The 264,432-nt window shown below is 43.3% G+C and overlaps 6 protein-coding genes and 2 pseudogenes across 10 annotated transcripts in view; 2 read left to right on the top strand and 6 right to left on the bottom strand.

The window, feature by feature from the left end:
- The first annotated feature begins 2,694 nt into the window (after window positions 1-2,694).
- LOC139567518 (26S proteasome non-ATPase regulatory subunit 12-like) lies at window positions 2,695-9,239 on the top strand. Its single transcript, XM_071388844.1, has 11 exons — window positions 2,695-2,955; window positions 3,606-3,665; window positions 3,809-3,937; window positions 4,302-4,409; window positions 4,582-4,686; window positions 5,483-5,632; window positions 6,048-6,182; window positions 6,443-6,555; window positions 7,019-7,193; window positions 7,451-7,528; window positions 8,605-9,239. The coding sequence occupies exons 1-11, from the start codon at window positions 2,830-2,832 to the stop codon at window positions 8,812-8,814; spliced, it is 1,389 nt and encodes a 462-aa protein (XP_071244945.1). The 5' UTR covers window positions 2,695-2,829; the 3' UTR covers window positions 8,815-9,239.
- Window positions 9,240-9,910: 671 nt separating this feature from the next.
- On the top strand, window positions 9,911-70,806 carry LOC139567520 (probable helicase with zinc finger domain). Of its 4 annotated transcripts, none has more exons than XM_071388845.1 (31): window positions 9,911-10,023; window positions 15,656-15,895; window positions 16,520-16,556; window positions 19,682-19,806; window positions 20,826-20,882; window positions 21,068-21,116; window positions 21,410-21,485; window positions 21,885-22,083; window positions 22,581-22,688; window positions 23,291-23,597; window positions 24,679-24,946; window positions 28,359-28,695; window positions 30,742-30,872; window positions 32,623-32,802; window positions 33,834-33,935; window positions 35,123-35,301; window positions 37,803-37,921; window positions 42,415-42,560; window positions 43,103-43,250; window positions 44,552-44,735; window positions 45,744-45,972; window positions 49,244-49,517; window positions 53,210-53,261; window positions 54,439-54,626; window positions 56,482-56,704; window positions 56,852-56,934; window positions 57,674-58,175; window positions 62,439-62,658; window positions 62,834-63,434; window positions 65,470-65,779; window positions 66,322-70,806. In XM_071388845.1, the coding sequence occupies exons 2-31, from the start codon at window positions 15,674-15,676 to the stop codon at window positions 66,696-66,698; spliced, it is 6,033 nt and encodes a 2,010-aa protein (XP_071244946.1). In that variant the 5' UTR covers window positions 9,911-10,023; window positions 15,656-15,673; the 3' UTR covers window positions 66,699-70,806. The 4 variants fall into 4 exon arrangements, with proteins under 4 accessions (XP_071244946.1, XP_071244949.1, XP_071244948.1 ...); XM_071388848.1 differs by having other exon boundaries at window positions 66,325-70,806; XM_071388847.1 differs by having other exon boundaries at window positions 21,413-21,485.
- Window positions 58,226-59,557, bottom strand: LOC139551798 (toll-like receptor 13; annotated as a pseudogene).
- Window positions 60,388-62,128, bottom strand: LOC139551802 (uncharacterized; annotated as a pseudogene).
- Window positions 70,807-71,991: 1,185 nt separating the features above from the next.
- On the bottom strand, window positions 71,992-92,037 carry LOC139567521 (voltage-dependent calcium channel gamma-1 subunit-like). The gene is made up of 4 exons (XM_071388849.1): window positions 91,498-92,037; window positions 84,594-84,668; window positions 75,470-75,607; window positions 71,992-75,263 (listed from the first exon to the last, which is right to left on the bottom strand). Exons 1-4 carry the CDS (start codon window positions 91,730-91,732, stop codon window positions 75,034-75,036), a joined length of 678 nt encoding a protein of 225 aa, XP_071244950.1. The 5' UTR covers window positions 91,733-92,037; the 3' UTR covers window positions 71,992-75,033.
- A 14,087-nt stretch (window positions 92,038-106,124) lies between these two features.
- Window positions 106,125-137,354, bottom strand: LOC139567522 (voltage-dependent calcium channel gamma-4 subunit-like). Its single transcript, XM_071388850.1, has 4 exons — window positions 136,805-137,354; window positions 110,250-110,333; window positions 109,254-109,394; window positions 106,125-108,549 (listed from the first exon to the last, which is right to left on the bottom strand). The coding sequence occupies exons 1-4, from the start codon at window positions 137,019-137,021 to the stop codon at window positions 108,014-108,016; spliced, it is 978 nt and encodes a 325-aa protein (XP_071244951.1). The 5' UTR covers window positions 137,022-137,354; the 3' UTR covers window positions 106,125-108,013.
- A 17,495-nt stretch (window positions 137,355-154,849) lies between these two features.
- On the bottom strand, window positions 154,850-187,505 carry LOC139567523 (voltage-dependent calcium channel gamma-5 subunit-like). 2 transcript variants are annotated; one of them, XM_071388851.1, is made up of 7 exons: window positions 187,097-187,505; window positions 172,690-172,923; window positions 168,394-168,480; window positions 165,428-165,748; window positions 161,065-161,205; window positions 159,905-160,050; window positions 154,850-159,392 (listed from the first exon to the last, which is right to left on the bottom strand). In XM_071388851.1, exons 2-7 carry the CDS (start codon window positions 172,883-172,885, stop codon window positions 159,120-159,122), a joined length of 1,164 nt encoding a protein of 387 aa, XP_071244952.1. In that variant the 5' UTR covers window positions 172,886-172,923; window positions 187,097-187,505; the 3' UTR covers window positions 154,850-159,119. The 2 variants fall into 2 exon arrangements, with proteins under 2 accessions (XP_071244952.1, XP_071244953.1); XM_071388852.1 differs by lacking the exon at window positions 165,428-165,748 and having other exon boundaries at window positions 187,097-187,496.
- A 6,146-nt stretch (window positions 187,506-193,651) lies between these two features.
- Window positions 193,652-264,432, bottom strand: part of LOC139567524 (protein kinase C alpha type) — a 201,614-nt gene continuing 130,833 nt past the window's right edge. The window contains exons 6-17 of the mRNA XM_071388853.1: window positions 251,684-251,840; window positions 251,437-251,571; window positions 249,359-249,452; window positions 239,743-239,886; window positions 239,003-239,176; window positions 236,809-236,900; window positions 235,787-235,849; window positions 235,439-235,577; window positions 222,292-222,372; window positions 219,732-219,839; window positions 212,675-212,815; window positions 193,652-197,603 (exon numbers count right to left, since the gene is read on the bottom strand). Coding sequence (XP_071244954.1) covers window positions 197,433-197,603; window positions 212,675-212,815; window positions 219,732-219,839; window positions 222,292-222,372; window positions 235,439-235,577; window positions 235,787-235,849; window positions 236,809-236,900; window positions 239,003-239,176; window positions 239,743-239,886; window positions 249,359-249,452; window positions 251,437-251,571; window positions 251,684-251,840 — 1,499 coding nt within the window. The 3' untranslated portion in view covers window positions 193,652-197,432. The remainder of the gene's footprint in view (window positions 197,604-212,674; window positions 212,816-219,731; window positions 219,840-222,291; window positions 222,373-235,438; window positions 235,578-235,786; window positions 235,850-236,808; window positions 236,901-239,002; window positions 239,177-239,742; window positions 239,887-249,358; window positions 249,453-251,436; window positions 251,572-251,683; window positions 251,841-264,432) is intronic.

Raw genomic sequence — 264,432 nt, forward strand, 5'->3', positions numbered from 1 at the left:
TCTTCAGTCTGTCAATGGATCTCAGTGGATCTCAGATCATTTCAGTTCCGGGTAAAAAAGAGTGGATTCATTATGATTTGCATGGTCACACTCACAATTGATTTCTCATTCTCCATATAACTTTAAACCTCATGCATGCTTATAAAAGTGATCAAATGAGTTCTCAGGCAGTCTCTTCTTAGGCAGTTTATTGGAGACACAACTTCATCATAAAGATGACATGGTTGTTATCGATGGAGGCTTGATCGGTACTGTTGATATTTGCCCTACATTACTTGAATGAGTGCTTTAGGATCCTGTAAATATTTGGATGCCTCTTCAGCCCTGTTTTATTCATTATTATTTTCATTGTTTCATACTTGGTCTCCTCTCTGAGCTGATACAGGCCATGTTTAATTTTCAAGCTGTTAAGTTTAAGGTTTAGACTGTGTTGGGGTAATCTGATCCTAGGCCAGTGCTTAGTGGCAGCCTCTCCCCGGAGCAGGAAAATCACTGACCTACATGACTTGTATTTATTTCTGAGGGAAATCTTTCAAAGCAATGAACTGTGTGAATGAAACCAAATATTGAACAGTAATGTCCTAGTGACATCTGCTGGTAAACTAGAGTCAATACATGGAGATTAAGCCTACCCCATTCATTAATTGTTTCAGCCTAGTTGTCAGCAGCAACATGCTGCTAAATTCTTTGTTCACCATTCAAATCCAAGGTCCTAATCCAGGCACTTGTCATCTCCCGTATGGACTACTGCAACTCTCTGTTGGCTGGGCTCCCCGCTTTTGCCATCAAACCCCTGCAACTTATCCTGAACGCTGCAGCTCGCCTGGTGTTCAACCTTCCCAAGGTCTCCCGTGTCACCCCGCTCCTCCGCACACTCCACTGGCTTCCAGTCAAAGCTTGCATCCACTTCAAGACCCCTTTACTTGCCTACGTAGCAGCAAGGGGAACTGCCCCTCCCTACTTTCAGCCAATGCTCAAACCCTACACCTCACCCCGAGCACTCCATTCTGCCACCTCTGGTCTCTTGACCCTCCCACTCCTATGGGGGTCAGCTCACGTACAGACCAGTCAAAGATTTTCTCTGTCCTGGCACATCAATGGTGGAATTAGCAAGTCACATAATAAGTTGCATGGACTGCAATAATAGTGCTTAACATGATTTTTCAATCACTACCTCATCTCTGTACCTCACACATACAATTATCTGTAAGGTCCCTCAGTCGAGCAGTGAATTTCAAACACAGATTCAACCACAAAGACCAGGGAGGTTTTCCAATGCCTTGCAAAGAAGGGCACCTATTGGTAGATGTGTAAAAATAAAAAAACAGACATTGGATATCCCTTTGAGCATGGTGAAGTCATTAATTACACTTTGGATGGTGAATCAATACACCCAGTCACTACAATGATAGGCGTCCTTCCCAACTCAGTTGCCGGAGTGGAAGGAAACCGCTCAGGGATTTCACCATGAGCCAATGGCGACTTTAAAACAGCTACAGAGTTTATTGGCTGGATCAAGGATGGATCAACAACATTGTAGTTACTATACAATATTAACCTAAATGCCAGAGTGAAAAAAAAGGAAGCTTGTACATGTTTACATTTAGTGGGCTCCTGAGTGGTGCAGGGGTTTAAGGCACCGTATCTCAGTGCTAGAGGCATCACAATGGACCCTGGTTCAGCTCCAGGCTGTATCACAACTGGCTGTGATTGGGCGGTGCACAATTGGCTCAGTGTAGTTAAATAAAGGATAAAACAAATATGAGGTATTAAATAATATATTTAATCCATTTTGAATTGAGGCTGTAACACAACAAAATGTGGAATAAGTCAAGTGGTATGAATACTTTCTCAAGGCACTATAAGTGGTGTTCACGTGGTTCAAGCTCAGGAAAGGAACTTAATAAATATATTAATTTAGTGTGAATTATTCACAACATTGTGTCAATATTGTGAAAGTGGGCAGTACTTTTCAGAATCATACCACAATATGATAGACTTCCTGAGACAGGGTTCTCTCTATCCAGTTGGTTTAATAATAATAATAATTCATGACATTTGTAAAGCGCTTTTCATTATACAGAATAATCTCAAAGTGCATAGAGAGTTTTTCCCTGGGCAGGCGGGGAAATATTCTCATTCCACCATGGGTGTAAGCCATTTGCAAAGAAAACACATTCTTCACTATCTCTTCCTCAATGTTTTTAAAACAGGACTGTCTGTGTCTGAAATGGTACTCTATCACCAATAGTGCACAACTGTCTTGAAACTTTGATGGTTGAGTCAATGAGATGAGATTTGGAAGGATGGCCTCGAGACTACATCATCATCATCATCATCGTCAATTAGACCATTTCTAACACAATTGGGTTTACATTCACTTTTCTTAAAATCCCTCCTTCACAGAGACAGGGGTCTTTTTGTTTGTGGTCCACTATTTTAATGCTTAAAAAAAGATACCAGAATAATCTAGAAAATAATTCTGGAAATTATAACGTTTCAATCTGAGCTCAGTTTTCCCCCATAAACAACCTATTAATGGGAAAAAGATTAAACAATATTAGTGAGGGCAGCTGAAAAGGTTAAGTTGAGAGAGAGATGCTTTGTGAATAACTAAGGCTTGACTGTCAAAACGCCTGACACAAATAACAATTATGTTTTATGGTCCTTCTCTGGGTCCTTCTGGCAGCCTAGGTGGCCTTTGCAGTTCATTGTGATTGGCCGGTTTTCCTCCACTTCCTGTAGTTTTGACACAACAGCAGAGGGCTAGCAGCACTTAGCACTTAGCAGAAATTTCACTTGTCAATTCGCCGTAGTATTCAACTTACGATGTCGGAAAACATGTCTGCAGAGGTGGAGCGATCAGAAAGATCAGATGGCAAGCTTGTGAAGATGGAGATTGACTACAGTTCAACTGTAGATACACGTGTACCGGAGTGTGCCAAAATGGCAAAAGTAAGTTGAGTACGAATGAGGCCAGCGCTGGCTGAGTCATGGTGCATCACGAATGTTAGCAAAATGGCTAGCTAACTTGTTCGCAAATAAAGTTGTTTTTCATAATAGGCAACATTGCGGCTGTATTATAACAAAGTATCACAAGTATTGAGTCGGTTTACTTGTTAGGTAAGTTATATATCTTGATTAGTTATTTAGCTAGTTACGGTAATTGTTTTCGTCAGGTAGCTTCTCTAGCTACCTACAGACTACTAATACAGTAGCTCTTGGTGTTATGTTATGCTAACCAGATGGTTGGTCGTTTGTCGGATTTTTAATAATTTATCAACCAACTACTAACGTAGGTACCACAGTTATTGTTTTTCTTAGACCCCTTTACTTTAGCTGTAACGTTATTGTATTTCTAACTAACGTTAGCTAGTGAAGTTTCCATTTTAATCATGTGTCAAAGCTGACAGAAATGTGTTGTTGACATCTTTGGCTTTCTCAAATCAGACTCTGATCATCAACAACGTTATGGATGATACAGTTTTAATGAGTATTTTTGGTCATCTGTCTCGTAATTTGATCATGTGTGGTCATTCAATTGATCTTTGTAACGATTGTCTGTCATTTGTCCTGACTGTAAGATGTATCTCCTGCTCTTTTAGGAAGGTAGGCTGCAGGAGGCCGTTGAAAGCCTCTTGTCGCTGGAGAAGCAAACAAGAACGGTGAGCATGAATTCATAAATTTATTTCTAATTAAACATCATACCCATTGAGATTAAACTATAATCTCTATGATCGTACTCCTCTGACTAATCACATAGCTATCTTTGTGAGTAACATTGTCCTCTTTCTATCCATCTACACAGGCTTCTGACATGGTGTCAACCTCCAGAATCCTGGTGGCCGTTGTGCAGATGTGCTATGAAGCGAAGGACATGGACGCCCTGAATGAAAACATCATGCTGCTCTCTAAAAGGAGGAGTCAGCTCAAAGGGGTGAGACTTGGGGCTCCTTCTTTGAAGGGATACTAAGAGAAGGTAAAACATTGAGGCAGGGGTGTATTCATTAGTGCACGCAGTTGCAAAACGTTTTGCAACAGAAAATGTCTTGCAACCCATCAACCATTTCTATTGGACAAATTAATGTAGGTCCCTCCCTGTTTCGTTCTGTTGCTAACGTTTGTTTTTTTGTGAATACACCCCAGGTATGCACCAGTAGGTTAAGAAAGGTGCTTTACCATTAAAGCAATGTTTTCTTCATGTCCTTTTATGTGTTCCAACACCAAAAGTAGTGTTGCCTGATGTTATCTCTTTCGATATATATATAACCTTCTCTTTTGCTTTGTTTCTCTCTTCTCAGGCTGTTGCTAAGATGGTGCAAGAATGTTACAAGTATGTAGATACCGTGACCGACCTGACCATTAAGCTGAGACTCATTGACACACTACGCACAGTGACCGCTGGAAAGGTACGTGGTGTCATGAACTTTCTCTGATTACTTGGATCATCCTAAAATGACATTTTAAGATGATACCACCAATCATGCATATTCAGATGGCATAAAACAAAATATTTTACTTTTGTGGGTCCAAGTCATATTTTAATTCAAATGCGCTAACGACTTTGTTTCCCTAACTCAGATCTATGTGGAGATTGAGCGGGCCAGGCTGACAAAAACATTGGCAAACATCAAGGAGCAGCATGGCGAGGTCAAAGAGGCCGCAGCAATCCTCCAAGAGCTGCAGGTAAGGGGCTTTCGCTGACATTCCTTGGCAGTTTTCACAATTTCTAGAGGTAAGAGGTTTCAACCATCCATGTTGATCGAAGCTATTTGACTTACTGGACTGAATCTTCAGACATGAGCAGAACTCAAACTGGTGACCAAATCCCCTTCACATGGAATAAATAAATCAACTTCATATTCATCTCCAGCACCACCCCAACATCAACATATGTGAACGTGGTGTGTTTCTATGTTTTGTTGTAAAAAAGAGAGAAGAAGAAGAAAAGTGTTTCCAATGATATCGGTGTGCATCGTGGGATTTTTTTATATCTTTTTTTTAACCAATTATGAGTTGGCATTGCATACTAATTGGTGGATGATGTTATTAGAAACACTTATCTTCCCCTCTCTTTTTACTACGAAACATAGAAACGTGCCATTTTCACATATGTTGATGTTGGGGTGGTGCTGGAGATGATGAATATGAAGTTGAAAAACGGTGAGATTTCCCTTTTAATAATTTCAGTGAAACTTGACTGAGACACCATAATTAATCTAAAATAAAATCTAGTGTCTGTAAAGTGTTGCGCACTCCATCAGTATGTGCTTATTGAGGGCAGAACCACTACAACAGTTGTTCACAAACCATTCTTCTTCCGGTCCAGGCTGTGATGTAGCACAGCTGGGCTGTGTTCAGTAGGCACAAAATGGGAGTGGTATTATGAGAAACGTTTTGCTACGATGGGCCCTAATGAACGTGACCCAGGGCTAGAGTATAACATTCTGCCTCTCACAACATGCACTCTTTCACTCTACAGGTGGAGACATACGGCTCCATGGAGAAGAAAGAGAAGGTGGAGTTCATCCTGGAGCAAATGAGACTGTGCATCGCTGTCAAGGACTACATCCGCACCCAGATCATCAGCAAGAAGATCAACACCAAGTTCTTTACAGAGGATGGCACTGAGGTGAGAGAAGAGAGGAAAGCCAAATCATTTATTCAGGCTGGGTGTTATGATATGGCCTCCCTCCCAAATGGCACCCTATTCTCTATATAGTGCACTACTTTTGACCAGGACCCATAGGGGGGGTCTATGTAGGGAATAGGGTGCCATTTGAGACGTAACTATGGTTTTGTCTATAAGGGGGAGGTGGAACTACCTAAACGTTCAATGTTCCAATCAAAACGTTCACTTTTGTTTCCTGTTTCGGAACAGTTTTCTATAGAAAACAATATTTATTTCCTGCAAAATATTGAAATCGGATTTTATTTTTGTCTGTTTGGGAAAAATGACTGTTCGTTTTGGCTGTCTACGCTGCTCCCAATGAAGAAACATACAAGCTGCAATATTATTAACCATTTACGTCATTATTTTTCCTTAGGAGTCTAAGCTGAAGTATTACAATCTGATGATCCAAGTAGACCAGCACGAGGGATCCTACTTGTCCATCTGCAAACACTACCGTGCCATCTATGATACCCCATGCATTCTGGAGGATAGCTCCAAATGGCAACAGGTAAGTTTTAGGCATCAGGATGAAAGTCTTTTGATATGATTTGATGCCTTTTTAAAGGCACAAGCTGTACATTTTGTTTCTGAGAAAAATATTGCTCTGGCAGCAGGACTTAGTTGGAGAGGGGTCTTAACGAGTGTACTGCACACTGATTGGTGTAAATAGAACTAAGATTGGGTCTGCCTTCACAGGGGACTAAGACGTTACAGATTGCACCTTTAAAATACATAACAATACAACGCTAATGTTCTTTCCTGTTCCAGGCCCTGAAAAGTGTTGTTCTGTATGTGATACTGGCTCCCTACGACAACGAGCAGTCAGACCTGGTGCATAGAATCAACGAAGACAAGAAATTGGAAGAAATACCCAAATACAAGTGAGACATTCAATCACATTATATTCCGGTGCTTTCGTTTCTCCCCTCAAATACCAAGAATGTAATCTAGCCTCAATGGTTCATTCCTTACAATCTTCAATGGTATAACACATTATTTCTCATCAGCAATTCCCAAATATTCCTCATCGGAACAATGTAACCTCGAGATGATTCATTCGTGAAAATCTTAGCATTCAATATTGTTTCACAATATTCCTCATCACCCTAGCACATCATCCAATTCTGTAACACAGTAATTAACTATATATTCACCAAGGTACCATATAACCTAGCCAATTCCCAGGGGTGAAACCTAGCTAAGCTACCAAAAGCATATGGTTGATCTTTGTGGTAAGGTGAAACCTAGGCTAAACTCTGGTGCCTCAACTTCATATTGTGAGGTGGCGCTATTGCCGTGCTGTGGTTCGTCTCATCCTGGTTTCCCTTTTACCTCCCCCTCAAGGGACCTCCTGAAGCAGTTCACCACCATGGAGCTAATGCGTTGGGGCTCCCTGGTGGAGAATTATGGGAAGGAGCTGAGGGAGGGCTCCCCCGATAGCCCGGCCACCGACGTATTCAACTGCTCAGAGGAGGGCGAGAAGAGGTGGAAGGACCTCAAGAATAGAGTGGTGGAGCACGTAAGTAGTTTACGGAACTGCTTTCATGGAATATCTACAGATAGAATATCACAATTACTTTAGTGGGATGCTTTGTTTTAGCAAAGGGTCGGTGGTGGCATCACAAAGCTGTCTTTCGTTGGAACATAGTTGCTGAAAAGGATCTGGAAACATCCCTTTCCCATCTAGAATACTTTCATGTAATTGGTATTTTTGATTCCAACTATGTTATGTTCCACCATTGCTTATTTTTGTGTTTTTCTAAATCTCTTCTTTAGAATATAAGAATTATGGCCAAATATTACACAAGGATCACAATGAAGAGGATGGCTGGACTCCTGGACCTCGCCATTGACGTAAGCACCACCAATCTACTCTTTACATCTGTTACATTTTTGTCAGGGGATGGAATACTTACTGGTCCTTAACCCTAATGAATGCGGCCTTAAAGGGATAGTTTTCCCTCCAAAATAAGGTTGAAACTTCTGTGCCGCTCTGTATGATGCGTCTCTGTTCACGTCAGGGGAACTGAACAGGAGTTAACGACTTCGGTGAAACTCCGCACGATTGTTGCATTTCCGTTTTCGTGTGTTGCACTTGCATTTAGTAGCATCTATGAATCGCATGACTATGCACAGTGTTGACTTCAAGTTTTGTTAGTCGTATGTACGGGATACACCGTCCAACGAAAAGCTTACGCAAGAACCAAGGACACGGATGGTTCCTGACGTTGTGGGATTATCTCTGGTGTTTACAGAACAACTGGCGCTGTGAGATTAGGAAGCCAGAACCGGCTTAGACAAAGCAATTATAACGGTAGAGCAAAGGAATGTATGAAAACCTGTATTCGTATTTTAAATATACGTAGTTCTGTCCCTGTGCTGTATTTGTCTACTAATGTTATGTATTATGTCATGTTTTGTCTGGACCCCAGGGAGAGTAGCTGCTGCTTTAGCAGTAGCTAATGGGGAACCTAATAAAATACTAAATACTAGAATTGTTTGTACCTTAAAGGTCAAATCGAAGGTAGACTTAGAGATATGATGTAATGTATAAAGTAAACAGCATAGTGGGTCAATTTCCGCAACAACTAAGAGTGTTTAAGTGCAGGGCTAAACTTCTCCGCTGTTTTGGTCCCGTTGCTGTAACGGTGTAAGCGAACCCGTGCTCATGCGCAGATACTGTGCGAGAGCGACGTCTTGCATCTCACTCATTGCAATATATGCGGTGCTCCTTGTGGCAACGTAATTTTCGCAGAGTGGTCTACAGTTGAGCTCAATCCATATATTTTCAACTTGATTTTGAAGAGTGAAAAGCAGATTTTTTTGTTGTTGAGTTATCTATAGATGTACTATAGTAGCCTAAATGAAATATGTGATTAGTTATTGATGGTTTTTGAAGACACAGGTTCTAGCATCTCTATCTCTTGCAGGAGTCTGAGGAGTTCCTCTCCAACCTGGTGGTGAACAAGACCATCTACGCCAAGGTGGACAGGCTAGCTGGCATCATCAACTTCCAGAGACCGAAGGACCCCAACGACCTGCTCAACGACTGGTCCCACAAACTGAACTCCCTCATGTCCCTGGTCAACAAAACCACACATCTCATCGCCAAAGAGGAGATGATACACAACCTGCAGTGATGAGGATCGAGTGCATTGTTTTCATAAAAAATAAAATGTTCTTCTGAATTTATATTGATGAATGAACCGTTATTCCAATGTCAACTACTCCAATTTTTGGAATAACAAATACCACACCACATACCTTTTTTGTTTCTTACGGTCAGCAAAGTTGAAGCATTTACAATAAAGAAGTCTTACGGCCATATGTTGTTATCATCTCTTGTCCCACTGATGTAATACAAATTACATTGTTTAGAGTGGTCTCCCAATTTTATCTACTACAATTTGGGCATGTACTTTGTTCTAGAACCTAGACCACAGAGGGGCATACACTGTTAATGTTTTCTCTCCTGTCCCAACTCTCTTTTTCATGTAACCGTCATAAGGGATTTAGTGTTAGAGCATTTGCGTGCAACTTGCTGTATTAAAAACATTTACTGTAAGTTCTTGATGTCTTTTTATGTCTACTTCGCAATGTAAACAAACTATTCTCACCTTGCATAATGGATATTATTTTGAATTTTGTAACAGGAAATTTGGTTATTACAGAGTTGTATATAACTGTTGTCAGATCAAGTTAAGAATACTTATTTAAAAGCTGTGAAATCCAAACCTGACAGATGCAGGTTTTTGTTGTTGGTTTGAAAGGTTCTGGATCCACTGTAGCCATCTAGTGATGACTGTAAATGTTACAGCACACACAGCTGACACTAAATCAAGACTTATTTAGTGAGTTTATGCAAGATGCTGAATGTTTCTACCTTACTGTGTAGTTATATCCACATGAAAATAGAAATACAGCAGTTATTCAAAAGTAAAGGCATTGAGATATTATGTAGAAATACAATTTAAATGTAGTAATGTATGATTAAACATTACCTTTCCATTGTTTTAATTATCCAAATCATCTATAGGTCAAAATATCTCTGAAAATTGTCCACATATAGTGGACAAAATTGTTCATGCAATACTGTTATATAATTGACAGTGCTCAGCTAGGCAAACACTGGAAACCGGTTTGTGCAATTATCTAGGGAAATGTATGAAAACTGGTGTAATGACTTGCTATAAAGACTGCTATATGACTTGGTTCAAAATCCACAATCGTCAAACCCCAACCTACACCAAAAAGACCCAAATCCCCTCAACCTTCAGATGAGCTACATCCCACTATCCTTTGCGATGGGTTGATAAGTGGATCCAAGATGGCGTAGAAAGTAAAGCTAGGTAAGTGTAGACTTCCCATTTTCAGTCCTTTCAGTTGTCTTTTTCAGAGGCAAGGACACCGACTTGACTCCTGTCTGTAACACATTCTGAGAGTAATGAAGGTATAACATTCATGCCGAGACCACAATATAATGTCAATTCACTTCTATACGTCTGAAAACCGAGCCAAAATTACAGGCCCGGGCAATATCGCTAACGATAGCGCGCTAGGTGTGAATCCATTCTGCATACGTTTTGGTCAGCTTGCTAGCCAGGCAGTTAGCTTTTAGCAAGCTAGCTTGGTGCCTAAACCAAAGCGATGGGCCCTATTTTGGCTGACTTGCAAACTGTGTATTTTCTCACTATGTACTCATGATGAATTCAGCGTCAATAATTATGGAACTTTTTTACGTTTATTCTCGTAATGTTGTAAATGTTTTGCCAATGCAATGGTATTGGCTACCATCGCTCAGTGAGTCTTGAGTCTATCACAATTATTGCTAGCCCTCCTAGCTAGCAACATGTTTTGCCAATCTCATAAATTTGTTTTTAAAGTTAGAAGCGATACATTTCCATGGTTCAAATGGAATCATAATCATGTCGTTGCACACCGATACGTCGCACTCTGAAAGCTTAATGCCTTGTTACAAGCTAATGTGAGCCAACTAGCTAGATCGCGCCACACGACTATTTCACCGTGGTCCCACCAAACATGATGCGAACGAACGCGAAGCCAGCCACAGTTAGCGGTGCTCCTACCGTGTTGTTTTAGCTAATACCTATGATGGACAAGTAATAAGCTAACGTTAGTGGCTTGCCAACAGACATGGTACATCTATTATTAACTGACCCGGAATCTCAAAATAGACTGTTTTATGTTTGTTTTAGTCTATAGGAGTGCCCTTTTTTGGAGCGATCATGCCGAATAGGGCAGTGTGTTTTGATCAAACTTGCCGTTAGGTAAGCATCAGCTAAACCATAGATGTAGTAACTAGCTAGCTAACATAGCCTACATATCCAAGGTGGTAGTAGACTACCGCTGATGAGACTACTTTTACCTTGTATTAATGTCGCCGCTTCATTCATCTTTGTTTATTTGAAATTAGGAGTTTCATTTTACAGTAAAATATCATTCATACCACTTCTGGCCATTACTTGCAAGCCACATGGTTGTCATTTTGCTCTTAACTGCCATAGCATGCTCATGTCATGTCTTTGGTTGTCTCAATTTCTTGTATATTGACTGATCCATAATACTAAACAAGTTAACGCTAATAGACTTATGTTTTGGTCATCAGACACTGTATTTGCATGAGGTGTTCCAACGTGCTGTGAGGGATATTTCCACGACAGTAGTTGTAGCATTTCCTAACATGCTTTGAATGCTCTGGTAACCTGCCTCTGAACCTTGGCCTTATCTGAGGTATTCCTTAAAAGATAATGTTACACACTAATTCTGGGGGGTGGCCTTTGTGTTGGTTTAGCCAGGTACTATGGAATGACTAAAACATAGCCTAACTAAGTAACCTAGCTTATACACATCTTGGTCATCGTTTGGGAATTGAAATGTGATTCACTCTGTGGAAACTCTGACCACCCACTTTGCCCAGAGTGGGTAAAAACGTGCTTCATTATGCTATAAAATACATTTTGCCAAGACAAATCTGATTCTTTATGTTCTGAATTGTTCAGTTGGTCTTTCTCTAACATATCAATAACCTTTCCAAAAAGTCAGAAAATTCTATATCGATCTTGCCTCTTGTCTTATGTCCTCCGGATTCAAGAAGAAAGATGGTGAGCCTGTCAGTTTGCCTTAATTCTCGCACAGCATCCAGCCTAGCTGATGCAATGCAATTCTATTTTACCACTTTTTTTCCCTGTGGCCTCCATAGATTTTTAGTCACCCTAGGATACACAAGGGTTAAAACTCCAATAACATTTGAACGGATTATGATAGAGACCGGAGGTTTGGACCATTTTAATAAAATAAAAAATATTTTACCCATTGGTCAAAATATGTGTTTTTGATTGGACACTCTACACTGAGAGCTGACTCAGTCAATGATGGTCATTAACAAAGACTAGCCCAACTTCTGCTAAAGTAGAGGTGGTGTGTAATAGGCTATTGTCCTTAGATATAACTGCTGTGGCGTAGTGTGTTGTTTCACTATGAAAGAACCATATCGAACCCCGATAAGGAGAAATAGGGCATTTGTTATAAGTGGCTCCTTGGGCCCGGAGGCCTTTTCTGTTTTTAGTCAAAGCAGAGGCTATCTCAAACAGGGACGACCGCTCACCACAGACACTGCATGTCAGGTTTAATTTTAAGCCTCTCCATGTTCCTCCAAATGTCTGGCATTGCCTAACGTGCATGAAAACAGATTGTTGCCCATCAGCTAGTGGCCCCCTTCTCCCCTCCAGCTATTTGTCATTTCACTCTGTTGCGGGAGGGTGGTGTGTATTTCTATTAGTGGCACTGTATCCCTTGAATCCTTGGGCGCTATGGCCAGGCTCAGCTCTGTGTTGTGAATAACGCTATAGGACACCACACTCTCTGCAGAGGACAGACACCACCACAAGTTTTAACAGCCGCAGGTGTCCGGTAGTGAACTCGACTGTCCTGATTGCCTGTAGTTGTGCATATAGGCCTATTAGGTTCAGAAATACTCCAGTGTCACCGGTAGACAGCATAGCATGCAGGCTATACACGCAGGCTATTTTGGAATTGATTTAGGGTACATTTTTGCGCGGCAAGTGTAGGCCTCTCAATGCCCCTGTTTCCTGTGTGCATATAGCCTAGGCTTATTAGGTGTAGAAATACTCCAGTGTCACCTGTAGACAGCATACAGTAATACCCAATGCCACAGATGCACACATTTATTCTATTGATTAAGTGCCCTTGATGGGTCCTTCCTTTGCTAACCATTCAATTGTGGTTCGACGCCGCCAATGGATAACTGAAGTTGCGTTGGCCGCGGGGCCTTTTTGGCGCCTATATGTTACTATGAAAAACAAGCTTGTGATATGACTTGCGCTTTTATTATTGAGTCAACTGTAGTAAAATGCCTTGGTCATTAACTAAGCCTATATATAGACCTACTGCCACAGAGGAAGTACTGCTCGGCCTCTCATCACATTTGTGATGACATCAAAAGAGGATATGGTTCTTGCTTTAGGGAACCCCACATAGCGCTTTCTCTCTGACCATATTCCAGGCTGTACCACAACCGTCCGTGATTGGGAGTCCCATAGGGCGGCGCACAATTTGCCCAGCTTCGTCCACGTTACTGTTTGGCTGGGGTAGGCCGTCATTGTAAATTAGAATCTGATCTTAACTCACTTGCCTAGTTAAATAAAGGTTGAATAAAATAAAAAAGATCAGTTGCTTTTTAGCCGAGTAGACTAGTTTTCAGATCTCTTCTCATGGACCCCCAGACGGGTCACAATTTTGTTGTAGCCCTGAACCAGTTCACCTGATTGACCTTTTCAAAGGCTTGATGATTAGTTGACAAGTTGAATCAGGTGTGCTAGCTGTGGGATAGTTAAAATATTTGAATACTATATTTGAAAACCCTAAACTTTTAATCACTTACAAAATTGTTGCCACTTTGACATTAAGAGTACATGGCCTAGAATGCTATGGCATTGTAAATAGTGCACACCACCTATGCAAGGCCGGGTGTACCCTAAACCCGCCACTTTCAAAATCCTAACATCGCTGAGCCTCACGTTAAACAACAGTCTTTCCTGTAGCTTTTTGTCTTGCCAACGTAGTGGTGCGCACCCTAAACCATGTGGCACAGACAAGAGTCACACTGTACAAGATTCTTCAGTTGGTCGTAAGGATTCTTCGATACCACGTTGTTTTGCGAAAAACAATAATGTGATTAGATTGTTAACTTAGCTAGAACGAGCTGTGGCTCAAAGCAGCCTCAAACGTTTTCAGTCAGACATTCGACCTTGCCATACGGAGTTGAACTATATCTAGCCAACATTTTGATTTGAATATCATTGGTTGTGAACTTCAGAACTGTAACGATTTGACACTTTGGTTAAAGGCAAGTTTAAATGCGTACTAGTAGTCATCGCTCCTGCTAGAAAGTACACATTCTGGTTGATGCCAAACAACGTCATCTCACTGGCTACTTCTCTGGCGACTTCTCATTGGCTATTGCTATTCACCATTATTTTATTTATTTTTATGTAACCTTTATTTAACTAGGCAAGTCAGTTAAGAACAAATTCTTATTTACAATGATGGCCTAGGAACAGTGGGTTGTTAACTGCCTTGTTCAGGGGCAGAACGACAGATTCTTACCTTGTCAGCCCGGGGATTCGATCTGCCAACCTTTCGGTTACTGGCCCAACGCTCTAACCACTAGGCTACCTGTCGCAGTGGCGTTGCACGTCTCACATTACAAGAGCGTTGCAGATTTTGTCAAACATGTTTGAAAATATTGGGATGTATGGGACTGCTCAAAGACAGGATGGGTAGCCCTCAGATTGCATCTCTGACCTGCTCACATTAAACGAGCGTCAGTGACCACCCCAAGTAGCCAACGACATGGGGATTTTGTCTCTGATCTCAGACTTGTCCGGGACAGCTAAAGATTGTCATACCTTTATACCGATCTTGTGCCATCCCGGGATATTCGGTAATACCGGCACTGAACACACATTTTCAAACCCCACCGAGCCTCTCTAATCCGAAGGTTAGCAATACAAACAAGTACATTGCTAACATTTTATACAGTCTCTGACCTAAACTATTTGCAGGACAGACATCCCAGCTCATCTTTTATACAAGTAACTAAAAAATGCTACTCAGTTTGCTGCACAAAACAAATATTAGAGACTCTTGATCCAGAAGGGGATTCTCTGCTGTTACCAAGAGAAGCATGATTTAGGAAGAAGGTAACCACTAAATTAGCAAACCAAATGCAGAACTGCAGAGCATTTAGCACAGTTAACCTAATAGTTATAAGATATCGAGCTGGCAAACATTTGGTTGTGAATTCCATACTGTAATTAGATCACCTGGCGCATGCAGCAGGACAGATTGACTTACAAGGCTCTGGTCTCTCTCTTTGTGTGTTTGTAAACAAACACCATGTGACTGGGGACTACCAGTAAGCTTCATAATAAAAAATTGTGACGGTGAAATGAAGAATGCGATCTTTATCTCCTAACGTATTCCACAAGTTGACTGCAGGTATTTACTTAAAAAGTAGCTACAAATATTCAAATGTATAATAAAAAAAACGGTATTGAAAAAACACCACTTGGCTATTTCCAAATACGATATACCGCCAGTAGGACTAACTTAGGTTTGTAGTGCCACACATGACTACTTATTTTTAGCTCTGTGAGGAGAATATAGGTCTATGAACCAACAGTTGGATTCCAAGATATTTCAACTCGTCAAAGCAAGTGTCTACAAATAGACCTACCAGTCCACTACCCCAAGTACCCCATCACAGAAATAGCATTGCCCCCCTATCTCCCCCTGTCTCTCACTCCGGGGTGAAGTTTCCACTAGGTACAGATCTAGAATCAGCGATTATCATTAGTGGGGAAAATGCTAAACTGACCCACGATTAGTGTCTAGGTGTGACTTAAACCCCCTTTTTATCTCTCCTCCCTCTCTCTCCAGACATTCTGTCCCTGAGTCATGGCGGACAGGAGAGCGGAGAAGTCATGTGAAGAAGCCAGCGGATCGTTAGCCAGGCGGGAGTACGAGGCGGCAGTGAGCCACTGCACAGATGTGCTGCTGGCCCTCGGCCCCCCGGCCCCTCCCAGCCCTGGACCCCGCGCATCCAACGCCCCCAACGACACGGTTACCCCCCTCCGCAGCCGCGCCCTGCTCTACAGGATAGCCGCCCTGCTACAGCTGGTGAGGCGTGAGACTGACCCGGGAGGCACACCTTTCGGCCCGTACCCACTCCCTCAGTGGGCATATGGCCCCCTGACCTCTACCCACACAAAAATGGCACTTGTGCACGCATCACACACGAGTTAACTGATACAAACGCACTCACACCAGTTCTCTCTCACACGGAAAACTAAATTGTGGCCTGTTTTGCACAAGCAGTCATCTAAGTAAGGCAAGACGAGCCAGTAAGAAGTACTCTTTGCTCATATTCCTCCACATTATGACTTAACCAAGTGTGTTCAAGTCAAGTGTCATAAGCCCATCTTGACTTGGATTTGTTTTCTGAGAACCAGATAAAACGACCAAGGTCCCGCCTCCTTTCATTTCTCTGCCGCAAACTGCACTGTGCTGTTATCTCTCCTAGCACTAAAATTATACCCCACTACTTAAGCCTCACGATTATAGAGACTACTTAAGTACTATAATTATATTGCAAGTGACTCCGCGCTGAGTAGCGAAGATATCCATTCTGGGCACTTATCTAAGACTCAGTCAGGACTTCTGTCATATTAAACCCTCCTTTATGAGGACAGTCATTCTGCTGCTTTGACTTTGTCTGTTTACTTGTTTTCTTTCTGCCTCCAGAAAAACTATGATCAAGCAGATGAAGACTGCAAACATGGTGAGTTGGTGGAGTACTTCTCATAGTGAGGACATGACCCATTGTATTGAAGTCCCATCCCCAGGTTACACAGTCATATACCAACTATAGAGTTGGATAGAGGATGCACTTGCCATAAAGCCTGTTTTTGCATGGGCTACGCCATGGCGGGCTTTCGCCATTTTAAAACTCGTAGAAGAAGATGACATTGACTACTTTAAAATCCGGGCTGGGAATTGCCAGGGACCTAATGAGACGATGTTATCACAATATTTGGGTGCAGTTATATGTATTTTGATTCTCTATGTATTGTGATTTGAATACAATGATTTTATTGCGATTCGATGTTCCAAACATATTGCTAAGCCTATGTCAGCTGAAGAGAGAGCATGAGAAAACGAGTTTTGATCCGTTAAGGAAATAAAAGAGCTAAAAACAAATTGGCTCCCTATTTAAAAAAAAAAGATGGATAACAAGCTAAGAAGGGAAAAATCCTGCGGTTTTGGTGCGGGCACATTTTTTTTTTATTGAAATATTGTTAAAACAATAGGATATATTGTCAAATAATAGCCCAATATGTACAGTTGAAGTCAGATGCTTACATACACCTTAGCCAAATACATTTAAACTCAGTTTTTCACAATTCCTGACATTTAATCCGGGTAAAAATTCCCTCTCTTAGGTCATTTAGGATCACCACTTTATTTTAAGAATGTGAAATGTCAGAATAATAGTAGAGAGAATTCTTTATTTCAGTTTATTACTTTCATCACATTCCCAGTGGGTCAGAAGTTTACTTAATTAGTATTTGGTAGCATTGCCTTTCAATTGTTTAACTTGGGTCAAACGTTTCAGGTAGCCTTCCACAAGCTTCCCACAATAAGTTGGGTGAATTTTGGCCTATTCCTCCTGACAGAGCTGGTGTAACTGAGTCAGGTTTGTAGGCCTCCTTGCTCGCACACGCTTTTTCACTTCTGCCCACACATTTTCTATGGGATTGAGGTCAGGGCTTTGTGATGGCCACTCCAATACCTTGACTTTGTTTTCCTCAAGCCATTTTGCCACAACTTTGGAAATATGTTTGGGGTCATTGTCCATTTGGAACACCCATTTGCGATCAAGCTTAAACTTCCTGACTGATGTCTTGAGATGTTGCTTCAATATATCCACATCATTTTCCTGCCTCATGATGCCATCTATTTTGTGAAGTGCACCAGTCCCTCCTGCAGCAAAGCACCCCCCACAACATGATGCTGCCATCCCCCGTGTTTCACGGTCAAGCCTCACCCTTTTTCCTCCAAACATAACGATGGTCATTACGGCCAAACAGTTCAATTTTTGTTTCATCAGACCAGAGGACATTTCTCCAAAAAGTACGATCTTTGTCCCCATGTGCAGTTGCAAACTGTAGTCTGGCTTTTTATGGCGGTTTTGGAGCATTGGCTTCTTCCTTGCTGAGCGGCCTTTCAGTTTATGTCAATATAGGACTCGTTTTACTGTGGATATAGATACTTTTGTACCGGTTTCCTCCAGCATCTTCACAAGGTCCTTTGCTGCTGTTCTGGGATTGATTTGCACTTTTCGCACCAAAGTACATTCAACTCTAGGAGACAGAACGCGTCTCCTTCCTGAGCGGTATGACGGCTGCGTGGTCCCATGGTGTTTATACTTGCGTACTATTGTTTGTACAGATGAACGTGGTACCTTCAGGCGTTTGGAAATTGCTCCCAAGGATGAACCAGACTTGTGGAGGTCTACAATTTTTATTCTGAGGTCTTGGCTGATTTCTTTTGATTTTCCCATGATGTCAAGCAAAAAGGCACTGAGTTTGAAGGTAGGCCTTGAAATACATCCACAGGTTCTCCTTGGATTGACTCAAATGAAGTCAATTAGCCTATCAGAAGCTTCTAAAGCCATGACATAATTTTCTGGAATTTTCCAAGCTGTTTAAAGGTAAAGACACAGTCAACTTAGTGTATGTAAACTTCTGACCCACTGGACACAGTGAAATAATCTGTCTGTAAACAATTGTTGGAAAAATTACTTGTGTCATGCACAAAGTAGATGTCCTAACCGACTTGCCAAAACTGTAGTTTAACAAGACATTTGTGGAGTTGTTCAAAAACGAGTTTTAATGACTCCAACCTAAGTGTATGTAAACTCCCGAATTCAACTGTAACTATCAACAACAACAAAAAACACTTTAAAATGGATATAGCCCTGAATGTCATTTGCTCAGAGCCATTGCGGCAAAGATGCCCTCTATCCAAGTCTATAAGTATAACAGTTCTACTCAACAGACCTTACGTTTTGTGTTTATTGGCAATTTGTTGTCATCTCAGATAGTTTCATTGCTATTAAAATCATTCCAGGCATGATGATATGCTTAACAAATGTTCCGGTTAGAAACAGGTCAACGTTTTGGGTAAATGTCAGCGCTAAGGTTCAGGCTCAAGTTAGAGAACTTACAAGACAAGCGGTTAGCATAACATTTGCGTTCATAGCCGTGTTTTATTTTATTTAACCTTTATTTAACTAGGCAAGTCAGCTAAGAACAAATTCTTATTTACAGTGACGGCCTACCAAAAGGCAAAAGGCCTCCTGCGGGGGCTGGGATTAAAAATAAATACAATTTATATATAGGACAAAACACACATCACGACAAGAGACAACACAACACTACATAAAGAGAGACCTAAGACAACATGGCAAGGCAGCAACACATGACAAGACAGCATGGTAGCAACACAACATGGTAGAAGCACAAAACATGGTACGAACATTATTGGGCACAGACAACAGCACAAAGGGCAAGAAGGTAGAGACAACAATACATCATGAAAAGCAGCCACAACTGTTGGTAAGAGTGTCCATGAGTGGGAGTTCTCCATGCCATGCCTGCTTAAGTAGCTTGCTGTACCCATGTCAAGACAAGCGGTTAGAATAACATTGGTGGTCATAGCCCTGTGTAGGAGGACTTTACCACACCATGCCTGCTTCAGTTCAGCAGTTTTGCCCATGTCATGTGACTTGGGTGGAGAGAATACAGTTCGACGTGATGGGAGTGAGCACACGTTCCATGCAATGTAGTGCGGTGCAAACATGCACAGTAACGTTCCCTGTCGTCCTGTGTGTGTTTATTGCAGTTCTGGCCGAGGAGCTGGCCAAGGGAGACGGGTCGTTTCAGGCCAGCCTGCGCTGCATGCTGGTGGACGGCAGCCTGCACGAAGTGGCCGGTCTCCTCTCCAAGTCCCTGTTTGGGGAGCCTCTGGTAAGACTGGCTCCCGGCCTTACTCCACTGTTCACTCTGCCTCTCCAACACCTTCATCTTTTTCACCCTCCTAGTTCATCACCTCCTCCTCTTTCCCCCTCTTATTTTTCCCCCACTCCCTTTTCTCCTTTTCCACCTCCCCCTCTTTCTCCTTCTGCCTTCTTTCTCATTTTCCTCCTCTTCACCTTTCCTCTTCTCCCTTCACCTCCTTTTTCCTATAACTGATCTATGGAGACAAACAGTCATTTAGCTCTGGGAGCAGCTGGAACATTTTAGTTTATTTGACTTTTCCAGGAAATGTCCTCTGGGTTTTTTATGAAACAAGTTTTCTCAGCACAGAGTTGTTCATGTTGACTGTTGAATCGATATGCTTTTAACGGTTTGTTGCTATGTTATTCTCCAGCGTCTGCATGAGGGCAAATGTCAGAAAATAGCCAAATATTAGTGTTGAAAATCTCAATTGACTTAACTTTTTTTTTATTGCTAAAATATTAATTACTTTTCAGATGAACTGACCGTTTCAATTTTGTGATTTTATTTTGACAGTGTGATTTGACATAAGTGTAGTTGAATGAATGGACAGCATTCTGGTGTCAGGAAACACGTTTTCCTATCACACGAGGAGACTGTCCGTTAATTCAACTCCCAACAACAGATAACATTCAACGTTGAAACGAGAAGCCTGAACACTGTCTTATCTGGCAACCAAAAAGCATAGATATGAAATCAGTTTATTGTTCTCAAGTTGGCGGGAACCAGGGAGAAACAACCATGCTACTGCAGAAGGTATAAGAATCATAAGCGGCACTTTTATTTACTCTTTTTTAACCAGCCTGTAAATAGATTTGGTTTTGGGATAAACAAATGTGTTATTCAGGTAATTTATTTATGGAAGAATATTTTGAAGTGACCAGTGACTGTGTCAAGTCTCTTTAAGTGATATAGTCCAAAAACCTTTTGGATATGCTTGCCGGTATTGTATGTGTTGTAATGTATTTCCTGTACCTTCTCTTCCTCAGAACGGCATCGTCACAAAGGACTTAACTAGATTAAAAATGCTTCTCTCAGAAATTGAAGTAAGTGTTTGTGTGAGGTGGTCTGGCCTTATGTTGGACTTTGGGCTATGAGTATTGATTATATTTAAAAGTGAATGACCCTGCAGATGTATCACCTGTTGCAGTCCCCAGGAGGTCAACTAATTGTTTGAATAGACATGAAATGTTATTGTCTTATGAATACAATACTTTTTCTCCACCCTCAGGCCATTCGTAGCGAGATGGCCACAGAATATACAGACGACAACGAGGAAGGTGAGCAAGTCATCCTCACTCGAAAAAATGATTTGGATGCATTTATGTATGTCAATGTTTGGATTTAACAACTTGTGCTCAACACATAGTCAGGCTCAATGCTCCGATTTGCTTCAAAAAGGAATACTAATTTAACGCCTGGTCGCGGAATATTGAAAGACGAAGCCTTTAAAGTTGGATTTCATTTTCACTTTGACTCAAGTCTCAAAAGCTTGACTCCCAGTCCACATGTAGGTGGTTATTTACTCTGTGCGTGGGATGTTTTGTTGATGCAACGATGTCTTTGTGGTCAGAAGTACGGGATGGATGGCAGTTTCGCCCCCCGCCTAGAGGAGTTACCAGCAGTGAGGAGTACACGCTGTGTAAAAGGTAATGCTGTTGTGTGTTGCTGACTACGTTTTAACAGTGGCATAAGACCATAGTTAATATAATATATTACAAGACGAGTTTAACAAGTAATTGGCATGTTGTATGCAATCACTTAGTCACATTTGTACATTGAGTGGCCTTCATTTAAAAACATTGTTATTGTACCAGTATTATGTCCACCTGCTGCGAACACGGGTTTGCTTTACATGCAACTAAACATTTATTAACACTGTTACCTAGCTAAGCAACTGACACAGGTTTTCAGTGTTGCTTCAGAGGGTGAGGCACTTTGGCTTCAGGCCCTTGGAGGTTGGTTTCTCGGACACTATTGGAAATGAAAACCATGTAACAAGTTGCCGCCACCTGGTTGAATGTCCTGTTGTCCTCCTCCTCCTCCAGGTTCCTGGAGCAGGGCCTGTGTCGCTACGGTGCCCAGTGCACGTCGGCCCACTCCCAGGAGGAGCTGATGGAGTGGCAGAAGCGCTACGCCTCGCGCCTCATCCGCCTCAAGCAGCAGCAGGAGAGCAAGCACTTCACCGAGAACTACATGGAGGCGCTCATCGAGAAGTGGATGAACTCTCTCTCCCCTGAGAAAGTGGTGAGTTAACCCTAGTCTAGTCACTTATCTATGGCCCTGTTAGAATATTGTTAAAATACACCCTCCCTTACTGGAAGTAATCACTGATTTTAACTAATGGACGAAAAGCCGAGAAGCTGGTCGTTTTGGGTCTTGTTCAAATTCATTAAAACAAGCGCTTCCTTACTTCCTCCCTTGAAGTAATCACTGATCTAACACACATTGACAGGTGGTCAGATCTGGGATTAGTCCTTCAAGGAAGGGAGGAAGTAAAGATGCTTGTATTGGAACAGAGCCCCTGAGGCTGATACAGGTGGTAGATGCAGTGCTGTACTTTCAGCATATATTGATTTTTAGACCCGTTGACCCTTTCATCTGTCTACTTATCTCAAATAAACTGCCCATTTTAAATGTACATCCTATTAAGCTGTTATGTCCTCATTTTAGCCTGACTTTTTTATTTTGTTAAACTCTCCTCAACTTGGCGTGAATGGTCTTGTGTTCTGTTCCTGCCGTAGCTGAGTGACTATTTGGACGGCGTCAGCGTGGAACACAGCTCCAACCTCTCCGTAACTGTCACCACCAAGAAATCAGCTCACTCCTGGACCTTCTCCCTGTTCTGCAAGGTAACGGGGGCTCTGTCTCACTCAATGTCAGCACCCCAAATACCACACTATTCCCTATGTAGTGCACTACCTTTGACCAGGACCCTCAAAGCAGTTCACTATATAGGGAATAGAGTGCTGTTTGGGATTCAACCATATTTCCAAAAGCACCACACAAGTAGATTTTGATTTGAAATCGTCTGGCAACGTCTGGCTGTTATACGTAGGCCGTACACGGCCATATCATTATACGCAACTTTGATAAAGACTGCTCCCACACACAGGCAGGCTCTATATGTTGATTTTGCCGGCGGTCTGGTCATGTCGACCTTTATCAAGACTTTCTCATATCACAGAATAATTGTGCCGAGGTCGTGTGTGGGAGTAGTTTGTATCATTGACTGAAGTAGTATATATTTTTTCATTCCCAGCACTATAACAGGAGACCATGTACTTGTGCATCTGAACATTCCCTCTCAAAGGCCAACGTTTTCATATACTCTTAGACTGTAACTGACTGACTGACAATGCTTCCGAAGAGCACCCACATGAGACCCAAATGATCTGCCTTTTATCTCTGATTGCCCACTCTCACACTTTCTCCCCCCCCCCCCCCCCCCCAGCCTGTGAGGAAGCTGTACCGCATCGCCCTGCTCTACGACGCCCACCGACCCCACTTCTCCATCACGGGCGTGTCGGTTGGCGATGCCGGCGCCCAGCGGCTGCAGGCGGCGGCCGAGGGCTGCCAGGAGTGGACGGCGGGCGAGGAGGCACTGGCGGCCGACAACGGCATTGACCACTGCGTCTACACGGTGGTGGTGGGCTTCAGCACCGAGATATTCGGCACCTTCCGCCAGACCATCGTCTTCGACTTTGGCTCGGAGCCCGTGCTGATGCAGCGCATCATGGTGGACGCTGCCTCCATAGAAGGTTTTCAGTTATGACATACAACCTCGAACCTCCCACCCCCCTCCCTCACTCAGTAGTCCAAGTTTCTAACATCTAATAGAAAATAAAACTAAAATGACTTTAAAAGAGAAGTTGGGTTATATTGATAATGGGTTGCATTTATGACATTCCTTATAAGGCCTCAAAGTGCTTAGCAATGTAATGGAAGGTAACTGAACTCACCTTATCCACCACAATGTGTAGCACCCAGCTGAGGGATACGGCCGCCATACACAGTGCCTTCTGAAAGTATTCAGACCCCTTGACTTTTTCCACAGTTTGTTACATTACAGCCTTGTTCTAAAATGGCTAAAACACATGTTTTTCCCTCAGTCTACACACAATACCCCATAATAACAGAGCAAAAACAGTTATATATAAAAAAATAAATAAATGTAAAGAAAGTATTCAGACTCTTTACTCCAGTACTTTGTTGAAGCACCTTTGGCAGCAATTACAGTCTTGACTCTTCTTGGGTATGACACTACGGACTTTAGACTTATTCTACTCACTATTTCAGAAGTGCAAATGCAATGTCCAATGTTCTTATCCTTTGGTTATGTAACAAAAAAAATCTGTGTACTGGCCAGTCCTCATAGCTTTAGTAGCAGGCCAATATTTCCCATGATTTGGGCCAGGTGGAATCTGCGTGGGCAGAATTCTCCTAAAGCTCCTCTTCCTGAACTGGAAGAGGATTTGAAATACAGTAATACTTGTACGAGTCAAAACATTCATAACAACACTGTTAGCCATTATTATGTTTACAGACAAATGCATGAAAGCTGTTGATACGGTTCTATAGGATTGGAATAACAATATCAGGATTATATAGATCTCTGAGTAAGAAACCTGCAGATTCTGTCTAGCCTTACCCAAAATCCCCTGTGACTTAGAGTAAAATGTATATGGCCCATGCGGGACTCAAACGCACAACCCTGGTCTTACCTACTGAGCCATCAGAACCACTCAAGTGCAGGCCAATATTTCCTTATAACCCTCATGATCAAGTGTCAATATTAATGTTGGAAGGTGTGGTTTTCACAATAAACCCTCCCCTCTCCAGACCTGGAGCACCTAATGCAAGCCAGGCAGCAGCTCCTGATGACGGCCAAGCGCTGGGACCCGTCCTGCAAGACCATCGTGGAGTTCAGCCCCAATGAGACGGTGGACCTGGACCGCAGCCTGCTGGCCCGCTACCAGATCCCCCTGTCGGCCGACCAGCTCTTCACCCAGTCGGTGCTGGACAAGACCCTGACCCGGGACAACTACCAGGCCCGCCTGCACGACCTGCTCTACATCGAGGAGATCGCCCAGTACAAAGAAGTCAGCAAGTGAGTGGGAGCCTCTTTGTTGTTGTAGTCTGTTTCCAAGCAGCCCTATTCTGAAAACCTTCAACCACTGACAATGGGTTTTATTGCTAAAAATAAACTTTTTAAATAGCACTTTCATTTGCTAGTGATAATTGTAAGGAGTGTGTGCTGATTTTTTTAGTCTGTTTTCTCCGAAGGGTTGGTCCTTTAGTGGTCCTTTTTATTGAGGTTTAGTCAGTCACACCTCTTGATACCTGCAAATAGACATTTTAGTGTGTAGACAGTACGGAGCGACAGTCTGGATTGAGTGGAGGTCTGTGAGACTGGCCCACCACAAGGTGTCAGAGTCGATCTTCCACAGTAAAAGGGGCGTGTGTGTGTGTGTGTGTGTGTGTGTGTGTGTGTGTGTGTGTGTGTGTGTGTGTGTGTGTGTGTGTGTGTGTGTGTGTGTGTGTGTGTGTGTGTGTGTGTGTGTGTGTGTGTGTGTGTGTGTGTGTACCACACGTGGCCAGGCACACAGCTAAAGCCCTTTTTAATAATGCATATCTCCTCGGCATCCCCAGAGATTTCCCCAGAGCAGGAAATTTGTTTTAGAATATAAGTAATTTCTTGTGTATAAACTGAGGCGCCTCCCCAAAACCCCCCTGTAATTCGGCACCTGCTGCTCTCCTCAGTGGAAGGTGACCAGGTTATCACAGCAGTCCAACCCTGATTAAGACCGAATCAAAGGCCCCCAAGCCTTCGCTTAGTCACCCGAGTGGAAGTAACCAGGGTTGCCCTCCGTCACTGTTCCCCCTCATCACTGTTATTGTCATTTGCCTGGGGCTGTGGAATGATGGGTTCCTCTCAATCTTCCAATTTAACATTGAGGGCCGGTTTCCCGGGAAACAGATTTAGCTGAGTCGTGGACAAGAAGCATGTTCTATGGAGATTCTCCAGTTTTAAAATGCTTTTATGTCCAGGACAGGGCTTAATCTGTGTCCGGGACGTGTGGCTTCGTGGGGTGTTCTTCAAGGGGAATCTGTTCATCAGAATAATCTGATCTAGGACCTGTGAATTTCTTGACTTGTTCCACATTTTCTTACATTACAGCCTTATTCTAAAATTGATTGAATTGTTCCCCCCCAATCTACACACTAGCCCTTAACACGTTTTCAGATTTTTTTTGCACATTTATAAAAAATTAAACTTGAAATATCACATTTTACAAAAGTATTCAGAACCTTTACTCAGTACTTTGTTGAAGCACCTTTGGCAGAAATTACAGCCTCCAGTCTTCCTGCATATGACGTGACAAGCTTGGCACACCTGTATTTGGGGAGTTTCTTCCATTCTTCTCTGCAGATCCTCTGTCAGGTTGGATGGGGAGCATCGCTGCACAGCTATTTCAGGTCTCTCCAGAGATGTTTGATCGGGTTCAAGTCCGGGCTCTGGCTGGGTCACTCAAGGACATTCAGAGACTTGTCCCGGAGCCACTCCTGTGTTGTCTTGGCTGTGTGCTTAGGGTTATTGTCCTGTTGGAAGGTAAACCTTTTCCCCAGTCTGAGGTCCTGAGCGCTCTGGAGCAAGGATCTCTCTGTATTTTGCTCTGTTCATCTTTCCCTCGATCACGACTAGTCTCCCAGTCCCTGCTGCTGAAAAACATCCCGTGGCATGATGCTGCCACCATGCTTCACTGTAGGGATGGTGCCAGGTTTCCTTCAGATGTGATGCTGGCATTCAGGCCAAAGAGTTGAATCTTGGTTTCATCAGACCAGAGAATCTTGTTTTCTCATGTTCTGAGTCCTTTAGGTGCCTTTTTGGTAAACGCCAGCGGGCTGTCATGTGCCTTTTACTGAGGAGAGGCTTCCACCTGGCCACTCTACCGTAAAGGCCTGATTGGTGGAGTGCTGCAGAGATGGTTGTCCTTCTGGAAGGTTCTCCCATCTCCACAGAGGAGCTCTGTCAGTGACAATCGGGTTCTTGGTCACCTCCCTGACCGAGGCCCTTCTCCCCTGATTGGCCGGTCGGACAGCTCTAGGAAGAGTCTTGGGGGTTCTAAACTTCATCCATTTAAGAATGATGGAGGCCTCTGTGTTCTTGGGGACCTTCAATGCTGCAGAATTTTTTTGGTACCCTTCTCCAGATCTGTGTCTCGACACAATCCTGTATCGGAATCCTCTACGGACAATTCCTTCGACCTCATGGCTTGGTTTTTTGCTCTGACATGCAGGACATCATATGTAGACGGGTGTGTGTGCCTTTCAAAATCATGTCCAATCAATTGAATTTACCACATTTTGGACTCCAAGTTGTAGAAACATCAAGGAGGATCAATGGAAACAGGATGCACCTGAGCCCAATTTCGAGTCTCATAACAAAGGGTCTGAATACTTGTGTAAATAAGGTAATTTAAAAAATAAATAAAAGTCTAAACCTGTTTTCGCTTTGTCGTTATGGGGTGTTGTGTGTAGATTGATGTGGGGGGAAAAAATATTAAATCCGTTTTAGAATAAGGCGGTAACCTAACAGTGGAAAAAGTCAAGGGGTCTGAATACTTTATGAATGAACTGTAATTGATAATACACAATATTAGGCTATATAATATGAATATTGTATCAATAATACTATAATATAGTGTAATGTTCCTGTCAAATACTCTCCCAGTATTGCTGTCTTGATAAGAGCTATTGATCTCTGAGAAAATCATTTTGGCTGTCCATGAACCACCCATGACCACATGGCCCAACTTGTGTCCTCTTTCTCCTCAAACCAAATATTAAATCCGTTTTAGAATAAGGCTGTAACCTAACAAAGTGGATAAAGTCAAGGGGTCTGAATGATTATTCAACAATCAATCTGCAATGCTCTCTAAGGGCCCGAGCTTACCTAAGGGACCCCTAAAGCTGAAACATATGGTGCAAGTCTGTTTTGCCACTCTGCTGAAATAGAAAGTGATGAATTGGTAGATTTTCATGCCAAACAGAAGATCCTTCTACCCAACACAAACATGTTTCTAACACTAACAACTGTCTATGTGAATGCCTCCGGGCAAAAAGTTTGTCCTGTAAACCACATGGCAAAACGTTGGCCCTCTTTGGATCACAACTGCTTTTTGCATTAAAATAATGTGAAAAGGTCAAATTTCTAGAAGTTAAGAAGTTACATTGATTCAACCTTATTCCAGTTAAACATGGTACATATTTTCGACACGACGACTCCAGTCCCATTTCATTGCTATCTATCTTTGCTACCGTCCCACCCTCTCCCCTCCCAAGTTCCAACATCAAAGTCGCCTCAGCACTGGATAACAATGCTAATGTCCATTTCTGGCTAACTTCGCTTAGGCCTACTCTCCCCTTTCGTCAGTCATATTAGCCTTTTCTAACAATGCTAATGCTCCCATTCCTAACCTCATTTCTGGCTAATGACGCTAACTCTCCTCTCCCACCAGGTTCAACATCAAAGTCAACCTCCAGCTGGTCACCAGCTTCATGCTGACTGGCATCTCGGGTGGCGCCAAGTACGCCCAGAACGGGCAGCTCTTCGCCCGCTTCAAGCTGACGGAGACGCTGTCGGAGGACACGCTGGCGGGCCGCCTTGTCATGACCAAGGTGAACTCTGTCTTGCTGCTGCCCCTGGCCCGCCAGGAGTGGTGCAGCCAGCCCCCGGGGGTCAAGGAGCGGGTCTACGAGGCCTGCATCGAAGAGAAGACCAAGGACTACATCTTCCTGCGGATATGCAAGGACTGCTGCGAGGAGCTGGGCTTGATACCTGATAGGGAACTGCAGGTACAGACAAAATACATTGTTGTATAACACTGTGTGATTGACTTAGCAACAAGTTGCTACAGAAGAGTTGATTGGTTAGAATATATTTTATTTTTCAACAGATTTATAGAATGGCAGCTGCCAAAATAGGTATTTTTCTATTTAATTTTGTGGGTAGGTTATTGGCTGAACGGATCTAAAGTCCAGTATGGAGTCAGTGCCATTCTAGCCATGTTGCAATATGGAGGCTGTTTAGTGTGGTTTGTTCCCTGTAGTTCAATACAACACATAATCACACCACGGGTGAGGTCTATACTTTTGAGTCACAAGGACTTCTCCCTTGACATGGCGTCAGCCTCGAAAAGCTTGTTCATGTCCCATGTCACCACGGACAGAGGAGATGGCATAGAAACTATTCTCTGAGTCAGGTGAATGGTTTAAACCCCTTAAAGGCCCACCACCCCGTCCTTTCAATATTTTCAATCTCCCATTCCATTGTGTCCTCTGCCATTTTGAGAGCTGAGAAATCATTAATGAAAGCCTCACCTCTCCACCTCTCCGACGTCTGATGCTTTAGCGTAAAGCAAACTCTCAGGGTGAAAGGTCCCCGTATCGATTACCACTTCACAAAGGTTAGCGCCGTCGACGGTAAGGCTGGCTCTCCAGGGAAAATTGCACTCTGCCAGTGCGGCGAGAGATCCAGATTACTTTGCCCAGTGGCGGCTGAAGGCTGATCTTTCTCGCCGGTGTGAATGATGGGCTGGCGGGGGAAAGCGAGGCCCGGGCATGAGCAATTATCCAAACAAGCCTGTTGCTGGGAAAATAATCTGTCCGTGGTGTTTTGGAGCGAGACATTTGGTTGCCTTTCTATCTCTTGCTCTTTGTCCTTATCTTCTTGCCATTTAGAATGTCTCTCTCCCCTCAATGTTCTTTTTATTGTTTTTATTCATAAATCTTTTTCTCTTTCGGTTTCCTTTTATCCCTCATTCTCCACACTTTACTGCTGGCTACTGTATCTGTTAGCAGCTCATGTCTGGCTAAGTGATTAGGACAGGGCCTGTGGCGATGGGGGAATTAAAGCTAGCTATCTAGCCACCCTGTGGATACCCATGCTATTATGAATGAAACTATGCTTACCTGGAAGAATGATATCATGATTATTTGCATTAATCCAGTAGGTATGTGTTTGGCAAATTCTACCATCACATGTGCTCTACAAAAACATCCCCAGCCTCTTTCTAGGTGCGCAATGGAATTAAAGGGTAACTACACTAGGGACGTATAAAATCCGCAATGCGGAGGACACGGACGGAATCACAGAAGTGCGCAAGTTTATCATTAGACATGAACAGAATGCATCAATGATTCGGTATGTAGCCGTTAGCGTCGATGCTAACGAAAAGTCTTTCCTAAAAACCTTCTCAATTAAATGTTAACTACACAAAGTAGCCTATGCTTACCTAACAAAATTATATCCAGTGGCTATTTCTTTTGCAAACTCTACCGTCACGTGCGCTACAAAAATATATCTAAGCATCAGCTTCTTCCTAGGTGCACACTGAAATTAAAGGGTAATAAGTACACTAAAATCTACATTTCAATGTTTTTCCAGACCTCAAAAGTGGTTTCCTGATATGGTTTGAGTATTGTTGTGGACTTCAAACATCCAATTTAGTTGTTTTTCTATTTAAAAAAAAAAAGAGTGAAAACGTGAAGGGGGGGAAACCCTGCGAAAAATTTGACCGATTTCATAGGACCTTATAAATGGCTGCTTGTCCATGAAAAGGAGCGAGGGAGACCAACAGTTTAAATTCGTAACAACCATTTTAGCAGTGTGTCGATAGGTCATTGAGTAATGTGTCAGTTGTGCAGAGCCAATTGTTTCCAGCTGAGCCTCTCCTCTAAACTGGCTCTTTATTTAGTCTCAACACTTGGATTGAGTGACCTAAATAAGTGACCACACTGACTGCTTCTGACCTGACGACGCCTAACCAAGACCACTTCTGTCTTCTGACCGTGGCCACACTGTCCATGAGTACCCACTCCTGTGTTCCCCCTCTGCCCCAGGTGGAGCTGCAGTTTCAGTTGAACCGCCTGCCCCTGTGTGAGATGCACTATGCTCTGGACCGCATCAAAGACAACGGCATCCTGTTCCCAGACACCAGCCTTACCCCCACCATCCCCTGGAGCCCCAACAGGTACGCACGCACGAGCACACACAATTCCTGTAGCCCCCTCCAGGTACTATCCAACCCACCCTAGACCAGGGGTATTCAAATCTGAGCCTGGAGGTCTGCCGCCATTTTTCTGTTGTACCTGATAATTAATTGCAACCATCTGGTGTCCCAGGTCTAAATCGGTCGTTGAGGGAAATAATGAAAATCAGAAGTGGCTCCGTGTTCCAGATTTGAATTTGCCTGACATAGATCCTTCAACCCCTGTTCCATGGTGTGTAAACAGGTTCAGGGCAGCCATTGCTAATCAGCATCCACCCAACAGGCCCCTTACTCACCTCCATTGATCCATGTGAGGTTTTGACATTTGTCAGAGGACTTTTTATTTTTTAAAGATTACGCTATAACCTACGTGTGTGTGTAAAATGTTATTCTAGCTTGCATACTCCTTTAGGTTAAATATAGAAGTCTCCCTAAAACATGCACGGTAAATTAGCTTTGCTAATACCTTCACATCGGAATGAAGTTGAGAAAGGTGACCGAGACTAGCTGCCCTCGCTGACTAGGCGGCCATTTTAAAAAGCTGTTAGTTCTCCCGGCTAAAGTCGGACAACTATTGGAGGGCCACAGAGTAATCTTTATTGACACGAACCCAAGAGTCAACAAAGTCAAGACTAATCTCATGCTTCCAAATAACTCATTTATCTGGTTTACTGACTATGATTAACACTGTATACGCTTTGATTAAAGACTTCATGCGCTTTAACTTTTGCTACTGAAAGATCAACAAGTCAGGTTCTTCTTCCTGCGTTTTATATATGTGTTTTGCAGTGGTGGCCACAATTTAAATGCATAAAGGGGGAAACACTTACAATATTGGCAATGGTTATTAGTACAATCACCACCTTAACTAGCTCCATATGGCAGTAACCAATTTGGATAAAGTCCCTAAATACTTTGGGTCCACGTGTGCTTCACCTCATTAAGATAATGGTATGAGAATGAGTGGTGTTAAAAATGGGTTTGAAATAATATGGAAAGTGTTGCCTGTTAGAGTAAGTAGGTTATATTACTTGTTATGTAGGCCTAACAAAGCCCCTGCCTTGCCTGACTGCATGGTGGCTATTGACTGCCATGTTGATTGGTCATTAATAAGCTAATTGGCCAGCGCCAATGCGCTTGTCTCCCGTGTGGGTTTCTCAGACCAGCTGTGCACCCTGTGTGTGTCCGTTTGTTTCACCACCCATACACCGTGCTTTTGGCCAGCCATTCAGCCAGCCATTCCAAGACCTCAACCCTCCTCACCCCTCTTCCCTCAGACCTCATTACTCTGTGGGTGAGCCTCCCAGCTCAGTTTTAAACCCTGACCCGGGCTCTCCGTTCATCCCCACTGATCCCTGAATCCGTCCCTCTGCCCTACCTATTCACAGCCCCTTCACGGTGCTTACAGCTGCCTTTAGCATGGCTGGGCTTGTATACGATCGACCGGGTGGGCTGTTCAGCTCAACTTGGCCACTGCTTTCTAATGAGGACCGAGATGCTAGTAGACTGAGAGACTGGCCCACGGTTTATCAGACTTAAGAGGGTGTGTTAGTGTGCTTTTGGCGGGGTTTGGTGTGTGTGGACAAATGTCCCCCTCCTTGTGTCAGGAACCCCATGAGCGATGCTGCTTGTTCGCCAGCCAGCCGACTTAGTGTCAATGTGAATCTCATCTTCCTCCTCCCTTCTTCCTACCCTATCTCATCCCCCCCCCTCTCTCTCTGTCACCCTGCAGGCAGTGGGACGAGCAGCTGGACCCGCGTCTCAACGCCAAGCAGAAGGAGGCCATCCTGGCCATCACCACGCCTCTAACCATCCCCCTGCCCCCTGTGCTCATCATCGGGCCCTACGGCACGGGCAAGACCTTCACCCTGGCACAGGCCGTCAAGCACATCCTCAAGCAGGACGACAGCAGGTGAGGCGGGCACCACACGCCAACTCCTTTACGGCTAGATGGGTCGCTCTAAAAGGGCAAAGGTTACTGCTGCTCCCGGGGCTTCAGGCAGCCTCAGAGTTGACAGTTAAGAAAACCATCAGGGTGACATTGTCAAGTTGGGTGTATCAGAATGTGTCACTGAAGGCAATTGGGGCGGATGTGTGTGGATTAAGGGAATGTCAGTCGAATGGGATTGAGGCAGCGATTGGTTGGTTGATTGTGTTTGGATGGTTAATCTCCATTCAAGTGAACCACGTGTTCAATTGAATTGTCATTACAACGGCCTGTTATCTCAGTTCCAACAGAATTCCATGTTGTAATAGAACGCAAAATGCCCTGAAGACTCCCGCTCTTCCACTTTTTGCACCCTTCTCTTGTTAGTCCGGCGAGACGCTGACAGGAAATGTATATTGGCTAGTGTAAAAATAGGAAACGACAATGTTTCCTGTGTTTTTATTTTAAAATAATCATAGAATACATTGTGGCATTTGGCCTTGAACATAAGATACGTTTATTTTAATTTTATAAAGCCTTCATACATAATAAAAAAATATGTTCTGAAAAATGTGTAGGAATACAATATTCATCTGAAACTTTCCAACTGACTATGTTAAATATTATATGGTGGGAATGAATTATGGATGTTTTAAAAGCCGATACAAGGAGGGTGACTGACCCCTATAGACAGTTGTTCATCATGATGTTAACTTTCTGAGAAGTAGGAACATGCGGTCAAGTGCACAACGTTCCTGCAACGCTGTTTTAAGGAACGTGTTAACATGTTCACGTCAAAATAAATGTTCTAGAATTGTCTGTATTGCCTCAACGTCGAAACAGTAGGTGTTCTGTCACTTCTATGCAGTGATTCTCCGACATACCTACTTGTCTTTCGTTGTTATGGCCTGGAGTTTGTCCCTGGTCAGATCAGGTGGTCAACAAAATCTCCCGGGCATATTTATTGTGTTAAAGATCTCCTAAGCGCTGACACATTTATCCCCTTTCTTTCGCAGGGTCCTCATTTGCACCCATTCCAACAGTGCAGCTGACCTGTACATAAAGGACTACCTTCATCCATACGTAGAAGCGGGCAACACGCATGCAAGACCTCTCAGGTAAGGGCCTGCAGAAGAGCTTTACAAGGGGTTTGCAGCACCTCTTCAGAACACCAAGACCCTCATAAGACACAACACTTGCTTTATTCCAAGATATTCATTCTTTTTTTTTGCTGTTACAGTATCCAACCTGCCGCCTGAAATCAATCCACACCTCTTGTGAACAGTGTGCTTTCAGGCATTCAGTTCTCCCTGCTGGCTGTAGCCTGAGGCATCAACAAACCCGAATCCACTCGTAGTTGTATCGACCGCATGGAATCGCAGTCAAAATCAGTGATCGACCAATCAATCAAATGTATTTATAAAGCTCTTTTTACATCAGCAGATGTCACAAAGTGCTTATACAGAAACCCAGCCTCAAACCCCAAACGGCAAGCAATGCAGATGTAGAAGCACGGGTGGATTGATCCGTCCACGCCATTGAGATTAGAGGTGCAGTGGAGCGGAACAGCGGTTGCCGTATGGCAGTCAGCTCGGCAGACCTCGGATCTCTCTGAGGAGATGTGTCCCGGCCTCACGACACAGCAGCTGTGACATAAAGTCTCCTGCGTTCCTCCCTTTCTCACCTTCACTCAATCTCCTTCCCTCAACTACTGCTTCTGTGACTTCTAATCACAGTAACTGTAATCCAGCCCCCCCCCCCAACAAAATCAAAATGTCTCCCTGACTTCTAGCCAGACCCCATGTGGCAGTGAAGGGCCAAATGACTTGTTACACTTGACTGATGGTCTGATACCAAGGGGTGTTTTGGGAATCCCACTGTAATCGCCATGTAATTGGGCTGTCAGCCAATTTCTCCCGGGGCTTTGTGTGCTTAGCCAAGTGAGAAGGCCGTACGTGTGCATGCTGTGAAGGCGATACACAGACAGTTCTTTGAGCCCGCTAAACCCTGTCGAGGCACACAACGCCGTAAGGAATGAGACAAGATGCGACCAATGGAGTGATATGAAAATGTCAGGACAGTTGCAAAATGCTCAAAGTATGAAAAGTCAAGATGTTGCTAATTTGTGTGTCTACTTGTCAATTGCAAGTTCAGGAATTTAAATGTTAAATAAGTAATCCCAATCATATTAAAACCAGTAAATAGATACTTCTCAACGTAATTATATCTGCTACTTTTGATTTTGTCAGCCCAGTTTGTCTGGAATTAACCATCCCGCTGTGTCCTCTTTCTCTGCCCCCCCCAGGGTATACTTCAGGAACCGCTGGGTGAAGACTGTCCACCCGTTGGTGCAGCAGTACTGTCTGATCTCTAACACACAGTACACTTTCCAGATGCCCGAGAGAGAGGACATCCTCCGGCACCGCGTGGTGGTGGTCACCCTCAGCACCTCCCAGTACCTCTGCCAGCTGGACCTGGAGCCAGGTGAGTGGCTAACCGCTAACGTAGCATATACAGCAAACGTATCACACACTGGTGGGATAACTACTTGACACAAGGAGCTGTATAGCCAGGAACAAGTGAGCAATGCAACTGCAAACTGCCTGTTGAAACGGCTTAGGCTACATTTTCTGCGTTTACCAAGCAGTTTTGTTTTAAAGTCAACGGAATGACAACAGGGCCTTAAAACGATCCAGACACCCACGTACCGTAGCTACATGACACATCTCAAATCCGCCCCAGCGCGTCTTTAGATCAGCCGCCACCCCTTCCCCGTAACAGCATGAGGCGGTGGAGAGAGGAAAGAAGTCCTTTTAAGATGGAGTTAAAAAGACGATGAAAACAAACCAATTTGTCAGCGGCGAGCTAATAGCCGTCTCTAATGTGTCAGCGGAGGGCTTTGTCTGTTTTTTAGGAACACCATCTGCCTGTATAGCATTGCACTTCACTTTATTAGGCCCCCCCTCCTCGCGTTTCATCTATCTCCCGCGCTCGCCGTTGATGAAAACCGCCGACAAATGAGGCAATTGGGAGCTCCTCCCGCTCCTTTGTAGTGATAACAAATCACCAATCCAGTACACATGTCGATCAGGTTGCGTTGGCTCTCAACTGTTTTTGTTTGGGCTTGTTAATCCCTTCTCTATGGGCCAGGCTTTTGGCAGCCAATGGTCTGTCTGTGTGTGTGTGTGTGTGTGAGATCGAGAGAACTACATTTTTCTCCTAAATAGTCTAGCTCCTAACACCACCACACCCCCAGGGTTCTCCTTCCTCCCACAGCTCAGGCCAAATTCCACAGCCATCGTTAGACATATGATGATAGCGGGTATGGGGAAATGCAATTTGTCCCCTGGTTCTTAGACGGCCCCGTAAGGCATGTGCACAATTAAGTACAGCCCCCCCCCCCCCTTTCATGTCCGATTGCCCCCGCTCATTAACAGAACAGAACCTGCCCTCCTTCCCTCTTACGCCCAGCCTCGGTACATTACAGACCCTTACGTACTTATCATTGTACATCATTCCTGTCCATTATGCGCTGTTTTGCCTATTTATGAGGGTGGCGCTAGCTTCACCTTAGGCTGGGGTTAGATGGCTGGATTAGAGTTGTTAATAATGACTCCTATGACAATGGGAGGTGAATTTATGGTACTTTGGTGTCTTTGTAGACTCTTAACGGACATACAGGGTGCCATACACAAACAACCCTACTACAATAGGTGGCAAAATGTGCTTTATATTTCATCTCTTGCTCAAGTGCAACTGCAGTTCCAACGCTCAACATGAATACAAACTTTGTCGTGCATTTTGCCAAAGAATTTGTTGTAAAGATAAATATTGTAAATATGGGCTTACACTATACAGAACGTGAATGCATTCCACTCCTGTCTGGGTTTTCTATTTTTTTTATTCTGAAGTATGCTAGTTCCAAACGTTAAAGAAAAATCCATGAAACCCTCTAACGCCCTCAATTGATCCGTTTCTCCACCATCATACTGTACTATTCTTGTGGAAATGTTGCGGCGTTTGGACGCGGCTGTACAGTGGTTGTTTCTTCCACTTCTCCCTGCCTGCTCTGCTCCGACAGTCCTCTAATATGCCGTTTCATCCTCATGTGCCAGGCAGCGTTTGAGCCTTTTTTTTAAATCAGGGTTACCGCTCGATACCTTTCCAAACGTCTGCAATACCAGCTTTGGTGTGTATAGCGGCTACTGTCTGAAGTTGAGAAAGAGACGGAGAGATGTGGCAGAAGGCAGGCCCGCATTTATCTTTTTCCAGTTTTTTTTATTTTTATTTTTGCTCTCTGTGCAATCACAAAGCCAGACGGACTAGAAACCAACAACAACAAAAAACAGTCTGTACATGACCTTCTCCTCACGGACTGAGAAATGTTTGAGTATTTTAAATCGGGGACACCACCGCTCAAACCCTTTTAAACGTCAGCAAAACCAGCATTGGTGTGTAGTGGCTACTGTTGAAGATGGATAGACAGAAGGGGTAGAAGATAAACAAACCTTTTTTGCTGGAACAATAAGCACATCTAAACTAGGCCTACGAGTTTACAGAACGAATAGGACATGAGAGCATTCGTCATTAGTTTATTTGGGGTTAGAAAGTTAATGTTTGTCAATTTTAATATTTAAAGTGCAAAGCTCTAGTCACGACTAAGACCAACGCATTGGGAACGTTGGACCCCGATCTAAAAGGACCAAACTGCAAAACTATACATGGCAGATCTATACCACACGATATCGAAATCAATCATTATCCAATGAGGTTGTGATGTTACATGTGTCATTGGGTATTACCGATGGCATTCACCATGAGCACCGCCACAGACCAAGACATTGCTAAAGTCTTGAACTTGCTAGCCTGCAATGACCTGTGCTATGTTTGTTTCATGGTGCCAAATGAATCCTCACCTCGTGGTAATTAATGGGTCATCTAACGGTGCTCTGACTGAAATGGTTTGTGTTCTTCTGTGTCCGCAGGGCTCTTCTCTCACATCCTATTGGACGAGGCGGCCCAGGCCATGGAGTGTGAGACCATCATGCCTTTCGCGCTGGCCAGCAAAAGCACCCGCATCGTGCTGGCTGGAGACCACATGCAGGTAAAACTGCGGTTTAGGATGACGTCATTGGTTTGAACAAACTGACCTTTTGAAACAAACTCTCACTGTAACTCCTTTCTTTTAGGGTCAGGTCAGAGTGGGAAAACTTGCGGCCTTACTTGTATTCTCTCATGCAAATGACCTTCGAGTTCTGCAGGCCTTTGCCAAGCCAGCAAATAAAAACCAGTGTATCGCCCAAGTCCTTTACATTTCCGTGTGTTTTGGACTCCGTCGTTAGCCTGTGGCTAACTTCACATTGGCCGCGAGTGAAACAGACGTAGGAAAGAAAGAACTTGGCCGAGAGAGCATGTTTACCATTCACAGTCCAGTCAGACGAGGTAAACTAAACTCCCCCTGTCAGTCAAGCTTTGTGGAACACTCCAAAGTAGCCTCTTATTTCCGTTTTTTTGTGTGTTCTGGACACTGTGTTTATTGAGTGCGACAGGACTAAGAGTAGGCAGTAGATAAATAAACCCGGCGGGAGTTTAACGTTACGATAAAGGTTGTTATTATTTTTCTACTCAATCTTGCGCCCTCTCTCAGAAGGAACAATGCCTCGAAACATGCTCAATTCCCTTCTCCTGTCTATCCTCCTGCCATTTTATTTTTCTCTTGCTCTCTCGGTCTCACTCTCTGCCTCTCTCTCTCCCCCTCTATCTCTCCCTCTACATCTAAATCTGTTGCACATTGTCTGTGCGCTGCGTGTCTGTTGCCGAGGAGGATTTCTTTGCCCCTCCTCCTCCTCTCTTCTATCTGTTATCACTGTTCATTATTGGATGTTTTTTTTGTCTCGGCTGAATGAAGTAGGCTGAGAATAGTGAATGAAGGTTCACGGCTCCTATTGACTTCAGGTCTTCTATTCACTGTGTGGGCCTCTTTTAAAAGCCTGGCTGAACATTTCCCCTGAGACTGGGAGGTCCAACCTTGAGCTAAATTACCACAAACACAAAACAATCTAGTTCAGCCAGTGTCAGATTAGAGATAATTGCTGTTGGGGGGTTTTGTGTGTCTTAAGCGCATCTTAATCAAATCAAATGTTGTCACATGCGCCGAATACAACAAGTGTAGACCTTACCGTGAAATGCTTACTTACAAGCCCTTAACCAACAGTGCCATTCAAGAAGAGTTAAGAAAATATTTACCAATAAACTGAAGTAAAAAATAATAAAAAGTAACACAATACAATAACGAGGCTATATACAGGGGGTACCGGTACAGAGTCAGTGTGCGGGGGTACAGGTTAGTTGAGGTAATTTGTACATGTAGGTAGGGGTGAAGTGACTGTGCATAGATAATAAACAGTGAGTAGCAGCAGTGTACAAAATAAATGGAGGGGGGGGGGGTCAACGTAAATAGTCCGGTGGCCATTTGATTAATTGTTCAGCAGTCTTATGACTTGGGGGTAGAAACTGTTGAGGAGCCTTTTGGTCCTAGACTTGGCGCTCCGGTACTGCTTGCCGTGTGGTAGCAGAGAACACAGTCTATAACTTGAGTGACTGGAGTCTCTGATTTTATGGGCTTTCCTCTGACACCGCCTATTCTATAGGTCCTGGATGGCAGGAAGCTTGGCCCCAGTGATGTACTGGGCCGTTCGCACTACCCACTGTAGCGCCTTACGGTCAGATGCCGAGCAGTTGCCATACCAGGCGGTGATGCAACCGGTCAGGATGCTCTCGATGGTGCAGCTGTAGGACTTTTTGAGGATCTGGGGACCCATGCCAAATCTTTTCAGTCTCCTGAGGGAAAAGGTTTTGTCGTGCCCTCTTCACGACTGTCTTGGTCTGTTTGGACCAGGATAGTTTGTTGGTGATGTGGACGCCAAGGAACTTAACTCTCATCCCGCTCCACTACAGCCCCGTCAATGTTAATGGGGGCCTGTTCGGCCTACATTTTCCTGTAGTACACAATCAGCTCCTATGTCTTGCTCACATTGAGGGAGAGGTTGTTGTGCTGGCACCACACTGCCAGGTCTCTGACCTCCCTATAGGCTGTCTCATCGTTGTCGGTGATCAAGCCTACCACTGTTGTGTTGTCAGCAAACTTAATGATGATGTTGGAGTCATGTTTGGCCACTCAGTCGTGGGTGAACAAGGAGTACAGGAAGGGACTAAGTACACACCCCTGAGGGGCCCCAGTGTTGAAGATCAGCGTGGCAGACATGTTGTTGCCTACCCTTACCACCTGGGGGCGGCCGGTCAGGAAGTCCATGATCCAGTTGCAGAGGGAGGTGTTTAGTCCCAGGGTCCTTAGCTTAGTGATGAGCTTTGTGGGCATTGTGGTGTTGAACGCTGAGCTGTAGTCAATGAACAGTATTCTCACATAGGTGTTATTTTTGTCTAGGTGGGAAAGGGCAGTGTGGAGTGCGATTGAGATTGCGTCATCTGTGGATCTGTTGGGGCGGTATGCGAATTGGAGTGGGTCTAGGGTGTCCGGAGGAGGCTGTTGATGTGAGCCATGACCAGCCTTTCAAGGCACTTCATGGCTACCGACGTGACAGGGCGGTCATCATTTAGGCAGGTTACCTTCACCTCCTTGGGCACAGGGACTATGGTGGTCTGCTTGAAACATGTTGGTATTACAGACTCGGTCAGGGAGAGGTTGAAAATGTCGGTGAAGACACTTGCCAGTTGGTCCGTGCATGCTTTGAGTACATGTCCTGGTAATCCGTCTGGCCCCGCGGCTTTGTGAATGTTGACCTGTCTAAAGGTCTTGCTCTTATCGGCTACCGAGAGCGTTATCACACAGTCAGTGTTGCTTGCCTCGAAGCGAGCATAAAAGGCATTTAGCTTGTCTGGTAGGCTAGCGTCACTGGGCAGCTCACGTCTGGGTTTCCCTTTGTAGTCTGTAACAGTTTTCAAAGATGCTGCTGAGCATGTTTTCGGAGCTTTAACTATTTATTATTGTTGCATTGTCGAAGGAACCTGCAAGTTAGTATTTAGTTGGACAGTGTATACTAGAGGTTGACCGATTAATCGGAATGGCCGATTCCAAGTTTTCATAACAATCGGCATTTTTGGATGCCGATTATGGCCGATTTATTTTGCAATCCATGACGAGACTGCGTGGCAGGCTGACCACCTGTTACGCGAGTGCACGCAGCAAGGAGCCATGTTAAGTTGCTTGCTAGCATTAAACTTATCTTATAGAAACAATCAATCTTAACGTAATCACTAGTTAACTACACATGGTTGATATTACTAGTTTAACTAGCTTGTCCTGCGTTGCATATAATCAATGCGGTGCCTGAAGTTGTCACTTCTTTTGCGTTCAGTGTAAGCGGAGTCAGGGTATAAGCAGCAGTTTGGGCCGCCTGGCTCGTTGCGAACTGTGTGAAGACCATTTCTTCCTAACAAAGACCGTAATTAATTTGCCAGAATTGTGCATAATTATGACTTAACATTGAAGGTTGTGCAATGTAACAGCAATATTTAGACTTAGGGTTGCCACCCGTTCGATAAAATACGGAACGGTTCCGTATTTCACTGAAAGAATAAACGTTTTGTTTTCGAAATGATAGTTTCCGGAGTTGATCATGTTAATGACCAAAGGCTCGTATTTCTGTGTTATTATATTACATTTACATTTAAGTCATTTAGCAGACGCTCTTATCCAGAGCGACTTATGATTTGATAGAGCAGTCTGACTGAGCGGTGGTAGGCAGCAGGCTCTTTTTATTGATGTATTATATTAAGTTAAAATAAGTGTTCATTCAGTATTGTCGTTATTACATATATATATATATATATATATATATATATATATATATATATATATATATATAAATAAATAAATAAATAAATAAATAAATAAATCGGCCGATTTGAATCGGTATCTGCTTTTTTTGGTCCTCCAATAATCGGTATCGGCGTTGAGAAATCCTAATCGGTCGACCTCTAGTGTATACCATGTGTACATACGGCTAATCAAACTCAACTTGACAAATCACACTAATGGCTAAACATCTCAGCAGGAATGTAGCTACCGATGGTAGGATACCGGGCCACTTTGATTTTGGAGCCACAGGTCAAAACATTTTGGATTCGGCTGGACGGGAACTTATTGATTTGGAGCATTGCATTGTCTGCACAGACTACGTGACATGAGCTGTCGGGAAGAAATTGATTGAGCCTTTTTGAGTGCAGCAAGATGTCTGTTCCACAAGACTATGTACAGTGTCTGAAACCACAAGTAGATGTATAATGAATTTGGATCAAAACAAATATTGCCACTAAACATGTACAGTTGCAGTTTTATTGACTACAAATGCAGGAAAGACAACTCCAGTCAGGCTGTATCACCACCTACACATCCTTGTTGCATTGAAAAGACACAACTCCAGTCTGGCTATATCACCACCTGCACATCCCTGTTGCATTGAAAACAAAATACAAATAAATTGGGTATGTTACTTGAGATTCATTTTACTCATTGATTTTGGGTTGCCCTCACTTCTCTACCTCCATCCCTCTCTTTTCCCCGTTCCCTCCCACCAGCTCAGTCCGTTTGTGTACAGCGAGTTTTCTCGAGAGCGGAACCTGCATGTGTCGCTGTTGGACCGGCTGTACGAGCACTACCCAGCCGAGTTCCCCTGCCGCATCCTGCTCTGTGAAAACTACCGCTCCCACGAAGCTATCATCAGGTAGGTGTGAACTTTATCACACCACCAGGAGGGGGTGGGAGGAGGAGAGCGGAGGGAGGGGAGGGCGGTACAGTCAGCGCATCATGAATAAACACTCAGCAATAGTGATGGTGGGAAATTGATAGTTAGAATATTTTGTACGATCTTATATCGAGACTTTGACTCCGAATATCGATTTGTTGGATAAATAACATTTGACCCCGACTCCAGCAACATCGTTTACGAATGGGAGATTTTATGCAGGCAGGAGACCGAGTTGACAGTCCCTCTTGGCTGTTGACAGAAATAAAAGCCCAGTGTGCACTCGGAGTCCCATGACCACGGTGTTAATTCTCAGATGGGGATGCTGAAAGTTTTAGGTTGTGGTTTATGAAAGAAGGACCGTGTGGAATGGAAAACTAACCAAACAGATGGCAACATTAGTTGCCATATACAATGCACGCCCGTTCAACCATGCCTTTCTCAACTGACACCTGTCGCAACTGTGACATTTGGGTTGACCCACTGACGTTAAGTCTCCCACCCTCCCTATCGGCCTTCAGTTACACGTCAGAACTGTTCTACGACGGGAAGCTGATGGCCAGCGGGAAGCAGCCATCCCACAAGGACTTCTACCCGCTGACCTTCTTCACGGCGCGCGGCGAGGACGTCCAGGAGAAGAACAGCACGGCCTACTACAACAACGCAGAGGTATACACCGTTTTGTTCCCTTGTACACCACTGACTTAGGACCGCAGTGGTAGAATGAATTGGTTAATTGAACGTTGATTGAATTAGCGCATTCGTGGTGAATTGAAAAGGTTAATCATTCAATGGGATTGAGTTGAAATGCACACGCAAACAAAACTCACCCCATAGGGTCAACATTACTGTGATGTATTACTTGTGCCTCATATTGTTTACTGCGCTTCACAACCAGACATGTATTTGGGAAATACCTGCAAATGAAATGCTAATTCCTCGTGAAGCCCAGCATTCAAAACCAAGCACTCCAGCGACTGAGTTTGAAATTCAGAGGTGCCTCTGCTAAATCTGAGGGGTGACTTTTTTTTACATTTAATTTTACCTTTATTTAACTAGGCAAGTCAGTTAAGAACAAATTCTTATTTTCAATGACGGCCTAGGAACAGTGGGTTAACTGCCTTGTTCAGGGGCAGAACGACAGATTTGTACCTTGTCAGCTCGGGGATTCGAACTTGCAACCTTTCGGTTACTAGTCCAATGCTCTAACCACTAGGCTTCCCTGCCGCCTTGCTAAGTTGACCCCTGAACCCAGCTGACAGAAGCTGCCCAATTAAATTGGATCTAGTCTTATCACAGCGCTGCGCCAACCTGTCATAGGAATTACCCTGCCTCCCTTTGATGATACTGCACCTGTGTCAAACGGCTCGGGACATTAGCATAATGTCATAGGTTTAGGTTGCCTTGATTATGTGTGTGTCCTGTTTGTCTGCTGATGTGACGTCTGGATTCTCATCGTTTTTTTTCTTCTCCTCTCGGCTGAAAAGACCCCTTGAGCAGCAGTCATTTCCACCCTCTCTTTAGTTCTGCTTTCTCTTTGAGGGTTTTAGGCCCTGGTTAAGTACTTTGATGACTCGTAAATAATGCCAACAACTTGATTTAAAATTGACTGTCTCCTGTGTTGAGCTTGTAAAGATTCAATTGACACCAATAGAAGATGATAAAGGTTTTTGGCGGGAGGCAACAGAGCTAGGCAGGGCGCCATGCCTTCCAGGACAATTGTTTCTATCCAGCTCGAAGAACCATGAAAAAGTCCGTGGGGAGTAGGGTGAAGTTGCCCCTAGACGCTGATCTTGGGTCAGTTTAGCGTTTCCCCCATTTTATGGTTAAGGCTAGTATTGGGAGAGGGGAAGCTGATCCTAGATCTGTACCTAGGTGAATCTTCACCCCGGAGAGATGCCGGTTTTTGGACATGATCTATGAGAACCACAGGCACTTGTAACCAGTCTCTCCCTCCTGTGTCACCCGAGGTGTTTGAGATCGTGGAGCGGGTGGAGGAGATGCGTAAGAAGTGGCCGGTGGCGTGGGGCAAGCTGGACGAGGGCAGCATCGGCGTGGTGTCGCCCTACGCCGACCAGGTATTCCGCATCCGCGCCGAGCTCCGAAAGAAGAGGATGCACGAGGTCAGCGTGGAGCGGGTGCTCAACGTCCAAGGTGAGAAGAATACCTTATTGATCCATTTCCTTACAATTAGACCTGTGTTTATTTAATTTACCTTATGACACTACATTCCACTGTAACCCATGGCACAGACGGCCATTTGGCACATATTTGCTATCAAATAGAATAAAAATGTCAATACCGCAATCACAATGGAATTGTAAAGATCAAAGATCAAATCCCATATTACTCATACACTGAAGGACTTTCATTGTGGAACTTTCCCATTCTCCCATTTTATTTATTTTTTTGGCATTCTAAGAGAGCCAGCGATTTGAAGTGTGACCCTTCCCGTTTCTACCCGACATCTCAGAGATTGTCAGTCTCTCAGTTGGCAGCAGCACTTCACATCCTCTCTCCCAACGTAGTCTGTCTCTCATCTCCCAGCTAGCAGCTCCTCTCGTCTCCAGGACGAGGCTAATGCTCCCATTGGCAACACACACTCTCTCTCTCTTTCACACACACACTCCCAGCCATACGCTGCTGCTTCCAGCTCGTTAACTCTCTTATTAAGGAGAAGATGCAGCGATCAGGACGGATCTCGCAACACACAGCTGTCTCTGTTTCTCAATGTGGTGTTGGTGTACAGTACACACACACACACACACACACACACACACACACACACTACCTGGTGTTTGAGAGGGTGTGAATAGTGTATTTTTATTTTTTTTGCAAACGCTTAAGCTTTATCATGAATAATTTCTGCCGTAATTGGATCGTATTTTGGGTCATGAATGATGTCAGCGCCTGGTCGAGGTACTTGGATCATATAATGATTATAATGTAATGAATTAGTAATTATGTTTCTATGAGATGAATATCCACGAAAGCACGCTGAATATGACCAGTAGCGCTTAGTGACCTAATGAAAAAGCATTGTGTGAATGCAATTCATTACTATTAACGTTTGACATACTACACACTTGTTCCTCAGTGCTCAATGGCTGAAAATTTAAGGTCTAAACTGGCCCTGTATGCCCCCCCCCCCACTCTCTCCAGGTAAACAGTTCCGGGTGCTCTTCCTGAGCACTGTGCGCACACGGCACACCTGCAAGCACAAACAGACGGCCATCAAGCGGAAGGAGCAGCTGGTGGAGGACTCGACGGAGGACCTGGACTACGGCTTCCTGTCCAACTACAAGCTGCTCAACACGGCTATCACTCGCGCCCAGTCCCTGGTGGCCGTGGTGGGAGACCCCATAGCGCTCTGTTCGGTGGGCCGCTGCAGGTACGAAAAACAGATCAGGAAGTGTTGTTGTCATGGGCGAGGGCCCTTTTTTTGAATACTTAAATGAATCCTTGAAGAAATCCCTGATCTGACATGGCTGGATTGGCGACAGCGATACGGTAGAACTGTTGCTTACACTTATCAATTTGGGTTAGATCAGTGAATTACTCCACGGGATGAAGGAAGGATGGGTGTGTTTTTATAGCATTCAAACAGGGCCTGGAGTTTTCCCTGATAACGTTCTAGTCGTCAAAGTATTGCTCTTGACTGGGTTTGAAATCTTACTGTTTTCATGTTCCATTACATGTTCTGAAGGCTCACAGTAAATACGTTACGCGTTGCTGTGTGTGTGAGTGGGGAAGGGGCACAGTCAGTGTGCCAGCTGTGCAGGAAGAAGTAGCTCAGTGGGGTTGTGTGTCCCTGCCAGGCAGGCTCGCTCTACCTCTGCCCCACACACTCATTCACACACCCTCCCTAAGCCCTCTCCAATGCACGCCCGCGGAGTGTCCGCTTAGGATGACGACATAACGCCAGGCCCTGCCAGAGCCGTTGACATCAGCAATGTGCTGTGTTTCATGGGGTGTGTTTGTTTTGATAATGCTGTCATGTTGTCGAGGGGGTGCTACTCTGAAACCATATTTTAGGAATTTAGTTTTTCTCCAATGGAACTGAAATATGAGGGGGGGGGGTATTGAATTTGGTGCAGCTATTTGTGACCTAAGGAGTTCTCATCTCTGGCCTGAATGGAATTAAGCCAAAATCGACACTTTGCCTAGTTCTGTGTTGATTACGTCCAAATATTTCCCCCATATTAAAAACATCTTCAGGGCTGGGGCACAGATTCTGCTAGCCCATTCCCCATTGCAAACACACACAACCCTCCCTCAGCTGCAGTCCCTCTCTCCCGTCGCCATGGCAACTGTTGAGCGTCGGCAAACCAGTTATATCTGGCGCTAACGAGGAAGAAGCTCTGTTTAGATGGACTGTCTTAATGCCCGGAGAGGGGAGGAGACTGTCAGACTGTCACCTTTTAAAAAGAACAGACCAGTGGGCTGGTCATGGGCCCCATAGAGTAGGCTGCACAGTACATGCGCGCGTGACGTGCATACACACTCGCTGATACACATTTACACTCAAGCACGCACATGACACACACATGGAGGGTGGGTAAGAGGAGCATGAAAGCGAGAGGGAGAGATGATTGAGGTGTTGACTCATTTTCGATATGTCACAGATCCCCCCCCCCCCCCCCCCCATGTTGGTAAGAACACGGCACTGGACACACACACACACCACTCTGCTGTGCCTGTCAGATAAACCAGCGGGTAGCCACAAAGGTTAAGCAGTCCGGCTACAGAGAGCGGCCATAGCAGTTCTATATACACATATACCCCTCCACAGTGAAATGTCACCAGGCATGTTATCATCTCTATCTTTTTAGACGCTTCTATTATTGCTCACGTGATCCACGTTGTCTTTCGTGAGTGACGTGTGGAACACAGTCGCGCTCTTGATAAATGCACATTGAATAAACAAACAAGTTGGCAGTGAACTTACCACTTCCGATTTGTTTTACGGTTTGTGTACAATTGATAGAATTCGCCATCTATTTGGACTTAACTCAGAATGAACAGATTGTGAAGTAGTCTCCGTCCATGCTTCCCGTGTGGGCTTGATGTGGGTCATGGAAGCGATGCCTTAAACGTGAGTAACCGGAGGGGATGGGATAGCGGTGGTCTCGTCTGGGCGGGGGGGGGGGGGGGCGGCTGATTAACGCCTGATTGACAAAAAATAGCGACAAGCACTGTCCCACACCAGCCATACTTGTGCGGTGCCCTCAATTTGATACCAGCACAAAAGCCTTGCATTAGCTTTCAGAGTGAAGCTAGAGATTCGTAGAAATGTAAATTCAATTCCATTAATATCCTAGAAGGATTTTTCAATTTACTCCGTAAATGGAGTTGAAATGGAACTGACCCTGTTGGGGAGTAGACTGAGTCTCGCAAGCTTGCGTCATAGTGATGCTTTTTCATAGAGACGTCTACTCTAGATGCGGTCATTTTCAAGTCACAAACTCTGACCCCTTCTTTGAATATTTCTCGTTGGGTTTGCGATGAGTATGCGGTGTCATTTGAAAGCACCTGTAGCTGTCGCATACCGGTGATGTAAAGGACAGTTGTGAATAGGAACCCGTCTCATTTTGATGATGTAATTTCACAAAGGGGACAGTTGTGAATAGGGGACAGTTGTGAATTAGGGACCGGTCTCTGTTCCTTAATGGGCTGACAGCTTATTTCCCCCTCGGTCGCAGGTTCTGCAGTTAATATGCAAATCTGAGTAATTTCCGGAAATGTTTGTTCACCTGGACATTATGCAAGCTGTGTTGTTTCCGTACACACTCATAAACACACAAACATGCCAATCATAGACACACACAGACACACACACGGTCTACTCGTCAGAACTGAGCTGTTATGAACATGCCAACCCCACTAAAGACATTCCTTTTTACTTAATTTGCTTTGGTGTTGCTGCCTACAATAGGCCTTTTTAAATGGACCATGATTTATTCATTTATGCTACACTACATGATTTGGAGTAATATCTACCATAGTGGGTGGGTTAATAATTTAATTCTGAAAGTGGGAGCCTTTCACATGAAGATTCGACTTTTTGTTTTATTTCAACTTTATTTTGACATAGTCTTTTCCAGATGAGCCCTATATAGCACCCCAATACACATTCAGCTACACATTCATGCACACATTAAAATACACGTTATTATACACAACAATACACGAAAAGCTAAACAGAATCATAAAAAACAGACATTATCCAGAAAAAAATGTCCCTTAACAACAGTCTGAAATGCCCTGGAGGCACCAATTCCTCAAATTTTAAAGCGTATTGTAGATCGTTCCACATGTAAGGTGCAAGGAAATTTCTGGTTGATTTACCTAAAAGAGTCCGGAGTTAACCAACCCTGTGAATGGGTTTGATAACTTGTCATTTTAAATCTTAACAGTGATGTTAGGTAAGTCGGAAGTTTGTAGAGCAGGGCTTTGTAAACAAAAAGAGCGTAATGATGTGATCTACGTGACTTCAATCTGAAGGTGTGTGTGTGTGTGTGTGTGCACTATGTATTTCTTGAAATAGTAATGCCTGTTAAGTTGGCGTGTGAACGAGTGTGCAACCGCTCGTTCGAGAGTCAAGATAAAGTGCATGTATGTCCATGCCAGTCTCATCACCCCCTCTCCCCCCCCTCTCACAGAAAGTTCTGGGAGAAGTTCATCTCCATCTGCCACGAGAACGCCAGCCTGCACGGCATCACCTATGAGCAGATCAAGGCCCAGCTGGAGGCCCTTGAGCTCAAGAAGACCTACGTGCTCAACCCGCTGGCGCCCGAGTTCATCCCCCGCGCCCTGCGGGCCCAGCCGGCCCAGCACCCCCATCATCACCAACACCATCACCAACACCCACACCCCCAGGGACACACGGCCAGCAAGCAGCCCCAGCAGCAGCAACCGCAGCAGTCTCCCGCGAAGGTAAGTGTGTTAAGCCTGGGGGAGGGGTGGCAGAGCAGCTGGGCACTTGGGGCTATGGGTCTTGGGTGTGGAGATGTACTAGGATACTGAAGGCTGGAGGTACTGTGAATTGAGGTCTTTGTTGCACTAGGTTTTTGTGTCAAGAACTGCAACGCTGCTGGGTTTTTCACACTCAACAGTTTCCCGAGTGTATCAAGAATAGTCCACCACCCAAAGGACATCCAGCCAACTTGACACGACTGTGGGAAGCATTGGAGTCAACATGGGCCAGCATCCATGTGGAACGCTTCTGACACCTTAGAGTCCATGCCCCGACGAATTTAGGCTCTTCTGTGGGCGAAAGGGGGTGAAACTCAATATTGGGAATGTCTTCCTAATGTGTTGTACACTAAGTGTATATTAAGCGAACCGTGATGAGAAAGAGGGCTGTCACAATTACCTTATAACCGTGTAACCAACAGTTATGGATGAGGACTGTCATGGAAATAAACTAACCATAAAAATTGTATTTATTTATTATAATTTTGTGTCAAACATCTGATTGAATACAGGACTGACGGGCATTCGTGAATTTGAGTCTGTTTCTGCTGTAACGTGGACTCTACAACTTGATATAACTTTGTTGCTCGTTGGTGATACAATCAAGGTGTTGTAGCAAACAAGTCCTGGTTTGCCTAGGCAACGCCCCCTTCCTGCAGCAGCACATGCAGTCAAGCGCGGAGGAGAAAATGTCAGTCTTAACAAAAATAGGATAGGACTGGCCACTTCAGAGCCTAGTTCCTCTAGGTTTCTTCCTACAGTAGGTTCCTGCCTTTTCTAGGGAGTTTTTCCCTAGCCACCGTGCCTCTACATCTGCATTGCTTGCTCTCTGGGGTTTTAGGCTCTGTTTCTGTGTAAGCGTTTTGTGACAACTGCTATTGTAAAAAGGCTCTCATTTGATTTAGATATAGTGTTTTGGTGGGGGTGGGGTGGCGTGAATGCAATCATTTGGCTGACCAATTACCTTCCTCTAAAATTCCATGCCTTTGTCACAGCCCTAATGAGAGGGATGCATGGCTCTGGCTATCCAGTGTCTTTGTCTTGGTGGTATTAGTACAAGAGTACACTCACGTAGTCAGTGGTTTTAGGGCTCAAGGAATGAATCTTATTTTCAATTAAATAAACGTCAGTTCAATACACCGTAATTGGTTCCCTCGCGGGCCTTTTGGAAAACATATATATATATTTTTTGTGGTTGCAGCAAGAGTAATTTCCTGTCACGTCCTCTCGGTAGTTTTTATTATTATCGCAAAACCGTGTTTTACTTTTCTAAAGTGTTTTTAAAAAATTGTTTGTCTCGCCCTGTGAAAATGTTAACTGTTTTTCTGCTGTCCTCGCTACCGGCATAAAGGTGAACTAAATCACCACAGCTGCCAGGCCCCTCTATCGCCCACTACGTCTAATGAGGTGGATATCCACATCACACACACGTGCAGACAGTCGTGCACACATAATAGCTCGCATACTGGCTCACACACACACACAGTGGGTTGGTTACGGGCTCTTACTCTTTTTAAAATACTACTCCATACAGAAAGGTCAGTAGTAAGGCTCGCTGTTTCCTGCCATGTAGGGCTGGGCGGTAAACAGTATCGGTATTCATTCATGGACTGTTTTGGATTACTTTACCTTCTTTCACGCCGCTGATAAAAGCATCTTCTAGAGAAAATGCTGCAGAGAAACGTCTCCAGACCTTTTCGACAAAGTTTGTTTGCCATCTTGTGTGAGCAGACTGATAACCATGTGTGTGAGAGCGCGTGAGCCCATCTTGATCAGGTATTCATCCTCCAGGTGCATCTGACATTGCTGTCACTTTGTGTAGACTTGTTCCGAGCTCCCAATATCACTGGTCCAATATGGCTGCTAAGCAGGAAATGCTGCTGCCATCACCCGGTGTCCCCTGGTCTGAAGGTGTCCTCCAGCTCTGTCTCAATCTCCCCCTCTAGCTGTGTGGCACTGGTCATCTGGCCTGGCATAGACCTAGAAGAATCTATGCCAGGCAGATGCAATGGAGCTATTATTAGACACTGTATTGCACCTGTGACAGAGGTTGGCTTGGCAGGAGTGACATTGCGAATAGAGGTCGACAATTAATCGGCATGGCCGATTTCAAGTTTTCATAACAATCGGTAATCGGCCTTTTTGGACGCCGATTATGGCCGATTACATTGCAATCCACGAGGAGACTGCATGGCAGGCTGACCACCTGTTACGCGAGTGCAGCATCAAAAGGACCTTGTGGCTGCAAGGAGCCACGGTAAGTTGCTAGCTAGCATTAAACTTATCTTATAAAAAACAATCAATCTTCACGTAATCACTAGTTAACTACACATGGTTGATGATATTACTAGGTTAACTAGCTTGTCCTGTGTTGACTTGCCTAGTTAAATAAAGGTTATATTTAATAGTAAAAGGCTCACACTTCTAATAGTTTAACACAACTACAAGAAGCATTCCCTGAGTGTCTAAACCGATAAAGGGAACCCAAACCAGCCATCTAACCTATCATGAGGCGCATCCCCCCCCAAGGGAAACCACGTCAACTGTTATCAGTTAACACCACCACCTAGTCTCAGCTCGGCTACGCTAAGACACGCTAAAGTAGATTATTGTGTACATTCCTCCGTGCATCAATAATGCAACAGGTTGCAATCCACCTAAAGGCAATTGGATCGAGAACTTCCATGTTGTTGGTCACATAACAATCAGTGTCAGACTTTGTTGTTGTTTGAAAATAGATACTGCCCGATGTTGTGAGGCAGTTTAAAATGGAACCAGGGGGCACAGAATTGCCTCTCTTCTCTGTATGGCAAGGGAGAGATGAGTAGAGATGGAGAGAGATAATTAAGACTTATTGGTGCGTGCTTGTGTAAGTTGCTTTGGGGGAAAAGTGTCTGCTAAATGGGGTATTGGGTTTGCTTGCTCACGCCAGTTAGTGTCAGTCCTCATTAGCAGAGAAACTGATGAAAAACGTGCGTGATGTGTGCTAGCCTTTTAATACAGTAGTAATGTAAGGAAGCGCTTCTCTATGTGACCATCATAACAGCTATAGAACACCCAGTTCCAGCTGAAGAGATTATTAAATGACACGCGAGTATAGGATAGACATTTTTCTACGAGCATAGAATTGGTCAAACGATTTAAAGAAGGAAGCGAGGAGTGGGAAAATAGGAAACCTACGTCGTTTTGATATCTTAGGGCCAGTAGTATTTCTGCCCACATGACTTGACCGCACGAAAGCCTACTTTCGCTAAGAACTCAAATGCAGGATGTTTCAAATGTTTTGACCCATTGCTTATTCTTTCTATTAGCGGTTTTCCCTAGTCTGGTCACGTTAGGTAAAACTCCTGGCCCTAGAATACTATAGCTGCCTCCCTCATGAATCCACACGGTGGCTTTATATTCAAGAGCTGCAGTGAATGCGTTATCCTCCAAGAGTGTTATTGCCATTTAGATTCAACAGTGTCGGCTATTTCAAAGTGTTTTGGAAGCGTTAACCGTGTAGCCATTGTGACATATGTGGGCCACCACGGACCTTGCGGTTGCCGTCGCCTGCCCACCGCTTCATATAGGGAGCCTCGCACTCCTCCCCTTCTCTCGCTCCAGCGCTTTCTAAGGATGCCTCCCTCTCTCTCTCTCTCATTCTCTTCCAGGGGAAAGGTCAACATGCGAACCACACGGAGCACTTCCCACCTGAAGGATTTGGTGAGTGTCCGTCTTTCCTCGTCCTTCCGTCATCTGAGTGTTGACTTGTCTATTTGTATCCACTTTGGGATGCTCTTTCTGGAGTCCACACCAATCTCAATACAAACCGAAACAGTTACCGCTGTTAGTGTACGGGTAAACACTGCCAAGTCATGAACACTATACTCTAGCTGTATGTAGTTTGAGGCTGAAGCGCACTGTCCAAGTCTTAAACTTCCATCTCTCCACGAACATACTCAAAATGTGTTTCCCTCTTCTCCAAAAACAACAAACCTATTACATTAGTCATGATACAGGAAGAACACTATTTCTTTCTTTTCCATTGATTGGATTCACTCAATGGTTCACGTTCCACTGGGATGTGAATATTCACTATTAGAGAGCTGTAGCACCGAGCATAGTGTACCCTACTGTGTAGGAGCGCTGTCACCATGAATCTAGTCACCCCGTATGGAGAAAGCACCAGGCGGGCAGGGGAGAGATGGATAGAAGGAGGAGGCATGTTGTGCCATCCCTTTAGACGGAGAGCTAGGGCGAAGAGGAGAACAGGGAAGCGCACCAAGAGTACCGTCATAACAGTACATGTTATTATTACTATCATCACAATAATCACTGCCAGCATAATTATCATCATGCAACAGAACTGAGCCCCCCGTCACCATCCTGTCCCCCATCACCCACCCCTGCATCAACTGCAGAACTTTAGGCCCAAGGCTACGGTGGCAGTTTCTATAAGGTTAACTGTTCTTTATCACTGACTGGGGGTCAAGGAATTATCTTTCTAGCTAGATCTACACTTGATCTACACTTGAAGACCAACATGGTGCAATTGTTGTTGTGAAAAAGAATACAATACAGTATTAAGTTAAGACATCTTAAGTACCAATTGTTTGAAATTACAATAACTTATTATCTCATGGGGAAATTAGCTTGGTCCGCATAGGCACAAATAACACAGACCAAAACAGTGATTTGGTCTAGATAATAAAATCCTTCAGGATTAGCAACAAGACTAGCCACTGCTGTAATGAATATCACTTAGGAGTAGCAAATCATTAGCAGATATAAACTTTTATATGTTATTCTACTATTCTCTTCTACTTCTAAGAGTTGCACATTTATTAGCAGATATTAACTTTTATTTTATTCTTCTCTTAATCCCCCCCACCCTCTCCAGTTCAACCCAACCCTGCGGTGTTGATGGGCAACCCCATCCGGGCGTTCACGCCGCCCTTAGGGGGCACACCTGGCGGCATGGGCAAGTCCCCCAGTCCCGTGCAGAGGATAGACCCCCACACGGGTGCCAGCATCCTCTACGTGCCCGCCGTCTACGGAGGCAACATGGTCATGTCCATGCCACTGCCTGTAAGTATACTGCTACTGGGAATTGTAGTTGTTTATTGTTGAGGAAAGACTCAACATGTGTGGGTTTTGGTTTTAATGCATTTTTGTAAGTGTATTACTTTGAGTCGGAGTTGGAAGGGGTTAACTGTGTGTGCAAGAGCATACAGCGTACCGTACACTCTTATGCTAGCACACACACACTGACTTACACAAATCTTTCAGTTGGTGTTCGTTCTTGGTCTAAATGCGCTGTTTATTTGAGTTTCAAGGAAAACAATATTTATTTTTTTCGGGTTGTAACATGATGAATCAGTCGAGGAAAAAACACGGACCCCTTATGCAATACTGCATTTAATTCAGACTTGTCAGTCGGGCTGTGGTGTTATGCCGAGTTGTTAACGAAAACTCAGCAGCGCGTAACGATTGCTAATAGAGTGCCAAAATCCCCATAAGCTTGATTGCAAAATGTTCCTTTTGTGTTTGGGCCCTCCGTCTCCTCCTCGTCTGACAACAAGACCGAGAACAACACGTTAATTGAGAATAATGACTTCTGTTAGTCTGAACATTTTCGGCTCGGCCCGCGGGGTGAGATTTCATGCTCGTTATTCCTCGTTCAGTAATGGAAAGAAAGTCAACTCTCCATCTAACCCAACCTAGGCTGTTTATTTTCCCATTAAACCATCATGGCACAGGGCTGATAGAATGAGTGTTTGTTTTTTTTTAATCAGGAGGATGATTTGCCACGGCAAATAGCTAAGTGTCGACACACGGAGGGGGAGACTGTTTAAAATTATGTTCTCATTATGTTCTCAGGATACATGGCATCCTTTTTTCTGTTTCATAATTTTGGGAAGCAAAATATAATTTTACTGTTTTCAGGGCCTTTTTCTTTATATTTGACGAGGATTTTTTTGGCATACTTTTTTTTGGATGAAAATACATTTTATATAGGAGTTAGTTTATTATATGCACCATGCAAACAATCGGAGAGCCTTCATTCCTTCGCATACCAATGCCTCTTTTTTTGGCAGGGGGAAATATGGATGGATGTGCTTTGTTCAAAATGGCCTTTTTCAAAATGTTCATTGTATTTCTGCTCACTGTTGTCAATCAATTTGCATCCACTGCAATAAAGGGATATGTTTCACTCACCAGCCGGTCTGACAGGTGGCAGAGACCAATCCAACATCGAACTGCTCTCCCTCACAGAAACAGATTCATATTTTAACACACTGTCTGTTTCCCCCGACCTGCATCAGCCTCTGTGCTTTTCACATAGACTGTCTGCACAAGGGGGGTGGGGGGTGTGGCATATAAACCCGTTTATAATAGCAATAAGGCACCTCCTGGGGGTTTGTGGTATATGGCCAATATACCACGGCTGAGGGCTGTGTCCAGGCACTCTGCGTTGCGTCGTGCCTTGGAACAGCCTTATATTGGCCATATACCACAAACCGCCAGGAGGTGCCTTATTGCTTAAATATCTGGCATTGTAGTTCAGCTCGACGCGTCAAGGCAAACTGCATTCACTCTTCAACACAGTATCTCCTGCATATGTATTTACATGACAGTTGTGAAAGTCTTAATGCATTTTACGAGGATGTCCATGGGGAAAAAGGGATCATTTCATAAATTGGCCTAGGTACCTAGATCACTCTTTAGGAATGATCGGTTACCTAGACTTGCACTTATTTGGTTCTAGCGATATTTTAATAATTTATTTAACAGGGAGAATGCACTGTAGTCAACATTTTAGAATGAACTTCGATAGAACACCACTGGAATTAGCTGACCTGTTTCTTGTCGACCCCGTCTGCTCTGACTAGGCGTATTGCGTGGATTGATTTATATTGACTCGTATTGATGTGATGTCCAGTCTGTCCCCATCCAGTTGCCGTGGCCCGGCTATCAGAACCGCTTTGCCATGGACCCACGCATCATGAGCCACCAGGCGGCCATGGCCTACAATCTGAACCTGCTGCAGGCCCAGAACCGGGGCTCGCCCATCCCCTACGGCGGAGTCACACACCCCTCCCCCTTGGGCATGGGCCAGCAGACCAGTCCCGACAAGGAGCTTCAGGCTGATTCCGTCAGAAACGGTGTGTAGCAAATAAGTTGAAGTGCTTTATTGTGGAAATTGGTAGAAACTGTGTGACGTCGGTGTCTTGGCACAGTAACTCAAACACAGCACAGAAGCTGAAAAAGTGCCTGCGTTTTTGAACACCCCCCCCCCCCCCCCCCCTCAGGTAAAATGGACGGGTGTCCAAAGTCCGAGCAGAGTCGGCTGCAGACACCAGAGAGGAAGACCTCGGAGATGAAGGACAAACAGGTACGTTGTTGTTGACTCGCTCTGTAGTCACGCTGTGGGCTTAGTTGGTGCTTAATCACAATGAGAAAAATGACTTTTACTAGTCTCCATTAAAGCCTCTATTTAGCAATAATTCAAATAATACATGATTTCAAAAAGGAGTTTTGCTTTGCTCACACGTATTTACAGAAATATGTATTGATATAGAGTGGTTGGTGGTTTAGCAACAAAACCGACGCGTGTACAACTATGGGGCAAAACAGACTGGGTTGGCTAGATTGTTGACAACATGTAAACTATATTTAGGCTCCAATGTTTGTGCAAATGTATTTGTTTTCAATAATCAGCACTTGTTTTCTCTCAAATACAATTGTTGGTTAGCTAGCTAGCGAATTTTAGCCATATTAGCATAAATGTGACATCAGTCAAAACACAAAACAACACATGGTATCAAGAACAAGATAAAACTGGCTGAAACGAGCCACTTGCGATTCCCCACCTGGCAGTTTCTTGTCATCGTTTCTATCCATCTGGCCGTCCAGAATCACAACAATACACAGACTTCTGCCCGAATGAAGCATCGTTTTCTTGACATTGTCAGCCAACCCATTTATAGTTAATGAACTATTTAGAATTGATACATGTATAAATGAATACATATATAAGTTAATATAGTTTAATTCATTCTGTAGAATTGCTGTATGGCTAAATGAGCAAGTTGATTGTAGCCCTGCTCACACTTTGTTTTCAACTGCTCCAGGGAGAGTGTGATCCGGGCGGTGGCCGGGGTCTGGACTCTCAGACGGACGGACTGGGCTTCCCCAATGCCATGCTTCACCGCAAGGACAACTCAAGCCAAAGACCACTCAACTACCACCTGGCGCCCCCCAACCCGGCCTTTGCCCCCCATCCCGTGGGTCGGGCTTTCCCCCCACAGTACCCCGGCGTGTCCAGGCTCCCCTTTAGGGTGCCGACCCAGCACCCAGGTGGGGGCCCGGCCATGGGCCAGCCTAACCAGCATCACTCGGCCCAGCTATCCCCAGCCTACGCCAGCGGCGGCCACAACCCCTCCTTCTTTGGTGGGGCCATGGCCTCCCACAGGGGTGTGCCGGAGACTGAGGAGGAGGGGCCGGAGGAGATGGGGAATTCCATCAGGTCCCAGATGGGCCACCAGGTGGGGCACCACCCGGCCCTGTCGCAGCCCAGCCGAGTTAACAGCTTCGGAGAGGAGAACCAGGAAGGAGGCCTGGGAGATGGGATGGGTGAGTTCTACCATAGAGTTCAAATTCTACGAGTGCTACTTTTTTTTTTGTCACCTCTAACCGGGAAGTTTATTCAAACCATAACAACAAAATAGCAAACAAGAATCTGTAAATGTTGAATAATCTTGTTGTGATACATGTAGGTATACAGGTGTAAATGTGTGTTGCGTTAGTCTGGGCTGTGGTTCAGGAGGGGCCAGTTTGGTCCACAGATGGTCCCAGAAGGCAGGCTGTGTGACGGGGCCAGTCCAGGTAGGTCTTGACCATTCTGGCCAGACGGTGGTGGGCAGACATCTGCCTATGTGGGATGTCCTCCAGGATGAGGAAGTTCCTGTGCTCCACCAGCATACGGAGAGTGGCCAGTCTCAGCTCCAGCAAGCACCAGTTACTGCGCTGGAAGTGGTGGCTGGCGTAGAGGCTCGCTGTGATGTTGTCCACGATGTCCTTCCCTCGCTGGAAGTCCCTGCTGTGCAGACAGAGACGTAGGAAGAGAGGCCCCCTCTGTTCCAGGTTGGGCAGCAGCTGTTCCACCACCCAGCACTTGTCTTTTCTGCTGTACGACACAAAGGCATCATAGCGGTACCTGGGGTTGGGCCTCCGCAATCCTTCCTCCAGCCAGCCTCGGACAATGTGGAAGAGGGCCAGCTGATGGAGCAGGACCACCAGCATGAAGAGGAGCAGGGCCAGGGAGGTGCAGAGGAACAGGACAAATCCCAGGTCCAGGGTACAGTTGGCCTCCAAGTTCTGGATACCGTTAGCATTTTTTCATGTCAGCTCCACTTCTCCGGCCTGAAACAAGATGACCTGGACTTGTTTTTGTCTCTGGGCCCAGATGATTAGCCAAGCATTGTTACCGCTGCAGTACAGGTGAGGATCTGCGAATAGCGTGTACCTCAGGCTGGTCAGGGGTTCTGGGAAGCTTTCCATCGCCATGAACTCCTCATCGATTCACGCTGCCTGAGGGAGTGCAGGTTTCTGCTCAGGTCCTCCTCTAGACTTAGGATTCCACAGTCATTAAGGTTCAGGCTCTCCAGCCTGGTCAGGTTGTGGAACAAGGCCAGCCCTGGCTGCAGGTTAAGGTCCAGTTCTTCCAGCTTCAGATACCTCAACTGCACAAGCCTGTTCAGGTCAGTCATGTCTGTAAACTTGGCATAGAGCTTTGACTGGAAGTCAAACTCCTGCAGGGAGGGGAAGTACTTTGCGGCGAAGTGAGACCCACACAGGAGGCGCTCTGTCTTGCCTGCGAGGCTGACAGACTGGAAGAACGGCCTCCAGCAGTCTTTGAAGGACACGGTTGGGACACGGAGTCGAAGGGCCAAGCCTGCTTTTGGTGTTGCTGCCAATGATAATGGTCAGGTTGAGAAAATTGTCATGTGCATCAACCCCTGAGGGAAAATTCACACTATTCTCTGACTCACTGGTTGGAGGGAGAAAGTATACTCTTTAGGGAAGTAAGGTGGATTAATGCATGAGCTTTGACGTGAACAACTGGGTTATCTTCCAGTGTTATGGTCTCCAAGCTTCGCAGGCCGTAGAAAACGTGCTTGGTAATCTGTGCGATATTGTTACTACTTAGGTCTAGGAACCTCAATTGTCTATGTCCATTAAATGTAAAGTCGACAATAGTGGTGATTTGATTGATTGTTAAATCCAGCCGCTCCAAATGTGTGAAACAACAGAACTGCTCTGAGATGTTTGGCATGTTGAGCCATTTCAGAGACAGTGCTTTCAGCCAGGTGACGGGTCCCTTTTGAGTGTCACAAAGAACACCAAGCTCAGCTTTGTCAAAAAGGAAAAGTCCTCTTGGTGACATTCTTCAGATAATGTATCAAGCTCAAGTTTATGCTGGCATGAAATCCAAAGCCAACAAGAATGATCGTCTTTTTACCAAGCAGTTTTTGACTGCAAATGTGGTGTAGTTCCTGAATTTACAGTGATCTAATTCAAGTTGTGTGATTGAGAGTTTGAATACAGTCTCACAAACTGACTCGAAGGAAATGCTTTTCTCATCAAAGGGAAAATAACCTAATACGTTGATACCAGACTGCAGAAGCTGTTTCTGTACCTCATCGATAGCGGGCAAAGACCGAGATGAGATGTTTTCAAAGCATTTGAATGCTCCTTTTTCTAAACGACGTGCATTAGGGAATGTAAGAAACACCTCTTGAAGACGATAGACGTAAGGAAGCTCAAGAACAGCTCCTTTTTTGTTTCACAGCAGTTCTGGTGTCTCAATGATTATCTCGTCTGATGTAAAGTCCAGGCTCGTCAATGACTGGGACATATTGACAATCCTACAAAACAAATCAGCGAGCTCCTGTGTACAGGTGTTGACTGAGTTTCTTCAGAAGAGGAATCCCCCCCCTCCCCCCAATGCGTCCGGTGCCATCACCCAAAGCCTATAGTTATTAATTGACAGTTCCTCCAGGTTAGTCAGGTCAGTAAAGATGTTGGATAGAAGTGATGGATTGTAACACTTACTGCAGTACAGAGAGAGTTTCTTCACCCTGGACAGCCCTGTATGTAAAGGCTCTTGAGGTTGTCAAATCGAGGCAGAGCGCCAGACAGCAGGACAGATTCTTCTCTTATCTCAAGACAGAGGGCATGGTAGTTTGACAGAATGATGGAGAGGTTGAGGAAACATACATCCCAGCACGTGGCACTGAGGTTGCCATATGGGCAGTTGGGGTGAATGAACTCCCAATAGTCAAGTCTTCTCATAGAGAATGTGTTACTCAACCAACCTCAGGAACCAACCATCCATGCTGCAAATAGTCCAAACTGAACACTGAGTAGCCTCGTCTTTTTTGTGAAGTAGACACTGGTTCGATAAAGTGTGTTGATGGTCAAACTATAGTTTGTCCAAGGAAATAAATGTCTTGTCCAGAAACGTTTCTTGTCATTCAGTGACAAATAAAGGCCTGCGCACAAAGAAGGAAGCGCCTTTTTCCAATGGGACGAGATGTTGGTGAGATGACTTGTCCAGTGGAATGAAGACCTGGAGTTATTTCACTGCTGTGTTGTAGCTGTGTGCATCTCCTGTTGATCTATTTACAGTATACATGTATAGCTTTTGCTGCATCTCTGTAATCTCTTCCTAGTCTGTATTTTTATGGCTTGGCCCCGAGAGGCTGTGGGACACAAGGTTATAATTGGTCAACTCTTCAATTTGCTTTTCTTCAGAATCCCTGAGAGGTGGTGGTGGTGGTAGTAGTGGGGGTGTGGTCTGTATCTTTGACATGCAACAGTCTGAGGTCACGTGAGACTAAACCGATGTTTGTGGGCACTTGGGTGAGTGCCTCCTGTTGTTGTGGGAGATCCAGTAATCAGTTTAGCCCCTCACTTTTTTTGTTTTAAAGTTGATGCTGGTATCACTTTCACATAATTACACAAAAGGTCAGGTAATTAGCTATAGGGAAACAACGTTTTTGAACTTTGAATGGTTCAAGTCATGGTTAATCCAGAGAAAATAGTGTTTGACTGAAATTCTTTATTTGAAATGGCTTTCTGAAAACAACTATTTTCCCTTCGAGTAGCTGGATTTCAGTACCGACCTTAGGCAAACTTCCAGGTTCTTTTTCACCCAGAAAGGATAACATTACACTGTCAACCTTACGCTTTCACTAAATATATAATCTGTTCTCTGAGGAAAGGGGAAGTTTAATAAAAGGTGTTTTTTTTGTTAATTAAACCTAACACGTGACACTACAGCATTCATCTGGGTTTAATTATGCAGACATATGATTTTAATAATTAAACACCTTTTATTGAAATGATTCTGTCTGAACATCTCTAGTAGTTCCAGTTTGCTCTTGGTTTCACACCTTGGTTGGGCTGTGAGGTAGCGACCGTAGGCTATGGCTTGTTTTTAATTTGAGACTTTGTCCGGGTCCAGAAACAACCCCTTGTCACTACAACTTTGATATTTTCATATCTAAAGACTACTCGGACATGCCTAGGTTTAAGCAATCTGGTGATGACTCCTAGTCTTCCAATGCTTCTACTACCTAGGCAAACACTTGAAAAAATACCACTCAAACTATCTTTTGGTATTTGTTAGTCCACTGTTGATATACTCCCAACATTTTTTGCATGTCAGCAATTACACTTTCAATATATAGAACTTTCAAAATACAGCAAGTGTCACAGAATGATGTTTTTTGCATCATATGATGTGAGATTAAAATAATAATTGTTTTTTTATACATTTTTTTTTAATCAAACCATAATCTAACAATCTCGCTCCCTCTTTCCCTACAACAGACCCCCTAACTCTGGAGGCCCTGAGTCAGCAGGCACGGCTGGGCCAGTGGGGTGAGCCCGGGCCCTTCCTCCAGGGCGGTGTGGCCTTCCCTCTGCCCCAGCAGCTGGCCCATCTGGCCCAGCCCGGCCTAGCCCGCTTCCCCCCTCAGCTGCTGGCACGGGCCAACTGGAGAATGAGCGCAGGCATGGAGGACGAGGCTGGCGGACCGCCTTTCACTAGGTAACCTTCAGGGCCGAGAGCGGCTTTCCCTTTGTCTTGTTCTCTTTCTCTCTCCCTCGCGCTCTTTCGATCTCGGGCTCTTTTCCCTCTCGCTCTACCACTCACACCCTCTCTTTCTACTGACTTGACTGCCTTTGGATATTAAGGCTATATATCCGTCTTCTCTCCTCCGTAGGTTCCCAGGCCTCCTGAGAGAGATGCCCCCCCAGGATCAGCCCGATCCCAGGGACCCGGTTGAGATGCAGCCCCCTCCCCAGTCCCGCCTGCTCCAGTACCGCCAGGTCCAGTCCCGCTCCCCGGGAGACCCCTCCTCCCCCTCGTCCGTAACCTCCAACCACACCGGACCCTTCCCCCCTGGCCCCTATCCCGGCCGAGAGCCCACCAGCCACGAGCTGGAGCTCCTCAATAACCCGGGTCTCCAGCAGCACCCGGGGAACCAGCTCTACAACCCCAACGCCTACCCCCACCAGCTGGGCCACTCCACAACCCCGCCCCCGCAGGTCAAGTACCTCCTCCAGGAGGCCCAGTGGCCTCACGGCGGAGCTGGCGTGGCCCAGAACCACATGCTGGCTCAGGGCCAGGGCTTCCCCTATGGGCTGCCCGTCATGGCCCACCCCAGTAGACAGGAGCAGGTCCACCTCATGCAGCTCCACCACCAGCAGCAGCAGCACCATCAACAACAGCAGCAGCAGCAGGGTCAAGGCCCAGGCCAGGAGCCCTACCACCCTCTCTCCCCCAGAACAACAGGTGCCACCGCCCTTCACAATGTAGAAGAGGTAAGGACCATGCTCTATCCATGTGTGTGTGAAGAATAGAGTTGCTGTGACTATTGTACTAGTATGGCCCCATCTGTCACCGTTACTAGTATGCCCTGTCTGTCACAGTTTTGTGCTACATTATACTGTCTTTTCACCTCACTTCCAATGCTACGTTTTAGCACGGTCGGGTGCATGCAAATATATTTCAAGATTTTAATACAGAAATGTTTGGAGAGAAAAAAATGTCTCACCATGACATCACAGGAAATGGAAGCTGTGACTTTCTCACTCTCTGTAATGAGTTTTTTCTGACCTAAAAATGACTGTGAGAAAAGGAGACATGTATCAGTTAAAGCGCAGCATGTTGCTCAGAAGCTCTCCGGGGGGCCCGAACACTGGGGAAATAATCTCCTAACCGTTGCCTCAACGTTGCTAACTTTGTCGGAGTAGAACGTTAAAGCCAGGTGACTGAGGATAGGAGATGCTAGGGCATAGCATTAAGGATTTCTGTGGGTGAAGGTGTGGTCCAGGGTTTGGGCAACCCTTGTCCTGGAGAGCTACAGTGTGTGTGTGTGTGTGTGCATGGTGGTTCATTAGGCACCAAACGGGCAGGGACTACATAGACTTGTCCAACACTCATTTTTGTTTCCCCAGTGCAAAATGTTTGATAACATTTTCCGTTGCAGTCCCTAATGAACACGACCGAGACATTTGGTCCTACCCAGCTGGGTCAGACCACAGAGTGAATAAGCAGCCCTCTCCATCCTACGTATGTGTTATCGTCTAGCCTGTTCGATAACGTGGCAGCCTAGTCGACTTCGTGGCATTTTCCTTTATTTGATTTTAACAGGCAATTAACTTTATTGGAAGACATTGCTCTTTTCGGATGCCAATATCCTTTTCCGACCGGATATTCGCCCACTGTGTATCCAGTTCAAGTGTTAGGACTCTCCAGTGTTTTCGCTGCCTTCATTTAGCTGTGGCGCTGCGCCACGGTAAAGTCATTGACCCCGCTGGCCAGAAATATACGTGTGTGTGTGTGAATATACCAAATTTACATAGTATTTTTACCAAACATATTTTCGATAATTTGTCCAGGTGCAACATTGTTCTAAAGGTTATTTAGCTCTTTGCGCCGCTGTGGCAGTCAAACCTGCCTGAGCAGGAAACTCAGTGCGGTGGCTAGTCAGACCTGGAGAGACGGCACAACACCTCACCCCTCACCTAGTCAAGTTTCAATACTGCATAGTGTAGTCTCACCCCTCCACCTAAAACAAATATGTTTTGGGGGGGGGGGGGGAACGGCTAACTTCTAGCAATTCTACACATGGGGAAGAGAAATGTGCAGTTTTATAGCTAATCTAAAAATATATATATTTTACCACCCTTTCTCTCCAATTTCGTGATATCCAATTACTATATTGTGTCATCGCTGCAACTCCCCAACAGGCTTGGGAGAGGTGAATGTCGAGTCATGTGACCCGCCAAGCCGCGCTTCTTAACACCCGCACGCTTAACCCAGAATCACCGTTCAACTGAGGATTGAAGTCAGTCCTTTTGGAAAATCTGACCATTTCAGTAAAAAAATTATTGGTCCCCCCCCCTGCAATGCGACCAACATTTCCAGAGAAGAAAGGGTCTCTCACAGAGTGATGAGTATAACACTGTCACTCCCCAAAGGCTAAGCTCACCACAGTCCTCAACACCTTTGGATGGTGTTCTGGTCCGAAGGCTGTTCTGTTTTCATACCATAGTCCAATTTCGGAACGGGTGTTTTTCTCGAATGCTCTTCGGAATGCTCAGCCTGTCCCCTCACGTGGCTCTTATCACGTCTTATTGGTATTCCCATGAGTTTTCCAGGATTTTAATCATGATTCCCTGCATGTTCCCAGCTTACGGGAACTGTAATGGGCACTCTGGCAGAAGAGTGAATGTGTTGTATAAGTGAAATGAGAACGTTGTGATTGACCTATATTGTCTTTTTCTTTCTCTCCTTCCTTGCCTCCTTTCTGTGTCCCACCTGTCTCTGTTATTTTCTTTCTCCCTCTCTCAGTATGAACCCAGGGGTCCCGGGCGGCCCCTCTACCAGCGGCGGATCTCCTCCAGCTATCCAGACGAGGGATCCCCCGCCAACGCTGCCGCCTTGGCCCAGCAGCAGCCACAGCCCTGCCCGCCAGACCCCCAGGAGCACCCCCACACACACCAACACCCTCACCCCCACCAACACCCCCACCAACACCCCCACGCCCCCTACGGCTACCCCCCGCCTGAGCTGTGGCCCGGCAACGGAGGTGGCCCTGGCCCGTTCCAGAACATTCCATGCAACGGAGCCAGCACACTCATTCAACACCGGGACCTCCTAGGTATGTGTCAGAAGCACCACAAATTACTTTTTAAACCGTTTTCAAACTGTTATGCTAATTATTCAGCATTCTATTGACTATGTACCTGAACGAGGTACAGTGCAGATCAAGTGTAACCTACTGCACTCATTGTACTTGGCAGTGATAACTCTAGCAGTGGCAGAGTTGTGACAGGTGAGAGCCAGTCGGGTGTTCACTTTCTGACGGTTGTCATTAGGGTTTGACCTAGTGAATACAATTTGAAGGCTGTTAGCTTGTTAGTTGATGAATCCTCATGCTGAAGTGCCTGTCATGTGGCTGTCATTGTCAATGATTCCAACAATGCAAGCGTAACAGAAGCAAATGTCATTTTCCTTCCTAAGTGACCATTTGTTCTCCTGACATTGACAAGTAACCCCCAATGTATTGTATATTTTGGAAGTTGAAAGTAATCTCTTCATCCCTAATTTCTCCTCTTTCCCTTCTTCCTACTCTTTCCCCTCTTGCTCTGCTGCCTCTCGTCTTTCCCCTCCACCTCATCCTTCTTCCTCCTCCCTCTCCAGTAGCTTCCAAGGCCCTGCGGCAGGCAGCAGAGGAGCAGATGAAGGCTGAAGCGGCAGCAGCAGTAGCTGCGGCCCAGCCTCCCGCCCACTCCCTCCAGCACCTCGGACAATTCCCCCCTCTCATGCCCAACAGCAAGCAACAGCCACAGCAGCAGCAGCAGCAGCAGGCCCCCCCAGAGCCCGTCCAAGGCCCCGGGGGCCCCCAAAACCCTGGCAAACCCCCCACCATGTCCTACGCCAGTGCCCTCCGCGCCCCACCCAAACCCAGAGCTCGTCCCGAACAGGTCAAAAAGCACAGCGACCCACTTTCCCTACTCCAAGAGCTGAGCATAGGAAGTTCAAATGGTAGCAACGGATACTATTCCTATTTTAAATGAGTTTCACCCCTGAGAAATCGCCCCTAGAAAAATATAAATAAAAAAACATGTAAAATATAAAGAAAGGAGAAAAAAAAGATAATAATGGCAAAACTTTTGTGAAAAAGACACAAAAAAAAACGGTACAAGTGCTTTTACAAATCGTTTCTATTCATCGTTTTTGTTTCAGCTTTTTTGTTATGTTTTAAACTTTTATTTGTAACAGTCAAATCTTTCTTCTGTTTCACATATCTGACATAAAAATTAAAAAAAATATGTAAAACATAAGTATATATAATGGATGCATTACTGGTATATATACATGCACATTATGTATATATGAATATATGCTTATATTATGTACACTTATATATGTACGTAATGCAAAAAAAAAAAAAAAGTAGAAAAATAAACTAAAATGATTTTAAAAACACAACATTTGGTTGACCACTTGGCTGCCTGTCTGTTTTCCCTTGTTGAAGTTGGTTATGTTGGCCACTTTTTTTTGTCCGTTTAAAAAAAAATTGAGTGGACTTTCTATGTCTTGATTTTCATCATAGTTGTGTTAACAGGGAAAAAGCTAAGTGGTCAACTAATTTCATATAAAATATATGGAACATTGTATAGAAGTAGATACATTTTCCTCTAATCTGTACATATAAAGAAAATAAATGACTGAGTTGTATGCCACAGACATGTACCTAAATTCCTGTATCATGTTAGAATTGACATTAGACTTCATTTGGTTTACTTTTAATCCTTAACCTTAGACAAAATCATCTTCAGTGACAGATTAGTGGAGTAAATGAGATTTTTACATACATGCAAACGCACACGATTCAGAATAAAACTATTACTTTATTATACATTTATACAAATGTGTTGGTTGCACGTCGATTCCTTTATTTCACTGGCCCTCTCGTTTAAAAGATAAAAATATAGGATAGATGATTGATGATAAGCATGCGAAGCCACATCGAAGTGAGGTCTACTGTTGTCTGATTCCAACTTGGAAAAACTAGTTTCAGGAAGAACCATGGTTTGCTTCTTCTGCCGTTTCATCTGAGGCCCAAAGATAGTTGTTGGAATGGCTTTCCCGTTAGTCGGTTAACCACTGTCTTTGAAGTAGGGGTTATGGCGTGATGGGGTTAAATTCCAAAGTGTTACATGTCCAATCACATGTCGACCAAACATCTAATCAGTTAAAACTGCAGATTAAAAAAAATATGTATGTGGAGAAACTTGAGACAAACTGTATAAATGAGTGGCTGGGTAAACGTGAGTCATAACTAAGGCACGGCTGCTGAGGGAATCTGAAGGTATAGAGAGGGATGACGGCCAAGTTGGAAAGATTTTATTCGCGTTGAGTGAGATGTTGGGCCGACGTCAGTTATCTCCTTGTTTTTCTTTGACCCACTTCAGAGCTTTACGGTCATTTAGAAAGGCTTGAGAAAGATCCTGTCACCAACTTTCCCCAACATTCCCTGGTATTTCTGAAATCCCGGGTTGAGGTTTTCTGGAATCAGCAAGGGAGTTGGCAACTAGGGAATCGTCTGACTTGGAATTCTTCAACCAGGATTTCTAAAAAATAAAAAGGGAATTTGGGGGATTTTGTAACCCTACACTATTTTTGCAACCCTAGACTTATGTAGGACTTCGGCCCGAAAGAATACCGGCTGGTTTAGACCAGTGCCATCAGTTACTTTTTGATTCAGTCTTATCATCTGAGTTGTACTGGTACTGCGATACCAGTTTTTTTCACCGATATTCCATGTCCGCTGATGACAGAGTACATCACTTTTAGCTACCAACCTCTTGCTCTGATTAAATCGTTGCTTAGATGACTGAGAACTCATTCAGTCTGTTTGCCCTAGCAATTTGCCTGGGAATTTAGACAGAAAAAATATTTTGCTTTTATTTTGACGACTCAATTTTTTTTCAATTGTTAACAAATAAATGCAATCAGTGTGGGTTATTTTAACCATAAGGGAAAAAATTGTTCAGGCGTTTGTAGGACTTTTCTGACATGCATTCCATTCAGTGATGTATTTTGTTTTTAGGGTGACACGTATCTTGTGAGTGAAATCTATTTGCATTTTTGTAAAATAATTTGCAAACAACCATCAAGCTGTCAAATCTTTATACATTTGTATGGTGTGCACACTCAAAAAATAAATTGCCTGTAGGATAAAATTGTTATGACAATTATTGACGATTATTATCAAATGCAAATTTGTGACTGATTTTGATTGACTTGGTAGATTATTTTTTGTGTGTAATAGCCACTGTTGTCACATTTACTGGAATCCATTTTCTCTCAACTTTTCATGATTCATTTATTTTTAATTGGTTAATGGTATGTTTCAGTATATTTTAATAAAATACCCTTGGATTCTAATTGGTAAATTTTATGTAACTATTTAGTCATTCATTTTAATGTATGAGCCCGTCAATCAGTTTTTTTTGTTTAAAGGGTCAAACATGCTGTCAGCTATTCAGGAAGCAAATCTAGTTGGAATGAAAAACATCTCCTCTTAAACATAGTTGAAACAATCATTCAAAACATTTACTGGGACTTCAGTTTATTTGAATTTTCCAAGGTCCAGATTCGAGGTTGTGAATTTTAGGTTCATCACAACAAAAAACATACTTGTAAATATGCATTTTCTAGGTATTTACAAACAAGGTTTAGGGAGTGCCTCAATTTTGTAGAAGCTGTTTAAAAGAAGAGGTATGCCCTTTTTAATTATGCAAATTCACAAAATCAACTCACAAAAATGGACATGGACCGTGTTGGCAGTCACAGCATCTTATAGTAATATAACTTTTTAAATTCATTTTTATAAGATGGTGTCTGGCTGCTTTTACAAAGTTTTTTTGTTGCAGGCATATAAAATGTTATTTTACTGTAGAATACTTATTTTTAAAATCAATGTTGCAGGAATTATTTGTCCTTGGTTCAGTTTTTCCGCTAAATCCGTTTAAAAGATATTTTAATTTCAGCGGTGCTTTGTGGTTCGACAATTTTTTTTCATGTAAGACTGTACATTCATTCTGTGCATGCCAAGATGACATGGCTTGTTTATATCCCCGATTTATCAAATAGTTTATTGATTTGTGCAACAACAATAAAAATGTTTTTGTTCTCTCCCTACAAAGTAACATTTTGGTTTATTATTTGATGTGTACAATGACTTGTGACATTATGAACAAAAAAGTATGATATTTTACTAACATGTCAATGAATTATGTAATGTTCATGTAAGAGTTGTTTTTCCTCCAAATTATCTTGCTGGGCAAAAGTTGCTCCCAGCCATACGAGGCACATATTATAAGCTTTGAAAGTCTTTACAAAGAAGTGGATATCAAATTTGAATCAGTTTTCCGCAAATTAGTTGTTGGTTAATCTCTGAATTGTGCAAGACTTACTCCTCACAATTTCTACAGTGTCTGACATGTATTTGCGTAAAACCCAAAACATAAGAGATTGAGCCATTCTAAGTGTTTGTTCTTAATAATCTTGTCCAGGAGTAAGTAATAGTAGGTCTGTGCTTGTGTCCATACCGCGCCTTTTTCAGGCCTTTATCATTGCTTACTCAATATCAAAATCTCAATTTTGTGCCGTGTCATGCCTTGTGACCTGATTGACTTTGCATCGAGACCGAAGCTTTTAATTTGTTTGTCGTCAACTAAGTTTGAATGTCAGTTAGCCTCCACCCAGACCCAGTCACATATCATTGCGTGTAAGTGGCTTACGAAGGTTCCGCACGTTGCTTTCGTAAAACAACCTTAACTTGAACGGATGGTTTTTGTGGTGGGAGCAGCCTTTTGCCCAGCCAGTAGAGAGCACTGTGTTCAGCCTTTGGTAAAACCACATCTCCTGTTGTCATCCATCTTGTCTCCTCTATTTCTTCCCCTCCCACAGTAAATCAATGGCACGCCTGTTAACTGTTACCCCTCCACTGGATCCACACAGGTGGGCTACATAATGATGAATATTTCCCTTTCACTCTTTTCAATTCAATTGTTGGTGGTCATAATAAAGGATGTCGACTTTGTTTCAAAGGTTTAATTTAATTATTTTTATTTTTCAAATGTGTTTCTCTATTAAAGTGTCTTATTGAATCAGTTACTCTTGTTGTTATTGCAGAGACATACTTCAATTGTTGGATTGGATGAGGTAGAGTTTTATTGAGGTAGAGTTTTATAGTGATTTCCCTGTGTGGAAAAGAAGTGCACACCATGTGGCTCAATATCCCAAAAGGAACCGAAGAGTTAAGCAATTGACTTTACTCTCATTAAGTCGCCGGGTGTCTTGTTTGCCATTGAGGTTATATGACTTGTCGTTATCTCAGAAGTAATGTGGCCCCTGAGGAACACAACCCCAACACTGTATCCGTCTTAGGACCGGTTTATCCTTAGCAGTCTCAACCGGTGTCTCCACAGGTGCATAGGCCCCCTACCCATAACTGCTGCTAGTGGTGTACAGTACCCCAACAGTTTGCACTCAAGACCCAAGGCCAATAGACTTGCGTCTTGGGCATTTGATGCTACTATTGGCTTAGAATCAACCGAGGCAGCTCTGAAGTATTTTCCTCAATGTTTCTGTTTTTGATCCATTCTCCATCATGCGGTTGCTCCCTCTTTTCCCCCTTCTCTGCCACCAAACTAACTCCGGCTGTGAGTTTGGAATCTAAATGAACCCATCAAGACTGAAAAGATCCGGCTCAAAAGCCTGGACTCGTATTGATGTGGGGAAGGACAAGGAGGGTGCTCTTGCTCCTCTTTCATCATCCCCCTACACACACAGTGAGGGGACGCTTCCACAGACCATGCTGTCATTCCCGCCAGTGACCAGCGCAGGTTCCCGGCAGGGTTCCCAGCAACAGTAACCATTTCACAAATCCCCTCTATGACCATGCTGCAAGGCTTTTTTCTCAAACAGGTTTGTGTTCATCGGGACACGCAAAGGAAAACATTTTGCAACAGAAAACTAAATGAGCATTTCTTATTGGGGAAATCCAGGTAGTCTGTCCCGTTTCTTCCGTGTTGTGCCTAAATGAACACGACCCAGGTGTCTTGTATACAGTAGACAAGGATGAAAGAGAGCGGCAGGTAGCCTAGTGGTTAGAGCATTGAGCCAGTAACCGAAAGGTTGCTAGATCAAATCCCCAGGCTGACAAGGTAAAAACCTGTCATTCTGCCCCTGAACAAGACCGTTAACCCACTGTTCCTAGGCCGTCCATTGTAAATAAGAATTTGTTCTTAACTGACTTGCCTAGTTAAATTTTAAAAAAATATGCAGGAAACTGGATTTCATCAAAGCTAGATATCAGTGAATTTATTTTCATTATAAATGCATGGTTTTATGGTTATCATAACATGTACACAGAACTAAAGACAACCACTGTACTGTAACCCATCATTGCATACCAAAAGCTAGTTCTAAAACGCAAGGACAGATGACATGACTAAGCAAGTTTTAATCTGCTACAGTCACGAAGTCTTATGTAGCGTTTAAGTACGACAGTGCCAATACCTGTATCAACTGCCCTCATCTATTCAATCAAATCTCAAATGGGGAAAGCAATGGTCTTAGCTCAAGCTTGTTTTGAGACACTAGTAATGTACATTTCTGTATCAAAAAGAATCTTAGTTTAACACTTCTGAGTAAATACAAAGGCAGTATAACAAAAAGAATGTACACCTATTCCTGCCTGTCCATAGAAGCCAAAGATGAACAGTAACATGGGAGAGCAGTCCAGTTTAGTTTGGCTGAAAAGACTGGACATCAGGAAAATATATATATATTAAAGCCATATACTGGATCTAGCAGTGGCGTGCCGTGGGCCTGGGGCCTAGGCCTTCAGTGAGGTACTACACAGTCCCACCCGAATTAATCCACCTCTTATTACCATCATTATGCCATGGCTCTAGACACTATACATTTAGACAGAAACGCAGTATAACCAGGCGTTGCGTCACCTTGAAATTGACAAATTGACATTTTTGGGTAAACAGTGTTTAACAGACAACTCAAGTTTGCAAAGCCAGTGTGGCTCCAAACACCAAATCGATCACTTGCAAATAATAGGCATTCCCAGCAGTACAGTTTGCAGTGCTTCTCGGAGCCTGTGAGCAATTGACAGCGCTCGTAGTTGAAACTTTGAAAGTGGCGAGCGAACGAACCTTTCCCGCCTGTGACAGGCTTTGTGGCGTCGGGCGACCTCTCCTTACAATGTCTAACTTTTCTTGAAAAGTTCGTCTTGAGAATGGCGTTATAATTATATCCTCGACCAAATCGATATCTTCTCCTCCTTCCGCCATTGTGGGTTGAAAAAACAGCTTAGTAGAACGCGAATTAATTCGTTTATCAAATTCAGTTTCCTAGATCTGCATAGACCTGCCCATAGGACCTGCCTCTCAATATTGGTAATCCAATCAAAAGACGTGGACGCACTACGCCTGCTAGCTGGCTCCTGTGTAACACTGGAGCCAGCCAGCAGGCGTATAATAGCCAACTCTAAAGCTGATTGGTTGACACAAAATTTTAATTTCCATTCACTTTAAGCTACAAGCGCCCGCACTGTTGATTCTGAAGGCCTGAGGGCAGATTTTAGACCCCTGGCAACACATGATGGCTGAATATGATTGGATAAAAGATCTAACATAAAGACCAGCCCTCCAAATCTCAACCTGGGGCTGGAAGCAGTGCAACCAAGAGGAAATCTATGAAATGAAGAGTATAACTCTTACTCTGGGGAATAATTTAATACATATTTGTGGGAAAATATATTTAAAAAAATATATATATTCTGATGATGTTTAGGCCAGCAGAGAAGGCCTTGCAGGCCCTGACGGCCCACCACTGGGATCTAGATGGTACATATTAAGGCTCTGAGTTTTTCCCTGACCATTTGAACTGAAAGACCCTGAAAGTGTTGGCTACTGAGTAACCTTGCGAGTTCTAAGTTAAATACATCAGACACTAACTAAAATCAGAAAATTATACCTTGATTAAAATTAGAGTGCTTGGTTCCCCTAAATTTGAATGGGATCAAATAGTCAAAGAAATTGGGCTGCCATGTGCTCAGCTCTAAAAAGTTGGGGGGGTTTTAGTGTTTGGTGTTGCTAGAACTTAACCTTTTCCAACATGGCAACCCACACATTCAGTGGTTCAGAGACTGTTGGTGTTCAGCATTCTAAATGGTATGCACACTAAACCCACCAGACAGCATTATTTGCTTCTCCAATTTACTGTCACACCTATGTATTATTCTTATAAAAGTCAGTCCGTTTGAAAACGGAAAATATATATTTTTTCACTATAAATCTAACATGACCTTAAATTCTAGATTTAAAACGGATCATTTTGATAACTTCTTTACATCACAATTAGTGTTATGTATGCTGTGAATAATATTAAATACTTAATCATGAAGTAATAATTTGGCATCTGATTCTAACAATTTCCTGGTTTTATCTTAATCTGCCTGAATACATTTGACAAATTCATTGCAAGTGCTTGATGCACTGAAAATAAGGAGAACCATCTCAGTTATAAATTGATTGACTTATGTACAGAATTATCATACAAAACACACAGTACAGAAAAGGTGAATGCATAGGTCAAATGTCAATCCATTACTATTTATACCATTAAATAACATGTCAAAATGTATAATTAACCAGGTTTCCATCCAACCATTTCATGCTGATGAATTACCTGACACTTGAAAAAAGTAATGACTGGGCTGATGGAAACAGGAAATGCCTCTACAATTTTATAAAACACAATTTGCTCGTTGGACATGTGATGTTTTTGTGTATAAAATTAATTATGTGAGAAATGGCGTTGGAAATGCCTATATTTGCAAATATTTATATAATAACCATCATATCGAAGTTAACTTGGGAGTCGCGATGATGCTGTATGTTGTGTGGTCCTCCCACTATGACTCGGGAAAGCATGCAGTTTATTAGGCTACAGACGAAATAAATTATGAGATTCACACGTGGTGAAAGTGCCATTTGACAAAAATTGTATCGCTGTTGTCCATAATAATCTTAAAATGTAGGTAGCCTACCCGCACTGTATCTGCGACCTGTTGGCTAGAGTGCCCAGACCAGATCAGCACATTTGCTATATAACGCAACAGTTTTTTGTCGTCGTTCGAGTTGAAAATGCGATGGAAACCCATTTAACTTGTATTTTTCATTCGGTACATTGGACTGCTCCCAAGCACTGTGTGAAAGAACCCTCTGCTTCCACTATAGAACGACACAAAGTTGATCGTGATCGTATTGCTTTTAAAGAAAGTGTCACTCTCTTCCTCCTCTCATCCCTCTCTCTCTGTTACTCCACTTCGTGTTCAGCGTCCATGCAGGACTCCCAGGGGTTTTGGGGCATGCGGGGCATGGAGAGCAGGAGGAGGCCGATGCCACTGAGGAAGAGGAGGCAGAAGCCAGCGCAGGCACAGGCGAAGGACCAGGCGTAGGAGTAGTCTATCCAGATGGTGTCCTCGCTCTCGATCATCCGCTTTACCGACTGACGCATCACCTCCACTGAGATGATGGCGCACAGGCCTGCGATTGGGGCGGAGCGGGAGAGGAGGATGGGTTAACGGCGATGACCTCCAATCACAGGTAAGCAGTTGAATCAGATATGATTTGTTTTTAATTTGCTATACTGTATTACGATTTTAGTACTGTATCTGTTCCCTTAACACATTGATAACAGTACAACCAAAAGATTACAGAGGTCCATGTGTTATCTGCTTGTCTGGTCTTACCTGCAAAAGCGAAGAACATTCCGGCAGGTTTGAGGATGTAGTCATTCCCCTTCTTGAAGGAGCACAGGAGACACAAGGTGCCCAGGATCATAAAGGCCAGGCTGAAGATGGCGATGGCCGCTGCTGAGATATTGTACTCTGAAAAGAGAGCAAATAGAGGTCACTTCAAGATGTCCACTGACCTACGAAAATAATATATATATATATATAATATAGTATGCCATTTAGCAGACGAAGCGACTTAGTCATGCATGCATACATTTTACATATGGGTGGTCCTGGTGTAACAGTATAGCTTTAGACCGTCCCCTCGCCCCGACACGGGCGCGAACCAGGGACCCTCTGCACACAACAACAGTCACCCACGAAGCGTCGTTACCCATCGCTCCACAAAAGCCGCGGCCCTTGCAGAGCAAGGGGAAACCCTACTTAAAGGTCACAGAGCAAGTGACGTAACCGATTGAAAGGCTATTAGCTCGCACCACCGCTAACTAGCTAGCCATTTCACATCCGTTACACTGGGAATAAAACCCACTACCCTGGCGTTACAATGCTCTACTAACCGAGTTACAAAGTACATAAATACACAACATAGGAGGTTAAAGTTGCTCCTAACCACTGATACAGGGTCAGACATTTTTCCCATCCAACTAATGGTTTAGGTTAGGATTGAGGGCAGGGTAATCTGATCCTAGATCTGTGGTTAAGGGCAACTTTTATCTTAAGCAATTGTACAACCTGTAAACTTGTAGGGTGCTACTTTCCTCCGTCCTATAACACCAACATACCTCTCTAAACTGGATCTGCATGAATTAACTTTCAATACTCTAGTTTGTTTTCATTTTACGTTACAGTACACTAAAAGGTAAGCAAAAGTCATTATTGTGGGTTGTGGGGATTCATTTATTGTGTATGTGTATATAAAAGCAGCCATAAGCCGATAGGAGGCTTACCAAGAAAGATTGTTTTATTCCAGAGCAACATGAGTCCATATGCCTCCAGCTGAATTATATAAATGATATTTCATTACATTGCAGCGCTGGGCGTAACTGGATGTGCAAACGTTTATGTGGATTTTTTAATTAGGCTTTAATTTCTGCCTGAGAAAATAGTTGAATTGTTACATGTGCAGACCAATTTAGTTTGTCACCTCATTGTACAGTCCCAGAAAGGACAATTAAAGATTTTTTTTTAAATGATCAGCTCTCTCTGAACAGGAGTGTGAAGCTTGATAAGGAAGACGGAATTTCACTCGGTTGGTGGAATCTGCCATCAGTCAAACTACCTAAATCAATCAAACTAACTAACAGAATGAAATAACTAGGCCACATTTGAAATTGCATTGCGCTTTAAGTCAAAATTGTTGTGTGAAATGCGAGCCATGTTACCCAGTGAAAAAGTTCCTCTTGCAGTAAGGCAGCCATCTTTATTCAACCAAAGGAGAGAAATACACTTGGCGTTACTGTAAGTTGTTTACTGGCTTGTTATTCCAAGCTGCTTAACCAGCCATTCCAGTTATGTTGGTGTTGTGATGTGGATGGAGGAGCTAGGCTTTGATCTTCCGCTTGCTCTCCTAGAATCGGTCCCCAGGGGAGAGCCTCGCCTCGGGGGCTCCCCTTCATCTCATGCTGGGGGAAGATGGTGACTCTCACCCCTTGAGTAGTTCTGGAATCATGCTACATCCTGCTGGAGTGCTAGCTCTCTTCCCCTTGCAACCCCAAAGAGAGGGGTGAGTGGTTTCAGAGTAGGTTGGATCAGTGGTTTAATGTCTGACGGGGCTGAAAGATCTCTTTTGCGCTCTGTTGGTGCTTTAGTGATTTATTATCCCAGTGACACTTTCAGTTTAGCTCTGTGTACGCTGCTCAGCTGGAGCTGCCCGTGGCTAGTCGTACTGACAGCCCTGGATTGTAGCTCTATGGCCACGTTCCATATAAATGGTACCCATTGGTTTATTGAGGAGTGAAGAATACCAAATGTGTGGGTCAGTGCTACATTTCAAGTAAGGGCTATTTCTGTCTCTGGGGCTAGCCATTAGCATGAGATGTGTGTGTAAATATATTATGAGTTTACACAACTGTTAGTGTCATAGCTTTTATTGCAGGACTTTGATTGCGATAAATTACCTCCACAGTCAACCTATTAAATATTAATATTGGAATGTACAGCCTTACCTCGAGTGTGCACCCATGAAATGGGGTATCAGCCTACTCAGTGACACCCATAGATTACAATTCCATAGAGTTTACACAAATATTAGCGTCATAATATTATTGCAGGACTTTACAGTCCATTATGAATGTTCAACACACACAATAGATTGCCTGGGGGGGGGTGATTTCTCACAGTCAAAGTCCTGCAATAAGATCTACGATGCTAATATTTGTGTAAAACCTTTGGAATTGTAATCTGTGGTTGTTACTCACTAGGCTGATACCCCATTTCACCGGTGCACACTTCATAGGTAAGGCTGTACGTTGCAATATGAATTTCCAATACACACAATAGACTGACTGGGAAGGGGATTTCTCACAGTCAAAGTCCTGCAATAAGAGAGAGCCCACTGCTCATCCCGCAATACACTGCATCCTTCTCCCTCTGAAATGCTGCACCTCTCTCCCGACCTGCTGCAGCCACACTCTGCTTGTTGCTTTAAACCGACGTAGGTGTATTTTGTCATAAAACCGTGTTTTAGACATGTACTCATGTAATTCAACAAACACCATGTTGTTAGTCCTCAAACCATGTTTTTTGCAGGACTTTAGAGAGCGACTTCCTTTAAAAAGCAACAAATCCCTTTTAAAAACGGCCTATGTGGCATCGGTATGAGTCAGAAACAGTTATTTTAGTGTCAAAATTGACAAAAAATAATTTAGTCAAAGTCTGGTCTAAAACGGTGTTTGGAACATCCGTACGTCACAACGGGTAAATGAAGGTTGGGTTTTGATTTGACGATGTCCATTTTCCCACGAACATGGAGTGAACAGCTGCAGTGATTGCTCTCTATCCAATAGTAGACAGTGAGACAGACCTGCCCAGCAGCTCCGACTTTGTTTACATAAGACAACACGTCATGCATTTTTTGTACTTGAGAAATACTGCACCATACACCTTAGTTAGATGTAAAATTGCACAACTGAAACATCCTCTGTAAAAACGTCAAAATTAATTACGGATTTCTTGAGTTCTTAGATTCATTCTGGGAATTTTGAGGAAGTAAAATAGGCTTCCTATTGTCTCATGATGGACAAACATCATTAACCAAATGCAGAATCGGTCAGGAAACACACCACCAAGACTCAAATCAAATTTTTCTAGTGAGCAAAAGAACTGTGTGAAATCAACACACTGTTCAGCCTATTGTACGTATTGAACATTCATATAGCTTTACCTATAGTGTGTGCACCCATGAAATGGTTGACACCCACATATTACAATTCGGAAGTGTTTACACAAATATTAGCATCATAGCTCTTATTGCAGGACTCCCCAGTGAACCATGCAAACAAAAAGGAGACGTTAGGACGTCTTCGGAACATCAAAAGGTTTTGTCATGGTCACCTGCACATCAAAACAGTGACATCTCCTGATCTATGCAAACAGTTTTTACGTTTCTTTACAGAAAAGGTTGAAAATATTACATCACAGACTGGCAGTAGCCAGTTTCACACCAGCGATGCTCGTTCAGAAGCACAAGAGGCAATTACTCTGAGACAGTCTACTGCTTCTTATTGCTCATTTGAGCAAATATCCATTACATCTCTCCTTATATGTACTCATATACACAATGTCCTTATAAACCGCAATATGAAAGAAAGTCCTTTTTAACCATATGTCCTTACAAGCCTGTGAATTTACAGGTATATTATTTCAATATGATCCGCTGAACAAATCTGAAGTAAGATGTATCTTCTACATATAAAATAAAAAAAATGTGTTGTGTTCATTTCATTGACAGAACCATGGGAAAGGTGGGTCCTCATAAACCATGTTACAAACTGACTGACATCATAAACTATAAAAACGTGTGTGTGTGCGTAAATATATTCTGATTTACACCCTACTGATTGGGTCTGATAAGGCCCTGCATGTGCTTAGCAGTCCTGTCATATGTGAGTGTATACGTTGAATGGGCCAGACATGCACAGTACTGGCAGGGTCACAGAAGGGGCTAGTGGAGAGATGGGGGGGAAGGAAAATGTCCAAGAGAGAAGGGAATGAGCGTTGAGCGGGATTAGCTCTGTCACGTGGAGTTCTATTGATGCTACCTGCCAGATCGTATACCCAGCTAACGCATAACATTCTGAGAACCATATGTTTTTTTTATGGGAATTTCAGTACTTCAGCATAACGTTTTCCGCAAGTCATGTTCTTTCCATAAAAACCACAAGAAAACATTAGTAACGTTGTCACGATACCAGTATCGCGCTACTAGGAAGTAAGGAAGAAAAGGAAACAAATTATGAAGCAGACTAAATTTCTTGAGGGAAACCTTCCTAACGTTGGATACAAGAAGTCTTATGTTGTCACCCGGAGTCACATTTGCTTATTTTCCAAGCTATAGCACACAATATTTTACAAAAGTAGGTTTTAAAGGACCATAGAGTTGAGTCTGCTTTGTGTTTTCTTTTTTTGCCATGGAAAATCTGGTATTGTAGTATCGCAATACTGGTATCGTGACAACACTAGTTCAAAGAACGTTCTAAGAATGTTTTTTAGAACATATACATTCTGTTCTCAGCGTCAACAAAACTCTATCCTCTATCTTGCTAAGTGTGTTCAAGTGTGTTGTCCATTTCCACTAATTGGCCACACCTGATGTTAATGAGTCCTTTGAAATGGGGTCTGTTTGAATAGACTAAAATGAACAGCTTTGTAAACAACAAACAAACATGGCATGCTAGCTCTGTCCTGGTGACGCAGTGGACTAATTCCATGGATAGAGAACAGAAGATCATAGGTTTGAATCTCACTGACGCCGTGCATTAATAAAACAATTTACGTGTTTGCATGATTAATGCCCAAGCAAGTTTTCCATGTTCTTGAAACATTCAGGGAAAGTTTTAAGGAAGTTATTCAAAAAACTCCAAATAACCTATAATTTCTGTTCTCAGAAAGTAAACAAAAACCTCCCAGGAAAACTTTCAGAGAACCATATTAAAACGTTCTCAGAACCTACCTGCAACCTAAACTAACATTCCCAGAACATTATCATTGCATTTTCAGAACATTTAAAAAAAAATCTGTTCTACCGGTCAGGAAACATATGGCTTCGTTCGCAGAACCAATGGGAAATCAAAAATGTATCATTGCATTTTCAGAACATTTAAAAAAAAATCTGTTCTACCGGTCAGGAAACATATGGCTTCGTTCGCAGAACCAATGGGAAATCAAAAATGTACATTTCCACAATTTCCTAGGAACCAAATGTGCTAGCTGGCTATCCATTCAGTTGACTTGGCCTCGTCCCTTGGTATGCTGGGAAAACTCCATATGTTTCTGCTTGTGTTGAAACCAAGGCTGATGGACAAATGCTAACAAAGACCAAGGGCCCCATTCAGCCCGTAGTGCTGAAGAGATGCACTACAGCGCATTAGGAAAGTAAAGGCAATCTTCCCGCATCAGCGGAGACTGCATTGACAGCTAGGACTCCCCATAAATCGGCTCAATCGGAAATTACGTTCAAATTTCAATCGCACTGTAGCGCTAAACTTTGCCGATGCGGATTGAATCCAGCCCCAAGGCACCATTGGTTATGTGTTCAAAGGTGTGCAAAGTCTGGCTCTTTGTGCTTTGGTCTTTGTTAGCATTTGTCCATAAAACTTAGGAGACAATGGGCAGCCCTGCCTTGCGCCTAGCATGGAGTTGAGATGTATCCAATTTGGCTTGTACTATTCACCACCCATATCCCAGGTTGCTTATTTGTTTTTATGACTCTCCCTTTGAATCTTCTCTTATGAAACATTTGTTAAAAGGACTTCAAAGAATACACATATTTTGTTCTTGAAGAGTATAAACCAATATACAGGTAACTGCCAAAATAAAGGAAACACTTGTGTAAATGAAGGATATAAAGTATATTAAAAGCAAGTGTTACCACACAGGTGTGGTTCCTGAGTTAATTAAGCAATTCAAACATTCCACCATGCTTAGGGTTCATGTATAAAAATGCCCAGTTGCCCATTATTTTGGCTACTATGGCTAGAAGAGATCTCAGTGACTTTGAAAGAGGGTTCTCAAAGGACCATAAGGGGCTTAAAAGGTGTGTGTGTACATGTTTTAATATACTTGAGTACCAAAAGTCCAAAAGTACCAAATGTGAGGACATTTTGCCGGTCCTTACTTACATTTACATTTTAGTCATTTAGCAGACGCTCTTATCCAGAGCGACTTACAGTAGAGTGCATACATTTTACATACTGAGACAAGGATATCCCTACTGGCCAAACCCTCCCTAACCCGGACGACGCTATGCCAATTGTGCGTCGCCCCACGGACCTCCCGGTTGCGGCCGGCTGCGACAGAGCCTGGGCGCGAACCCAGCCCAGCCTGGGCGCGAACCCAGAGACTCTGGTGGCGCAGCTAGCACTGCGATGCAGTGCACTAGACCACTGCGCCACCCGGGAGGTTGTAAAAAAGGCTATTTTAGGCTCAGGGTTTAGGGTTAGAATTAGGGTTAGGTTTAAGATTCATTTAGAGGCTAGGGAAAATAGGATTTTGAATGGGAATCAATTGTTGGACCCCAAAAAGTCTTCACAAGTATAGTAAGACATAGCTGTGTGTGTGCGTGCGTGCGTGCGTGCGTGCGTAAATCTATTCTGATTTACACCCTACTGATTGGGTCTGACAAGGCCCTGCATGTGCTTGGCGCCCTTACGTGCATCACATGGAAGTCCTGTCATATGTGAGAGTACATGTCTCTAATGGGCCAAGCATGTGCACAGTACTGGCAGGGTCACCAAGGGGGCTAGAGGGGTGATGGGAGAAGGAAACTATCCAGGAGAGAAGGGAATGGGTGGTGACAGGGATTAGCTCTGTCACATGGAGTTCCATTGACGCTACCTGTCGGAGCTTACATCCACTCAGTTAACTTGGTATCCTGGGAAAAATCTATATACTTAAACATTTCTGCTTGTTTTGAAATTCAAGGCTGATGGACACATTCTAAGAATGACCAAATCACCATTGGTTCTGTGTGCAAAGCTTAGAATGAAGCAGTATGTCTGGTTCTTTGTGCGTTTGTTTTTATAAGCATTTGTCCATGAAACTTAGGAGAGAACGGGCAGAACTGCCTTGCGCCTACCATGGACTGTTTGAGTTGAGATGTATCCAATTTGGCTTGTATTATTCACCACCCATGTTTCATGTCCCGAGTTGCCTATTTTTTGTATGACTGTTCCCTTTGAATCTTCTCTTATGAAACATTCTGCCAGAAGGACATCAAAGAATACACTTCTTCTGTTCTTGAAGATACACTGCATGACCAAAAGTATTTGGACACCTGCTCATCTCGTTCCAAAATCATGGGCATTAATATGGAGTTGGTCCCCCCTTTCCTGCTATAACAACATCCACTGTTCTGGAAAAGGCTTTCCATTAGCCGGCGTTCCAATTCATCCCAAAGGTGTTCAATGGTGTTCTGTATGGACCTTGCTTTGTGCACAGGGGGCATTGTCATGCTGAAACAGGAAAGGGCCTTCCCTAAACTGTTGCCACAAAGCTGGAAGCGCAGAATCTTCTAAAATGTAATTGTATGCTGTAGTGTTACGATTTCCCTTCACTGGAACTAAGGGGCCTAGCCGAACCATGAAAAATAGCCCCAGAACATTATTCCTCTTGCACCAAACTTTACAGTTGGCACTATGCATTGGGGCAGGTAGCGTTCTCCTGGAATCCGGCAAACCCAGATTCGTCCATCGGACTGCCAGACGGTGAAGCGTGATTCATCACTCCAGAGACAGGTTTCCACTGCTCCAGAGTCCAATGGCGGCGAGCTTTACACCACTCCAGCTGACGCTTGGCATTGTGCATGGTGATCTTAGGCTTGTGTGTGGCTGCTCGGACATGGAAACCCATTTCATGAAGCTCCCGACGAACAGTTCTTGTGTTAATGTTGCTTCCAGAGGCAGTTTGGAACTCGGTAGTGAGTGTTGCGACTGAGGAGAGATGATTGTTACACGCCACACGCTTCAGCACTCAGCGGTCCCGTTCTGTGAGCATTTGTGGCCTACCACTTTGAGGCTGAGCCGTTATTGCTTCTAGACATTTCCACTTCACTATAACAGCACTTACAGTTGACCGGGGCAGCTCTAGCAGGGCAGACATTTTACGAACTGACTTGTTGGAAAGGTAGCATCCTATAACGGTGCCACGTTGAAGGTAACTGAGCTCTTCAGTAAGGCCATTCTACTGCCAAAGTTTGTCTATGGAGATTGAATGGCTGTGTGCTTGATTATATACACCTGTCAGCAACAGGTGTGGTTGAAATAGCCTATTCCACTAATTTGAAGGGGTGTCCACATACTTTTGTATTTATAGTGTATAACCAAGTGTACAAAACATTAGGAACACCTGCTCTTTCCATGACGTAGACTGAACAGCGGAATCCAGGTGAAAGCTATGATCCCTTATCACCTGTTAAATCTCCTTCAATCAGTGTAGATGAAGGGGAGGAGACAGGTTAAAGGCTTTTTAAGCCTTGAGACAAGTGAGACATAAATTGTGTATGTGTGCCATTTGAACGGGGTATGGTAGAAGGTGACAGGCGCACTGATTTGAGTGTGTCAAGAACTGCAATGCTGCTGGGTTTTTCACACTCAAAAGTTTCCCATGTGTATCAAGAATGGTCCATCACCCAAAGGTCATCCAAGCAACTTAACACAACTGTGGGAAGCATTGGAGTCACCATGGGCCAGCTTCCCTGTGGAACGCTGTCGATACCTTGTAGAGTCCATGCCCCGACGAATTGAGGCTGTTCTGAGGGCGAAAGGTGGTGCAACGCAATAGTAGGAAGGTGTTCCTAATGTTTTGTACACTCAGTGTACATGAAAGTTACAAAACCGAATCATGGTGTGTTTGTTAGGCCATTATTAACTTGTGTATGGACGAGGCACAAAAGAAACCTTACCTTTCTGTGTTTTGACTTCAAAAATCTCAGACTCGTCCCCTGGAGTGAAGTGTTTGAAGTAGGTGCAGTTCTCCGCTGTGGGAGACATGAAAACACAGTCAGCTGGAGGTTCAGATTGTAGCACTTCAGACAATGTGCAGTTTCTCAACAATACGCGGAACATCACAGACGTTACTAAACAATCGTGAAAATAGCTATATTTACTTCATAATAGATGCACAACACTTCGGAAATACAGTAGCACAATAGACCAATGTGTTTACCAAGAACTGTTTCACGGATCTTCCGCAAATGTAAAGACGCTAACTTTATAAAAAAAAGATAAAAGGATTTTGATGCTTTTTACCTGGACTACCTTTAAACTACTTTTATATGGTACCGATGAATAAGCATTCTGTAGTTGCGGTGTAACAGTTGTTAATCAACACGGATCAACATTTAGGCGCGCAACTTTTATTTTATGGTGTGCGCTGAGTTTACATAAAACCCTTCTCTCTCTGCGCCATGTTGATTGACAGTGTCAGATTTTTTGTTAGTGTAGGTTATGTTGGGCATCCATAAGCGGCGCATCCAATTGGAAGTACATTTAATTGAACTTGCCAAAATGATATAATTACTCCTGTGTATACAAAAATAAATACATTCCTTCAAAACACTACACCAGAGAGTATGATTTAGCCACAGAGGATGATTCGCTTATTTTTTTTTAAATAGCTGTGGATTGTTTTAAATCACAAGGACAGGGCATAACCTACAGTTGGGAAGCGCGCAATTTGGGCAGGCTGCGCAGCATTTCAAATAGCTGATTGTTGATTTACGGCTGTCAGTGAAGTTAGGCTATCAAAATGCTCAACTCACAGTAGGCTATTGAGCGAACAGTAGCCTATTTTATTGGCACTCTATAGCGGAGACCATCGGCCATATACCCGGTGAGCGCGCATATTCAGTGTCTTATTCATTGGGTCCCTGCTCCTGTAGGGACAATAATTTCATCCTCCAGGCTAGTTGAAAGTCATAGCCTGTGTCTCCCCTTTTCATAGGCCTCGATTAGATGGTTGCAGTCAAGACGTTTTTATTGATCTGAGTTTGTCAGAGTAGCCTGTCATTTTTGTGGCGTTAAAGATTCTGCTAGTCTCCAGTTATGGAGACGAAGGTGTCGTAGAATTGCATGAAATGTGTTTATAAAAGGCCAATTTTCTTCAGATTTTTTAGGATCCTCATTCAAATGAACATCTAGCTGGGGCCAGGCTCTGGACGTGTGCAAAGAAAGGAAAAGAAAAGCAGAACGGTATTTTTTTTGAGAACAGTGAGTTAGTTATATTATTAGCCTAGTTTATGACTATCCAATCTACTCATCATATTACGAATAGAAGGCTATTTTACGTTAGTCCGCAAATAGATAGATGCATGCAATTCTTTATAATTTTTTAGCTTCCCCTAACTTGCAACAGCCTATAGGGGCATCCCATTCACTCGGGCCCAATGTGCTAACCACCAGGGATCCGTGCTAAGCACAAGTAAAAGCTGATCCACAGAATACGATCACAGCGATTGCAGAGGGCTAGGAGTATCGCCCTACGCTTTGATGCTAAGCCAGAACGTCAAAACATCCATTCGCCAGGGAAACTATATTTGTAAACGGCGGCGGTCGACCGCTGTGTGTCTCGTCTCTCAGACGTTAGGGGACACTTCAGAGTCGCTCAACTCTGTTCTGTCACCGGAGAGGCCTGCTCTGCATCAGATACGTGGCATCTAATGTGCTGGGCCAACTACAGGGACCACGGGTGAGTAAGTGACAGGCTTTCATGTCGAATTATGTGAGCTAAGCATGTTATCACATCGGCTCCAGCGTTCCTCATATCCACACATACACATGGGCTGGAGATAATTCCTCCCAGGACACCCAGGAAGATAGAGTTAGTGGTGGGTGGGGTTGCCAGTTTGGATGCATTACTCAGAGAAGGCTAATAAAGAAAGATACACAAAGTATGTGCAAGTTCAAATACCTGGATTTGGCGCCCATACATGGCACCAGCAAAGCATTCTTTATTGAGTAGAACCCAGCAGACCAAATTTGGAACATGTTTTAATGACTTAATTTTCTCGGAGTAAACTGGTTTTCTGGTTGAGAAGACATCATATAAATCAGAGTACAACCAACTGGTCTGTGTTACAGCCAGGTAAAGATGTCTTTTTCAGGACAGAATGAAAACCTGAAGTTAAATATGTCACATTTAGGTTGTTCTCTAGTCAAATCACCAGATTTCCACCAGATAAAGATGTATTTTTTTGGTTACTTAAAGGCTGTTCACAAAACAATCTTATACAACTAGTATACAACCTGACAATGATGTCATAAAAACTTAGTTGTAACCAGTATTGCCCGCTGGGAAAAACCTTGGTTTTGGTAAGGTAAAGGACCATGAAAAGGGATCTAAATGTTTTAATGTTTTGACTCTCACACATAGAGGATGTTTTTGTGAATGAGGACAGAGACTGGCCATCAAGGGAAAACACAGAGGTGGTTACCTAGCAACTGGCTTGTCTGCTCTTTTTATTGAGTAAGGCGGGTAGGGGAATGAAAAGGAGGCAGAATTCAATGTTTTGGTTTGGCGAGAGAGAGAGAGAGTTTATAGAAGAGTCAGAGTGCATTCGGTCCTTAAAAGGTAAATTGCCGAGTCACCTCAGCTCAACCCAGCCATTTTAAGTCGTTCACCCCTTAAACAAAAGCCTCGGCTCTAGCTTCGGTAGTATCTCTCCGCACCACAAACTCCTTTGTTAATGACCATAATGGACCAGAAGTGATTCTTGTCATCATGCTGAAGACCAAGTGCCCTTTCATTGCGCTGAGAGGAGAGATAGCCCACGCTGCATTATGAGATACTTAAACAGACATTGGGGCTGTGTCGTTGTCTTTCTGTGTTTGTTAATTGAAACACTAAATCCAGGGATTATGCCAATTATGCGGAGGCGTTGCTCGCCTCATTAGTTTTTGATGTCCTCATTACGCACTCCCATCCTCACCTTTAGAGAGACACACACACACACACACACACACACACACACACACACACACACACACACACACACACACACACACACACAGACAGACACAGACACAGACACAGACACACAGACACAATATGAACGCAGGCAAGCACACATGCACGCTCGCTTGGACCCACACACGGTCTGTGCCGCTGTGCTCTCTAATGGCATTGGAGGACACTCAAAAAGTCTAATGGTGGGTAGAAAAGACTCAGGCCTTCCAGGAACTGTCTTACATTATATGTGCTTGGAATTCAAACCCAGGTCTCTGTAAGGACTTGTAAGGCTCCCCCCATGTCTATCCACATCCATGAATATAGCCCCACACTACCAGATGCCATGGCTCTCTTTGTGTTGTATTAATTCCACCCTGGAACCTTATCACTTGGCACATGTCCAGACAATGCTCTGTCTATCAGTGAGTGGATTTGTAATGCCGGTGTTGTCCCACCGTGTAACATCCCAGTGACACCCAAGGCCTCTCCACACCAACAGGGTATATATATGTCAGTGCGAATGTAAGGAGTCCAAACCGCACGCTAACCAGGAGGCCACTTCGTCGACGTCAACATCTCAAGGAGACGTTAAGTAATAGCACCCGATGGAACTCAACAGCGTATCAATTAGCCGACTTGCTCAAAACAGAAACTCTACGCACTACTAAACAATCCGACACCTGTCTTGACGGTGAGGAGATCAGAATAAGCCTCCACTCTTGTTGCACTGAGGTGCTTCACAGTGAGTGTGTCTGACTGTGTATTAACAGCCATTTCATCAACATAAGGTGCTGTGTAAGGCATTTCTCTGAGCCCGTGTTTTCATTCTCTTTGCCTGTTGCACAGGCTATAGCTAGCAGCATGTGTTGTGTTGTAGACGAAAATGACCCACCCAGAAAAATCCCCCCTGACCACTCTAGCTTGTATCCGATGCTGCCAGCTAGGGTGAATACGAGACACAAGTTAAATACAAACATTTCAGCTCACGCCTAAAATCGAAATAAGGAAATATAACCCACCATTAGATAGTCAACCCATTGAGATCGTTCTATACAGAAAGGCAAGCCAGAAAGACCAACATGCAACATTGCGAACAAGTCACCATTGGCACTTCCACAGCCGGGTTGCCTCTCCCAGGACTGGTATGTGGTTGAAGTTCCCGGTTGCCTACATGCCAGGGCTTTGACTAGCCCACCCCAGGACCCTTGTAGCCCACCCCCAGGGGACGGGAAATCATTTTGAACGATGGGCAGCAGGGCAGCGCCAGGGAGGGGGTTAGGGGTTGAAGGGCTATGCCTGGCTTGTGCAGGTGGCCTTGTCACTCAGTAGGGCTCTGAAGGTGTGCACACACTTGACTCCCTCACGGCTCTTACCCCGGGACAGCTGGGTATTTACACGGCCTATATTTATCCTTCATTGGCCGGCTGCATAGTGCTGCGCACAACAGAAGATCCCACCGATATCTTTGTTTCTGTAACAGTTGCTATATTGGCTTTGGCTGAACATCTCGTCACATCCCTAACCTAGATTGTATGTTTGCTGTTCTGGATAGTATTCATATGAAGTCAATTATCTCAATATCCTGTTTCACAGTAATTCTTATTTTCTAACCATCTGTTATGATTATTTAGGAAGGCAAACAAGATGAGAAACAAGTGGGAAGCAACCTATATGTACATATATACAGAGATCTCCATTTCTCCTCACAGAACTTGATCTTTGTAGACTACCAGCTATAATATATATATATATACATTTTTTATTGCAACTCGGATGGCAAAACTCATGGAGGGTCACTTCGACAGTGTCATCATCTTAGAGACGAGAGTGGTTGGCATTTCTCTCATTAAAATGTGGGGCTATAATAAATATTGCTATTCATTCTCAAATAGAGCTAGCGATACCAAATGAAACCCTGGTGTCTAGCTTTGTACATACTAGAAAGGTTATATTCATCTTGGCGCCTATCCACTGCATTACTTCTCACACGCAATGCCATTACTCACTGCGTGTGTGGCATTAGCAATGTAGTCACATTTTATTAGCTACAAGGGAGTTTTAGTAACATGATATTCATTGAGTTTTTCCCATAAAGACCATTTGAAAAGAAGTTTAGGCTTTTTCATTTGTGATCAGAGTGAAGGAGTGTGTTGTCTGTAGTTTCGCCAATGAGTTATCATTCAAAAATGTAAAAGCCAGCCCTACGTCGAGAGATGCCAAGAGCATCTCACCCACACTGGCCACCAAATGTATCCACGATAGGCCTACGTCTGATGGTACATAACACCATGTATCTAATAAGACATTGCAAGTTTGGGTATCTCTAAATAGCCTTCCCAACACTCTTCCTTACATTACCACTATCTGACTGTGCTGTTGGTTCGGGAATGCCCCAAGCTTAACATTATAAATCCCTTGATTCTTTATAACTAGGAGGGGTCAGCCAAGAATGTTTACAAAATGAGCCTCAACCAGGCATTTCCATCTGTTCATGAACGTGCCTGTACCAGTCGACATATGAAATTCCCAGAAGCCCATAGCTGAGCTAACTATGGAGGGGGGCACATTTGCTTTAGTGAATCTATCCAAGATTGTTGTAAAGGTGTGTATGTTCGGGCATTGGGACCTTTGGCGATTGAGGTGTTCAAATGGCGGAGCAGTCAGAAAGACCTCCAGAAACGCAGTGCAGAATGTATCATAAGTTATCAGAAAGTGTGTTTCCTTCCTTCTGCTTTGTATCAGACCATTACTAAAGCAATGTGTTGTATTGCTTTTACAAGCTCCACTCAATTCGTCCCCTTCCTGTCTATGCGTTTATTTCTCACTCAATGTGATATTGACTCACAACATTTAGTGTGAGTCATCACAAGTTAGTAAGGCGGGATCAAAGCATTAGTTGTCATTCAAAGGTCGGTTAAAGCCGGGATTGAATCCGATCGGCCCTTTTTGGCTATGCACCATTTAAAAAGGCAATGTTACCACAGTCGCAGAGATCGCATTCAAAGTAAACGCTGCAGATGTCGGCTAAATTGGAAATTACCCTTTTAAATGTCAACCGCGCTACAAAACGGATCATCCGTGGTCCAGATTGAATCCTGCCCTGGGTCCTGTTTTGATTGGAGTAAATGACAACTGCGGTCATTATAGAGTGTATTTTAAGGCATTGGAGCTAGACTTGTAATAGCTGGCACTCAGAGGATACTGCAGCTGCAAGAGGTCTTAGTTGCTAAGAGCTGGGGGAGAGACACCTCGTCATTTAATTACTGTGGGGAAGTAGCTGGATTGGGACTTTAAAGGTCAAGATTAGTCTGAAAGTGTTGTGGTCAGTCTGAAATTGCTTGACTTAGCTTAGTTTATCTTATTGTTGTGCTATGTATTGTAGCATAGGCTAATCCTCGCACTGTTGGGTAGTTACGCCTTGTTTCCCGGCTTCTGAAGCCCCAATATCTCAATTCAATAATTGTCTTGACAAGCAGTTTTCCACACCAGGAAGCCTTGTGGTTAAGAGGAACATTAGCTGGCAACATTGCAAAGATGACTGGTGCTTGATGTCAATGGTTAAGTGTTGAACCATGCCCTGAACAAGAGTTAACTGACCCCCTTCCACCAAACCCAATCTCTACAACAATCCAAATACTGTTTTTTATACTGTGTGATGGCACATATTTCTTGATCAGCAGTTAGTGTATCCTCTTTAACAATAGTTATAGACACTGAGAATGTTTTAAAAGTGCCAAATTGGTCAGTGTTACATTAGGTAGCCTCAGACATTGGACAGAGAGTTTCAGGGTTAGGATGGACACAGACGGTGCAGATTTTCCGGTCCAAGCTATAAGCCGCCTCCGTGTATCTCGTCTTACCTCCAGGTAAGCTGATGGGGCCACAACCCTTTCCATTGTAGTCCGCCTCACTGATGTAGATGACCTTCTTACACAGCCTCCAGAGGCCAAAGTGGGCCGCTTCACACGTCGCGTTCACCTGCTCCACCCGCGGGCTCAGCACGGCCCAATGGTCCGTCACCACCGCCGTGAACATGGACGCCATACCCACCAGGATCACAAAGAACGTGATCTTCACCTTCGTACGTTTGTGCATGGTGCAGTTTTGTACGTGGAAACACTGACAAGAAGATGTCCAAAGAAGAAGAAATGAGTAGCACCGAGGTCCTGTGGGGACGTCAGACTTCTGGAGGTTTCGATGGTGGATTTTCGCGGCCTTCACTCCTGAACAGCCTACACCCTATCACTCTTTGTCTCTCTCTCTGTTGGATTTGTGCCTCTAGTTTGAGGGAAAGGGGTCAGTTTTGCTGTGCCCTAGTTTTCACGGCCCTCTCCCTTCTCTGACTGTGTCAACTGAGGGGGGCCTGTGTGCCTCAGACTACAGCTGTTAAGGTGGATCAGGAAAGTTGATGACCAAACTGACTGCCATGGTGGGGTATGGGAGTGGTGGGGGGGGTCTGCTGCTATAAATGTGTGCAGTGATTCAAGATGTCAGGCTGTTTTTATCGGGTTACATCCGAGTGGGTGGGAATGTGTAAATGCCATGATAAGGGACTTAGTCACATAAATGATTTTTATCTCCCGATACTTACCGTAATTTATTCAACGCACTTTATTTGGCAAACATCTCAGTGAACTATATATATGTGCGGTGACGGAGTAAGTCTAGGACCTACCATTTTCACCAGTTCATTTACAACTGCATTGGTGTACTGACCTCTCATGTCCATGCTATGGCAATTAGTGGATGCTGTTTTAAAAGGATTTGTGTTGTTACTATCCTCAAACTGCTTGGTCCGAGTTTCTATGTATCTGTAAACTATTTATAAGGACTAAATTTGTTTGTAAACAGCAGCTGTCTCGCTGTAGGCCTGAGAGTGGCTTTGACGTCCCCTCAAGGGACCAGACTCAGAGGTATTACCATTACTGCCATTACTGACTCTGTGCCAAACTCAGGAACATATCAGATTGACAATACATGGTCGTGAGCTTCAACAATGTCCCTAAAAGTAATAATACTTGAAGGTCTTACATACTTTTACCCACTACATTCCTACAGAAAAGATGTAGGGGAAAGCAAGGTATGTTGTCACACTTTTCACGTTGTCTAACATTTACTGAGCACAATACGTCACAATGGTATAAATGTCACACTTAATGAAAGAAGGAAGTCTTGGGCACATATTTTGTATCATTACATCTTCATACATTATTTCAGTACGGAGTTGTAGACCGTTAAATAGAGAGCGTGCCCCATCAGCGAGTAAATTGTCACGCTACGTCGGGTAAGTTGTCACATTGGATTATCAACAAAAAAAGAACGCAACTAATTCATTGTGAATATTGATTTTAATTTCAAATTCAAAACTAAATTCAACTTCATTAAAGAACTCAAAATAAAAACAATCATGCCTCGAGAATCTGGCAAATCGTGCCTTTCAATCAAAACAATAATGCTGGCAATACTTTGAAATCGAACGTTCTCTGGCGTGGACAGAATAGAAGGTAATGCTCCAGACAACTTGCTCAAATGTTTAAAGTCTTAACAAAACAGACGTGGTGTTTAAACACACTAATGCACTGTTTTGTAACAGCCTATACGACGTTATAGGCTGATTATCTGACTAATCAGACTCATCTTCAGAGTCACAGTTCTGGCACACATAAATTGTCTGGCCTGAGGTGCAAGCATCATGGGCCCATTTGTTGCATCTCACACACTTCATCCAAGTCTCCTTTGGAAGGCTGTTTGAAAATGGCTCCACACAGACTAGGCAGAAGCACTCCTCTTCATCTGATGATGACTCTTCTACGATTTTTCTTTTTTCAGCTGCCTTCTTGTTCTGTGCAGATCCAGATTTTGCCTCCCCCCTTCCTTCTCTTTCTTCGGAAACAGCTTTTTGCTAGATTGTGCCTTATTCTTTTCCATTTTTAGTGCCTGCTTCACTGGTGTGTCCTTTAGTTTTGTGCCGTTTTCTTCCTTTGCAAGCTGGTTTTCGGGGTCCAGCTTTTGGATATGGCCGGATGTCCTCTGGAGTTGGTAGTCCGCTGTCAGCAATGGCATTGTTGGGCAAGGGTGAGCTGGTGCTAGCATAAGAACTGGGCAGGTCTGAGCTTGTGCTAGGCTGGGCTGGAATGGTGCTGGGGGCCTGGCAGGGCTGGAATTGTGCTGAGGCCTGGCAGGTTGGTGCTGGGGCCTGGCAGGGCTGGAAGGTTGCTGGGGCCTGGCAGGGCAGGGTTGGTGCTGGGGCCTGATAGGGTTGGGTTCTGAATGAGGCGATCTGTAACGTAGGATGGCGTAAACTCGGTTTTCAGAAATACATCCCTGTTGTAAGGTTGTACCCAAGCCACCCTAAAACCAGCCTGAATGTTCAAGAGGTTTGCAGCCAGAGGATAGGCGATTGCCACAATCCCAGGAATGTCAAAAATTGACATTGTCTTCCCGTTATTGTTCCTCATCCAGGCATCACACGCGGTGTTGATGTGCCTCTTTAGCGGCCCGTAGAAAGACCTATCTAAGAGTTGAAGCCGATGAGAGCAATTGGGTGGGAATGACAGCATAATTATGCCATTTTCTTAGGCATAATTGAGTCCATCAATGGACAGATGAGACTCGTGGTTTTGTCCAAAAGGAGTAAACAGGGCTTCTCCTTTGAGCACTTCGTATGCTGTACAAAATGTTTCAGGAAGTCAACAAAGTGCACATCTTTCATCCACCCAGAGGGATTTTCCCCTATGGAGGTATACTATTCCCTGTGGCTGAGACAGCACAGGCCAGTGTGACGAGGGTTCCCCTTTCAGCGGAGGTCAGTGACCCTACTTGTTTGACTCCACGTCTGCCCACCACTTTGTCAGGTTTGTCAGTGGTCACCCCAGTTTCATCAACATTCCATATGTCTCCTGGTCCAAATTGATATCTCTGTAGCACTTCTGATACATTGTCGAAGAAGGCATTAACATTTTCTCTGTTGAAGCTACTTGCCATGGCAAGGCTAGTTGCCTCTGGTTTTGTCAGCGATAGCGTTGGGTGCCGCTTTAAGAAGCCTGTAAACCACTCCGAGCTGGCCTTTTCTTTTTCTGCCCACATTGGCGTGAACTTCAGCTGGTGTGCCACAGCAAACTGGTAGGCAAGTCTTCTGACCTCACTTGGCGACAGACCAAAATAAATGTCAGCTGACCCAGTAGTATACTGAACAAGCTGCATCTCCAAATCAGGTGAAAAAACCTGCCGTGGCTTTATATAGCCACCCGCTGTTGTTGGAGTGGCTCTGACTTTCAACTTCTTCTCTGGTAACCTTTTGACAATACCGAGTCAGAGTACGGTCATTTATGTCAAAATCCTTAGCTGTACTCCTGATTTGATTTGTTCTGCAACTTCACCTGCCTCACTGCCTTTAACATCATGCTAGGTGGTGTACGGTACCTTCTTTCTTTTATCATTTCTAACCATCCTTCCTTCCTTCCTTCCTTCCTTCCTTCCTTCCTTCCTTCAAAAACACATTTCCTCATTGCAATTACATATTCATTACAGGCGTATTACGCCCACCTCCCTGTCTACTATCCTTGTTGCCACAAGGCAAATCATAACACCACACTAAATTCATGACACTGTATGAAGTAGTGTGTGTGGATATACTGTCTCATACAGTAGGCATGTCATGTTTTAGTAGACACACACACACACATGCCAGAGCCTGTCTGGTGTAGTCCAGGGATATGTCTGCTGCTCTAAACTATACCTATATATACTAATCCATTTACAGTAACATTTAATACTATTATCAGAGCTGATTACACAGTATCACAATGTTTTTTGAGCATGTGCTATGTGCCTATGGATACCGGAGCAAGTTGTCACATGTGAAGACCTGACCCAAGGTCATTGAGACAACTTGCCCCAAACTGACATGTGTGCTAATGTTGACTAAAACTCAAGGTTAGCTCAACATAGGACTGCAGCTAAAGTATCCAAAGGCATGTTATTGTCTCCTCTACTCAGTGCAAAATTATCATTTTGAACATTTATACCTAAAGAAAGTTGTATTGCATAAAATGTAAAGTGCCATTGTTTTACTTTTGAAGGGGAACAATGAGAAACTTGTGCTCACCTCAGATTAGAGTGACCTTGACCACATGTGAACAGGAAGTTGAACATGTAGTCACTCAAAGTAGCTATTTGGTTTTTGAGATAGCACCTCTAGTGTTGGAGGTATGAACAGTTTGACAACTTATCCATGTGACTTACCTCACTCTCCCCTACTTTTTACTCCCATATTTTCCCTGAAACAAAAAGTACTTGTTTAATTTCAAATGCTCAGGTAGGAAAGCAATATGGTCCAATTCACGTACCTATCAATATAACACGTTGCCATCGCTACTGCCTCTGATTTGGCGGACTCAATAAACACAAATACTGCGTTTGCAAATGATGGAGTGTGTGCCCCTGTCTGTCCTTTGCTGTGTCTGGGGACGAGTAAAAGTGACTGGAGCTGGGCAAACAATTTCCAGAAAAATCATCCCGACATAGTAAGTGAGAATTAGTGCAATTGCATCATTTAACACACAACACGTGATAAATGTGTCCAAGAAACACTACAAATTCCCCTTGTCAAACAAGCCAAGTAGGCAGCACAAGTTAAAACCCGCATGCAACAACACCGCTGACAAAACAAGCTGACCTTCCAAGTTCGACAGTAAACAAACATGATTAAATACACATCATAGGAGGCGCGTGAGTTTCATGTTTGGGGTAGCAGCTCAACCCGAACTAGAATACATTTATTGTAATCTAATCTGGGCCTACGAAAAGGGGAGACACATTGTACAACATGACATCCATCTAGACAGGAGGAGGAAAGTATCGTCCTAAACTTTCCAGTGGCACTGACTCGCCCAATGAAGACAGTGAATATGCAGTGAATATGCGCACTCACCGGGGATCTGTCCGACGCTCTCCACTAGTGCCAAGAGATTAGTCCTGGTGTAGCCTACTAATGGGAATAAACTACAGTACGTTTTTACAATGTGATTTTCTGGATTTTTGTTTTAGATTCCGTCTCTCACAGTTGAAGTGTACCTATGATAAAAATGACCGACCTCTACATGCTTTGTAAGTAGGAAACACTGCCGATTTTGCAGGTTATCAGATACTTGTTCTCCCCACGTGTGTGTGTGTGTGTGTGTGTGTGTGTGTGTGTGTGTGTGTGTGTGTGTGTGTGTGTGTGTGTGTGTGTGTGTGTGTGTGTGTGTGTGTGTGTGTGTGTGTGTGTGTGTGTGTGTGTGTGTGTGTGTGTGTGTGTGTGTGTGTGTGTGTGTGTGTGTGTGTGTGTGTGTGTGTGTGTGCGTGCGTACGTACAGCACTTTAGAAGTAAAATTGTTTAACTAGTAGCATTTCACACTTTAGTTGTTCTTATTACACTGATAAATTAACAATGAAAAACATTTGTAATGTGTAACGTGTAATTCAAAGTACAACATTATTAGATTGGAAAACATGTATGTACGTACGTACATACATACATACATACATACATACATACATACATACATACATACGCTTAATATAAGGAATTTGAAGTATTTTTACTTTTCAAGTATGACAATTTAGTACTTTTTCCACCACGGTACTTAAGTACATTTAAAACTAGATCGTTTAAGGCTTGTAGTATTTTACTAGGTGACTTATCTTTAGTCATTTTCTATTAAGGCCTCTTTATTCAGGTATTTGAGTACTTTTTTCCACCATTACCCAGGATAATTTTCTGCAGTTTAAGTTGATTTATAATATGATGATTTTCCTTTTATTTAGCTTATTCACATTTGTTGATGTTTTCCAATCTAATAATGTTGTACTTTGAATTACACGTTACACATTACAAATGTTTTTCATTGTTAATTTATCAGTGTAATAAGAACAACTAAAGTGTGAAATGCTACTAGTTAAACAATTTTACTTCTAAAGTGCTGCTCCCACCACAAGTGCTTTGCAAGTAGCCTGTTGTAACATTGGCTGAAAAGATGCCTTGGTCAATCAAGTTAACCTTTACATGGCTAATTACAATAGCCAATGTGGTTAATGAGTAGAAGTCTATTTGTAAAAGTTTACTTGAAAAACATAAATACACTTTATTTGTAAAGAAAGTACAGGAATTCTAATTCAAAAACCATTTCATTGATGATGCTAGTATACTAATAATACAATGACGTTGTTTGGTCAACTACATCAAACATTTACAGTGAATTTGAATTTTAGTATACTTCTAATTTATTAGAAATATACATAAAATGTACTTAAGATGTATTCAAAGTATATTTGTTGTTCTCTTTATCTAATATACTAAGAATATAAGTACAAAAAAAGTGTCCCAATTTAGATAATTTTATGCATTTAATATACATACAGTTGATGTCGGAAGTTTACATACACTTAGGTTGGAGTCATTAAAACTCGTTTTTCAACTACTCCACAAATTTCTTGTTAACAAACTATAGTTTTGGCAAGTCGGTTAGGACATCTACTTTGTGCATGACACAAGTAATTTTTCCAACAATTGTTTACAGACAGATTATTTCACTGTATCACAATTCCAGTGGGTCAGAAATTTTCAAGGCCTACCTTCAAATTCAGTGCCTCTTTGCTTGACATCATGGGAAAATCAAAAGAAATCAGCCAAGACTGCAGAAAAACAATTGTAGACCTCCACAAGTCTGGTTCATCCTTGGGAACAATTGACTCCAGCTATGTCAGGAGGAATGGGCCAAAATTCACCCAACTTATTGTGGGAAGCTACCCGAAACGTTTGACCCAAGTTAAACAATTTAAAGGTAATACTATCAAATAATAATTGAGTGTATGTAAACTTCTGACCCACTGGGAATGTGATGAAAGAAATAAAAGCTGAAAAAAAAACATATCTTTACTATTATTCTGACATTTCACATTCTTAATGTAAAGTGGTGATCCTAACTGACCTAAAACAGGGAATTTTTACTAGGATTAAATGTCAGGAATTGTGAAAAACTGAGTTTAAATGTATTTGGCTAAGGTGTATGTAAACTTCTGACTTCAACTGTAAATACTAATAAAGTTAATATTAAATGTATATAAAATATATTTATTAAATGTTAAATATACTTTAGCGTCTTTATCACAGATACTTAAATATATTAATGAAGTATGATTTAAGTATATTTAAATATGTATTTTTCTGCTTGGTTTGTGATGGAGTCTATTGCTAACACTTAGAAAGAACACCAGTCAGTCATTCCCACCCTGCCGCTGTCTTACTGACAGTTGTGGCTGCTTTGCGTGATGTATTGTTGTCTCTACCTTCTTGCCCTTTGTGCTGTTGTCTGTGCCCAATAATGTTTGTACCATGTTTTGTGCTGCTGCCATGTTGTGTTGCTACCATGTTGTTGTCATGTTGTGTTGCCACCATGCTGTGTTTGTTGCCTTGCTATGTTGTCGTCTTTGGTCTCTCTTTATGTAGTGTTGTCTCTCTTGTCGTGATGTGTGTTTTGTCATATTTCATTTTTTAAATATTTAATCCCAGGCCCCCGTCATTGTAAATAAGAATGTGTTCTTAACTGACTTGCCTAGTTAAATAAAATAATAAAAAATAAATAAAAAATATGTTTTAACAGCAACAGTTCAGATTTGTTTACGATGTTTCTGTGGCTGAAATAGAGACTAATCCGCAAATTTGAAAACATGTTCCCATACTTTTGGCCATGTAGTCTATTTAAATTCACAGAATACATTTATAGCAAATTTTTTGTTGAAGACTTCATGTTAGTATTTTTCATGAAGCACAAAAAGCATTGTTATGATTGAAACAATTGTTGTATTCAACACATTGAAACCAGACACATACTACAGTATGAAGTATTGACTCCAAAAATATTTTTTGGGCTTGTTCTCCTAGTCTCTGAAACTGATCCTTTTATTATACTATCTACAAATCTCCACTTTTTTAGTTGTTTTTCATTGTTCTTAAAGTTGAGGGAGAAGGGAGAAGGAAAAGGAGAGATTTCATTTTAGTACAGCAAACTTCTTTGTATGTTAATTTCTAAACCAAAACACAAAAGAGAGGGCAAGGAAGCGTTCAACCACACTTTCAGATTTGGTATCAATTACAGTAGAACAGTGTCTGATATTTCACCTTCTGAAACAATACAGTCCTCAAACATAATTAGATGAATAAACATGTTTTACCCTCACACATGGATGTATTCTACATTCTGATTAGGAACAGAACGCTAGGGGCTTGAACTCCCACTATGAGAAATGTCTGCCATTTTGATAATGAGGATTCAAGCTTTTAAGAAGGAAAAATGTAGTGGGATGGCAGTGTTTTTTTTCCTCCAGTTCTGTGTTTGATCTCTTTTGAGTATTCAGATAATATCTTGGAACTATAAATCTGGATGAGCACAACTCTTTGGTGATCTCAACTCAATAAAATCATGTTTCAGACAGTGAAAATGACTTTTTTGTTCAGACACTTGGAATCATATACAATACATATTTTAGAGGGAGGCCTGACAGAGATTTCAGTGGATTGATGTTGTGTGTCCCTGCACTAAGAATGAGCCTTAAAGACAAAAAGCCTGGCAGATGATAGAGCTACTCTCATTCATTCTGTATCTCATTTACATGCACGTGCACAAACACACACACACACACACAATTGGTGTAAATGGTTTACCAAGGCAGCATCACCACATACACCGCTCCCGAGTGGCGTAACGGTCTAAGGCACGGCATCTCAGTGCAAGAGGTGTCACTACAGTCCCTGGTTCGAATCCAAGCTGTATCACATCCAGCCGTGATTGAGAGTCCCATAGGCCGGCGCACAATTGGCACCAGCGTCGTCCGGGGTAGGCCGTCATTGTAAATAAGAATTTGTTCTTAACTGACTTGCCTAGTTAAAGGTTAAATTAAAAAATTTACTTTCATGTGCCCCAATAGAGTTTTCAGAGATTAGCCAAAATAAGGCCTGTAATATTATCTTCCCGGAATAACATTACATTAAAGTAGCACTGGCTGTTACCAAGACGATGGCAGACATCAATACCTACATTGAGAGAGGAAAAACATCAAGCGGATGGACACTCTTTTCTCCCTGTTCAACCACGACTACTGCCTGTTCTCCCACGACTGCGTGGCCAAATATGACTTCAACACCATCAAGTTTGCTGATGACACGACGGTGGTAGGCCTAATCACCGACGGCGATAAGAGTCTTGGCACCGCCCTTGACCGCAAAAGCGCTACAGAAGGTGGTGTGGACGGCCCAGTACATCACTGGGGCCGAACTCCCTGCCATCCAGGACCTCTATATCAGTCTGTCAGAGGAAGTTCCGAAAGATTGCCAATGACTTCTGCCACCCAAGCCATAGACTGCCGGACGGTATCAGAGTGAACAAACGGTACCAGAGCATTGATTCTCAGACCAACAAACTCTGAGACAGCGTCTACCCCCAATCCAGAAGACTGCTAAATAGCCATAAGACTGCTAAATAGTTAATTAAAATGGTTACCCATTCTATCTGCGCTGACGCTTTGCACACTCACAAGACTATACAGTATAAACACTATACTCACACACTACACTGACACTCACACAAAACCATTCACATACACTACATACGCACACATACTTTTGTCTATGGAGATTACGTGGCTTTGTACTCGATTTTATACACCTGTCTGCAACGGGTGTGGCTGAAATAGCCGAATCCACTAATTTGAAGGTGTGTCCACATACTTTTGTGTGTATATACAGTGCATTCAGACCCCTTGACTTTTTCCACATTTTGTTACAGCCTTATTCTAAAATGGATTAAATAGTTTTTTTCCTCATCAATCTACAAAAAATAAATATTACATTTACATAAGTATTCAGACCTTTACTCAGTACTTTGTTGAAGCACCTTTGGCAGTGATTACAGCCTCGAGTCTTCTTGGGTATGACGCTACGAGCTTGGCACACCTGTATTTGGGGAGTTTCTCCCATTCTTCTCTGCAGATCCTCTCAAGCTCTGTCAGGTTGGATAGGGAGCGTCGCTGCACAGCTATTTTCAGGTCTCTCCAGAGATGTTCGATCGGGTTCAAGTCTGGCCTCTGGCTGGACCACTCAAGGACATTGAGTCTGCGTTGTCTTGGCTGTGTGCTTAGTCATTGTCAGGTTGGAAGATGAACCTCTGGAGCAGGTTTTCATCAAGGATCTCTGTTCTTTGCTACGTTCATCTTTCCCTCGATCCTGACTAGTCTCCCAGTCCCTGCCGCTAAAAAACATCCCCACAGCATTATGCTGGCACCACCATGCTTCCCCGTAGGGATGGTGCCAGGTTTCCTCCAGAAGTGACACTTGGCATTCAGGCCAAAGAGTTGAACATTGGTTTCATCAGAGCAGAGAACTTCAAGCGGGCGGTCATGTGACCTTTACTGAGGAGGCGCTTCCGTCTGGCCACTCTACCATAAAGGCCTGATTTGGTGGAGGGCTGCAGAGATGGTTGTCTTACTGGAAGGTTCTTCCATCTCCACAGTGGAACTCTGGAGCTCTGTCAGAGTGACCATCGGGTTCTTGGTCACCTCCCTGACCAAGGCCCTTCCCCCCCGATTGCTCAGTTTGGCCGGGCGGCCAGCTCTAGGAAGAGTCTTGGTGGTTACAAACTTCTTCCATTTAAGAATGGAGGCCGCTGTGTTCTTGGGGACCTTCAATGCTGCATATGTTTTTTGGTACCCTTCCCCAGATCTGTGCCTCGACACAATCCTGTCTCGGAGCTCCACGGACAAATCCTTTGACCTCATGGCTTGGTTTTTGCACTGTCAACTGTGGGACCTTATATAGAAAGGTGTGTGCCTTTCCAATCATGTCCAATCAATTGAATATACCACAGGTGGACTCCAATCAAGTTGTAGAAACATCAAGGATAATCAATGGAAACATGCACCAGAGCTCAATTTCGAGTCTTATACTATAGCAAAAGGGTCTGAGTATGTATGCAAATAAGGTATTTGTTTTTGATTTTTCATAAAATTTGCAAATATATCTAAAAACCGGTTTTCGCTTTGTCCATATTGGGTATTGTGTGTAGATTGATGAGAAAATAAATATTTCAATAATTTTAGAATAAGGCTGTAACGTAACAAAATGTGGAAAAAGTCAACGTGTCTGATTACTTTCCGAATGCATTGTATAGTGTATCTACCTCAAATACCTCATACCCCTGCACAGTGATATGGTATTGGTACTCCCTGTATATAGCTTAATTATTGTGTATCTTGTTACTATTTTTATTTTTATATACAGTATTTTATTTATTTTTTTATATATTTTTTTTACTCTACATCGTTGGGAAGGACTCTCTTCTTGAAGTATACCAAAATCATTAGCGGGAAGCTGTTAAGAAATAAACAAAAAATATACAGTGCAAAGCATGTTATGGTGATAGCCATGGACCAAGGTTAAAATAAAGAGGTTAAAGTAAATAATGATTGAAAGTTCATGATAAAAAATTTAATAAAGCTGTCTATCAATGTGAAGTTCAAATTAAAAACTAACATGGAAAAGGTTGATGATTAAATGTGTTCCTAAGAGGACTGCCGTTCACTGTTTTGTCGGTCATCTTATCCTCAATTGCTATGAGACAGACCCAGACCAATCGTTCAACATAGTGCAGAGGTACTGTCACACAGTAGCTAGCTAACTGCTAAGTCATTGGCCAAGTGGAACACAAAATCCTGTTATTTCTGTCTCTATTAGAGGGGGAAGAAAATCACTGGCGCACACTGGAGAACAAGCTTAGTTTTATCATGGATGAAACTATCGGTGGTGAGGGGAGAGAATTGTTCAAATTCATGGCTGATGAACAGAACAGGATGTATGTTCAGTGGACCATTATTGCATAACAAAGGCATCATATTCTGTCTCCACAAGTCGTGAGTAACAACTAGCAAAGGAAGCAGCAGAACCATGCAACCAACCCTGGTGATTTAAACACGCATAGTCACCTGAAACGACAGAGTCACCAATAATCACCTAATGAAATAAATCAAAATGGCCACTAAAAATAAACACCAGAAGAACAACCGTGACAACGACGAGACAGCCTATAGGGAGGAAGTCAGAGACCTGGCCGGGTGGTGCCAGAATAACAACCTATCCCTCAACGTAACCAAGACTAAGAGATTATTGTGGACTACAGGAAAAGGAGGACCGAGCACGCCCCCATTCTCATCGACGGGGCTGTAGTCGAGCAGGTTGAGAGCTTCAAGTTCTTTGGTGTCCACATCAACAACAAACTAGAATTGTCCAAACACACCAAGACAGTCGTGAAGAGAGCACGACAAAGCCTACTAAAAGGAAACTAAAAAGGTTTGGCATGGGTCCTGAGATCCTCAAAAGGTTCTACAGCTGCAACATCGAGAGCATCCTGACTGGTTGCATCACTGCCTGACATGGCAACTGCTCGGCCTCTGACCGCAAGGCACTACAGAGGGTAGTGCGTACGTCCCAGTACATCACTGGGGCTAAGCTGCCTGCCATCCAGGACCTCTACACCAGGCGGTGTCAAAGGAAGGCCCTAAAAATAGTCAAAGACCCCAGCCACCCCAGTCATGGACTGTTCTCTCTACTACCGCATGGCAAGCGGTACCGGAGTGCCAAGTCTAGGACAAAAAGGCTTCTCAACAGTTTTTAGCCCCAAGCCATAAGACTCCTGAACAGGTAATCAAATGGCCACCCGGACTATTTGCATTGTGTGGCCCCCCCAACCTCTCTTTTTACGATGCTGCTACACTCTGTTTATCATATATGCATAGTCACTTTAACTATACATTCATGTACATGCTACCTCAATTGGGCCGACCAACCAGTGCTCCCGCACATTGGCTAACCGGGCTATCTGCATTGTGTCCCACCCACCACCCGCCAACCTCTCTTTTACGCTACTGCTACTCTGTTCATCATATATTCATAGTCACTTTAACCATATCTACATGTACACACTACCTCAAATCAGCCTGACTAACAGGTGTCTGTATGTAGCCTCGCTACTTTTATAGCCTTGCTACTGTATATAGCCTGTCTTTTTACTGTTTTATTTCTTTACCTAACTATTGTTCACCTAATACCTTTTTTGCACTATTGGTTAGAGCCTGTAAGTAAGCGTTTCACTGTAAGGTCTAAACCTGTTATATTCAGCGCACGTGACAAATAAACTTTGATTTGAATCTAACACAAGGATCCAATGAAGGAATGAGTCAGGTGAACTCTAAATGAACTCCGGTGATGTAATAGGCGTATTACCCAATTCCCTTATAAAGTCTCCAGTTGGGGAGGAGAGATATTGGAGTATGTTAGTAGACTCACGCTTGGAGTGACTTGATGTTGATTCCCTTCATTCGCACCCTGTGGATGCTCGTAATGTCTTAATGCCTTTCGTGCTGCCACAGAATGGAGCATTACAGGACTATCAAGCCTGCCTCATTAGCTCAATGTGAGGGGGAACTGAACACCATGAACAATGTGGCGTAAAGGAAGTTGACTCTGAATAGGGGCCTTTTTAAGCCTTGTTCACACTGCAAGCCTTAATGATCAAATCCGTTTTAGAATATTGACGGTCCAAACAGCAAGTTACCAAATCAGATGTGTGTGTGTTCAGACAGAAGTAATTTGCTGACATGGCTATGCTAGTTGTCATAGTAACAATGGGTGTGTGTGCAGTGGTGTAGGCTGATTGGCGGTGGTGCTCCTACTTCCGATCACTCAGAAGTTATGTAGCAAGTTAAAGTGACAACAATGCCAGCCATGGATGTTTCCCAGTTGCTTTGCATGTTCAAAATCATAGTGTAAGAACAGGATCCAACTTTCAAAACGAGTCCTTTTTCGCTAGCCACAGCAGTCAACTAGCTAGCTAGCTAGCGGTTTAGCTCTCTAGCACATTCACTCATTTGTTTGTAAACAGTTAACTAGCTAGTTGGCCACCACATGTTCTTGTCAAACTGTCAACAGAGTAGCTAGCAAGAAGCAAGATATTCCAAATAACAGTCTAAAACCCACTTGAGGGCAAATAAATCAGATTTGACCGTTCAGACACAAGTCGCATGGCCAGGAATCAGATTTCTATCTGACTTCAAACCCCCTACAGAGGTGGTTAGAAATGTGGCTTGAACTATCCAATTCCATGTGCTTTTGGGCTGTTCAGAAAATAACATATTCAAGTAGGGGATGCACAGGGGGTTGAGTCACTTCAAACTGCCAATGTGAACAAGGCTTTAGTTTTCCAACACATAAGGGAATGACATTTTCTCAAGATGCTGATCCAAGGTAAGTTTAGAGTTTTATCCCCTCATGGTTAAGGTCAGGATTTTGATGCTAGATCTGTTCCTATGGGCAACTTCTACATGGAACTTGCCATACACACAGTCCTCCACAGAAGTACATGATTAATATGTAGATTCATAAACAACAAGACACAGCCTACAGTGTGATCTCAGCTCTATTTGTGGACACTGATGACAGCCTTTATGGCATTAGATAAGATATAACATAAATGCTTTTATGTAATATACCTAATAGGTAATACTTCATAAGGGTGTAAATGAGTCAATACCAACACATCTTCCCTGAGCAAAATTGAAATTAAACTAACACTCAATAAAGACAATGTACATTTGATTGAAATAAATCTACTATTTATATTGATTGGAATGTTATTCATGAAAAGGAGTTCAGTATTTCCATACATCCCCTTACTTATTTTCAATCTACAAAAGGGTTAGTATTTTAATAATTACTAATAGGAAGAGTATGGCAGTGGGTCAGATAATAGTACAAACATACGTAGCATACAGGTACACCAGTTCCCTCCAATACAAAGACCACAGAGGATAGATAGATGAGTATCACATGACAGTTGGAGGGAAGGATTAGAGTCACAAAATTCCAGAAAGTTTACCAAAATCCCCAGGTTTTAGAAGAACATTTGCTATCTAGAACCGAAAAGGGTTCTTCAGCTGTCCCCATATGGGAACCCTTTAAATAACCCTTTTTAGTTCCAGGTAGAACCTTTTTGGGTTTAATGTATACTGAACAAAAATATAAAACGCAACAATTTACGATTTTACTGAGTTACAGTTCATATAAGGAAATCAGCTAATTGAAATAAATTCATTAGACCCTAATCTATGGATTTTACATCACTGGGGCACAGGCATGGGTTGGCCTGGGAGGGAATAGGCCCAACCACTGGGGAGCCAGGCCCAGCCAATTAGAATTAGTTTTACCCCACAAAAGGGCTTTATTACAGACAGAAATACTCCTCAATTTCATCAGCTGTCCAGGTGGCTGGTCTCAGATGATCCCGCAGGTGAAGAAGCCGGATGTGGAGGTCATGGACTGACATGGTCTGCAGTTATGAGGCCAGTTGGACGTACTGCCAAATTCTCTAAAACGTTGGAGGTGGCTTATGGTAGAGAAATTAACATTAAATCCTCTGGCAACAGCTCTGGGGGACATTCCTGCAGTCCACATGCCAATTGCACACTTCCTCAAAACTTGAGACATCTGTGGCATTGTGTTGTTTGACAAACTGCACATTTTAGAGTGGCCTTTTATTGTGTCCAGCACAAGGTGCACCTGTGTAATGAGCATGCTGTTTAATCAGCTTCTTGATGTGCCACACCTGTCAGGAGGATGGATTATCTTGGCAAAGGAGAAATGTTCACTAACTGGGATGTCAAATTTGTGCACAACATTTTAGAGAAATAAGCTTTTTGTGCACTTGGAACATTTCTGGGATCTTTTATGTTCATATTTTTATTCAGTTTGGAATCCTGTCCAAAAGAGTTCTACCCGGAACCAAATAAGGGTTCTACCTGGAACCAAAAAAGGGTTCTCCTACCCTTAATCAGAATATTTAAAGTGTGTTGAAAGTGTATAGCACCAGTTACAATGGCAAAACCCCTCAAGTGAGTTTTATCACTTGACAACATCAAAACAACAAGATATGACTACCATTTGTTGAGGGGTATGCAAAACACTATCATGTATCACAAAAGCATTGCTACTAAAGGTCTGGGTTTCTGTAGTCTTTTTTTAAATGGACTTATATTAGCTTTACCAAAGGTTTTCGTAATAAACCTTGGGTAATGTTCCATTTCTCCTCCACATCCAAACGAAGACAGACAGCAATTTGTTATACCAAAGAAAAGAGCACACTCCATCATATGAACTATGACCTTTCAACATGGAAGATGGTCTAGGAATTGTAGTTGCAACAATGATCCTGGATCTTGTGCTGTCCAGCTGTTTCCTTTACCGTTTTGTGAAGTCTCCTGTATCCTACCAAGTTCAGAGATGCATTCCAACTCTCACACGGGAGTCGTTCTCCTGTTCACACCCTCCTTCAGATCTTTCTGGAAGCAATTGTGGACCTGCAGGAAGCTTGAGTCACGCTCTGGACTACAGTACCCAGCTATCCCACTTTTCATAGTGTCCCTGCTGAGGGCGTACATGGAGATCCCACCCATGGGCATCCCAAAGCTTGCTCCACTTCCTACGCCTGCTCCCCCTCCCATCTTCACCCCGACGGGTGAGGTCTCTCGGGACGGGTCGGTGGAGCGGGAACTGGAACGTCGCCGCCGGTAACGGTAACTAGGGATACGGGAGTAGGGCGAGGTGGTTTTGATGAACTCACGCCTCGCCCGGCACCGCGTCTCCTTGTTCTTCTCAATGTAGATGTTGACAGCGAGAACGCCGACGGACTCGGCCACGATGAAGGACAGAGCTCCGAAGTAGAAAGACCAGCCGTATCCATAGCTGCCCTTATTGTTCTCGTCCTTCTTGTCGCTGGGGTCACCGGCATTACTGGAGATGTAGACGATGATGCCGATGATGTTGCTTAGACCTGAGGAGATACATAAAGAAAGAGGTAGAAATGAGAGGTGCTACGGCCTCCCGGGTGGCGCAGTGGTCTAAGGCACTGCATCGCAGTGCTAGCTGCGCCACCAGAGATTCTGGGTTCGAGCCCAGACTCTGTCGCAGCCGACCGCGACCGGGAGGTCCATGGGGCGGCGGACAATTGGCCCAGCGCCGTCCGGGTTAGGGAGGATTTGGCCGGCAGGGATATCCTTGTCTCATCGCGCACTAGCGACTCCTGTGGCGGGCCGGGTGCAGTGCATGCTGACCAGGTCGCTAGGTGTACGGTGTTTCCTCCGACACATTGGTGCGGCTGGCTTCCGGATTGGATGTGCGCTGTGTCAAGAAGCAGTGCGGCTTGGTTGGGTTGTGTTTCGGAGGACGCATGACTCTCGACCTTCGCCTCTCCCGAGCCCGTACGGGAGTTGCAGCGATGAGACAAGACAGTAACTACTACCAATTGGATACCACGAAATTGGGGAGAAAAAGGGGGGTAAAATAATAAAAAGAGAAAAAGTTTAAAAAAGAAATGAGAGGTGCTTGTAGGGCCTTGCCCATACAGTAGCTTAGTGATTTCAAAAGTACATACAGTATATGTAAAATTAGTGGGTAATCTCTACTCCAAGGCAATGCTAAATATGCAGGAAATCGCCGCCATTGCAATATTATTAATAGCTGTGTGACGTCACCTACCTGCAGCCACAAACAGGATGCCGGCGCTGAGCAGGATGTTGTTCCTACTGCTGTAGATCCTCCCAGCCCCGACACACAGTCCTCCCAGCAACAACAAGATGTTGCTCAGGATGGGGAAGAGGCTGGAGGCCCGCACTATACCTGTATAGTACACAGCAGTTAGGATGGTTAGTATGTTTGCAACGTTAGCATGACTACAACATTAGTATGTTTAGGATGATTAGCATGTTTCAGCATTAGCATGTCTAGCATCGTCACTAACTCACTATCTCTGTACATTTTCTGCTGTTATTGCATTATGGATGTACAGAGAAGTGTGCTAGTACTTTTAACAGTATTGTTAATGCCCCATTTTGGCTGCTATTGCATTACATGCATGTAGCCAAATGTAAAGGACTAGACATTTTTGGCATCATCACTAACATACAGTTAAAACTATGACACGAGCCGTTTTTTCTTAGTTTTTCGCATCGTTTTATAAATGTATTTTTGTAAGATGGTTACCAACACACAGCAGGCCAAGTGCTAGCAGTGGTTAAATTTCTATTTACTTTTGATACTTACGTACAGTATATTTAAAACCAAATACTTTTAGACTTACTCAAGTAGTATTTTAACTGGGTGACTTTAACTTGAGTCATTTTCTATTTACGTAACTTTACTTTTACTCAAGTATGGAAATTGGGTACTTTTTTCCACCACTGACGGCTCTATATAAACCCAGCACTTACGCCATTGGTCTCTCTCTCTCCATAGCTCCAATTACTGCCATGACATCATGCTGTTATGGACCAGGGCCAAGGGAGTATTGACAGATAAAGCACACCTTGTCCACTGACTACCATTGAGTATCTATGGGCAACCATTGAGTATCTATGGGCAACCATTGAGTATCTATGGGCAACCATTGAGTATCTATGGGCATTGTGTGCTTTTACACACAATGATAAAGGATGAAAAGACATCAGGATGTGGTGGCGGGAGACAAGCACTTACGTAAGATGTATTCTGAGCTGTCTGTGTCATAGTTGTTATCTTCTGGGAAGTGATTGATCCGAAGACAGCTTCCTTTGTTGATCCCTGTGGAGTCCAAAGAACCACAGAAAGTCTTGTTAGAAAAGAGTGCACACTTCACAGAGAAGGGTTCGAGACGTTGATTCCAGCTCGTGCAGGTTAGTGGACATTTGAAACATGGCTAATGGTTTTTATACAGTACCAGTCAAAAGCTTGGACACACCTACTCATTCAAGGGTTATTCTTTATTTTTACTATAATAGTGAAGACATTAAAACTATGAAATAACACATATGGAATCCTGTAGTAACCAAAAAAGTGATAAACAAATCAAAATATATTTGAGATTTGAGACTTTTCAAAGTAGCCAGCCTTTGCATTCTCTCATCCAGCTTCATGAGGTTGTCACCTGGAATGCATTTCATTTAACAGGTGTGCCTTGTTAAAAGGAATTTCTTTCCTTCGTAATGCGTTTGAGCCAATCAGTTGTGTTGTGACAAGGTAGGGGTGGTATACAGAAGATAGCCCTATTTGGTAAAAGACCAAGTCCATATTATGGCAAGACATTTACTCCTGAGGTGCTGACTTGCTGCACCCTCGACAACTACTGTGATTATTATTATTTGACCATGCTGGTCATTTATGAACATTTGAACATCTTGGCTATGTTCTGTTATAATCTCCACCTGGCACAGCCAGAAGAGGACTGGCCACCCCTCATAGCCTGGTTCCTCTCTAGGTTTCTTCCTAGGTTTTGGCCTTTCTAGGGAGTTTTTCCTAGCCGCCGTGCTTCTACACCTGCATTGCTTGCTGTTTGGGGTTTTAGGCTGGGTTTCTGTACAGCACTTCGAGATATCAGCTGATGTACGAAGGGCTATATAAATACATTTGAAAAATAAAATAAATTTGATTTGAAATAAGCAAAGAGAAATGACAGTCCATCATTATTAAGACATGAAGGTCAGTCAATGTAGAACATTTTAAGAACTTTAAAAGTTTCTTCAAGTGCAGTCGCAAAAACCATCAAACGCTATGATGAAACTGGCTCATGAGGACAGCCACAGAAAATTAAGACCCAGAGTTACCTCTGCTGCAGAGGATAAGTTCATTAGAATTACCAGACTCAAAGAAATGCTTCACAGAGTTCAAGTAACAGACATCAACATCAACTGTTCAGAGGAGACTGCGTGAATCAGGCCTTCATGGTCGAATTGCTGCAAAGAAACCCCTACTAAAGGACACCAATAAGGAGGAGAGACTTGCTTGGGCTAAGAAACCCAAGCAATGGACATTAGACTGGTGGAAATCTGTCCTTTGGTCTGATGAGTCCAAATTTGAGATTTTTGGTTCCAACCGCCCGTGTCTTTGTGAGACGCAACGTAGATGAACAGATGATCTCCGCATGTGTGGTTCCCACCGTGAAGCATGGAGGAAGAGGTGTGATGGTGCTTTGCTGGTGACACTGTCAGAGATTTATTTAGAATTCAAGGCACACTTAACCAGCATCGTTACCACAGCATTCTGCAGCGATACGCCACCCCATCTGGTTTGCGCTTAACGGGACTATAATTTGTTTTTCAACAGAACAATGACCCAAAACACACCTCCAGGCTGTGTAAGGGCTATTTGACCAAGAAGGAGAGTGATGGAGTGCTGCATCAGATGACCTGGCCTCCACAATCCCCCGACCTCAACCAAATTGAGATGGTTTGGGATGAGTCGGACTGCAGAGTGAAAGAAAAGCAGCCAACAAGTGCTCCGTATATGTGGGAACTCTTTCAAGACTGTTGGAAAAGCATTCCAGGTGAAGCTGGTTGAGAGAATGTCAAGAGTGTGCAGTGCTGTTATCAAGGCAAAGGGTGGCTACTTTGAAGAATATAAAATATATTTTGATTTATTAACACTTTTGTGGTTACAACATGATTACATATGTGTTGTTTCATGTCTTCACTATTATTCTACAATGTAGAAAATAGTAAAAAATTAAGAAAAGCCCTTGAATGAGTTGGTGTGTCCAAACTTTTGACTGGTACTAATATATATATATATATATATATATATATATATAACTCCAATTCAGCATTGATTCAGATTGTTTAATAGTCACATGTACAGAGTTGCAGGTGCGATTGCAGGGCACAGTGAAAATCTTATGCTTTGAGCTCCAACATGCAGGGGAGCAACAGGAGAAAGAATGTTCATAGGGGTAGCAGGTAAGGTAAGTGAGAGTTGAGACAACACTACACAACAACACTATACTAATCCAACAATGGTTGTACATGAACAATGTCTGCTCATTAGAAAAATATATTATGCCTCATGCCATGTCACAGTGGAAGTGAAGCTAAAATGGTTCCCAATACTCAATGCACTTCTGTGTTGAGCTGTAAAGGCACTCACTAAGTCTTAGAGATTGCAGTTTTGCTATACATTGGGGTTGCTTAATTGTCATAATTAAAAATGACAATACAAATTGATTGCCAAAGAAGAGATGCCAATTAGAATGCTGATTATTTTGTTACCCCACTGATTTTCATACAAAACAAACAATTTAACCTGTGAATTATTCATTTATTTAAAATTGTCAAATCTGCAAGGGACATTTTGTATTCTTGTGGTTAGGGTGTACCACAGTTAGACAGACAGTCCATTTTCAATATACACATCCCACCACTAGGGGCAGCAGCGGCCAGGCGATTTTAAGTGCCAACAGGGTTAAGAAAGAGTGATTGCTCAGAGGCAGGGGTTGAAACCAATTTTTTTCCCAATCATTTAGTTCTGAACAGAACCATATTTTTTTCATTCCGTTCCACTGTTCCAACCTGCAAAATAAAGTTCTGAACCAGTTCTAACCCCCAAAAAGTTATGGTTTATATTGTTCCTTTTTAAACCTCTGAAATGTTTACATTTAGCTCAACATTAAATTAATTCACCAATCAGTGAGGATAGAGCAGCTTGCAATGGAGTGGGCAATCTATAGTTGTTTACATGTGCGATGGACAGACAACTGTAGGGCTTGAGATTACAACTGAAATTTTGCGTATTGGGAAAGAGCGAGAGAGGTTGGAGGAGGTTTGACATGCATTATCTGAATTAGGCCTACATAATTATACATTCAGAGGAGCGGCTTCTATGGAGGAACTTTGAATGTCTTTGAACTTCAGAGAGTTGGCTAAACGTTGAACCAGAGCAAGCTGTGTGTGCAGTGCGGCACAAGAATTAAAAACACGTCTTATCTTTTTGTAGTTAATAAATCCAATGTGAAACGTGATAACTATAGTATCCTTAACTAGCATTGAAAAAGTTATATTTAAATAAATAACTTCACTCTAATTTCTGAATCTCGCTTGTAACGTCAGTAGGATACAGTAGCTTCGGAGGGGGAGGGGCAGTTAGCCTACACATGCGCACACACATTGGCAGAAATGTTCAGCTGGCAGGTAGACACCTGAGTGACAGAGTAAGGGCTTTACATAGGCTCTTTGTTGCGTTTTTTTGTGGGACTGCAAAAAATGCCTGGAACTTAAAACTTTGTCACATGCGCCGAATACAACAGGTGTAGACCTTACTGTGAAATGCTTACTTAGAAGCCCTTAACTTCTTATGGCTGAGTGGCAGTATTGAGTAGCTTGGATGAAAAGGTGCCCAGAGTAAACTGCCTGCTACTCGGGCTCAGAGGCTAAGATATGCATATTATTAGTATATTTGGATAGAAAACACTCTGAAGTTTCTACAACTGTTTGAATGATGTCTGTGAGTATAACAGAACTCATATGGTAGGCAAAAACCTGAGAAAAGAATCCAACCAGGAAGTGGGAAATCTGAGGTTTGTAGGTTTGCCTATTCAATATACAGTGGGATATTGGTCATATTGCACTTCCTAAGGCTTCCACTAGATGTCAACAGTCTTTAGAATTTTGTTTGATGCTTCTACTGTGAAGAATGAGGGAAGGAGAGCTCTTTGAGTCAGGTGTCTGGCATGAGCTGAACATGCACGCTCACGTGAGAGCGACCTGCTTTCCATTACATTTCTGAAGACAAGGGGAATTCTCCGGTTGAAACATTATTGAAGATTATGTTAAAAACATCCTAAAGATTGATTCTATACATCATTTGACATGTTTCGATGAACTGTAATGGAATTGTTTGACTTATCGTCTGCCCTGCGCGTCATGAATTTGGATTACTGGACTGAACGCGCAAACAAAATGGAGGTATTTGGACATAAATGATGGACTATATCGAACAAAACAAACATTTATTGTGGAACTGGGATTCCTGGGAGTGCATTCTGATGATCATCAAAGGTAAGTGAATATTTATAATGCTATTTCTGACTTCTGTTGACTCCAAAACATGGCGGATATCTGTATGGCTTATTTGGGCTCTGAGCGCTGTACTCAGATAATAGCATGGTGTGCTTTTTACGTAAAGTTTCTTTGAAATCTGACACAGCGGTTGCATTAAGGAGAAGTTTATCTAAAGTTCCATGTATAATACTTGTATCTTTTATCAATGTTTATTATGAGTATTTCTGTAAATTGATGTGGCTCTCTGCAAAATCACCGGATGTTTTGGAGGCAAAACATTACTGAACATAACGCGCCAATTTTGGGATATAAATATGAACTTTATCGAACAAAACATGTATTGTGTAACATGAAGTCCTATGAGTGTCATCTGATGAAGATCATCAAAGGTTAGTGATTAATTTTATCTCTATTTCTGCTTTTTGTGACTCCTCTCTTTGGCTGGAAAAATGGCTGGGTTTTTCTGTGACTAGGTACAGACCTAACATAATCGTTTGGTGTGCTTTCGTCGTAAAGTCTTTTTGAAATCGGACACTGTGGTGGGATTAACAACAAGTTTATCTTTAAAATGGTGTAAAATACTTGTATGTCTGAGGAATTTTAATTATGATGTTTTGAATTTGGCGCCCTGCACTTTCACTGGCTGTTGTCATATCGACCCCGTTAACGGTTTTAACCAACAATGCAGTTTTAAGAAAATAGAGTTAAGTAAATATTTACTACATAAACTAAAGTTTGTTTTTTTAAAGTAAAAAAATAATAACACAAGGGGGGTACCGCGTCAACGTGCGGGTACAGATTAGTCAAAGTACTTTTTACATGTAGGTAGGAGTAAAGTGATTATGCATAGATAATAAACAGCGAGTAGCATTGGGGATTTTCCAATACCTATACTGTTTTCTTCAAATATTTCTACGACAGTAGCAGCAGTGTAAAAACAAAATAGGGGGCGTCAATGCAAATATTTGGGGTGGCCATTTGATTAATTGTTCGGCAGTCTTATTGCTTGGAGGTAGAAGCTGTAAAATAACTTTCTTAACTGGTTCCCATGCTTTTAAAAGAACGGTTCTGTTCCCGGAATAGTATAGATAACTTTCGTTCCCGGTTCTGATTCTGTTACTACAAATGTTTTGTTATTTTCTGTTCTGTTCCCTGAACTGGTTCCAACTCTTGCTTACAGGTACAGTTGAAGTCGGAAGTTTACATACATTTACGTTTGAGTCATTAAAACTAGTTTTTCAACCACTCCACAAATATATTGTTTACAAACTATTGTTTTGGCAAGTCGGTTAGGACATCTACTTTGTGCATGACACAAGTACATTTTCCAACAATTATTTACAGACAGATTATTTCACTTATAATTCACTGTATCACAACTCCAGTGGGTCAGAAGTTTACATACACTAAGTTGACTGTGCCTTTAAACAGCTTGGAAAATTCCGGAAAATGATGTCATGGCTTTAGAAGCTTCTGATAGGCTAATTGACATCATTTGAGTCAATTGGAGGTGTACCTGTGGATGTATTTCTAGGCCTACCTTCAAACTCAGTGCCTCTTTGCTTGACATCATGGGAAAATCAAAAGAAATCAGCCAAGACCTCAGAAAAACAATTGTCGACCTCCACAAGTCTGGTTCATCCTTGGGAACAATTTCCAAACGCCTGAAGGTACCACGTTCATCTGTACAAACAATAGTACGCAAGTATAAACACCATGGGACTACGCAGCCGTCATACCGCTCAGGAAGGAGACGCGTTCTGTCTCCTAGAGATGAATGTACTTTGGCACGAAAAGTTCAAATCAATCCCAGAACAACAGCAAAGGACCTTGTGAAGATGCTGGAGGAAACAGGTACAAAAGTATCTATATCCACAGTAAAACATTTACATTTACATTTAAGTCATTTAGCAGACGCTCTTATCCAGAGCGACTTACAAATTGGTGCATTCACCTTATGATATCCAGTGGAACAACCACTTTACAATAGTGCATCTAACTCTTTTAAGGGGGGGGGGGGGTTAGAAGGATTACTTTATCCTATCCTAGGTATTCCTTAAAGAGGTGGGGTTTCAGGTGTCTCCGGAAGGTGGTGATTGACTCCGCTGACCTGGCGTCGTGAGGGAGTTTGTTCCACCATTGGGGTGCCAGAGCAGCGAACAGTTTTGACTGGGCTGAGCGGGAACTGTACTTCCTCAGAGGTAGGGAGGCGAGCAGGCCAGAGGTGGATGAACGCAGTGCCCTTGTTTGGGTGTAGGGCCTGATCAGAGCCTGAAGGTACGGAGGTGCCGTTCCCCTCACAGCTCCGTAGGCAAGCAACATGGTCTTGTAGCGGATGCGAGCTTCAACTGGAAGCCAGTGGAGAGAGCGGAGGAGCGGGGTGACGTGAGAGAACTTGGGAAAGTTGAACACCAGACGGGCTGCGGCGTTCTGGATGAGTTGTAGGGGTTTAATGGCACAGGCAGGGAGCCCAGCCAACAGCGAGTTGCAGTAATCCAGACGGGAGATGACAAGTGCCTGGATTAGGACCTGCGCCGCTTCCTGCGTGAGGCAGGGTCGTACTCTGCGAATGTTGTAGAGCATGAACCTACAGGAACGGGTCACCGCCTTGATGTTAGTTGAGAACGACAGGGTGTTGTCCAGGATCACGCCAAGGTTCTTAGCACTCTGGGAGGAGGACACAATGGAGTTGTCAACCGTGATGGCGAAATCATGGAACGGGCAGTCCTTCCCCGGGAGGAAGAGCAGCTCCGTCTTGCCGAGGTTCAGCTTGAGGTGGTGATCCGTCATCCACACTGATATGTCTGCCAGACATGCAGAGATGCGATTCACCACCTGGTTATCAGAGGGGGGAAAGGAGAAGATTAATTGTGTGTCGTCTGCATAGCAATGATAGGAGAGACCATGTGAGGATATGACAGAGCCAAGTGACTTGGTGTATAGCGAGAATAGGAGAGGGCCTAGAACAGAGCCCTGGGGGACACCAGTGGTGAGAGCACGTGGTGCGCAGACAGATTCTCGCCACGCCACCTGGTAGGAGCGACCTGTCAGGTAGGACGCAATCCAAGCGTGGGCCGCGCCGGAGATGCCCAGCTCGGAGAGGGTGAGGAGGAGGATCTGATGGTTCACAGTATCAAAGGCAGCCGATAGGTCTAGAAGGATGAGAGCAGAGGAGAGAGAGTTAGCTTTAGCAGTGCGGAGCGCCTCCGTGACACAGAGAAGAGCAGTCTCAGTTGAATGACTAGTCTTGAAACCTGACTGATTTGGATCAAGAAGGTCATTCTGAGAGAGATAGCAGGAGAGCTGGCCAAGGACGGCACGTTCAAGAGTTTTGGAGAGAAAAGAAAGAAGGGATACTGGTCTGTAGTTGTTGACATCGGAGGGATCGAGTGTAGGTTTTTTCAGAAGGGGTGCAACTCTCGCTCTCTTGAAGACGGAAGGGACGTAGCCAGCGGTCAAGGATGAGTTGATGAGCGAGGTGAGGTAAGGGAGAAGGTCTCCGGAAATGGTCTGGAGAAGAGAGGAGGGGATAGGGTCAAGCGGGCAGGTTGTTGGGCGGCCGGCCGTCACAAGACGCGAGATTTCATCTGGAGAGAGAGGGGAGAAAGAGGTCAAAGCACAGGGTAGGGCAGTGTGAGCAGAACCAGCGGTGTCGTTTGACTTAGCAAACGAGGATCGGATGTCGTCGACCTTCTTTTCAAAATGGTTGACGAAGTCATCAGCAGAGAGGGAGGAGGGGGGAGGAGGGGGAGGAGGATTCAGGAGGGAACGAAGTCCTATATCGACATAACCTGAAAGGCCGCTCAACAAGGAAGAAGCCACTGCTCCAAAACCGCCATAAAAAAGCCAGACTACGGTTTGCAACTGCACATGGGGACAAAGATCGTACTTTATGGAGAAATGTCCTCTGGTCTGATGAAACAAAAATAGAACTGTTTGGCCATAATGACCATCGTTATGTTTGGAGGAAAAAGGGGGAGGCTTGCAAGCCGAAGAACACCATCCCAACCGTGAAGCACGGGGGTGGCAGCATTATGTTGTCGGGGTGCTTTGCTGCAGGAGGGACTGGTGCACTTCACAAAATGGCATCATGAGGACGGAATACCAAAAAAAAGCAACATCAAGACATCAGTCAGGAAGTTCAAGCTTGGTCGCAAATGGGTTTTCCAAATGAACAATGACCCCAAGCATACGTCCAAAGTTGTGGCAAAATGGCTTAAGGACAACAAAGTCAAGGTATTGGAGTGGCCATCCACAAAGCCCTGACCTCAATCCTATAGAAAATGTGTGGGCAGAACTGAAAAAACGTGTGCGTGCAAGGATGCCTAAAAACCTGACTCAGTTACACCAGCTCAGTTTTTTTTTCACCTTTATTTAACCAGGTAGTTGAGAACAAGTTCTCTTTTACAACTGCGACCTGGCCAAGATAAAGCAAAGCAGTGCGACACAAACAACAACACAGAGTTACTCATGAAATAAACAAGCGTACAGTCAATAACACAATAGAAAAATGTCTATATACAGTGTGTGCAAATGGCATGAGGAGGTAAAGCAATAAATAGGCCATAGTAGTGAAGTAATTACAATTTAGCAAATGAACACTGGAGTGATAGATGAGCAGATGATGTGCAAGTAGAAATACTGATGTGCAAAAGAGCAGAAAATAAATAAAAACAATATTGGGATGAGGTAGGAAGATTGGGTGGGCTATTTACAGATGGGCTATGTACAGCTGCAGTGATCGGTTAGCTGCTCAGATAGCTGATGTTTAAAGTTAGTGAGGGAAATAAGTCTCCAGCTTCAGCAATTTTTGCAATTCGTTCCAGTCACTGGCGTCAGAGAACTGGAAGGAAAGGCAGCCAAATTATTTGTTGGCTTTGGGGATGACCAGTGAAATATACCTGTTGGAGCGCGTGCAAAGGGTGGGTGTTGTTATCGTGACCAGTGAGCTGAGATAAGGCGGAGCTTTACCTAGCATAGACTTATAGATGACCTGGAGCCAGTGGCGACGAATATGTAGCGAGGGCCAGCTGACTAGAGCATACAGGTCGCAGTGGTGGGTGGTATAAGGGGCTTTGGTAACAAAATGGATGGCACTGTGATAGACTGCATCCAGTTTGCTGAGTAGAGTATTGGAAGCTATTTTGTAGATGACATCGCCGAAGTCGAGGATCGGTAGGATAGTCAGTTTTACTAGGGTAAGTTTGGCGGCGTGAGTGGAGGCTTGTTGCGAAATAGAAAGCCGATTCTAGATTTGATTTTGGATTGGAGATGTTTAAAATGAGTCTGGAAGGAGAGTTTACAGTCTAGCCAGACACCTAGGTATTTGTAGTTGTCCACATATTCTAGGTCTGAACTGTCCAGAGTAGTGATGCTAGTCGGGCGGGCGGGTGCGGCCAGCGAACGGTTGAATAGCATGCATTTGGTTTTACTAGCGTTTAAGAGCAGTTAGAGGCCACAGAAGGAGTGTTGAATAGCATTGAAGCTTGTTTGGAGGTTAGTTAACACAGTGTCCAGAGAAGGTCCAGATGTATACAGAATGGTGTCGTCTGCGTAGAAGTGGATCAGGGAATCACCCGCAGCAAGAGCGACATCGTTGATATATACAGAGAAAAGAGTCGGCTCCTCTGTCAGGAGGAATGGGACAAAATTCACCCAACTTATTGTGGGAAGCTTGTGGAAGGCTACCCGAAACGTTTGACCCAAGTTAAACAATTTAAAAGCAATGCTACCAAATACTAATTGAGTGTATGTAAACTTCTGACCCACTGGGAATGTGATGAAAGAAATAAAAGCTGAAATAAAGAATTCTCTCTACTATTATTCTGACATTTCACATTCTTAAAATAAAGTGGTGATCCTAACTGACCTAAAACAGGGAATTTTTACTAGGATTAAACGTCAGGAATTGTGAAAAACTGAGTTTAAATGTATTTGGCTAAGGTGTATGTGAACTTCCGACTTCAACTGTAGGTGCTAGTGATTGACAGGCAATGGTGGAGTGAGAGGTAAATTGAGTAGCCTCCCATCCCGGAGGCTGTGTTTGTTTGGACACTTTTAATTTGATATGACCGTTTGTTTTTATTTTTTTAGATGATCGTTTAGGTCACTGTCTGTGAATATTGATAACCTGCTTGGGCTGGCGGTTCAAGCTCAACCTGAACCCTGGCGAGTACACCTTCTGCCATAAGGACACACACATTGCTTAACTGACTTCTCATGTGAAATGCACACATTTATATCAGATTATGAATGACTTGGGTAAACTTAGGTCCCCTAGACGTAGCAAGCTTAGTTTCACCCCCCATATTTGAAACCAACTGAGGACAGGGAAGTCAGTCTGCACACCCACAAAAGAGTTCTGATGTTCTTCAGCCCCAAGGCAAACTTCCATTCAAAGAGTTTGACTCTTGGTTAAGAAAATCTTCTCTGCACTTTTAAGAGAATAAAACATGGCGGTGACATGAATATTGAAACGTGTCTCACTTTTCCACTGAAATTGCTGCCTCAACCAGAGGTTGGGGAGTCAAGTGTGCGAATGAACAGAGACTTAATTCACTCTAAAACAGATATCAATCATTTATGAGACAAGATAGTAATGTAAACATGCCTTTTAAGTGGTTTATTGGTCTGTGTGTGGTGATTCTATTTTTCTATGATTGGTATCTCTAAGGCAGATCTGTATTCTTCCCCTCTAAATCAGGAACTGATTCAGGACACCAGGTGAGTGGAATCTATGGGCAATCAGTGCATTTAATAGCTAACCGGACTATGGCATTGACCCTTTCTTACACTGACTCTATGCAAACTCACTGGACTCTACCCACACATTCACACATACTTACACTGACACATACACACAAAACACACCCACACACAAAACACTCTCCACATATACTGCTGCTACTTTGTTTATTATCTATCCTGATTGCCTCGTCACGTTTACCCCGACCTACATATTACCTCAACTACCGCTACCTAATTTGCTCACAAGTGGCGCAGCGGTCTTAGGCAGTGCATCTCAGTGATAGAGGCGTCACTACAGACCCTGGTTTGATTCCAGGCTGTATCACAAGTGATTGGGAGTCCCAGACTAGTTAAATAAAGGTTCAATAAATAACATAAAAAATACCCCTGCACATTTATTCGGTACCAGGACTCCTTGTATAGTGTTACTATTTATATTTTTATTTGCAAATGTTCTTACTTTTTAACTCTGCATTGTTGGGAAAGGGCTCGTAAGCATTTTGCGGTACGGAGCAACTACCACCAAACAGTCTCCACTGTCACAGTGGAAATCAATGAGAAAGCTACGACCAGGACACCCAACTTAGAAGGGACTGAGAGACCCCTAAAACGCCTCCAAAATAGACCCCCTGGTCTGGGCACAACCCCCACATTGTGGACCACTGCCCCAGACACCCCCTGGGCCCAAAAGCAGCCAACACTCCAATTTGAAACGCACATAAAACAGCTGGAGTGCACCGCTCTCTAACACATTGTATAGCCCATGGGAGAACAGTGACAGTCACCCAACAGCATTGGAAAAATTGAAAAACACCTCAGAGGAACAAAACTCTGGGCTGGTTACAACCCCAACATAGGATACTTCTACCTGCTATAGCCCCAGTACTCTAACCCACACTCACGAGGAACCAAGGCCAACAGAACACAACAAGAGCCCACTGCTCTCTATAGCTACAATGGAAGCCTATGGGAAATCGATAACATAGACGCCTGACTTCACAGACATCCTAAGAACTTCAAAATAGATAGGTGCCCAGACCAGGGGGTCTAACATGGTAAACCACTGCCCCAAACACCCCCTGGGCCTGTCTGTAGTCAGCTCTGATGTGAGTACTCCCAATGGCTGTCTGTAGTCAGCTCTGATGTGAGTACCTCCAATAGCTGTCTGTAGTCAGCTCTGATGTGAGTACCTCCAATAGCTGTCTGTAGTCAGCTCTGATGTGAGTACCTCCAATAGCTGTCTGTAGTCAGCTCTGATGTGAGTACCTCCAATAGCTGTCTGCAGTCAGCTCTGATGTGAGTACCTCCAATAGCTGTCTGTAGTCAGCTCTGATGTGAGTACCTCCAATAGCTGTCTGTAGTCAGCTCTGATGTGAGTACCCCCAATAGCTGTCTGCAGTCATGGCATAGACTATTTCCCTATGGCTCATAGTGAATGTCAGCTCAGGGGTTAATTACATTTACAAGTCAAGTGTAATGCGTTTGTCGACAATCGCTGTCTGTAGTCAGCTCTGATGTGAGTACCTCCAATAGCTGTCTGTAGTCAGCTCTGATGTGAGTACCTCCAATAGCTGTCTGCAGTCATGGCATAGACTATTTCCCTATGGCTCATAGTGAATGTCAGCTCAGGGGTTAATTACATTTACAAGTCAAGTGTAATGCGTTTGTCGACAATCCCGGTCAAGCTGATCTCAAATAGCTGTTGTAATGACAGTCCTGGCTACTGAGCATGGAGAGAGAGAGAGAGAGAGACCAAGTTACCCAGACTGCACTGGTCTCTCTGGGCCTCCCAACGCCTCTGTATTTGTCTCCGTCTTTCTTACTGATAATATGGGATTGAAGAGACACACACTCCTTAAAGCTTGTAGTGGGTCAGAAGACATTAATTGCAATTGAAATGACTGGTTAGGGTGTTCAACTCAGGAATGCAGACTGGTGAGGGCCCAAAAATACTTTTTTTTGCATGCAAAACATGTGTGAAGCTGTTAACATCTCTGTTAGCCCTGTCTCCCAGGACAAAAGTCTGTCCCTGATATTCACACCTATACTCAATATAACACATTTAACTTCACACTGTTTACTGTATAATACACTGAACAAAAAATATAAATGCAACCATTTTACTGAGTTACAGTTGATATGGAAATCAGTCAATTGAAATAAATAAATTATGGATTTCACGACTGGGAATACAGATATGCATCTGTTGGTCAAAGATACCTTAAAAAAGGGTTGTGGATCAGAAAAAACAGCCAGTATCTGGTGTGACCACCATTTACCTCAGAGTTGATCAGGTTGTTCATTGTGGCCTGTGGAATGTTGTCTCAATCCTCTTCAATGACTGTGCAAAGTTGCTGGATATTGGTGGAAACTGGAACAATCTGTCGTGCACGTCGATCCAGAGCATCCCAAACATGCTCAAAGGGTGACATGTCTGGTGAGTATGCAGGCCATGGAAGAACTAGGATACTTTCCGCTTCCAGGAATTGTGTACAGATCCTTGCGACATGGGGTCGTGCATTATCATGCTGAAACATGAGGTGATGGCACGACAATGGGCCTCAGGATCTTGTCACGGTAACTCTGTGCATTCAAATTGCCAACAATAAAATGCAATTGTGTTCATTGTCCTTAGCTTATGCCTGCCCATTCCATAACCCCACCACCACCACGAGGCACTCTGTTCACAACGTTGACATCAGCAAACCACTCGCTCACACGACGCCATGTGTTCAGCCATCTGCCCCGTACAGTTGAAACCAAGATTAAAACTGTGAAGAGCACACTTCTCCATCGCGCCAGTGGTCATCGAAGGTGAGTATTTGCCCACTGATGTCGTTTACGACGTTGAACTGCAGTCAGGCCAAGACCCTGGTGATGAAGACGAGCACACAGATGAGCTTTGCTGAGATGGTTTCTGCAGTTATGCCGAAATTCTGGATGTGGAGGTCCTGGGGTGGCATGGTTACACATGGTCTGCGGTCGTGAGGCCGGATGGACGTAGCAACATTGGAGGCGGATTATGGTAGAGAAATTAACATTAAATTATCTGGCAACAGCTCTGGTGGACATTCCTGCAGTCAGCATGTCAATTGCATGCTCCCTCAACTTGAGACATCTGTGGCATTGTTGTGTGACAAAACTGCACATTTTAGTGGCCTTGTATTGTCCCCAGCACAAGGTGCACCTGTGTAATGATCATGCTGTTTAATCAGCTTCTTCATATGCCACACCTGTCGGGTGAATGGATTATCTTGGCAAAGGACAAATGCTCACTTACATAACTGTTAACAAATGTGTGCACAAATTGAGAGAAATAAGCTTTTTGTGCACATGAAACATTTCTGGGATCTTTTTATTTCAGCTCATGAAACAAACACTTTACATGTTGCGTTTAGATTTTTGTTCAGTATAGAATAGGCTATACCTACTGCAGAAAATAGCTGATTTGCTCATATCCATAGGAAGGAGGAATGTAGTAAGGTCCGGAATATACAATTGAAGTCGGAAGTTTACATACACCTTATCCATATACATTTAAACTCAGTTTCACAATTCCTGACATTTAATCTTAGTAAAAATTCCCTGTCTTAGGTCAGTTAGGATCACCACTTTACTTTAAGAATGTGAAATGTCAGAATAATAGTAGAGAGAATTAATTATTTCAGCTTTTATTTCTTTCGTCACATTCCCAGTGGGTCAGAAGTTTACATACACTCAATTAGTATTTGGTAGCATTGCCTTTAAATTGTTTAACTTGGGTCAAACTTTTAACTTCGGGTAGCCTACCACAAGCTTCCCACAAGAAGTTGTGTCAATTTTGGCCCATTCCGCCTGACAGAGCTGGTGTAAATGAGTCAGGTTTGTAGGCCTCCTTGCTCGCACACACTTTTTCAGTTCTCACCACGAATTTTCTATGGGATTGAGGTCAGGGCTTTGTGATGGCCACTCCAATAACTTGACTTTGTTGTCCTTAAGTCATTTTGCCACAACTTTGGAAGTATGCTTGGAGTCATTGTCCATTTGGAAGACCCATTTGCGACCAAGCTTTAACTTCCTGACTGATGTCTTGAGATGTTGCTTCAATCTATCCACATAATTTTCTGTCCTCATGATGCCATCTACTTTGAAGTGTACCAGTGCCTCCTGCAGCAAAGCACCCCCACAACATGATCCTGCCACCCCCATGCTTCACGGTTGGGATGGTGTTCTTCGGCTTGCAAGCCTCCCCCTTTTTCCTCCAAACAAAACGATGGTCATTATGGCCAAACAGTTCTATTTTTGCATCATCAGACCAGAGGACATTTCTCCAAAAAGTACGATATTTGTCCTCATGTGCAGTTGCAAACCGTAGTCTGGCTTTTTTTATGGCAGTTTTGGAGCAGTGGCTTCTTCCTTGTTGAGCAGCCTTTCAGGTTATGACGATATGGGACTCGTTTTACTGTGGATATAGATATTTTTGTACCCGTTTCCTCCAGCATCTTCACAAGGTCCTTTGCTGTTGTTCTGGGATTGATTTGAACTTCTCGCTCCAAAGTACGTTCATCTCTAGGAGACAGAAGGCGTCTCCTTCCTGAGCGGTATGACGGCTGCGTGTTCCCATGGTGTTTATACTTGCGTACTATTGTTTGTACAGATGTTTGGAAATTGCTCCCAAGGATGAACCAGACTTGTGGAGGTCTACAATTTATTTTCTGAGGTCTGGGTTGATTTATTTTCATTTTCCCATGATATCAAGCAAAGAGGAACTTAGTTTGAAGGTAGACCTTGAAATACATCCACAGGTACACCTCCTATTAGAAGCTTCTAAAGCCATGACATCATTTTCTGAAAATTTCCAAGCTGTTTAAAGGCACAGTCAACTTAGTGTATGTAAACTTCTGACCCACTAGAATTGTGATACAGTGAATTATAAGTGAATTAATCTGTCTGTAAACAATTGTTGCAAAAATTACTTGTGTCATGCACAAAGTAGATGTCCTAACCGACTTGCCAAAACTATAGTTTGTTAACAAGACATTTGTGGAGTGGTTGAAAAACTAGTTTTAATGACTCCAACCTAAGTGTATGTAAACCTCCGACTTCAACTGTACCTGTAAGCAAGGGTTGGAACCAGTTCAGGGAACAGAAAATAACAAAACATTTGTAGGAACAGAATCAGAACCGGGAACGAAAGTGATCTATACTCTTCCGGGAACAGAGCCGTTCTTTTTAAAGCGTGGGAACCAGCTAAGAACATTATTTTACAGCTTCTACCCCCAAGTCATAAGACTGCTGAACAATTAATCAAAATATTTGCATTGACACCCCCCTCTTTTGTTTTTACACTGCCGCTACTGTCATAGAAATATTAGAAGAAAACAGTATAGGTACTGGTAAATCCCCAATACTACTCACTGTTTATTATCTATGCATAATCACTTTACTCCTTGATGCCCTTCCAGACTCCCTCTGCCTACCCAAGTCAGAGGACAAAAATCAGTTAACCACCTAACTGAGGAACTCAATTTAACCTTGCGCAATACCTAACTAAAAACATTTGTCATAAGAAACTAGCTCCCTGGTATACAGAAAATGCCAGAGCTCTGAAGCAAGCTTCCAGAAAATTGGAACGGAAATGGCGCCACACCAAACTGGAAGTCTTCCGACTAGCTTGGAAAGAAAGTACCGTGCAGTATCGAAGAGCCCTCACTGCTGCTCGATCATCCTATTTTTCCAACTTAATTGAGGAAAATAAGAACAATCCGAAATTTCTTTTTGATACTGTCGCAAAGCTAACTAAAAAGCAGCATTCCCCAAGAGAGGATCGCTTTCACTTCAGCAGTAATAAATTCATGAACTTCTTTGAGGAAAAGATCATGATCATTAGAAAGCAAATTACAGACTCCTCTTTAAATCTGCATATTCCTCCAAAGCTCAGTTGTCCTGAGTCTGCACAACCCTGCCAAGACCTAGGATCAAGGGAGATACTCAAGTGTTTTAGTACTATATCTCTTGACACAATGATGAAAATAATCATGGCCTCTAAACCTTCAAGCTGCATACTGGACCTACTACTGAAAGAGCTGCTTCCTGTGCTTGGCCCTCCTATGTTGAACATAATAAATGGCTCTCTATCCACCGGATGTGTACCAAACTCACTAAGTGGCAGTAATAAAGCCTCTCTTGAAAAAGCCAAACCGTGACCCAGAAAATATAAAAAACAATCGGCCTTTATCGAATCTCCCATTCCTCTCAAAAATGTTAGAAAAAGCTGTTGCGCAGCAACTCACTGCCTTCCTGAAGACAAACAATGTATACTAAATGCTTCAGTCTGGTTTTAGACCCCATCATAGCACTGAGTCTGCACTTGTGAAGGTGGTAAATTACCTTTTAATGGTGTCAGACCGCGGCTCTGCATCTGTCCTCGTGCTCCTAGACCTTAGTGCTGCTTTTGATACCATCGATCACCACATTCTTTTGGAGAGATTGGAAACCCAAATTGGTCTACACGGACAAGTTCTGGCCTGGTTTAGATCTGATCTGTCGGAAAGATATCAGTTTGTCTCTGTGAATGGTTTGTCCTCTGACAAATCAACTGTAAATGTCAGTGTTCCTCAAGGTCCCGTTTTAGGACCACTATTGTTTTCACTATATATTTTACCTCTTGGGGATGTCATTCGAAAACATAATGTTAACTTTCACTGCTATGCGGATGACACACAGCTGTACATTTCAATGAAACATGGTGAAGCCCCAAAATTGCCCTCGCTGGAAGCCTGTGTTTCAGACATAAGGAAGTGGATGGCTGCAAACTTTCTACTTTTAAACTCAGACAAAACGGAGATGCTTGTTCTAGGTCCCAAGAAACAAAGAGATCTTCTGTTGAATCTGACAATTAATCTTGATGGTTGTACAGTCATCCAAATAAAACTGTGAAGGACCTCGGCGTTACTCTGGACTCTATTGACAAACATATCAAGACTGTTTCAAGGACAGCTTTTTTCCATTTACGTAACATTGCAAAAATCAGAAATCTTCTGTCCAAAATTGATGTAGAAAAATGTATCCATGCTTTTGTTACTTCTTGGTTAGACTACTGCAATGCTCTACTTTCCGGCTAACCGGATAAAGCACTAAATAAACTTCAGTTAGTGCTAAACACGGCTGCTAGAATCCTGACTAGAACCCAAAAATGGCATGATATTACTCCAGTGCTAGCCTCCCTACACAGGTTTCCTGTTACGGCAAGGGCTGATTTCAAGGTTTTACTGCTAACCTACAAAGCATTACATGCGCTTGCTCCTACCTATCTTTCCGATTTGGTCCTGCCGTACATACCTACACGTACGCTACGGTCACAAGACGCAGGCTTCCTAATTGTCCCTAGAATTTCTAAGCAAACAGCTGGAGGCAGGGCTTTCTCCTATAGAGCTCAATTTTTATGGAATGGTCTGCGTATCCATGTGAGAGACGCAGACTCGATCTTAACCTTTAAGTCTTTATTGAAGACTCATCTCTTCAGTAGGTCCTATGATTGAGTGTAGTCTGGCCCAGGAGTGTGAAGGTGAACGGAAAGGCACTGGAGCAACGAACCGCCCTTGCTGTCTCTGCCTGGTCGGTTCCCCTCTCTCCACTGGGATTCTCTGCCTCTAACTCTATTACAGGGGCTGAGTCACTGGCTTACTGGTGCTCTTCCATGCCTTCCCTAGGAGGGGTGCGTCACTTGAGTGTGTTGAGTCACTGACGCGGTCTTCCTGTCTGGGTTGGCGCCCCCCCTTGGGTTGTGCCGTGGCAGAGATCTTTGTGGGCTATACTCGGCCTTGTCTCAGGATGGTAAGTTGGTGGTTGAAGATATCCCTCTAGTAGTGTGGGGGCTGTGCTTTGGCAAAGTGGGTGGGGTTATATCCTGCCTGTTTGGCCCTGTCCGGGGGTATCATCGGATGGGGCCACAGTGTCTCCTGACCCCTCCTGTCTCAGCCTCCAGTATTTATGCTGCAGTAGTTTGTGTGTCGGGGGGCAAGGGTCAGTCTGTTATATCTGGAGTATTTCTCCTGTCTTATCCGGTGTCCTGTGTGAATTTAAGCATGCTCTCTCTAATTCTCTCTCGGAGGACCTGAGCCCTAGGACCATGCCTCAGGACTACCAGGCGTGATGACTCCTTGTTGTCCCCAGTCCACCTGGCCGTGCTGCTGCTCCAGTTTCAACTGTTCTGCCTGTGGCTATGGAACCCTGACCTGTTCACTGTGATGACTATTATTTGACCATGCTGGTCATTTATGAACATTTGAACATCTTGGCCATCTTCTGTTATAATCTCCACCCGGCACAGCCAGAAGAGGACTGGCCACCCCTCATAGCCTCGTTCCTCTCTAGGTTTCTTCCTAGCTTTTGGCCTTTCTAGGGAGTTTTTCCTAGCCACCGTGCTTCTACACCTGCATTGCTTGTTGTTTGTGGTTTTAGGCTGGGTTTCTGTGCAGCACTTTGATATATCAGCTGATGTAAGAAGGGCTATATAAATACATTTGATTTGATTTACTCCTACCTACATGTAAAAAATTACTTCGACTAACCTGTACCCCCGCACGTTGACTCGGTACCGGTACCCCCTGTATATAGCCTCATTATTGTTGTTGTGTTTTTTAACTTTAGTTCATGTAGTAAATATTTACTTAACTCTATTTTCTTAAAACTGCCTTGTTGGTTAAGGGCTTGTAAGTAAGCATTTCACAGTAAGGTCTACACCTGTTGTATTCGGCGCATGTGACAAAGTTTTAAGTTCCGGGCATTTCTTGCAGTCCCACAAAATAATGCAACAAAGCACCTATGTAAAGCCCTTACTCTGTCACTCAGGTGTCTACCTGCCAGCTGGATATTTCTGCCAATGCATGTGCGCATGTGTAGGCTACCTGCCCCTCCCCCTCCGAAACTACTGTAGCCTACTGACGTTACTAGCGGGATTCAGAAATTAGGGTGAAGTTATTTATTTAATTAGAATTAACTTTTTCAATGCTAGTTAAGGATACTATAGTTATCACGTTTCACATTGGATTTATTAACTACAAAAATAAGTGTTTTTAATTCTTGTGCCGCTCTGCACACACAGCTTGTTAGCTAGCTAGCTCACTCGATCTGGTTCAACGTTTAGCCAACTCTCTGAAGTTCAAAGACATTCAAAGTTCCTCCATAGAAGCCGCTCCTCTGAATGTATAATTATGTCGGCCTAATTCAGATTATGCATGTCAATAAGCTCTTCAAGCCAAACCTCCTCCAACTTCTCTCGCTCTTTCCCAATACGCAATTTTTTTTTGTCATCTCGAGCCCTACAGTTGTCTGTCCATCGCACATGTAAACAACTATAGATTGCCCACTCCATAGCAAGCTGCTCTATCCTCACTGATTGGTGAATTAATTTAATGTTGAGCTAAATGTAAACATTTGAGAGGTTTAAAAAGGAACAATATAAACCATAACTTTTTGGGGGTTAGAACCGGTTCAGAACTTTATTTTGCAGGTTGGAACAGTGGAACGTAACGAAAAAAATACGGTTCTATTCAGAACGAAACAATTTGATTTTTTGGGGGGGTCCCAACCCCTGCCTGTGAGCAATCACTCTTTAACCCTGTTGGCACTTAAAAATCACCTGGCCTGGCCGCTGCTGCCCCTAGTGGTGGGATGTGTATATTGAAAATGGACTGTCTAACTGTGATACACCCTAACCACTAGAATACATAATTTCCTAGCAGTGATAGAAAATGTCCCTTGCAGATTTGACAATCATTTAAAATAAATGAATAATTCACAGGTTAAATTGTTTGTTTTGTATGAAAATCAGTGGGGTAACAAAATAATCAGCATTATAATAGGCATGTCTTCTTTGGCAATCAATTTGTATTGTCATTTTTAATTATGACAATTAAGCAACCCCAATGTATAGCAAAACTGCAATCTCTAAGACTTAGTGAGTGCCTTTACAGCTCAACACAGAAGTGCATTGAGTGTTGGGAACCATTTTAGCTTCACTTCCACTGTGGCATGAGGCATAATATATTTTTCTAATGAGCAGACATTGTTCATGTACAACCATTGTTGGATTAGTATAGTGTTGTTGTGTAGTGTTGTCTCAACTCTCACTTACCTTACCTGCTACCCCTATGAACATTCTTTCTCCTGTTGCTCCCCTGCATGTTGGAGCTCAAAGCATAAGATTTTCACTGTGCACTGCAATCGCACCTGCAACTATGTACATGTGACTATTAAACAATCTGAATCCATGCTTAATAATAATAAATAATTGAGATCAATAATCTCAATAATCCGTCTGTAAACAATTGTGGAAAAATGACTTGTGTCATGCACAAAGTAGATGTCCTAATCGACTTGCCAAAACTATAGTTTAACAAGAAATGCGTGGAGTGGTTGAAAAACAAGATTTAATGACTCCAACCTAAGAGCATATGTAAACTTCCGACTTCAACTGTAAATGCATATTGATCTGCATATCATTGTAGTAAGGGGAAAACACACTATATGAAACCATCTTTAGCTTACTCTTCAGATAACTTTACGCTGTATATTTCACACATACTTACTCTACCTCCCTGTCTTACACACAGACTCACATCACTCTCTCTTTCTTGACATGAATTGTTGCCCAATGTTCTAACAAAACCCTAAGGTGGTATCGCTCAGCCTATAAGAAGTCAGCTAAGCATACAGAGTTATGATTTACCCAGGAGATTTACAGGGAGATATCATTAGCATTGGTTCTGGTGTACGCTGTAGCGTTGGATACAGGGCAGTACTCAATCTAATATTGCCTCAAGGTCTCGCTCACACACACACACGCACACTGCTCCCAACTTAGAAAAGTTAGGCACCAAACAGATTTGAAGGAACACCGGAAAAATATAGATTTTTGATTTAAGACATAGTTTAGATTTATTTATATTAGGCATATGCATCTTACCTTTGAAGCACATCTCTTTGAGTAGGCTCTCTTTTCCATTCTTCCTGTGCAATCCACATTTGTGCATAGCCTATTGGTCAAGTTACCAGGTTGTTTAGCTAGCTAGGTAACATGACTGAACAAGGTCGTTTATCAAAACAACAATCAGCGGCCTGAGTAGTTTAAAACGGCCCGCAACGTGGTTTATGAAATTATATCAAATGTGAGACGTGGTTTTCAAAGACATAAGGGTGCAAGCATGACTGTCACTGTGCACCGCTTTCACTCTATGGCACTGGGGCTGCGTGACCAGCCTGATCTCATTGACTAGAGGTAACAAAATAAGCTAAATCTGGGACACTCAATTTAGTATATGTGACATTTGGTATGGTTATATAAGACCGATCGTTACTTAAGGCAAAAACGAAAGTAGGGTGGTTGGGCGGGCATATAACGGGAACGTCTAGCAAACCAAAGGTTGCGAGTTCGAACGTCATCACGGGATAACTTCAGCATTTTAGCAACTTTTCAACTACTTACTACTTTTTAGCTACTTTGCAACTTCTTAGCATGTTAGCTTCCCCTAACCATTTTAGCTAACCCTAACCTAACCCTAACCCCTAGCCTAGCTTATGTTAGCAAGCTAGCTAATGTTAGCCACCTAGCTAGAATTTGTAACATATTGTACGTTTTGCAAATTCATAACATATGTTACAAATTAAAATGTGTATATCATACAAAATGGGTGATGGATATCCACAAATTAATACATACCATACAAAATGTAACATATCATACTAAATGGTGTGTCTCGGATTTACATACAGAAGAATATACGAAATGCTCTGAGACCAGGTTGGCTTGATAGCCAGACTGGCCTGTACTCTTGGTTCTAACAATGAAAAGATACAATGTATCCACTTTTCTCCCACTGTGAGCCACTCCAATAATTAAACAAATGTAGCAGAAGATTCCTCAGTGTCTGCACAACCACAGCTCGCATCACGGCTAAATTTCATTTGTTGGTACTTTTACACCTTTTTCTCCCCAATTGGTAGTTAGTCTTGTCCCATCGCTGCAACTCCCGTACAGACTCGGGAGAGGCGAAGGTCGAGAGCCATGCGTCCTCCAAAACATGACCCTGCTACTTCTTGACGGACTGCTCGCTTAACCCAGAAGCACCAATGTGTCGCAGGAAACACCGTACAACTGGCGACCCAAGTCAGCTTGCAGGCGCCCGGCCTGCCACAAGGAGTCGCTAGAGCGCGGCGGGACAAAGAAATCCCAGCCGGCCAAACCTTCCCCTAACCTGGACGACGCTGTGCTGCCTCATGGGTCTCCCGGTCACAGCCAGCTGTGATACAGCCTGGGATCGAACTCGGGGCTGTAGTGACACCTCAGGCAATGTGATGCAGTGCCTTAAACCACTGCGCCACTCGGGAGGCAATTATTATTTTTATTTTTTACTGATGGAGATGTGCAGAAAGAGCTAACAGCGAAAAGCAGGTGAGTAATGGCTGGTAGGGGATGCGGCTGGCTAATCACAGCTGTCACAGGTGATACCGGATGAAGCACTCATTCTGATATGACATCTGTCATCACCCCCCCACATCTTTTCAGATCACTGATCAAAGAGATTGTCTAAGAAAGGAAGCCATCTTAGACAATTGGAACACAGCTGATATGTTTGACCTGTTGGCCTAATAAAGTTGGTGATGAGAGAGATACACATATGAAGAGAGCGAGAGAGAAGGGGAGTTTCTCTCCCGTCTGTCAGTCATCACGAGTTACCACAGCCACAAAGTCATAAACCCTGCCTATTTCTACAATTTCTCTTCTTAAAATGTGATTTTAAATCTAAATCTAACCACACTACTAACCTAAGCTTACATTTTTACGATATAGACAATGACTTTGTGCCTGTGGTAACTAGTGGAAACTCAGTCTGTCTGCCTGCGAGACAACAGTGCATTCTTTATTACTCAGCATAGCTTTGCCATGGCAACCTCCTCCTAGTGCCCAAGAAGCACATTTCATGCCTACATCTCAGAGGAGCCCTTTGACATCCTACTGATGCATTCATAACAGGGACTGGCGGGTGTGCACACAGACGTGCGTACACACCCACACACAACACAATGTTTTGAAACCCCCAAAATGTGTTTTGCTAGCTATAAACAGTCTCTCACAACCCACCTTTGCTTATTACAAACATCATTCAACAATTACCTCACAGAGCAAAACACCCAACAAGACCCATGTATCATCCTCATTATCACCAAGAAGTCTTTCTTATTCAGTCTGGCAGGCAACAATAGCTATTCAAAATCAAATGCCATTCAATAACACAAAGAACACATCTGAGAGAGATTGACAGTCATTCAACAGGTGTCTGTCTACTTAGAAGGAAGGAAATAAGACCCCTCTCACTCTCTTTGAAGTACGTCATCTCGTCTCCCGCCGACACAAAGAACACATCTGAGAGAGATTGACAGTCATTCAACAGGTGTCTGTCTACTTAGAAGGAAGGAAATAAGACCCCTCTCACTCTCTTTGAAGTACGTCATCTCGTCTCCCGCCGACACAGGAAGGAAGCGCTGGTTAAGTGGGAGTTCTTGTTTGATTTAAAGGCGAGCTGGGAAGAAGACTCAGGTCGTTCCGTGCGCGTTTTAAAACGCCTCCCCTATGCTCTCCCGCAGCGAAGAACGTGTTGTTTTACAAAGCACTAAATAAAGAGCTTTCCATTTGGAACACTTCGTTAAAGAGGAGAGCAGTGTGAGGCCAATTTAGTAACTTATAGTTTGCTACATACATGTTATGTCACGTTAGGGGTTGGAGAAATTGGTTGGGAAAGTACAGAGGGTGGAGAAAGGGAAAGAGGATTGTGAGTAATGTTGCCACTTGACATTGTATTGCCTAGCTGTGGACATGCATGGAATAGCAATAATTGAGAAATGTATTTTTTCTCAACCTTGACTTCTCTCGCTCTCTCTCTGTATGTTAGTATTCTTCTTTGCCACTGAATAATTTCACTTAGCAGTCTGTAGCTTGTAATTCATGCTGTTACTCAACACATATTGACTGTGGAAGTTGAAATGGTCTTCTCCGGTTGCGTTAGTATTCTCTCATGGGGGTCATCGCTTTCCGCTGCGCTTTGTGAAGACACGTTTCAGCGCCACGCACAATGGACAGCACCAAATCAGCCGGCTCGACTTTCAGACACTTCATGCGCACTTGATTCGACTTTGAAGAAATGCGTTTTATGCAATGCTTCACTTACTAGCCTACAGAATAAATAACGCCAAATAATATTTACCTAACATATCACTTTTGTATCATATAGCAAGGTTTGATAATCAAAATCTTAAGTGGAAGTGTCCATTTTACCCCGGGACAATTTACTTAAATGCACTTCACTTCGCTAGAGAATAATTTCTCAATCTCAACACTACAGCGGTTAGCTGCGGTATATTTATTAAAACGTAGTTGATTTCGCTTAACAGTGACGCAAGTAATCTGGAAGAGCTGGCTAGTGGCTACTTCAATGCAGAAGAGTAAATAACTGGGGTTTGGTAGGGAAAAGTAGAGACCCAACATCCATTAATTATCCATTATGTAATTTAGATGCTATATTGATCTGGATGTGACCAAATCGAAGGACACCACTTAACAGATTGATCGTATTGATTAAGATGTATTGATAGATACAATGATCAGCACCTGGCTCAAATGGGTAGACATGATTCATTATTTTGACTGAATATTTCATTGCTGTGCAACTCTATTAGCAAAGCCCAACCCAGCTCGTGTTGAAACGAGAAAGCAATTTATATATTCGTTCCATCTCGTGTCGGTGAAAAACATATATGATTAGAATTTTATCAAAGTTAAACCTATTTGCAGACAACTCTATTTCTAAATCTCACTCATGTTCCCATAGCAATGTCTTAGGTGTAGTTGCCAAGCAACAGCATCACATACACTGAACTGGATGGACAAAGAACCGCCGTTTGGAGAAGCGCATCTAAACAGTCTGAAGTTGAACTCGTAGTTTTGCACTCCTAAAAGTAACAGCCATTGATTATACACGGGTTGAGTAGGCTATGACATTTCCATACAGCCGTGCATTATGCATGTGGAGTATATGGTAACGATGCCACGTCATATCCGAAGCAAAAACATAAAGTAGGCCTGATACATTGCATTACGCACAGGGATGCATTACGCACAGGGATACATAATGGTATAACGCGCCCACAATTAGCCTACACCTCCAGCTGCACTTCGCGTTCCAAGATCTCTGTTCTATCAAACGTCCTAACAACTTTTCACTCTGTGCATGGACAGTTTTTTTTCACTATAGACAAGGTTGTTTTTCCTCAAACGCCCCAACATAAAGTCGTATCATAATACACTATGCTAACTAAAAACGGGTGTCACAAACTAAACATGTACTACTTTTACGCACGTCAATGATTCATACATCAGATACTTTCCTATATTAACCAAATGAAAAACTCAAAAGAATAGACCAGAATAAATAACAACAGTACCTTCTATACAACAAATCCGCCACAGCCCGGAATGCGTCAGGTCGCCTCTAGTTTTCTTGGGTTGCATGTCATCGGTGGTGACATTGGTGGCGTTACATATGTACGCCCGAGAATAGAGCCAGTAGTCGGTCCCAATAGCTATTGTCATCAGACTGAAAGCTGTAAAAGCGCCCACGATGGTCAACAGTATCTGACACCCACGGTCACACCACGCCATGACGCCTCATAATAATCCACAACGGGCTAAAAACACACTAAAGAGGCATGCGCTCTAGCCATATGGCGAATTGGTGCAGCAGAATATGGCTATCGTTGCCGTGTTTTTCTTCTAGAACATCACTTTCATGTAAACTTCAACTGGAGTGCTTCTTAATGGTTAAATTCAGTAGCTTTTTCCTTTGCACGCTTCTCGTGGATTTAATACCCCAAAGTTCACATCGCAGAAGTCGTTGATTCCTCCACAGGTTGAATTTTATAAACTTGCACGTTTCTTGACGACGGGTGTTTTTCGATGTGCGAATTGCTTTCACTTCTCAAAATGAATTGATTTGCCAAAGAGCGCAAGATCTTCGACCAAGACCACACCTTCTATTCAACTAACCAATGAGCGACGACAATGATGGGTCTCGAGTCGGCATCAGAAAGATACAACATAACAACTGATATCTAATAAGGCAAACCCCCATATCCCATTGAAGAAAAAAAAAGAAAGTATACTGAAATATATAAACGCAACAATTTCTAAGATTTTACTGAGTTACAGTTCATATAAGGAAATCTGTCAATTTAAATACATTAAATAGGCCCTAATCTATGAATTTCACATGACTAGGAATACATATATGTGTCTGTTAGTCACAGATATATATATTTTTTAAAGGTAGGGGCGTGGATCAGAAAACCAGTCAGTATCTGGTGTGACCACCATTTGTCTCAATGCAGCGTGACACATCTCCTTTGCATAAAGTTGACGAGGCTGTTGATTGTGGCCAGTGGAGTGTTGTCCCACCCCTCTTCAATGGCTGTGCAAAGTTGCTGGATATTGGCGGGAACTGGAACACATGTCGATCCAGAGCATTCTAAACATGCTCAGTGGGTGACATGTCTGGGACATGAACTGGGACATTTTCAGCTTCCAGGAATTGTGTACAGATCTTTGCGACATGGGGCCGTGCATTATCATGCTGAAACATGAGGTGATGGCAGCGGATGAATGGCACTACAATGGGCCTCAGGATCTCGTCACGGTATCTCTGTGCATTCAAATTGGCAATTGTGTTCGTTGTCCGTAGCTTATGGCTGCCCATACCATAACCCCACCACCACCATGGGGCACTCAGCAAACCGCTTTCCCACACGACACCATACACGTGGTCTGCGGTTGTGAGGCCAGTTGAATGTGCTGACAAATTCTCTAAAACGACGTTGGAGGCAGATTATGGTATAGAAATGAACATTCAATTCTCTGGCAACTGCTCTGGTGGACAGTCAGCATGTCAATTGCACGCTTCTTCAAAACCATAGAGACATCTATGGCATTGTGTTGTGTGACAAAACTGCACATTTTAGAGTGGCCTTTTACTGTCCCCAGCACAAGGTGCACCTGTGTAATGATCCTGCTGTTTAATCAGCGTCTTGATATGCCACACCTGTCAGGTGGATGGATTATCTTGGCAAAGGAGAAATGCTCACAAACAAGGATGTAAACAAATTTGTATACAACATTTTTGTTAATTAAGGTTTTGTGTGTATGGAACATTTCTGGGATCTTTTATTTCAGCTCATGAAACATGGTACCAATACGTTGCGTTTATATTTCTCTTCAGTGTAGAAATGGTCAGAAAATGACCATAATTTCACCCCCCAAAAATTGATTAATTCACAAAAGAAGAGTGTAGATAATTCACGGCTGAATTTAAGCTTGTCATCAAACCTCCAACTCCCATTTATTGGAATTGTGGTCTGCAGACTTTAGACCACTTTTGAGAGTTATGTCCAATTTAACTGTAATTTCAGGGGGTGAACAGTCCCTTTAAGGTCCAGGCTTTAGCTGGTTCAGCTGGGGTCCATGCAGAGCATTTCCCTTTCACAGACACACAGAGAGAGAGAGAGAGAGAGCCTGCTGGGCTTGGCTACCTTGCTGTCGTTTATGTCCCATCCCTTTGAAAGAAAGCCCCCAGCCTCTCTCTGATTCACTTCCTGTGTGTGTGTGAGAGAGAGAGAGAAATGGGCCACTTGAAGGGGTTGAAGCATATCCTGAACTGCTCCAGTGAATGGGAGTGGAGACTTCCTCTGTGGGGAGACATTACAGTGGGAGACATGTCAGTGTTGTGTGAAGTGAAGTGAAGGTACTCAGGGTTGTTTAGATAGGACATGAAGGTACTCAGGGTTGAGTTGTTTTCTCCTTGTAAGTATGTTAGTGGGTTTATCTCAGTATGATTATAGTTTTAGAACATAGAGCAGCAGAGAAAGCCTTCTGGTTTGTGTTAGTTCATCACTTTCCTCTTAATAGCTAAATTTATATTGCACAGAGGGAAAGACAAAGAGCAGAAAATACACAAATGTAACGTGTGAGACAAAGAAGAGGGAAATTGAGAAACTGATGTTTTTGCCTAGTGTCAATGAAGACACATATCCTTTCATATATCTGTTGCACGTTGCAACAAAATGTTATTTTCATTACTTCTAGTCTGTGGCATCTTGAACTCATGCAGACAACAATATTAGAGACAATCTGTGTAACCCCCTCCAAGGGGATTATGCTGGTCGGCAATGAGCTTGAACTGAAATGGCATGGATGCCATCTGTTTCAATGGTAGGTCTCCTTGGTATCAGTATGACGTGTTACATACAAATGTATAGTGCATTCGGAAAGTATTCAGACTTTTTCCACATTTTGTTAAGTTACAGCCTTATTCTAAAATTGATTAAATATTTTTCCCAGTCATTAATCTACACACAATATCCCATAATGACAAAGGAAAAACAATTTTTTTGAATTGTTTGAAAAAAAACATATATCTTATTTACATAAGTATTCAGACCCTTTGTTATGAGACTCAAAATTGAGCTCAGGTGCATCCTGTTTCCATTTATTATCCTTGAGATGTTCCTTTATTATCCTTGAGATGTTCCAATAGTTGAACAGTTTTGACTTGTTTGGAGTCCACCTGTGGTAAATTCAATTGGACGTGATTTGGAAAGGCACACACCTGTCTATTTAAGGTCCCACTGGTTTCTGACAGTGCATGTCAGAGCAAAAACCAAGCCATGAGGTTGAAGGAATTGTCCGTAGAGCTCCGAGACAGGATTGTGTCGAGGCAGAGATCTGGGGAAGGGTACGAAAAAATGTCTGCAGGATTGAAGATCCCCAAGAACACAGTGCCCTCCATCATTTTTAAATGGGAGAAGTTTGGAACCTCCAAGACTTCCTAGAGCTGGCCGCCCAGCCAAACTGAGCAATCAGGGGAGAAGGGCCTTGGTCAGGGAGGTGACCAAAAACTCGATCGTCACTCTGACAGTGCTCCAGAGTTCCTCTGTGGTGATGGGAGAACCTTCCAGAAGGACAACCATCTCTGCAGCACTACACCAATCAGGCCTTTATGGTACAGTGGCCAGACGGAAGCCACTCCTCAGTAAAAGTCACATGACAGCCCGCTAGGAGTTTGCCAAAAGGCACCTAAAGGACTCTCAGACCATGAGAAACAAGATTCTCTGGTCTGATGAAACCAATATTGAACTCTTTGGCCTGAATGCCAAGCGTCACGTCTGGAGGAAACCAGGCACCGCTCATCACCTGGCCAATACCATCCCTATGGTGAAGCATGGTGGTGGCAGCATCATGTTGTGGGGATGTTTTCAGGGGCAGGGACTGGGAGACTAGTCAGGATCGAGGGAAAGATGAACAGAGCAAAGTACAGAGAGATCCTTGATGAAAACCTGCTCCAGAGTGCTAAGGATCTCAGACTGGGGCGAAAGTTCACCTTCCAAAAGGACAATGACCCTAAGCACACAGCCAAGACAACGCAGGAGTGGCTTTGGGATGGGGAGTGTATACCAGCTAAATTGCTTACTGACTATACACTGTAACGTTACTGCATGATTGTAACGGGTTTACTAACACATTAGTTATCTGAATGTCCTTGAGTGGCCCAGCCAGAGCCTGGACTTGAACCCGATCGAACATCTCTGGAGAGACCTGAAAATAGTTGTGCAGCGACGCTCCCCATCCAACCTGACAGAGCTTGAGAGGATCTGCAGTGAAGAATGGGATAATCTCCCCAAATACAGGTGTACCAAGCTTGTAGCGTCATACCCAAGAAGACTCGAGGCTGTAATCGCTGCCAAAGGTGCTTCAACAAAGTACTGAGTAAAGGGTCTGAATGCTGATATTTCAGTTTTTTATTTGTAATAAATTTGCTAACATTTCTAAAAACCTATTTTTGCTTTGTCATTGTGGTGTATTCTGTGTAGATTGGTGAGGGGAAAAAACAATTCAATAAATTTTAGAATAAGGCTGTAACGTAAGAAAATGTAGAAAAAGTCAAGCGGTCTGAATACTTTCCGAATGCACTGTATCTGTGAGCGTAGCACATCCAAGAATGCTATGTGCATGTGGATATCTTAAAGATGGCTTCTTTTAAAGTTAACTGTTTGGGCTCTAGGGGGCGAATTGGAAAAACTGGAAAATATGCGCAAATTTTCAAACGGCCTTTTAATCAATTTCTGCTCTTACAATATGCATATTGTTAATAGTATTGGATAGAAAAGAGTCTCAAGTTTCTAAAACCGTTTTAATTTTTTCTCTGAGTGGAACACAAGTCCTTTGGCAGCACTTTCCCCGACCAGGAAGTAAAATGCAAGATGTTTATGCTCGCTTCAACGCTCTGCCTATACATGGTCATGCCACTTATGACCCGAAACACACCTCGTACGCCTTCCTCTGGGTGTCAAGAGTACGTCAGAGGAGAAATCATGCGTTTATCTTGTTCTGACGTGAAATAAGACCTATTTCTTTGACGTGACCGTCAATTTCAGGAAGTCAGAAGCGTGCGACTTGGGAGAGATATCATGTTTTGTTTTGCTGCCGTTTCGGATGTGAACTATCTCCAGCTCGGATTTGATTTGATAAATGAGACCATGTCATCGTAATGTATGTTTTTTCAATATAGTTTAATCAGATTATTTGAATTTTTTCGGGAGTTTTGCCGTGTTCCTTAATGTTTATTTTGTTTACGTTGGAGAGTTCCGTGCCACTCGACGAGTACCCCTGCTAAATGAAGATGGAAAGTTGCCATTCTGAAGGGATTGAACGACTCTTCTGGACTAAGGACAACTTGATCAACATTCTGATGAAAGATCAGCCAAAGTAAGACCAAATTTATAATGTTATTTCATATATCTGTCGTGCATGTCAACTGGTCGCGCGCGCCCAAGTGTGTCTGTCTGGCGTGGCTATGCTAATTTAGCGCTACATTTAGTTTTCGATGTAAAACATTTAATAAATCGGAAATATTGTCTGGAATCACAAGAATCCTGTTTTTCAATTGCTGCACAGTATGTATTTCTCAGAAATGTTTTATGAGGAGTAATTAGGTAATTCATGTTGGTGTCTGTAAATGTTATGGCTGCTTTCTGATTGTAGCTGAAATGTAATTTATGATTTATACCATAAATATACACATTTTTCAAAAAAAAAAAATGCTATACAATAAATATGTTATCAGACTGTGATCTTATGAAGTTGTTTCTTGGTTAGTGGCTATATATATCTTCATTTGGTCGAATTAGTGATAGCTAGTGACGGAGTAAAAAACTGATGCAGTTAGAAAAGTGCTCTCTTTTGCTGACGTGGTTAGCTAATAGATTTACATATTTTGTCTTCCCTGTAAAACATTTTAAAAATCGAACATGGTGGTTAGATTCACAAGATGTCTGCCTTTCATATGCTGTATTGGACTTGTTAATGTGTAAAAGTTAAATATTTTAAAAAAATGTTTTTTTGAATTTGCCGCTCTGCCTTTTCAGTGGAATGTGGGAGGTGTGGCGCTAGCGGCACCCCAAGCCTCAACAGGTTTTAAGATGATGTCCAGTTATTTCAAATAATGAACTTGATTTTGATGGAGTGACTCAAATAATTTGTAGAACTTTCTTCTGGTAAACCTCACCTAAAAATCATATTATTTACACGTTTGGAAAAAATTTGAAGAACCTGTTTTTGGTTGCAGGTAGAACCATTTTGGTTCCAGGTAGAACACTTTTGGGTTCTATGTGCAGTAGATCCCTACAGAGGGTTCTAGATGGAACCCAAAATGATTCTACCTGGAACCAAAAAGGGTTTTACATGGAACCAAAAAGAGTTCTCCTATGGGGACAGCCGAAGAACCTTTTGGGAACCCTTTAAAAAAAATTGTTTAAAGAGTGTAGGGAATAGCGTGTCTTTCAGGTCCACTATGGTCCTGGGTATAGAGATGGCTTCCCCCTATGATGTCAGAGGAGACAGTGGGTGTCTAGACGGGGCTTGGAGCAGAGGAGGGGAGGAGAGAGAAAGAAAGGAACAAAGGAAGAGAGAATGAAGAGAACAAACCAATCCCTCAGGCTGTGGTAAGCTGCTTAGAAACAGAACTCTGTACTCAAACTTCACTAATATAGCTATGTGTGTTGTTAACGATGGACACCTCCACCATACAGGAAAAAGTGTCAAGTTGAAACATTTAGGATCTTTTGAAGGGAAACTTCACCAATTTTTAGCCTCATATTCATTAAACGTGGTGAAGTTTCCCTCGACCATTGACATAAAACCATGCAGGAAAGATTACCCTCGGTGGGGGATTGCCTTTGAAAAAGTCCTGCTACAGAGAGAATCAGTGATGTGCTATTATTTAGTCATAGTTTTTTGGAGGTTTGAAGAAGAAGTGGTTGAAGTGGGAGCCTGATTTTCAAAGGGCTGAGTCTCCACTCCCCGAGTTGAATCAGCTTGAATCCTGTAGAGGTACACCAATGATTAAAAGCAAGATGCTCTTTTTAAATATTTCAAGCAGGTACCCAAGCTGTTATACCTTGATACATTTACATTTAAGTCATTTAGCAGACGCTCTTATCCAGAGCGACTTACAAATTGCAAATGAGCTTTTTGATAATTGCCCGGGCAACAGACAGGGAAGACAGAGAGGAGGCACGGATGAACACACACACACACTCACAAAAACATTTTGTTCACAACGTTCTATATACATCAAGTTTTTCTCTTCATTTCCTCAGTTGTATTACACACTATAAAACGCAGGACATGAATTGTATTCCAATGTTCCAACAAAGCAGGAGGCATCGCTCGGCCAATAGAAGTCTCTCTGTGCATTTCAGCTAAGGATACACAGGCTCATGATTCACCCAGGCGATTTGGAGAGAGATATCATTTGCCCGTGCGCTGATGTGCGTCATGTTGGAGACAGGGCAGTACTCTGAAACTATTATGCTGGCTGGCTGGCTGGCTGGCTATCTGTCTCTCGCTCGCTCGCTCTCCCTCTCTCTCTCATTAACGAGAGGGATGGGAAACAGAGGAAAAAGGAAACAGATCAAACCGTTTTCAGCCAAGTTCCCAAGGGACGAGAGGGAACGGCTAACCTGATATAACATTATTATATTGTAGCTATGGTTTGTGCCATTTAATTATGTGGTACAAACAGTGTGTGTGTCTGTGTGGATTTTAGGAGTGAGTGCTATTTGATGGATGTTGTAATTTCCTTTGGACCATTTTTGGAATAATGAAATGAGGCTGTCAATCATTTCACAATTCCCAAATCAGTCAATTGTTATGTACGCACCATTTGGATTTGTTATCAGTGAGTCACTTCGTAATGCACTTAACCTACCTCAAGCTACCGACTGGGGTAATTTAAAAAAATCATTGCCCAAAGGTAGTTTATTCAATTCTTCAACATTTTCATAACTTTGTCAATCAACCTGTTCTTAACAAATCTTAATAATTTCTGTATCAATATGGACAAAAATAAATAAAAATCTGGTCCTTTGGGGTCTTGACCCCAACCACAAACACCTAATTCCAACTATAGTAATTTGATAGATACATTTAGTATACCAGAAATGAAGGACACTTTCCTAATATTGAGTCATACTGGTCCTCCGTGGGAATCAAACCCACAACCCTGGCGTTGCAAGTGCCATGCTCTAGCAACTGAGCCACGCGAGAGACATGGGGTCATTTTAACAAGTGACAATAAGCGATCATGGCTTTCACCTGGATTAACCTGGTGAGTCTATATTTGCGTTTCCGATAATGGGCAAAATTGCCTAGGATATATGCTTAGTTGCAGTCAAAACAGCTCATAAAAGTCTCGGTGGTATGAATACTTGGTAGAACTGTAAAACAAATACGCTCTGAATGTACACAGTGCTGTATTTGTGTGTATTATCCCAAAAATAGTTATTCTACTGAAAATGTTATATAACAGTGGAGGCTCCTCAGAGGTGGAAGGAGACCATCCTCCTCATTAATTTTTATTTATATGAAATTCACTGTCTACAGTAGCCTCAACAGCACTCTGTATGGTAGCACCTTGGTGTAGTCGGAGGACAGCTAGCTTCCATCCTCCTACGGGTACATTGACTTCAATACAAAACCTAGGAGGCTCATGGTTCTCATCCCCTTCCATAGACTCACACAGTAATTATGACAACTTCCAGAGGACATCCTCCAACCTATCAGAGCTCTTGCAGCATAAACTGACATGTTGCCCACCCAATCAAAGTATCAGAGAATGAATCTAGTACTGAAAGCATAGGCTACAGCTAGCTAGCACTGCAGTGCATAACATGTGGTGAGTAGTTGACTCAAAGAGCGAGAAAGACAATAGTTGAACAGTTTTGAACAAATTAATTTCTCCCAAAATGAAGGAGAAGCAAGAGAGATATTTTATCATTTTTTTTCACTTTCAGTTTCACTTACTTAGTTAGAAATTGGAGCTAGCTGACTGTGACTATCCAACACAACACTGGAACTCTTTCAAGTCAAGGTAAGCTTTTGGTTTTACTAATTTATTGCCGGGGCCCGAGCTAAACTTCTTATTGACTGTACACTGTAATGTTACTGCATGATGGTAGCGAGTTTACTGACGCATTAGTTCTATTAGCTATGTTGACTATGATGTTACTTTAGCTAATATGGTGACAACGATGTAGGCTGTGTGTAACGGTTATGATATGGTTTGGCTTGGAAAGTTTTTTTTGTCTGGTGACGTACAGCTGATGTGTTGTGCATTGAAGTCCACAAGTGAAGGGAAAAGGTGAGAGGAAGAGAGCGCATAGATGCAAGAAGGAATACAACATGGCTGCTATGAAAGTGAACTGTTTTTACGCGTGATCAAGGGTGAATTCATTCCGCCGATTCTGTTAAAATGTTTCTTAAACGGAAGCAAACGGAACGAAACAGGGATAAACACACTTGAATTTGTCAAATAGAAACTCTTGTTTGCAACTGTTGGACTAATGATTCCACCCTAGATCAGCTAGATGCAGGCAAGATTCTGCAAGGCAGTATTGAATGTGTTACTGTCTGTCACCTAAACTTTCATTCATAGGCTAGGTTGTAGCAACATCATGATGGGTACAGGGAACATTTGAGTATCATATAGTAGCCTAAACCTATCACTGTTACATTGAACTGGGTGAATGGAAAATTAATGACAGTCATCCAATATGCTGTAATAGAAATAAGGCCATGCTCATGATGTTTTTTTTGTCCCCCCTCATCTTAAACGGCACTGTTGTATAAATACCCAAAGTCCTATAATATCCTCCAATATTCTATATGTGCAACTTGTTATGATATTGTTTCACTAGAAGCGATGCTGATGCTGGCTGTGGGGTAAGTAAATAAAGAAAACGAAGGCATGTTTTTGGTCAATGTCTCTCAGGATCACTTTTTTAAGTGAATTGAATCACTTTTTGCCAGTAAAATTAAGTATTTCAAATGTTGGTGTACTGCCCCCTAAATGGACGTTTTTTACCACGAATATTACAGCTGATATTTACTTCAAATTGATCACTAACAAGGATGTAAACAAATTTGTGCCCAAGATTTGAAAGAAATACACATTTTGTGTGTATGGAACATTTCTGGGGTCTTTTATATTAGCTCATGAAACATAGGACCTTTACATGTTGCCTTTATATTTTTATTCAGCATAGTACTAATGTAGAGTGTACTTTAGAAAAAGGTTCACATTACAAAAAGGAAAAATGTGTATTTTCATTTGACAGAATGTGCTAATTTGTGTAATTTTGCGAAAATAAGTCTGTTTGAGTCATGCTTTGCTATGATAGTTGATTTCTCCAATAGTTTCTTCTTGGGGTTAAAATTACCCCAGTTGGTAATAGATGTCAAATATGTTGGTAGCTTGATGGTTAATCAACCTTACCCTCTTTCACAATGGGACCATTGCCGGAAGTTCTTACATTCAAGTATGTAGCTTTAGTTAGCCTGTAACATATAGTTTCAGGGCCTTCACGTACAGTGATATACAGTGGGGTTATGTAAGGCTATTGAGGAAGAAGGCATCCAGGGCCATAGTAATCATAAAAGTCCTTGTCTAATGAGGTCTATCTCAGCGTTCTTTTTTTTTGTTGTTGTATTTTACCCCCTTTTTTCCCCAACGGGCTCAGGAGAGGCAAAGATGGAGTCATGTGTCCTCCGAAACATGACCCGCCTAACCTCGCTCCTGAACACCCGCCAGCTTAACTCGGAAGCCAGCCGCACCAATTTGTCAGAGGAAACACCGTTCAACTGGCGACCGGGGTCAGCCCGCAGGTACCCGGCCAACCACAAGGAGTCGCTAGAGCGCGATAAGCCAAGTAATGCCACCCCGGCCAAACCCTCCCCTAACCCGGACAACGCTGGGCCAATTGTGCGCCGTCCTATGGGACTCCCAGTCACGGCCGGTTGTGGCACAGCCCGGGAAGGAACCCAGGTCTGTAGTAACGCCTCGAGCACTCGGGAGGCCTCTATCTCAGAATTCCTGATCAACAGCTGGCTTGAGTCCCATGGCTCCAACTCCATAGGGCGAAGTAGAGTTGAATAATGCATCCGCCCTCTCCTTTAGCCATCCCTCTCTCTTCCTATCTTCCCTTATCCCCCTCTATTTCTCGCCCCCTCTCCTCATTCCCTCGCTCCCTCGGCAGACTGTTCTGAGACCTGTTAGCTCACCTCGGCAGACTGTTCTGAGACCTGTTAGTTCACCTCGGCAGACTGTTCGGAGACCTGTCAGCTCACCTGTGCCTTCTGGTGATGTTGAGAAAGTAAACAGAAAGCTGATCACCATCTATTCCAGATGGACGGCCATGGTGGCGCTGACAGAGAGACACAATGTGCCCACGCTGAAGCTGACAGGTGTATGTATAGGGTCCTGACATCGTCGTCACATTGGTGATTACTGTTTTTTTTTTCAATGTGTGTACATGCACGGAAGGTTTATTCTAAACATGTTTCAACATTAGCGTTAGAGTTTAGTGTGAGTATCCTCTGACCTTCTGTTCAGTTCTCCTGTCACCCAGAGGCTAGGACTGAGGCGTCACAGATGAAGACGCACTCAGCTGTGAGAACTTTTCTGTGTAAAAAGATCTCATTGTAATAATTATCACTCAGTTGAAAGGTTGATATTTCACCCAAGATGAATGTTTTTTCCTCCATGGTCCACAGTTGATATGTTTTGGACAAATATTTGAATACCTTTGTTGAGACTTTTTTTTAGTTTAACATGGTAAATATAGAATAATCACAAAGTAGATGAAATAATGTGTTTTCAGTGACACTGAATGGTGCTACTGTAGATGACGCTCTGACCTGTCTTTCTATAACCAACACTAGATGGCATTGTAGTACAGTGCCACAGCTCCCCATCTTCTGCATGTCTGTACTGAAGTCATCATTTGGATCTCGAAAAGGTGGATGATGTTCGCTCTGTTTATCCACGCATGTGCATCCCAAATGGCACCCTATTCCCTACATAGTGCACTACTTTCGACCAGCCTTGGTCAAAAGTAGTGCACTATGTAGGGAATAGGGTGCCATTTGGGACGAACCCCTGAATTGATGACAGAGGGGTGGTAACACTGCAATAATCTTTAAAAAGGGTGCATCTCAAAACTCCCAATAAAGCTAACATCTCAATACTTTAATTAATACACCACTTAATGTAACATTTCTAGTGTTGATTCAGGAGTTAAATTCACTCTGTACATGTGAAATTAACCCCCCAGTGCTGGTGTTAATAACCAGAGTTATTGTTTTACACTGTGGCGAGTAAAACAGTCCTATCAAAACCACACCCATTATTATATTTGCCAGCATGCTCTACTGCACGTTTTTAGGTTTGTTTTTAACATCTGTGTTTGCATGTACATTGATCGATTAACTACACAAAGATAAATAACTGTCATGACGTTGCCCTGTTGGCGAGGTTTATGACCCCCATAAATACCTTCCTCCCTTTCCTCTCTCTACTCTACAGATGTGACTGTTGGAAAGCCCTTTGTTAACATAGAGAGAGTCTGGTAACATCAAAAGGGGTGGGGAACAGAACCATATTTCGGTAATCCAACCAGCTGAAAATATGCGTTGGTACTTAAAGAATATGATGTCAGATCAGTTGTCGTCTGAGACATTATTACTGATGATAGGATGACAAACTGTATCTTGGAAAGTCTACACATTCTAGTTATCAGATTCACATGGAATTGTTGTGCAATTTAAATGTTTAAATATTAAACTATTTGTGAAAAGATTAAATGTAATTTTAGCTTCTAAATGAGAATGGTTTTCATAAAGTAAAAACTCTGCTCACTCAGTGGCCCCGCCCAAGTGAACAGACATTGGTTATAAACTATGAAACACGCCTTCTCTCCCACCACTACATAAGCCCCTTTACGAAAATGTAACTTTGTGTTACCGAGGACGTGAGGACTGCTGTCCAGACGTTAAAAGGGCTAATATCAACTACAGAACTAAGCCAACCTCAGCGTGAGCTCTGGTTGAACAACAATAACCTAATGAAATTAGCATCGTTTTCCCGGTGACGTGAGGACTGCTGTCCATACGTTAAAAATGTCGAATTTCAACATGGAGGTGACGATCGACACACCCGCCAGAATATCGCATGAGCTTAAAGTATGGCAACTTGGTATGAACTTTAAACTCTTATTCACTAAAGAAGTGATACCTCCTAGCCGTTGAGTTAGCAGCAGCAGCTGTAAACGTGGGCTAGGATAGGACGGACAATCTCTTCAGAAAGACAGGGTACTGGGCCTCCCGGGTGGCGCAGTGGTCTAGGGCACTGCATCGCAGCACTAGCTGTGCCACCAGAGATTCTGGGTTCGCGCCCAGGCTCTGTCGCAGCCGGCCGCGACCGGGAGGTCCGTGGGGCGACGCACAATTGGCCTAGCATCGTCCAGGTTTGGCCGGTAGGGATATCCTTGTCCCATCACGCACCAGCGACTCCTGTGGCGGGCCGGGGGCAGTGCACGCTAACCAAGGTCGCCAGGTGCACAGTGTTTCCTCCGACACATTGGTGCGGCTGGCTTCCGGGTTGGATGCGCGCTGTGTTAAGAAGCAGTGCGGCTTGGTTGGGTTGTGTTTCGGAGGACGCATGGCTTTCGACCTTCGTCTCTCCCGAGCCCGTACGGGAGTTGTAGCGATTAGACAAGATAGTCATTACTAACAATTGGATACCACGAAATTGGGGAGAAAAAGGGGGTAAATAAAAAAAGAAATAAAAGACAGGGTACTACAACGTATCCGTTCTACCACACGACGACGGATGCCACAACGCATCCGTTCTACCACAAGACATTCTTCAAAGGACAAAAGAGATCCCTGCTGGGCAACCTGGCATTCCATCTACGACCAACCTATCGAAGCGCAGCTCAGAGTAAATATTTCTTGCATTTTCCTTTTCCAAATGGGCGGTTATTTAGAATGCATAAGATTCTGTATTTAAGGTATGATAGAGACCCAAACCTTTTGTTCCTCAGTCTTCCCGCGCTTTCATTCAAACCCCTTTGTTTGTGTAACCAGCTGTCATATTGGTTCCGTCCACCAGGGATGTTTTCTTGTATGACATAATTAGTCATCAATGTATGATCCATCCTGTGTACAGTGAGGGAAAAAAGTATTTGATCCCCTGCTGATTTTGTACGTTTGCCCACTGACAAAGAAATGATCAGTCTATAATTTTAATGGTAGGTATATTTGAACAGTGAGAGACAGAATAACAACAAAAATATCCAGAAAAACGCATGTCAAAAATGTTATAAATTGATTTGCATTTTAATGAGGGAAATAAGTATTTGACCCCCTCTCAATCAGAAAGATTTCTGGCTCCCAGGTGTCTTTCATACAGGTAACGAGCTGAGATTAGGAGCACACTCTTAAAGGGAGTGCTCCTAATCTCAGTTTCTTACCTGTATAAAAGACACCTGTCCACAGAAGCAATCAATCAATCAGATTCCAAACTCTCCACCATGGCCAAGACCAAAGAGCTCTCCAAGGATGTCAGGGACAAGATTGTAGATCTACACAAGGCTGGAATGGGCTACAAGACCATTGCCAAGCAGCTTGGTGAGAAGGTGACAACAGTTGGTGCGATTATTCGCAAATGGAAGAAAAAAAAACAACTGTCAAACTCCCTTGGCCTAGGGCTCCATGCAAGATCTCAACTCGTGGAGTTGCAATGATCATGAGAATGGTGAGGAATCTGCCCAGAACTAAACAGGAGGATCTTGTCAATGATCTCAAGGCAGCTGGGACCATAGTCACCAAGAAAACAATTGGTAACACACTACGCCGTGAAGGACTGAAATCCTGCAGCGCCCGCAAGGTCCCCCTGCTCAAGAAAGCTCATATACATACCCGTCTGAAGTTTGCCAATGAACATCTGAATGATTCAGAGGACAACTGGGTGAACGTGTTGTGGTCAGACGAGACCAAAGTGGAGTTCTTTGGCATCAACTCAACTTGCCGTATTTGGAGGAGGAGGAATGCTGCCTATGACCCCAAGAAACCATCCCCACCGTCAAACATGGAGGTGGAAACATTATGCTTTGGGGGTGTTTTTCTGCTAAGGGGACAGGACAACTTCACCGCATCAAAGGGACGATGGACGGGGCCATGTACCGTCAAATCTTGGGTGAAAACCTCCTTCCCTCAGCCAGGGCATTGAAAATGGGTCGTGGATGGGTATTCCAGCATGACAATGACCCAAAACACACGGCCAAGGCAACAAAGGAGTGGCTCAAGAAAAAGCACATTAAGGTCCTGGAGTGGCCTAGCCAGTCTCCAGACCTTAATCCCATAGAAAATCTGTGGAGGGAGCTGAAGGTTCGAGTTGCCAAACGTCAGCCTCGAAATCTTAATGACTTGAAGAAGATCTGCAAAGAGGATTGGGACAAAATCCCTCCTGAGATGTGTGCAAACCTGGTGGCCAACTACAAGAAACATCTGACCTCTGTGATTGCCAACAAGGGTTTTGCCACCAAGTACTAAGTCATGTTTTGCAGAGGGGTCAAATACTTATTTCCCTCATTAAAATGCAAATCAATTTATAACATTTTTGACATGCGTTTTTCTGGATTTTTTTTTTGATATTCTGTCTCTCACTGTTCAAATAAACATACCATTAAAATTACAGACTGATCATTTCATTGTCAGTGGGCAAACGAACAAAATCAGCAGGGGATCAAATACTTTTTTCCCTCACTGTATATGTAATTCTGTGTGATTATTTAGGTATTTAGTAAATAAATAATTAAACCAAATGTTGTATTGCTGTTTCAACTTGTTAGCCAGGATTTGTGAAGATAACCAAGAATTTACGACGTTCAGATGAGACTGAATAAGGTGACGATTAATGATTGACTGCTACTGTGGTAAAGGATTACCAGGTCTTTAAGAGTTTATTCGGAAGATAACAGCTCTATAAACATTCTTTCGTGATGCCCCGACTTAGTTTAATTAGGTAATATTAATTACAGAGAAATTATTTTATAGAATAGCATGTCATATCACTTAATCCGGCATAGCAAAGACATGACATAACATACAGTACATTTTTATTTATTTAGTATGTTACCCCCTTTTTCTCCCAAATTTCGATCTTGTCTCATCGCTGCAACTCCCCAATGGGCTCGGGAGGCGAAGGTCGAGTGATGTGTCCTCTGAAACATGACCCGCCAAGCTGCTCTTCTTAACACCCGCCTACTTAACCTGGAAGCCAGCAGCACCAATGTGTCAGAGGAAACACCATTCACCTAACGACGAGGTCAGCCAGCAGGTACCCGGCCCACCACAAGGAGTCGCTAGAATGCAATGAGCCAAGGAAAGCCCCCGCGGCCAAACCTTCCCCTAACCCGGACGACGCTGGGCCAATTGTGCGCTGCCCTATGGGACTCCCGATCACGGCCGGTTGTGATACAGCCGAGGATCGAACCTGACAGTACATTTTTTAAAACTAATCCAATCAGTTAATTAGATTTATTGCACCTATTACTGAAATGCTTGTTCCGGTTTAAATGGTTAATGTAGTTTAAAAAAAAATAAGTCTCCCTACCCTGACAGTCATTCTGAATGCAGGTTGCGGGTGAATAAAAATTCCAACTCTAGCTGGATTCCAATAGGAATTAAACATCACTTTGCAAGCCAGCATAATGTGACTTGCAGGCCTGATGTGGCCTGTAAACAAGGGGTTTCCTAACACCACTGTGTGAAGGTAAAACTAGATCATCAACTAGGCCAATAAGTAAGACCTTATGATATATGTAATATATTGTCAGAGTATAATTTTAATGATAACATTCACCCAGGAACTCACTTGGGGAAAGTCAGAGGCCTTTAAAAGGAAAGAGTTCAACAATCATGTCTCTGTCTCAAACAAATACAGTCATGGGTGTTAGCTCTACAATTTATTCAAAAAGAAAATGCAACCTGAGAAATATGCAAATTAGACTTTACACCATACAGTGTTAAAACACCCAAAAAGGTATTTACTGTAACGCTACAAGTGTTAATTTCTTACACTGAGAAAGTGTAACAGCGTCAGCACTAAGCGAATTGAGCCCAGTGTATTCTAAACCAAGTGTTATGTTTTACACTGCGTATTACTCTACATTAGAGCTATGCAAACACCACAATCAAGTTCCTTTGAACACAGTAAGGATAAAAATGGGGAACACTGCAACAGAGTTAAATCTTTAACACTTTCGATAGTGTTTTTTTAACACCAGTACAGTGAGACTCATATGTTCACTGAAAATAGCGTACACCATTGATTTTGCTGTGTGCGTTAAGTTCAAGGTCAGAATACACAGAGAAATGTGCATGAAAAGGGAATTCCATTCCATTTAAGTACGCATCACTCAGGTCTGAATCAGCCACCATTATGTGTTAAAAAGAGTGCATCTCAATACTCACAATGAGGGGTATATCTCAATACTCTTAAAATGGTGACTGCATCTTAAGTGTAAAATGGGCACATCTCAATACCCTAAAAAGGGGTATATCTCAATAGTCTAAAGGGAATTCTTAATCAATTACTATACTAGTAAAGAGCATTGGCCATGCAGTGTACAAAATATATAGTACTGTACTACTAGACCAGCGGTTCCCTACCTTTTTTGCTTACTGAAGTTCTCTCTGCCCGGAGTACCCCCTCATGTGTATTTTACCAGTAGGCCTATGGTCTCACGAATCTTACCCCTGCGGATATGCAAAGTACCCCCACAGGAGTCCTAGTATCCCTGGAACCACTATACTACAAGGAGACTATGTGTAGCACATCACACAAATCAACAGATTATCATTACTCTTTTTATTTATCTCTCTGCGTTGTTGGGAAGTAAGCATTTCACTGTTAGTCTACACCTGTTGTTTACCAAGCATGTGACATAACATTTGATTTGAGATAATCGGTCTCTTGATATAGTGTAGTATAATGTGGATACATTCGTTTATTTTAAGAGACAAGAAGTTCCGCCTTGAGGTACTTCATCAAATACAGCAGTTTTTATTGATTTATTTTCAACAGAGATATAATACAGTAGATTGCACATTGAACATCATGAAAATTACTCTTCGTAAAAAAATACATTTCAACATCTCCAATGACTTCTTCTCGGACTTGAATATTTTCTAAAATATTATGCGTATTACAACAAATGCAAAATCTCACATTTTGAATAGGCGATGCAAGAGGCAAAGCAGCTATAACCACAGGCATAATAGATATACTGCATAGATGAATGGTTCTATGGATTACCATGGCTACAAATGAGTAGAACATCCAGATGATTATAATTTACACATGTAATAGTCTATATAAAAGTTTTCAGTCCATGTACATGTTTATGATTAAACATATACAGTGTTAACACAAATAGAAAGCAACAAATATTGAGAAGACTGTTCTAATCTGAAGAAACAACTCAAATAGTGTTTGACAATGTGAGATATTTCATATTTGTTTGACAGTTTTAACATTTGTATTTTTTCTCAAAATATACGACTTATCCTTCAAAATGAACAAAGCTATCAAGTGGAAACATGCCATATGTATTTTATGAAGCTCCAATGTAGAAATGTTGAACAACCATAACACTATCGGATGTTGTTAGATTTAGCCACACGCTTCTCCACTCCAATACCCTTCTCCTTTTTTTTCCCCCCTTTGCAATTTGCACACTGTGGGTAGAAACTTCTAGGCTGTCAATGAGACCACCGATCAAGAAAAAACGTAACATTGTTAATAAATAACAATAACTAACATCAGTCGCAACATTGAACATCGACAATAGTTGTCCTCTAAATTGATAATTGACTTTAAAATGTACAAAGATTGAACAATTAATGAGGTCTTACTATGGCATAAATACTATAGCTTAAATATATAACGTATATGAGACATGTATTTTCAAGTTGGTCACATTTAACACAGTAAGATTTTTTTCTAACAGGGTATCTCCTTAATGTCAAATTCCTAATGGCACCCTATTCCCTACATAGCAAACTACTTTTGGCCAGGGCTATGGGGTGCCATTTGGGACACACAACAATCCAAAGCCAAAGAGCTTGCATTTATTTTTTATTTTATTTAACTAGGCAAGCCAGTTAAGAACAAATTCTTATTTACAATGACGGCCTAGGAACAGTGGGGTAACTGCCTTGTTCAGGGGCAGAACGACAGATTTTTACCTTGTCAGCTCGGGGATTCCATCTAGCAACATTTCAGTTACTAGCCCAATGCTCTAACCACTAGGCTACCTGCCCCCCCCCTATGTAACTATGCATATGAAATCTGATAGAAAATTTGTTTTAAATATACATTTTACATTTCCAGTGATTTACTCCATTGCCAAAAAGCTCATTCAAGGGTTTTTCTTTCTTTATAATATTTTCTACATTGTAGAATAATAGTGAAGACATCAAAACAATGAAATAACACATATGGAATCATGTAGTAACCAAAAGTGTTAAACAAAATATATTTTATATTTGAGATTCTTCAAAAAGCCACCCTTTTCCTTGATGACAGCTTTGCACACTCTTGGCATTCTCTCAATTATGTCAAGAACAGCTCAAATAAGCAAAGAGAGACGACAGTCCATTACTTTAAGACATGACGGTCAGTCAATAGGGAACATTTCAAGAACTTCAAAAGTTTCTTCAAGTGCAGTCACAAAAACCATCAAGCGCTATGATGAAACTGGCGCTCATGAGGACCGCCACAGGAATGGATGATCCAGAGTTACCTCTGCTGCAGAGGCTAAGTTCATTTGAGTTACCAGCCTCAGAAATTACAGCCCAAATAAATGCTTCAGAGTTCAAGTAACAGACATCTAAACATCAAGTGTTCAGAGGAGACTGTGTGAATCAGGCCTTCATGGTCGAATTGCTGCAAAGAAACCACATTTTACATTTAAGTCATTTAGCAGACGCTCTTATCCAGAGCGACTTACAAATTGGTGCATTCACCTTATGACATCCAGTGGAACAGCCACTTTACAATAGTGCATCTAAATCTTTTAAGGGGGGGGGGGGGGTCAGAAGGATTACTTTATCCTATCCTAGGTATTCCTTAAAGAGGTGGGGTTTCAGATGTCTCCGGAAGGTGGTGATTGACTCCGCTGTCCTGGCGTCGTGAGGGAGTTTGTTCCACCATTGGGGTGCCAGAGCAGCGAACAGTTTTGACTGGGCTGAGCGGGAACTGTACTTCCTCAGTGGTAGGGAGGCGAGCAGGCCAGAGGTGGATGAACGCAGTGCCCTTGTTTGGGTGTAGGGCCTGATCAGAGCCTGAAGGTACTGAGGTGCCGTTCCCCTCACAGCTCCGTAGGCAAGCACCATGGTCTTGTAGCGGATGCGAGCTTCAACTGGAAGCCAGTGGAGAGAGCGGAGGAGCGGGGTGACGTGAGAGAACTTGGGAAGGTTGAACACCAATTCAATTTTATTTTATATAGCCCTTCGTACATCAGCTAATATCTCGAAGTGCTGTACAGACACCCAGCCTAAAACCCCAAACAGCTAGTAATGCAGGTGTAGAAGCACCAGACGGGCTGCGGCGTTCTGGATGAGTTGTAGGGGTTTACCACTACTAAAGGACACCAATAAGAAGAAGAGACTTGCTTGGGCCAAGAAACACGAGCAATGGACATTAGACCGGTGGAAATTTGTCCTTTGGTCTGGAGTCCAAATGGGAGATTTTTGGTTCCAACCGCCGTGTCTATGTGAGACGCAGTGTGGGTGAACGGAAGATCTCCGTATGTGTATTTCCCACCATAAAGCACGGAGGTGGTGGTGTTATGGTGTGCTTTGCTGGTGACACGGTCTGTGATTTATTTAGAATTCAAGCCACACTTAACCGGCATGGCTACCATAGCATTCTGCAGCGATACGCCATCCAATCTGGTTTGAGCTTAGTGGGACTATAATTTGTTTTTCAACAGGACAATGACCCAACACACCTCCAGGCTGTGTAAGGACTATTTGAACAAGAAGGAGAGTGATGGAGTGCTGCATCAGATGACCTGGCCTCCACAATCCCCCGACCTCAACCAAATTGAGATGTTTGGGATGAGTCGGACCACAGAGTGAAGGAAAAACAGCCAACAAGTGCTCAGCATATTTCGGAACTCCTTCAAGACGTTTGGAAAATTATTCCAGGTGAAGCTGGTTGAGAGAATACCAAGAGTGTCCAAAGCGGTCATCAGCAAAGGGTGGCTATTTGAAGAATCTCAAATATAAAATATTTTGGTTACTACATGATTACATGTGTTACATGTAGAAAATAGTAATAATAAAGAAAAACCCTTGAATGAGTAGGTGTTCTAAAACTTTTGACCAGTAGTGTATATGTGCCTGGTGCACTATTAACAGCAAAATCAGGATTAGTTTATAGCAACTTTGCACTCTTCATCAGCTACATTACATTCAAACTGGCTCTCCATATATATCTGATGGTCTCAATGACCATCAAACCATGTTCTGAGGCTATACACACACTATTCTCTTTTCTCTCTCCTTTAGCTTCATCATCCCTTTATTCCCCCCTTTTCACTGCATTATGTATATACACTGTAATTCTGCAGGGACTTCATTTGGACTCCATGGATGTAGTAGTAGCTTCATGGTTTCTTTCCATTCAAAAATATACAAACTTTATCTCTGTCTTTATTAACAGTACTGAGCGTGAGATGGACGATGAAAAAAGAATCAAACTGATAAAATACTTGTAATAAACCTCCTGCTCTCTGACGGGATGATTAAACCACATACCACGTCAAAATAAAGAGGAAAACTTTTCACTTTCAATCTACCCACTTATAGTATATTATCTTACAAGTTATACAGTTGACAGAAGTCCTATGTGGGTTACCGGGGAGATATCAGCTGCTATATTGACCAAGATGGAGAACGTACTGTATGGCGAAGGTGAACAAGGTCTGATTGAGAATCACTACTTCTACTGTACTTTGAGTAAAACCAGAGATGGAAGGTTGGCTGTGGGGGTCGCCATCTCCCAAATGTGTCAAAATTCAGAAAACTGCACTACAAGAGGACTTCAAAAGAGGTCGTCACACACATGGAAAAAGATACGCCCCCCCTCTCTCACAAAACACAACCTAGGCGCCATCAGCCCTGTCAATCGCCCTCCTCCAGACCGACCAACCTTGTCTACCACCTCAGCAACCCAGCCAGACTCTTCCTTCCTGGGGATGTGTGTGCAACCCGCTGCCCAGGCTCCAGGGCTTCACGCAGGCCTCAGCATGGGGAGGAGGACATGCGGTCATACTCGGGACACTTGAGGAGCGCTGGGTAGTTGGAGTGGAGGGAGTGGTTCATCTGGAGCGAGGCTTCGCTGGAGATGCTGGAGGGGCTGCGGCCGTGCTGGTCCCAGGTGTCCGGGTGGAGGAACTGACCAGAGTAGTCGGAGCAGTTGCTGTGGCGCGGCCCGTATAAGCCCGGGTGGGGTCTGTACATCTCCTCGGCCGTGTAGCGCTTCATGAACAGGTAGACAGACATTACGCCGGCCGTCTGCAGATACATGACAGATGCAAGGGAGCAGGATAACTTGCAGTATCCTCTTCAACAAATGATATCACAACTGCAGGGTTGTGCCTTGAGCAACAGTTCATTGCCCAATCAACCTAGATGTCCCCTTATCTGTATCAACACACTTAAGAATGTGGGTATCATTGCACAAAATATTTGATCTACATAGACCCCTAGACCCTATGTCAGCATTTCCCAAACTCTGTCCTCGGGATCCCACGTTTATTTTTTTCCCCTTAGCACTATACAGGCGATTCAAATGATCAACTAATCATCAAGCTTTGATTATATGAATCAGCTGTGTAGTGCTAGAGCAAAACTAACCAAAACGTGCACCCCTTGGGGTCCCCAGGACCGAGTTTGGGAAATGCTGCGCTATGTACTATACATTGACAGGTGTAAGCAAAATCCATAGACTCTAGGGGTAGGTTAGGCTATGGGGGTGGATTTGGGATTGGGCCTACAATGTAATGAAGAAGCAAGGAGGAAGTTACCTCAGTTAGCAGGAAGGAGATGGCAGCGAAAGCGAAGGACCAGCCGTACTGGTAACTGAAGTAGGCCTCGTTGGTCTTGGTCCTGTTCAACATCTCATCATTAATACTGGAGATGTACAACACCAGGCCCACCACCAGAGACAGACCTAGCAGAGAGAGAGGAGGGATGGAGAGAGAAAAAGATGGGGGGAGAAAGCGCGAGAGAACGAGAGAGTGTTTGAGAGAGACAGAGCAATAGGAAGAATACAGATTCTTCTGCATAAGCAGGATGTTGTAATTCTATGGTGATACATTTGCGTACTTGTACAGCATGTTAATGATATGCAACATTCCATTAGAAATAGGTAGTATAGCTTTCATGGTGTGATCACTGATACAGGACCCCGATTTCCTGTTACTACGCAACAAGGGCTGCATTCTATGATAATGCCAGTAATAATTGTGCATGCAAATCACTACTAGATGAAAAAACAAAGAATATGTCCTGGGGACCTTAAATTAAACCATATTGAGTCAGTTTCCTTGACACAGATTGAACCTAGACTTGGACTAACACACATAGTCCATGGAGATGGTCACATCTGCTCGTGTTCATCTGGTGTCTCCTTGACCTGCAGCCACTCCCCCAATACACTCTCCCTCTCTGTGTGTGATTGTGTGGTTGGAGACAGGTGTGCTGGAGTCAGAGCAGATCCCCACCAGCTGCAACCCATTCCATAATCAAGACCTCTACAAATACTCAGTCCTGCCACTTCCACTCTGCCAGATCGTAATCTCTGCTCAATTTTTCCGCTTTGACTCCTGTTCCACATCTCACCACCCTGCTACCCTGTTCTGGATTCCCCTCTGGACCCTGTCCCAACCCAGCTCACTCCAACCTCAGCCTCTAGTTTCCTACAACTCATCTGAGCTTCCCTGGATCTGCACTCCATATCTCCCTGTGTTACAATAAATACCTTGGTTCATTTCATCCCTGTTTCTTCGTCTGCTCTTGGGTTCCCCTGTGCCGCTCCGCCTGACAGAGATTCTCCATTGAAATAGTTTATCAGTCCAGGACTAGGTTAAATCTCTGTCCAGTAAACTGTCACTTAGACTCAATAAATAAATGTGAAGAATCTCGTTTCAACAAAATGCATTCACAGAAGTGATATGTCATTTACCTGAGAGGATGAAGAAGATTCCGGAGATGAAGGCCAGGATGGTGCGGTGGGGCCGGATATGGCCGATGTTGCTCAGGACAAAACCAATGAACAAGAAGAAGAGACTAACCAGAGGGAAAGGAGTGGCTGAACGGATCATCTCTGGAACAGGGAAAGGAGATAAAGAATGGATGATACATTTAGTAAGTTTGTTCGTTCATTCATTTATTCAGTCAATTCATCCAAGTCAATCTATTGTGATGAGTCTTTGTGTTCTATGAAGAGTTTAAATATACGAGTCAATTAAATGTGTTCTCTAACCACTGAGATAAAGCACAACATGATTTGATTGACTCAGTAAAAGAAAGCAGTGAATGGCATAGAGCAAACACTAGATTCGTTTCCTGGTTAAATTGGTTTTGTAACTGTTTTCAACTTCCCACAGTTGATTGCTTTTCTCTCTTGAGGTCTCTGACAAACAAGGAGCAATATAGCTACCTCTGTTCCTGGTGTCATTCCATTTGCACACACCAAGGGGTGGTTCCACTGCCTGGGATGTCTCCACAGGCATCTCAACTTAAGGAGATGTTGCTGGGACCCCCACTGTGAGAATGGTTTCTTCCTGGATTCTCCATTAACCATACCAATATAACTGCAAGCCCCAATTCTGACTTGTGCTCTGATATCTGCTTCACTGACTTCTGCTCTCGTAAAAACCTGGGTTTTCTGCATGTTAACACTAGAAGCTTATGACCTAAAATGGATCAATTGAAAGTGTGGGTTCACAGCTCCAATCCAGATGTGTTGGTCATTACTGAGACGTGGTTAAGGAAGAGTGTTTTGAATACTGATGTTAACTTTTCTGGTTATAACCTTTTTTCCAAAAGACAGATTTTCCAAAGGTGGGGGAGTGGCAATCTTTACCAAGGATCACCTTCGGGTGCTCGGTTGTCTCCAAGTCTGTCCACAAACAATTTGATTTGCTGGTTCTAAGTATTAAACTTTCAAATAGCTCTTTGTTGACTGTTGCTGGGTGCTATCGTCCTCCATCAGCAGCGGCCTGTACTCTACCTGCCCTAAGCTCTCTCCTGGCCCCCTACACCAAGTCCGAATTTGTCCTGCTAGGTGACCTAAACTGGGACATGCTTAAACCACCCGACCAAGTCCTAAAGCAATGGGACTCCCTAAATCTCTCTCAGACTATTACCAATCCCGCAAGGTATGACTCCAAACACCCTGAAAAGGCTAATCTTCTTGATGTTATCCTCACAAATAATCCTGATAGGTATCAGTCTGGTGTTTTCTGTAATGACCTCAGTGATCACTGTTTTAGAGTCTGTGTTCGTAATGGCTGCTCATTGAAACGACCTGTCCTGATTTGTCCTAGACACTTGCTAAAATACTTTAATGAGCAAGCCTTCCTTCATGAACTGGCCTCTGTAAAATGGTATAGAATGCGCTTGATCCCCTCTATCGAAGACGCTTGGACCTTCTTTTTTTGATATTTTCAGTGGTATTGTTAACAAACACGACCCCATAAAGAAAATGAGAATTAAAAACATGTCCAGCCTCTGGTTCGACCGTGATCCCTCTGTGGGTCAGACCTCAAGAAGTTATTTAATCACCACTTCATTAAGACTCAGCCATGCCTCCTTGCCCATCCAACATTTCCTCATCTCCCACCCCTTTAATGCGACTATCCCCAATGTTTCTTTCTTATTTATAAAACCCTCTTAGGCCTCACTCCCCCCTATCTGAGATATCTACTGCAGCCCTCATCCTCCACATACAACACCTGTTCTGCCAGTCACATTCTGTTAAAGGTCCACAAAGCACACACATCCCTGGGTCACTCGTCTTTTCAGTTCGCTGCAGCTGGCGACTGGAACAAGCTGCAACAAACACTCAAACTGGACAGTTTAATCTCAAGCTCTTCATTCAAAGACTCAATCATGGACACTCTTACTGACAGTTGTGGCTGCTTTGCGTGATGTATTGTTGTCTCTACCTTCTTGCCCTTTGCGCTGTTGTCTGTGCCCAATAATGTTTGTACCATGTTTTGTGCTGCTACCATGTTGTCATGTAGTGTTTGCTGCCTTGCTATGTTGTCGTCTTAGGTCTCTCTTTATGTTTATGCTGTCAGAGCAGCTCACAGATTACTGCACCTGTACATAGCCCATCTATAATTTAGCCCAAACAACTACCTCTCCCCCTACTGTATTTATTTATTTTGCTCCTTTGCACCCCATTATTTCTCTCTACTTTGCACATTCTTCCACTGCAAATCTACCATTCCAGTGTTTTACTTGCTATATTGTATTTACTTCGCCACCATGGCCTTTTTTTTGTTGCCTTTACCTCCCTTATCTCACCTCATTTGCTCACATTGTATATAGACTTATTTTTCTACTGTATTATTGAATGTATGTTTGTTTTACTCCATGTGTAACTCTGTGTTGTTGTATGTGTCGAACTGCTTTGCTTTATCTTGGCCAGGTCGCAGTTGTAAATGAATACTTCTCAACTTGCCTACCTGGTTACATAAAGGTGAAATAAAAAAATGTAGTGTTGTCCCTCGTGATGTGGGTTTTGTCCTATATTCATATTTTATTTATTTTTGTATTTTTAATCCCAGCCGCCGTCCCCGTAGGAGGCCTTTCGGTAGGTCGTCATTGTAAATAAGAATTTGTACTTAACTGACTTGCCTAGTTAAATAAATACATAAACAACTATGCTATGAAGCAGACCATAGGCCAAATTTCATAGCCTGGGTAAAAAGGTAGGTCTATGCTACAGCTGTAATGAACACGATGGGAGACAGAGCTGATTTCAAGCACAAGGCGCAGCAGGTGTTTATTTGTAAAGGACCACAGGAGGAGGCAGGTAGCTGGGTCCAGGGGCAGGCAGAAGGTCATACACAGGGGCTCGAAAATGGCAACAGTACAGTCAGGGAAAGGCTAATAACGTCGTCCGGGAGATCAAGCATTAGGTTGATAACAAGAAATCCGATAGGCTAAAGTACAGGCAAGGAATAGGCAAAAGGCGTCGTTAGTGAGACAAGCCAAAACTATCATGCACAGGAGGATTAAATCACGGGAAAAATAGAGCTCCGAAGTGTGTCACAAAACAAACAATACCTCACAATGATGGGGTGCAAAGAACTGACCTAAATAGTGTGTGAACAGGAGATCAGAATTCAGGTGATTGGGATCTGGAGAGTGCGCTTTGTTCAGGGGATCTATGTGCTTGAGAGTGTGAGTTGGAAGCAGCTCTTGACGGCTTAGGAAGCTGAGCAGGGGGCCTCCCCGGGGACGTGGAGCTGGGCGGTCAAGACGGTTAGGGTGGAAAGCCAGGATCATGGCTGGGTCGAGGATGTCCTGGGCGGGGACCCAGCACCGTTCTTCGGGTCCGTACCCCTCCCAATCCACCAGGTAGTGGATGCGACCACCCAGGCGCTTGGAGTCAAGGAGGGCTTGGACGGAATAAGCCAGTGGACCGTCGACATCAAATGGAGAGGGTGCGCCACTGGAGGATAGAGAGGGCTGTACCTCACAGGCTTGAGAAGGGACACATGGAAGGATGAGGAGATCCGGTAATGGCGGAGCAACTGGAGATGGTAGGTGACATGATTGATGCATTGTGTTATTTTGAAAGGACCAATGAACTTTTTGCAGGGGTCACGAAACTGAATGTCCCAGGTAGAGAGATTTCCCAGGGTGGAAGAGTGGAGTAGGTCGGCGACGCCGGTCAGCGAACCGTTTCTGGGAAAGGGAAGCTTGATGTAGGTGCCGATGTGCTGTCTCCCAAACATGCTCACACTGTCAAAAACCACTCATTGACGGCAGGCACAGTTCCGGGCTCTGTCTCCCATGGGAACACTTGGGTTGGTATCCGAGGACACACTGAAAAGGAGTGAGATGGAGTGAGGAATGCACCCGAGAGTTCTGTGCGTATTCGGGCCAGGCTAGATAGCGACTCCACTCGTGTGGTTGGTGGGTGCAGTGTTGGCGAAGGTACTTCCCTATTTCCTGATTCAGGCGTTCCGTCTGCCCGTTGGTTTGGGGATGGTATCCGGAGGATAGGTTGATGGAGACCCCCAGTCGGTCGCAGAAGGCTCGCCACACCCTGGGGATGAACTGGGGTCCCCGATCCAAAACAATGTCTTCCGGGATCCCATACAAACGAAACACCTGTTGGAACATGCACTCGACCAATTCCATGGCATTAGGTAGATACAGAAGGGGGAAGAGTCGGCCCACCTTGGAGAACCGGTCCACTACAACTAAAATAGTAGTGAAGCCCGAAGAGTCTAGCAGATCAGTGAGGAAATTCATGGCGATGTGGAACCATGGTCTGTGTGGTGTAGGTAAAAGCTCGAGCTTACCGGTAGGTAGTTGGCGAGGGCTCTTTGCCCATGCACAGACGGGACAGGAAAGCACGTAATCTCTGATGTCTTCTGTTAGGGATGACCACCAGAACTTGCGTGTCAGTAGCTCCGTGGTCCGGGTGATCCCGAGATGGCCAGAACTCAGCGAGGTATGGCACCACTGCATTAGCTGGGGTCTGACGGACACCGGAACGTAGGTCTTGCCTGCAGGGGTGTCGGGAGGTGCTGGGTCGTGGCGTAGGGCCTCTTGGACAGCTGATTGGATTTCCCACTGTATGGGTTCCACGACACAAGACGGAGGCAGGATGGGCTCGGGAGCTGGGTTAGAGGAAGGGGAGTCAAATAGATGGGATAAGGAATCGGGCCTTCACATTTTTCTTGCCAGACAGATAGGTGACGGTGAAGTTGAAGCGGTTGAAGAAAAGCGCCCAACGAGCCTGTCTGGGGTTGAGCCTCTTAGCACTTCTTAAGTACTCCAAATTGCGGTGGTCTGTAAGGACAAGGAATTGGTGATGAGCTCCCTCTAACTAGTGGCGCCACTCTTTGATAGCCAGCTTAAATGGCAAGGAGCTCTCGGTTCCCGTCATCATAAACTCATCAAAAAAAGAAACTTCACAGATCTTAATTGTAAAAGGTTTAAACACGGTTTCCCATGCTTGTTCAATGAATACAATTGTGTCTGGTAGTATATTGGTCTGATCTGTGGGTTTTGCAATTATTTAAATTGTGAGTGAGACAGACCCCCCACAGGTCTTATTACTGCTTTCCGAGTTAAGTAAATCTTCATTCTCCCATCTTCTTCACTTTAGGCCTTATGGGAATCTCTCTCTCTCTCGCTGTATTTTACTCAAACTGCATTTCCTCTGACAGTGTGTCTCCAGGGTCCTAGTGCCTGTCTGAGCATTACCCATCCTGTGTGTATCCATCTGCATTTGGCCTGAGGGACATCTCTCGCAAAATAAATTGCCCCTTGCATTTTTCATATCTCCCCCGTATCCCTTGTTAGAGTGGAATGAGCCATGCCTCAGAGGCAAGTCAGGAATAGCACAAACATATATCTATATGGGGGGAGTTGTGTAGATTCTGTGGATGTGTGTCAGTTGGGACCACTGTAGCACTACTCTACCTTACATCCATTCAGTCCATCCCAAGCCTGTGCCATATGGATTTATATTTTCTCTTACACAGAGCATACGGTAGGGGTTGGCAACATTCAGCTAAAAATGTGTTTAATTTACTAAATCTGTTCCCAAGTATTTCCACAAAAAAAAGACACTCAGCAAAAAAAGAAACGTCCCTTTCTCAGGACCCTGTATTTCAAAGATTATTCATAAAATCCAAATAACATTTTACATTTTAGTCATTTAGCAGACGCTCTTATCCAGAGCGACTTACAGTAGAGTGCATACATTTTATTAAATTTTTACATACTGAGACAAGGATATCCCTACCGGCCAAGAGCAGACGCTCTTATCCAGAGCGACTTACAGTAGAGTGCATACATTTTATAACATTATTATTTTTTTTTTTAACATACTGAGACAAGGATATCCCTACCGGCCAAACCCTCCCTAACCCGGACGACGCTATGCCAATTGTGCGTCGCCCCACGGATCTCCCGGTTGCAGCCGGCTGCGACAGAGCCTGGGCGCGAACCCAGAGACTCTGGTGGCGCAGCTAGCACTGCGATGCAGTGCCCTAGACCACTGCGCCACCCGGGAGATGTATTGTATTGGGTTTAAACACCGTTTCCCCATGCTTGTTCAATAAACCATAAACAATTTATGAATATGCACCTGTGGAAGGGTCGTTAAGACACTAAAAGCTTATAGACAGTAGGCAATTAAGGTCACAGTTCTGAAAACTTAGGACACTAAAGAGGCCTTTCTACTGACTCTGAAAAACACCAAAAGAAAGATGCCCAGGGTCCCTGCTCATCTGCGTGAACGTGCTTTAGGCATGCTGCAAGGAGGCATGAGGACTGCAGATGTGGCCAGGGCAATACATTGCAATGTCCGTACTGTGAGACGCATAAGACAGCGCTAGAGGGAGACAGGACGGACAGCTGATCATCTCGCAGTGTCAGACCACGTGTAACACCTGCACAGGATCGGTACATCCAAACATCACACCTGCGGGACAGGTACAGGATGGCAACAACAACTGCCCGAGTTACACCAGGAACGCACAATCCCTCCATCAGTGCTCAGACTGTCCGCAACAGGCTGAGAGAGGCTGGATTGAGGGCTTGTAGGCCTGGCCACGCCATGTCATGCTTCAAAGCATACATCATGCATACCATGAGTACCTTCGGTCTCTCTGGGGGTATGACATATGTATATGACATACAGTACGTGTATCGCATCATTGTCCACCGAATTGACTATTATTCATTATGATAATTGTGAGTAATGTAGGCAAAGGAAGGACATTCCATTGAAACTCATGCCTTTTGTTTGACATTATCAGAATGGACCTTGTGGGATTGACGATGAAGCATGTTCTTCCTCTCCTCAGGCATACCCCTCATCTATCACTGAACTTATGTCAAAGTTATTTTTTATATTTTAACAACAGAAATATCTTGAGGCCTAAAGTGACAGCAGTCTGTCTGGCGGCCTAGGAGTTAGGCCAGGATCTCTTCCTGACCATGTCATCTGATCTGGAAAAAGTCTGGGCTCTGGTTATATGATAGTTAATGACTTGCCAGGTCATACAGTCAGGAAAAACTATTGGCCCTACCTTTATGCCCTCCCACAACAGAACAGATGTGTTTGTGCTCGGGACCAGAGCCCGTATTCCTAACGTATCCGCCTGTCCATGTTATCTTATACTGTACATTGTGATCTAAAAAAGGTAAAACTGATCCTAAATCAGCACTACGACTCTAAGACATTTGATATGTCCCCAGAACAGAGGAAGATGACACTGAGATGAGCGTATGACAAGTCTTCTTCACTTACTCAGCACACTAACTGTAGACTCCGACGTCAGCTGCACGTTGGTGGGCATCACATACTCAATGGTGAAACAACGGCCCTTCTCATCTCCTACAACACAAGCAAAGGAGAAGACGGCATTTATTAACCCTTTATCACACCTTTAACATGTAAATACAAAGCTCACACACTTGGGGCTCATTGCTAGAAAAGGGGGTAAGTAGAGTTAATCAATGGAATTGTGCAGGAATTAAATGGCATGAACGTAGATTAATAGGAAATAGACGAGAACTGTTGCATAGAGTTGGGAATAGACATAGAAGAGAACTGTTGCATAGAGCTGGGAATAGACATACGAGAACTGTTGCATAGAGCTGGGAATAGACATAGGAGAGAACTGTTGCATAGAATAGGGAATAGACATAGGAGAGAACTGTTGCATAGAATAGGGAATAGCCATAGGAGAGAACTGTGACAGAGTTGGGAATAGACATAGGAGAGAACTGTGACAGAGTTGGGAGTTGTCTAAATCCATTAACACAGACACCAGGGTTGTTAGATGAGGAAAGAGGAAGATACAAGTGCTTGTTCCAACACCCAGCCATGACATTTTATCACCCTGTCCTGTGACGAAAGAGTGTTTATTTTAATTTCACCCTACCCACAGGTGATGGTGTGTGTGTGTGTGTGTGTGTGTGTGTGTGCGTGTATGCATGCGTGCGCGGGTTTGAATCTCTCTCTCACGCTGCAGAGTCTTAGCAGTAAATAACACTCTTCAATAAGTGAGTCTTTGCTGTCAGTCTGGTATAATTTAATTACTAGAAGGCTAATGATGAAGAGCCATGGGATCCCTCGCTGCCTTATTAAGCCATAATGGCCCGTCCCAAATGCCCCCCTATTCCCTAAATAGTGCACTACTTTTGACCAGGGCTCTGGTCAAAAGTAATGCACTATTTAGGGAAAAGGGGGGCATTTGGAACGCATCCCATAGTGTCAACGATGACAAACACCATTAACAGTAACACTAGACAAGTCACAATTATATAGAGGTTGCAGCAAATGGATTTATAATGATGTTGCACAACTATTGCTGTGGCGATGGACTGCAGTAAAATGTATTAAATAATAAATGGAATCAAATTAGACTGCAACTTTCAGACATACTATATGTTCATAAATACTATTCAGCTCTGCCCAGAAAAACAATCAAAATTAAAGCACCATTTCCCAGCATTGTACCTGGTTAGGCCAGGAGGAGGACTTGGTGAACCATGGTTAGATGGTTTGGAATAAAAGGACATGTATTTGTACTTTCGTACAGTACCCCTACATGTCCAAAGCAGGTCCCCAGTTTCTGGTCTGGAGCGTGAAGTCACAAGCTCTGCTGGTCGTCTACTTCATAGCAACCTAGCGGTGCCAAAAGCCATGGTTTGGCCAAGAAAGCCTACGTAAATTCTAATCGCCAGAACGGCCCCAAAATTTGAGGGAGGTTTTGGTCTCTAAAATTAGTTTATTATGATCAAGTTTGATCCCAACATGAATTATTTTAAAGTTCGCTACAAATCAATAGATTGAATTAAACAGTGATCCATTCTGACTACTACATTTGTCATCATTCAGGACCATGTACTGAAAAAGACCAATCACAGGCTACGAGGAAGTGCCATTCAGCCCCATTCAGCAATATGGCGCCCTTCAAATTTTCCATAGGAATGCATGGATGACATTAGCGTCAGCACTATCTACTGGTTTTAATGTCTATGGTCCAAAGTCGATAGGTGGCTTATTTCAGTTTGTTCTAACTCAATATAACAAATCCCCTTCATTTTTCTTACTCGCTATGCGGTGGTTTACTGGACTCATATTAGGCATACTCCTGGACTAAAAAGCATGTTCAATGGAAAATCTCCTCTAAAGGTGTCTTCCAGTCCAGGAAACTGGCCTTATGTGCATGTCGATCAACCAGTGACCTGTTTGCCATTTCTAACTACTATAGCACCCTAGTCAGAACATCTTCTTCCCAGTCTCATGGACATGAGAGAAGTGAGCTTTTATACATCAGTGGATTGACCAGAGTCAATACAAGCACAAATCAAACAGAGACTGGGACCAACAGCTGCATTTACCACTCAACGGACGCACCGCAGCATCAATACTGGGCATAACACAGTCCATTCACTCTTTATGTTGTAATGATGTATCATAACAGTACTAGGTCAGATAGTGACAGACACACAGGGCCTAACTAAACACAAGCCTAGAGTTTCTGGGTCAAACAGACAGCTAGCTGGGGCAGTTTAGCAACAAGGCCATTAAATCGCAGCTAAAACACAAATAATGGTTCATTAGTCCTTCAATGGAAGTTGGTCTTTTGGACCAAGGCAAAACATCCGCTATTTAATCACCACAGAAACATGTCATGTTGACAGTGTGCTGCTTGAGAACATGTGGAGGTCAGGATGGACACTGAGGGCAAAAAAGACATGTTACATGGAAGTACCTAGGAATGTGCTTTGTACCATCATATGTCAGTTTGTGATACTTCCTGGAAAGTATAATGCTGGTGAAGGGAGAAATTAGCCCGTCCTCCCAATTTCTACCTCCACCAGCCTTCACTGGTATAATGGCAATATAGAAACAAATCCTGTTTATTGTCCTGACAAATATTACTTGGCAAGTGCATGTATTTTAAATACAGTAAATGTTAGCTCATTCGTTTCAGTCTAATGCACTGGCTACATTTGATTGTGTCAACCTCAGTATCCAGAGGCTACCTAGGGAGAGAGTACAGTACATCAGAGAGGAAGTGAATACCTGGTTTACTGCTCGGAAACACTTTGAAAGATAGCGTCGCCAAGAGAGAAAAGGGCTGAAAGTTAGTACTTCCTGCTTCCACTTCAAGCTCCCAGCATGTCTCAGTGCAGCGAGGGGGTGGGGTCGGAAGGGGAGGAGCATCCCTGTGATAGGGCACAAGGTAACCATGCAGGGTGGAGAGAAGCCAGTGTTAGTTCCCCTTTAAACAAGGCTTTTCACAGTTAGAGTAGAAGGAGAAAGTGAACAGGGGTGTTGGGTTAGCTTGGCTAGTAGGGTCACTACTGCGTCTTCAGAAAGTGGGCCAGTTTATGGACCTGCACAATAAGACAGGTGTTGTATGCTGGAATGACGAGCGGCATGGCCAGCGCTGAGGAACAGTTCAGCAATGGGACACATGGGGTAGTGACAAAGGAAAAAGAGAATGTAGAAGAGCATGATTTTTTCACCGTCAGCATCCTAGAGCGAGAGAGAGCAGCCAGGCTGAGTTGATAGGACATGGTAATAACACAACATGGGTGGACAGGGTAACTCAAGGACAGATTATTGGGACGCAGCCGAGAGGGAGTGGAGAGAGAAGAGGATGAACATTTGACTCTCAAGAGTGGGTCCTGTGACGGTCTAGTGAATCAGCCTGGAGTGCCAGACTGTTTCTCCTCCTCGCCAACTCCTGTCATCACTTACCAAAACAGAAACAGACTGGCACCGAGGCCAGCTAGAAGCTACCAGTCAGACGTAGAAACTTCAGATAGTAAACAATGGTCAGTGTCCCTGAATGGTTAAGGGTTATGATGATCTTGGGACACCTAAGGGGCAGCATCTACCTTGATCCTAGATTTGTGCCTAAGGGTAAGGGGCAACATCTAAGGTGGCAGGTAGCTTAGCAGCTGGAGCGTTGGGCCAGTAACCGAAAGCTGGTTCTAATACCCGAGCCGACAAAGTAAAAATCTGACTATGTGTCCTTGAGCAAGGCACTTAACCCTAATTTGCTCCAGGGGCGCCGTACTACTAAACTCGTAGAAAAAAGGTGTTACTAGAACCTTAGTGGTATTTGGCAGTCCCCATAGAATAACCTTTTTTTGGTTCCAGGTAGAACCCTCTGTAGAAAGGGTACATACAACCCAAATGGTTCCACCAAAAGGGTTCTTTGGCTGTCCCAATAGGAGAACCCTTTTAGGTTGTATGTTCCAAAAGGGTTCTACCTGGAACCAAAAAGGGTTCTCCACGGGGACAGCGGAAGAACCCTTTCGGAAACCTTTTTTCTAAGAGTGTATGGCTGACCCCGTAAAACCACACATTTCCCTATACCTATCTGGTGTTTGTGACAAAGCATACATCTTTTTTTTAATTGACCTTGATTTTACATTTGTGCCTGAGGGGCAACATCTACTCACCAAATATGAATCAGACCCTCCACAGCTCTGACTGCAGGGACATATGTATCTCTAATCTGAACTGATCCTAGATCTGTAATTACGGGGCAACGTCTACCCCTAACCAGAAACTTACCAGCTGTGAAGCAGACCCTCCAGAGGCCCGAGTGCAGGGACATGCGTAACTCGGTGCTCTGGTTGAGGGGCAGGATGACGCCCTCCTCCAGATAGAGCCAGTAGTCAGTACTGACAGCGATGCCCAGCAGGCCCAGGGCGCACACAGCGAACACGCTGCTTAGCACCGTCAACACCTTCCTGCCACACAGGGTCATACCACAACTGCAGGGGGCGCCACCGGCAGAAAGAGGAGCTGCAGGGAGACAGAGAGGACGGAGTTAGTGGAGAGTTAATAGAAAGTGGTCGGTGTAACAGTAGTCAATGATAAGGTCATGTCTATGTCCTAATGGTCAATTGTAAGGCAATGGCTAAGACCCAATGGTCAATCCTGCGTCCCAGTTGTCAATTGCCAGACAAACTTGTAGGTAGTTTAAGCCATGAGCGTTGCCTGCCAGGCATGTCTCAGTGTATAAAAATGTCCCAGTAATCCTCCCTGCTCTCCTTTCCATCCTGACATCTAATCGGTGTATCATAGTTCAGTGTACTTTTATATTAGTGTATTACTTTGTCAGTTTAGCTGTATTTTTTTTTCAAGTAAGGAAAATCTAGCCTAGTGCCCTGAACTCTCAAAATATTTTTTAAACGAACCATACAGTGTTTCATGCTTCATGAACATTGGGCTGATTTTGAAAAAGCTGAACTTTGAACTGCAGTTGTAGGTCTGTCTGCCCTCGCTTTGCCTCAGGCCAAAACCACACACACCACTAATAGTGCTGGGGAGGCCTGTGAATTACTCCTCATATTCCATAATTCAGCCCATCTGATTAACACAACATGATCCAGTCAAGATTCATCTGATTAACACAACATGATCCAGTCAAGACCCATCTGATTAACACAACATGATCCAGTCAAGACCCATCTGATTAACACAACTTGATCCTGTCAAGCAAAAGTGTAGCAGTCTTACACTATGGTGGTGTGACATATGCAACAGCATATTGATGTTGATGCTCATCAGTCATAAGCAGCACTGATCACTTGGTTGCAGTAGCTGTTGCCCACGCTAGCTAGAAGCCTGGTTTCTGGGCATGCATGGGGATATATGTGTTGAAAAGGCAGTTCTTTTACATAATGAGTTGTCTGTTTACTGTCACTGGCTGTTTTTGAGTGGGAGTGTGTGTGTGTGAGAGAGAAATACCAGTCTATTCAGGCTTTGTGTTTCTTTTTGCAACGACTTGCATGGCTTCACGTGGCCTCACGGCCCCTTGTATCACGATATTGATAACATGGCCTCACGGCCCCTTGTATCACGATATTGATAACATGGCCTCACGGCCCCTTGTATCACGATATTGATAACATGGCCTCACGGCCCCTTGTATCACGATATTGATAACATGGCCTCACGGCCCCTTGTATCACGATATTGATAACATGGCCTCACGGCCCCTTGTATCACGATATTGATAACATGGCCTCACGGCCCCTTGTATCACGATATTGATAACATGGCCTCACGGCCCCTTGTATCACGATATTGATAATGTATGGGTACAAATGTATAAGATGAGACTAATGCATCTCATTTAAAGGGCTTTTGCATGTTCATTGTTTCAAAGGACTGAGTCAGAGCCGTTGGTTGCACACTTCCGGCGCCGAAAAGAGATGGCCGCCTCGCTTCGCGTTCCTTGGAAAATATGCAGTATTTTGTTTTTTTATGTGTTATTTCTTACATCGGTACCCCAGGTAATCTTAGGTTTCATTACATACAGTCGGGAGGAACTACTGAATATACGATTAACGTCAACTCATCATCGTTCCTACCAGGAATATGACTTTCCCGAAACGGATCCAGTGTTTTGCCTTCCACACAATACAATGGATCTGATCCCAGCCGGCGACCCTGTGCGACGCCGAAAAAGGGGCAAACGAGGCGGTCTCGTGGTCAGGCTTCGGAGACGGGCACATCGCGCTCCACTCCCTAGCATACTACTCGCCAATGTCCAGTCTCTTGACAATAAGGTTGATGAAATCCGAGCACGGGTAGCATTCCAGAGAGACATCAGGGATTGCAACGTGCTCTGCTTCACGGAAACATGGCTAACTCAAGGGACGCTAACGGAGTCGGTGCAGCCAGCTGGTTTCTTCATGCATCGCGCCGACAGAAACAAACATCTTTCCGGTAAGAAGAGGGGCGGGGGGGTATGCCTTATGATTAACGAGAAGTGGTGTGATCATCATAACAACACACAGGAACTCAAGTCATTCTGTTCACCTGATCTAGAACTCCTCACAATCAAATGTCGACCGCATTATCTACCAAGGGAATTCTCTTCAATCATAATCACAGCCGTATATATTCCCCCCCAAGCAGACACATCGATGGCCCTGAACGAACTTTATCTGACTCTTTGTAAACTGGAAACCACACACCCTGAGGCTGCATTCATCGTAGCTGGGGATTTTAACAAGGCTAATCTAAAAACAAAACTCCCTAAATTCTATCAGCATATCGATTGTGCTACCAGGGCTGGGAAAACCCTAGATCATTGTTATACTAATTTCCGCGACGCATATAAGGCCCTCCCCCGCCCCCCTTTCGGAAAAGCTGACCACGACTCCATTTTGTTGATTCCAGCCTACAAACAGAAACTCAAACAACAAGCTCCCGCGCTCAGGTCTGTTCAACGCTGGTCCGACCAATCTGAATCCACGCTTCAAGACTGCTTCGATCACGCGGATTGGAATATGTTCCGCATCGCGTCCAACAACAATATTGACGAATATGCTGATTCGGTGAGCGAGTTCATTAGGAAGTGCATTGACGATGTCGTACCCACAGCAACGATTAAAACATTCCCAAACCAGAAACCGTGGATTGATGGCCGCATTCGCGTGAAACTGAAAGCGCGAACCACTGCTTTTAACCAGGGCAAGGTGACCGGAAGCATGACCGAATACAAACAGTGTAGCTATTCTCTCCGCAAGGCAATCAAACAGGCTAAGTCCCAGTACAGAGACAAAATCGAGTCGCAATTCAACAGCTCAGACACAAGAGGTATGTGGCAGGGTCTACAGTCAATCACGGATTACAAAAAGAAAACCAGCCCCGTCGCGGACCAGGATGTCTTGCTCCCAGACAGGCTAAACAACTTTTTTGCCCGCTTTGAGGACAATACAGTGCCACTGACACGGCCCCCTACCAAAACCTGCGGGCTCTCCTTCACTGCAGCCGAGGTGAGTAAAACATTTAAACGTGTTAACCCTCGCAAGGCTGCAGGCCCAGACGGCATTCCCAGCCGCGTCCTCAGAGCATGCGCAGACCAGCTGGCTGGTGTGTTTACGGACATATTCAATCAATCCTTATCCCAGTCTGCTGTTCCCACATGCTTCAAGAGGGCCACCATTGTTCCTGTTCCCAAGAAAGCTAAGGTAACTGAGCTAAACGACTACCGCCCCGTAGCACTCACTTCCGTCATCATGAAGTGCTTTGAGAGACTAGTCAAGGACCATATCACCTCCACCCTACCGGACACCCTAGACCCACTCCAATTTGCTTACCGACCCAATAGGTCCACAGACGACGCAATCGCAACCACACTGCACACTGCCCTAACCCATCTGGACAAGAGGAATACCCATGTGAGAATGCTGTTCATCGATTACAGCTCAGCATTTAACACCATAGTACCCTCCAAACTCGTCATCAAGCTCGAGACCCTGGGTCTCGACCCCGCCCTGTGCAACTGGGTCCTGGACTTCCTGACGGGCCGCCCCCAGGTGGTGAGGGTAGGTAACAACATCTCCACCCCGCTGATCCTCAACACTGGGGCCCCACAAGGGTGCGTTCTGAGCCCTCTCCTGTACTCCCTGTTCACCCACGACTGCGTGGCCATGCACGCCTCCAACTCAATCATCAAGTTTGCGGATGACACTACAGTGGTAGGCTTGATTACCAACAACGACGAGACGGCCTACAGGGAGGAGGTGAGGGCCCTCGGAGTGTGGTGTCAGGAAAATAACCTCACACTCAACGTCAACAAAACAAAGGAGATGATTGTGGACTTAAGGAAACAGCAGAGGGAGCACCCCCCTATCCACATCGACGGGTCAGTAGTGGAGAAGGTGGAAAGTTTTAAGTTCCTCGGTGTACACATCACGGACAAACTGAATTGGTCCACCCACACAGACAGCGTTGTGAAGAAGGCGCAGCAGCGCCTCTTCAACCTCAGGAGGCTGAAGAAATTCGGCTTGTCACCAAAAGCACTCACAAACTTCTACAGATGCACAATCGAGAGCATCCTGTCGGGCTGTATCACCGCCTGGTACGGCAACTGCTCCGCCAACAACCGTAAGGCGCTCCAGATGGTAGTGAGGTCTGCACAACGCATCATCTGGGGTAAACTACCTGCCCTCCAGGACACCTACACCACCCGATGTCACAGGAAGGCCATAAAGATCATCAAGGACAACAACCACCCAAGCCACTGCCTGTTCACCCCGCTATCATCCAGAAGGCGAGGTCAGTACAGGTGCATCAAAGCAGGGACCGAGAGACTGAAAAACAGCTTCTATCTCAAGGCCATCAGACTGTTAAACAGCCACCACTAACATTTAGCGGCCGCTGCCAACATACTGACAACTCCAGCCACTTTAAAAATGGGAATTGATGGAAATTATGTAAAAATGTACCACTAGCCACTTTAAGCAATGCCACTTAATACAATGTTTACATACCCTACATTACCCATCTCATATGTATATATACTGTACTCTATATCATCTACTGCATCTTGCCATCTTTATGCAATACATGTACCACTAGCCACTTTAAACTATGCCACTTAATACAATGTTTACATAGCCTACAGTACTCATCTCATATGTATATACCGTACTCTATACCATCTACTGCATCTGCCATGCCGTTCTGTACCACCACTCATTCATATATCTTTATGTACATATTCTTTATCCCTTTACACTTGTGTGTGTGTGTAAGGTAGTAGTTGTGGAATTGTTAGGTTAGATTACTTGTTGGTTATTACTGCATTGTCGGAACTAGAAGCACAAGCATTTCGCTACACTCGCATTAACATCTGCTAACCATGTGTATGTGACTAATAAAATTTGATTTGATTTGATGTGACAGTGGTAATGTAAATATCTAATCTGACCTCTGACTGTGGATGCAACACGTCATCTCTCCCACTACGGTTGACTCACTATGGTACAGCAAAGCGTGTAATGACACTGGTCTATTCTATCATTACCAATAAACTAGAGGTCGACCGATTATTATTTTTCAACGCCGATACCGATTATTGGAGGACCAAAAAAAAGCTGATAACGATTAATCGGCCGATATTTAATTTATTTGTAATAATGACAATTACAACAAAACTGAATGAACACTTATTTTAACTTAATATAATACATCAATAAAATCAATTTAGCCTCAAATAAATAATGAAACATGTTCAATTTGGTTTAAATAATGCAAAAACAAAGTGTTGGAGAAGAAAGTAACAGTGCAATATGTGCCATGTAAAAAAGCTAACGTTTAAGTAGTTTGCTCAGAACATGAGAACATATGAAAGCTGGTGGTTCCTTTTAACATGAGTCTTCAATATTCCCAGGTAAGAAGTTTTAGGTTGTAGTTATTATAGGAATTATAGGATTAATTCTCTCTATACGATTTGTATTTCATATACCTTTGACTATTGGATGTTCTTATAGGCACTTTAGTATTGCCAGTGTAACAGTATAGCTTCCATCCCTCTCCTCGCCGCTACCTGGGCTCAAACCAGGAACACATCGACAACAGCCACCCTCGAAGCAGCGTTTCCCATGCAGAGCAAGGGGAACTACTCCAAGTCTCAGAGCGAGTGACATTTGAAACGCTATTAGCGTGCACCCCGCTAACTAGCTAGCCATTTCACATCGGTTACACCAGCCTAATCTTGGGAGTTGATAGGCTTGAAGTCATAAAGTGCAATGCTTGAAGCATTGCGAAGAGCTGCTGGCAAAACGCACGAAAGTGCTGATTGAATGAATGCTTACGAGCCTGCTGGTGCCTACCATCGCTCAGTCAGACTGCTCTATCAAATCATAGACTTAATTATAACATAATAACACACAGAAATACGAGCCTTAGGTCATTAATATGGTCGAATCTGGAAACTATCATCTCGAAAACAAAACGTTTATTCTTTCAGTGAAATACAGAACCGTTCCGTATTTTATCTAACGGGTGGCATCCATAAGTCTAAATATTCCTGTTACATTGCATAACCTTCAATGTTATGTCATAATTACATAAAATTCTGGCAAATTAGTTCGCAATGAGCCAGGCGGCCCAAACTGTTGCATATACCCCGACTCTGCGTGCAATGAACGCAAGAGAAGTGACACAATTTCACCTGGGTAAATTGCCTGCTAACCTGGATTTCTTTTAGCTAAATATGCAGGTTTAAAAATATATAATTCTGTGTATTGATTTTAAGAAAGGCATTGATGTTTATGGTTAGGTACACGTTGGAGCAACGACAGCCCTGTTTCGCAAATGCGCACTGCATCGATTATATGCAACGCAGGACACACTAGATAAACTAGTAATATCATCAACCATGTGTAGTTATAACTAGTGCTTATGATTGATTGATTGTTCTTTATAAGATAAGTTTAATGCTAGCTAGCAACTTACCTTGGCTTCTTACTGCATTCGCGTAACAGGCGGGCTTCTCGTGAGGCAGGTGGTTAGAGCGTTGGACTACTTAACCGTAAGGTTGCAAGATTGAATCCCTGAGCTGACAAGGTAAAAATCTGTCGTTCTGTCCCTGAACGAGGCAGTTAACCCACCGTTCCTAGGCCGTCATTGAAAATAAGAATGTGTTCTTAACTGACTTGCCTAGTTAAATAAAGGTGTAAAAAAAAAAAAATCGGTGTCCAAAAATACCAATTTCCGATTTTTATAAAAACTTGAAATCAGCCCTAATTAATCGGTCGACCTCTACAATGAACCACTTTATAATTTATACAATTAGAAAATCAATTCCATTTAATTAGAAGTGGATGAAGGCAAAAGGTCCATAGGCCTTCTCTTCAAACCAAAAGTAAATTTGGGCCACGTAGCTCACTCAGAGGTTGAAAATTACCATTGGTCAGCTATCAGGAAGGAAAGGAGACGAGGAGGTGATTGGAACACAGCCATAGACTCAACAGTCAATCAAATGGGACTTCTTAGCACATAGGTCCAGCGGGTGTAAGCAATGAGGGGAAAGCAAATGAGGGCCATTATCAGGTAGCCAATCAGTCCCCATTCAGTACAGCTCTTACCCACACGTCCACTTAGACATTAATACCAGCCTTTCAACACCAGTGGCTTCGCTAGCGTGTGACGCACTAGCTTGCGTGTGACGCACTAGCTTGCGTGTGACGCACTAGCTTGCGTGTGACGCACTAGCTTGCGTGTGACGCACTAGCTTGCGTGTGACGCACTAGCTTGCGTGTGACGCACAAGGCCATTCATTGACAGGCTACTGTGTTTTATCATAGGGTGGTTAACGTTCGATGCTAGCATCCAGTTGTGCTCGTTCCCCCCCACACACACACACAAGGCATCATTACCAAACATCTAAAAATAGAGATCTATCAAGGCAGTTTGAACTTCAATGTATAGAAGCCCTATTTCCTGGTGTAGACAGAACTACAGTTTTCTAAATAAAAACATTTCAAATGATAGATAACCATAAAATGACAAAACGCTATGCCTCGAATAACAGGACACTGAATGACAATGCAAAATGACAGAACACTAAATCACAACACCAAATCACAATACTGACAGAGCACCAAATAACAGAATACTAAATTATACAAAACATAATGACCGAATAAATGACAGAAGATTAAATGACAGAACAGCCTGACTGTTGATCACACGTCATCAGTGCAAGATGGTTTAAAAATGTACAGACGTCATTAGTCCTTGTGCGATCAGTCAGAAATAGTCGGTCCATATTAAAGTGGCTGGGGAATAGGGTAAAAGTGTGTGATTCTCCATTCCAACTCTATGGGACTGTATTTGGACGGTGACGTTTGCAGGCTTTTCGGGGCTGGCTGTCGCAGATGGGGAGACTGGTTGCCAGAGGGGCACGACAAGTGTTTGGATGGGGAGAGAAGGGCCCAAGACATTTGGAATGAACCAGAGACAAGTGGAGGCAGGGAGAACTTTGCCATGCCTGGCTTTGCTACATAGTCACTATCTGATGCTGAAAGATGAGGACTTTTAGGATTTGAACCAATATGGACCTGCAATTCAGAAGAAATAGAGTAGAAATGTTTTAAAGCTTTCAGTTGGGGGAAAAAATAAGTTTTTTTTTATTTATTTACAGATTTGCCTGTGTACATTAATGCTGGTTAACTGGTTCTATGAAGTCTCCAAACAGCTACTTCCACAGGAAGTTATTAGCAAAGATATTCTGTTGTATATTCATGAACTCTTATTCCAGGAGAAAGCAACCAGTGCAGGGTGTTGTTGACTTTTGGGCCATATACAAGTAAAAGACTAGGAGAAATATCCAGACAGACTTATCTTTTCTACAGTGAAAATACCAGGCAGTCAGAAGTGGGAATGCAGTTTCATCTAGTTGACATCTAAGTGTCATGGTGAAATAGTTGCCGTTAGAGCAGAACAATATCCTCTACCTCAACATGAAAATGAGAAAGAAAAGATTAATATGTAATATTTTAGTTATTTCCAATTCCCTTAGATGTCATTATCCTAGTGCCAGCAACCTTATGAGGAGCCATTTGCTCTGCCCACCCAAAGGATAGCACGATTAAATGCTTATCATCAGTAGCTAGTGGTTTTTTGATTTTGGAATCATCAATTTTTTAAAACAAGTTTCCTAGATTGGTATGGATCCACTTACAAGTGTCACATCTTAGATAAAAGACAGAATCCAAACAGGGAGTCTATTTAAGCAATAAGGCCCAAGGGGGTGTGGTATATGGCCAATATACATCTAAGTGTATATTGTATATGGCCAATATACCACAGCTAAGGGCTGTTCTTTGGCACGACAACACAATTAGAGTAGTAAAAATACATTTGTCATACCCCATGGTATACGGTCTGATATACAATAGCTTTCAGCCAATCAGCATTCAGGGCTAGAACCCAGTTGATAATTTCGAATATATCATTGTTTGAGAGTGTCATTGTGTCCCATCCTCGCCACTTGAAGCACAGTCTTGGCAAAGGCTTAATACCTGTTGCCATGGTACAGTGGGGAGTACAGGGAGCTATGATGATGTCCAACTTGCCAGTTCAATGTGTGAGTCATTGGTTTCCAAGAAACTTATCGACAAATGCACATAACACACATGCTTGCATCTGCACACACACACACACACACTTTTCGTATTAGATCAAAGGATACCCACATCCAATAACCAAATTCTCTATCATGTCCATTCACACACAAAGAGATCAACAGGCCCCATTCAATCTACTATGAATACTAATTCAGTCCACATATCGTTCCAGCCCGTATGGGATTATGAATGGCGATTGATCCGAGAAAAACTGTCTATTGACCAACGTTTCTCATTAGATGTTCAAAGCTTCCAGGGCCTAAGCCGGGAGATGCAAAAAGCCTCAGTCCCTCTTTGCATTACAACAAACTACCTTTGAAGAAGATGGGCACATCCTTCCTGTGACTGGAATCCAATACACGGATGAACACCCAACAGCAACAATCTAGTGAACCGTACTTTCTGTTTAGTGTCTGGTACTTTTTATTACTATAGAAACCTAACAGTCTTATTTGATAGCACCACCAGCCATTTTGACCATGCACCTACTCTGGGTTATGTTCATAAAGCAAGCAATAGAAAATGCTTTAAAATATTCTGCAACAGAAAACTAAAATGATAGTTTCTTGTTAGACAAGTCCCAGTTCTGTTTTATTTTTCTCCAGTTGGTGCCTTATGAACGTGACCCAGTGTCCTGTGGTGTGTTTCCCGCCACTCACCACGCGAGGGCGGAGTTCATTTTAACAGCGACCAAAAGCCAATTTATGCTTGACCCGACAATGTGGTCGGAGGCTTCGTATGGAGGGTGTGACGCAATTGCGGAGCCTCCGGAGGAATACAGAGGCCAAATCAAGCTCCGTACCACATCGCCGTGCGCCTCTCAAATGTTGTAATAATGCGGATGGCTCCGTATAGCTCCGAATTGACATGATTGGTTGACGGTAGGTTGGGGCGGGAGGTTCTGTATAAACAAACTCACTTCCTTGACAACAGCTCTGCTCCGCAAAGCGCAAAAAGTATGTTTGCTCTGACTTCGGCAGAGGCCGCATCGCAGTAAATGCTGTACGGCCACAGCAGATATCAGACTGACCATGCATCTAACTGTCTCCAGTGGAATGGAACCCACTGCATCATCAGTAATGAAACTAGGTCAGTCAGTACTCTCGCTGTCCATTCAATTAGCACGCACCCAGCCTCAATTCAATCCAAAAACCAACTACCGTTTTTTAACACAACGGTCGGAAAGTCAATGATGGGAAAGGAAACAACCTGCAATGAATCAGAACTCTGTTCCCAGAACTCTCACAGCCTCATGGAAAAAGGGTGGTCACTGGTCAGGATCACATTTATGTTTAGTCTTTTGATATTGATATTTTTAGGCTAAGGCGTTATCCATTGGTTGCTTGGAGGAACCGTCCTCGTTATGATCTATGGGCTAATGTAATTTGGGATTTGTAGAGTTCAATTTACACGTCATCGACTGTGTTTGTAGATGTTGCTAAGAGGCTATACCAGCTCATTTTAATACCAAGCATTCTGAACATACCTGCTCATTTTAATACCAAGCATTCTGAACATAGCTCATTTTAATGCCAAGCATTCTGAACATACCTGCTCATTTTAATACCAAGCATTCTGAACATACCTGCTCATTTTAATACCAAGCATTCTGAACATAGCAGCTCATGCAAATTCAACACTATAAACAGCCAATTTGGCTTCTATTACACAACTGACTAGGTCCCTACCACTGAACGTGACTTTCACACTAGGACCTGGTTATAATCCAAGACAATAAAGTCTGGAGTTACTCAAACATTTGTCAGTAGTAGAACAGAAATGCATGTTAACCAAAATGTCTTTTTTTTAAAACATTATTTCTGTCACTGTCAAGGATTCGTCTGTACACTCCTTTCTGGAAAGCCACTGACCCAGTTTCCATGACGGCCGGATGTCGCTATGCTCCGTCTCCAGAGTAACGTGGCCTGTGTGTTCCACTGATGCGAGTTGGTGGTCAGTGGGGTGGCAAGCATCAGAGGACTATAGAGCCCTGGGGACAGTGGCTGGACATGGGGGACATGACATGGGGCCATGGAGCCCCAACACAGCTATGGAGGGAGTTAGCTAGCCACAATCACCCTCCATAGCCCCTGTATATAACACAAGCATAGGCACTACAGGGCTGTGCTAAATCAGTCATACTCATACGTCAAACAGTCTTCCTGACCTACAAAACACTCCGAGACTCCCGGTACTCTTCCCCAGCACCGTGCTTACAAGAGTATCTACTATACGTCACAAGAGACTATTGTTAGTAATGCTGTAATTTTGGCTATAAAAACATCCCAAAACCTGTCACTTAGCCCAAAAATAAATACCAGGCAAAGGGATGGCGTAAAGGTCATGTTATTTCACCACGGTGCTCCCGAAACAACATTCCAATGGCCCTCAATCTAAATATTTCGATTTCCACAACAACAACAAAAAAGAAAAGAGGGTTTAATTTTGAACACAAACTCAAGCCAACAGTTAAACCTCTGGAGACTCTGCAGAGGGCATCTTACCAGCCTTGAGTCTTCAGGGTTCAGAGGCAACAACGGACTGCCTCTGACTGAGTGCCTGGGGACAGTTCATGTCAGAACATGTTAGTAGGCTTGAGCAGTGCTTGCCTTGCTCCAAGCCTTTTATGCTGCTCCAAAGGCATCTCCCTGACAGATCTCAGCCAGTGTTTCTTGGCTGTGCTCGCCTCTTCGGTCACACTTTATTTGGATAGTCCCGATTTTCCATCTGTAAGTGCTCTACACATGGTCATACTATCAACAAACTATCTGTTGATAAGCAACTGCTTGCTAAGGTTACAGTAATAGTCAGGGTTAAGTTTAGAATAAGGGTTAGGGTTAAGGTTTGGGGTAGGGTAAGGGTTAAATTTAGGGTAAGGATGAGGGTTAAGGTTAGAGCTAGGGTTAGAGTTAGTAGATAGTTAGTCTGAAGATAATCTGTACAGCATCTACAGATGGACTATCCAAATAAAGTGTTTCCACCTCTTCAAACAAGGCCAGAATGTCAGCAGCCTGTCAATCAACTGATCCAAAAATAAAAGACTAACTGTGGTGATCATTTTCTCAAATAAAATCTTTCAGACACTCCACTGTTGATTATGTCAGAAATCTATATTGGATCTGTTCAAATGTATTTTCACTTACACAGCCAGTCACCCAGAGAAATGGCACATTCTCTGGCTTTGTCATGAGACCTAGTACTCTCTCTTTTAGGGCTTAACTTAGCCATGTCTCTTTGTGTGCGGCACAATACTAAGGTTCCCACATTAAGGAAGACTGAATATATCAGGAATCAAGGTAAGACCCAGATGCAGACCGTGTCGAAGTAACAATGTTTATTACAGCAACAGCGGCAAAGGAACAGGACAGCAGGCAGGCTCAGGTCTGGCAGAGGTCGGTAATCCAGAGGTGGGGCAAAGGTACAGGACGGCAGGCAGGGGCAGGTAGAGTGGTCAGGCAGGTGGGTACAGGGTCAGGACAGGCAAGGGTAAAAACCCAGGAGGATGAGAAAAGAGAGACTGGGGAAAAGCAGAAGCTGACAAAAACACTGGTGGGCTTGACAAACAAGACGAACTGGCAACAGACAGAGAACACAGGTTTATATACACAGGGGAAGATGGGCAACACCTGGAGGTGGGTGGAGACAATCACAAGGACAGGTGAAAGATCAGGATGTGACAGAATAGGCTAATGAGCCAGTCGGAAGAAGCAGAACTTACATGTAAAAGTCACGAGTCAGTGTGTTGTTATGACAGTGCCATAGGAGAGAGGAGACAGACAGAAGCATAGGCAGGCTGGCTGAGACAGTGTAATAGTGTAAAGTGAACAGACAGGAGGACAGACTGTACAAGAAGAGGCAGGCTCTGTGATATGGGACCTCCAAAAGAAAAAGAGGGAGCGTGGTATTAGCTCCCTGTCAAGCAGATGCTGACGCTGTGTCAGTGTACATTGGCTGTGAACTAGCCAGTGGTAACTGCCAGAAGGTTAAATAACATTGTTCATGACTGCCAGTCTCCAAGACTACAGGCATGTATAGGCTTGGCAGATAAACTCATTTCTCTCTTACTCTTACTTCATTATGACTTAACAGCAATTTAACGTCAGTTTTATTCAAAACGATACAGTTAGTTGGTCTTTGATTATGTAACCTTTATTTAACCAGGTAGGCTAGTTGAGAACAAGTTCTCATTTACAACTGCGACCTGGCCAAGATAAAGCAAAGCAGTTAGACACAAACAGAGTTACACATGGAATAAACATAGTCAATAACACTATTCAGTAGGGTAAAGTTAGAACGTTTTCGATCGTTTCAGGTTTGATCACAGTGATAGTGAAATATGCTATCAAACGTATTACAGCATCACAGATACCTCAAACCACCAAACAAAATCGATACTGACGCCACTTTCCACCAACGTCTGCCTGGTCCTGCTCTTCAGTAATGCACTAAACCTAAGTTAAATTACCAAGTGGGATGCGTTCAATATCGTTTCGATTTTCAAAGCAAGGGCTTGCAATTATATCTATAATAGGCTGCCAACAACGTCAATTCCAGACTTCTCTTAAAAAAAAAATGCTTACACATTAGTTCATGCTGAAAACATCGTTCCCCCACAGTCGTAAAAACTACCTATTCGTATTCCCATCGACATGGTAAAAAGTTATGTTTATGGAAGTGAAGGTTTTCCCTCCACATAAACAGCCTACACCGTTCTCATTCAGATTAAACTCAATAACTGACTAAATTAATTTGAATATTTATACAAAGGATAGTGTTTATCATTATTCGACCTTAACAGTTAAGTTTTTTTTTTTTTTTTACATTGCTAGAGCCTACATCCCAGGAATAAGCTTCTAAAACTAATGCTTCGAAAAGTTAGTTATTTTTTACAAAGCAGTGAATGAAGAAAATAGTATATCACGTGGAGACGAACAAACTAAAGAGGCGCTTCTGAACACCTATATCTCAACTGAACACATTTCGGACAGCCTACTAAAGACACTTCTAAAGGGAAGGAAATAATTGAAATAAACATTGTTTACCTTCACAAATAAGTCTCGTCGATGAAAGCGCTATTTTTCTTACAATACTGTTCCTCTCGTGTCGCTCTACACTTGTCTACAGTTGACTCGCGGAGAAGCAGTGAATGTGTCGCGCACTTAGTGCCCTACAACAGGACACAATACTCGTTGCGCACTCCACTTCAGCCTGGCGCCAGCAGTTGGGAAGCGACAGCCTTTGTGGATATGGCTAGTCTATGAAGCTTCACTGATTAAACAAAATCAAAGTTAGCTTTTGCGAAATGCAGCCCACAAATAATGTCCCTCTTTTGGATAAAACTACGGTCCAGAGACTGGCATCCATAGACTTCTCTTCATCAACGTTCTGGATTCGAGTGAGCTGAATACGACACAGCTGTTCAATCAAGCATCGACGAAGCTTCCATCATGTGACATTTAAGACAAATGCCTGTGGGTAACTTCAGCATCATAACCCATTTAATAAAAATTTATATTTTATGGATAGTATGAGCACTTTTGTTTTTTGGGTGGGTAGCCTAAGTTTTAATTATTTACGACATTATTATTAAAGATTTTGTCTGATTATGGTATGGGGTGCATAACATTTACAAAGCATTACAACTAAATGTAGCACTGCCCCACCCCCCCCCCCCAAAGAAGGGACATATGTCATTCATCCAATTATTTACGAGCATATGGCCTATCAGTGTAGTATGCATAATTAAAAGCTATCTGGAAAACGTTGATTGTCCACATATACATTGTCCATTACATCTCAGCTATTATATCGCCCCTTCCATTTCCCTCTCCACCCATGGGATATCTACTTTTCCTGGCACAATTTGTTAGGCCTATCTATGTATGTTTGTTCTGGCATCAGTGAAGCTGCGACCTGTTATTCTTCCCGTCTATCCATGTTCTTTCACAGTCAAGGCATGGCAACATTTCATCTCCATGGACAGCGCCAGAATTTGCCCCACAGGCAGGTATAAAATGTTGTTGATATAAAATGTGTCCTAATGGATTATAAAGACCTCTAACGTTTTTGAAGTAACAAATTGCCGTGGTAGCTACAACCATAGACATAGAATTGAATGGAATTCTAATTCTATAACTCAGCACCAGCAATCTTTCAAAGCCCACTCCTCTCATTAACCCCTCATTATGGACATTAAGGAACCACTATACTTCATCCCCATCGTAGCTGAACATTAAATATGAAGCAACCAGCCCTGAGGTTGCATCCCAAATATTACCCTATTCCCTATATAATGCACTAGGGCCCTGGTCAAAAGTATCGCACTATATAGGGAATATGGTGCTGTTTGGGATGCACCCTGAAAGTGTGAAGGGGAGAGAAGGTCAAGGTTGTTGTGTTCATAATTGGGTAAATAGAGAATTAGTCATGTTTTGGGTCTAGTTCTCAAACCAGTGGCTCACTAAATGAGATTACACACTCTGGGGAAGAGGAGTGGCTGTCACTACATTCTGGTAACACTAAACAGGGGTTGTGTGTGTGTGTGTGTGTGTGTGTGTGTGTGTGAGTAGAGATTTTTGGTAGAAATTAAAGTATTGGTAATAGTAATCGTAGGGATAGTTGTGGTATTAGTGTAAATAACAGTGGTGGTAGCATTCATTTTAGTAGTAATAATAGTAGCTTCTTATTTTCCATGTTTAACCTATTATTGATTATATTTTATATTACTATCCACTGTTATCATTCTATTGTTGTTATTTCGATTTCGTTTTAACTATTCTATTTTTATTGTTTTATTATTACCTTACAATTTCAAGAATATTGCATACATTGATGCTTTGGCAATATTGACACAATGTTTCTCATGTCAATCAAGGAATTTGGATTTGAGAGAGAGGGACCTTTTAACAAGTTCCCTCAACATACAATACCATTGTTTTCACAGAGCTTCCAATACTCCCATTCCAATACTCCCATTCCAGTGGGGGACTAGAGCAATGAACAGACTTCTAGGGCTCCAGACTATAGCAGCTCAGACGTTGAGCAGACATCCCTAGTGGTTACCGGTAGAGCAAAGCAGACAGTTAATTAGATTCAGATTCAAGGAAGCCGTTGACACAATGATATGGGCTGCATTCCAAAAGGAACTTTTCCCTACATAGTGGACTACTTTTGACTAGAGCCCTGGTCAAAAGTAGTGTACTGAATAGGGTGCCATTTGGGACAGGGCCATGATGGCTTAATAAGGCAGCGAGAGATCCAATGGCTCTTCATCACTAGCGTTCTAGTAATGAAATTATACCAGACTGACAGCAAAGACTCTCTTATTGAAGAGGGTTAATTTCTGTTAAGATGTAGAGTCAGATTGAGAGAGAGAGAGGGTGTGAGAGGGGGAGAGAGAGAGATTCAACTAATCTAATGACACCTCCTCTCCTTGCCCACCACCCCACCCACGCACGTACATACGCACGTACGCACGTCAGAGTGCTAAGATGTCATGGCTGGGTGTTACTTATGTTGAAACTAATAAACATTGAAGAGCACGATGTACGCTTGTACAATTTTGTGTCTTACAAAGTAAAAGTAACAGCTTTTGACCTCTTGAGGGAGAGAGAGAACGAGAGACAGAGAGCTGTATGTTTCCATAGGACTATCAGTGGGCTTTTTGCTCATTCAGGTGAAGTCATTGTAACGCCTTATGTTGTATAGTGCAGTGTATTTGGAAAGTATTCAGACCCCTTCCCTTTTTCCACATTTAGTTTTGTTACAGCATTATTCTAAAATTGATCAAATATATTTTTTCCTCATCAATCTACATACATTACCCCATAATGACAAAGCAAAAACAGGTTTTTAGAAATGTTTGAAAACGTGTTAAAAATAAATAAAAAAATATCTTATTTACATAAGTATTCAGACCCTTTGCTATGAGACTAGAAATTGAGCTCAGGTGCATATTGTTTCCTTTGATCATCCTTGAGATGTTTCTACAACTTGATTGGAGTCCACCTGTGGTAAATTCAATTGATTGGACATGATTTGGAAAGGCACACACCTGTCTATATAAGGTCCCACAGTTGACAGTGCAAGTCAGAGCAAAAACCAAGCCATGAGGTCGAAGGAATTGTCCATAGAGCTTCGAGACAGGATTATGTGGAGGCACAGATCTGGGGAAGGGTACCAAAACATTTTTGCAGAATTGAAGGTCCCCAAGAACACAGTGGCCTCCATCATTCTTAAATAGAAGAAGCTTGGAACCACCAAGACTCTTCCTAGAGCTGGCCGCTGGTCAAACTGAGCAAACGGGGGAGAAGCGCCTTGGTCAGGGAGGTGACCAAGAACCCGATGGACTCTCTGACAGAGCTCCAGAGTTCCTCTGTGGAGATGGGAGAACCTTCAATAATGACAACTATTTCTGTCAGAGGGACCATCAGTCAGGCCTTTATGGCAAAGTGGCCAGACAGAAACCATTCCTCAGTAAAAGGCACGACAGCCCACTTGGAGTTTGCCAAAAGATACCTAAAGGACTCTAAAATCATGAGAAATAAGATTATCTGGTCTGATGAAACCAAGATTGAACTATTTGGCCTAAATGCCAGTGTCACGTCTGGGGGAAACCTGGCACCATCCCTACGGTGAAGCATGGTGAGGGCAGCATCATGGTGTGGGGATGTTTTTCAGCGGCAGTGACTGGGAGACTAGTCAGGATCGAGGGAAAGATGAACGGAGCAAAGTACAATGAGATCCTTGATGAAAACCTGCTCCAGAGCGCTCCGGACCTCAGTGTGGGGCAAAGGTTCACCTTCCAACAGGACAATGACCCTAAGCACACAGCCAAGACAATGCAGGAGTGGCATCGGGACAAGTCTCTGAAAGTCCTTGAGTGGCCCAGCCAGAGCCCGGACTTGAACCCTATCAAACATCTCTGAAGAGACCTGAAAATAGCTGTGCAGCGACACTTCCCATCCAACCTGACAGAGCTTGAGAGGATCTGAGGAGAAGAATGGGAGAAACTACCCAAGTACAGGTGTGGTAAGCTTGTAGTGTCATAAATCAAGGCTGTAATTGCTGCCAAAGATGCGTCAACAAAGTACTGAGTAAAGGGTCTGAATACTTTTGTAAATGTGATATTTCCAGAATTTTTGTTTATAAATTTGCAAACATTTCTAGAAATCAGTTTTTGCTTTGTCATTATGGGGTATTGTGTGTAGATTGATGATGAATCACTTTTAGAATAAGGCTGTAATGTAACAACATTTTGAAAAAGTCAAGGGGTCTGAATACTTTCCAAATGGACTGTATATCTGCTTGTTCACAATATTTGAATTTCATCCCTTGAATTGACCGAATTGCTCCTTCCACCTCATTGATTGGCCCCTCAGGCACCGTGGAGCCTGGTTGGTTGGTAAGACGTTCCGTAGATATCCGCTCTGTAGATCCGCCAAAATGCTGCCCTTTCTGATAAGTTCTAACAGATCTGACCATTACACCATAGTCCTTCATCAACACCAGCCTGTCCTTCAATCTATCCAGCAATGGAGCTGATGATCAACCTACTCACACATCTGCATAAGGTGGGTGTATAGTACTCACATGTCTGTCTATGTCTGTCCATGCCACATCAAAGTTGACTTGTCATTATGCACAGGATATAGTGTAGCGTACACAGTACAAGAATATGCTTATCGCAAGCTCTTCCACAAATGCATGCACACAAACACAGATATGAAATTATAAGTATTAAGTACACAAACATTACAGTGAGCAATTTCATTACCTACCTACCACAAGCTTTTATAGTTCCTGTATTCTGTTTCTCTGACCTGGTTGCAAAGGTGTAATGACCTCATGAGTCCACGTGGGAGATGGAACCCTGCCCTAGATGGAACCCTATTCCCTATATACCCTGAGTGTACAAAACATTAGGAACACCTTCCTAATATTTAGTTGCACCCCTTTTGCTCTCAGAACAGCCTCGATGCGTCGCGACATGGACTCTACAAGGTGTCGAAAGCGTTCCACAGGGACGCTGGCCCATGTTGACTCCATGTCCATTGGGTGGTCTTCATACACACGGAAAACTGTTGAGGGTGAAAAAAAACAGCAGAGTTGTAGTTCTTGACACACTCAAACCGGTGCGCCTGGCACATACTACCATACTGCGTTCAAAGGCACTTAAATGTTTCACCCTCTGAATGGCGCTCATACACAATCCACGTCTCAATTGTCTCAAGGCTTAAAGATCCTTCTTTAAACCTGTCTCCTCCCTTTCATCTACACTGATTGAGGGGGATTTAACAGGTGACGTTTGTAAAGCTTTCACCTGGATTCACCTGGTCAGTCTATGTCATGGAAGGAGCAGGTGCTCCTAATGTTTGGTACACTCAGTGGGCTTTGGTCGAAAGTAGTGCACTATATATGGAATAGTGTGCCATTTGGGACAAGGCCCGGGTGTGATAGACATTAAGTACAGGTTGAACTCGGTAACTGGAACATCTGCAGGGGCCTTCCTGTGCCAACCAGCTTGTAAATGAGAAAGCCAGCAGCTGACAAAGACTTTGATTGCCACAGCGTCCACAATGAAAAATTCAGCACCTCATTTTCACGCTTCTTCTGAGAGCTTCACTTGTTAAACTTTAATGTCCGTATGCACTCACCCCTGGTCCTCACATATGATGGTAAGTCAGGCTTACTGAACCTTGGTTAAGGTTCATCACGCTTTTTCAAATGGCAAGAGACACTTAGACTTCTGTTACTGAAGCTTACTGAGATTGTGGACATAATGCCATACACCTTGGTTGCATGTGTTGATTCCCGTAAGGGATCATAAATCAGGAAGCTTCATTTTTACCAGACATTTATGAGAAATGTTATCGTGACTTTGTGTCCATATAACAATTTACAACTGGACCAACTGTTAGTGAAAGTCGTTTCCTTGTTGTATTCTGTGGTCTTGCTGTTAGTGTAGATGGGTTGACAGTCAAAGAATCAGGTAAGGTCATCTGACTTTTCCCCAGCAAGCCATCTTCTCTTCCTCACAACTAAAACCCCATGTCTGTGCCTTTTCATACTTTATTTGCTCAAATCAACATTTCCAATGGTTTCATCAATTGCAAACTTCCTGTCCCAAGTCAGCAGTAAAGGAGAGGAAACGGTGACAGCGGTATTGGGGTTCTGCAGGAGATGCATCTCTCAAAATAAGATGAGAAAAACCAATCCCATTTTGAGAACACTTGATGATTGTGAGTTGACAGAAATGTCACTATTTTAAGAGTCTGTAATAAATAATGTATAAGGCATTTATGAATCATTAGTAGTCTTGTTGCAATTTAAAGTGAGCGCTATTTGTACTTTAGAAATACTTTCAAAATGTTTGGAGTGACCAGTGTAATTTCAAAACGTACTAACTTTTACAAACGTGGGAGTAGTGACTAATAAATGGCGAGCAAACCTTTTGTAAATGCCTTCTAAATGGTTTATTACAGACCGTAGTGTTACCCAGTATATTTAAATAGAGTAATGTCATTCCCAGGAATGAACCTTTTATAATGGTGGATTTTGATGAGTTGAGTTTATATTTAAGTAAAAAAGACAACAGCTTCCGAATAGCCATTATTTTTTATTTGCATTATCATACAGTAGGTACAAATTACACTATTGATTACAAGGTAAGTAGCCCAGACTCGCTTTCAAAGGGTTTTGGGGAGAACGAACATACACCATTTGCAAAATACAATATATTCTTTCTTTTACAAGTCTATGTAGATATCTAAATCCTTATGTACAAAAGAAGCGCTTGGTTTGGACATGAATCAACAGAGAATGGGGGAGAGGCTAGAGACTGACTTTCTCAAATGGCATCCTATTCCCTATATAGTGCGCTACTTTTGACTAGGGCCTATGGACAAAAGTAGTGCAATATATGGGGAATAGGGTGCGCATTTGGGACACACCCGTAGGAGCTAAGGCAAAGGAAAATATAACACAGGATGTAAACGAAGGTGAAAAATAACATATTTGGCCAATTCTTTCCCCAGTGTGTTTTGGGAGGATGGGAAGGGGCAAGAAGGACAGGTTGGTGTCAGCCTGTAGAGGCGAGTTTCTCACACAAAACTGCTTTCATGAACTGATTGGATCTTGAAGGAGAAGGGATGAGGGCTTTGTCAATAAGAGAATGGATCGATTGCCCAGGCACTGAGAAAGGGGGGAGGCATGGAAGGATGAACAGAGGAGATGAGCTACCCAGACAGGGGGTTTAACAGGCCAATAGGAACGGGGTTGTTCACTGATCAATTATTCACTCAACCAAACACACTCATTTATTCACCCCAATCACTCATCAACCACCCATTTATGCTTTCCTTCCTTCTCTCTCACACGCACATGTAAACACATACACTCTGACTGATAGGCACAGAGAGGTAGGGTAAGGGGTAAGCAGGCATGGTATAGCAGAAGCGTTATACTGCTGTCCGGCTATAAAGCACAAAGGTAAACTCACACAGAGGTGTAGGCTACTAACGTGACATAAAAAAAACTACAAGAAACGACTGCCGGATTGACTGGCATCAGAACCATGTCGACATTATTTGAATTAGCATTCCCGTAGCTACATATTTTTAGGGAGAAGCACATGGGTCGGACAGACGTTGTGATATGTGGCGTTGGCACACTTTCTTGGACTAACCACTAAGTGTCTACCAGGGAAAGACATCTGTACTGACGAGTCATCGGTATTGAAAAAAACATGTGTATTGACAACACATCGGTATTGACAAGATTTTGGTACTGACAAGACTTCGGTAATGACGCGTCATTGGTATGACTACAGCTAGTGCAACGCTGCTATTGTCGGGTTCTGGCTATTTCAGGATTGGCACAGTTACAAGGTTAGGAGAAGGTTTAGAGGAGCAAAAGTCGAGGGAATTTTATAAATCTATCAACAGTTAGATGTGAAGATATGAATTGCTATGGTGATAATTCCGAGAAACATTCCTGAATTACTTGAGCAGAATCTATTACCCCCCCAAAAACAACGACAAAAAAATTATGTAAATTGTAATTTCTTTATACAAACAAACACTAACGATAAGAAACAAAACCCCTTCATTGAGACACTAGAGAGCAAGTTGTCGCGCTGGTCTAGTACAGAGACAAGTTTAAGAGTTCCCTTAACCGCATATCTGGAGTCAGATTTGCCCATAGTCTCCTAATTGTGAATGGCTTAGGTTCAGCTGATCCTGGATCTGTGTTTGGGCGGAGACTCCTTGCTGTCTGACCAGGGGCCTGGTTACTGGTACTGAGTATCATGCAGCATTTATATGATGATCACGTTTTTTTTTTTCATCCTTACCAACAACATGCAGATACAAGAGCCAGGCACACAATTCAGTCAACTCACTCAGCGATCGCATTCAAGAACATCGGATATGTGCGATGGAGACGAGAGCAAACGGAAAACGCTTGATAATATCTGCAAAAGTCTTCCAGATGTTTCTCTCGGTTTGCTAATCCCGACCGACTTCATTACCTAATTGTTACAAAGTTGATATTTTGGGGTACTTTTTTTTTTTTACATAGAAATATGTTAACCTATCTAACGTAATAAAATCACATTCAGTTGTTGGTATAAAAACTGCGAGATACTATACTTTTTTAAATCACTCATGAATATTTACAAAAGAGTTAATACACTGGTATGTGTTACATTAAAATATTAATTAGAACTAATTGGGGGGGGGGGGGGGGGGGGGGGGTGCATGACATCACATAAAAGCAGAAAAGGGAACTAATCGTTTAATAACGTGATACTCTAGTCAACATTTGTTATAATGGTGTTATATCCATGTATAAGGGTATAAGCATGCAATATAATATTGCACGGTTCATAGAGTAAGCAAACAATAACTCAACATCAATTTAATTTAGTTGCTACCTCTCAAACAAACAAAAAACTGAGTTTTAGGTCATTTCCTTCCTAAATCCTCAAGAAATTTCCTTCGGGAACTTAACTTTGAAGGACTTCTTCACGTCAAAGAGAATCATGGCCATTGAGACATTTTTGATAAGTGGGCAAACAGTGACAACAAAGTTGGGACAGGAGGAGAGTAAAAAGGTTGTCACAAAGTAGTGTTACTTGATCTCGATTTGGTTTTGGATAGACCACCTTTATACTTCTGTTAACCTGTGATTCTTGTGTAGGTGTTTAAAGAAGATGGGACTGTTGCACTGCCTACTTCATCTAACCAGAACTTCTACTGCGTTCTGTCTGAATGTCCACTCACAGTTGTAAACCTAATGACAAGATAACCATACAACCTGTAGCTCAAGGTTCAATATATCCCTGTGTAACTGTAACTTGTGTGTACAGATGTAGGATCTTAATTTGAGCCAGTTTGCTACAGCAGGAAAATAATCCTGCAGCTACAGGAAATGTGAATTATTAGGTGGATCATAATTAATAGCCTTTTTTTTAAGGGGTTGATACATTTTTCTTCTTCAGGGAAAATCAAGTCTGACATTTCTAAGTGGAAATTACAAACTTCAAAAGCCTTTTTTAAACCTCAAAATACATTACACATTTTAGTTTGCAACGCAGGAAAGTTTTCCTGCAATAGGGTGATCAAATGAAGATCCTACATCTGTATGTGCGTGTTATTGTTAGTGTGTCATGATATTCGTACTGGGTGTGTATTATTTGATGCATATTGAAACAGGGGCACCTGTTATGACACATATTGAAATAAAATCTCACCAACACATGGTAAGACTGTAAACATAGTCTCCCTGTACTGACCTCATATTTGGCTCAAACTCTGACCCAATAGCTCAAAACAAGAGAGGGGTTTCAATGGAGACTAGTATAGCCAGTACAGGGTTTAACAAGAAGTTAACCCTTCGCTCTAGAATCAGTTTTAAAAAAACTGGCATTGTTTCATGGGTTTTGTCCCCACACATTCAAAACAACAGGTCAGTCATCTCAATATCTATCATGATTCACTTCAATAGGAGTCGATTTCAAATATTTGCCCATTCGAATACAAACACAACGGGTGGGTGGGAAAGTACATCAACCCTACATACACCTCCTTCCTCAAACCTTCATCCTCCCCCTCACCATTAACACACAGCATTTCCACTCACCAACTCCTCTCACTCAGAGCCCCAAGTCCAATTCCTAGAGGACACATCATTAATACATTGATAGAGGAACTCAAAATGGCGGTTGATATCAGGATCCACGTTGTTGTTGTAAAGTTGGACCAGTTTGGTGGTTGGGAGTTTGGCTCGAAGAAGCTGTAGTTGGTGGAGGGTTAGTGCTAGGTAGGTAGCGGAGGTAGGAAGGGGGGTCCGTGGTGTCCCCCCCCCCCTTCCTCCTCCTCATACGGTGTGCAGGGAGACCAGGGAGGGGTGCATGAACTGGGGGTTGATGAAGGAGAAGCCTGAGAAGTCAGCTTGGTCGATGTTGGCGATGACCAGCTGGTCGGGCGGCGTGAGCTGGGGCTGGGTGCGCGTGAAGAACTTGTCGAAGTTCTCCGCCCCTTTGCCGCACTGCGAGGGAGGGATAGAAAGAGAGAGAGAGAGACAGAGGTTTTAAAATGGGAGGCGTAGGTGGCTGCAACTGTAACATACGGAACACACAAAGGTAAGAAGAAATACATGTGCAAATAGAAACTGGGCTTGATTAGATATCCCTCCACCTCCATCGCCTGGTCTGCTAAAAGAGAGAACGGAGGGAAAGAGAGAACATTTCGCACCTGATACCGCTCTTTCTATTCCTATTCTCCCCCTCCTGTTCCCACGCTAACATCACATGACATGCTCTACATCCCAGCATGAGTCCCAAATGACATCCGATTCCCTTTATAGTGCACTACTTTTGACCAGAGCCCTATGGGCCCTAAAGTAGTGCACTGTAGAGGGAATAGGATGCCATTTGGGAGGAAACCCCACTCACCTGGATTATAATGTTTTTAATGCAATTGAATCCAATGGTTTTAAAAAGTAACATTGGCGTGCAGCTGTGAAACAGCAATCTGTACTGTACAAACGAGACTTTGGAAAGAGTCGCAGAGGGAATTGAAGGAGATGATGTCAGGATCTCTACAGTCAAACACGTCTTAGTCGCTTCTGACCCGGTAACTTGTTTCGATAGAGCTCCTCGTGTTGTTTGGATGTACAGTGGGGTCCGTAATTATTGACACACTAAAGTGTGGCTCAGTTGGTAGGGTTCGATTCCCAAAGGGGACCAGTATGAAAATGTATGCACTTCCTTACTGTTAGTGGTTCAGGGTAAGAGAGTCGGCTAAATGACTCAAATGTAAATGTAAAAAAAAAAAGATGAGCAATAACGACTGTATAAAATAAATTATTTAAATACTGAGCTATATTGTATGCTCACAAAAATTTGGAAATTATATTATTATATACTAATAAAATTGCTCAGAAAATAATGTTTTGTTTAACAAGTACAAACGGTCAAAGATCATACCCCCAAGACATGGTAACCTCCCCTGTTATTGTAATGGTGAGAGGTTAGCATGTCTTGAGGATATCTTTGACAAACTTTCTCACTCATCGTTATTCACTATTCATTCAGGATTATCCATATTCATTGTCACAACCACATTCATGTAGAAGTGTTTCGAAACATATTCTATTCATCATAAAACTGACTCCAAAATGACACAATGCATTTTTTACCATTCATTTCTATTGGGCACAAAATAATCTGAAACATAAACAAAACGAACTGCAAATGCATCCAAGTTTGTAGAGTCACAAGCTTGGTGTAGTCATTGCATGCTATGGACCAAACACTAAACAATTTCTTTAGTTCTAAGAATCATCAAGGGTGTCAATAATTTCGGACCCCACTGTATGTAACATCTGACCTCCCCTGTATGTAGGTTTTATGTAACATCGTACCCCCCACTGTATGTAGAGGTTTTACGTAACATCGGACCCCCACTGTATGTAGAGGTTTTACGTAACATCGGACCCCCACTGTATGTAGGTTTTACGTAACATCGGACCCCCACTGTATGTAGGTTTTACGTAACATCGGACCCCCACTGTATGTAGGTTTGCGTAACATCGGACCCCCACTGTATGTAGAGGTTTTACGTAACATCGGACCCCCACTGTATGTAGGTTTTACGTAACATCTGACCCCCACTGTATGTAGGTTTTATGTAACATCTGACCCCCACTGTATGTAGGTATTACGTAACATCGGACCCCCACTGTATGTAGGTATTACGTAACATCGGACCCCCACTGTATGTAGGTTTTATGTAACATCTGACCCCCACTGTATGTAGGTTTTACGTAACATCTGACCCCCACTGTATGTAGAGGTTTTACGTAACATCTGACCCCCACTGTATGCAGGTTTTATGTAACATCTGACCCCCACTGTATGTAGGTTTTACGTAACATCGGACCCCCACTGTATGTAGAGGTTTTACGTAACATCTGACCACCACTGTATGTAGAGGTTTTACGTAACATCTGATCCCCACTGTATGTAGAGGTTTTACGTAACATCTGACCCCCCACTGTATGTAGAGGTTTTACGTAACATCGTACCCCCCACTGTATGTAGAGGTTTTACGTAACATCGTACCCCCCACTGTATGTAGAGGTTTTGCGTAACATCGTACCCCCCACTGTATGTAGAGGTTTTGCGTAACATCTGACCTCCACTGTATGTAGAGTTTTTACGTAACATCTGACCCCCACTGTATGTAGAGGTTTTACGTAACATCGTACCCCCCACTGTATGTAGAGGTTTTACGTAACATCTGACCCCCACTGTATGTAGAGGTTTTACGTAACATCTGACCCCCACTGTATGTAGAGGTTTTACGTAACATCTGACCCCCACTGTATGTAGAGGTTTTACGTAACATCTGACCACCACTGTATGTAGAGGTTTTACGTAACATCTGACCACCACTGTATGTAGAGGTTTTACGTAACATCTGACCCCCACTGTATGTAGAGGTTTTACGTAACATCTGACCCCCACTGTATGTAGAGGTTTTACGTAACATCTGACCCCCACTGTATGTAGAGGTTTTACGTAACATCTGACCACCACTGTATGTAGAGGTTTTAAGTAACATCTGACCCCCACTGTATGTAGAGGTTTTACGTAACAAATGAGAAGTTCACTTGAATCAAAATAGCAACGTCGCCAATCGACGTACAGCGGGGTTGTCAAAGGGTTAATTGGCGTGTTGACAAGAGCAGAGCAAACCTCTGCTATTAAATGTGAGAGAAGTGGAGCCGCTTTCATCCTGACTGTAAAGACAAACCTATCAATAGCATGGAGACGTATCAGGCGAGGGTGGTTGGATTAGCAGCTAACAAGCCACGGTCAACTCTGTGAACGCTCTGGGAGCATGGGTGTACATCTAATTTCTGTCAACTACAAGATGATAGTCCAAGAAAACATACATTATGTGACTGATTTGTATGTATGTACAGTATGACATAGTTCTCAATGGAGTCAAGCCAGCATTCAGTTGTCTTATTTCAATTGTATTGTGTATGTTTTTTAAACTTGAATGCAAAATGGGCAGAGAAAACGATTTACACTTTACATTTGAGTCATTTAGCAGATGCCATTATCCAGAATGACCATAGAATACGTCTGCTTAAGTATTTTGCATCCATCTTGAATGATTGTTACATGACAGTATGTCAATACATCTGAATAAGAGCAGCTGCTCTAGCCCTACGGCATTACTGAAGAACATTAAGGCGACTGGGACGCAAATGGCACAAAATGGCCGCCAACACCAAAAATACTGCTGTCAGTACTGCTGTCAGTCGCTTCACACTTCTGACACCATTTAAAGCGCCTGGCACTGTGGCTTGAACTTGTGAAGGCCTCAATTGTTCTTCCTCACACAATGTTCCTTCTAACAATTGATAGGCGAAGGCCTGTAGAGTTTGGTGGAACATTTCTTTTCAAAGGCAATCTTCCCCAAAATGGTGGTTTATTTTGCAGGCTACTGGTAGGTTGCAGTGATTCCCTCTTGGGTTGGGTCTTAAGAGTCTGAGGATTGTCGCCAGTACCTTAGGTAATTTCAAATAGATAACTCAAAACGCTTTAGGACCATTACATTACTAAGGAAACAGTCAACACATAAAATGACAATGGTAAATCTATAATAACACCAAAGTTCATAGGGGCATTACAGAGAAAACAGGCAGTGGGGACTGGGGAATTAAAGACTTATTCTCTAACTTCACAGTGTGGTTCTGTGTTTACACCAGAAACCCTGCTGCACCTCTTATTCTCGCTCTGTCCTCATCAGTTATTCCACCTACACTGTGTGTGTGTGTGTGTGTGTTTGTCCTACTTAATAGGCTTTAAATCTCCCCAGGGACCTGGCAGGGAATATCCCTACCTCTCTATATCTCTCTCTGTACTGTAAGCCGACATGGGAAAAGGATATGGGTTGATTTACATTACTTAGCAGAGACAAGCAGATGCAAGCTGTACTGTGCTGGCCTCGTCACGCACCTGTAACAGGGTTGGTTATGCTTCCTCTTGCTACTGCATAAATATTTATTTGGATGTTTATTTATTCAGATTGGTTAGTTGAATTTACATGTCAATAAGGTGTAATGCCATTGGCCACACTTGCAGATAGGGGAAGATTGGTGATATATTGACTCCAAATCTACACCAATCACTGATTAGGACACCTCAGAAATACACCCAACATAGTTGCTGGAACCATGCCAGAAAGGACAATGTGAAAGGTAAAAATCCGAGCCAGCACGGTAATATTTGGGTTGGCATGATAGTGTGAAAGTGTTTTTTTTAACATGGAAAGCCTGGGTCTGGATGTGGAATTTTTTTCTCCAGAGTGGAATTCACTATGGATTCCCTATGGAGGCCTACATCGTTGCACAGCTGTGTGTGTTCCACTGTGGTTGGAAAACCTCCATTGATTGGGTCGGCGTGGTCGTCTACACGGCACGTTGGTGGTGGCATGTGTCTGTTCAAAGTAGAAAAGTCCTGTTGTCCTATATTCCGAGTTGTGTGGTGTGTGTGTGTTCAGTGAGCCTGGGGGCTCTGACTGTACTCCTGTGTCCTCCTTGACTCCTACACTGACAGACAGGTGACACTGGCTCCCAGCCACCCACTGTCACTCTGTGTCAAGACGCAGTAGAACGGAGAAGAGGAAAACAGCAGCAACACACATCAACATAGAAGAGAGAAGGCACATACCGATATGGCGACATTTGACGCAAAAGAGCACAGATCTCCTTATAATATATATTGTTGAAGAAAAGACGCAGATTGATTCACGCTGACAGATTACGATGACGTTTGTGGGTATTGTACCAAATGACGGCCGAAACAACAGCATACTCCATACTACAGACACAAAGATGCGTGCACTCAAACACATACCTCTGTCAAACCGACCCCACGCACACACATCCTCGCTCTCAATGTGTCCACAAAAGAGATGGATGAAAAGGAGTATTGCACAAAGTCCTCCCATCCACCTCTTTCATCCGTCTCCTCGAATACTGTAGTGTCTATTTGGCCTGTTTGAACAATCGCCAGTCAGTCACACTGTAGCGGTATGTATTAGAGAGGGGGAAAGACAAAGATTTTGTTCAGGCGCCAGGCAGGTATGAACCATGCCGAAAGGAAAAGAGTAGAATAGAGAGAGTACCACTACCAGACCCACACACATCAGCAGAAGAGACTGCCTAGAGTGTAGCCTGTTTACCAGATAGCCAGTGGAGAGAAAAGAGAATACACACCCTATAAAACCCACATCACAGCACAGGGGTAACCCCACCAAGAATACCTCATACAATCATAATAATAATAATAATAATAATAATAATAATAATGGCAGAGCAATTGAACAGCAACTTCATAGAAACAATTTACAAGAAAGAACCCAGTCATCAACAGAGGATTTGCAATAATCTGTATTATCTTCCAGGGGAGGAGTGCAGAGGGTATGAATGTGGGGCGTGTTCTTAGAAAAAACAAAGGCCTTAAGTGTCCACAATCTTCTCGGCCACATGTCATTAGTACACCCCACCTCAATACAGTTCAAATAACAATCCACAACTTGCAAGCGACCTTCCATTTTAACTCAAATGTCCACCCAAATACTTCTGGCAGGGCAATAATAGTCCAGCTCTAATGAACATCAACGGGAAGTGCATTTGAAAAATAGAACGTTTGCTGCAGTGTAAATCACTGGAACGATAGAGGGAAGAAAGAGAGAGAGAGAGAGAGCAAGAGATCTTAGCTGTTGTCTTCAGGCTTGCAGTTGTCCTGTCTGGCCGTCGGATGGTTTGTTGGTTTGTATGTCAAAGCTTCGCAACAATGTTGCTACTAATCCATGCAATCCATAACAGGTGCGGTCCCAAACGATAACGACCACGACCTAGAGCGGTCACGCCGATGATTGAGTTAAACACTTTATAAACTACACACGCTGAAAATAAACAAGGACATGTGCAGTATAGCACACACAATCAAACTGTCGCGCCAACCAAGAGCTCCTCCCCAAAGAGCTGAACGAGCTGTCTTTATTTCCTCCTTCCTTACTGCTGATGTGCTCTTAAAGTGGCAGCGCACGGTGAAGGCTCCGTGCAGGATTTTGCCACACTCCTCCCCCCATGAAAAAACAAAGCCTGTAGAAACCGAGAGGATGCAGGCTTTCACAGGTTCATGTTCCTGCTACACAAAACCAGGGAAGTCCTCATCATCAGACTCCTCCACGAAGAGGTCCTGCAGGTGTTGCTTTTGCCTGCGATCCAGCTCTTCTGCCATAGGGTAGCAGGGCTTTAGGTCAACAACATGCACCGTCCTGATATCTTCCCCAGTGTCCTCCAAACAGACCAAGTAGTTCACTGGTCCCAACTGCTGCACTACATGGTATGGACCTTTCCACCTCGAAGCTAGCTTGGCAGTGAACTTCTTAGACGCCTTTGACAGATGATGTAAACGTACCCAGACACGAGACTTGGGTGGAAAACACACGTCTCATCTATGTTTGTCATAGTTTCTCAGCTGTCGTTGTTTGGCTTTGGTTTTGCTGGCCTCCACTCTGGCTAGCAAGGTGTGGTGGTGTTGGACGGCATCAAACGCTGGGCAGTCAGGTGAAACATTGGAACTGCAAGACTCTGTCCATCGGACCTTTTAGTGGTCTTCCCAGGTGGAGTTCGGCGGGAGTGACCCCAGAAGTCTGCTGCACGGCAGAGTTCAGTGCAAAGCGAAATTCAGGAAGATGCTGATCCCACTTTGTGTGCTGATCCCCCACAAATGAAGCAATCATCCCCTTCAGGGTTCGGTTTACCCTCTCGGTCAGGTTGGTCTGAGGATGGTAGGCTGTGGTCAACTTGGCAATTACACCCCAGTAGGTACAGAGCTCTTTGTAGATTCCTGATATGAACTGCGGACCTCGGTCAGAGAGGATTTGGTCTGGAATCCCGAATCTGGTAAAGACCTCCCTTCGCAGAATTAGAATAATGGCTGATGCAGTGGCTTTGCGGAGGGGAAACAACTCCACCCAGTGTGTGTAGTAGTCCACGACCACCAATAAAAATTCATTCCGGGTCCCCTGGTTGGGAGGAAAAGGTCCCATGAGGTCAATTCCCAACATTTCATTTGGATGGTTCACCACGGTCTGTTGCATTGTCCCAGCAGGTCTGCCAATGTCTGGTTTGCATTTCTGGCAGACTTCACACTGCTGTACAAACTTCCGGGTATCAACCCACATGCCTGGCCAGTAAACCACCTATTGTAGTCGTCGATACGTCTTAAAAACTCCAAGATGGCCACTCATGGGATTAGCATGATAAACTTGGATTATCTGGTCACTCAATGTAGAGGGAATGAAGATGCGATAATGGGTGCTGTGTATTCCATCTCCTCTTGGAGTTTTTCGATACACTTTATCCTGAATTATGCTATACTTATCATTGAAGCGACTCTTCGAGTCTTCTTCAGACAGACTCTTGTGGATCGCCATGATGCTGCAGTGTAAAGCACTGGAACGATAGAGGGAAGAGAAAGAGAGAGAGAACAAAAGAGATCTTAGCTGTGGTCTTCAGGCTTGCAGTTGTCCTGTCTGGCCGTCGGATGGTTTGTTGGTTTGTATGTCAAAGCTTCGCAACAATGTTGCTACTAATCCATGCGATCCATAACAGGTGCGGTCCCAAACGATAACGACCACGACCTAGAGCGGTCACGCCGATGATTGAGTTAAACACTTTATAAACTACACACGCTGAAAATAAACAAGGACATGTGCAGCATAGCACACACAATCAAACTGTCGCTAACCAAGAGCTCCTCCCCAAAGAGCTGAAAGAGCTGTCTTTATTTCCTCCTTCCTTACGGCTGATGCGCTCTTAAAGTGGCAGCGCACGGTCAAGGCTCCGTGCAGGATTTCGCCACAACACATCTCATATTGATCTTGACAAACAATCTCCTACACGGTTTCCCAAATCTTCCACTAAAGGCAATACATTTCTGTCCCAACTTATTTTCTCATCACCTCCTCTCCTCTTTTTCATCCTCCCCCTTTTGCCTCTGAGACCTAACCCCCATATGCAAATGTGTCTCTAGTCAATTACCCTTCTATTCAATTAATTCAGGAAGTCAAGTGCAATTCCAATTCCAGCTTACTTCCTGAATTGACTGAATGTTGACCTCAATGAAATTGACTCAAACCTGCTGTATAGCTTAGTTTCGTTGTGTTTAATGTTTGTTACAATGTCACTCATTGTACACGCTACGTTGTGCTACTCTTAATGACAGATGGCATTGCTCGTAAACTGCTGTTTGACGTACTTTGAGTATTTATCTGTGTCACACACACAAAAAACACTCGCACTCAAGCATATTAAATGAATTCTATTTAGTATGATAAATGGCTGTCTGTTTCTATTAAAATACTTGCTGAAGTATTCTCTCTCTCTCCATCCCTAACTCTCTCTCTCTCTCACTCCCTATCCTACTGCAGAACGACCTCAGCATCTCACTGTTGTTTTGATGATCTTCTTACTAGTTACACAGTGCCTTCAGAAAGTATTCATACCCCTCAACTTATTCCACATTTTGTTGTTACAGCTTAAATCCAAATTGGATAAAATATATATTTTTTAACCCATCTCCACACAATACCCCAATAGAAGTTTTGGCAAATTTATTGAAAATTATATACAGAAATATCTCATTTGCATAAGTGTTCACACCTCCGAGTCAATACTTTGTCAGCGAATACAGCTGTGAGTCTTTCTGGGTAAATCTCTAAGAGCTTTCCACACCTGGATTGTGTAACATTTGCCCATTATTCTTTTCAAAAACCATTTTCAAGCTGATTTAATTCAAAACTGTAACTTGGCCACTCAGGAACATTCACTGCCTTCCTGGCAAGCAAATTCAGTGTAGATTTGGCCTTGTGTTTCAGGTTATTGTCCTGCTGAAAGGTGAATTAATCTCCTAGTGTCTGGTGGAAAGCAGACTGAACCAGGTTTTCCTCTAGGATGTTGCCTGTGCTTAGCTCCATTCCGTTTCTTTTATCCTGAAAAACTCCCCAGACTTAAAGATAACAAGCATACCCATAACATGATGCAGCCACAACTATGCTTGAAATTATGCAGAGTGGTACTCAGTAATGTGTTTTATTGGATTTGCCCCAAAGAAAACACTTTGTATTCAGGACAAAAATGTAATTGCTTGGCCAAAAATGTTTCAGTTTTGCTTAGGTGCCTTGTTGCAAACAGGATGCATGTTTTATTCTATACAGGCTTCCTTCTTTTCACTCTGTCAATTATGTTAGTATTGTGCAGTAACTACAATGTTGTTGATCCGTCCTCAGTTTTCTCCTATCACAACCAATAAACTCTGTAACTGTTTTAAAGTCACCATTGGCCTCATGCTGAAATCCCTGAATGGTTTCCTTCCTCTCAGGCAACTGAGTTAGGAAGGACGCTTGTATCTTTGTGGGTGTATTGATACGCCATCCAATGTGTCATTAATAACTTCACCATGCTCAAAGGGATATTCAATGTCAACTTCTTTTACCCTTCTACCAACAGGTGCCCTTCTTTGCAAAGCATTGGAAAACCTCCCTGGTCTTTGTGGTTGAATCTGTGATTGAAATTCACTGCTCGACTGAGGGACCTTAAAGATAACTGTATGTGTGGGGTAAAGAGATTAGGTAGTCATAAAAGAAATCACGTTAAACACTATTATTGCACACAGAGTGAGTCCATGCAACTTGTTAACATTTTACTCCTGAACTTATTTAGGCTTGCAAAAACAAAGACATATTGACTCAAGACATTTCAGATGTCAAAAAACATAACTTCACTTTGACACTATGGGGTATTGTGTGTAGGCCAGTAACAGAACATTTCTATTTAATCCATTTTAAATGCAGGTTGTAACACAACAAAATGTGGAAGAATTCGATGGATGTGAATACTTTGAGGTACTGTATCTTTGGTCAACAACACTCAAAATACTACAGTTGTTTCATCCATCCTTTAAAATCAGTTGGTCTATAGTAATATCCTAATTGTTCTTTAGTAATCAGAGAATATTATTATGTTTCTTTCTCACATGAATCTAAAAGGGAAAATCCAAAAAGAACACAGACAACCACCACCACTGAAAACATACATACGACGGGACAAGTGGACATGCTTTAACAAATAACACGACTAAATCTACTAGCACTCATAGACAGTCCAAAATGTAGATTGGTGAGTTTGTGCATGCAGTATTTTTCATGTGTTTATCTGTGTGTGTATGTGTGTGTTTGTGTCTGACCTACAATATGTGTGTTTAACACCACCCCAGCCTTGCCTTATGTTCCAATCCAACACTTCCTAAATATGACTACCTTAAAAACGTAAATTAAACGTAAATTAAACGCTGAGTCTCAAGTAGCCGTTTGTCCCTTTTAATACCCGGGCAACGACACAAATGTAATCAAATAAATGCCCTTTTTAAATAAACGCCGGCTCTAAATGTATTATTTACCAGGTTACCATGAATTGTTTACGAGGTTTATCGTTTGATTTGTTACATTAAATAATTCAGCGATCACAAAAAAAAATATAAGGCAATCTCTTTTTTATAGCCAGTAAGAAACCGCTAACCATTGACTGATAACAGCTTAGAACTGCTAGCTAACTGACAAGCAGAAAAACAGTCAACAACATAGGGAGTACAAACCCCTAGAAATTGTCTGATCGCCCTCTAGTGGAAAATGCACAGTTAACAGGAGAATAATTCTGGCAAGGAATTATTATTATTTATTTTTTCTTAATAGAGGCATACTAAGACAAAATAAACATGACACAGCATGTAAATGATAACACATTAGTGCAGGGAATGAAGAAATGAATTAAAATGTTGGAAGTGAATGCTGGAATTAAACATGCTAATGAGCAAAAGCTGTGCTCATTAAGGAAATAGACACCTGGCTCAAATAGAAGTTTGTCTCCAATAAGCACCTGTTGTGTGCAGTGATTGAAGCAAATAAACACCTGGGCTATTAATTGAAGTTTTACGGTAAGCTCCCTAACCACAGTGATTCCATCACCATTAATCAGCAAGTCTCATATCCTTCCACTTTGACCCACTTCCATCTTTACAAACTTAAACCACATATCAAGTGGTTCTCTAAATATGAGTCTAGATAAGCTATGTCTATAAATAGCTACTGTAGCAGGTGTTCTTGTTATTCTTCCCTGCGGTCTATCTGTCCTGCTCTGTTTCCGATAGATGGATAAACCCTCTAGTGTTCATAATCTGGGTCTCGCTGTACCTGGCTATTAAATGGCAATCTCCCAGCTGTCAGAACAGGCATGAAGTGTGATTGATTCAGGGGGAGAGGACTGAAGAGGATGAGAGGATGAGAGGGGGATGAGGATGAGAAGAGAAGAGGATTAGAGAGACAAAGTCAGGTCAGGGAGGGATGGAGGGAGGGAGGGAGGGATGGCGGTGTAAAGATGAATCTAATGACAGCCAATTGGTTGTAATAGACTCCCGGTGGTGCCTGTGTTACAGTGGAGTTGGATTGAAATGGATGATGGTTATTATAGGTCAGGGGAAGAGGTTTAGTTCTCTCTAACACACACACATACAGACTGAATGACATGTCTCCAGCATGCACATTGCACATGCAGACCAATATAGCTAAAGCACGTTATGCACGCACACACACACACACACACACACACACACACACACACACACACACACACACACACACACACACACACACACACACACACACACACACACACACACACACACACACACACACACACACACACACACACACACACTGGTCTCTCCATATATCTTTTTACTTTCCATCTATCATTCTCCTTTCATCTTGTCACTTGCCTTTCATCCACACACACCTGCATTCAAACACACTCCTCTACCCACATACTCATACTGGAGTCCACACACCAACACACACCTCTACCTACATACTCATACTGGAGTCCACACACCAACACACACCTCTATCTACATACTCATACTGGAGTCCACACACTAACACACACCTCTACCTACATACTCATACTGGAGTCCACACACTAACACACACCTCTACCTACATACTCATACTGGAGTCCACACATCAACACACACCTCTACCCACATACTCATACTGGAGTCCACACACCAACACACACCTCTACCTACATACTCATACTGGAGTCCACACACCAACACACACCTCTACCTACATACTCATACTGGAGTCCACACACCAACACACACCTCTACCTACATACTCATACTGGAGTCCACACATCAACACACAAATTGAATCCAGCGCGAGACTACAGGGACAGTGGGATGCCAGTATTCACCTTGTGAGAAGCACTGGAGACCTTGGGGCTTGAAACAGAAGTGAGCTGCATATTTAAAAGGAAGATCGACAATGAAGACACACACACACCTGAACGTGCACACCGAATGACTTACTTTGTCCCACTTTCATAATAAAGTATGTGTTTGTCTGTGTGGGTGCGTGTGCGTACATGGATTCAGAAACACGCCCTGACTTCGTATGACAGCGAGGCCGCTCATGTTAAAGACATACATACATAATGCATGGACATGCTGTTAATTATGCATTGCCAACGCCTTCCATTGCGACGGTCTAAGTCATTATACAGGTCTTACAGGGTTGTTTTGACCGTGTTTAAATGGGGGACAACGAGAAGCTGCATTCGTTCATGGTTTGGCTCTGGTCCAGGGCGTTATGTGCGGCTGAGCCTTCTTCCACTGCGTCTGGATGAACGGAAAGAATCAGGAGGTTGACGTAACACCCTGGACCAGAGCGAGGACAGATCGCTACGGAAGGGTTTGATGGTTGGTCATGAGTCAACTAGCCTGCTGCATTGCTGCTGAAATGTGGACCCTCCACATGCAATACACAGGCGGCGCCCAAATGGCACCCTATTCCCTATATAGGGCACCATGTAAGGAATAGTGTGCCATTTGGGACGTATCCACAGTTGGTGTAGTTGCATCCGTTGGGTTGATTGGATAACACTTGACATTAAGTTGTCCCTATTATGATGTAACTAACACGGTAATAACTGCTAACATAGTAGTTATAGGTTTTACTATGTCATTCCATGGTAATAGGGCTGTTGCGGAATCAGTTATTACACAACTGGAACAAGGAATGTGTAAGTACACATTAACTTGCCGAAGGTTATTCCACATGTGTGACTACGGATGTTATTACATGCTCGGTTGTTCCACTATGTAACTACTGTTTTGTAATTACACATTTGAAAGTCAACTGTGAATGTTGGCCTCTGGGGAATATTCTCATTGCTGGGAGATCTACGCACGTACTGTATGTGTACTTACATAGTAGTACTGCTTGAATTATATACAAATATATACATACAATATGAAAATATAATGAGGTTGAATGAGGAATATGTGTGGTATATACACTACCGTTAAAAAGTTTAGGGTCACTAAGAAATTTCCCGCAAACACCAGTCTCAACGTCAACAGTGAAGAGGCGACTCCGGGATGCTGAGTTCCTCTGTCCAGTGTCTGTGTTCTTTTGCCCATCTTAATCTTTTCTTTTTATTGGCCAGTCTGAGATATGTCTTTTTCTTTGCAACTCTGCCTAGAAGGCCAACATCTCAGAGTCGCCTCTTCACTGTTGATGTTGAGACTGGTGATTTGCGGGTACTATTTAATGAAGCTGCCAGTTGAGGACTTGTGAGGCGTCTGTTTCTCAAACTAGACACACTAATGTACTTGTCCTCTTGCTCAGTTGTGCACCGGGGCCTCCCACTCCTCTTTCTATTCTGGTTAGAGCCAGTTTACTCTGTTCTGTGAAGGGAGTAGTACAAAGCTTTGTACGAGATCTTCAGTTTCTTGGCAATTTCTCGCATGGAATAGCCTTCATTTCTCAGAACAAGAATGGACTGACGAGTTTCAGAAGAAAGTGCTTTGTTTCTGGCCATTTTGAGCCTGTAATCGAACCTACAAATGCTGATGCTCCAGATACTCAAATAGTCTAAAGAAGGACAGTTTTATTGCTTTTATTGCTTCTTTAATCAGCACAATAGTTTCGGCTGTGCTAACATAATTGCAAAAGGGTTTTCTAATGATCAATTAGCCTTTTAAAATGCTAAACTTGGATTAGCTAACACAACGTGCCATTGAGATTGAGAACACAGGAGTGATGGTTGCTGATAATGGGCCTCTGATCGCCTATGTAGATATTCCATTAAAAATCAGCCGTTTCCAACGACAATAGTCATTTACAACATTAACAATGTCTACACTGTATTTCTGATCAATTTGATGTTATTTTACTGGACAAAAAATGTGCTTTTCTTTCAAAAACAAGGATATTTATAAGTGACCCCAAACTTTTGAACGGTAGCGAATATGTGAATAAAATGAGTAGTATTATTCTATTGTAGCCCATGTCGAGGCTTTGTGGTTAGAAAAGGTTGTCTTTTGTTCAGTGTGACGACAGAGACCATAGCCGCTGGGGCATTGCCATGCTAAACAAATGGTGCTGGACCGGAATGGACTGTAACCTGTGAGAGTTGCCAAACAGACACCATTCAGATGCAGGCCAATCTGATCTGACAACAGACCAGGTGGGAGTCTGCCTGGGCTCTACTATGGTGACAGACGGCCGCCGGACATTCACAGGTGTGTTTGTGTGTGTGTATTGTACACGTTTGCATAGTTTGTAAGTGTGTGTGTAAGTATGCTCCCGCGTGTGTATGTGTCTGTGTACACAAAAATGTTTGTGTATGTGAGTGGATGTTGTTACTCATCTGAATGGGAAACTAAGATCGCATCAGATAATAAGCAACCACACACTCCTCAGTGGAGTAAATGTCCATTGTGTGTGACAACGGGCCAAACATACCAACGAATACAAAGCTACGATTGCGCCACCATTTCAATAATTTTGCATTTAAGAAGAAACATAGATTACCACAGCGAATAACAACTTATACAATGTCTTTTTTTTTATTTTAAACCTCATTTTAATCAGACATGGGTAGGTTGTGTGTGTGTGACTCACCCCTTTGGGCTTGAAGGGGGGTTGGATCTCGCGGTTCTGGAGACGTTCCCAGTCGATGCGTCTGAAGAAGGCGTGCTCCCGGATGTCCCTCTCGCCCTCGGAGCCGCAGCCCAGACGCTTCGACGGGTGTTTGGTCATCAGCTGGGAGGGATAAGGAGTGAAAGGCCCTCGAGTTAGAATGGAAATTCTACAGATAGAAATGTCACTATTGTGTCAATCAGGGAAGGACCACAGAGATAGTGGCATTTAGATCTACAGAAACCCATGTGATCATCAGCAGGCAGCAGGCGGAGGATGAGAGAGCCAGTTAGAACGGCTGGAGTAGACAGACCGTAGAAAAGATAGCCATAGAAAAACTAAATAGATTCCATATTCTATTATTTGCTCATTGGCTGAGGTTGGGAAAAGAAGAAGGACATGGGAACATGAGTCATTATGAGTTTAATGGAGACCATAGAAATAGGATGAGTGGAATGGATAACAACAGACTCACAAACAAGTTAGTATTGGAGTCAATATGGGGGCAGTTAATTTCTACGCTTCCTCTTTTTATTCTCTCCTATTCTCTCTTTTTTCTGGGTCAGTAGGGAGCCAAACAGATGGGGGGTTGGTAAAAAGGAATTTGTCTCTCTTAGATTTAATGTGTTATTGTTGTCACTTAGAATCGCACAGCAGGAGGCGACATGGGGGCGCACTTTGTAGAAAACAACTCGACATTGAAAAACCATCAAACAAACGTATTTCCTTGTTAAACTAGAGGAGGAGAAACCACACTCAAACAACATCATGACAAATGTCAATAATGACAGGCACTCTTTGTGGGTTGGATTCCCACTGGGGCCTGCAGTGCGAAAATGTGCGAACGTACAAAAGTAAGTTGTTTTGGATAAAAGCATCCGCTAAACGGCATATACAGTTGAAGTCGGAAGTTTACATACAGCTTAGCCAAATACATTTAAACTCAGTTTTTCACAATTCCTGACAATATTAGAGAGAATGATTTATTTCAGCTTTTATTTCTTTCATCACATTCCCAGTGGGTCAGAAGTTTACATACACTCAATTAATATTTGGTAGCATTGCCTTTAAATATTTTAACTTGGTTCAAACATTTTGGGTAGCCTTCCACAAGCTTCCCACAATAAGTTGGGTGAATTTTGGCCCATTCCTCCTGACAGAGCTGGTGTAACCGAGTCAGGTTAGCAGGCCTCCTTGCCCGCACACGCTTTTTCAGTTCTGCCCACAAATTTTCTATGCGATTGAGGTCAGGGCTTTGTGGCCACTCCAATAACTTGAATTTGTTGTCCTTAAGCCATTTTGCCACAACTTTGGATGTATACTTGGGGTCATTGTCCATTTGGAAGACCCATTTGCGACCAAGCTTGAACTTCCCGACTGATGTCTTGACATGTTGCTTCAATATATCCACATAATTTTCCTTGCTCATGATGCCATCTATTTTGTGAAGTGCACCAGACCCTCCTGCAGCAAAGCACCCCCACAACATGATGCTGCCACCCCCGTTCTTCACGGTTGGGATGGTGATCTTCGGCTTGCCAGCATCCCCCTTTTTCCTCCAAACATAACAATGGTCATTATGGCCTAACAGTTCTATTTTTGTTTCATCAGACCAGAGGACATTCCTCCAAAAAGTACAATCTTCGTCCCCATGTGCAGTTGCAAACCGTAGTCTGGCTTTTTTTATGGCGGTTTTGGAGCAGTGGCTTCTTCCTTGCTGAGCGGCTGATAAGAGTTTATAAGGTTTAAATATAAATGATTAAATAATTATACCCGGAAACTTAACCATTAGGGATTAGAGGTTATGTAGCATGGATAAGGAGTAATTAAAAGTATTAAACATAAGTCCAACTAGGTTAGACTGGGAGAGAGAGAAATGTGTGTATGCTTAAGAAAACACCTAGAAACAATTAAACTATGGTTGAACCGACCCGGCTATAACTCTGGGAAGATAATATAGGGCAGGGAGCACCCCTCCAGGTTTCCTTTATCTGGGGGGGGACTGGAACTGTCAGCTGAGTAGTGAGAAACTGTGGTGAGAATTGTAGAGAAGAAGATAGCTCTCCTAATGTGTGTAGGAGAGCTATCTGGATGTCTTTGTATTCTTGACGTCAGAGTGCTCTCGTGAATAAACATTTGACTATTGTAGGCTGGGCCTCTGTCTGTTTTCATTTAAACCAGTTTCTTCCAAATTCTGGGTTGCAGACTGAGTAGTTAATTGAAGTTCAGTTTATGAACATTGAGAACAAAATTCTCTTATCAGCGGCCTTTCAGGTTATGTCGATATAGGACTCGTTTGACTGTGGATATAGATACTTTTTTACCTGTTTCATCCAGCATCTTCACAAGGTCCTTTGCTGTTGTTCTGGGCTTGATTTGAACTTTTCGCGCCAAAGTACGTTCATCTCTAGGAGACAGAACGCGTCTCCTTCCTGAGCGGAATGATGGCTGTGTGGTCCCATAGTGTTTATACTTGCGTACTATTGTTTGTATAGATGAACGTGGTACTTTCAGGCGTTTGGAAATTGCTCCCAAGGATGAACCAGAAGTTTGTTTCTGAGGTCTTGGCTGATTTCTTTTGATTTTCCCATGATGTCAAGCAAAGAGGCACTGAGTTTGAAGGTAGGCCTTGAAATACATCCACAGGTACACCTCCAATTGACTCAAATTATGTCAATTAGCCTATCAGAAGCTTCTAAAGCCATGACATAATTTTCTGAAATTTTCCAAGCTGATTAAAGGCACAGTCAACTGACCCACTGGAATTGTGATACAGTGAATTATAAGTGAAATAATCTGTCTGTAAACAATTGTTCGAAAAATGACTTGTGTCATGCTCAAAGTAGATGTCCTAATCGACTTGCCAAAACTATAGTTTGTGAACAAGAAATTTGTGGAGTGGTTGAAAAATGAGTTTTAATGACTCCAACCTAAGTCTATGTAAAGTTCCGACTTCAACTGTATTATATATTATAAAAAAAGGAAAACAGTACTTTTTTATACAGTACCAGTCAAAGGTTTGGACACACCTTACTCATTCCAAATTATTTTCTTTCTTTTTACAATTTTCTACATTGTAGAATAATAGAAGGCATCAAAACTATGAAATAACACATATGGAATCATGTAGTAACCCCATTTTGTTTTTAACAATTCTCAATATATTTGCACACTTTTGGCATTCTCTAAACCAGCTTCACCTGGAATGCTTTTCCAACAGTCTTGAAGGAGTTCCCTCATATGCTGAGCACTTGTTGGCTGCTTTTCCTTCACTCTGCGGTGATTGTGATTGCCAGGGCATTCGATGCAGCACTCCATCACTCTCCTTCTTGTTCAAATAGCCCTTACACAGCCTGGAGGTATTCAGCTAGTCTGCTTCTCACAAAGACATGACGGCTGGAAACAAAAATCTCAAATTTGGACTCATCAGACCAAAAGGACAGATTTCCACCGGTTTAATGTCCATTGCATGGGTTTCTTAGCCCAAGCAAGCCTCTTCTTCTTATTGGTGTCCTTTAGTAGTGGTTTCTTTGGAGCAATATGACCATGAAGGACTGATTCACGCAGTCTCCTCTGAACAGTTGATGTTGACATGTGTCTGTTACTTGAACTCCATGAAGCATTTATTTGGGCTTCAATTTCTGAGGCTGGTAACTCTAATGTACTTATCCTCTGAAAGCATAGGTAACTCTGGGTCTTCATTTCCTGTGGCGGTCCTCATGAGAGCCAGTTTCATCATAGCCCTTGATGGTTTTTGCGACTGCACCTGAAGAAACTTTCAAAGTTCTTGACATTTTCCGGGATTGACTGACGTTCATGTCTTAAAGTAATGATGGACTGTCGTTTCTCTTTGCTTATTTGAGATGTTCTTGCCATAATATGTACTTGGTCTTATACCAAATAGGGCTATCTTCTGTATGCCACCCCTACCTTGTCACAACACAACTGATTGGCTCAAACGCAAAAAGAAGGAAAGAAATTCCACAAATTAAGTTAACAAGGCACACCTGTTAAATGAAATGAATTCCAGGTGACTACCTCATGAAGCTGGTTGAGAGAATGCCAAGAGTGTGCAAAGGGTGGCTACGTTGAAGAATCTCAAATATAAAATATATATCTTGATTTGTTTAACACTTTTTTGGTTACTACATGATTCCATATGTGTTATTTCATAGTTTTGATGTCTTCACTATTATTCTACAATGTAGAAAACAATAAAAAATAAAGAAAAACTCTGGAATGAGTAGGTGTATTAAAACTTTTGACTGGAACTGTATATAATTATTTATTTTTTTTAAATAGATTTTCCTTTATTATTTTCCCCTAACCCTACCATCCCTCCCCTAATTGGAGTATACTAATGGACAGCAACACTTAGGATTCTACTTCCAGCTTATACATACTATATACATTTTACAGACACAGTATATTTTACAGCAGTTTACATTCCTAGTTGAACACGAATTCTAGCTCTCTTTCTTTCTATAAGTTTCTCAACAGCGTGCGTGGACTTAGATAGCCCTATTAGAAAGTTGCCCACCTACATTGGAACATAACGCTCATTAGGTGTGTGTCTGTCAGTGGGCGTGCGTTACATCAGCAGGGGATGACATTGGTTGCATAGCCAGCCTTGCAGATACAGTACAGTTTCTTAACAGAAAAACATAATAATGTGTTGTCATTGTAAAAAAGTATTCCTGACCGCGTCCAAAATTGCACCCTATCCCCTTCGTAGTGCACTACTTTTGACCAGAGTCTTTGTCGTGGGAGGAAGAGTGATATCCATTGCAATTTATTTTTAGTTTGAAACTCTGAACTTTTGGCAGCAACATAGCATCTGGGTATAGTGGAATATACTGTAGGATAACATAGGACGGGGGAGTAAAACGAATCAAGATACTTATCTAACTCCAGAAACCTTTAAGCTACATTTGCTCAGGCCTCTAGCCCAACACTCACTCACCAAACCACGACTCTCTCTGTAATTCTCCTGAACCCAGTCGCCAGCCCAGTCCCGATATTCTATCCCATTCGTCATTTCACAGTCTTTGCAAGGGAGTTTGAGGTGAGTCGTGTGTGTGTGAGTGAGTAATCCTAGCTGGTCTAAAGGTGCAGAAAACTCATCCCAGCTGCAGTGTGAAGAGGCCAGGGAGAGTAATGAGAAAAGCTTGGCTAGAGCGCCTTCACACCTCTCCTTTCCTCTCCTCAAAAATTGCAGTGACACAGCGGTGGGGTGATGGCAGCAAAGCATGCTGGGTAATGTAACAACGCCAAAAATAACAGCCAGTCTCTATCTACTCCTGTCGTCTGTTGGTGGCAGCCACAGAATTGTGACTTAGACACGTGTGTGTGTGTGTGTCACAGCTGGTGAAAAGGAAAAAGTAATTTGTCAGGGTTGTGTTCCCAGGTTATGCTGTTCCCCTACAAGGGAACCCTTGTACGCTGCAAACAGAATTCACCTTCAAAATGTAAACTTGAGGCCCAAAAGCGGCCTGAGAATTAGTCTGTGTCTGTCTCTGGCTGGTGAGCTAAGGAGTCATGACCAGGTTCTCAGTGTTCTCTCCTTGCTAGAACACACACACACGCACGCGCCTCCCCGAGACCTTCTATCCATGCGAGCCTTAGCGGATGGCCCGTCCACAAAGGCAGAGCATTGGATCAAAGCAAATCCCCCTCTGCAGAAACAATGGAGGGACCTCACTCTCTTCCCTATGGGCCCTGGTCAAAGGTAATGCACTACAAAGGGAATAGGGTGCCATTTGGGATAGATGGAGGGATTTGAGGTAAAATTGCTGTAGGACATTTCTGCTGCAACCTAAATACTACAGATGTAGAATCTTCCATTTTTTTTGAGGAGAGAGAGAGATGCGAAAGAGGCGGAGACAAAGAGAGCGGGAGAGAGAGGGTTTGCAGAGAAATTGAGGGGCAGACAGATTGCAGAGACAGTTGTTAGAAAGTGGTGGTAGTGTGAGAAAGGGGGAGAGTGAGAGAGGGAGGAAGGGATAGAGAGAGGGCTAGATAGAAGGAGAGGTAGAGAGGATGTGTGAGCTCTGAGGGTTGAAGTGGGGAGGTGTGGACACGAGTGTGTTATCACACAGTTTGTTGACTCGGCCCCGGGACGCTCGTCTCTCCTCCTGCTCATGTTATTAGTGCCTTCACCTCTCCTCTCTCACACACGCACAACTTTCCCTATGTGTCTCCCTCTTGCTCTGCCTTTAATTCGTTTTTGACACAATATGGCTGCCGTCCAACATATGCATACAGGTGGGTACTAGGAGAGATGGGACCCACACACTGTCAAAAAGAAGGAAAAATTAGCTTTAAGCTTTTAAGTCTCCATCTCTCCTTGTTCTCCTATTTTGAAACCTACGCACCTGTAACAGACACTATTTGATCTAAAGGACCTTCAAAGAGCGCAGACTGCCACCCACCATAACACAGGTGGGCGCTACATCGGTGATGAATAGGGGTGAGGTAAACACATCCATAACTCCTCACTGTGCTTCTCCAATCCAGCTTGTTTTTGAATCCACTTCCCCCCTATAGTACAGTCTGCCCGTAGCTATGTAGGTAGTAACCCCCGTGCCTATAGACTACAGTAATAGATCCTTCAACGACAAAACCTCCAGTCTAAAGGTTACATGTCAGAGTCAGTCATATCTATCGACATAGATTCTATCGACATAGATTCTATCGACATACCACTTCATGCTCTTCCTACTGTACATGCTAATGGATAGTGTCTTCATAAAGGTCATTGTAAAGACGGCTTCAAAAGGTTGACTTCATGAAGTGTTAATAATTGGACCTAGGTCTCAGTGGGTATGGGACTAAGTGTTATTGATGACAGAGGACGAGAGCAGGGGTGAGAGACTAGCTTCAAAGGGGAGTGGGGAAGACCATGGGTTTAAGGGTGATGGTTGGGGGGCCATAGAAATATAATGACATTGACTTCAATGGGAATTTCCATTCAAGTAATTCTATTTCTATGAGAGGGGCTGAGGTTCAAAAGGTTCTTTGGGTCAAAGGTCGTACTCACCCCTTTGCAGATGGACACGGCCTCTTTGGACATTTGCTTGGGGTACGACACGTTGTGCTCCATGATGGACTGGAAGAGCTCGTCCTCGTCCTCACCATCAAACGGGGGCTGGGGAACAACACGTTATATAGAACGTTATATGCATAGAACGTTATATGCATGTTGTAAATACGTTGCGAATGTTGTATACATGTTGTAAATATTTTGATAATGTTTTATACATGTTGTAAATAGGTTGAGAATGTTATATACATTTTGTAAATATCCTGGGAATGTTTTATACATGTAAATAGGTTGAGAATGTTATATACATTTTGAGAATGTTGGGTTGAAAATGTTATATACATGTTGTAAATAGTTTGCAAATGTTATGCACGTTGTAAATATGTTGCGAATGCTATATACATGTTGTACATTTGTTGACAATATCATGTAGATGTTAACACATCAGAATGTGTAGTACATCTGTAATGACCTCAAATATGTCTGTAATGACCTTCGCCTTTAATTTAATTTTTATTTTACCTTTATTTAACTAGGCAAGTCAGTTAATTAAGAACAAATTCTTATTTTCGGCCTAGGAACAGTGGGTTAACTGCCTTGTTCAGGGGCAGAACGACAGATTTGTACCTTGTCAGCTCGGGGATTCGAACTTACAACCTTTCGGTTACTAGCCCAACGCTCTAACCACTAGGCTACCCTGCCGCCCCAAATTTAATCAAACGGGTAAATTCATGATAATCTATCTAGTATCTTAATGTCATAACTATTTTTCAGGGGTCATTTCTACACAGGGCCCAGTCCGCAACGCAGAGTCTGTAATGCAGATGTCAACTGTATAAAAAGTCAGCTTTAATAGAATTTTAGGAGCATGAAGACAATTAGAAATTTCATGCTGGCTACACAAACAGCCAGAAAAGCTGGCCTCACAGGACTGCTTAAAACAGCTTGGCAGAAAAAGGGAAACATTTTCTTTGAAAAACACCAATTTGACATTGTGTGCTGTGGTGATTGTGTCCGACACTAGCTTGCGGTTTTAATTTTTGCATCAAGGGGATTCCAAGCCTATTTGAACAGAGTATTGTGGGGGGAAAACTAAGTCAAAAGGTTGTTGCCAGAGGCATCATCGGAATAAACAGAACCAACATGAACTAATCTGGTTAACCCTTCGATGGCCTAAAGTTCCAAACATTGTCATAAAAACACACTTGGAACAGTTTTCTTTGCTGATGAACGTTTACACTTCGGTACCAAAGCACCTGCTCAAAGCCATTGGATGTGTGTATATTCTACTCTTTCTCAGTCCAGTAATACAACTGAATAAGGGTTGTTATGGTGGCTTGTTGCGCAAAAGAGAGAGAGAGAGAGCGATAGAGGAAAAAAATGAGAAAAAAGATACAAAAAAACATTTATGAAACGGAAGATAAAAATAAACGAAAGAGGTCTAGACCGTAGAGAGTGAAAGAAACAAGTTCCATACAAAAGTTGCCAGCTGGGAGGGAAATGGACTCGATGGTCCAGCTATTTTCTCCCTCCACCTCTATCATTACTAACCATAATGCATTGTGACACATCATTCATGTAATATTTCTAATTTCCACTAGACTAAACCCTTTGGCAAGCGATACCTAGGCTGCTTTCTGCTCTCTTTATCTGATACACAATACACTGCACACCCTCAGTCGACCCCCCCCCCCCCCCCCCCGCCTGGCTCGTTGCGAACTAATTTGCCACAATTTTACATAATTATGACATAACATTGAAGGTTGTGCAATGTAACAGCAATATTTAGACTTAGGGTTGACCCACAGCGCTGTTTATGACTTCAAGCCTATCAACTCCTGAGATTAGGCTGGCAATACTAAAGTGCCTATTAGAACATCCAATAGTCAAAGGTATATGAAATACAAATGGTATAGAGAGAAATAGTCGACGTGTCATAATTCCTATAATAAACTACAACCTAAAACTTCTTAACTGGTAATATTGAAGAACTGGGAATATTGAACCACCAGCTTTCATATGTTCTGATGTTCTGGGCAAGGAACTTAAACATTAGCTTTTTTACATGGCACATATTGCACTTTTACTTTCTTCTCCAACACTGTGTTTCTGCATTATTTAAACCAAATTGAGCATGTTTCATTATTTATTTGAGACTAAATAGATTTTATTTATGTATTAAGTTTAAATAAGTGTTCATTCAATATTGTTGTAATTGTCCGATTAATCGGTATTGGCTTTTTTTGGTCCTCCAATAATCGGTATCGGCATTGAAAAATCATATTCGGTCGACCTCTAATACAGTGTCAACGTTTATGAGCACTATGTATGATGTACAATAGTTGAGTCTATTTGAGAGCTGTCCAAAATGACGCCATGTCCCATCAGAGGGGTGCAGATGGGTGACGACATTGTGTGTGTGTCCTTTCGTTCTCATGAGACTGGATTACTGTAAGGTCAGTGTGAAGGTTACCCGACTGTGTCTTTATCTAAAAACCTGAAGGATTTGCACGTGAGTGTCTGTGTGTGTGTAGAGCGGGCTGGGGGGCACACTCACCTGTCCTGCCAACATTTCGTAGAGCAGCACTCCGTATGCCCACCAATCCACTGATAGCCCATATGGCTGGTATGCAATAATCTGGAGAGACAGAGAGAGAGAGAGAGAGAGAGAGACAGAGACAGAGACAGAGACAGAGACAGAGAGAGAGAGCGAGAGCGAGTGAGTGAGCGAGAGCGAGTGAGTGAGCGAGAGAGTGAGAGAGTGAGAGAGTGAGAGAGTGAGAGAGCGAGAGAGCGAGAGAGACAGAGAGACAGAGAGCGAGAGCGAGCGAGAGACAGAGAGAGCGAGAGAGAGCGAGAGAGAGCGAAAGAGCGGGAGAGACAAAGAGCGAGAGAGAGCGAAAGAGCAAGAGAGAGCGAGAGAGACAGAGAGACAGAGACGAGAGAGAGCGAGAGAGGGATGAAAAGAGTTACATGGGATTAGATAAGACAATGCACATGTTCACAGAAGGTGAAATGCTGGCAAAGTATATACACATCACAGACAAAGAGACAGGCACACACACACATTTTTTAAAACTTTTAGTCTCACACCACACTCTGCATCAGCTACAGTAACACACACACACACACACACACACACACACACACACACACACACACACACACACACACACACACTAGCCTTTCACATTGTCGGCACATGCCTTCCACACACGCCCCACCAGTCAATCTAGCTCTTATTAGCAATTAGCATCCTCTTCTAGAGGGAACCTGGTTCATTACTGAGAGAGCAGGCACATCCTGTCAACCAGTTTCACCATCTGCTGTTGTGTCCCCCTAGCTTATCATTGGATCCATTCTAATGAAGACACGAGACAGCCTTGCCGGAGCGAAGTACTGCTATGTTGCAGAGGGAAAATCCATCGATGCAAAGTAAAGTACGGTCCATGGGAGAATTCACTGATGCGAAATAAATGGAGGGAGACAATGTTATTGTTTTGTGAAGTGGTGGGCGGCGTAAGTCCACTTGTGCAATAACAGCTGGGGTAAGTATGCCCATGCATGCAAGAACACATTATGCATGCAAGAACACATTATGCATGCAAGAACACATTATGCATGCATGCGCATATCAAGGGACGTTCATTGAACATGTGGTAGAAGCCGAGAACAAGACACCTGAATCCCCAACAGTGCTAGAGGAGAAGCAGCTGCACGACTAGACGGCTGCCGGCAGAAATGAAGCTGAAGAGGTGCCTTGAGTACCAGAAGGAAAACCCGAGCGTCTTACTGTGTCGTGTTGGAAAGTGTAGCAAACGGGAAGTTCTTTTCAGAGGACGTGTCCAATACAACGAGTGCATCAATGAATACATCAACACGAGGGACTGCTAGAGGAAGATGATCAATAAAAGATAGGCCATTACGTCATGGAGATGAGGTGGGGAAAGAGGTCAGTGCTTTGTTTTTCACACACAGTATAAGGAGAGGGTGTCTTTGTGTGTGTGTAAGAAGAGTGTGTCTTTGTGTAACGAGCACACAAGCAGGATTTTAACCTGTTTCCCTAACAGTAAATACAATATTGGATTGTTTTCTGTTTGGTCGTCCTGTCTTTTTGCCTTAACCAGGCCATACTCGGTCTCATGCTAAACTGAACAGGTCAAAATTGATTCCATGAGTATATCAATCTTTCTCCATGAGCTACACTACTGGTCAAAAGTTCTAGAACACCTACTCATTCAAGGGTTTTTCTTTATTTTTACTATTTTCTACATTGTAGAATAATAGTGAAGACATCAAAAATATGAAATGACACATAGCGAATCATGTAGTAACCAAAAAAGTGTTATATTTTATATTTGAGATTCTTCAAATAGCCACCCTTTGCCTAGATGGCAGCTTTGCACACTCTTGGCATTCTCTCAACCAGCTTCACCTGGAATGCTTTTCCAACAGTCTTGAAGGAGTTCCCATATGTTGAGCACTTGTTGGCTACTTTTCCTTCACCCTGCAGGCCGACTCATCCCAAACCATCTGAATTTGGTTGAGGTCGGGGGATTGTGGAGGCCAGGTCATCTGATGCAGCACTCCATCAATTTCCTTCTTGTTCAAATAGCCCTTACACAGCCTGGAGGTGTGTTGGGTCATTGTCCTGTTGAAAAAAAATGATAGTCCCACTAAGCCCAAACCAGATGGGATGGCGTATCACTGCAGAATGCTGTGGTAGCCATGCTGGTTAAGTGTGCCTTGAATTCTAAATAAATCACAGACAGTGTCACCAGCAAAGCACCTCCATACCATAACACCTCCTCCTCCATGCTTTACGGTGGAAAATACACATGCGGAGATCATGCGTTCACCCACACTGCGTCTCACATTGACATGGCGTTTGGAACCAAAAATCTTAACATTTCCACCGGTCTAATGTCCATTGCTTGTGTTTCTTGGCCCAAGCAAGTCTCTTATTCTGATTGGTGTTCTTTAGTAGTGGGTTCTTTGCAGCAATTCGACCATGAAGGCCTGATTCACGCAGTCTACTCTGAACAGTTGATGTTGAGATGTGTCTGTTACTTTTACTCTGAAGCATTTATTTGGGCTGCAATTTCTGAGGCTGGTAACTCTAATGAACGTATCCTCTGCAGCAGAGGTAACTCTGGGTCTTCCATTCCTGTGGCGGTCCTCATGAGAGCCAGTTTCATTTGATGGTTTTTGTGACTGCACTTGAAGAATATTTCAAAGTTCTTGACATTTTCTGGATTGACTGACGTTCATGTCTTAAAGTAATGATGGACTGTAGTTTCTCTTTGCTTATTTGAGATGTTCTTGGAACAATATGGACTTGGTATTTTACCAAATAGAGCTATCTTCTGTATACCACCCCTACCTTGTCACAACACAACTGATTCGCTCAAACGCATTAAGGAAAGAAATTCCACAAATTCACTTTTAACAAGAAAAGGTTTTAACATGACTACCTCATGAAGCTGGTTGAGAAAATGCCAAGAGTGTGCAAAGCTGTCATCAAGGCAAAGGGTGGCTATTTGAAGAATCTTAAAATATAAATATATATTTTGATTTGTTTAACACTTGTTTGGTTACTACATGATTCCATATGTGTTATTTCATAGTTTGATGTCTTCACTATTATTCTACAATGTAGAACATGGTAAAAATAAAGAAAAACCCTTGAATGAGTAGGTGTTCAAACTTTTGACCAGTAGTGTACATCAACAACAGGTCTATCTTAGGTAACGTTTCAAATGGATACATGCTTATAAACCCCTGGGCCAGGGATCAGAAATTACACAGGAGACAAAACGACTCAATCGTCCATATTGAGAATGAAGACCATTATAGTTCTGCAGCTGACATGGTCGTGCAACTGCCCATCTGGGGCACTGGGTCAGTCAGACAGTGAACATGAAGGAGGAGTGGTTGTCAATAAGCAACAGCTAGACAAAGATATCACACCATCTCCACACTATGCTGAAAGAGATGCTGGCAGAGCATATAGTAGATAGTTGAGCTGACCCAAACCAAGACAAAATGGAAACTATGGAGGCCAGACTGAGTACCAGTAGGGTCCAGGAAGAGGAGCTGAGAACCAGACTGAGAAATACAGGAAACCAGGTTGATGAATTAAGGAAAATGAATCAAGGTAAAGAGAGTTATAACGTATTATTACTTGTTCCAAAGGATGTATGAGCCCTTATCACGTTTTATAAATCAGTTTTTATGTACCAAATGTACGAACCATACTACATACTATTTAGAACATACGGTTCAGTAAAAAATGTATGCAGTAAGCAACAACGTACTAGGATCGTCCATATTGAGAAGGCGCCATCTAAAATGCACAATCGCGTCTGTTCGCGCCACTCGTTCATTTTGGAACAGCACGTCCCCTCTTCTGATTATCAGCTACTGCCAAATACACGTGGGTCTGATAAGATTATTCTCTTCCTCAATAGTGTGCTGTCAAGTCATACTAGATGAACCGCTGAATATGACACCCTGGCATTTCAATCATCCTACATTTCTGAAGTTTCACATACTATAAAACTAGCATTGGTATTCGGACAGGCCCAATGACTCTGATTCTGATTATAAGCGTCTTGTAATGCATTATGACCACATCATAATGTACCTAAGAATGTGTAATCGTTGTCTTCACAGAAAGACCAAGAGTGGCATTCTCAGCTGCACTGACCGAGGATGGTTCCGGAAGCAACAAAAGGACCGTTCAACACTGAAACTACTTTGGTCTACGGGAAGGTCATCACCGACATCGGCAACGCCTACAACCGGTAATGTGAAGCACAAACAATAACATTTCTGGAGAAATTTGGAGCCAATAACTGAAAAAGGTTAAAGCGTTTCTTTTCCCGGTAGATCTATACCTTTACCATTGCAACAGGGAATGCATATATTTCCTGGGCAATGTACTATATAGATTTCCTAATTCCTAATTTACTGTAACATATAACTGGTAACCATCTATAATTGATGAAAATGTTTTAATGTGTACAGTGATGTGTAGAGTACATGTGTGATGTGTAGAGTGATGTGTAGAGTACATTAGCCATTTCAGTTTAATTTCACTTCATTTTATTAAAATATCATCAAAATGTTTTCCTGTGGGGTGTGTCCAATTCCAATCCAATTCAAATGGTGAATTAATTCGAATTAATTTCACTAGGGTAGGGGGCAGCATTCGGAATTTTGGATGAAAAGCGTGCCCTATATTAAACTGCCTGCTACTCAGGCCCAGAAGATAGGATATGCATATAATTAGTAGATAATTAGTATATTTGGATAGAAAACAGTCTAAAGTTTCCAAAACTGTTAAACTAATGTCTGTGAATATAACAGAACTGATATGGCAGGCAAAAACCTGAGGAAAATCCAACCAGGAAGTACTATTATTTTGAAAGGCTGTTTTTCCATTGAAAGCCTATTCACCATACAAAGACTTAGGACCCAGCTCTGTGGCTTCCTCTACATGTGGCCAGTCTTTAGACATTGTTTCAGGCTTTTACTCAAAAAAATTAGGGAGATAGAGCACTTTCAATCAGTGGCCAGTGGAAATTTCCATTCATCAGCCACGCGCCTGATCAGGAACGCGCCTTTCTTGTTTCTCCTTTCCTATTGACGAAACTTTTGTCCGGTTGAAATGTATTGATTATTTATGACAAAAACAACCGGAGGATTGATTTTAAACATCGTTTGGCATGTTTCTACTAACTTTTATTGTACTTTTTAAAAACTTTTCGTTTGGACTTAGTGCCTTAAGCATTTGGATTACTGGACAAAACACGCAAACAAAAAGGAGGGGCATTATCGAACAAAACAAACATTTGTCGTCTAACATGGAGACCTGGGAGTGCCACCAGATGAAGATCATCAAAGGTAAGTGATTATTTTTAATGCTATTTCTGACTTTTGTTACACTCTCCTTGGCTGGAAAATGGCTGTATGGGTTTCTGTGGCTAGGTGCTGACCTAACATAATCACAAAGTGTGCTTTCTCCGTAAAGCCTTTTTGAAATCTGACACAGCGGTTGGATTTACAAGAAGTTTATCTTTAAAATGGTGGATAATACTTGTATGTTTGAGGAATTTTAATTATGGGATTTCTGTTGTTTTGAATTTGGCGCCCTGCAATTTCACTGGCTGTCGTCGAGGTGGGAAGCTAGCGTCCCACTTGTACCAGAGAGGTTAAAGAGCAATTCACAACTAAATTCTGAATTGACCCCAAATCTGGTGTGTCCTGATTCTTCTTACATTAGTAGTATCCCTATTTACATTGTGCCGATAATAACAAAACAAAAAAACAGTGTTAAGCAATACCATCAGTAAACTATTGATAATTGTAATGATTGATCAAAATCGGTATATTTATAAACCATTTATTAAGCTCCTTCGCTACAGGTATGTTCATGGCACCAGTGAGAGGACTCCACCACTTCACCTTCTATTGCCATACACATGGAGCCAAGATAGCATTTCTGTTCACGAAAGGAGAGAGAGTTGTTGGTACGGCAGATCCCATAACATCTAGTGATGGTTCAGATAATGAATCTAGCGGGGCTGTACTGATGCTTGAGGAGGGAGATCAGGTCTAGGTGCGCCTTGAAGCCAACTCATGGATCTGGGTAGAAAATGACCGCAACCTCAGCACCTTCATTGGCATTCTACTATTTGCCCGGTGTATTCTGTATGGGGATAAGTTCCACATCATCTGTTTGACAGATCCAGCTACATGCAACAGAAAAAAAATAAATAATAATAATAATAAATGGACAAGATTAACACTGTTTATTAAAAAAAAAAAATCTCTCTCTCGGTTTAGTACATCTGTGGTGTTTACAGAATGACACACATAATAACCCTGCCTCTGGCAGCTTCCATCCTGCATTTACTGTACACAAACCAACAGCGACGTGTGATGCTGTTTTATACATTTTATGCTGAGTCATTGTTACTATCACATTGTACATGTAGCCTATTCTGAGGTGTATGTTCTTATTCATATTCTCGGGTGTATTTGCTGTTGCTCATAGCTTTATGTCCTTCTTCAATGTATCTGTGGGTTGAAGAAGGTTTGAAAAATAAGGATTGGAAGAAAAAAAACATGACCTGAATGAGAAGGATATCTTGAAAAGAATGATTAACAGGCGTTCACATACTCCTTGAGGTAAACACCAGACCTGGGATCACATCCTTAAATAAAAAAAATGCTAATACTTTGAGCGTTCGCTTAAGTCTGCTTGGAGGGCAATTTGGGAACTGTTTCTATTCGTTTCTTAAGCAAGGAAAGCCCACCAGGCACAGATGAAGTATTTGAAACCCAAACACATGACTCATATGGTACTGTGAAGAGAGACAATAGTTTTGTGAAACATTTACCCAAGCTGAAATAGTGGTTAAAGAAGCAGGTCACGTCAATCCATAACCGTTGACGTTTCTTAAGCACTTGAACATGATTGAAAGGTAGCCACTTTGAACTGGATCAAAGTCCTCCTGGGAACATTCCATTTGTGCCCAAAAGGATATGTGCTTATAAAATGTACCGTACCACGGACTAGAGATCAGAAATCACAGGAGAACAAACGACTCAAGTCCAGATGAAGAACGAAGACCACTATAGCTCTGCAGCTAGCATTGCTGTGCTACTGCCCGTCTGGGGCGCTAGGTCAGGGAGACAATGCCATAGCTACAGAGGACGGGAATCTGAAACCCGAAAGATGAGGTCGCAGCCTCAACACAGTTCCAGCAAACCTGCCAGCGGGACATCTACACTGTGCTGAGAGAGATGGAGGCCAGACTGAAAGCCAGTGAGAACCAGGCGGAGGAGCTGAAGAGAAAACGTAATAACATTATTGCCAAATACTATGGGAGAGAGAATATATTTTGGTAACACTTGGCGGAAAGCATCCAAGTATAATGCGGCCGTAAAACTTGTCATGCATAGATAAACATGACATAAAGGTTCAACTACTAGAGAATAGCTACACTAGCTTGGACAATATATTCAGATTTACTCAAAACAGTCACCAATAAAAGCATTTAAAATCACCAATAAAATCTCCAATAGCGCTGAACTGCAGATTTAGGAAAAAACATATGACCCTCAGATCACACGGTCAGGAAAAACTTAATTTGAAGTCAACGGTCAAATAGATTGTCATGGAGTGTGTACTCTCATATCATTCACAGACAGACCTATGGTGGCCTTCTCTGCAGCACTGGGAATCAAGGAAGGGAACATACTGTAGGACCTTTCAACACTGAAACTACCCTGGTCTACAAAAAGTTCTTCAAACGTTGGCGACCTCTATAAACCCACCACAGGTAATGTGATGCACTAAACCATGATATACTTTAATATACTGGAAATGTTTTATGTAGACAGCACCAATGAGAGGACTCTACCACTTCACCTTCTATTGCAATGCATTTGGAGCCAACCCGGGGTATGTTTTCTGTTTGCAATTAAAACAGGAATAAACTCAAATTCAAAACCTGTTGAGTATCATGATTTTTCATGTTTTTACCTCATGTTAGGAATTCAGCAGTGTTATCGTTAAGATCACACACACACACACACACACACACACACACACACACATTTACATTTAACATTTAAGTCATTTAGCAGACGCTCTTATCCAGAGCGACTTACAAATTGGTGCATTCACCTTATGATATCCAGTGGAACAACCACTTTACAATAGTGCATCTAACTCTTTTAAGGGGGGGGGGGTTAGAAGGATTACTTTATCCTATCCTAGGTATTCCTTAAAGAGGTGGGGTTTCAGGTGGCTCCGGAAGGTGGTGATTGACTCCGCTGACCTGGCGTCGTGAGGGAGTTTGTTCCACCATTGGGGTGCCAGAGCAGCGAACAGTTTTGACTGGGCTGAGCGGGAACTGTACTTCCTCAGAGGTAGGGAGGCGAGCAGGCCAGAGGTGGATGAACGCAGTGCCCTTGTTTGGGTGTAGGGCCTGATCAGAGCCTGATCAGAGCCTTTCCACACACACACACACACACACACACACACACACACACACACACACACACACACACACACACACACACACACACACACACACACACACACACACACACACACACACACACAGAGAGAAAGGAGGTAATGCTGACAGATAGGCATCTAGATTTGTTTCAGGCCATACTGCAGCGAGCACCAATGTGACACCGCTGTCCTTGCCTGTCGCCTGTCACAATGACACAGGGCAAATGGTGACCTTCGACTCCATGCACAGCACTGCGTGGCGAAGTGTGAGTAGGGTTTTCTGTGAGAATACTCATTTGAGTTAAGTGTGTGTGCGCGTGTGTGTGTGGGTCGGTCTCTGTCAGTCTGTCTGTTCGAGTGTGTTTGTGTGAATGCAGTCTGTATCTGTGTATATGAGTGATTGCAAGTGTGTGTCCCCCAGTCAGTCTCTTCCCTGGTTTGGCATCATAATGAATGTGATAGGGACACACACTCTGATGACCCGTCGCTCCACTATCTCATGTTGTTTTCTTTCATTTCCCACACTCCATAGATGCCTACGGCCAGATCACTCAACGTAAACGTACTGTGTGTGAGCGTGCGTGCGGTTGTGTCCATCTGCACTGCGGTGGATGTCTCCCGGCAGGCCTAATGCTACATGACAGTTCTGGATCACTCACAGCTACTCAAGGCTTCCACCACCACCACCGCTCTTAATATAGCGCCGTGCACATAGGAACGACGGAGACAAGACAACTACTAAAACGCCACAGAACACAACCTCAGCCTGATCTCAGAAACAACATTACAGCGGGTTGAAGTGGTGTTGGCCCACACCTCAGTGTTACTGGATTCGTTTAAGCGGCGTGCACCACGGTGAGTACAGTACATTAAGCCATAAGCTGTACGTCTGTTGCTAGGTTTCGAAGTGAATGCATTTGACTAGTTAGGCTACTATACTGACTGCACGCCTGGATTGATGGTGTTCAGTCAAACAGCGTCACACGGCTGAATGGAAAGGCAGTAGGGCTTTCAGGAGAGCAGCTGATCCGGCACACGATTTACTCATAAGTTAGTGTATATCAGGGATGGCCAACCGTGCTCCTGGAGAGCTACTGGCTATGAAGGCTTTTAAGCTGGCTCTAGCCCTGCTGTAGATAATTATTTGGTGTTAGAATGGCATTTTGTTATCAGTTAATTTATCAAACTGAATCTTACAAGAGAATCAAGCATTTTCTTGCACCTGTAAAGTGTATTAAGTTAAACCCTGGTCTACTTGCCTCCAACGGTTGGGGTTAGGTTATGGGCAAGATAAGCTTGATCTGTAGGGCAACTGCTACTCAGTGCATGGCAGAGCAGCTGAAGGGTCTCCGTCTTGGCTAACGTTAGCTGCTATCGCTAAAAGGCTTTGGGGAGCGAGGCAAAATGGGAGGTCAGGCTGAGTTTAGTGCACACTGACAAAGTGCAAAAATGTACTTTGGCAGTTTCGCTCTCTCTCTCTTCTCTCACGACTTCTTCCTCTGTCAACACAGAGGATTGAACACAGAAACGAATTGCTCTGATCTGAAAACATCTGTCACCGCAACCACTAATTGCATAAAGCCTAAAAATAGGAAGTGAAGTTGTTGAAGCCAAAACAAGGAGCCAGAGGACAATCCAAAGATAGCGCTAAATCAGCTTCTCTCGCTCTCCCAGTCTCTCTCCCAGTCTCTCTCCCAGTCTCTCTCTATTTATCCTCCCCTCCATCTCACCCTCCCCCTCTCTATCTCACAGGCTTGTTACTCTGGTAACGCAGTGTGTAAATTTCCATTAGCATACAGTGACCAACGTGTTCCTCTCAGATTGATAGAGGCTGCATCCCAGATGACACCCTATTCCCTTTATAGTGCACTGCTTTTGACCAAGGCCCATAGGGCCATAGAGGAAACGAGGTGCCGTTTGGGACGCTCACAGAGCCTTCCCATGGCTGCCTATGTAGGTCAGGGTGAGAGGTAAAGAGTGGAAAGAGAGAGAGAAGTAGAGCAATGCCAATGTGTGTGTGTGTGTGTTTGTGTGTGTGTGTGTGTGTTTGTGTGGCGTAATGGGGTGGTGACAGGCGAAAGAGAGAGAGGTGCACAGGGACCGTGTGAGCTATTTTTCCACATGGGTCCTGACAACTAAGAGACACACACACCTACAGTACACGGAAGAGTACTCCCATACAGATATGCACGGGGACACACACTGGTGCGTATAGATACACGGACACGGGGACACACACTGGTGCATGTATATACAGTGCCTTGCAAAAGTATTCATCCCCCTTGGTGTTTTTCCTATTTTGTTGCATTACAACCTGTATATTAAAATAATTTATATTTGGATTTCATGTAATGGACATAAACAAAATTGTCCAGATTGGTGAAGTGAAATTTAAAAAATGAATTGTTTCAAAAAATTAAAAAAACGGAAAAGTGGTACGTGCATATGTATTCACCCCCTTTGCTATGAAGCCCCTAAATAAGATCTGGTGCAACCAATAACCTTCAGTAGTCACATAATTAGTTAAATAAAGTCCACCTGTGTTCAATCTAAGTGTCACATGATCTGTCACATGATCTCAGTATACAGTTGAATTTGGAAGTTTACATACACTTAGGTTGGAGTCATTAAAACTATTTTTTCAACCACTCCACAAATTTCTTGTTAACAAACTATAGTTTTGGCAAGTCAGTTAGGACATCTAGTTTGTGCATGACACAAGTAATACAGATCAGGGTTGGGTTATAAAAAAACATATGAAACTTTGAACATCCCACGGAGCACCATTAAATCCATTATTAAATAATGGAAAGAATATGGCACCACAACAAACCTGCCAAGAGAGGGCCACCCACCAAAACTCACAGACCAGGCAAGGAGGGCATTAATCAGAGAGGCAACAAAGAGACCAAAGATAACTCTGAAGGAGCTGCAACGCTCCACAGCGGAGATTGGAGTATCTGTCCATAGGACCACTTTAAGCCGTACACTCCATAGAGCTGGGCTTTACGGAAGAGTGGGCAGAAAAAAGCTATTGCTTAAAGAAAAAAATAAGCAAACACGCATGTGGGAGATTTCCCAAACATATGGAAGAAGGTATTCTGGTCAGATGAGACTAAAATCAAGCTTTTTTGACATCAAGGAAAACACTATGTCTGGCGCAAACCCAACACCTCTCATCAACCCGAGAACACCATCTCCACAGTGAAGCATGGTGGTGGCAGCATCATGCTGTGGAGATGTTTTTCATCGGCAGGAACTGAGAAACTGGTCAAAATTGAAGGAATGATGGATGGCGCTAAATATAGGGACATTTTTGAGGGAAACCTGTTTCAGTCTTCCAGAGATTTGAGACTGGGACGGAGGTTCACCTTCCAGCAGGACAATGACCCTAAGCATACTGCTAAAGCAACACTCGAGTTGTTTAAGAGGAAACATTTAAATGTCTTGGAATGGCCTAGTCAAAGCCCAGACCTCAATCCAATTGAGAATCTTTGGTATGACTTAAAGATTGCTGTACACCAGCGGAACCCATCCAACTTGAAGGAGCTGGAGCAGTTTTGCCTTGAAGAATGGGCAAAAAATCCCAGTGGCTAGATGTGCCAAGCTTATAGAGACATAACCCAAGAGACTTGCAGCTGTAATTGCTGCAAAAGGTAGCTCTACAAAGTATTGATTTTGGGGGGTGAATAGTTATGCACACTCAAGTTCTGTTTTTGTGTCTTATTCTTGTTTGTTTCCAAATAAAACATATTTTGCATCTTCAAAGTGGTAGGAATGTTGTGTAAATCAAATGATACAAACCCCCCCCCAAAATCTATTTTAATTCCAGGTTGTAAGGCAACAAAATAGGAAAAATGCCAAGGGGGGTGAATACTTTCGCAAGCCACTATAGACAGACACACACACTGATGCGTGTAGATACAGGGACACACGCACACTCACACTAAAGTGCATGAACACACACACACACCGACAAACACAGAGGATAGCAAACTTCCACATCGCAAAAATAGCAAGACAAAATTAATAAAACATATAGGGGAAGCAAAACGTCTCGTATTATGAGGTGGAGGTCAAATTCACTTCAATTAAGAAATCAGACTTTTAGGTAAATGTTCATTTCCAACCCTTCATTGGAACTAATATAATGGTATCAACCTCTACTCTCTCAAGTCTCTCAAAGTCAGAGAGAGCGAGAGCGTGTGGAGTTATAAGAGCCTGACTGGAGCCCCTGCTGTGAGAGCTGGACGGTGCATTTGCAAAGGGGCTCACCACCACCCCAACCACCCTGTGTGTGTGTGTGTGTGTGTGTGTGTGTGTGTGTGTGTGTGTGTGTGTGTGTACCTCACCAACACAGCTTGTCCACCCAGCCTCAGCACCCATGAACCTCTTCGAGGACGTTTTAGAGGAAATCAATATGGTGTCCCTCACTGGGCTGTGCTTGACTGGGTTGGTTACATCAAGGGCAGATTCTCATGCAAAACGCTCTCTTTCGAACTCAAAATGTTCAGTAGACACGGTGTGTGTGTGTGTGCGCGCGCATCCTGAGCTGTCGACTCGGATGTGGATCACCACGGAGACGGGGGCGCAGGCCAGACAATGACAAAGATGACCACCCCTCTCCCCCCCCCCCCCCCCCACACACACACACTCCCCCTGTTCCTACCTCTGGGGCGATGTAGTCGGGCGTCCCACAGAAGGTGCGAGTGGTCACTCCCTCGTATATGTTCTCTTTACACATGCCAAAGTCAGCGATCTTAATGTGGCCCTCCGAGTCCAGCATCACGTTGTCCAGCTTCAGATCCCTGCAGGAGACACCCGCATCATGTGACAAGGGCCAAATGAAGATGACCATTGTATTTTAGGGCCTTTTCTACACCTCCTGTTACTTTCTTGACATTTACATTATTACATTGATGAATGAATGGTTTGACAATACACAGTGTACGGTAAACATTGATCCTAGAATGGGATAAAGTGCCTCTGAGTTGGTGTACATTGGAAGAAGACCCACCTGTAAATGATTCCTTTCTTGTGCAGGAAGAACAGGCCAACAGAGATCTCTGCTGCATAGAACCTGCAATGACATGCTCCATGTTAAGACAGCCCTGAAGCCATTCATTTCAACAGGAAGGATTGTAAAGGACTGTAATGTGCTTCAGCTAGACTGGGCACATTCTGATAGATATATTCATTCTTATACCTAGGCTGTCGTTTCTCCTTCTCCTCCGTACTTTGCAGTGCCCAGTCTAGTTTTCCCTCTTTTTCTCCCTTCTCGCTCTCTCTTCCAAGCCCTCTATTTATTTATCTTTTACACACACACTCTTATTCCCCCTGACCAAAAATATAAATGCAACATGCAACAATTTGAAAGATTTGACTGATTACAGTTCATAGAAGGAAATCAGTCAATTGAAATAAATTCATTAGGCCCTAGTCTATGGATTTCACATGACTGGGCAGGGGTGCAGCCATGGGTGGGCCCGGGAGGACATAGGCCCAGCCACTTGGGAGCCAGGCCCAGCCAATCGGAATAAGGGCTTTATTATAGACAGAAATGCTCCTCGGCACCCCTCCTCAGATGATCCCGCAGGTGAAGAAGCCAGATGTAGAGATCCTGGGCTGCCGTGGTTACACGTGTTCTGCGGTTGTGAGGCCGGTTGGATGTACTGCCAAATTCTCTAAAACGATGTTGGAGACGGCTTATGGTAGAGAAATGACAAAATTCTCTGGGAGAATATTTATTTCAGCTATTTAACTAGGCAAGTCAGTTAAGAACAAATTCTTATTTACAATGACGGCCTACCCCGGCCAAACCCAGACGACACTGGGCCAATTGTGCGCCAACCTATGGGACTCGGATGTGATACAGCCTGGAATCGAGCCAGGGACTGTAGTGACGCCTCTTGCACTGAGACGCAGTGCCTTAGACCGCTGCGCCACTCGGGAGCAGAAACATGGGACCAACACTTTACATGCTTTGTTTAAATTTTTGTTCAGTATAAAAGGTGAAAGCGAGGGGAAAGGGTAACTTACACTGCCTGTGGCTCTTTGAACTTGCCCGCTTGTTGGATGTGGTACATGAGGTCTCCCCCATTCACATACTCCATGACAAAGTACAGCCGGTCCTGGGCAGAGAGGGAGACAGAGACGGGGCTGTTTAATATCATATAACATTGTTTTTCATAATGTTTTGGGTTGGCATCTGTTCTACCGTCATACACTGTCATGATAACAGCCATGTCAGAAAGACAGAGAGGCCTTTTTCATTATACTGTAGGACCCAGTGGTGAGGCTGTTGTGTAGTATTGAGTCACATATAGGGGATACGGTAGGAGTGTTAAGTACTATAGAAAGCAGAACAACAACATGAGAGGAAAAAGTACACCCCTCAGAAATATTTCCCTTGTAGGACTCCATTATGTCTAGTCAAACTGAAATAAATCCCTCAGACAGCCTCTTACCTGTCTGTCCTGCGCTAGTCACAGGGCGACATTTTCAAAGTGCAAAACTTTAACATACACCTTACTATAAACCGGGTGGGTCGAGCCCTGAATACTGATTGGCTAAAAGACGTGATATATCAGACTGTGTACCACGGGTATGACATAATATTACCATTTACTGGTCTAATTACATTGGTAACCAGCTTATAATAGCAATAAGGCACCACGGGAGTTTGTGGTATATGGCCAATATAGCATGGCTAAGTGCTGCATCCAGGCACTTTTTTAATATATATTTTTTTATTGAATATCTGAAACCTATGATATAGGTTGCTGTGAAGCCGCTCAACAACTACACCACACCAGTCATCCACCAGACTCCCATCCAGAGTGACACACACATCCAGGGTTAATGCCCTGCTCAAGGGCACGTTGACAGATCTCACACCAGGCCAAAAAAACATGAACCTGAACCCTCCAATATCCCCCCCACAGTTCCCCAACAGCTGTCCCTGAACCATTCGAGACCCCCCCTACAGTCTCCCCCCAAGAAAAAAAATAAAATAATAATTAATACAAAAAATACAATTTAATTCCATTCCCCACCCCCAAGAACCCCCAAATGCACCAACAACCAAGAAAATGAACTAAAGAGAAAACATAAGACAGTAGAAAACAGCAAACAACAAACAAACAAAGGACATCAAGGACAACTAAAATCATAACAGCAATGCCAACTGTATATGTTTGTGTGCATGTCTGGCACTATTACATGTATCCAGGCACTCTGCATTGCGTCGTGCCTTAGAACAGCCCTTAGCCGTGGTATATTGGCCATATACCACACCTCCTCAGGCCTTATTGGTTAATTATTATCTGGAAGTGTGATTTAATTTGAAACTTTTCAACATTGTGCGTTCTGAAGAGGCGACTATTTATGTATTCCTCAGCTTACTAAACCCAATTTAAATTATCGCCTCCTCATAATGCACATTGTTGAAGAATACATTTGAAATTAAATCACGCTGCGAGATTATAATAACGTTTACGGTATTTTATGCACTTTGCTCAACATAAGCTTGACATAACCTGTCAGACAAGGCAAATGGTTTCCTTAAACAATTACCGTCAAAGTGTTAGTGGCATCTTATTGTGAAGAGGATTTGGACTTCTCACTTAAAATGCATCGAATTTTTGATTTCCACTTTGGGGATGTGTGTGTGTGTATGTGTGTTGGCCACCGTACGGTGCAGATGGCGCCTGCCCTTTGTCGTCTCTGCGCGAGAGAGATTGAGGGATTAAAGATTAAGGAGGAATGAGAGAAGTGCTGAGATTAAAACAAAGAAAAACTTCATTGAACTTTGTGTGTGTGGGTATATACGTGTGTGTGTGTGTGTGTGTGTGTGTGTGTGTGTGTGTGTGTGTGTGTGTGTGTGTGTGTGTGTGTGTGTGTGTGTGTGTGTGTGTGTGTGTGTGTCATAGAGGAGCTTGACGAGTAAGAGAAAAATAATATGTATATAGTGTGTGTGTGTTTATGCCCCTGCCTGTGTGTGTGTGTGTGTGTGTGTGTGTTTGCAAATGTCAGTGTGTGTGGCCTGCACAGACACATGCAAGGGCACAAGCCCTACCCCATCACAATAACCACACTTATGAGAATTGGGAGCAACGTCATCATCAACACCAATGGACCAGTGTTTGTGCATGCAGGCGTGCCCATAGACCCACGTGTGTGTACGTGTGTGTGTTTATCCCCTTGTGCATGCGTGTGTCCGTCGTCTCCATACCACGGTCTGGAAGCAGGAGTGGAGTGAGGTGAGGAAGGGTGGTTTGTCCTGCTGGGCCAGGACTCTCTTCTCTATCATGGTACACTCCACATCATCATCCTGGATCACCACGTCCTTCTTCAGGATCTTGATGGCGTACAGCTCCTCTGTGGGCTTCATCTCTGCCAGAATCACCTGGTACACGAGAGGTCAAAGGTTAGACCGAAGGCTTCTAAATAGGGTGGCTTAATGCGGACAGTGATGTTATTAACTCTACTGTTTTGTTGTTACTGTATGCTTGTTACTCAACTGACGCGCGGATATACTCATTTATTCACATTGTGCTACATCGAGATACGGACAGTCTAAACCGAAACATTGCATTGTACTCGTTCATTATACGACTCTGTTTTGTGTAAATTATGGATGATGTGGCCAAGTCCTTGACTTTGCTCACGTACACCAACATAGACTTGGATCTTACTCAATGTCAGATTCGTCCGGTAGATAACATCCCGTGGTACACAGGACATTCAACATGACAAGTTGGGTAGCTGATTTTAGAGGCCAATAAGAATAACTTGTGACAAATCATTGTGGGGCGGTTTCCCAAAAACAGAACAAGCAAGATCCAGACTAAAAAGCAAGATCAATGGAGAATCTTCATTGAAAGAGCTTTTCTGTCCAGGACCAGGCTTAATCTGTGTCCGGGAAATTAGCACATCATCCTCCTTAATAATACAAGTCAAATCCTGGCTCACCTTGCCGAAGCTGCCTTTCCCCAGCACGGCCAGGAAGTTGAAGTCGGTGAGTTTGACAGAGTCCAGGTTGTTAGAGGGCAGATTAGACCTGCTGTCATCTGACGGAGCGATCACCTTCTTAGTACCAGGGCCCAGCTTGGCTTTCTATGTGTGGTGAGGAGAGGGGAACGGCGTGAGACACACACACCTGACGCACCCACACACACTGCTCTGCAGCCTTATGTAACACAATATATAACACAATTCAAAATTATTAAAAAACAAAATGTTCATTTTGGAGGAGATGGAACACAGACACAGAAGGTATAAAAAAGTAGATATGGAATTACAGTACTCGTGACTTTGTCATTATGCTAACCTTTTATGGTAAAATAACTCATTTTTGTGGAGTTACAAGAAACCCTTCGGTCAAAATGTTGAAATTCATTTAAAGACATTTGAACGAATTACTGTCAAACCCCTCAGTGATAATGCATTGTCATTGGTCAATGTGCCATCCAATCAGTATGTCCACTACATGCTCTTACAAAGCTTCAAAGCTCGTCAAGTCATGCTTGGTTCAGAATCAGAGCGAGACGGTAAACTCTCTTGGCCTCGAACACACACATGCACTACACACACCCGTTTTCACACACTCTTGCGGCCTCCATTCCCTCCAGAGGCCTATTCCATCTGTTTCCCAGGCAGTGGGAACACGACAGTGTCACGACGGCCTGGGTGTCATCCTCATTCTTCACCCTTACTCACAGGTGTCAAATCTCTCTTTTGCACACACACACACACACACACACACTCAAGAGCCTGGGCCTAATCGAGCAGCTGGCACACTCATGCTAAACCTGGTCCACACTACAGCTCATCTTGTCTGTCTAGTACACTGGACAGGCTGGCAGCCACGCACATTAAACTACACACAACAATAAAAGCAGCCCATTTGTGTAGAATATACCACAATCCAAATCAACTGACCCAAAGACATTTGATCCCATTGGAATCCGTCCAATAAATTGACACGTCACGTGTGTGAGGGTCTCCGTGTCAATCTACTGCTGTTTCCCCTTGGTGTTCATGGCTAGACGAGGTGCAACAAACTGGTCAGGCGGCTTTAGTTTGGTTAATGGCGTCTGCATACAAGTCCAGATCATTCCTAGCCCCTCACCTTCTTCACTTCACGTAGATCTGACAGGATTTGATAGGCATATGCAAACGGTTATAGCTCCACCCTGCCCTCTGATAGGCTAGGTGAAGACTTTGCTATATTGCTTACACCGTTCCACTCCTGGCATATTCAGACAGGCGTCTATGCTACAGTGGCTAGGGGTTGTTTAGTGGGCGGGGCCTAGAAATAGCTAGTAAGGTATAGGCAGCACACTATTGGGCTATGCAGACCACAGCACACCTATAAAGCGAAGCCAACGAGGAGAAGAGACTCGCAAAAGCGGCCTTACTTCCTCTCGGACGCACCTGAACTTGGTTGGATTTGTCCTTTGCCTGGCCCTGCAACCACAGCGGGGGAGAGGTGAACGGAGAACGTCTGACAGCTGAGACACAGCCATACTTTCAGAAGCACTACCATACAGACATGCTTTATGTCAGGAGCACAGTCGCTCATAACACTATGACAACACAGACACATTTTATCTCAGGAGCACAGTCGCTCATAACACTATGACAACACAGACACATTTTATCTCAGGAGCACAGTCAGTCATAACACTATGACAACACAGACACATTTTATCTCAGGAGCACAGTCGCTCATAACACTATGACAACACAGACACATTTTATCTCAGGAGCACAGTCAGTCATAACACTATGACAACACAGACACATTTTATCTCAGGAGCACAGTCAGTCATAACACTATGACAACACAGACACATTTTATCTCAGGAGCACAGTCAGTCATAACACTATGACAACACAGACACATTTTATCTCAGGAGCACAGTCAGTCATAACACTATGACAACACAGACACATTGTATCTCAGGAGCACAGTCAGTCATAACACTATGACAACAGACACATTTTATCTCAGGAGCACAGTCAGTCATAACACTATGACAACACAGACACATTTTATCTCAGGAGCACAGTCAGTCATAACACTATGACAACACAGACACATTTTATCTCAGGAGCACAGTCAGTCATAACACTATGACAACACAGACACATTTTATCTCAGGAGCACAGTCAGTCATAACACTATGACAACACAGACACATTGTATCTCAGGAGCACAGTCAGTCATAACACTATGACAACAGACACATTTTATCTCAGGAGCACAGTCAGTCATAACACTATGACAACACAGACACATTTTATCTCAGGAGCACAGTCAGTCATAACACTATGACAACACAGACACATTTTATCTCAGGAGCACAGTCAGTCATAACACTATGACAACACAGACACATTTTATCTCAGGAGCACAGTCAGTCATAACACTATGACAACACAGACACATTTTATCTCAGGAGCACAGTCAGTCATAACACTATGAAAACACAGACACATTTTATCTCTGGAGCACAGTCAGTCATAACACTATGACAACACAGACACATTGTATCTCAGGAGCACAGTCAGTCATAACACTATGACAACAGACACATTTTATCTCAGGAGCACAGTCAGTCATAACACTATGACAACACAGACACATTTTATCTCAGGAGCACAGTCGCTCATACTGGTTTTACAATGAAGTGCTATGGTGGCATCTAGTGGTAACTGGTGGAGACAACTTAAAGGAAAACTCCAACTATAGCTTTCTTATTACGTTTCTTTGTCTCACGAACAAAAGACAAAACAAATGCATTTAGAATCATTTTGAGCTGATAGAGTTTGACTAAAGTGCCATTTCCTTTACAATGGTTCAGGTATGACAAGGCAAATTCCTAAGCAAAAGTAAAAGACCACAAACTGACACTATGAAATTGAGGGTCTAAAACCATAAACCAGTAAGTCATAAATTATGCTTTTCATGATAACTCTATGTAATGATACAGAGTGCATTCAAAAATAATTCAGACCCCTTGACTTTTTACACATTTTGTTACGGTACAGCCTTATTCTAAAATACCCCATAATGATAAAGCAAAAACAGGTTTTTAGACATTTTTGCAAATGTCTCAGACCCTTTACCCAGTACTTTGGGTAAAGCACCTTTGGCAGCGATTACAACCTCGCGTCTTCTTAAGTATGACGCTACAAGCTTGGCACACCTGTATTTGGGGAGATTCTCCCATTCTTCACTGCAGATCCTCTCAAGCTCTGTCAGGTTGGATGGGGAGTGTCGCTGCAAAGCTATTTTCAGGTCTTTCCAGAGATGTCTCCAAGTTCCTGCCGCTGAAAAACATCCCCACAGCATGATGCTGCCACCACCATGCTTCACCTTAGGGATGGTGGCAGGTTTCCTCCCAACGTGACGCTTGGCATTCAGGCCAGAGAGTTCAATCTTGGTTTCATCAGACCAGAATTTAGGTGACTTTTGGCAAACTCCAAGTGGGCTGTCATGTACCTTTTACTGAGGAGTGGCTTCCACCTGGCCACTCTGCAGCACTCCACCAATCAGGCTTTTATGGTAGAGATGGGAGAAGGCCAACCATCTCCACAGAGGATCTCTGGAGCTCTGTCAGAGTGACCATCGGGTTCTTGCTCACCTCCCTGACCAAGGCCCTTCTCCCCTGATTGCTCAGTTCGGCCAGGCGACCAGCAAGGAAGAGTCTTGGTGGTCTAAACTTCTTCCATTTAAGAATGATGTAGGCCACTGTGTTCTTGGGGACCTTCAATGCTGCAGAAATGTTTTGGTACCCTTCCCCAGATCTGTGCCTTGACACAATCTTGTCTCGGAGCTCTACGAACAATTCCTTCAACCTCATGTTTTGGTTTTTGCTCTGACATGCACTGTCATCTGTGGGACCTTATATAGACAGGTGTGTGCCTTTCCAAATCATGTCCAATCAATTGAATTTACCACAGGGGAACTCCAAACAACTTGTAGAAACATCCCAAAGTTGATCAATGGAAACAGGATGCACCTGAGCTCAATTTCAAGTCTCATAGCAGAGGGTCTGAATACTTACGTAAATAAAGTTTCTGTGTTTTATTTGTAATAATTTTGCTAAAATGTCAAAAAACCTGTTTCGCTTTGTCATTATGGTGTACTGTATGTAGATTGATGAGGAAAATAAGGCTGTAACGTAATAAAATGTGGAAAAAGGGAAGGGGTCTGAATACCTTCTGAATGCACTGTAAATTGTGCTGTATTCGATTCACTGCACCTACATGCAATGCATTTTAAAACCTGGCTTGATACTGCCCTCTTGTGGATAAGCGATGAACAACGTGATAGAATTCAACTCATCAAATCAAAGTTACTTGGTTGCGTACACAGTTTAGCAGATGTATTAGCGGGTTCAACGAAATGCTTGTGTTTATAAAGATATAGTAAAAGCCAAGTTATGGCCCTATAAAATCAACACTGAACAAACGGAGACGGGCCTAACTAACTGTGCTGTCCATCTTTGTATTGACCTCTCATTGCTATAGGCACACAGCTTAACTTCCACCCCTGTACAGACCAAGCATCCAAAAATAACATATAGGCCACAAAGGAGGAAGATGAAAATATGACCAGATAGTGATGAAAGACAAATTAAAAAAGAGAAAAAGTTTGATGACAGACACAGGCAGACATCATAGACAGACAGAGCGACAACCAGACACCATACACAGACAGACTGAACGACAGACGTTATAATGTAGCCAGACAGACATAGACGGGAAACATTTACTAACAATCTCCTTCCAACCAGTTATAACCCAATGAGGAGTCCCCCCACCACCCCCCCCACCCCATATCCCCCCCCCCCCCCCCCCCTTTTTTGACCACAGTATCCATGGACACCCCCTACACAGTTGAGGAAGGAATAGGAGGAGGGGGAGAGTTCCCATGTGGCTCAGTTGGCGCTTGCAACGCCAGGGTTGTGGGTTCGATTCCCACGGGGGACCAGAACGAAAAAAAGTATGAACTCACTACTGTAAGTATCTCTGGATAAGAGTGTCTGCTAAATGAATAATAAAGAAGAGGTGGACTGGTAGATGAGAAACAAAGATAAGAGGGGGAGGGAGCGGGAAGAAGAACAACAGAGTGTGTCGTGTATGTGGGAGGTGGGTTGGCTGCAATGTCCCTGTAATGAACAGGCACTGACACATGCATCTATCGTCACTTCTGTCCTTGGGGTCTACAGAGGTTATTGCCTGTTTTCCTATTGAATGATACAATGAGGAAGTAGCACACTTGTATTTTCAGCATCTTGCATTTGTATACTATCCTATTTTATTGTGGAAGTAGCCTACCTGTACGTATATAGTTCCATAAACGCTATCTTTGAAGTGAATAATACTTATATAAAGAAAAGTAATATTAACTGTTATTGTAGGACCATTTTCAGTCACATTTCCCTTCCGGCTTGATAGCTTTACACTTGGTTTTCTCAACAAAATACAAGGCTATTTACAGCTCCAGACAATGATTTATGAGAGCAATTCCTGCTATCTGATGGCTCTTGTTCTTGTGCTAATTCCAACCCCACAATGAGAACAAATTGTTAGTAAACTGGATCTATTTGCAGTAGCCTTAAACCACGTACAAATGATCAGAGCAGAAGAGAGTGAGAAAGCGAGTGATTGGACACAAAGGAGGTAGATAAATAGAGGTAGACAAAAGAGGAACAGAGGCGAGGAAAGGAGACAGTGGAAGGGAGGAGGAGAGGAGCAGAGGAGAGGAGAGATACCTTTAGGAAGTGATAGTTAATTTGGCAATCCTGGAAGAGAGGGAGAGAGACGGGGAAAAGGGAGGAGAGAAACTCAGGCATTAGATTTGACAAGACAAAGGGTGGGCATCTAGAGGTCTCACAGAGCACAGATGAGAGGAGGGAGAGTTACGGTGAGGGAGAGGGAGAAAAAGGAAGAGAGAGAGAAGGGCAGGCAGAGAGTGAGAGGGGGGAGGGAGACAGGGGAAGAGAAATAGGGAGAAACAGGAAGAGGGAGGAAGAGACATAGACAGAAAGAGAAAGAGAGGGAGAGCTATTTTCTTGGACCGAACTTGTCTCAGTCAGACAGACACAGTAGTTACTGTAAATAACAACAGGAAGTGACCTCAGCCCATTAACTCCTGACCTCTCGTACATACCAGCCAAAGCAAGAATGATCTTTTACAATTCACCTAAATTTGTGAAAGACATGGAAGAAATATTGCCTAATGCCAGACATACCAACCTTAAGATATCTTGTCAGTGGGCCACAGAAATAGACCAACTAGACAGGATTACAATTAAGTGCTACAGACAGGAACTTCTTGAGACCTCACACTCTCTAGCTCACATTGCTTCATATGTCTAGCCTGGTAACCCATGGCAACCCAAGCACACACAGCACGTCGGAATACCAAAGGGTTGTTCGTTTGAAATAATTGAGGGGAAAAAAACACAAACCAAAGAGTACTTAAATAAGAGAAATGCTGCAATTCAGTTAGCGTCCAAAAAATACCATCCTATTCCCTATCTAGTGCACTACTTTTGACCAGGGCCAATAGGGCTCTGTTCAATGGGCTCTGGTCAAAAGTAGTGCACTATGTAGGGAATAGGGTGCCATTTGGGACCTTCACACTGAATTGGCTCTCTTTAAGACATCAAAATGGCCGTGTAAATGAAGGACACACAAACAGGTATAGAGACATTTGTTTCCCTTGACGAGCACAAGTCTTCCCTTATCCCTTTATCAACTCAGAAGTGTTCACAACAGACACTGCTTGTTTTTGACACAAGTTAGAAGCTTGTGTGTGTGTGTGTGTGTGTGTGTGTGTGTGTGTGTGTGTGTGTGTGTGTGTGTGTGTGTGTGTGTGTGTGTGTGTGTGTGTGTGTGTGTGTGTGTGTGTGTGTCATATGTGCAAAAAGTCATCAACATAAGGGAATTTCGTATATTTCTTTCCACCCAATTTAACAAAAATCCAATAACAGGGTGACAATTTTAGTTGATTTCACGTTTAATTCACGGTAGCTGACAACTCAACCAAATGTAAATAAAAAATAGACATTGAACTGATGTCTGTGCCCAGTGGGTATTGTATTGTGAAAGTGTGGACAGTTATTGTTGAATGACTCCCATCTCAAAAACGATCTATAAAGTCCTATTATACTGTGTGTGCAACAACTCTCCACAGGGTTTCAAACTATCTCCAACTAGAATAATGACTAGCTGTCTGTATTGTGAGGGTAGAGGACAGTTGTCTGTGTTATCAATAGGAGATGACATCTTGCTCTGTCTGTTGTGCTGTGGATGACGTGGGACGTGTATAACAGGTGGGAGTCAAAGAGAGAGAGCGAGAGATGGAGAGAGAGAGAAAGAGAGACAGAGAGAGTGCGTGTTTGTGTGAGAGAGATAGCGAGAGAGAACCTGACAGGTTCCTTATCACTGAGTACAGGAGTAGAGTGAGATGTGTTGTCTGCCTGGGGGAGTGTTTGTGTATTAGGGGAAAGGGGGTGGGGTCTGCCTAAAGGGTGTGTTAGTTTTGTGTGTGTTCTGACACATTGTAGCGGCACCCTGTCTCCGAACCACACTGAGTTAACACACGGGTCAATGGGGGGCATTGGTGTGTGTTTGGATGTGTGTGATGCATCTACATATCTATGTGTTAGTGTGAGGGAGGAGGGTAGCTGATAGTTGCTATGACGACTGCAAAACAGCAGTGTGCCGTTGCTATGACTCCCTCCACTCTAACCCCTCCATCCCTCCACTCTAACCCCTCTACTCTAACCTCTTCATCCCCTCCACTCTAACCCCTCCATCCCCTCCACTCTAACCCCTCCATCCCCTCCACTCTAACCCCTCCATCCCCTCCACTCTAACCCCTCCATCCCTCCACTCTAACCCCTCCATCCCTCTACTCTAACCCCTCCATCCCCTCCACTCTAACCCCTCCATCCCTCCACTCTAACCCCTCCATCCCTCCACTCTAACCCCTCCATCCCTCCACTCTAACCCCTCCATCCCTCCACTCTAACCTCTTCATCCCTCCACTCTAACCCCTCCATCCCTCCACTCTAACCCCTCCATCCCTCCACTCTAACCCCTCCATCCCTCCACTCTAACCCCTCCATCCCTCCACTCTAACCCCTCCATCCCTCCACTCTAACCCCTCCATCCCTCCACTCTAACCTCTTCATCCCTCCACTCTAACCCCTCCATCCCCTCCACTCTAACCCCTCCACCCCCTCCACTCTAACCCCTCCATCCCCTCCACTCTAACCCCTCCATCCCCTCCACTCTAACCCCTCCACCCCCTCCACCCCCTCCACTCTAACCCCTCTAACCCCTCCACTCTAACCCCTCCATCCCTCCACTCTAACCTCTCCATCCCTCCACTCTAACCTCTCCATCCCTCCACTCTAACCTCTCCATCCCTCCACTCTAACCTCTCTAACAGTTCTAGAATGAAAATCTAATGCAGAGGTGGTTTGAGTAAAAAAAAAAATGTTTTAAAAACATACTCAATATACTTTAAAATGACTAAACAAATTTAAACTGTTTAGAAATAATAATGAACCTACATTCAAACAGTTTCTTGACTGTCCAGCTCGGTTATAATCACTAGTCAGTCAGGGAGCATTGAAAATTCAAAAAACGATAGAGAACTATGATAGAGAAGGAATTATATATATTTTCTAATCACTGTGGCCTTCGGGACCTCGTTAAAGACTGAATGCGGCCCCAAGGGCAAAATGAGTGACACACCTGATCTACTGCCCATAAGACAAGTGGTAGATATATTTCCATCCATATCACTCAATCAATTACGGAGCTTTTGGAATAGAATGAAAATAAAAAACTAAAACTGATATTCTCAGGAGTGAAGGACGTCCAGCCCAAATCCATGTTTGTGCTGATGAACTGACAGCTTTACAGTGACACCAGTCTGAGTTACCACTGATTCTAAAACAGCGGTCAAAGGTCAAATCCTACCATATTCTATAAGCCTGTATCTACAAAGCTGGATAAACTAGTGTCTTGGAGGAAGAGAAAAAGACCACCCCACCTGTGAGCCACCCAGAGTAATTAACAACGAGGCAGCCTCTCATTGGGCGCCTCAGGCAGACGAGAAGCGCAACAGAGTTTTAATTAACAGCCCTGTTTCCATAGAGAATCCATGACCCTTTTATGTCCAGATGCTCCAAAACACACAATGCTTACGGTCTGGAGGGGGATGGTGGCCATCTTGAAATGCAAACATATTTGTCATGGAGAAGGGCCAAATTCAATTATGCCAGTTTAATGTGGTTGTGGAGTGGCTTTGGAAGAAGCTCAAGGACTTAATATGATTAGTTCACTTAGTCATGGTCACATGTAGATATAATAAACATTTTAAAAAAAAGACTTGTTACTGTATGAAACACTAGGATAAAACGGAAGTCATTCATACAAACTAACAGGCAAATGTGTAATAAAATCCCAGAATGTTTGATGAAAGCAGGATAGGCTACAATAACTAAAAGACATTGGGTTAATATGTTCCCCAGTCCTGTCTGTGAGGCCTCACCTCAAACTTCTGTCTGAGCTCCTCGTTTCCGTCATCCTCCTCTGAGATGGGCACGTTGTAGTACTCGCCCTCCTCTTGGTTCAACATCTTGTACCTGAGCGAAAGAGAGAGAGCAAGAGAGAGAGAGAGAAATCATTTGTATTTCAATTATGACTGTTTACAAAAAACAACATTATAGATGTGAATTCAAGCACAGAGACCCAGCTTGCTATTTATAGTCCAGTAGATAAGTGTTAAAAGTAACAGAATGTTTCTAACATCTCAACAGCCTATAAAACTGAAGGGGAAAAAAAGAGAGATGTTCTACCCGGAGACAAAAAGCTAGGTATAGAGCGGCCACTAGTTTACGTCTCTGCATTCCTCCCTCCCTTCATTCCTCTATCTCGCTCTACCTCCTGATTCATACCCACTTGGCCCAGACGCATAGTTCATTACAAAGCAATAGTCCCTTCGGCTCCAGTCCACTGGGCCAGAATTATCCTTGTGTTGGGCTCATGAAACACATCACTATTTATGACCCACGGCCATTAGATGGCACCTCAAAGGGCACTGAGATGTGGAGATAAAGTTCACTGTTGCTGTTGTGATTAATGATCGGTTTGTACCAGACTGATATAGAGGCTCTGTGATTGATGACAAACAATAACAGGAAATGCAGGTAAGTTGAGAAGGCGGCACTTATTATCTTGATTTATCACTGCTCTTTCCGAATAGAAAATCGCAATAAAACATATCAGACTACAGCTCTTACTGCTTCCAACGGGAAACCAAGACAAATTAAATGAAGTATATGTTCATTAAGATCCCTTCTTCACTATTAACTTAACGACTGCTACTCTTCCTGTAGACTACATAAAACACAATAAAAACATTTTTTGACACAAATGCAATGCCCTCTGTAATTATTGGGACAGTGAAGCAGTGTTTCGTCTTTTGGCTCTATACTCCAAAAGCTTTGATTTGAAATTAAAACAATGATTATGAAGTTAAAGTGCAGACTGTCAGCTTTCACTTGAGGGTATTGTCATCGATATCGAGTGAACCGTTTAGAAATTACAGCACTTTTTGTACATAGTGCCCCCATTTTGGGGGAGCAAAAGTATTGGGACAAATTCTGAATGAATTGTCAATGTTGATGAGTGAGAAAGTTACACAAATATCATACCCCCAAACATGCTAACCTCTCACCATTACAATAACAGGGGAGGTTAGCATTTTATACCATACCCCCAAGACATGCTAACCTCTCATAATCACAATAACTGGGGAGGTTAGCATTTAATATCATAACCCCCAAGACATGCTAACCTCTCATAATCACAATAACTGGGGAGGTTAGCATTTTATATCATACCAAGACATGCTAACCTCTCATAATCACAATAACTGGGGAGGTTAGCATTTCATATCATACCAAGACATGCTAACCTCTCACCATTACAATAACTGGGGAGGTTAGCATCTTTTTGGGGGTATGACATTTGTGAGTCTATCACTTTCTCAGTCATCATTATTCACGATACATTCAGGATGATCTGTAATCATGGTAGCATCCACATGAATGTAGACGTGTTAAGAAACATATTCTATTCTTATTTATAATAAAAGTGACCCCAAAAGTACACAATACATTTTTTTTACCATTCATTTCTATTGGGCACAAAATAATCTGAAACACAACAAAAGCAAACAGCAAATGCATCCAACACAAGTGTCAAGTCACAAGCTCGATGTAGTCATTGCGTGCTATGAACATGGGACCAAATACGACATTTTTTTAACTACTTTAATACACATGTGAATTTGTCCCAATACTTCTGCTCCCCTAAAATGGAGGTCCAAAAAGTGCTGTAATTTCTAAACGGTTCATCCGGTACGGATGAAAACACCCTCAGATTAAAGCTGACAGACGGCACTTTAACCTCATAGTCATTGATTGATTTCAAATCAAAAGTTTTGAAGTAAAGAGCCAAAAGAATAAATAATGCTTCACTGGCCCAATAATTATGGCGGGCACTGTATATTCCCTACCAGATAGAGGAACACTGCATTGGAATGTCATCTAATGTTGTACTTACCAGCCACACACAGGCGATTTGATCAGCTCTGACACGCCGAAGGACAGGGAGCCCATGAAGTCGTTCCTGGTGGTCCGGTCCCAGTCCCACACCTCCACAGACAGCCTGCGGTCCTTGTCTGTAGGCTTCAGCTTGCTGGAATAACACACAGACATATGTACAGGGTTAATGATAATGACTACATAACCCATAATACACAAACGTGAAAGGGACCTAACACTGTGCCCAGGGGTACACCTCAACTCACAATATGAAAGACTCATTCCAGGTGGGGTTGAGGTTGGCACGGATGGTCTTGGTCTTCTTCTTGGTCTCATTCTTGGGGTCTGGGATGAGCTTGAGCTTGACGTAAGGGTCAGATGAGCCGTTGGGGTCCATGGGGATCAGATTTCGACCTTCGCCCACTGATGGAGAAACAACACAGGGGAAAAGGTTGATTTTGAACTAATACATTGTACAGTGGTACAGGTGACATCACTGCTTGTTCAGTGGATTACTTTGAGAAAAGTTAATGTGTTCTTTATAAAGTTGCCTTGTAACACCATGATGGATTTAATAATGTGCATGGAAATTCAACAATCAGGGGACATTTTATAAAAAATACAGTGTGGGTATTGTTGTTACTATTTCAGTAGTACCAGCCTCCCTGTGGTCCTGTATTTAGCCATGTTCAGTAAACAGCGCCCAGACACGGACATTGTAAGTCGCTCTGGATAAGAGCGTCTGCTAAATGACTTAAATGTAAATGATTAGCACCCCATTAGCACTCTGGCTCCCAGAGCCATGGAGAACAGCCAACCACTTTACATTATGCAGGGCATCGCCACGGAGACCGACCCACTGAACGCCTCCCTGGCCAGGCAGGCCCTTAAGCCCAGGAGACAGCTTCTCATGTGGTCCTGTCAATCAAATGCTGGCCCTGACTGTTGATTATAATGCTAGATTGACCTTTGACATGGAACGAGAGCAGATAAGCTACGAGAGTAAAACTGCATAATGGATGCCATTTTGGCACTCTGTGTTGATAGGGTATAGTAGAGTTATAGACTAGAGTCTTTATTATCCCAGAGGGGCAAACCATTTTGCAGCACATAGTAAAAACAAAATGAACACATGACAATAAATACACACAAAAACGATATATACAGCAATATGTACACAGGAAGTAGACCTCTAAACCAGGCATGAATAGTGTCAGTCCATACCTAACAGTAGAGTACTACAGCTTATTGAGAAAGCTGATAGGAGCTGGCATGAAGGAGAGTTTTGACCTGTTAGTTCTACACTTAGAGTGCCTGTATCTTCGCTTTGAGGGAAGAATTTCAGCAAACAGGGGATGCTGGGAGTCCCAATTAATACATATTAAAGAAAATGTAAGCTGCAGTAATTATATTAAGCTATAGTAGTTCTATTACCTAAATACATTTTAAACTATAAGTAATTATATTTCCCTCACAACACCAAACGTATTGAAAATTAATCCATATCCTATCAGCCATTGATAGTTCTATATACATAACAAAGGGGCTACATTTTTGCCTCTGGGATTGTCATATGAGAGAGAATTAAGTTAGGAGACAATTCGATAAGCAATGTGCAAATAAGCTTTTAACTTGCTTCTGTCTGTTCTTCCCGCTTGCACCTGTGCTGGGGGATTTGGGGGGGTTAATGTCGTTTGGATAGCGGGTGATGGAGTATCCTGTCAGAGGTGAGAGAGGGCTGGAGGGTTAGAACACTTCATTGGGAGAGACAGGGGCTCCGTCCCAAATGTCTCCCTATGCTTTACATAGTGCACTACTTTAGACCAGAGCCATATAGGGAATAGGGGTGCCATTTGGGACTCAGAGCAGAAGCTATTCTTCCTGGGGGTCCAAACAGGGCTAAAACGATCACAACAGCAGCCTACACCATAAATAAAACAATATATCATACCAGACATTGTTACATCACAATGCTGCCACCAAATGTCATCCCTGGTAGGACAATGCATATCAGAGGCGACGGATAACAAGCAGAAAAACATATTAGCAACCAGGCTAACTCGGACCTAACCGGCTAATGGAACTAGGCTGGAATGGGGGAATAATGTGTTGAAGATAGCTAGGATGCTTCTCAAAACGGCAGTCTCAAATTGCACCCTATTCCCTTTACAGTGAACTACGTTTGACCAGAGCCCTATTGGCCCTAGTCAAAAGTAGTGCACTATATAGAGAATAGGGTGCCATTTGAGACAGCCCTAGAGTCATTCTAGCCTACAGTTGGCTAGGTAAGGAACCCCTCCGAAGCATGTGCTGTGTCATTATAGCATAATTCTTTGTCATGCAACACTGACAGAAGGTAAAATACGAAGATAGTGATGCGTCTTGATATCGGTTTCCAAAGTGTATAATGCATGTTCTAGGAATGAACTCACACACCTACAAACCTATGAGAATACATGAGTACCGCCCAGTTTTGTAAATACCAGTTCATTATTGCATACTGTATGAACATACAATGTACAGATATATTCAATAGGCTTTAGTTTATACTATAGTTTCATTGGTATAAATACAATACACAACATCTCCATATAGATCCTAGGTAATATACTAACATGTACAGGTGACCAAAGACCATAAACGTTACTACACACTATTTCTTAAAGGACCCGACTTTAACTGTCACAATACAAAAGGTTAGGTTTTGAATATTTAAAACGGTTCCAAATAAAGGGGTAGGCAAAGCGCTAGTAGCCAAGTGACCTTTGAATAATGGCCTTACGTTTTGATAGCGTGGGCAGGGAGACAACAGCATGATATAACCTGACTGGACTGTGGTGTGTGGACTATGTGTTTGTGTGTGTGTGTGTGTGTGTGTGTGTGTGTGTGTGTGTGTGTGTGTGTGTGTAGAACCAACTCCACCAAAATGTTAACTGCTTGTGTATAACCCATTGTCATGCAAGCCCAGAAAATAATATTGTTAACTCAAATTTGAACAAACCCTCTGTTCTCAACAAACGCCATTTCCATTAGCAGCCAGTAGGAGGAACCCTCGACCCTCTAACATAACGTCTGTCTGTCTGCGCTGCTCGCATCCGACTCTACTATACAGTTGTACCACATGCTACCGACCACCTGATGAGCTTCACACAATAGATGTAGACGTATTTGATGGAATTACAGTTGTTCTTGTATAATCTACAGTGTTTAATTGTAGCATACACTACAGGTCAAAAGTTTTAAAACACCTACTCATTTAAAACACCTACTAATTTTCTTTATTTTTGACTATTTTCTACATTGTAGAATAATAGTGAAGACATCAAAACTATGAAATAACACATATGGAATCATGTAGTAACCAAAAAAGTAGCCACCCTTTGCCTTGACAGCTTTGCACACTCTTGGCATTCTCTCAACCAGCTTCACCAGGAATGCTTTTCCAACAGTCTTGAAGGAGTTCCCACATATGCTGAGCACTTGTTGGCTGCTTTTCCTTCACTCTGCGGTCCGACTCATCCAAAACCATCTCAATTTGGTTGAGGTCGGGGGATTGTGGAGGCCAGGTCATCTGATGCAGCACTCCATCTTGGTAAAATTGCCCTTACACAGCCTGGAGGTGCGATGGGTTATTGTCCTGTTCATAAACAAATGATAGTCCCACTAAGCCCAAACCAGATTGGATGGCGTATCGCTGCAGAATGCTGTGGTAGCCATTCTGGTTAAGTGTGCCTTGAATTCTAAATAAATCACACACCGTGTCACCAGCAAAGCACCCCCACACCATAACACCTCCTCCTCCATGATTTACGGTGGGAAAAACCCATGTGGAGATCATCCGTTCACCCACACCACGTCTCACAAAGACATGGCGGTTGGAAACAAAAATGTACTATTTGGACCAGACCATGAGAGCCAGTTTCATCATAGTGCTTGATGGTTTTTGCGACTGCACTTGAAGAAATGTTCAAAGTTCTTGTTCTCTTTGCTAATTTGAGCTGTTCTTGCCATAAATAAGGGCTTGATCTTTTACCAAATAGGACTATCTTCTGTATACCCCCCCCACCTTGTCACAACACAACTGATTGGCTCAAACACGTTAAGGCACACCTGTTAATTGAAATGCATTCCAGGTGACCACCTCATGAAGCTGGTTGAGAGAATGCCAAGAGTGTGCACAGCTGTCATCAAGGCAATGGGTGGCTATTTGAAGAATCCCAAACATAACATATATTTTGATTTGTTTAACACTTTTTTGGTTACTACATGATTCCATGTGTTATTTCATAGAATTGATGTCTTCACTATTATTAAACAATGTAGAAAATAGTAAAACATATATTAAAACCCTTGAATGAGTAGGTGTTCTAAAACTTTTGACCGGTAGTGTATGTGCATAAAAAGCCTTATTTTAGTGGACTGACACATTGGTTGCGCAACACACATCTCCGACAATTCTATCTCCTACAAGTGTGTGTGTGTGTGTGTGTGTGTGTGTGCGTGTGTGTGTGTGTGTCAGTGACTGAGTCCTCACTTGACACACTGGGACATGAAAGGGGGAGAGGCCTCAACACTGCCGTTACCTTGGATACCAGAGTCTCGAGGACAGTCTCCTTATAAAAAGCCCCTTGGATTGTAAAGAACAGGCACTTGTTACGTGATTAATGCGGACCGCGTCTGAGTGGGTTGCAGTATATTGAGTGATAGACGGAGGTAACAGAAGTAGTGAATCAGTTAGAGCGGTACTTCTCTTTTCAGACCCTTTTTCTCTTTCCGTACATTGGATTGTACTTTGTTTGTATCAAATCATATTTCACACACACATACTTAGCAGATGTTATCGCGGTTGTTAACGAAACGCTCGTGTTCCTAGCGCCAACATTGCAGTGGTATCTAACAATAGACGACAATACACACAAATCGAAAAGTAAAAATGAAGAAATATAGAAATTTTAGGACCAACGTTAGAAATGATATCTAAATGTTTCTAAAACTCTTCTTTGCAGGACTTTTCCCGACTATTCTGCAGTTGTCCATACGGCACGTATCTTTGTCTATTGGTCCTAAACCCAATGGAACTGACACAAAGACAGTAGAATGTGAAGTCAAACGTAAAGAGCTCAGGGAGCGAGGCACCAATGTCAGAACGACTGGGCTGGATAACAGGGGATCACTTCAGCTTTTTGACACAAAGGTGTTTTCCTGAAACCATAAGAAGAGGGGCGGGTATGTTAGTCAGTCACCAAGTTAACAGGGGTGGGGGGGGGTCAAAGGGAGGGAGGGAAAGCGTGTGAGTGTGTGTGTGAGAGGGGCGAGAGAGAGAACCGGGATGGTTGTACGTGTATACACTCACAGACACAAAAAGAGAGAGAGAGGGAGAGAGACTGGGAAAGTGGTCCTCAGTAGAGAGCCAGGCAGCCGGGCCAACCACAGAATACCAATGACATGGCTGCCTGTTGGAAGTCTCTGGCAGGAGAGAACCAGCCCAGCCACAAAGTTCAGCTGCTCTGTTCTCTCTGTCGGGGAGCCCCGCTGAGGAATCAGGGTGTGTGTGTGTGTGTGTGTGTGTGTGTGTGTGCATGCATTTGACTGAGTGTGTGCTGCAGGTGAGAAAGCGTGCGTTTCTGTTGACATGCACATTTGTCTTTGCAGCAACAAACTACTATAAACTACTATAAATATATAGTCTGGTGACTAAAAAGCACTTTCAATAGAGATTGTCCACTGAGCTTGCTTTTCAGTCCAGGACTAGGCTTAGTTTGTGTCCGGGAAACCACCCCCATGAAGTTTCTGGTTGCCCAGAGAGTTGACCCAACCATGCAGGTCAACTCTGGAGGGCTTTTAAATCCACATAGAGTGTCTCACTACACAAAGCATTCTCTCTTTTGAGGCTGAACTTCCCACCCTCCACCAACCCTCAATTCTTACATGTCAGGCCTCCTCCTCCTTTCGGTAAACTACCTATAAATCTAGGAAGCCCTCGCCATACCCACTTCTCCCATGAGTTCCCCTCCTTGTCCTTTCCCACCACAAATCCCTTCCCATGGCAGTCCCCCTCCATACCTCTTCCCATGGCAGTCCCCCTCCATACCTCTTCCCATGGCAGTCCCCCTCCATACCTCTTCCCATGGCAGTCGCCCTCCATACCTCTTCCCATGGCAGTCGCCCTCCATACCTCTTCCCATGGCAGTCGCCCTCCATACCTCTTCCCATGGCAGTCGCACTCCATACCTCTTCCCATGGCAGTCACCCTCCATACCTCTTCCCATGGCAGTCCCCCTCCATACCTCTTCCCATGGCAGTCTCCCTCCATACCTCTTCCCATGGCAGTCTCCCTCCATACCTCTTCCCACGGCAGTCCCCCTCCATACCTCTTCCCATGACAGTCCCTTAGGCATGGCCCCCATAGCATCGTACAGAGCGCCACAGAGAGTGTTGTGCAGACCTCACTACCCTCTGGAGAGCCTTACGGTTGTGAGCGGAGTAGTTGCCGTACCAGGCGGTGATACAGCCTGACAGGATGCTCTCGATTGTGCATCTGTAAAAGTTTGTGAGTGTTTTTTGACAAGCCAAATTTATTCAGCCTCCTGAGGTTGAAGAGGCACTGTTACGCCTTCTTCACCACGCTGTCTGTGTGAACGGACCATTTCAGTTTGTCCGTGATGTGTACGCCGAGGAACTTAAAACATTCCATCTTCTCCACTACTGTCCCGTCGATGTGGAAGCATTTAGTGGAGATGGAAAAAATTATCATAAGGAAAAAACTGCTGGCCTCCTGGAGGGAAATACTGTGCCAGTTTGAATACACATTGTAGACTATGTGGGAGTGGGAGGGGTAATGGAATGCAGGCAATGGTCGCATCCCAAATGGCCACCCTATTCCCTATACAGTACACTACTTTTGACCATGGCCTATAGGGTTCTGGTCAAATGTAGTGCACTATGTAGGGAATAGTGTGCCATTTGGGAAGCGGGGACCTTGTTTCGGTTTCTCTTTGTTAACTAGAAAAGACCGCATCATGGATCCTGAAAGCAAGTGCTGTATAATACACAGCAAATCTGATTGACTGTAATGTGACTGACAGCTCATTAAAGGCCGCCGGCCAAGCTGGACAGAATTTCTTCAGCTTTCGTGACAGCAAAGAGAGGTCTATTGAATGCAGACGACGGCTTTCCGTACGCAGGTGGAAGCAAAGACTTGGATATGGCATCGATAGCCAAGGGTGGTAGGCCAACATTCACCTTTGTGCAGTTCTAAAGCATCTAACAAAATGTGCTATTGACTAGACACAGAGGTAGAGCTAATACTCCCTAACTAACTGGCAACACAATCTTCCGGCCTCTTGCCTAGTATTACCGCAGAGAAACTACCGAATGATGTCTGGCACGTAACATATTCTGAAGCCATGTCAACCACGCCGTCTACAGAGTCTGGAGACAGAGACAAGTGTACTCGTTCCTCTATATCACGTTATTTATTTTATTTTTTTATTTTATTTTACCGTTATTTTACCAGGTAAGTTGACTGAGAACACGTTCTCATTTGCAGCAACGACCTGGGGAATAGTTACAGGGGAGAGGAGGGGGATGAATGAGCCAATTATAAACTGGGGATTATTAGGTGACCATGATGGTTTTGAGGGCCAGATTGGGAATTTAGCCAGGACACCGGGGTTAACACCCCTACTCTTACGATAAGTGCCATGGGATCTTTAATGACCTCAGAGAGTCAGGACACCCGTTTAACGTCCCATCTGAAAGACGGCACCCTACACAGGGCAGTGTCCCCAATCACTGCCCTGGGGCATTGGGATCTTTGTTTAGACCAGAGGAAAGAGTGCCTCCTACTGGCCCTCCAACACCACTTCCAGCAGCATCTGGTCTCCCATCCAGGGACTGACCAGGACCGACCCTGCTTAGCTTCAGAAGCAAGCCAACAGTGGTATGCAGGGTGGTATGCTGCTGGCAATGAGTCAGAGATTCAAAAAAAGACCAGAGAGACAGAACACAGGGAAGCTGCTATCGTAAATAACGAGGTCACGAAAAGACAATTAGAACAACAGGATGATGAGGCCCAGTTCCATTATAATTTGAGGGACTGAAAGAGAGAAGGAACAGTGGGGATGAGGGATAAACGACATCCAAAAGAGAGAGAAGAAAAGGAGTGCAAAAAAAAAAAAAAAGATACAAAAAGCAAGATGGAGAGAGTCGGAAAGACAAAAGAAAGCAGGAGCTTGAAAGGTGTTTAACTAAGAAGAGGGAACAGAGACAGAACGAGCTCGGGGATGAGGGGGTTGTTCTAGATGAGGTTTTGCAGAGCCGAGCCATGAGTCAGAGCAATTACACTTCTCATCCTCACACACACACACACACACACACACACACACACACACACACACACACACACACACACACACACACACACACACACACACACACACACACACACACACACACACACACACACTCCCATGACTAACAGGCCACAATTACACACCAATCAAAATCAAAGCAAATGTTATTTGTCACATGCTTGGTAAACAACAGGTGTAGACTAACAGTGAAATGCTTACTTACGGGCCCTTCCCAACAATGCAGAGAGAGAAAAAAGAGAAATAGCAGAAACAAATGAAATGCTAAATAGGAAAAATAATAAGACAAGGAATAAATAAATACACAATGAGTAACGATAACTTGGCTATATACACGGGTTACCAGTACAGCATGCAGGCAGGCAGGCAGGCATCTGTATTCATGTTTTCATGGGTTTGTTTGTCTGACTGTGTGTACACATGAGTATCTGTCAGTCTCTGTGTGCATCATTCTGAGCCAACCAAACCTCACTCTCCTCTCCTACCATGTCCAGATTTACAAAACAGCAACAGAAACAATGTCACCCTGTCTTACATAACACCGGACTCAATGAACAAAGGCTGAGGCCCGAGACAAAACAACTGAACAACACACAGAAAGAGAGAGAGAATGGACTCTGTGTTTGAGGGAAGAACAGAAGGAGGAAGGCATATACCCCGAGGTTTGTCCTCAACCGGAACAAAACAAAGCTGGTTCTGTCCAGTTTAGCTCCTTACGGCACCATTCCTGTCATAGCAATTTCACCCATTTGGCAAAATCACCCCACTCTGTGTTCAATGTTTTGCCTTTCCTGCAAGCATTTCACCCTCACTGTTCTCTCCCAACTACCCCGCTCGATATCTTACTCTCTCGCTCTCTTCATCTCCCTCACTCATCCCTCTCCATTTGCCCCCTCTCTTTCTCTCATTCTCAGTCTCGCACCGGAGCAGACTTTAGAGTTATCATTTAAAGTCAAGTATGACAATAGACTGTATTTGGCTTATGCTAGTACGGGTAGTCAACGGTGTTTTGAGTGTGGGGATGTTGGTCATAAGCGACATGCTTGCCCGAAAAGGGAGAAGGCAGAGGGAGGGGCGCAGGTGGTTCTCGTAACGCCTGGGCCCACTGATGTAGGGAGAGGTGGGCCGACAGTGGTAGAGCAGCCACAAGCACCTGTTGCTGAGGAACAACTTATCCGTGTTGAGGGCACGGAGTTGCAACTTGTATTAAAGGGAAATGTTATGCAGGAGGAAAATATTGTTGTAGAAGGTAAGGATGGATCTGAAGAGCCAGTTCCTCAGACTGGTGAGGAGGTGCCCAGTATGAGCGCTGGGGTACAGGAGGGGGTTCATGTGGAGCTAGGCTCCCAGGTAGTGGAGGAGATGCCCACTACGAGTAATGGGGTTCAGGTGGGGCTAGTCTCCCAGGTAGTGGAGGAGATGCCTGGTACGAGTGATGGGGTGCAAGTGGGGAATGTTGAAAGGGATGTGGTAGAGGGGAGTCAGTGGTCTGTGGCCTCAGCTGAGGAGGATCAGGAGAAGGGTATGGATATCTCTTTTGATATGATAGCAGCAGGTGAGGACTCAATTTACGAGTATCTGGGATTGTTGGTCCACAAGGACCAGTCCTACTGTGTACCTGATCGCTCTATTGTTGACAACTTGTTTCTGATAAGAGATGTTTTAGACATTTGTAAACTGTCTGATGTAAATGTGGGTTTACTTTCTTTGGATCAGGAGAAGGCTTTTGATCGTGTGGACCACCAGTACTTGGTTAAAACAATGAAAGCCTTTGGGGTTGGGGATGTTTTTTTGTCTTGGATGAATTTGCTGTATGCTGGGGCCTCGTGTATGGTGAAGGTGGGGGGTGGTTTGAGTTGCCCCATCCCTGTCTAAAGGGGCATCAGGCAGGGATGCCCAATTTCAGAGCAGTTATATAGTCTGGCGATTGAACCAATGCTTTGTTTTTTAAGAGCGAAGCTTACTGGTTTTTCTGTGCCAGGTGTAATGAAGGGTCCCACGATAGCACTGTCTGCGTATGCAGATGACGTGACAGTTTTTATTACAGGGGGTGAGGATGTTAAGGTTCTATCAAACACTTTAAAGGTGTATGAGGGGGCCTCAGCTAGAGTCAATTGGGGAAAGAGCAAATCGCTGTGGGCAGGTCAGCTTCAGACAGGGTCTGCTCCACGGTTACCAGGGGGGCTTCAGATAGGATGCGCTCCACGGTTACCAGGGGGGCTTCAGATAGGATCCGCTCCACGGTTACCAGGGGGGCTTCAGATAGGATCCGCTCCACGGTTACCAGGGGGGCTTCAGATAGGATCCGCTCCACGGTTACCAGGTGGGCTTCAGATAGGGTCCGCTCCACGGTTATCAGGGGGGCTTCAGACAGGGTCTACTCCACGGTTACCAGGGGGGCTTCAGTTGGGGTCCGCTCCACGGTTACCAGGGGGGCTTCAGTTGGGGCAGAGATGGGATGAAGACTGGGGGTTTTCTAGGCTCCGATGTCTTTCAGAAAAAGGACTGGGAGGGTGTATTGGAGAAAGTGTGTACCAGACTGTCAAGATGGAAATGGGTGCTGCCCCAGCTGTCTTATAGGGGAAGGGTCCTGGTAGCTAATAATCTTGCTGCCTCTACCCTGTGGCACAGACTAATGATTTTCCAGCCACCAAAGGGTCTGATACAAGAGCTTCAGAGGACCCTTGTCAATTTCTTCTGGTCGGGACAACACTGGATTAAAGCTGCAGCCCTGTACCTGCCACTGCACGAGGGTGGGCAAGGCCTGGTGGACATTTTCTCTAGGATCATGGCTTTCCGGCTTCAAGCAGCCCAGAGACTGTTGTACAGAGACGGTTCTAACTGGGTCGAAACAGCCTACACATTGATGAGGAGAGCGGGCTGTTTGGGCTTAGACAAGCACCTTTTCCTCTTAAAGCTGGAGGGGGGTGAGTTGCCTGGCCTGACTCCATTTTATGAGTCTGTTATGAAGGCTTGGAGAGTTTTTGTCAAGTCCCGTAAGAACTGCACGCCACCAGGGATGTGGCTTTTTGAAGAGTCTCTTTTCACAACACTGCCATCCAGTCCCGTGTTCTGGGTTCAGCTAGCCTACGTTCATGCCTGTTAGGTGTGGGGTGTACTAAACTGGGTCATCTGATGCGGAGCAGATCGTTGGAGGAGCTGGGAGAAAGAGCGGGGATCCGATCATCTCGCCTACTGAGGAAGGTCGTCGCTGAGGTCTGTGATTCCTTGCCAGTGCTTCATCTGCAGCATGTGACTGACACTTCCAAATCTGATCGGTGGAAGGAGGGTCTGGATTATGTGTTCCCTGCACTGATTGTTAGTGTTGCGGCGGGGGACTTCGAGGAGGACGTGGGGATGCTGCTTTCCTTCGATACCCCGGCGCTGGGGGAGTTCAAGGAGGTGGGAAAGAAGGCCATGTACAGAATATGTGTAAAGGTGTCCCATGCCTCTTCCCTGGAAAGGGTAAAATCGACGAGGTGGGCGGGTGTGCTTGGTCCAGGTGCCTCTCCAAAAGGCTGCTGGCGATCATTATACAAACTGCCTATTCATAAGAGGACAGCTGACCTCCAACGGAGGATAATACATGGAGCCATAGCCACCAACATGCATCTGGTACACCTGGACCGTACTGTTGGGGAAGGGTGTCCATTCTGTGTCTGAAACTCTGGCACATCTGTTTTTACTGTGTCCCAGGTTGGTCGGGATGATTGACCTGATCACTAATTGGTTCTCAATGTTGGGAGAGGTTTTCTCTTCCCAACTGTATATACTTGGGCCAAAGTACAGGTTCAGTCAAAAGGGTGTAGTTATGTTGCTTCATTTTGTGTTAGGGGCAGCTAAATTAGCGATATGGAAGACCCGAAAGAACAGTATTCGGGGACAGGGGTCTGTGGATGTGGTGGGAATGCTGGAGGGAATGCTGGCAGCGAGACTAAGGATTGAGTTTGCCTATTATAAACTGGTCAACAATATTGATCTGTTTATGAGTATATGGGGTATTCAGAGGCTGTTGTGTTTAGTTACTGTGGAGGAGGAATTGGAGTTGTGTTTTTAAATGATGTGTAACTGTGGTTTTGTATGAGTATTTATTGTGTGGTTGGCTCCCAGACCCCAAAAAGATTACTCTGTCTCTCTCAGTCTCTATATCTCTCTCTCTCTCTGTCTCTCGCTCATTCTCTCTCTGTCTCTCGCTCATTCAATCTCTGTCTCTCTCTCATTCTCTATCTGTCTCTCTCTCATTCTCTATCTGTCTCTCTCTCATTCTCTCATTCTCTATCTGTCTCTCTCTCATTCTCTCATTCTCTATCTGTCTCTCTCTCATTCTCTATCTGTCTCTCTCTCATTCTCTCATTCTCTATCTGTCTCTCTCTCATTCTCTCATTCTCAGTTTCTCATTCCCATTCTCATTCTGTCTCTCATTCTCATTCTCAGTCTCTCAGTCTCTCAGTCTCTCAGTCTCTCAGTCTCTCAGTCTCTCAGTCTCAGTCAGTCTCTCAGTCTCTCAGTCTCTCAGTCTCTCAGTCTCTCAGTCTCTCAGTCTCAGTCTCTCAGTCTCTCTCAGTCTCAGTCTCTCAGTCTCTCTCATTCTCATTCTCTCTGTCTCTGTCTCTCATTCTCTCTGTCTCTGTCTGTCTCTCTCT

This window comes from Salvelinus alpinus, chromosome 2 (assembly GCF_045679555.1).
Source record: "Salvelinus alpinus chromosome 2, SLU_Salpinus.1, whole genome shotgun sequence".
NCBI classification, from domain to species: Eukaryota; Metazoa; Chordata; class Actinopteri; order Salmoniformes; family Salmonidae; genus Salvelinus; species Salvelinus alpinus.

Bases quoted from the DNA above. Each gene is read 5' to 3' on its own strand.
- LOC139567521 (XM_071388849.1), bottom strand. From the start codon at position 91,732: ATGCACAAACGTACGAAGGTGAAGATCACGTTCTTTGTGATCCTGGTG. The intron at 84,669-91,497 runs GTAAGACGAGAT...TGTCTCCCACAG, and splicing joins CCCCATCAGCTTACCTGGAG to CGGAGAACTGCACCTACTTC. The intron at 75,264-75,469 runs GTAAGACCAGAC...CCCCAATCGCAG, and splicing joins AATGTTCTTCGCTTTTGCAG to GCCTGTGCGCCATCATCTCA.
- LOC139567523 (XM_071388851.1), bottom strand. From the start codon at position 172,885: ATGACCCTGTGTGGCAGGAAGGTGTTGACGGTGCTAAGCAGCGTGTTC. The intron at 168,481-172,689 runs GTAAGTTTCTGG...CTTGTGTTGTAG, and splicing joins GAGGGTCTGCTTCACAGCTG to GAGATGAGAAGGGCCGTTGT. The intron at 159,393-159,904 runs GTAACTTCCTCC...ATGTATCTGCAG, and splicing joins TCTCCTTCCTGCTAACTGAG to ACGGCCGGCGTAATGTCTGT.
- LOC139567520 (XM_071388845.1), top strand. From the start codon at position 15,674: ATGGCGGACAGGAGAGCGGAGAAGTCATGTGAAGAAGCCAGCGGATCG. The intron at 53,262-54,438 runs GTGAGTGTCCGT...CACCCTCTCCAG, and splicing joins CTTCCCACCTGAAGGATTTG to TTCAACCCAACCCTGCGGTG. The intron at 58,176-62,438 runs GTGAGTTCTACC...TCCCTACAACAG, and splicing joins AGGCCTGGGAGATGGGATGG to ACCCCCTAACTCTGGAGGCC.
- LOC139567522 (XM_071388850.1), bottom strand. From the start codon at position 137,021: ATGGCGTGGTGTGACCGTGGGTGTCAGATACTGTTGACCATCGTGGGC. The intron at 110,334-136,804 runs GTACTGTTGTTA...TGGACTCCACAG, and splicing joins GCGGATTTGTTGTATAGAAG to GGATCAACAAAGGAAGCTGT. The intron at 108,550-109,253 runs GTAGGTGACGTC...GTATCTCCTCAG, and splicing joins CATCCTGTTTGTGGCTGCAG to GTCTAAGCAACATCATCGGC.
- LOC139567518 (XM_071388844.1), top strand. From the start codon at position 2,830: ATGTCGGAAAACATGTCTGCAGAGGTGGAGCGATCAGAAAGATCAGAT. The intron at 3,666-3,808 runs GTGAGCATGAAT...CCATCTACACAG, and splicing joins TGGAGAAGCAAACAAGAACG to GCTTCTGACATGGTGTCAAC. The intron at 3,938-4,301 runs GTGAGACTTGGG...CTCTCTTCTCAG, and splicing joins GGAGGAGTCAGCTCAAAGGG to GCTGTTGCTAAGATGGTGCA.